Source organism: Podarcis erhardii (genome assembly GCF_964252035.2).
Source record: "Podarcis erhardii genome assembly, chromosome: 2".
NCBI classification, from domain to species: Eukaryota; Metazoa; Chordata; class Lepidosauria; order Squamata; family Lacertidae; genus Podarcis; species Podarcis erhardii.
The window spans coordinates 15,130,196-15,416,723 of record NC_138498.1 but is presented as its reverse complement, the minus strand read 5'-3'; the positions used below and the strand labels follow the sequence as shown (position 1 = coordinate 15,416,723).

The following is a 286,528-nucleotide window of genomic DNA, read 5'->3' as shown; positions in this document are numbered from 1 at the left end:
CAAGGAAGAAGAGAAGAAGAAGTCTGCATTGATTTTTTTTCCTAACAGCTGTGAGGTGGGGCTTTCTCAGAGCATTTTTTTTTCTTATAAAACAACAAAAAATATTCAAACACTTTTGCATATTTGTCCTTTAAAAAATCTTTTAAATGACCAAAGAAAATAGAACAAAACAAATTCAAAGGAGCAAAAAAATTCCTCCCAGAGTTGGAGAGCCATCTTTCCAAAAAAGAGAGCGAGGAAAAAAAATAAACAATAACAATTGTTCTTCTCTGGGGAATTTTGTGGCATCCAAAGCGTTTGACTTTGCTGTTAACAAGAAAATTAACGCGCAAACACACGCACACGCACACACAAAAATGTTTTCCTTGTATTAAAATAGTCCTTAGTCCATCTGTACATCTAAGGGTCGGGGGGCCATAGCCTTTCTAACCCCCACGCTAACCTCCTTTGGTTCCTCGGTGTCAAAAGTCTATTGCGGTTATTTCCTTTTTTAAAAAAAACAACAAAAACAAAAACAACCTTTTTTCTTTGCAGAAAAAAAAATGGTTCCATCTTCTAAACGCAGCACAAATTAAACAAAAATAAAAGTTGTCTCCCTCGAAGTGATTGCTCAGAGCTGAGCTGCTCGATGGTGCTAGAAGGATGGAAAGTGGAGGTAATTACGAGGGCGGGTGCTATCCCGAGTTGGCCCCTGCTGCGCTTGTGGCCCCGGGGTCAAGTTGAAGTGGTCCAGCCTCTGGCACCATCCCCAGCCCTCCTGGAACTGGCTGATAACCAAGCCTTAGGCGGATGTTGCTCTTGCCCTCTGGGAGAGATGGAGCTGTCCTTCCATGCCCCACACAATGCCTCCCCACTTCCACCTCACCTGTTGTTACTTGTTGTACTGGTACGAGTAGGCAGCATGATCCGATGGGGACTCCACTGTCACATGGCTCTGCTGGCCACTGTTCTCCTGTGACAAAACACAGCATCTTAGCATCTTAAAAAGTAGAGACATCACCTTGACAACAAAAGTTCGATAGTAAAAGCTATGGTTTTCCCAGTAGTGATGTATGGAAGTGAGAGCTGGACCATAAAGAAGGCTGATCGCCGAAGAATTGATGCTTTTGAATTCTAGTGCTGGAGGAGACTCTTGAGAGTCCCATGGACTGCAAGAAGATCAAACTGATCCATTCTGAAGGAAATCAGCCCTGAGTGCTCACTGGAAGGACAGATTGTGAAGGTGAGGCTCCAATACTTTGGCCACCTCATGAGAAGAGAAGACTCCCTGGAAAAGACCCTGATGTTGGGAAAGATGGAGGGCACAAGGAGAAGGGGACGACAGAGGATGAGATGATTGGGTAGTGTTCTCGAAGCTACCAGCATGAGTTTGACCAAACCGCGGGAGGCAGTGGAAGACAGAAGTGCCTGGCGTGCTCTGGTCCAAGGGGTCACGAAGAGTCGGACACGACTAAATGACTAAACAACAACAACACGTTTCCTCCGGAACCTATCAGGTCCACCAAGTTAAGCAAGGCTGACTTGGATCTGCACAGTTGTGTCAGGCCTAATGTGCACAGCGACTCATCTCTGGTAGGTCTTGTCCTCATGAAGAAGTTGGGGAGACTGAAGGTCCCCACCTCCCCCCAGGTGCCTAAGACCCCTCCTCTCCAGAGTTTCCCCCAAGCAATCTGAGACTGTGCCTGCACGAAGTGAACTTCGCCTCTGCCCTTTTCGTGCCTCTCCTGGTTCTGGGAGACCAGCAGGGAGAGGAGCTCATCTTTGCAGCAAAAGCTGGAGACCCCAGGACTCTTCACTAGCCTGTCTCATCTTTGCCTCTTGGCTCCCCTCCTGCTTCAGCTTCTGCCTGATTCTGCACTTCTCTTGGCCACAGACTCTCCCTGCTCATTGAGCCCTGTTACCTCTTCAGTTGCCAACACCTCCTTCTCCCAGTCTTGTCCTTCTGACAACTCATTGTTGTCCCACCACCAGTCCCCGGACTCTGAGCCTTCTTCCCTTGGGGGTTCCCCAGCTGGTGCCTCTCACCATTGTGTCCAAACAGCTTGGGACAATCTCCTAGTGTACCCTTGCTCTCCACCCCATCCCCTCACTTCCCTTATTGTGTTTTTCGGCGGCTCTCTCTAATTTTCCTCCTCGTGGCACACACACACAGGAGTTTGCTGCTAAGGCCTGTAAGCAGAGAAATGTTGACATTGCCTCTGTTGCTTGGCAAGAGAGGGTTAAAGGGCTCTTTGGCCAGGCCTCCACTCGCATGGCAATGAGTCAGCGGGCCAGGGGATCTTGCTGCCCCCTCTACAAAGATGATCCTTGTTAAACATTAGTTGGAAACCAAAATCCTACCCCAACTTAAAATGGTTCAGTAGAACAATACAGTCTTACCGCGGGATAAATATGCTTCAGGATAAGTATTTTCGGGTTGCACTCCACGGCGACCCGGAAGTAACGGAGCACGTTACTTCTGGGTTTGGCCGCTCGCGCATGCGCAGACGCTCAAAATGACGTCATGCGCAGATGTGTCTTACGTTCTGTTCAGGATGCGAACGGGGCTCTGGAACAGATCCCGTTCGCATCCCGAGGTACCACTGTACTTTATATCTCCTAAAGCCAGAGGGCAGTAGTGGGGAGGAAAATGGTTTCACAAAGGTCCAAACAGGCCAGACCATTTTGGCAGTGGGGTCAGGAACTAGATTTATTTCTCATGTGTGCAAGAATTGCCTTCGAACACGGTGGTTGGTGTCTAGGCTTGGGCTGTATACACACTATAATTTAAAGTGTGTTAAACACACACAAACACACACAGAGTCCTGGGAACTGCAGTTTGTTAAGGGTGCTGAAATGGTAGCTTTGTGCAGATCCCAAGATTGTTTCAGAAGGGGGTGCTTAAATGTGCCTTAAACTTATGGTGTATATAGTGTTATTTTTCTAGAAAAGGGGTACCGAAGTTTGCAGTGAACTTCTCCCTTGTTCTCTTAGAATGGCAATGGCATCCACCTGACAGGGGCTGGAACTGAGTTCCTGCAAGTTCTGGCTAGGGGGAAAAAGCCCTGGGTGTGTATACACACTGGATTCCTCCCTCCCTCCCACCCACCCACTTGCCTGTTTTAAACACAAACAGGTGCCTCATCCCTACAGCTGTTCTTAGGCCAAGATAGCCTGGCCACTATCATCCACTCTCTGATAATCTCAGGATTGGATTACTGCACTGTGTTCTAAGCAACGCAGGAGCAGAAACTAGTGTCGAATGCTGCAGCTCGGTTACTTTACATCAGGGGCGGGGAATCCTATTTTGGTTGGTGGGCTGGATGCAACTGTGGTCTACCCTTCATGAATCACATTTGACGGCAGGGCTGCCAATCACATGACCTCACACAACACCTGGTGGGCCCAACCCCTTGTCAAAGAAGCACGTATTGTATTTGGTGCTAATAATAATAATAATAATAATAATAATAATAATAATTTATACCCTGCCCATCTAGCTGGGTTTCCCCAGCCACTCTGGGTGGCTTCCAATAGAATATTAAAATACAATAACCTATGAAACACCAAAAGCTTCCCTAAAGAGGGCTGCCTTCAGATGTCTTCTAAAAGTCTGGTAGTTGTTGTTCTCTTTGACATCTGGTGGGAGGGCGTTCCTTAGGGCGGGTGCCACTACCAAGAAGGCTCTCTGCCTGGTTCCCTGTAACTTGGCTTCTTGCAGTGAGGGAGCCGCCAGAAGGCCCTCGACGCTGGACCTCAGTGTCCGGGCAGAACGATGGGGGTGGAGACGCTCCTTCAGGTATACTGGACAGAGGCCATTCAGGGCTAAATGCAAGCAGCACTGGTAAAGGGGCAACCAGGAGCCTGCGCTCCCAACTGTTCCTTTGCGAGCATATCTTGCGCTTAAAGGTAAAGGTAAAGGTACCCCTGCCCGTACGGGCCAGTCTTGACAGACTCTGGGGTTGGTGCGCCCATCTCACTCAAGAGGCCGGGGGCCAGCGCTGTCCGGAGACACTTCCAGGTCACGTGGCCAGCGTGACAAGCTGCATCTGGCGAGCCAGCGCAGCACACGGAAACACTGTTTACCTTCCCGCCAGTAAGCGGTCCCTATTTATCTACTTGCACCCGGGGGTGCTTTCGAACTGCTAGGTTGGCAGGCGCTGGGACCGAGCAGCGGGAGCGCACCCCGCCGCGGGGATTCGAACCGCCCACCATTCGATCGGCAAGCCCTAGGCGCTGAGGCTTTTACCCACAGCGCCACCCGCGTCCCTATCTTGCGCTTAGCAGCCTTTAAATTTGGCAATGAATGCTAGTGGGTTCCTGCGTTGGTCCAACCCCAGGAGCAAAGCTTGCCCCACGTATAATGGTGGCTTATGCCAGCCACCCTTGTGAAGGCAGAATCAGGAACACACTCTAAGGCTCTCAATTGTTCCTTTGCAACTTCAGTTTCATCTGATTTCAGGTGAGTGACAGGTGTGTGCCTGGATGGGGGGGGGGGTAGTAACTTTGTGGGGCAAATTAAGAGTCCTGGCAGGGCCAAAGGTTTGCCAAGCCTGCTGTATGACGTCCCAAAGTGGAATCTTTCAGGAGTGGCCCTGGTTCCTGGGACTGATTTAAAGTTTTGACTTTAGTTGTCTCTAAAGATGCAAACGGCCTAGGACCCAAATAGAGTGGTACCTCTGGTTGCGAACAGGATCCGTTCCAGAGCCCCGTTCCCAACCTGAGCAGAACACAACCCGCGTCTGCGTGTGCGCGGGTCGCAATTCGCCACTTCTGCGCATGACGTCATTTTGAGCATCTGCACATGCGCGAGCGGCAAAACCTGGAACTAACCCGTTCCATTACTTCTGGGTCGCTGCGAGACGCAACCTGAAAAGATTTAACCCGAAGCGTCTTTAACCCGAGGTATGACTGTACATGGCAGACAGCCTCTCCCAGTACATCCGACCTGGGCTTTAAAATGAGTGGGGAGGCCCTGCTGGCCATGTCTGTTATAGGCACCCAGAACAAAGCCATCACAGCAATTACAGAACTCCTTCCCATTAGAGAGATGACTGGCCAGTATTGCCTTTAGTCATCTTTTGAAAGCACTTTTTTCTCCCCCATCCTGGTTTCTGGAAGAAAGTGACCTAGTGCGCCGCATTCAGCTTTTTCCAAAATATTCAGAATTGGCTGTGATGGTGCCTGCTGTGGAATACTTTGTACAGCCGTACCTTGGAAGTCGAATGGAATCAGTTCCAGAAGTTCGTTAGACTTCCAAAACGTTCAGAAACCAAAGCGCGGCTTCTGATTGGCTGCAGGAAGCTCCTACAGCCAATTGGAAGCCATGGAAGCCCCGTCAGACGTTCGGGTTCCAAAGAACGTTCACAAACTGGAACAATCACTTCCAGGTTTTGATAATTCGGGAGCCAATTTTGTTCGGGAGCCAAGGCGTTCAAGATCCAAGGTGCGACTGTACTATGTATTTTGCAGTATACCATATTTTTTGCCCTATAAGACTCACTTTTTCCCTCCTAAAAAGTAAGGGGAAATGTGTGTGCGTCTTATGGAGCGAATGCAGGCTGCGCAGCTATCCCAGAAGCCAGAACAGCAAGAGGAATCGCTGCTTTCACTGCGCAGCGATCCCTCTTGCTGTTCTGGCTTCTGAGATTCAGAATATTTGTTTCTTGTTTTCCTCCTCCAAAAACTAGGTGCGTCTTGTGGTCTGGTGCGTCTTATAGAGCGAAAAATACAGTAGTATTTGGTGTAGGATTCTGCCCTGCGATTGTCAGATGAAGAACGGTCTAGAAATAACGTTTATAATAATGATCAGTAATAATAAAACAGCCCCCAGCTGTGATGTGTGTGTGTGTTTGTGTGTGTGATATATTGGTGCCTGGCATGCACCCCCAACTTAGGCAGAAATAACAAAAGGGCCTCTTACCTCAACTGCGACACTAGAGGAAGGCACAGGTGTGTACTGGGGGATGTAGGCTCCTTGCATAGCTGCTGCTGCTGCTGGCATGTACTAGTGGGACGGAGGGAGAGGAGGCGTCAAAAAGGCGCAGGAGATGAGGGCAAAAGCCCCTCCGAGAAGGGGGAAGAGGAAGAAGACACTTACTGTGCCAGCACTGCTGAGGGACAGGTGGCCCAGCTGCTGAGTTAGGGGCCCCATCATGGAAGTGGGCTGGATGGAAATCGCATGGTCCATGGTGGGTGTCAGCACTGTGCCCTGCTTAGCAACAACAAAAGAGAGAGAGAGAGAGAGAGAGAGAGAGAGAGAGAGAGAGAGAGGTTAAAGAAAAAAATTGTGGGAATAAGGTAATGGAGAGAGGGAAGTGTCCATAAGGGGCCTGGAATAACTCATGGCAAAGGAGACACTGGCAGCAGTGAAAGATGGGGCTACCTTTGAAGGTGGCCCGGAAACTACAATTAACCCAGAATGCGGCAGCTAGACTGGTGAATGGGAGCGGCTGCTGAGACCACATAACACCGGTCTTGAATGACCTACATTGACTCCCAGTACATTTCCGAGAACAATTCAAAGTGTTGGTGCTGACCTTTAAAGCCCTAAACGGCCTTGGCCCAGTATACCTGAAGGAGCAACTCCACCCCCATCATTCAGCCTGGACACTGAGGTCCAGCGCCAAGGGCCTTCTGGCAGTTCCCTCACTGCGAGAAGTGAGGTTACAGGGAACCAGGCAGAGGGCCTTCTCAGTAGTGGCGTCCGCCCTGTGGAACGCCCTCCCATCAGATGTCAAGGAAATAAACAATTGTCTGACTTTTAAAAGACTTCTGAAGGCAGCTCTGTTTAGGGAAGTTTTGAATGTTTGATGTTTTATCATGTTTTTAATATTCTGTTGGGAGCTGCCCAGAGTGGCTGGGGAAACTCCCAGCTAGATGGGCGAGGTATAAATTACTATTATTATTATTATTATTATTATTATTATTATTATTAAAGTGAAGTCAGAAGAAAGAAGCCTCTGTGATTTAAAATAATTAGGTGGCATATGCTGGCTGCAAGCCAGGGGTGAAGTTTTCTCTACATTCATCATGGTCCCCTCAGCTTTCTGTGTGCAGAGGATATCTAGCCAGCCTTGGGGAAAGAAGGTGTCGTCTGATATCCTGGACCAGAACTGGACATGGGCCTCAGGCTTTAGGTTGCTCTCTCATGTGATGCTTAGATGACTTTTTGCATCTCCTGCATTTGCAAAATACAAACTTCACGAACGTTTGCTTTTAAACTGGCTCTTCTGCTCTGCATTCTGCATCCAAGTAAGTTTATGTTCCAAACAGAAAGGGTGTTACTGAGGAGATTTCACCCCTCCCATACCCAAGAATCTCCTGATGATCTCCTGAGGTCTCTGCTGACTCTACAGAGAGGAGGAGCAATGTACTGCTCTCTACTTAATTAGTCAAGTGAGTGAGTCAGTCTCTGTGTGTGTGAGTGAGAGAGTCAGTCAGTGTGTCGGGGAGAGAGTGCAAGAGATCGTGTTTATAGATAAGATTGCTGCTAAGAGCAGCTGCAGGCACTCAGAGTATAGCGTTGATTTATGCTCAGAATATTTAGCTCTGTATATAGTTTTGTATTATAGCTGTAGTTATAGAATAAAGGAGGATATTTTACAGAGCTGCTCTCCGAGTGGTTTATACTCTGCAAGACTCTGCAAAACGCTGCTGCGCAACGACTGTATAATTGAGACAGTGAATCCGGTGCTCTCAGCTCCAAGCTGTGAGTCCACAGCACTGTGACCTGTTCCTGTGGGAAAGGAGGTCTCTGGCAGTGCTACCCAGCTCGCCTAGCCCAGTCGGGGCTGTAGTGCATGAGTCCAGTTGGTACACTGGCTCAAGGGCGATGCTGACAGTTACTTGCAAATAAAATGCCCTTAGACAAGAACTCTAGGTGGATATTATGGGAGGAAGGGGTCTCACCGTGGGCGGCATGAGGTATGACTGATGGTGCATCCATGACGGGCTGTGAACCTACAGGGAGTAATAGAAGTAGATAGTTATCAGTAACACATTTCACTTAGTAATTCTTGAAAAAGCTCTTGATAGTCGGCCAGTCTTATTATCCCCATATCACTGATAGGGAAAGGGCTGTGAGATAAGTGGCTGAGGTGAGATTTGAAGCAAAGGCTTCCAGATTTGCAGCTCACACTCGTAGGCCCAAAACAGATCTATGACAGTAGATGTTTAAATCAAGGACTGTGCGGATTACATACAAAGCTGGGGGCAAGAGTAAGAGAGAAGTAAGTACCTGGTAGGAAGAAACAGGTGACGGGAGATAAGGAGAGAGCGCAGTCTGGGCAATCATCCTGTTGGGGGCCAGGCTGTAGGGTGTTGTGTAAAACCTGCAGAGGGCATGGGGAGAAATCGTTGAATTGCTTCATATACAGTGGTGCCCCGCAAGACGAACGCCTCGCAAGACAGAAAACCTGCTAGACGAAAGGGTTTTCCGTTTTGGAGGCGCTTCGCAAAACGAATTTCCCTATGGGCTTGCTTTGCAAGACGAAAATGTCTTGCGAGTTCCTGAGGGGTTTTCCCCCCCTTTTTCTAAGCCGCTAAGCCGCTTATCAGCTGATCCGATAAGCCGCTAAGCTGCTAAAAGCCGCTAAAAGCCGCTAAGCCGCTAATAGCGCTAATCCGCTAAGCCGTCAATGGGCTTGCTTCGCAAGACGAAAAAACCGCTAGACGAAGAGACTCACGGAACGGATTAATTTCGTCTTGCGAGGCACCACTGTAGCTTCAGAGGAGGCTGAATGTACAGCCCTTCCCATAAGCTCACACATATCTTATTCTGCCAGGTCTCCTTGAAGGCTATGGCCCGATCGCCTACCAAACTATTTCTTGGTTACAACGTGAAGAAACAGGGAAAAGCAGAAGACATACCCATTTTGTAGCGCCGTTGTGGGGTCATAGGTCAAGGTCATCCCACCCTGCATGGAAATAGTAGACAGTTCATACGTGGCTCCTCCCATTCTCCTGACCCACCAAGATCCCAGCTCAACCAATCAGCAACTGTTTCTGTGCCTTCCTAGGGGCAGGTTTCAAGCCTCGCCCTGCTTAGTGGAACCCCTGATGATGCCACCTCAAGTAGCCTCCTGCAGCCAGCCAGGACCCTAAAAGCAGGGGCAGGAAAACTTTTCTGTCCAGTGCGCCAAATCCTAATCTCCCCAACCCATGGCAGGCCAAATTGGGCAGGTGGGTGTCCCCCTGCCAATTACCTGGCATCATAGTAATGTTCACCAATCCTGCACTTTGAAGCCCCAATTGTCGGGACTTCAAAGCACAGCACAGGGCTGTTTGAAAGCCCTTTGAAAGCCAATGTAGTGATACTCCTTAAAACTCCAAAAATTGAAGGCTTAAAGAGCTCACGCAGGGCTTTCATACAGCCCAGCACTGCCTGTTTGGTTTCTGGACATTCAAAGAGCAGTACTGGGAAGGAGGAGCAGTTAACACTGAATGGAAACAGGTTTACCTTCCTTGATCAAAGCACACTCTCATCATTGACAGATGGAGGTGGGAGCGCAAAGGAACAAAATGAGCTCACTTTAAGCTCAATTGAAGTTCCACTCTTACCTGCCCCACAGCTAATGTCGTGTATTATCTCAGGTGTAGGGCAGGTGGGCGTGGCTTCCAAAATATGGGAAGCGCTGGCAGGCTTTGTTCGGCCTGTGGACTGGAGGTCCCTCACCCCTGTCCTAAAGAGAATGTCTAATCCCCAAGTCTGCAAAACCTATGGCCAGCCCACTAAACCAAAGGCCGTCCACCAGCCACATGAAATAGCCAGCCAGGATTGTGACATTCACTCTGTTTTTGCGGTTTCACACATGCAGCAAAATGTTCATACGAGATGGTTGTTGAGCTCTGGGCTGACTGCCGCATGTGGCTAACGGACTGGTCTCCGACTGTTGAAGCCTCCCCCCATTCCCTGCTGCCCCCTCCCTTACCGTGTCATTCTCCCGTGGCCAGGCTCGCCCGTTCTGCACGTATTTGCCCTGATTCTGGCGCTTCTTCTGGCCGCCATCAGCAAATTTGCAAAGCAACGGATCTGGAGGTGCTGCAAAGGGAAAGGAGCATTTTGTGAGGGGGAAATCACGACATGCAGTTTCCCAACTGCACTGCAATACTGGTCTCTTGAAAGACCTGCTTTGGCTCCCAGTACGTTTCCGAGCACAATTCAAAGTGTTGGTGCTGACCTTTAAAGCCCTAAACTGCCTCAGCCCAGTATACCTGAAGGAGCGTCTCCACCCCCATCGTTCTGCCCAGACACTGAGGTCCAGCGCCAAGGGCCTTCTGCCGGTTCCCTCACTGAAAGTTACACGGAACCAGGCAGAGGGCCTTCGTAGTAGTGGCGCCCGTCCTGTGGAACGCCCTCCCACCAGATGTCAAAGAGAAGAACAACTACCAGACTTTTAGAAGACATCTAAAGGCAGCCCTCTTTAGGGAAGCTTTTAATGTTTAACAGACCACTGTATTTTAATACTCTGTTGGAAGCTGCCCAGAGTTGCTGGGGAAACCTAGCCAGATGGGCGGGGTATAAATAATAAATGCTATGCTATGCTATGCTATGCTATGCTATGCTATGCTATGCTATGCTATGCTATGCTATTGGGACGCGGGTGGCGCTGTGGGTTAAACCACAGAGCCTAGGATTTGCCGATCAGAAGGTTGCCGGTTCGAATCCCCGTAACGGGGTGAGCTCCCGTTGCTCAGTCCCTGCTCCTGCCACCTAGCAGTTCGAAAGCACGTCAAAGTGCAAGTAGATAAATAGGTACCACTCTGGCGGGAAGGTAAACGGCGTTTCCATGTGCTGCTCTGGTTCACCAGAAGTGGCTTAGTCATGCTGGCCACATGACCCGGAAGCTGTACGCCGGCTCCCTCGGCCTATAGAGCGAGATGAGCGCGCAACCCCAGAGTCGGTCACGACTGGACCTAATGGTCAGGGGTCCCTTTACCTTTACCTTTATGCTATGCTATGCTATTCAAAACAATACAGCATTGGAAAAGCTTTATCGCTTGACTCCGCGGCATGCAGAAAATGGCTCAGAGTTCTCCCTTGCTGTTCCTCGCAAGAGCAGTCCACACATCCTCCTGAGACAGTCTTAGCTGCCAGGCTCCCAACCACCACTCAACCCTCACAGCCAATTGTGCTTCTCACCTGGGACCCCTGGAGGCGTTTTGATATATTTGCCATTGAAGTGCGTGATGATAGCTTCACACTTTTCTGTAGACTCCATCCTGGGGGAAGAAGCGAAAAGAAACCATTGGTGACGCTGGGCTGGGGAGGGTGTCAACGTAAGTGGAGGAGCCACACTTATTGCAAAGTTATAGCCCGCCCGCTCCTGGTCACGCTGAGATTCCTACAGATGTGAAGCAACAATGGCATAAAAAGCGGGGGGGGGGGAGGGAGAGCTAATGCTGTTCTAGGTTGCATCAACAGAAGTCTAGTGTCCAGATCTAGAGAAATAATGTTGTTGTTGTTTAGTCGTTTAGTCGTGTCCGACTCTTCGTGACCCCCTGGAGCAGACCACGCCAGGCACTCCTGTCTTCCACTGCCTCCCGCAGTTTGGTCAAACTCATGCTGGTAGCTTCGAGAACACTGTCCAACCATCTTGTCCTCTGTCGTCCCCTTCTCCTTGTGCCCTCCATCTTTCCCAACATCAGGGTCTTTTCCAGGGAGTCTTCTCTTCTCATGAGGTGGCCAAAGTATTGGAGCCTCAGCTTCAGGATCTGTCCTTCCAGTGAGCACTCAGGGCTGATTTCCTTCAGAATGGATCAGTTTGATCTTGCAGTCCATTGGATTCTCAAAAGTCTCCTCCAGCACCGTAATTCAAAAGCATCAATTCTTCAGCGATCAGCCTTCTTTAGCTCTATTCTGCCTTGGTCAGAATACTGTGTCCTGGAATACTGTGTCCAGTGTCACAAATTAAGAAGGATATTGAGAAGGCTGGAACGTTTGCAAAGCAGGGTGGCCAGGATGATCAAGGGTCTGGAGGAATAGTTGATGGACTTGGGTATGTTAAGCCTGTTTAAAGAGGAGACTGAGAGGAGATATGATAGTCATTTTTAAATATCTCAAGGGCTGTTTCATGGAAGATGGAGCAAGCTTGTTTTCTTCTCCTGTTCCAGTGGGTAAGACTGGAACCAATGGCTTCAGGTTACTAGAAAAGAGATTCCGACTAAACTTCAGAAAGAACATTCCGATGTGAAGAGCTGTCACCTACCTTCTCCCATTAGGGCTTCTGTGGTTGTGTGTGAGAGAGAGGAATTCAACAGTAATGCTTTCCCCCAAGAGAGATGTGTAGAGATGGAAAATCTCTAGTTGCTGGATTTCTGCTCGTCAGGAAAACTGCCCGGGGTGAGCTAGCAATCCTAAGTAGAACACTTCTATCTTATAACCAGTTTCTAACTCCTGTTAAAAGTGATTCAGTGAGCACATATGTAAATAAAAGTTAAGACAGCAATCAGCTTTCTATGTGACTTTACCAGAATCTAACCCACAGACAGGATTCTTAAGGACCCTGCTTGCAGATTCCACTTGGGAAAGTTGTTTAGGTGGTACATTCCCAATGAACATTTCTTTAAAACTGAATCTAAGAGCTCAATACTTAAGATTGAAACAGGCCTAGAAAGCCCAAATTACTGCGATTCATTCCATTTTGTTGACTGAGCACCTGTCTAGAATCGCTTTCACCTCCGGGCAATCAGATGCATCAAATCCAGGGCTGCAAGGAGCTGCTGCAAAGTTGGCGCGTGTCTATACACTGCTATGCTAAAACAACTGCACACATTATTATTCCCTTCTAGCTTTTAAGAGCTACTGGACTTGCAGTTCCTCATTCCCTGCCACAAGGGGGCGCAGGAGAATATTTGGCTAGGACAAACTGGAGGATGCCAACTTGGAATTAGGTGTAAAACTATCCAAATTTCTCTCCTATCCCATCAGGAACAATGACGTCTGGTGCCACCAGCCGGCTAGAAAATAAAGTAGCCATTGTTAAGGTACAATTCCCAATTCTAATTTAGGGAATGGTGCAATCCAAAGTGGCCCCCTTGGGTATGTTGATGGTGAGAGAAAGCTGCAAGGTGGTCTGGTTGGAGGAGGAGGATCCAGGCCCCATCTGGTGTAAAATGGAAACCTGGCAGCAGGGGGCATTGTAGGACAGAACAGGAGAAGTGGTCCCAGCTGGTAGAGGAAGCAGGGAATGTGGGAACTGAGATGGCTGTGTCCACCCAGATGTGTCTGAGCAGATGAAGACCACCAGGGTTTGTCTGCCTAAAAGTACTTCTACAGCCTGGCAAATACCTTGCAGTGAGTTTGGCATTTGCAGAAAGGGGATTGATTGAAAAACTCAATACAGTGGTACCTTGGTTTACGTTCTGGAAGTCCGTTCTTAAACCGAAACCATTCTTAAACTGAGGCGTGCTTTCCCTAATGAGCCCTCCCGCCAACGGTGCCCTTCCACCGTTTGGATTCCGTTCTTAGACCGAGGTAAAGTTCGCAAACTGGGACACTACTTCAGGTTTTGCGGAGTTCGTAAACTGAATACAATGGTACCTCGGGTTAAGTACTTAATTCGTTCCGGAGGTCCATTCTTAACCTGAAACTGTTCTTAACCTGAAGCACCACTTTAGCTAATGGGACCTCCTGCTGCTGCCATGCCGCTGGAGCACGATTTCTGTTCTCATCCTGAAGCAAAGTTCTTAACCTGAAGCACTATTTCTGGGTTAGCGGAGTCTGTAACCTGAAGCGCCTGTAACCTGAACGGTCTGTAACCTGCAGCGTATGTAACCTGAGGTACCACTGTAGTTCGTAAACAGGGCAGTTCAGAAACCGAGGTACCACTGTATTGTGAGTCACACAGCGTGTTGCAATAAACCAGGGATGGGGCCTGTTGCCCCTTAGATGTTGCTAGGCCCCAACTCCCATCAACCTCAGCCAGCATGCCCAATGGTTGGAGAGATAATTGAAGTTGGAATCCAGCAACCTCTAGTTTTCCTACTCCTGCACTAAACAATATGGCCACTGCATGTATGTGGGAAACAGACACAGGGATGTGGATCCCCTTGTTGAACATAATGCCTAGATCAGCTGAGAAGGAAAACTGCAGCCTTGGACAACCTTGTGGTCCAAGTGAGCAAGAAACAGACAAACCTATGTAACCTCAAGGTTAGATTACTGCAGTGTGTTACACAGGGCTGTCTCTGAAACTCCAGCTAGTGCAGAATTCAGCAGCCAGCCAGGGCAAGACAGTTTGAGCATATTACACCGATCCTGGTCCGACTGCACTGGCTACCAATTAGTTTCTGAGCCCAATTCAAAGTGCTGGTTTTGACCTATACACCCTTAAAGGGCTCAGGACTGCAATACCTCAAGGACCACCACTTTCCATATGAACCTACCCAGACCCTGAGATCATCTTCTGAGGCCCTTCTTCGTGTGCCTCCTCCTCGAGACGTCCAAAGGGTGGCAACACGAGAACAGGGCCTTCTCTGCAGTGGCTCCCTGTCTGTGGAATGCTCTCCCCAGGGAGGTTCTGCTGGCACCTTCATTATACACCTTTAGGTGCGAGGCAAAAATGTTTCCCTTTAACCAGTCGGCCTTTGGCTGATTAACATCAGGTGCCCTTTTAAAATGTGTTGGGGAGCGGGGCGTTATTAGGTTGTTCTTTTCATTTGTATTATGTACAGTGGTGCCTCGCAAGACAAAATTAATCCGTTCCGTGAGGCTCTTCGTATAGCGGTTTCTTCGTCTTGCGAAGCAAGCCCATTGACAGCTTAGCGGATTAGCGCTATTAGCGGTTTAGCGGCTTTTAGCGGATCTGCTGATAAGCGGCTTATCAGCGGATCAGCTGATAAGCGGCTTAGCGGCTTAGGAAAAGGGGGAGGGGAAAGGGGGAAAAACCCGCAGGAACTCGCAAGACATTTCGTCTTGCGAAGCAAGCCCATAGGCAAATTCGTTTTGCGAAGCGCCTCCAAAACGGAAAACCCTTTCGTCTAGTGGGTTTTCTGTCTTGCGAGGCGTTCGTCTTGCGGGGCACCACTGTATTTTGTTTTTTATATTGTGTCTTCATGTTGTGAACTGCCCTGAGACCTGTGGGTACAGGACGGTAAACTAATTTAATTTAATAATAATAATAACCATCCACACTAGGCCCTAGGAATAGGGCATCCATCGTATAAGTGGAAATGCAAACATTCCCCCAGGTGAGGGAGCGCGTGTTTGTTCAGCATATCTGCAAACCTTGCATACATAAGGGAGGGTTTGTCCTAGCAAGTCCCTGGACAAAAGCCCTTGTGGAAACAAACGCTTGGACAAAGGCGTCTAGGTCAAGACTCGGCCAGGTGTGGGCTTGCTAGCCTCTGTGTGGCCAGTGATTTCTGGGTCTCCGTGAAAGCAGAGCGGAGCAGCGATAGAGACAAGTGAGCACATGTCTGCATGGGGAGGTGCACAGACACGCCTGCCTCAGGGAGCATACCGGCACAAGCTGCCACCATTGTGTGAGGCGAGATCACAGGAGTTAAGAAGCCAGACCCCAGCAAGGGCTGGAGCACAAGGGAGTCTGCCTGCAGACAGAGAAAGCCCGCCCTCCTGACCTGGCAAAGCCGACCCCCCGGCTGGTACCGCTGGCGTCGCGAAGGATGCGCGTGGAGATGACTTGTCCAAAGGGCTTCAGCATCGACTCCAATTCCGCCTCGTCCATGCCCAGAGGCAGGTTTGACAGGTAGAGGTTGGTGGGATCCTGCTCCTGTTGCTATGGAAACAAGAAAGTCAGGCTGTTGCCTAGCAATCGTCCATCCCGTCCCTAGGGACTCGTTCCTTTCAGGCCGCCCCTTCCCTACCCAAATTCACAGCCTGCCTCAGCTCACGAGACTGGCCATTTCCCAACCTCCGTCATATCACAAAGACTCTCAACGCCTAAGAAGGAGGCAAGGCACAGAATTTGGTCCGTGATCACAGTCTGCACCCTGGAATGCCCTGGAGAGAAACACACTACAGTGATACCTCTGGTTACGAACTTAATTCATTCCGAAGGTCCGTTCTTAACCTGAAACTATTCTTAACCAGAGACACCACTTTAGCTAATGGGGCCTCCCACTGCTGCCACGCCGCCGCCGCACAATTTCTGTTCTCATCCTGAAGCAAAGTTCTTAACCCAAGGTACTACTTCTGGGTTAGCGGAGTTTGTAACCTGAAGCATTTGTAACCCAAGGAACCACTGTATTAGGATATTACAGAGCAGCTTAAGGCTTAGGATTTATGCATATCAGAGAGGACCCATGATTTCATACAGAGAGTTAGCGCTCGTCCGAAGCTCTGTTCGGCCTGCTACTTTCTCTGGGAAAACCCACTCTTTACCGCTATAAACGGCAATCAGGTTGCTATTTCATAGAATCATAGAATTGTAGAGTTGGAAGGTAACCCAAAGGCCATCTAGTCCAACCCCTGCAATGCAGGAATAATGCAGGTTTGTTCTGATTCAGCTGCAAAGAGCATGTTTTCCAAGGGAAAGTTTCAAAACAGCCTGGACCTGTGCCTAGAAAATGTGGGACAAGTGGAAAACCAGACAAGCAGAAGTATGGCTGAGCCCTCAGGCAGCAGACAAGACAGCTATGTCTGTTGCATGCATGCATGCAAGTATTACACAGTGTGGACGATTCATTTGAAAACCCCATATATATATGCAAGCTGGGAAGCCAGCCCCAATCACAGTTCCCAAACACATGTACACATATGTTTAAAAAGACATGCTTGTTTTGTGCATGTTTGCTGCATTATGTAGGGAGCTGGCCTGGGATTTGAACTGTAGCCCAGAAGCTGCCCTCCTGTCTTCCCTCCTGGAGAAGGAATGATTGGCACCTTCCCCCATAAGTGCTGGGGCACAAGTCTTACCTTGGCCATCTGGGCCTGAACCCCACTGGCTTTGAGTGCAGTCACTGCCTTCTGGGCCGCTGTGGGGCTGTCAAAATCCACAAAGCCATAGCCTGCAGAAATCAAGGAGATGGAAATAAGAGGGCAGGCCTTGCGTACCTTGTTCTGAAGGTGGAGAAACAGCCTGTGCAGAGAACCACTCAGCTTTCTACTAGTTAGCATGGTCATAGGCACTCCCCCCCCCAATGTCTATGGCGTGGTAGACCCCTTTCCCTGACCTTCCCCCCACCATGCGCAAATGCGCGCACTTTTGGCGTGGTATACCCCTTTCCCTGACCTTCCCCCCCACCATGCGCAAATGCGCGCACTTTTGGCGTGGTAGACCCCTTTCCCTGACCTTCCCCCCACCATGCACACATGCGCACACTTTTCATTACCTTGCAGTGCCACACCCTCCAGCATGCCACAGATGAATTCTGAGCGGGCAATGCTGAGCTTGTGTTACCTGGCTAGTTAGCAAACATTGGCAGGGAAGCAAGGGAGGGAGAGCCCGCCTCTCACTGTCAGAAGAGCGATTCCCCTTCCCCTCTCCAAGCCTCTGTTCTGAGTGGATGCTGCTCCCTTCCTCCCTCCCCCCCCCATCCCATCCCATCCCATCCCTCAGCAATGTCTGGCATGTCAGGAATTCCACTCCCCACCCCCCCACCCCCACTGGCACCTCCCTCTCACACAGATAACCCAGCCCCACCTCCCAGACAGAACCAATCTTCCCCCAGAAACTTGGCTCCAGAATCGAATTCTCATCCTTTCCTCGCCCTTGCCCCTCTTTCCTTTCCAGAGTTGTGAGCCCCCTCCCTGCCAAACCCGCACCCCTTGAGATTGAGTGAACTTGTGCAGGGAAAGGTATCTTCTTGGGGAGAAGGCTCGGTCCCAAAACCGCTCAATGCAATCGGGTAAAGGATGCAGTGAAGCACTCCGGCCTCTTAGCTCTCCCTCTCTGAACCCACAAGCAAAACCCCATCTGCCCCGAGCTGCGATTCCAGCCCCATACGCCCTTTCCTTCTCAACGCTGCAGCACTGTGCCCCCCTCACCCAGTTGGCAGCACACACACACACACACACACACCCAATCTGCACTTGCCTTTGCATTTGTTGGTCGTTTTGTCCAGGATGGCCTTGGTGGAGACAATTTTGCCATATCTGTGGGGCACAAAGGAACATGGTGGAATTAATGCCGTTGCTGTTAATAACCAACATCCAAAAATATGCCACATCCTTCCTTCCTTCCTTCCCTGCTGAGCAGCCCAATAAGCTCCAAGAGTCTAGTGGTTTGTGCAGGCCTGATCGATCCCCTGGGGAGAAATCTGAGATAGTGCTACATTTCTGAACAGGCCTCAAAAGCCGGCCTAGAAATCATGTCTCTACCGGGTAAGGCCTTGCCCTCTTCTAGAAATCCAAAGAACATTAATGCATTCTGTAGGACATGCTTTCCCCCAACACTTGAATTCCTATTGTGCAACTGCTGAAGGTGCGGTTTAGGGGAGGAAAAGTGGCAGGCAAGTAACAGCTTCTGGACAGAGGCCTGACTATGGGCCAAATGTCACTTTACATGGCAGGCAGGTTTGCTGCTGGCTAGCGGGGCTGGGCGATGTTGGGTTTTCAACATTGCAGTGTATCACCAGCCAAACACGATATACCCCAATGTTGAAAAAAGCTGCATTAGCTCCAGCCGGCGAGATACCGGGTGAAACTGCCGCAGCTCTCATTGTGGGAGCTGAAGCGCTTTCACCCCAGCGCCTTGTGGGCTGTGGCCAATACAGCTGGCCCCAGCCTGCTGCTCAGCTGGGGGGCGGAAGGCTCCTGCCCCCAGCTGAGTGAGCCCTGAGGCCCCTGCTGCTCATGCTGGAGCAGCAAGGACCTTGGGGCTCCTCGGCCAAGATCCCTCTGCCTTTGCTGGCATGGAGGGGGGGGGCGAGCTACCTTGCCCACTTGCTCCCCACACCCCAAAGATGGACCAAGTGGCAGTAGCCAAGCATACGGAACCTGTCAGGCTCCATGCATTTGACTGCCTTCGCCCGTGAGGGTGCACTGTCTCTTTCCTCCGGTGGGGTGGGTGTGTGTCGTTCATCCCAGGAGGAATGACACAGCCCACCCTCCCGGGCGAAGTCCACAAGGTACAAAGCCACCCTATCCACACCTTGCGGAGAAGGGCTGCTGGAGGCTGCTGGCGAGCGCTGGGCCCGCCAGCAGCCTGCCAGCAGCACCGAAGAGCCCCTACACCGCTGCCATCCACCGGGAGGGTGGGCTACATCTTTCTGGGAGGAAAGGCGCAACACACCTCCTGGAGAAGGCAGCCAGGTGGGGTCAAACTGCTCTCAGCTGGGAAGGGCGGGCTTCGCACTTCCCAGCCCCAAACCCCCTCCTACTGGCATGCAAGCAGTCCCTCTGTCTCCAGCAGCCAGCTAGTTTGTCTCTCCCTCAGCTCGCTGGGTGCTGGAGGCAGAGGGACTCAAGAGTGGAGATGGTTTCGCCAGCAATATACCGCTGAGTGAAGCTGTCATCGCGGCCTGCCCCCACATACCGGTCCTGGGCGATATAGTGATATATCACCCAGGCCTACTGGCTGGTCATATGTCTCCTGGTGAAGACTCCCAAAGTCTGAAGTCTGTAAACGTGTAATGGGTATGTGCCAGGGAGTTCCCCTTAAAATGTTACAGGTGCTGATTAGGAAAGATATGTCGCTGTCAGGTGGTGGACTCCACACAAAGGGAGTAGGGCTAAGCCAGGGTGAGCCCTAAAGGTGGTGATGGATAACTTTGAGGCAGGTTACCAGTGACAACACAGCGCAAGTCGTGCCCAGCAAATAGGTGGCAACAGGGAGAAGGAGACTTCTAGACCAGGAAATGCCAAATTAAAGCGTCTTAATTATGATTACCTTGCATAATATATTCTGCTTTTCTGCCTGCTATGAGGGAGGAACAAGGAGTGATGTGGAACACCTAAGAGAGTTGCCAGCCAAAGCAGAATAAATTATGCGAAGCAATCAATGTATGCAAATTAACAAAACTCAAGGTTTTAAAATTGGACTTTCCCTGGTGTAGAAGTATGGGGGTGCTGCTGTTGCTTTTAAAAACCCCTCACCAGATATTAAAAACCCACTGTGACATGATATGATCACAGACATTTAGAACACACAGAGTTCAGATTGTAGCTCTTATGTATATCCAGTGCAAACATGCAAATTGCCTTTATAGCGATCTGCTTTAAAATAATCAGAACATTAAAAGTGCCTTAAATGGGCTGCTCATCCTCCCAGGATGCCTCAAGGCAAGAATAAGAAAGCCCCGGAGCTATTGAAAATTGTCTTTAACAATGCTGGGGTTGACTCCTCTCTGGCCAGCAAAGTTTTGTACCTCTTGAACCCCTCCTCTGAAAGAGAAGCATTTCTTCCAACTACTGTTATATGAAGTGAGGGTGCCGTCCAGTCTCAGGCATGGTTATTGAGAAGTAATTCCCACTGACTTCAGCAGGAGATTCTCCCTGGGTCGCTGCCTTACAGACACAAAGCGCTTATTTAGAAAGTGCTACTCCCAGCTTAATGTATACAGGATTGCAGCGCTTAAACATCTCCAACCTATTGCAAAAACCCGGTGTGAACGCAACCACCAATAACCGGTCAGCCTTTCTCAAAGCAGGCGACTGAGTCCGATACTCCTTCCCCTCCCCCCAACAATGAACCCTTCAGAGTCCATCCCAGCTGCCCCCTCCAACCCCAAACCACCCCCCCCACCAATGCTTCCTGCTCACCCTGAGCAGGATTTCCTGCCCAGGAAAGGACAAGCCCAGGAAATCCGACCGGCGCCAAGAACAGCCAAGTTCTGGCGCCTCCCAGCCAGCACACAGGGGAATCCAGCTGCAGGGTTTCAAGAGCAGGATGAATGCTGTGGTTGCAGCGATGAGATCTCAGGCTTGGGGAGGGCGGTGGTGGCGGAGGCTGCTGCTCTGCAGATGTGGGAACCGAGAGGCGGCAGGGGCACTGCACGCAATGATGCAAGGCAGTGGCAAAACCAGGAATGCAACCCACAATCCTCAGCTCCAAGCCACTACCAGCATTCGACTTCTAGGCCCCATTCCCTTCCCCATCTCCTCCCCGCCCCCTGCTCACAAGCAGCTTGCAGATATCCCTTCCCTCACACTCAGCCCGGGCAGATTCCTGGATTTGAAGGAGGCGTGTTTGTCAAGTGTGGCTTTGGGGCCAGATCCAGCATTCCAGGCTGGGGTGAGCTGAGGTAAGAGAGGAACAGCCCCCTGCCCGCCCCTCCTAGCCACTTAGCTTTAAGCACTCTAGCCTATTTCAGTCTTCTCCAGGCAAGGAGAAGTGGGATCGGGCAAGCTATGGCAGAGAACATAAATACACAGGCGTCTCTATGTCAATACATAACTGCAGTACTCTCTCTGTGAATGCGCACACTAGTAGGCCCCCTAATTGCCACCACCTCCCAAAATCCCTTGCAATAATCTTTACTTGGGGTACAGCTATCTTCACATGGCCACTCATGAGATCAGGGGTAAGCCAAAGAAATGACGTTTTCTTGCCATTCAGAGTTAGGGTATTAGACACCTACTGCTGAGCCCCCAAAACAGGACGGCAAAGCTGGAACAACTGGAACTGCTCTAGCTGTTATTGGGCTTATTTATGAAAGTGAGGAGGAATTAAAGAACCTTTTAATGAGGGTGAAAGAGGAGAGCGCAAAATATGGTCTGAAGCTCCAAGTCAAAAAAACAAAGATCATGGCCACTGGTCCCATCACCTCCTGGCAAATAGAAGGGGAAGAAATGGAGGCAGTGAGAGATTTTACTTTCTTGGGCTCCATGATCACTGCAGATGGTGACAGCAGCCACGAAATTAAAAGACGCCTGCTTCTTGGGAGAAAAGCAATAACAAACCTAGACAGCATCTTAAAAAGCAGAGACATCACCTTGCCAACAAAGGTCCGTACAGTATAGTTAAAGCTATGGTTTTCCCAGTAGTGATGTATGGAAGTGAGAGCTGGACCATAAAGAAGGCTGATCGCCGAAGAATTGATCCTTTTGAATGCTGGAGGAGACTCTTGAGAGTGGAGGATGCTGGAGGAGACAACTTTTGAGTGCTGGAGGAGAATGCTGGAGGAGACAACTTTTGAGTGCTGGAGGAGACTCTTGAGAGTCCCATGGACTGCAAGAAGATTAAACCTATCCATTCTGAAGGAAATCAGCCCTGAGTGCTCACTGGAAGGACAGATTGTGAAGGTGAGGCTCCAATACTTTGGCCACCTCATGAGAAGAGAAGACTCCCTGGAAAAGACCCTGATGTTGGGAAAGATGGAGGGCACAAGGAGAAGGGGATGACAGAGGACGAGATGGTTGGGCAGTGTTCTCGAAGCTACCAGCATGAGTTTGACCGAACTGCAGGAGGCAGTGGAAGACAGGAGTGCCTGGCGTGCTCTGGTCCAGGGGGTCACGAAGAGTCGGACCAAACAACAACATGTCCTTGGAGCATTGGTGATGGGTAACAAGATTGCCCGAAGGTCACCACTGGCAGGCAGGCGTCCCATCTGGCAGGGCCCCAAAAAAGATTTCAAGGAAGGGGCCGGCCCCCCTCAAAATTCCCTGGCAGCCATGTGTGCACTCCAAGAGGTGTGCTTGTGTCACACCGCAAACCACAGGGCATGTGCACAACACATCAGCGGGGTGTGCTGACGTCTTGAGTGCAACCCCCTCCCCGCAGCGTCTGCATGCAGCCTGCTGACATCGCACAGCCCCGGCTCCCTCAATCGCGGGGGCAAGGAGGTGCGCTCACCAGGAGGCATGTTATGCCACAAGGGTTGCAGGGTCTCCAATATGGGTTGCTTCCAGACAACCTGCTTATGGAGCATTCATCCTGATTTGCTTGCATAGAGTTTGCTGGGAGGCTATGTGACACTGCATCAAGTAATTGCTATAGTGCACTTTCCAGTGGGTTATCCTGGCATATTCCTTTCCGCAGTAAATCTGATTTTGGGGTGGCGGGGGCAAGGGAGTGGCTTTGTTATAAAGGTAAAGGGACACCTGACCGTTAGGCCCAGTCACGGACGACTCTGGGGTTGCGGCGCTCATCTCACTCTGTAGGCCGAGGAAGCCGGCATTTGTCCACAGACAGCTTCCAGGTCATGTGGCCAGCATGACTAAGCTGCTTCTGGCGAACCAGAGCAGCGCACGGAAACGCCGTTTACCTTCCCACAGGAGCGGTACCTATTTATCTACTTGTACTTGATGTGCTTCTGAACTGCTAGGTGGGCAGGAGCTGGAACCAAACAATGGGAGCTCACCCAGCTGCGGGGATTCGAACCACCAAACTTCTGATCGGTCAGCCCTAGGCCCTGTGGTTTAGACCACAGCACCACCCGCGTCCTAAATAAATATATAATCATAGTTAAAACAGCTTGTTGTGCATGGAGGTGCTCCCCTTGACGATGGGTTGGTGGGGACTGTAAAACCTGGACTGGAGGTCAGGATACATCCTCACATTTAAGGACTGGGCCTTATTGGAAAGGTGCAAACGGCACGGCCGAAAGCAGTTTGTGCTTCTTCTAGCCCCATGACTTCTCCACATGGAGCACCTTCAATGGGCCAGGAGGCAAAGTGCCAGCCAACCTATCCACTGATGACTTGGCTCCAGTTTAGTTGAAGGGAGGAGCAAGGCAAAGGTGTAGAGAGTCAAGAGGGAAAATAAACCAGAAGAGAACACACACACAAAAAAAAGGCAACGGGAGATCTGTAGGCAGCAGCAGAATTGCTCTAATTCTCTGTTTGCTCTAATAAGCAAGCATGACCTGGATCTGCCCTGCCCTGACCTACTGTAACTAAGGCTTCCTTACTGATTTAGCGGATTTCCCTATGGCAACCTCCTTTGGCCACAACCAACTCCCAACCCCTAAGTCTCGATCCTTTCTCCTCCTAATCCACACAGAATCATAGAATTGAAGAACTGGAAGGGACCCTGAGGATGATCTAGTCCGATCCCCTGTAATGCAGGAAGATGCAGCTGTCCCATACGGGGACTGAACCTGCAATCTTGGTGTTATCAGCACCACGCTCTAACCAGCTGAGCTATCCAGCATGCTGTCAGTTGCAGTGATATTACTGGATCTCTTGTCGTTGTTGCTTCCCCTAAAATCCCTCCTGTTGGCCCAGGAGGTCCCACTAGATCTAACTTAGTAGCCCCCACCCCTTTTAAGCATAGGAGGAATCTCTGAGAGCCGTTTACTGCCGATGTCTGTCTTGCAGGGAATACGTTTTGGACGGCTTAAATGCTAATGCCTCCATTTGAGAACCCTGACCTTAGAGGGGCTGATGAAAGCATCTTCTCTAAGACTGGGGTTTTCACTCGGGTTGGGGAGAGGTTGCCATGGAGACGGTTGGGAGGGCAATGAATTATTGACCCGGTTCTTTTCAGCTTCCGTTTACAGCATGACACCGCCCTCCCGTGTCTCTTCGTCCCAGTAACTTACGGTTGGCACAGCTTGACAAGGTCCTGGTCTGTGGTACCCGGGTGCAGGCCCCGGATGTAGAGATTTGTTTTGCTCAGCTGGTCCCCTCCGCCGCCTCCGCCGCCTGGCCCGCTGCTGCTGCTGTTGTTGTTGCTGCTGCCACTGGGACTTGGGGGTGCCATCTGCTGGGCCACTGAGACATAAGGCTGCAGGGCAAAGGAAGAGAACAAAATGAGGGTCTGGGACTGCAGGAAGGTGCAGACGAATTACAGGGAAAGGTCAAAAAGATTTAGGGCAGCATATAGGAAACTTGCTAATAGGACTAGACTTCCAAGGGCATGGAAGGAGCAACGTGGAACCCAAATCGCCCCCACTCAGCTCTTTCTTTCACTTCCTCCTAAACTTTCTAGGGTATATTAAAAAAAGTGAGCTGCAACTGTGAGATCCATGTGCAGAATGCCTTGCAGAGAGAGGGAGTTGGTAGAAGACAGAAGACTCAATTGTCTCCTTTTTGCATAAGCTCTCTGAGGTGCAGCCAGTCTTGGACAGCATCAGATAAAGAGGCTTTTGGGACAAAGATGACAGGGCTAACCAGCATTTCCTCTCTTCTTCCACCCCTATTTTAAAATCAACCAACCGACATGCATTTGTGAGACCAGGGCGGCCTATGCCAAGTTTGCTTCAGGGAGCTTTGAATCCTTCTCCCTCATACCACCCTTCCTGGCCAAAAGAGGTCCCTGATCAATTGCCTTCAGTCCCCTGATGGGGAGAAGTAAGGAGGTTTCCTCATCCAGGATTATCAGAAGTTCCACCCTCCCAATGGATCTTAACCCCTGAATGCAACAAAAGCCCCCCAACACTGCCACCATCAGAGAAGAGAGCACAAAAAGGAAGGGGAAGCTGCCTCTCTACCATTGGCCAAGCCACCTTTGATGTCATAATCACGCCAGTCAACAAGCAAATTTAGTTGGAACATTCTCATCTCGGCGGGTTTGTAGACAATCCTTTTCTTTAACTAACAAAAGACTTTCTCAGTACCCTGAACAATTTATTTTTATTACTATTGTTGCAAAAATCTAATAAGTTAGCACGTCCATTCTTATTGGTGATTGCATTGGTACAGCATTATTGGTACAGCTTATTGGTACAGCATTATTCCCTGATACCAAAGGTGCTTCCAGATGGGTTTTTATTGTGAGATGGGTACTCCTCAGGCAAGCAAATTTTTCACAGCATCCACACATCATTGACATCAAAATGCCAGCCTGTATTTCCCCAATTTAATCCAGATTTACCCCTTTGAGGAAAACACTGATAAAGTTTATTTTTTAAATTGCTTACAGTATCTGAATGTCCCATTTACAAAATTCAGCATAAGCCACACATCCCCTCCTGCCCATACCATTTTGATCTTTTCTTTTTTTTTAAAAAAAAAAGCTCTTCTGCTACACTGTTCCAGCCCCTTTGAATGTGTTATGATGCTTTTGGCAGTAAACTGGGGTTCATACAAGTGAATTCAACACTCATTTCCTCTTGCCAGTCAATCCTAGGAATTGTACTTCTATGAAATAGGGTTACGGACAACAGTATTCTCAGAACACCACCAAACAACAATTTCCAGGATCCTTCAGGGAAAGCTAAGATAAAGTTAAAGTTGCATGGAAACCGAGGTATGTTTGGAATGAAGATATGCCCTTATGCCTTTTGAATAAAATCTTTTTAAAAAATAATTTGGAAAGTCCCTTGAAGACTAAAGTTGCCAAATGGCCAGGGGGAAAAAACTGGCTTGGCCTGTTCCCTGCACCTTTAGCAGAAGCTTGTTCTGCAGAAATAAGCAGCTGCTTCTTTTTACAGGACGGTGATAAACATTCTAACCTGCCAATGTCTGCAGATCAAGCTGCTGTTAATGACACAAAAGCAGAGTCTGGTATAAATACCTTGGCAACCTTATCCATACCCTTCCATATTTCATTTCCTTTTTCCACGCGTGAGGAGCAACTAAGTATTATTTCTTCTATCTTTCCGAGCTTGCTTCCTAGAGCAAGCTACAGCAGCTCTTCTCAGAGATCCTTGTGGCGTCTCCGAATATTACTTGTTCCTCAGGCCGCTGTCAAGGTCTTGTGACTGCAGGAGGAGGGGAAGGAGTCTAAAATACTGGGTTGTTGAGCATTCAAAGTCATTTCTCTGCTCCAGGGCATGTGTGGGGCTAGACAAGATGCACATGTGTTTGGCCGCGCATGGAGACGCTCCATTCCCATCATTCATTTGCTAAGTGCTGCTGAAGTCACCGAGTCTGCCCTGCCCACTGGGACAATTCTGGGTGGGGTATTCATATTGCAAAACTGCTATGCTATCCAGCAGGCCTGCTGAATGCTCGAGAGAGGCCTAAGCTGGGATCAGAAAGGAACAGACAGAGGAGCATCAGCAAAGTCAGAGCGGAGGGAAAACCCACATGCAAGGACAGCAGGGGCAATGCAAAAGAACGTTGTAGGCTCTTTTTAATTCACTGCTACACCCTGATTACATTGAATTCACTAGCAAGGACCAGAACCAACCCCCACTGTTTGTTAACCATCCACTAAAAGGATAGAAAAATGTACTTTTATCACTTTTAAACACCCTTATTATTGAGGTGTGTTTGCAACTAACTTTTCAAGCAATAGTCTTCAAGAAATAAGTCCCACCATATCAGCGCAGGGTGGATGAGTTAAATAAATGTGATTTTGATCCATGCTACAATTACCAATAAAAATGTATCAATTTGAACAACTGATTTAAAACGATTTTTTTTGCTATTGTGCAAGTTATACTACCTGAACAAGGCTATGTATATTACCATAATAATTACTATACGACTACCATGATAATTAAAATGAATTGGTTTAACACAGAATAAAACCTTTATACAATCTAGGCGCATAAACAAACACCTTTGGACATATTTATTTATTTCTTGCTTAGAGACAATATGAGCAATGGTGAAAATGAATGGATTTCTGTTTACCTGTCTCTAGGGTGGCCAGATCCAAAAGCTGATAGGATTCCTTCACCTTTAATAGCTGTCATGTATGTTACAATTGCTGAAGCTCTCCTCTTCTGAACAATGCATCTGGCCATCATACACATGGGTTTGGTTTTTAAAGGCAGACTTTCGGTGCAATTCTAGCACGCATGTATGCACGCCCTCCATGTTGATGTGGCTGGGGCTGGACGGCGCATAGTTGTCTCACCGCTGACCTCCCCTGTGGTGGTGATGTCAGCACCACCCAGATGGATGGAAAGCAGTAGCCAGCAGAAGGCCCCAATGTGCCTTTCAGGGTGGGGATCCATGGAATCTAAAGCCATGGGAATCCCGAGGGGCCTGATCTTCAGGACTGCTACCACCAGCCTGGAGCTGGCATAGACTGTCCTGACCAGCACAAGCCAGTAGGGCAGCAGACAGTGGATTCACTGTTCCGCTCTAGCCCATCCCTCTGTTCTCTGCCCCAGTACGGTTTGCTCTGCTTAACACGCTGGTTTATGTTAAAGTCAGATTTCATTTTAAATGAGGTCGTTATCGCAAAGAGATTTTCAGCCTGCAATCCTATGGCCACCGACCTGGGAGAAAGCCCAGCTCAATTCAGTGGTACATATGTCTGAGCAGACATAAATAGCAACAAACAAACAAACAACAACAACAAAATTATTTATACCCCGCCCATCTGGCTGGGTTTCCCCAGCCACACTGGGCAGCTCCCAACAGAATATTAAAAACATGATAAAGCATCAAACATTCAAAACATCCCTAAACAGGGCTGCCTTCAGATGTCTTCGAAAAGTCAGATAGTTGTTTATTTCCTTGACATCTGCTGGGAGGGCATTCCACAGGGTGGGCGCCACTACTCAGAAGGCCCTCTGCCTGGTTCCCTGTAACCTCACTTCTCGCAGTGAGGGAACTGCCAGAAGGCCCTCAGAGCTGGACCTCAGTGTCCAGGCTGAATGATGGGGTGGAGACGCTCCCTCAGATATACTGGATCGAGGCCGTTTAGGGCTTTAAAGGTCAGCACCAACATTTTGAATTGTGCTTGGAAACGTACTGGGAGCCAGTGTAGGTTTTTCAAGACCAGTGTTATATAGTCCCGGCGGCTGCTCCCAGTCACCAGTCTAGCTGCCGCATTTTGGATTTGTTGTAGTTTCCGGGTCACCTTCAAAGGTAGCCCAACATAGAGCACATTGCAGTAGTCCAAGCGAGAGATAACCAGAGCATGTATCACTCTGGCGAGACAGTCCGCGGGCAGGTAGGGTCTCAGCCTGCGTACCAGATTATTAAATTAGTTTACCGTCCTGTATTGCCGGTGTTATATGGTATCGGCGGCCTCTCCCAGTGCAATGAATATGATTGCACTGTTAACACAACTGAGTGAAATGCCAACTTTAAACTGGGGTGGGGTGGGGTTTAAACCTCTCAGGTTTAGTTTTTAAAAATCTGATCACTGTAATTTTTAACAGATTTTTATCCACCCTGTTTCACTGAGGAACACATTATTGTTCTTTCTCCCTGTTTTGATCCCAGGCATGATCTTCCATTGCCCGACAGCAGGGATTGCATGACAGCAGGGAATCGCACAGCTATTTCTTCCCAGCAGAACAGGAGTTATATACTACTCCTGAACTATTCAAGCAGTCCAAGGAAAACAGCATGCAACTGCTGCTGGGTCATGCATCCATTGTACACCAAACTACCACTGGCCAAGCAAAAGCCTTAGAGCAGCAGGACTGCACAGCAGTTCCAGCAGCAATCTGTTATTGTGAATACATCCATAGATATGGGAGTTAAGGAGCACACCAAGTTAAGTAACTAACGTCATCAAAAGCAAGAGAAGATTGGGTCCTTGTGCCTTTAATGGCTGAGCAGAAGAGAGAATTTCAGCCGGTACAGCTTTTCTTGCCCCAGAAGCACTCTGAATTGGCAAGCAAAACTTCCTGAAACTCCCTCTTCTGCAGTGAAGGTTTGATGCAATGTTCAGGTTCAGCGAGAGCTTGTTCCGAATACCTGTTATCATGTAGACTGGCAAGCAAGAGTGCTGGCAGTAACTTCATGTTGTATTTGCGGGCTTCCTGGAAGCACCTGTGATAGACATGTAAGTTTTAGCTATTCTCTATTGCACTACCCTAGGTAGTTGCAGGGGGCAATTCAACTGATCTGGCTGCAGGGCCAGTCTTGCGTCAAGGTTTGCGGGCTGCTTAGCCAAAAACAAAAGCAGAGGGCAAGGTCATTTTTTCCTGGCCCCGCCAACTTGCTTGCTTACTTATTTATAGCTTTGCGAATTAGGTGAACAGTTTGCTTTGCTGCTGGGCTTCCCCTCCCCCTCCCCAGCCAAAAATGGCCAAGTTGGCTTCGCTTTCTGGTTCCTTCACAGGATCTGATTGGTGCTGTGCTCGCTGTCCCAGAAGGCTGTGCTTAGCTCACAGAGATGTGAAAACAGAAGAGGGATGCATGCCTCGAATTTCTTGTTTGCAATACAACTGGTTTTTTTTTTTTTAAAAAAAAAACACCCTCACCAATGTGGAATTGAGAGCTGCCCAGAGAAAACAATTGAGGAAGTCAACATTTTAGTGTGCCTGCATATAGACAATGGGTACCCTCCCCAAAAAAGAACAGGTAGCAGCAAAAATGGGAGTCACTACTCTTTCATACTGGGATCTTAGTTTGTGTGGAGGAAAGGGGTTTTGTTTTGAATATTTAGAAGTGTAATCAGGGGTCCCTTTACCTTTAAAGGTAAAGGTAAAGGGACCCCTGACCATTAGGTCCAGTCGTGGCCGACTCTGGGGTTGCGGAGCTCATCTCGCTTTATTGGCCGAGGGAGCCGGCGTACAGCTTCCGGGTCATGTGGCCAGCATGACTAAGCCGCTTCTGGCGAACCAGAGCAGCGCACGGAAACGCCGTTTACCTTCCCGCCGGAGTGGTACCTATTTATCTACTTGCACTTTGACATGGTTTCGAAGTGCTAGGTTGGCAGGAGCAGGGACTGAGCAACAGGAGCTCACCCTGTCGCAGGGATTCAAACCACCGACCTTCTGATCGGCAAGTCCTAGGCTCTGTGGTTTAACCCATAGCGCCACCTGCATCCCTACCTTTACCTTTACCTTTATCCTGTCTGCAAGCAGGTCAACTGAGCACAGTGCTCCTGCATGAAACTGAGGGCTTCACCACACCTCCAACTGCCTTGCCACTTTCCTCAGGAAAACCTGAAGTTTACTGCTGAATCAGACCAAATGGCAACTGAATTTTCCTTGAATTGCCATTTGTTCTGATTCAGTGGTAAAGCGTGTGTTTTCCAGGGGAAAGCTGTGGGGCAAATGCAAAACTGCTCAGATCCAGGCCGAGAAAGCATGGGGCAAGCAGAAAACCTCCAGGACTCCTGCTTTCTTGGCATGGAACAAGCAGAAGTGTGAACGAGCCCTTAGACTAGGAAGGAAAACTGAGGGGACAATTTAACCAGATTGCTGCAAACTACAGGACATTTTAAACATGATGAATATTCAGTAGAATATAAATATCAAATATAGATAAATATGGAGGATGTTTGACTTAAGAATCAAAACTAGCCTCAGTTTCAGCTCTCACCTGTAACATTAACTGTGGACTACACTGCAGAGCTGTTATAAACTACAGTGGTACCTCGGGTTAAGTGCTTAATTCATTCTGGAGGTCTGTACTTAACCTGAAACTGTTCTTAACCTGAAGCACCACTTTAGCTAATGGGGCCTCCTGCTGCTGCCGCGCCGCCGAAGCACGATTTCTGTTCTCATCCTGAAGCAAATTTCTTAACCTGAAGAACTATTTCTGGGTTAGCGGAGTCTGTAACCTGAAGTATATGTAACCCGAGGTACCACTGTAATGTCTCTCAGCACAGCCCCACAACCAGCAATAGTGTAATAATAATAGTGGGCTACACTGCAAGGTTGTTGGCAAGCTGTTCTCTGAGCCCCTCAGCCCAACCCTCAAACTGCTACCGAGGTATAATAATAATTGTAGGTTTGTTGTAAGCCATTCTCTCCCCCTTAGGCTAATCCACACAGCCCTTTTGCCCCAACCTGCAATCTTCAATGGACTACACTGCAGAGCTGTCACAAATCGCTCTCCTTGCCACAGTTGCAAATGTGAAATATAGGGAATTTGGCAGGGCTGTTATTGAAATGCTTTGTTTAGTTTTTCAGTATTTAATCCCCCCCCCCCAAATGAAATAATACCTGGCTTCGAAAGAGAAATGCCCTATGCAATCACGGAGATAGTTCTGGGGCCTACAATTTTGTAAATTCAAAAACGGGCACTCTAGATACTTATTGCCCCTGCTTTGTCGGCAACCCCCATTTCACCTTCTGGCCTTCCAACCAGACCCTCCATTTCTACTTCTGCTGCTACAACATAGCAGGCAACTTCAGTTTAGTTATGTACTCTTCTCCTAGGCCTAGGAAAATAATCTAAATAGGTCTGGGAGGCAGCAATAAAGAAATCTGACACAGTTGCTGGCTCCCACAGGGTCTGTGCTATTGGGCAATACCCTTCTGCAAATCAAAACGCCGTCTTACATCCCCACTTCCTCTAGTTTTATTGATAGAGAATATGTTGGTTCCTGTCAACCAGCAACTGTTCCAGCACAAGGCCCTTTCCCATATCCAACTGATTTCAGCAACCATTGAGCAAATGCAACATAAAGACGTCACTTCGTCGTGGTGGGTGGATATGCGCTTGCTCTAGTAAGTCCCAAACTGAGTGCCAGGCATGTAAGTGTGCCACAAAAAAATAAACAGAAATAAAATACTTAAAAAGACTCCTGTGAGCGCCCACCCACAGAGGAGGGCTGCCTGCTGCAATCGTGCATGGTTTATTTCTCTGCCATCAACTCCTTCCAATCAGTCTCTGTTGCAATGGGTAATTGTGCCCTAGCAGGTGTGATAGGAGCGTTCACCAACTCCCCATACAGAGACTCAGAATTAGCCCTCTATAGAAAGAGCTGCCTGTTGCTTCCTTGCGCAAATTAATGCTACAGGCTTGCTTGCCTCCTTTCAATAAGAAAGCATGCCCAGAAGAGTCACAGAGCACAGCGCAGCGCATAGGGCTGCTCTGAGCAGAGGGGAGGATAACTCCCACCTTTTCACATTTTCACAGCAATTTGCAAACCACTCCCGAGAAGCAGTGGGCTGACATTTCATTTTTATTTTTCCAGGTAGGTTAGTGAATTAAAATGGAATGATATTCTTCTGTGGATAGCCCTGCAGGCTTGCTGGTATGAGGCTGATTTGGCTGAGACCTAACAATTGTCAAGTGCAACACAACCGAAAGTTTCCTGTGTCTTCACTTGCTTTTTTATTTTGACATGGTCACACTCACTCCAGTTCCCATTTTCACTTCGTGCACAAGGAACATCTGAGAATACAACTTGCTCGTTGTATTTTTAACACTTCTATAGTTTATTGTGGAGTGATAATGTGTGATTCATATGGGAGGGCAGAGTATTACTTTTCTGTTTTCTTTTGTATATCTGTCATTTGTGGAATATGTCAAGAATGATTGTTTGCTGTATTTATATTGCGGTGGTGGATGGCTTTAAACAATAACGTTTCATTCATTCAGCTGTGAAGATATGTTGATACAGATCAACATCCAAAACGGTTCTAAGAAACACCAGGCCCACAGAGCTCATTCTTCAGCCGCAGGCCTCTAAACCAAGGCCCAGGGCCAGATTGAGACATACCGAGACCTCATAGCATTACCAAAAAATTATTCTAACATCAAGGACAACAATGGAAATGTAAAATAAACTTTTCCTTCTGCAAATATACTGGTACAAAAAACCAACTAAAAGCAAACCATCTAAATAAAGCATATATTTTGCAACAAGCCTGTTTGCAGACGAAATATTGTCTCAGAACAACAATGTCTGTTTTAGAGTCTGTTTACTTTTTTTTAAAGCAGTTGTGTCGAATTTGAAATTTAGTAGTTTTTTAGTATGCACCGAGACTTGAGGCCCCCATATATGGAGGCCATAAACTATAGTTTACTGCAGACCCTCCTAGTGTCCCTGTTTTCCAGGGGCAGATTAACAGAAGCTGTCCCGGTTTCTGATTTGATCCCAGAATGTCCCACTTTTCTTTAGGACGTCCCTATTTTCTTCAGAGAAATTTTGGAGGGTATGGAATTATGCGACTCCCGAGCTAAGGAGATAAATGACTATACCACCTTTAGAAGACATCTGAAGTCAGCCCTGTATAGGGAAAGATTTAATTTTTTAAAATGTTTTTTATACTGTATGCTGGAAGCCACCTAGAGTTGCTGGGGCAATCCAGTAAGATGGATGGGGTATAAATAATATTTTGATTATAATAACTATTATTACGGAATAGGACATCCCTATTGTCATCAGAGAAATGTTGGAGGGTATGGCATATATTTTGCAACAAGCCTGTTTCCATAAGAAATGTTGTATCAGAACAATCCGAACTGTTTTAGAGTCTGCTTTCTTTTATTTTTTAAGCAGTTATGTCGAAATTGAAACTTGGTAGTTTTTTTAATACATGTCGAGACTCAAGGTCCCTCAGAAGTGGAAGCTATAAACTGTAGTTCACTGCGGTTGTTTGTAAAGCCAGCCCAGGCCCCTGACCTGCAGTTGGTCCAGGGGTCAGCAAACTTTTTCAGCAGGGGGCCGGTCCACTGTCCCTCAGACCTTGTGGGGGGCCAGACTATATTTCGGGAAAAGAAAAGAAAAAAAAAAGAACGAATTCCTATGCCCCACAAATAACCCACTTTAAATAAAAGCACACATTCTACTCATGTAAAAACACGCTGATTCCTGGACCATCCATGGGCCAGATTTAGAAGGCGATTGGGCCGGATCTGACCCCCGGGCCTTAGTTTGCCTACCCATGAGTTAGTCCAACTGGAGGGCCGCTCTGAGGCATGAAGGCCGTGCCCACACTTCCAAAGGGGTTGTTGACAAGGCCCATGGGCACAGCTCTGCTCCCCATCCACACGCAAACCCATCTCACCTCTGGGTTGGAAATTTGGGATGCGGACAGGACTCCTCAGGTGGGCAGCTGTGGTACAGGACGCCTCCACGTCTAAAATCTCTGCCCTAAGCCATCTGTCATATGCACATCAATGTCTTGCTCCCAGAGGGAACAGGAGAGCCGGCTTGGGCAACAGCCCGACAGAGCCCGGGCAAACTCACCACCATGCTACCTCTTCAGCCTCCTAGGCTGAGCCAGTCGGCCATTTTCCAAGGCAGGAAAAAATGTGTGGAGGAGTGGAGATGTAAGTTGCTGGACTACGCGGAGCTGGATAAATTAACAGGAAAAGTAAGATATTTGAGAGACCAAGTGTTCATCAAGGATTGGGGAAAGTATGTAGATTATCTGGAATGTATTAGCGAAGGACAAACAACGCTAAAGGGATTCAGAGACGCACTGTAAAAGAATATGAGTTATTGCTCAAAGCAAATAGAAGACGGGAGTAGACACAATGACAATACAAGTAAAGAAACGTGTAATCTTATTTATTGTTTCGAATGATTTACGGACAAGTTGAAGGAAGTCCTGATAGGGATAGCTAGGTGAAATGACGGAGGGGAAAACAAAACTTAGTGTATTCTTTTTTCTTTTTTTTTCGGTCGAAGTGTATTTCTTTCTTTCTTTATTGTGTATTGTCTTTTTATATGTGTCTGTTAATTTAATCTTTTTTGTATATATATATGGAAATGATCAATAAAAAGTATTTCGGGGGAAAAAAAAATGTGTGGTTGCTAGAAGACGCCATTGTATGCTTCTAACCAGACAGACCCACTGGGAGGGCAAACGTGAGAAGGGCAGGAGGCCGCGGACCTGGACCCCTATTTTTACGCCAGGGGTTTACGGCCTTTGGGGGGGCCTGCGGGCACATTTGCAAACTGGAGAAATGGTCACAGGCACCCCATAACTACTGGCTACAACGCTTTTTTCAAGCTTCGTTTCAACCCAGGGGGGCACCAGGGTAGGCCTCTCTGGGCACGTTTTAGGGTACCCACAATTCTAGGGCAGCTCCTAGTCATGCTTATTTTAGATATTTATTTAGACCTATGGCCTGTCCTATATCCAGGCTCCAGGGTGACTTGGAACAAACAATTGACAATCAAGGAACGTTTCTGCACCTAAAGGACTTGGAATCTAAACATAGGCAGTCAAAAGACTTGAAGGGCAACCAAGGAATTCTATATGTGACAGCAATATATATATATTCTTTCCTATTATATATATTTTCTCCTATTATTTAAATTAATTATTTAACACTTGAGTTTTGTTTTTGCAATTTTACAAAAAAACCCCACCAATAATACACACCCACCCACCGTATTTTCCCATGTATAAGACTAGGGTTTTCCCCCTGAAAAACAATGTCAAAAATTAGGGGGCATCTTATACACGGATATATCTCCCCCCCCCATTTTCTTAAATCTGAGTCCCCCAAAATAGGGGGCGTCTTATACATGGGGGCATCTTATAGACGGAAAAATATGGGGTGGGTGGGTGGGTGTATGAGAAGAGAAGGCCCCCTGGAAAAGACCCTGATGCTGGGAAAGATGGAGGGCACTAGAAGAAGGGGACGACAGAGGACGAGATGGTTGGACAGTGTTCTCGAAGCTACCAGCATGAGTTTGACCAAACTGCGGGAGGCAGTGGAAGACAGGAGTGCCTGGCATGCTCTGGTCCATGGGGTCACGAAGAGATGGACATGACTAAATGACTAAACAACAACAACAACAACAACAAATATATATATATATATATATATATATATATATATATATATATATATAAAAACCTATTGTGATACTGGGAAAATTGTGCTGACTGAACAAGTGAAGGCCCAGGCTAAATGTGAGGGAATCTGAAGAAAGGAAGTTCCATAGTGAACCTGCTCTGTTTGCTCAGGTATACAAATGAAGCCCTACTCAACTTCCACTGCCACCTGACATCAAAATGAGGGTGAGAAGCTGCAGGGTTTTCTCAGTGATGTGCCCTGCTCCCCACAATGGAATTCTCTTCCCCCGTGGAAGCCTGCGAAGCCAGCTCTATTTTAGAGTCAAGACAGACCTACAAAAACTCCCAACAGTTTCCTTCCAGCTTCGCGACGGAACTGACAAACAGGTGGACACCTCTGAGTTGCGACATCTTGGGGCTCTCCAGACATCCTTTTTATTGTGCATTTGTTATTATTTGTGTTCATAACGGTATTGGGATAGTATTGCTTTCAATACTGTTTGTGTCTGCCAAAGTTTTGGGGCGGTCACACTGCTTCATTTCAAATCAGTGCATACCCCACGTACCTTCTTCCGCTGAAATCCCCTAATTTTTCATACCACAAATGGTCTGGGGTTTTTGTGTGTGTCATGCTAGCATCAGGGATCAGGATAACTCCACCGCTAACGCGCTATTATTGTGTGAAGAACATGTTGCAGAAGAAACCGGCAATAAAACACACCAATCTGGAGAAGCCCAAAGTGTGGCTATTAAAAGCTTCTGTGCAACACAGCACAAGAATATATTCAACTTATTAGCAGCATTATAAATAATCAGGAAAAATATACAAGAGAAGCACTGCAAGAGAGGACCTGCAAGGTCAAGCAAGGTCAGGCAAAAACTCTTTGCATGACTCCTGCAAAGTTAAATAAAGTTTTGCAAGAGGTTGGCTCCAGTTAGATTAGTACTAACAAACAGAATAGAACACCAGGAAGAATCTCTCTTATCCAATTTACCGGTAATTAAAACATTGGCAAAGTTTTTTGCTTTTAAGGCACATTTAGGAATGTGATTTGAATGAACGCATGAAATACTTGACATACATTTACAGGCTACACTATGAGGGATGAGCATTATGGGGAGGGATCTTTTAGGTGACAGGAGAAGCCTTAACCTACCTACCTGTGATTGGGAAAAGCTGGCACTTTTATATCACAGTTTTATCCTGTTGATTACCAGCATGTTTGAGGAGCATAATGTTCCTATGCTGAGGCCGTTTGTGGAGCTCCCCAAGGGCCAAGGCTCCTGAAAACAGCTGATTCCAAGTTCAACCCTTTCACAATTCTGCACTGGTGGAGTATAATGAACTGCTGAAATGAATTCTGCATAAGGTAAGGGAGCCAACAGGGGACGTGGATGGCGCTGTGGATTAAACCACAGAGCCTAGGACTTGCCGATCAGAAGGTCAGCAGTTCGAATCCCCGCGACGGGGTGAGCTCCCGTTGCTCAGTCCCAGCTCCTGCCAACCTAGCAGTTCGAAAGCACGTCAAAGTGCAAGTAGATAAATAGGTACCACTCCAGCGGGAAGGTAAATGGCATTTCTGTGCGCTGCTCTGGTTCGCCAGAAGCAGCTTAGTCATGCTGGCCACATGAACCACAAGCTGTACGCCAGCTCCCTCGGCCAATAAAGCGAGATGAGCGCCGCAACCCCAGAGTCGGTCACGACTGGACCTAATGGTCAGGGGTCCCTTTACCTTTACCTTTAAGGGAGCCAACAGGCCCAAGGACAGGCTACAGCTGCCATGATTCTCACTAGTCTGTTGGCTTTGTGACATGATTACCAGCCTTTTTCTATAACGCTCCCTGCCTTGTCCTCCAGTTCTGTTTGCCTATTTGGGCCAGAGGCCTGTCTAGAAAGCCTACGAAATGTGCAGGATTGCAGCCACTATGCTTTCCAAACAGTGAGCTCACGTGTTTTCAAAGCTAAGGGTGAAAACTGAGCTGTTCCCAGTGGATTGAGCCAACAGTGAGGAAAGTAGTTTAACATGATAGATGGGTGCAGGGGTGTCTGGAGAATGCAGAGTGGGATTGACTTACTAATGAAATTTGGAGTTGGGCCATTCCCAAAAGTGATGCTAAAAGCATCTTCGGGCCTCTCTTGAAATACTGTTCTGCATGTGTGAATGGCTTTAATGTGGCTTTAAACACATTAGGGTTTTTAAAAAAAACTGGTTGAAGCTGGATTTCCAAATGCATAACAGACCAGGCAAGCATCTCTGCATCTCTGTGAAAAGTGGAGCTCTTAGTGAATTGCCTTAATGATCTTGACCACAAGGCATCATGAGCTCAAGCAAGGATGCCTCCTCTCCTGGGTAAGCTGTGGAGTGGGAGATTGCAGGGCAAAAATTTGGAACCAGCATATAAAACCAATTCTGGCACGACTGCATTGGCTATCAATTAATTTCCAGGTTCAATCCAAAGTGCTGGTTTTGACCTACAAAGTCTTATGTAGCTCAGGATTCCAGAACCACATGGAATAAGGGAGGTGCAAAGAGTGGCAACACAAGAACAGGCCTTTTCAGTGGTGGCTCCTTGTTTGTGGAACACTCTCCCCAGGGACTCATGGCCAACACTGGCTGCTTTTAAGCACCAGGCAAAAATATTTATTTTCTGCCAGGTTTTTGGCCTTTAACTTGGAGAATTTTAGATACTGTGTCCTCCTTTAGTGGGTGGCATGTGTTAGACAGATTTTTATGTATATGTTTTTCTTTTCTTTTCATTTTATATTTGTTTTAATTTTTCTATTATACTGTAGATTGCTTGGAGTTCACTTTCCATTACAAAAACAACCAATAATTACAATAATAAATAAATTTATATGAAAAAGACATACTGGTGCATTAATGCATAATTTTTCCATCATTTGGGCAAACATATATGCCCTATATATGGTGACAGCAGTCACGAAATTAAAAGACACCTGCTCCTTGGGAGAAAGGCAATGACAAACCTAGACAGCATCTTAAAAAGCAGAGACATCACCTTGCCAACAAAAGTCCGTATAGTCAAAGCCATGGTTTTCCCAGTAGTGATGTATGGAAGTGAGAGCTGGACCATAAAGAAGGCTGATCGCCGAATAATTGATGCTTTTGAATTATGGTGCTGGAGGAGACTCTTGAGAGTCCCATGGACTGCAAGAAGATCAAACCTCTCCATTCTGAAGGAAATCAGCCCTGAGTGCTCACTGGAAGGACAGATCGTGAAGTTGAGGCTCCAATACTTTGGCCAACTCATGAGAAGAGAAGACCCCCTGGAAAAGACCCTGATGTTGGGAAAGATGGAGGGCACAAGGAGAAGGGGATGACAGAGGATGAGACGGTTGGACAGTGTTCTCGAAGCTACAAACATGAGCCTGACCAAACTGCGGGAGGCAGTGGAAGACAGGAGTGCCCGGCGTGCTCTGGTCCAGGGGGTCACGAAGAGTCAGACACAACTAAACGACTAAACAACAACAATATGCCCTATGGGGTTGCATTGTGGTATTCTGCAGAATGTGCTCTTATTTCAACGCAGAAGGGAAGTGAACAAAGGAAGTGTTTTATTTGAAGTGCTTTGTTTAATGTTTATGCCTATGTTTATACGTAAATCTTTTCATGTCGTAAGCTGCCTTTGATCACGGCTTTATCTATGGAAAGTCAGCATACAAATATGACGATGATGAAGAAAATGCAAGACAAGATAAGGACAGAAAAGGGCTTTTGGCTGGCCAAAAGCAGGAAAGATAGCCTTGGTGGAGTTTCTAACTCTGAATGGCTACATGAGCCCTCCCACACTTAAAACTTACTACATTTTTTAAAACTGCAAAATGTCCTGTGTAGCCGGGGAGAGAGGTAGGGAGAAACATGTGATTCATCAGCAGTGATGTTATGGGAACTGTCCAATAGGGTGCTCTCAGCATTCACTCATTAGTGTAGTCAGAGAGGAGTTACTAGGACTGGAGCTTGTCTGGAATTAAGGACTCATCCATTTCAAAGAAGACAGCTCCTTCCTACTTCAGGATGACAAGTTTGCTTGAAGGGATGTAGTTGCTTTTCCAGTTGCAGCAGCAAAGTGCAAAAAGCAACGCTGTGCACTGTGTGCTGGCAATGCATTTGTTATTATCGAAAGTTTTATTGCTTTGCATTGTTATACCAAATTGGGACGCGGGTGGCGCTGCGGGTATAACCTCAGTGCCTAGGACTTGCTGATCGTAAGGTCGGCGGTTTGAATCTCCGCAGCGGGGTGAGCTCCCGTCGTTCGGTCCCAGCTCCTGCCAACCTAGCAGTTCGAAAGCACCCCTAAGTGCAAGTAGATAAATAGGGACCGCTTTATAGCGGGAAGGTAAACGGCGTTTCTGTGTGCGGCGCTGGTGCTGGCTCGCCAGATGCAGCTTTGTCACGCTGGCCACGTGACCCGGAAGTGTCTTCGGACAGTGCTGGCTCCTGGCCTCTTGAGTGAGATGAGCGCGCAACCCCAGAGTCGGTCACGACTGGCCCGTACAGGCAGGGGTACCTTTACCTTTACCTTTTTATTGTTATACCAAAAGGCTGAAACAATAAAATGCTTACTTAGGAGGAGTACGGTGGAAGTGTGTTGGGGGTGGGGAGTCCCTATTACCAAACGGCCTCGGTCCAGTATATCTGAAGGAGCGTCTCTACCCCCATCGTTCTGCCCAGACACTGAGGTCCAGCGCCGAGGGCCTTCTGGCGGTTCCCTCCCTGCGAGAAGCCAAGTTATAGGGAACCAGGCAGAGGGCCTTCTCGGTAGTGGCGCCCACCCTGTGGAACGCCCTCCCACCAGATGTCAAAGAGAACAACAACTACCAGACTTTTAGAAGACATCTGAAGGCAGCCCTGTTTAGGGAAGCTTTTAATGTTTGATGTATTATAGTATTTTAGTATTTTTTTGGAAGCCGCCCAGAGTGGCTGGGGAAGCCCAGCCAGATGGGCAGGGTATAAATAATAAATTATTATTATTATTATTATTATTATTATTATTATGATGATGATGATGATGATGCTTGGGTGCAGTGGGGAGGCATTAATATTCTTACAATTAAGATTCAGTAATTGTACATTGATGATTGAAAAGAAAAGAAAAGCCCCAAGAAGCATATAACTATTTGATCAACAGCTAGCATGTTTTTCGTTGCTGAGGTTTCATTATACAGTATAGTGGAATTGGGGATGGGGGATTGGCAGGGCTAAACAGTGAAGGTAGATGGGTGTCTTGAGGAAGCATGGGGCAGGGAGGGGGCCTTTAAGAGGCGCAGGAGGCAAAAAGAGGGCAGGGGGTGTTGGCTATAGAAGGAGGAAGTGATTCACAAGCTGCTGCTTTCAGCTCAGACTTTGCCACAAAGACTGCCTGAGCCTCGAGTTGGAGGCATCCTCCAGGTCCTAACGCCTGCCTCGTTTACCCCCCCCCCCCCCCCGCACCAGCTGGTAGCAGCTGTTGGCTTCTGATGCACATAATGTTCAGCGGCCACGGGCGCCTTCTGCCAAAATGGCAAGATTCTGCAAACCAGCAAGATTCCAAGACATTTTCTGTGACTATAAAAATCTGCAAAATGCTGAGACGAGAATGAATGGGTTGGGAGCTCGCCCCTTTGGGAGAGAGCGTTTTAGCCAAGAGGAGGTTTAGTGGAATGTAAGGGAAAGTTAGAACGAGATGCCTTGCCTTATGTTACTGACTCAAACCAACACTTGAGGGTTTCCGCACTTAAGGCTTTTCCAGGCTCTGTGTTCTTTAGTATACACTGTTCCAACATGGCAAGGAAGGTCACAACCCAGAACCAATATCAGCCTTGAGCTGCAAAGAAATGTTACTTATTTGTGGGATACATTACTGCACAATGAACATCTTTTTGCAGTTAGGAGGCAAACAGCATGGACCTGGAAGATTTGCACTGATATCTTCAACTGAATATAGTAAGGATCAGCGCTTAAACTGTGAACTCTCTTTAAACTGATCCGTGTCCCTAGCGTGACACCAGAATCGGACGTTTTATGCAGCCACTACATAAATATAACAATGTCTACAGAATGTAAGTCTCTTGCAGCAAAAACAGTAGAGTCCTGTGGCTCCTTAAAGAAGTGTTAGAAACTCAGATATATAAGCTAATCACCAAATGGCACCTTAAACCTAGGTTACAGTCAGAACGGAATGTCTAGACACCTTTTTTGCTATGGGATTTATTATTATTATTATTATTAAGAGTAAAAATAATAAGAAGAATTTCACTTCTACAGTATACCGCTTTATATTTTACAGAAAAAAATCTCAACACATTATAAAAACACATTATAACATCAAATAAAACAATCCAGAATAAAACAAATTCAAGCTTCAAGGAAAACATTTCAGATCCTTCTATAAGTGACATTTTGCTTTCCCCATATTTATTTACCTACTTCATCTATAAAGCTGCCCCATAGCAGAAATACAGTCATACCTCATATAATGTTTGCTTCATGTTATGTTTTTTCAGGTTACATCCCGCGGCATTCCGGAAGTACCGGAAAGGGTTGCTTCCGGGTTTCGCCACTCGCGCATGCGCGGAAGCGTAAAATGACATCATGTGCATGCGCAGAAGCGGCACTGCGGGTTGAGCTCTTTTCATGTTGCAAACGGGCCTCCGAAATGGATCCCGTTTGCAACCAGAGGTACCACTGTACTCTAGAAAGCCAATGTGGTATACTGGTTAGAGCGTCGGACTAGGACCTGGGAGATCAGGGTTCAAATTTCCACTCAGTCGAGAAGCTCACTGGGTGATCTTGGGCCAGTCACAGCATCTTAACCTACTTTACAGGATCATTGTAGGGATTCACTGAGTTGGGAGGTGAACCATGTATTCCTTGGGGAAAAAGCTGGGATATAAATGCATTAAGTAAGTTCTTCTGAAGCCTACCTGCTTAAGAAAGCTGGAGGGGCCAGCCAGACAGAGATATCAGTTGTCAATCTGGCATCCAGAGCTCTCTACGTGGTTGCAGTTGGACCCGTGTCAGTAGCAAAAAACTCCTGGTGCCTGGCTAATTTCGAACACTGCCTTAAAGACTAACAAATACGCTTTGTTGTTCATATGTATGTATGTAACTCAGAAGCTTAAATGCCCTTTAACACCATAGCTGCTAAGCAGTGTACAGTGGTACCTTGGGTTACATACGCTTCAGGTTACACACTCCGCTAACTCAGAAATAGTGCTTCAGGTCAAGAACTTTGCTTCAGGATAAGAACAGAATTCAGGTTCCAGCGGCGCTGCGGCAGCGGGAAGCCCCATTAGCTAAAGTGGTGCTTCAGGTTAAGAACAGTTTCAGGTTAAGAATGGACCTCCGGAACGAATTAAGAACTTAATCCGAGGTACTACTGTACAATGTGGTTGCAAACACAGGGAACAGGTGATTTAGCAAAAGGACAGCAGCATGGAAAAGCAACAGCCGCCACCTCTTTCACATCATTTTCCAGGTATGCATGTTTGGAGGTTGCAATCTGATGTCTGCCAATGGTACTACTAGCCGCAATGGCTATGTTCTACCCCCACTGTTGATATAACTCTGAATACCAGCTGCCAGAAATCATAAGAGGAGAGAGTGCTTGTAGGATTTCCATAGGATGTTCTCCTGGGCCATTGGCCTGTTCCAGAAGTTTCTGATGTCTTCCTCTCTCTGTACACTGCCTATTGGGAGCTAGCTGTTCACCCCTCTCTTGAGAAGTTTTAGGTTTAACCATGGTCGGATCCAAAGCATGTTCCCTTGCCAGCGGGGAGGGGGAAATGGCAAAAAAAGCTCCCCTGTGCATGTCAGCACGTTGCAAAAATGTTGGAAATGAGCTGAAGCTGCCCCATACTGTGTCGGATCATGACCCAGAATCACCGTATATTTTGCTCTATAAGACTCACTTTTTCCCTCCTAAAAAGTAAGGGGAAATGTGTGTGCGTCTTATGGAGTGAATGCAGGCTGCGCAGCTATCACAGAAGCCAGAACAGCAAGAGGGATTGCTGCTTTCACTGCGCAGCGATCCCTCTTGCTGTTCTGGCTTCTGAGATTCAGATTTTTTTTTTCTTGTTTTCCTTCTCCAAAAACTAGGTGCGTCTTGTGGTCTAGTGCGTCTTATAGAGTGAAAAATACGGTATCTTTTCTATCCAGCAGCATCTCTCCAAGGTCTCAGGTAGAGGTCTTTCCCGAAAAGGACTTTCTGACCTAGTAGGGCTATTTTTACTTTCACGTGGGGAATATAATGCCAGACTGCATTAGACAAATCGTCCGATCCCATTCTCAGTGCCCGGGACCGGATGCTTCCAAAGAAAGGAAGAAAAGTGGAAACCTCAGGTCAATTTTAGCAAAACCTTTTTTCGTTGCCGTCATTCACTCATCTTCGTGCTGTCAAAAATTGGAGACAACCTGAACACGAGGTTTAAGTCACCTCAAGGTATCTGGTTAAGGGGAGTGTCCCATGGACTGCAAGAAGATCAAACCGATTCATTCTGAAGGAAATCAGCCCTAAGTGCTCACTGGAAGGACAGATCCTGAAGCTGAGGCTCCAATACTTTGGCCACCTCATGAGAAGAGAGGACTCCCTGGAAAAGACCCTGATGTTGGGAAAGATTGAGGGCACAAGGAGAAGGGGACGACAGAGGACAAGATGGTTGGACAGTGTTCTCGAAGCTACCAGCATGAGTTTGACCAAACTGCGGGAGGCAGTGGAAGACAGGAGTGCCTGGCGTGCTCTGGTCCAGGGGGTCACGAAGAGTCGGACACGACTAAACTGTTAAGTTTTGGGCGAACGAACAATCGTAACTGTTGCAACTTTCTAAAACTATCCAATCACTGAACGTCACTTTCGATCCTTCATTTGCATAACTATCTACAGTACCCCCCTGCTGGCCCAGGGTGAGAACTTCAGTACATAACATAAACAACTAAACAACAACAACAATCCTTTTTTCCTTTATAAAGTGAGGAACAATTTCACACGTGCCACTGTTAAGGGCTTCCTCGCTATTGCCCTGCATGTGCAAAAGACAGAAATGTGGTTTTTAAGTGGCCTTGTGCACCAGTTTTCTTAACTGACCAACAGCCATGCAAGAAGGTGGATCTGCAAGCACAGTTCAACCTCCTTGCAGTTTTTATGCGGCCTGTGAACAGAAGTGATCTCTCAGAACTGCATTTCTAGATCTTTGCCCACTTTCTTCCTACGGGGTTGTACGCCTTTGGGAATCCTTTCTTTTAAAACCAAAACAATCAAACAGACAACCCCTCTCCTCTCTATATGGAAGGATCTCTTTGGTCGCTATTAACAGATACCATCATCTGCAAGTCACAGATAGTTATTTCCTTAGCAATGGATTCCAGTACAACAGTTCTGTTTTGCAGAACTCTTACAGGAGAGAAAAGGGAAATTAAAAGAGAAAGAAGTTCAGCAAAATATGCCACCAGCAGCAGATGCCATGCTCTTGTTGGGGGATTTGTTTTTCCACATACATATTTATACATATCTACATACAGTAGTACCTCGGGTTAAGTAATAATAATTTAATAATAATAATAATTTATTATTTATAACCCGCCCATCTGGCTGGGCTTCTCCAGCCACCCCCCAACCACGTACTTAATTCGTTCCAGAGGTCCGTTCTTAACCTGAAACTGTTCTTAACCTGAAGCACCACTTTAGTTAATGGGGCCTCCCACTGCTGCCGCACGATTTCTGTTCTCATCCTGAAGCAAAGTTCTTAACCCGAGGTACTATTTCTGGGTTAGCGGAGTCTGTAACCTGAAGCGTATGTAACCTGAAGCATATGTAACCTGAAGCGTATGTAACCTGAGGTACCACTGTACTATATAGATACATACAGATATACATATCCTTATTTACCGACCTGTCTTTCTATACACATAATTAACCACAATCTTAAAATCTATTTCTCTATACTTCCAAGGGTTGAGGGGTAGATAATATGGAAAGATTGGGTTGCACGTCACATTACAGAATTTCACCTGAGGCTATCTGCAGGTGACTATGAGCAACTGGGAGGTTTTTCTCTACAGGAGTGACACTGAAACCAGGAAAAGCATCAGATGTAAATGGTGGCAACTGAAGCAGCGGAAGACTCACAGACCCTCTGAAATGCATGTGTGTGTGTGTGTGTTTGTGTGTGTGTATATATATATATATATATATTTTACCCAGCCCATCTGGGTAACATTAAATGATGTGTTAAGTGTACACTGCTTTCATCTATTTTACAATGTGGTGGCATAAAAGTGTTTTTTTAAAAAATAAAGAAATAGAATATTAAAGACAAAAATGTTCTGTTTAGAAAGTACAAAATACAGTGGCACCTCGGTTTAAGAACAGTCCTGTTTTTGAACGATTTGGTTTACGAACTCTGCAAAACCGGAAATAGTGTCCAGGTTTGCAAACTTTACCTCGGTCTAAGAATGGAATCCGAATGGTGGAAGTGCACTGGCAGCAGGAGGCCTCATAAGGGAAAGCACGCCTCAGTTTAAGAATGGTTTTGGTTTAAGAACGGACTTCCAGAACGGATTAAGTTTGTAAACCAAAGTACCACTGTAGATCAAATTGCGCGTATCTGCTGTGAACATTTGTTGGAGAACTATGCTGCTCACACTGCAGGAATGAGGAAGCTGCAGCCCTTCACAGTTCCAATTGGCTGAAGTCAGCATGGCCAATGGCTAAGGATGATGGGAGTTGTAGTCCAACAATGTCTGGAAAGCCATCCCTCACGCACTGCAAAATGACAGCAACTTTATTTACGGGTGGCAAAACATTTCTCTGGCTCCTAGGCCATGATTAGAAAATAAAGGAGCTCATGAGAATAGAGAAGACGATCAGAAGCATTTTTACTGGGCATTGTAGGAGATGATATGAACAGAATGGATTGTAAGCTGTTTTTATATGCAATGACGGCAGGAAGAATATTATTGGCACAAAAATGGAAACAAGAAGAATTACCGACGAAAGAAGATTGGAGGAATGAAATTGATGGACTATGCTGAATTAGACAAGCTAACAGGAAGAATTTGAAACCGGCGGGACCAGAGATTCACAGAAGATTGGTGTAAATTTACGGACTATTTGAAAAGTAATTGTGACGACCAGATTACATTTGTAGGTTTGCAAGAAGTTTTGTGAGGTGAATAATTTGAATTATTGCATAACTGGATAAAAAGGGTGACATTAGTTAAGATAATTAAAGGCAATATGAATTTAAGAAATGCAGAAGAAATGATAAAAATGGGGGATCATCAGAGGTGTTGATGGAAGTCCAAAAAGAGTGTATAAGATGTGAAATTTTGTGGTATGTATGATAATTAATATGTTTAAAAATGAATAAAAAAATATTTTTTAAAACAAAGAGAATAGAGATGACGGCCCTCCCCGAACTATTTAGCTATCATGCATACATTCCAAATTTCCTTCAAGAAGCTTAAGGACATTTACCTGATTCTCCCGACCATCGCCACCAGTTTATCCTTGCCACAACCCTGGAAAGTAGGTTGACCTGAGAGAGAGTGACTAGTCGAAGGTCATCCACTGAACTCCATGGCTGAATGGGGATTTCTGAGCATGACACTCTAACCACCACCCTGCTCTATGATCTCCATGGTCCTGTCTGACTTTAAGAATCTAGCAGCCAAACTTTTGGTTATGCAAGCTTACGCCAACTTGGGGGGGAAAGAAAAGGAAAAGGAAACATGAATCACAGCTCCCACGCCGCTGGGATGAAAGTTGCTCTGCTAAATCACTCCCTGTAATGACACTCTGATGAGTCACACCCAGACGGACAGCGACCTACAATCTCACACAACAGCCTCTGACTGTTTCAGAGAGAGAGAGACAGAGGAAAGACTGGAGCAGGCTGTCTTCTTTAGCGTTTTTGGCCCGCAGCGGAAACGGCAAATGACATCATAGGCTCTCACAAGATGCCTCAGCGGTGACGCCATGAGGGTGCGGTGTGGTTGATACCATGACATTCCTGGGTTCTGGCGTCTCATTTCAGCCCTACTGAGGTCTGGAGAAAACAGCTCTCATTCAAAGCCAAGCCCGAAGGCTGCAAATGGAGCAGTAAGTCAGGCAACTGAGTACAGTGTAAATTGTGAGGATGTTCATTCATCGAACCAAGATGGGTATGAAGAGTCCCCAAATTAAGAGATCGATTTGAAGCATTCAGCTCTGCCCCTCTCAAAAGCTTCCTGCAAACCGTGTGCATTTGTACCTGGCTTTCTGAACAGCAATCTTGTCCGAGGACAAAGACCCTGAACTAGGTGCCTCTGAGTTAGAGGGCTTCAGAATTTTCTGCAGTGGACTACGACGGCGACCCTGCGATAGCATCTTGATCTAACAAATACTGCTGTCCTTGTTCACCCAAGCCACCTCTGAATACCTGGTCAACTAATCTACACTTCAGTCAGTCCACATTCCAGGCTGAAATATACTCGGAGTCGAGAGTGGATTTCATGCTCTTTATTCAGCTCATAGTGGTGAGGAGGAATGGATGTCCCCTCAAAGTATCTGCTTTATATACATTATTTACACAATGGGCTGCATGTGATTGGCTAATTCTGGAATTCTCCTGTAGGCCAATCAGGTTGTGGATTCACTTCCATCTGGAGCTGGATTGGGTGGCTCCTGCAGACCAATCATACTGCTGCATTGTTCTAGGACCAATCAGACTGCTGCATTCTGAATCCTATTGTTCTAGGACCAATCAGACTGCTGCAATTTGGATCCTATTGTTCTAGGACCAATCAGACTGCTGCATTTTGGATCCTATTCACTCAGTACATAACACAGGCCATGCACTCCAGACAACAAACCTTCCTCTACCAACATGATGTGAACTGACACCCTTACTTTGTCCACGAAGTTCAGCAACATTTCCAACAGCGGCCAGCCAACCAGATGTTTCCAAGTGCTCACACACAGGTCGTGACAAGAGACAGCCTACTCATTTGCCCCCGACATCCGGCAGTCAAAGGTATACTGCCATTGTACATGGGGGTTCCATTCTTAGCTATGGTGTCTTAGCTATGTGAATTAATCAGTCTCGTCTCACTTTGCCGCAACCTGCACAAATCATAGAATTGTAGCGTTGAAAGAGACGACAAGGGCCATCTGGTCCAACCCCCTGCAATACAGTGGTACCTCGGGTTACAGACACTTCAGGTTACAGACGCTTCAGGTTACAGACTCCGCTAACCCAGAACTAGTACCTCGGGTTAAGAACTTTGCTTCAGGATGAGAACAGAAATTGTGCAGCGGCAGTGGGAGGCCCCATTAGCTAAAGTGGTGCTTCAGGTTAAGAACAGTTTCAGGTTAAGAACGGACCTCCAGAACGAATTAAGTTCTTAACCAGAGGCACCGCTGTACAGGAATCTTGTTGTCCAACATGGGGCTCAAACCCACAACCCTGAGATAAAGAGACCCGTGCTCTACCAACAGAGGTATCATCTCTCATGGGAATAAATTCCATTATGTGGAGAAGCACTTCTCTTTGTCCTGAACTGTCAGCCAATCAATTTCTCTCCGTGACATAATTTGGTAAGCCTCTCTCTTTCCCCTTGGTACTCATACACACACACAAACACACTCGCTATAATTTGACTGCTTTCCCTCCAGCGTCAGATCTTGGCATGCCTTAAGACCCAGAGCCCTGTCCAAACCTCCTGATGAGCACAAGTCATACGCCAAGTTCCCTGGCTTTGACCTTTGACCTGTCCACACCACGCCTTGACTACGAGGCTCAACTCATTCCTTGACATATATCCTCCCAGGGCTCGGCTTCTGACGCCAAGCGAAACCTTCAGCCACCACGCTGTGTCCCTTGAACTTGTGCACACATTGGGGCAGGGCTTTCCAACGCAGTTGCTAGGCGCTCGAAGCAGATTTTGAGCTGCGGCACCTCTGGGACTCCCGAGCAAGCTCTGCATAGTTCAAACAGTTTATATCCTAACTCGGCAAATAACCAGGAAGGACATGAGGGCATAATTGGACTGTAGAGCAATTCAAGCAACCAGTTGCTTGACATCACACGCCTTGCCGCAGGAGGGTGTTTTGCAACAAAAGCCCTGCAAAAGAGGGGCTACCTTGGGCTCCTTCTATAGCATATGTGAACAATCAGTGGGTGGACTGGAATTGCAAAAATCCATGCATATATATTGTAAGACAGGAGGGTTGGCTGACTCATTCTTACGTGGCCTACTTTTTTGTTTTTGTTTTAATGGGAAGTCCTATAAGATGATATGATTCACAAAGCAAACATCCATACTTGGGGCCCCTTAACAGTTTGCATCTTAACTCATCTGTGTTAAGTGATCCTGAGTGTGTCTTCTTGTTCACCTTGTCCAACATTCTGTGCAAGAATTCCAGCAACCAGCTGGCCCTACATCAGGAATGGGGAATCTTAAGTTTTTTTGGGGGGGCTCTCACCTGGCCCTTGGGAATCTCCCCAGACCACACATCATCCCCAGCCACCCCCCTCGTCAGCCCTGTCTTGCACCCACCTTGAGTGCACCCACCTGAAAGCTCTGATAATATTGCTTGCTTGCCTGGCTGGAGATATATTAGCAAGGTGAAATGGCTCCTTAAACCAAGGTTGAGGTCGCCGAAATGGAATGCCTAGTTGCCACTTTTGAGGCAAGTCTTTTTCAAATGATGGACTGACTGTGATTCTCCGTTAAGCCTCAGGCTAGTCCAGATGACAACCTTGAGCTACCGTATTTTTTGCTCTATAAGACTCACTTTTTCCCTCCTAAAAAGTAAGGGGAAATGTGTGTGCGTCTTATGGAGCGAATGCAGGCTGCGCAGCTATCCCAGAAGCCAGAACAGCAAGAGGGATTGCTGCTTTCACTGCGCAGCGATCCCTCTTGCTGTTCTGGCTTCTGAGAGAATATTTTTTTTCTTGTTTTCCTCCTCCCAAATCTAGGTGCGTCTTGTGGTCTGGTGCGTCTTATAGAGAGAAAAATACGGAAGTTAAGAATGTGAAGAACTTAAAGAAGAAAAGTTGCTTGATCCAGGGACAGTCCACATACATATTGGCCTATTCCGACCTCTTTTCCTTAAGCGTGGCTGCTCCTGCTCAGGTTACACAGAAAAATCATTTTGGTTCCAGAAATTCATTCTGATTGTGCAGATAAAATATAACTGACAGAATTCTACAGAATGGGGTACAGTGGTATCTTGGTTCTCAAACTTAATCCGTTCTGGAAGTCCGTTCCAAAACCAAGGCACGGTTTCTAAAAGATAGCAATGCAAAATGGATTAATCTGTTCCAGACTTTTAAAAACAACCCCTAAAACAGTAATTTAACATGAATTTTCCTAACGAACGAGACCACTGATCCATAAAATGAAAGCAATAAACAATGTACTGCAGTCACACAATCAATCAATCCGTAGCTAAACTGGGTTCCACACAGTCACAAAAACAAACAAACAAAGCCACAAAAACACAAAATAAATAGCAAAAAGTGACAGACCTCAGCATAACACTCTAACGGAAGCGTGGCACGCTAAACGGAGTGTGCCATTCAAATCAGAAACGTAACACTCAAAACAGAGCATGTCGGGCAAAAAGTTCGCAAACCGAAACACTTCCAGGTTTGCAGTGTTTGGGTTCCAAGTTGTTTGAATACCAAGGCGTTTGAAAACTAGGGTACCACTGTATTAGTGTCTGAAAACAGTCCAGATCTAATGATCCCCAGGCAGATGGTGGAGATATCAGGCTCTATCCTGGCGCCCAGACATCTTCACTTGGTCACAAGTGGTTGATAGCTAGGAGGATAATGCACCTGGTGCCTAGCTAATTTCAAGCACCGAGTGTATGTAAAAACTAAGCTACTGCATAAAGCTAACAATCACATTTACTGCTCAGGCTGCTTTCACCGGGGGGCCTGCTTGCCACTGGAACATGGCCCCCCAGAAAATTGCTTGGGAAGAAATGTGGCCCTTGGTTTGAAAAAAGGTCCCTCACACCTTCTCTAAGTGACAGGCCCTGGCCTACATTCTGCTCATCTGTTGTGAAAGAGTAAAAGGAAATGAGAAAAGTTCGGGGAAATCCATAGCCGCAGCAGAATGAAGGCTGTGAAATGCACTCCTCCTGCAGTTCGTCCTTCTTCCTCAGTACTGGCCTTCTGGAGGGGTGGTGCACATCTGCATAAAAACGTCACTTCCCTTTGGCCTTTTGCTCAGCTGGCTGGCTTTGTTTGTCTTGACCGGTGCCCTTTCTCTGCTTTTGTTGGCTGATGAGCTTATATCTCACTGCACGCCACACTGAGTGCAGGAACGGCAGCTCATACACGGTTTGGATAAATAATAATTCCACCAGTTAATTACCATATTTTTTCCTCTATAAGACTCACTTTTTCCCTCCTAAAAAGGTAAGGGGAAATGTGTGTGCGTCTTATGGAGCGAATGCAGGCTGCGCAGCTATCCCAGAAGCCAGAACAGCAAGAGGGATTGCTGCTTTCACTGCACAGCGATCCCTCTTGCTGTTCTGGCTTCTGAGATTCAGAATATTTGTTTTCTTATTTTCCTCCTCCAAAAACTAGGTGTGTCTTGTGGTCTGGTGCGTCTTATAGAGCGAAAAATATGGTAACTATTTGCAGGGGTGGGAAAAGAAATATGGCTGAAGGGGTTCCCCATCAATAGTTAAAGATCTTCCAAGTGTCCCTATTTTCCAAGGACAGTCCTGGATTTACTGAAGGCATCCAAGTTTCTGCTTTGATCCTGGAATGTCCCAGCTTTTCCAAAGGACACTCCTATTTTCATCGTAGAAACGTTGGGAGGGGATGGAGTTATGCAACCTCTGAGCCAAGGAGATAAGTAACTATGAAACCAAGACATCTGAAGGCAGTCCTGCATAGGGAAGTTTTTCCATGTTTAATGTTTTATTACGTTTTCATATATGTTGGAACCTGCCAAGAGTTGCTGGGGCAACCAATCAGATGGGTGGGTTATAACAACAATAACAACAACAACAACAGAATAAAGGTAAAGGGACCCCTGACCATTAGGTCCAGTCAAGGCCGACTCTGGGGTTGTGGCGCTCATCTCGCTTTATTGGCCGAGGGAGCCGGCGTACAGCTCATGTGGCCAGCAGGACTAAGCTGCTTCTGGCGAACCAGAGCAGCGCATGGAAATGCCGTTTACCTTCCCGCTGGAGTAGTACCTATTTATCTACTTGCACTTTGACGTGCTTTTGAACTGCTAGGTTGGCAGGAGCAGGGACCGAGCAACGGGAGCTCATCCCGTCGCGGGGATTCGAACTGCCGACCTTCTGATCAGCAAGCCCCAGGCTCTGTGGTTTAACCCACATAGGTCAACCCTATTTTCATCAGAGAAATGTTAGAGGGTATGTAGCTATGCAAGGGCTACTGGGGAACTCTAATGGCCCTGAAAGCCAGCTGCAGTTGCCAGGCCACAACCTTGGTGCAGCAGGAGAGCCTTTTAAATCCCCCGATGTAACAGGAGAAAAAGAGGCAGCCACAGCTTCTCCCCATCAATTCTTCCTCCAAACCTGCCTGCCTGCCCACCTTGCCTGGCCCACATACTGTAACAAGCAGGGTCTCAGGTAGGCTGCAGAGGTGGAGCTGGTAGAGAAGGTGGTAGGTTGAGGGGAGAAACAGACAAAGAGGCCACAGTTTCCTCTTCTCCCACTGAACCAGGGAATGTAAAACTGCATGCATGGCCTCTGGAGAAAGGTCCATAGCTTAGTGGGGAAGCACATGTTCAGTACACTGAAGGTCACAGGTTCAATTCTGTTATGTACTGAGCGGAATAGGATCCAAAATGCAGCAGTATGATTGGTCCTAGAACAATAGGATTCAGAATGCTGCAGTCTGATTGGTCCTAGAACAACAGGATTCAGAATGCTGCAGTCTGATTGGTCCTAGAACAATAGGGTCCAGAATGCAGCAGTCTGATTGGTCCTAGAACAACAGGATTCAGAATGCTGCAGTCTGATTGGTCCACAGGAGCCACCCAATCCAGCTCCAGGTGGAAGTGAATCCGCAACCTGATTGGCCTACAGGAGAATCCCGGAATTAGCCAATCACGTGGGGCCCATTGTGTAAATAATGTATATAAAGCAGACATTCTGGGCGAACTGCCATTCCTCCTCACCACTATGAGCTGAATAAGGAGCATGAAATCCACTCTCAACTCCGAGTATATTTCAAATTCCAGCTTCATTCCTGGGCCTGATGGGAGTTGGAGTCCAGCAGCATCCAGAGAGCCACACAGGTTCTGCATCCCTGGGATTGAAGACATGGAGCTGGATCAATCCCGGGTCTGACTGGGTATATAAGGCAGCTTCCTGTGTAGCTACGTGATCAAATACAGTGGTGCCCTGCAAGACGAAAGCCTCGCAAGACGAAAAACCCGCTAGACGAAAGGGTTTTCCGTTTTTCGAGGCGCTTCGCAAGACGAATTTCCCTATGGGCTTGCTTCGCTTTTTTCTCCCTTTTTCTAAGCCGCTAAGCCGCTAATAGCCCTTAGCCGCTTAGCCGCTAAACCGCTAATAGCGCTAATCCGCTAATAGGGTTGCTTTGCAAGACGAAAAAACCGCAAGACGAAGAGACTTGCGGAACGGATTCTTTTCGTCTTGCGAGGCACCACTGTATCCCCCCAAAGCTAGCAAAAAGCTGCCTTGGGGTTCTGATTGAAGCTGAAGGAACTGACAGCAGAGGTTTTCTTGCGAAGTGGGGAAGAACCCACAATCTCTTTCCCAGCCACAACAGTGAGCTTCTGCTGCAGCCGAGAAAATTCACCCGGGTCACCCTGAGGTTGCAGGAACAGGGTGTTAAGAACATGGGCAGAGCCTCACTCAAGAGGGTTTTCCCAGGGTGGAGAGAACAGAATAGGAAGTAAGAGGTGCTGCCCTCCCTTCCATTCCCACAACTTCCTCATTAGGGTTTCTTTCTACACAGGCAGCAGTGCCAAGCTTTTGCTGGGGGTTCAGAGGGATAGGAAAGGCTTAGGGCTGTGTGCTTTATTGTGTTTTTAATATTTTGTTGGGAGCCGCCCAGAGTGGCTGGGACAACCCGGTCAGATGGACAGCATATAAATAATAACATTATCATTTCATCATCATCTGTGTATGCATACAAGTGTATGAATAAAAGAACAATTTTATATGACACTGTTGTAAATGCTTTGGCTAAGTTTTTCATCTTGGCCTTAAGAATGCGAAAAAAGTACTGTATTTTCTTTTGTTCATCCCAAATCTTCCAACTTGTACCCCACAAACGTTGCTATTCTGTGCCCTTCTCAGTATTTACGTATATTTCGAATTCCACTGCAGCAGAAACAACAGGAGAGACTTGTGCCACCTTAAAGATTTGCACATTTATTACAGCACAAGCTTTTGCGAACTATGGTCCATTTCACCAGACGCAACAGGAACTGCATCTCAAAGAATCTGAGCAGGAAAATATTTTCTGCAGTTCTCTTAATAAGAAACAACCATGATATGTAAAAGGATGGCTTCCAAGGGCAGGTTAGAGGAAAGATCTCACTTGTCAAGACCTCTCCAATCTGGCTGTCTCTGTACATGGTTTATTATACTGCTTGCCTAGTATTACTGTCTAGATTTTATAACCCTCTCTGTTTTAGACACGTCTGTTTTACGGACAAAATGCATATCATACCTGCCAATAATGGAGGTTCCAAACAAGGGAAGATACAAAGCACAGTCTCCTTGTCGAAGCTCTGCAACTCTGCTGTACATTTGCACATACATTCATCTCACAGGGACCTTCATAGGAGGCCTTCTCAGCAACTTGTGCACTGTGTTAGTATTCTAGTACAGTGGTACCTTGGTTCTCAAACTTAATCCATTCTGGAAGTCTGTTCCAAAACCAAAGCGTTCCAAAACCAAGGCACGCTTTCCCATAGAAAGTAATGCAAAATGGATTAATCCGTTCCAGAATTTTAAAAACAACCCCTAAAACAGCAATTTAGCATGAATTTTACCATCTAATGAGACCACTGATCCATAAAATGAAAGCAATAAACAATGTACCGCAGTCACAGAATCAATCAGTCAGTAGCTGATCTGGGATTCACGCAGTCACAAGAACAAAACAAAAAAAGACCCACAAAAACAAAAACGAAAAATAAATAGCAACAACAGACAGAGCTCAGCTTAACACTCAAAACGGAAGCGTGGCACTCAAATCAGAAGTGTAACACTCAAAACAGAGCACGTTCGGCTTCTAAAAATATTTCACAAACCGGAACACTTACTTCTGGGTTTGGAGTGTTTGTGTTCCAAGTTGTTTGAGTACCAAGGCGTTTGAGAACCAAGGTACCACTGTATTTGGAATCAAAAAGGTACTTCATCACGTCATTCTCAAAGGGCTCATCCACACGTCTGCTTGTCCTGTGCTTAGAAAGCACGGATCCAATAGGTTTTCCGCTTTCCCCATGCTTTTTAGGCATGGCTCTGAGTTGCTTTTGGTTTGTCTTGCTTTTCCCCCCAGGAAAACCCTCTTTTTACCACTGAAATGAAGCAAACGTCAATCCACAGAAAGCCCAACTGACATTTGCTTGGATTCAGCGGTAAACAGTGGGCTTTCCCTAGAGGAAAGCAGTAGGAAAAGTAAGCAGCATAGCAGCAGTTGTTGGTGTCTAGGGCGGGTGCACATGCCCTGGGCACGGGGCACCAGCCCAGCCCTCGCCACCGGAGCGACCCCACGCCCACTGGAGCAAAGCGGGGCCACACTGAGCTGCCTGCCCATCCAAGCAGGGAGGAGCCCAGCCACCGACACGGCCCTTGGCGGGCGGAGACGGACACCTGGAGTTACCTGCCTGGGAGCACCTGCTTCACATCCCCACAAAAATTGTACGCCCAGGGCCACAGCACCCCTGGTACCCCCCCCCCCATGCTACGCCCCTGAGACAAGCAGAAGTGTGCACAAGTCCTGAGATGAGGGGCAACCAATGTTGAATTGTTTGGGCCAGCCATGATCCGGAGGGACGCAATACACACACACACATTTCACAGATTGTCCATTCCAGGAGCTGTGTTTTCAGAACCCCAAATCTGCTCTTCAAATCCCCCCACTTTAAACAGAAGCCAGAGAGTTTGAAAGGAAACCCCCATGGGCACACGCACAGTGTCAGTTTCCTGGTTTTCCTTTATTCTCAGGATCCCCAATCTGCTTTTGGAAATCAGAAATGCGGAAATTGCGGCCTGGGAGTTGTGTGGGAGCAGCTAGCCTTAACGCACTGGATGAAATCAAGGTCCATCTGCTCCAGCATTTGGTTGTCTACATGGACTGCTTGGGTGCTTGTGGGGAAGATTATAAATACTGCGGGCTATCACCAGCACCTAGAGCAGCTGGAGACCCAAGTTTGGGAGACCCAAACCTTCAAAGTTTGGGTTTCCCAAACTTGGATCTCCCACTGTTTTTGGACTACAAATCCTATCATCCCTGACCACTGGTCCATCTAGCTAGGGATGATGGGAGTTGTGGTCCAACAACAGATGGAGACCCAAGTTTGGGAAACCCTGATCTAGAGGTATGCTTCCTCTCAACCTGGATATTCTATTGAGCCGCCTCCTTCCCTCTACAATTCCTCCTCCTTTTGAGTCATTTCTATTAGATTGCAAGCCTTTCTTGCATAGACATGTCTGTTATCTGTAGCTAAATAGTCATAATCATGGTTAATGGCTGTCTATCCTCGAAAACGAAGCTCTGCCAAAATAGAGAGAGAGAAGGAAATTACACAGCCAACGTTTAACCCAGGGTTTCCCCAACTTGGGTGTCCAACTGTTTTTGGACTGCAACTCCCATCACCCCTAGCTAGCAGGACCAGTGGTCAGGGATGGTGGGAACTGTAGTCCAAAAATAGCTAGACACCCAAGTTGCGGAAACCCTGAACAGCAACTTGAGTTGTCTGTTTTGCTCCAATATGACTTGGCCATCCTCCTTGAGTCATCAGGAGCTATTGCTTTGTATTCTTTGGGTACCTCTTGCGCAAGGCACCTGCTCCCTGCTTGCGGGAAACTTCGGCCATAACTGCACAAGGGGAGCAGGGCGGCTAGATCAAGGGAAAGGAGATCAAGCAAAGAAGTCAGTTAAGAGTCTTTTTGGTCCCTGTCTAGCCTTTGGATTTTATGAAAGTCACGCACAACTCTGCTCCACCGGGTGCACTGCATTAAATATGTCCCTAATGCAAAGAATCTGCCGTCTGGTTTTAAGAGCAGCTTTAGTTATAGCCTTATCTTCAAGAAGAAGAAGAAAAATGTGGCATTAGAAATGGCTACATAGAAAGATGTTGATTGTATTTCCAGACGCAACTACATCATTGCTCTTAAGTCCGTCTCTTGCATAAGAAGATGGCTTTGGCTCTGGTTTATCCTACAATCTGATGGTCAAAGTAACTTCACATGGATCTATGATCAAATGTGGCACCAGAGCAGTGCTGGGGTTAAATATGGATCTTTCCCAAATTGTATACAATACATACACACCTTGGACAAGTGCGCAGATAGGAATTTGAGAAAATGCACATCTAAGTATGCACTTGGAGGCTAATTATTTTCAAAGCACAGAGTCATGCAGAAATGGAACAGAATTCTGAGTAAAAAATGCACAAATGTGACCAGAAACAGTAAAGATCTGTCCAATTCTAGCAAAGGTTGGGGATTTAGCTGGTTTGGTAACTTCTGTGTCTTGTCTGAAGGAGCGTCTCCACCCCCATCGTTCTACCCGGACACTGAGGTCCAGCGCCGAGGGGCTTCTGGCGGTTCCCTCACTGCGAGAAGCCAAGTTATAGGGAACCAGGCAGAAGGCCTTCTCGGTAGTGGCGCCCGCCCTGTGGAACGCCCTCCCACCAGATGTCAAAGAGAACAACAACTACCAAGCTTTTAGAAGACATCTGAAGGCAGCCCTGTTTAGAGAAGCTTTTAATGTTCGATGTATTACTGTATTTTAATATTTGGTTGGAAGCCGCCCAGAGTGGCTGGGGAAGCCCAGCCAGATGGACAGGGTATAAATAATAAATTGTTGTTGTTGTTGTTGTCACTGGCCCACCAAAAAGGTAAAGGTAAAGGTACCCCTGCCCGTATGGGCCAGTCTTGACAGACTCTGGGGTTGGTGTGCCCATCTCACTCAAGAGGCCGGGGGCCAGCGCTGTCTGGAGACACTTCCGGGTCACGTGGCCAGCGTGACAAAGCTGCATCTGGCGAGCCAGCACAGCACACGGAAACGCCGTTTACCTTCCCGCCAGTAAGCGGTCCCTATTTATCTACTTGCACCCGGGGGTGCTTTCGAACTGCTAGGTTGGCAGGAGCTGGGACCGAGCAGCGGGAGCGCACCCCGCCGCGGGGATTCGAACCGCCGACCTTTCGATCGGCAAGCCCTAGGCGCTGAGGCTTTTACCCACAGCGCCACCCGCGTCCCTTGGCCCACCAAAAGGGGATTTCAATTTCAACTGGTACTATTAGAATTGGAAACATTAGCAGTCGTTGGAGACTATAAAGTGGGCTGAATTGTACAAGCAGATTTCTACACACCAAGGTTAGAAGGTATGCTTGCTTGAGATCTGTTAGCCTTCTAGTTGGTTACTGATTCTGCCTGAAGGGCACTTTTAATGAGGGCGTGGAGAGTCAGAGGCCAAGACCCCTTGACCCCCCAAATGGCTTCCCCCACCCCCACAAGCCCAATTGCCACAGGTGCACCTGATCCACCCCCCATCTTTCGCCTCTGGGGTTAGCAATTAGAGGACCAGATGGCACCAACTTCAGAAACCAAATCCACAGCATCATTAGAGGGCGGCAAATTATCAGATGCTTATTCTGCGAATTTCTTTCCTGCCATATCCCACAATGAAAGCCATACCCCAAAACCCTACAGATATATAAATATGGCAATACTGTATTTCGAAGCTTTCAGGCTTTGAGCCTGCAAAAGCACCAAAAAACCCCAAAGGTCACCAGACAGAAAACCCCAAAGGTGACTCAATACTCATCAAACCCATCTACTGTTCTTATTGTGGCCGATTTGAATATTTAGATTTTCTACCCTAGACGTTAAAATGCCCTAGGTCGTGCCTAGTTACTATGTGGACAAGTTTAACCTACACCCTTGTGTTGTTGTGAAAACCCAACAAGATAACACAATCTACCTGAGCCCTTTGAGGAAAGCAGCAGAATACATATGAATGAAACTGATGGTCACCTTTGTAGGAGACATGGGCATAACCATCAACATTGATGGGAAAATGGAGATGACATTGCCAAAGTTTTCTCGACACGCCTGTAGGCTGGGGGCTTTCCTTTTTGCATTTAATGAAAGCTGCCCTTTAGAGGGAGAGCAGAGTGGCTTGTGAAACTCACTCGATGGCCTCAGTCAAGACACAAGTCTCTCAGCTTAATCCCACTCTTGGGAACCAGAATGTTTCTGAATACCAGTTGCTGAGAAGCACTATTTTCCAGGCACAGATTTACAGAAGCCGTCCCAGTTTCTGATTTGATCCCAGAAGGTCCTGCTTTTCCTTAGGATGTCCCTATTTTCATCAGAGAAATTTTGGAGGGTATGGAGTTATGTGACTCCCAAGCCAAGGACATAAGTAACTATACAACCCGTAGCAGACATCTAAAGACAGCCCTGTATAGGGAAGTTGTTGTTTTAATGTTTAATGTTTTATTCTGGGTTTTCTTCCATGTTAGAAGCTGCCCAGTGTGGCTGGGCCAACCCAGTCAAATGGGTGGGGTATAAATAGTAAAATTATTGTTGTTGTTGTTGTTGTTGTTACTGAACAGGACGTCCCTATTTTCATCGGAGAAACGTTGGAGGGTGTGGCACAAGTGGGATGGATCCTGTTGCACTCATGATCTGCTTGCAAGCTTCCCAGAGGTATCTGGTTGGTCACTGTGAGAACAGGACTAGATGGGCCACTGGCATGATCCAGCAGGACTCTGCATATGCTGTTGTAATGATAAGGCTAACCCCACATTTCCCACCCCTGAGCTTGTAGGAGGAAGCATTCGGCCTGGCATTTAAGCATGTGCCTGGTAACCATAGGGACACGGGTGGCGCTGTGGGTTAAACCACAGAACCTAGGACTTACTTGCTGATAAGAAGGTCGGCGGTTCGAATCTCCGTGACGGGGTGAGCTCCTGTTGCTCGGTCCCTGCTCCTGCCAACCTAGCAGTTCGAAAGCACGTCAAAGTGCAAGTAGATAAATAGGTGCCGCTCCTGCGGGAAGGTAAACAGCGTTTCCGTGCGCTGCTCTGGTTCGCCAGAAGCGGCTTAGTCATGCTGGCCATATGACCCGGAAGCTGCACGCCGGCTCCCTCGGCCAATAAAGCGAGATGAGCGCCGCAACCCCAGAGTCGGTCACGACTGGACCTAATGGTCAGGGGTCCCTTTACCTTTACCTTTACTGGTAACCATAAGCGACAAGCAATTGCATGCAGCTGAATGAGTGGGCTGGCAGGGGAGGGGCAGATCACAGAATCATAGAGTTGGAAGGGACGCCAAGGATCCTCTAGTCCAACCCTCTGCAGTGCAGCAATCTCAGCTAAAGCATCCATGACAGATGACCATCCAACCTAGAAGGCTCCTACCAAAAGAGGGAAGTCGCCTCCGGCATGGAATGCATAGGCTGCCACAGGAGCTTTCTGTCTATCAGCCTCCAGCGACCTAATTTATTTTTATTTTTTATTTTTTTATCTTTATTGCAGGCTAGTACAGTAGTTTTTATGGGTTTATTTACATGGCTGGAAGAACAGGATACAAATGTGAAACAATCACGATATGCCAAATATTCCAAGCTCTATTACTGGAGCTGTAAGAGTCGCCATATGCTATATCATAGAATCATAGAATCATAGAGTTGGAAGAGACCACAAGGGCCATCGAGTCCAACCCCCTGCCAAGCAGGAAACACCATCAGAGCACTCCTGACATATGGTTGTCAAGCCTCTGCTTAAAGACCTCCAAAGAAGGAGACTCCACCACACTCCTTGGCAGCAAATTCCACTGTCAAACAGCTCTTACTGTCAGGAAGTTCTTCCTAATGTTTAGGTGGAATCTTCTTTCTTGTAGTTTGGAACCATTGCTCCGTGTCTGCTTCTCTGGAGCAGCAGAAAACAACCTTTCTCCCTCCTCTATGTGACATCCTTTTATATATTTGAACATGGCTATCGTATCACCCCTTAACCTTCTCTTCTCCAGGCTAAACATGCCCAGCTCCCTTAGCCGTTCCTCATAAGGCATCGTTTCCAGGCCTTTCACCATTTTGGTTGCCCTCCTCTGGACATGTTCCAGTTTGTCAGTGTCCTTCTTGAACTGTGATGCCCAGAACTGGACACAGTACTCCAGGTGAGGTCTGACCAGAGCAGAATACAGTGGCACTATTACTTCCCTTGATCTAGATGCTATACTCCTATTGATGCAGCCCAGAATTGCATTGGCTTTTTTAGCTGCCGCATCACACTGTTGGCTCATGTCAAGTTTGTGGTCAACCAAGACTCCTAGATCCTTTTCACATGTACTGCTCTCAAGCCAGGTGTCACCCATCTTGTATTTGTGCCTCTCATTTTTTTTGCCCAAGTGCAATACTTTACATTTCTCCCTGTTAAAATTCATCTTGTTTCTTTTGGCCCAGTTCTCTAATCTGTCAAGGTCGTTTTGAAGTCTGATCCTGTCCTCTGGGGTGTTAGCCACCCCTCCCAGTTTGGTGTCATCTGCAAATTTGATCAGGATGCCCTTGAGTCCATCATCCAGGTCGTTGATAAAGATGTTGAATAAGACCGGGCCCAAGACAGAACCCTGTGGCACCCCACTATTCACTCTTCTCCAGGATGAAGAGGAACCATTGATGAGCACCCTTTGGGTTCGGTCAGTCAGCCAGTTACAAATCCACTGAGTGGTAGGATAGTCAAGTCCGCATTTTACCAGCTTCTTTACAAGAATATCATGGGGTGCCTTGTCAAATGCCTTGTTGAAGTCAAGGTAGGCTACATCCACTGCGTTCCCTTCATCTACCATCTATATCCTCATCATCCCTGAACAGAGACATCATCAAGAATAGCCACTTGCAAAAGTATGAGCAAATAAAGTGGGAGGCAGTCTAACATTTATGAGACTGGTCTGAGAAAGGCATCAGTTCCCAGGATGTGCACGACAGCTATCTATCTACACACACACACACACACACACACACACACACACAAACACACGCCCATTTTGCTTCACCGCCGCCTATGGGAGTGTTACCTTCGACAGGTGATAGAAGGCATTAACTGTTTGGAAGCATAATCAAAAGAAAGAGAAAGGGACATAGTGATATTGTTTTACGTGCCTCCTCTGGCAGCAGCCTCAAACACCTTTTAGAAACAAAACCTTCCTAAATGTTATCCACCCAAGATGAAAGTGTTGTGTCTGTACACACGAGCAACAATCCCTCTTTCACGCTGCCTTCAACTCTCAATGGTCATCCCCAGCCTAACTTCAAATCCGAAATCTGGCTGCTAGCCTGCCTGATTGTATTTGGACTCCAGTGACCGTGTTAACACTTCCTCTGAAACACATCCTTCAGAGGGTAACCCGCTACTTAATAATAATAATAATAATAATAATAATAATTTTTATTTATACCCCACCCTCCCCAGCCAAGGCGGGCTCAGGGCGGCTAAAAAGCAATAATAAAAACAAACTGAATGAATACAACTTAAAAAACAGTCTTAAAATACAACATTTAAATATTGAAACATTAAAATAGTAAAATGCAGGCTCATCACAAGAAGAGAAGGAAAAAGGAGGAGGGAATCAAATTGGCTCCAAGCCAAAGGCCAGGCGGAACAACTCTGTCTTACAGGCCCTGCGGAAAGAAATCAGATCCCGCAGGGCCCTGGTCTCATGAGGCAGAGCGTTCCACCAGGCCGGAGCCAGTGCTGAAAAGGCCCTGGCTCTGGTTGAAGCTAATCTAACTTCTTTAGGGCCCAAGACCACTAGGGTGTTGCTATTTATGGACCTTAAGGTCCTCCGTGGGGCATACCGGGAGAGGCAGTCCCGTAGGTACGAGGGTCCTAGGCCATGGACCATGCAGGAGGATTTATAAACACTGAAAAGTCTGCAGATCACTATGGTTTATATCAGCGAACTTTATTTTCCAGCCTTCTTCTGAATCCAAAATAGTAAGTTGTCTCAGAATACAGGGGCACAGCGATATAACAGCTATCACTTTTGCAAAGCTAAGCAGGGTCTGGTATGATTTCAAATTGGATGGGGGACCGCATGTTGAGATTCCTACATTGCAGGACTTCGGGTCCCTTCCAACTACCATTATTTGATTCTAAAATGAAGAGTTCCACAAAAGATGGGCAAAAGAGAAGTACAAAGAAAACGGGGCTCCTCCAGGCAACCCATCTTATTGAGCATCCATCTCAATCTGCTTATACAAAGCTTACATGGAAGTTAGGCTATGTCCACACTTTACTGAACATTTGTTCTGATTTGTTTGCAGGGGGGTTATACAACAATGAACATTCATTCCAATTTGCTGACAGCAGTATGGTTATACATCTACCAGTTAGTAATTCATTCAACCCGTGCTTTTCAGTGCATCTCCCCATCACTTTCTTAACTGCAAAAAGCATGTTTTGTTTTAAAGTGGATTTGTTGCCCTAGGACAACAAAGCACTTTAACCCGTTTTTAATGGCACAAACCTTGATTTCCAGACTGAATCCCTCCTGTAAAACACTGACAGTCTGGAGGCAACCAATAATACGTTTGGAGTGCTGCCTCTTGAATTCTGAAATCACTTCTGTCTTGCACATAAAATTCAGCCATGGTTTGTTCGGCTGAACAGCAGCTTGCACATCCAAACTCGCTGCAGCCAACAAACTAAAATATGAACAACAAGCCAGGATATGGAACAATGGGTTTGATATCAGCTTCCCATGGTTTCTTGTTACATCTGAAACCCACCATCCTGGCTTAATTCTGGTTTATTTCAGTGCAAGGCAATAGTAGATGCAAAACGAAACAAATTAGCAGGCAAAACAGCTGTGCTTGTTATGTGAGACTGAGACTGGTTTGTTCAACAAACCATGGCTAAAACAAACCATGGGTTAGCCTTATGTGGAAACGTGGCCACTGACTGCTTATTTTCAAACTTTGTCGAGGTTTGAAATTTGCTTTACAAAGGAAGAAAAAGAGAGAGAGAGAGGAGAGAATCTCAGTAACACACGTGCCAGATTCTACATATGGAGAATCAATGAACAGCACTACCCCCCACCGATTTGAAGATGCTTTCTGAGCTGAAGAACAGACCGCGAGGTGTCTGAACGCTACTCCTGCTAACACGGAGGGTGAAAAGTAGACATAACATTGCAAGTGCGGCAGGTGGTCTGCAAACACCTTTGCCGCCCTGAAGACACAAAGGCATTCTTCTGTCCTGGACTTAGATAAGAAGATAACAAAAATAGTTCTGCTGCCTCCCAGCACCGTCATTTTTTATTTTATTAACAGTATTTATACACCTTCCAATAACCACGTTGTCTGGGTGGCACCAAGAGGAGTGGGAGAGAGAGAGATAAAGGTAGGAATTTATGTCTGAATGGTACAGGGAGGCTTGGAGACATGGGGGGGGGGCAGAGAGAGGCACCATCAGAGCACCAGGCAGCAAACTGGACCCCTGGACATTTGCTGAGTGGGGGATAGAGCAGTCCCACCCATCCCAAATGCCAAATCCTTTGACAGGAGGAAGAAGAAGCCCCAACTTGTTCCTCAGTCAGTAGAGAATGAGACTCTTAGAATCATAGAATCATAGAGTTGGAAGAGACCACAAGGGCCATTGAGTCCAACCCCCTGCCAAGCAGGGTTGTGAGTTTGAGCTCCACGTTGGGCAAAAGGATTCCTGGATTGCAGGGAGTTAGACCCCCTCATGGCCCCTGCCAGTTTTATGATTATAGAGTCCAAGTTGCGCTTCATAGGCTGCATGGGTCCAATTCTGCTTTACAAATACAGTCATATCTTGGGATAAATTTGCTTCGAGTGAAGTATTTTCGGGTTGTGCTCCGCGGCGACCCGGAAGTAACGGAGCGCGTTACTTCTGGGTTTCACCGCGTGCGCATGTGCAGACGGTCAAAATACCGTCACGCGCATGCACGGAAGAGTCAAAACGCGACCCGCAGATGTGCGGACGCGGGTTGCATTTGCTTCAGGATGCGAACGGGGCTCCGGAACAGATCCCGTTCGCATCCCGAGGTTACCACTGTGTGTACAGTGGTACCTCGGGTTAAGTACTTAATTCGTTCCGGGGGTCCGTTCTTAACCTGAAACTGTTCTTAACCTGAAGCACCACTTTGGTTAATGGGGCCTCCCACTGCAGCCACACCACCGGAGCACAATTTCTGTTCTCATCCTGAAGCAAAGTTCTTAACCTGAAGCACTATTTCTGGGTTAGTGGAGTCTGTAACCTGAAGATGTGCCCATAAACTGGTGTTTCCCACCTCGTGGGATTGAGGGGAGTGGGGTGGGGACTTTTGACCTCTGAAATAAACTAGGTACACACACACACACACAAAGAGGTTATAATTTTAGAGTGTGCAAGAATAAGAACTAACCACCCTCTGAGGAGTCCACGCCGGATGAGTCACCATTTGGAGCCTGCCTCCTCCTCCTCCTCCAATTAATTCAGCTGATTCTTGCTTTTGGGAGTGACTGAATGAAGTCCCTGGTTCCAAACTTCCTTCTGCCATGAACTTACTCCACGCTCATAGGCAAACTTCTGTTCCCTCTGGCTTAGCTTCCCCCGGCTGCCCCTTGCTCGCCTCTGCCTTATGAGAAGAACAGCAGCGGGATTGCTGCCCGATTCAAGAGATCTTCTGCTGCTATCCACTAGATCCACTGACCTGGGAGTGAGGGCTCGCCCACACTTCCTCTTGGTCCCGTGGGTCTGAGCGGTTTGCTGCTTGCCCCGTGCTTTCTAGCCACAGATCTGAGCAGCTTTGCCTTTCCTCCACTGCTTTCCCCTGGAAAACCAGCTCTTTAGCGCTAAATCAGGGATAAAACCCCAACAAAAACACTTTTTCCTGGGAGAAAACAGCAGGAAAAATAAAGTGTGGATGACCACTAAGCCCCGCTGGATTCAAAGGGGCTGGCTTCCACATAGACATCATCTCTTTTTGACAATGTCACTTCACTACACTTCATATCCTGCCCTTCTTCCAAGGAGCATAAGGCACAATATGTGGTGTGTGCCCCCCGCCCTTCCAATTTATCTTCACAACAACCCTGTGAGGCAGGTGAGACTAAGAGAGAGAGAGAATCTGGTCCAAGGTCACCCAGTGGCCTTTGTGGCTGAGTAAGGACTTGGACCCAGATCTTCCTGGCCCGAGCCCAGCACTCTAACCCAGGGGTAGTCAGCGTAGCACCACCCGAAACATTGTTGGACTCCAACTCCCAACAGCCCCAAGCAGCATGGACAAAGGCAAGGGATGATGGGAGTTGTAGTGCAGCGGCATCTGGAGGGCGCTTCAAACAGGCTGTCCCTGACTGGACGACTGCATTGCGCTAGCTCCCTGATATGTATAACAGTCCAGTTGCAATCGCAGCAGTTTGGGGTCAAGTAAATCTGCGTGTATGGGGGGGGCGGAAATAGTTATAAAGGGGGGAAAACATTCTTCGTTCTTAGATTATGATGAATGCATGTATCACACTGCATGATTCATCCCAGAAGAGGTATCACTGCCCCTTTTCTCTCACACACAGAAAGGTAAAGGTAAAGGGACCCCTGACCATTAGGTCCAGTCGTGGCCGACTCTGAGGTTGCGGCGCTCATCTCGCTTTATTGGCTGAGGGAGCCGGCGTACAAAGTGCAAGTAGATAAATAGGTACCGCTCCAGCGGGAAGGTTAATGGCTGGGTCATGTGGCCAGCATGACTAAGCCGCTTCTGGCGAACCAGAGCAGCGCACGGAAACGCCGTTTACCTTCCTGCCAGAGCAGTACCTATTTATCTACTTGCACTTTGACATGCTTTTGAACTGCTAGGTTGGCAGGAGCTGGGACCAAGCAACGGGAGCTCACCCTGTCGAGGGGATTCGAACCGCCGACCTTCTGATCGGCAAGTCCTAGGCTCTGTGGTTTAACCCACAGCGTCACCTGCGTCCCTCACAGAAAGGTAGGCCTCCTCTAATAAAGTGCTTGCCCATCTCCAGTGCTCACGAGGGTTTGAATTATAAATATATTTTTTTTAAAAAAATCTCTGACCGATTAATCAATGACAGCATTTCAGATCAAGTGATTTATCTGATTAACCAAGTGCTGCTGCCCTAGATAACAGGCTTGTAAACAGCCACTTGCCTCCTAACAGTGGTCTCCAGGTGTTTTTTAGAGAGGGGATCAGAATGAAACTGTACACCGCAAATTACTTAGGCCTATACAGTGGGACCTCGGGTTAAGTATTTAATTCATTCCGGAGGTCCGTTCTTAACCTGAAACTGTTCTTTACCTGAAGCACCACTTTAGCTAATGGGGCCTCCTGCTGCTCCCGCGCCGCCAGAGCACAATTTCTGTTCTCATCCTGAAGTAAAGTTCTTAACCTGAGGTACTATTTCTGAGTTAGCGGAGTCTGTAACCTGAAGCGTCTGTAACATGAAGCGTATGTAACCCGAGGTACCACTGTATAGATAAGTAGAGAAGACTACAGGCTGGCCAGCAGGTAGATTTTTCGGCTAGGAACTTCTGTGAACTTACCTGCAAGGCTGATTATATCACTGGCCTACCTTATAAGCTGTCAGGATTGCTAAAATAATGTATGTGGAGCATTTTGAACAACCGAAAGCAGAGTTGGGGAAACCTGTAGCCCTCCAGATATTACTGGACTACAGATCCCATCAACCCGGACCGCTGGTCATGCTGGCAGAGGCTAATAACAGTCGAAGTCACTATATAAATGTTGTTGTACACAGTGCCACCCACCAACAGCTGATTCCTCAATGAGAGCCAGCATGATGTAGCATTTAGAGTACTGGACTAAGACTGGGGAGAACTGAGTTTTAATTCCCACTCAGAGATGAAGCTCAGTTAAATCAGCTGCTACCTCGCAGGGTAGAATAAAAGAAATAGTGCATTGACTGCTAGGAGCCAACATGGTGTATGAAGAATAACTTTTGCCAGATCAAGCATCCACTTTTGATGGAGCTACTAGACCTGTAGATCATAGGAACACCATAGACATAATACATCTTGATTTCAGCAAAGCATCTGATAAGGTGTCCCATAATATCCTTGCTGACAAAATGGTAAAATGTGGGCTGGATAATACAGTTGTTAGTTGATGTTAGGTAGCTGAGTGAGCTACCATATTCAACAAGTGCTTATTAATGTCTCTGTATCAACCTGGAGAGAGGCCTTAAGTAGAGAGCCACGTGGCTTTGATCTAGGCCCTGTGCTGTTGAATATTTTTATAAATGAATTTATTAGCTGGGAGGGGCAGCTAAACACCACAGAAGAGATCCTTTCAATTGAGTGTTCATCATGATTTAGATGCATGATGCTACTGGAGCTGTCCTGCTTTCAATATGATTTGCACCTGTAAAAGATTCGGGTTATACTGCTTCAGCTGCAAACAGCATTTCCTGCTAAAATCTTGTAACGTTTTATTCTACATATGTCTTGGCTCTTTCTTCCTTTTACTCCCACCTTTAATGTGCCCAAGTGCAAAGGCACTGAAATGAAGCCACTTCTTTGTGATTTGGCCACTCACATGCTTCCTGTTGTTGCTGGATACTATCATTCAGGTGGTGGAGGCTAAGGCTGGCCAATATCTGCTTTCCAACATCGTAAGACACCGCCAGCTAAGCTTTGCAATATGGCGGCATATTACAATGTCAGAAAGGAGGTGGGGAGGAAGAAGGCAGTTGCTGGCCACCCAGACGATTAGCGTCACCATGCACAGCTTCTGCCTCTTCTTGCTGAAGCCGGGTGGGTACTGCTGTTCCAGGAGGAGCGTATCAGCCGGGGAACCACATGGAATGGCACCACAGAGCTGCTGGCTTCTCTGGAACCACCAATCGCAGCTCGCAAAGATCTCCCGCTGTGCAAGCAGCAGCGACCAGGAGCCCCCGTTCCACCTGGAGATTCCTTAGGTAAAGGTAAAGGGACCCCTGACCATTAGGTCCGGTCGTGGCCGACTCTGGGGTTGCAGCGCTCATCTCGCTTTACTGGCCGAGGGAGCTGGCGTACAGCTTCCAGGTCACGTGGCCAGCATGACTAAGCCGCTTCTGGTGAACCAGAGCAGCACACAGAAACGCAGTTTACCTTCCCGCCGGAGCGGTACCTATTTGTCTACTTGCACTTTGACGTGCTTTTGAACTGCTAGGTTGGCAGGAGCAGGGACCAAGCAACGGGAGATCACCCCATCGTGGGGATTCGAACCGCCGACCTTCTGATCAGCAAGCCCAAGGCTCTGTGGTTTAACCCACAGCGCCACCCGCACCCCTTGGAGATTCCTTGGACCAGTGCTATTTGTATTTTTCCCTGGCAAGTAAATGGAAACTCGGCTCTCACACCTAACCCACTCTGCTCACCTGAACTTTCAGGCTTGGGAGGTGGAAGCTGCCTTTGCAGGCTGCCAGGCGGGCATTGTGGCGCACCAGGGATTCTCGTAACATTTCCTGATTGGGAATTCTAAAATCGCTCTCACGATTTTAAATTCAAACCGGTTTCAATTTTAAATTCAAACCGGTATCAAAACGTCACCCAGGCTGACTAGGGGATGGAAAGAAATGATGGTTTATCACAGCCTGAACGTAAGAACCTGGCAGTATGGCGTCATAGCGCAACTAACTTACACTTGAAAAAAGGCGACAGGCGAGAGAAGCTTAAGCTGTTCCTACATACTTCCTGTTGATGTCATCCGCTGGCATTCCTGTTTGTTTGTTTGTTTGCTTGCTTGCTTGCTTGCTTGCTTTTTCCTGCAAGCGAGCATGGTTGGCACAGCAATTGCAGCCAAAAAATAAAAATTTGGAAATATGGTGGCATGGTTTCATTAACTTGTGTCCAAGGGGGAAAGGAGTGGATTGGGAATGGCAGGAACACAGACAGAGCAAAAGTGTGGATGCATTAAGGCAGGATCATTAAGGAAGCACAGCAACTTATAAACTGGGGAGATGTGTGGACAGTCCAGTTTAAATCCACTTCAAATGTGCTATTAATGAATCATACATATGTTGCTTTATACATCCACAACAAAACAGAAGTCTGGATGGGCCCAGAATCAATATTCAAAATCATCTTGAGAGGCTGGAACACTGGACAAAACCCAAAAGATAAATGTTTCACCAGAGATAAATGTAAAAGAGATTGAAGTATAGGACAGGAATAAGGTGTCTTAGTGGATCACAAGCAGGACATGAGCAGGCACTGTGATGCGGCTACTCAAAAGTTAATCAATCTCAGGCTGTATTTACAGGAGCCCCACGTCCAGATCACTGGACTAACAGTTCCAATCTATTCTGCATAATGGCTTTTTCCACCTGCCTTGCCCCACCTTGCAGCCCTAGGAGCCTTTCCCAGACCATGACTTTAGGAACCGCAGAAGCAGCTGGGAAGAGAGGAGTATAAAAATAATTTTATAAGTTGTGTGTCTTTGTTTCTCCATTTGTATTATTTTAGACATTGTGACTTGCTGTTATTTTTATTGATTATAGTTTAGAAATTATTGTACCTGTTAAGAGTGAATTTCTGTTTAATTATTATTTGCTGATATTTAATTTTATCGTGTTCTGTTATATTATAATGGATTAGTGAATATTACATTATTTGAAATAAGCTGTTTAAAGTTTTTATTTTGACATTTTGGTATTGGATCAGATTGCTATAAGGTGTGCGCGGTCTTTGTTGCTTCTTCGGCTTGTAAACCGCCCTGCGTATAGTAATATAGAAAGGCGATATGAAAATTAAAAGTGAAATGAAAAAATGAAATGAAATGCACTGGCTGGACCACTTCAGAACTACTCTGCCCAATTCTTTATTAAGCAGAATGTTCACCAAGAGGAGGGAGGTCAGGATGGTGAACAGTTTTGGAAAACGAGTCCTGGGAGAAACAACGGAAAGAGCTGGGTGCGCTCAGCCTGGGGAACAGAAGACTGACATGATACTGTAGTCGTCTTCAAGTATCTGAAAAGATGCTACCCAGAAAATTGAGCAGACCTGTTTGCCATTTCAGCAGACGGCAGGACCAGAACCAGCGGATGGTCGTTGCAAGGGAACAGATTGTGGGGTAAACGTTAGGAGCTCTTCCTAAGAGAGCTGTTTGGATAGTTCGCTTTGGAAGGAGATGGGCTCTCCTTAAAGGTAAAGGTAAAGGAGACCCCTGACCATTAGGTCCAGTAGGTCCAGTCGTGACCGACTCTGGGGTTGCGGCGCTCATCTCGCTTTATTGGCCAAGGGAGCCGGCGTACAAAGTGCAAGTAGATAAATAGGTACCGCTCCAGCGGGAAGGTTAATGGCCGGGTCATGTGGCCAGCATGACTATGCCGCTTCTGGCGAACCAAAGCAGCGCACGGGAACGCCGTTTACCTTGCTGCGGGAGCGGTACCTATTTATCTACTTGCACTTTGACGTGCTTTTGAACTGCTAGGTTGGCAGGAGCAGGGACCGAGCAACGGGAGCTCACCCCGTTGTGGGGATTCGAACCGCCGACCTTCTGATCGGCAAGTCCTAGGCTCCGTGGTTTAACCCACAGTGCCACCCGCGTCCCTTTTGGGCTCTCCTTAGGTAGAGATAAATTTAAGAAGAGCCTGGATGGCCTCTTGGTAGAGATACTCAGTTGCGTCTCCTGCAAATTCGGAGGTTTGGCTTGGATGTCCTTCCGTGCCCCTTACAACTCTACAATCCTACGGTTGTTGTGAGGCTGCTATAAGGCTGAAATGTGAGAGAGGAAGACCCATACATGCCTCCTTAAGCTCCTTGCAGGAAAGGCAAGCTACAAATTTAAGAAATAAATAAATAGTGGCAGATGCAACAGGGAAGAAAAAACCTACACACTCCTTGGAGAGAGGACAGGGGAAAATTCAGATAATATTTTTTTTAAAAGGCTCGTTTGGATCCAATTAAGATCTCCCAATTTTATTTCGTTTTTAAAACTTCAACCATGACCCCATAACTTAATATAGTTTTAAAAAGTCTTTTTAAAGCCCAAAGTGACCAAGAATTGCAAGGAGGTATAAATAGCTACGTTTCCAACTGAGAGTATTTCCACTTATTAGCAAAAAAACAAAAACGGAAAACTGCAGAGTATCAGCAAATTGTAATGCACAGAATTCTCTTTACTTCCAGAAGACAGTCTTCCCTTGCCTATCCAATCCATTTCAGTAAGATATTAATTTTATACAGTCTTAAGAGAACACAGGTCAATGCTGGGATCAGCAAAACAGTCCATACAGAGTTAGAAGTTGGGAAATGCAACTTCCACAACCAGAGACACATGCCTGTGTGTCAAAAGACCCAGGAAATATGTTTATAATGTGCACATTTATCCCATCCCACAAACAGACACTCCTTCACACATGCAGGCATAATTCTGGTTAGCTGCATTCCGATGAGCAATGCAACAGCTTTTACCAGCTTTGTCTGATCCACCAGCTACAGCCATGTCTGGATCTGGATAACTTAGCCACTGTAGTCCCTGCATGGGTAACAGCAAAACTAGATTACCGCAATACATTCTATTGTGGGACTGGTCTGGAAACCATAGCTAGTACAGGACCAGAGTTGAAATTCGCCAGGTGCACTTTGCACCTGGCTATCGGCCACTTGCAAACAAGTTAAGATGCCCGGGCGCAAGGATGGCGCCTGGCGTCTCTACCATCTGGAGGTGCATGCCTGGGGACCCTTGGATCCTGATTGTTTTCACACACTAGCAACGCATCCTGTAGAATCCTACCTGTTATATTTTATCTGCGCAATCAGAATGAATTTCAGGAACCAAAAAGTCGTATTGAAAAATACGACGTTTGAGTCGTCTGGCCCCCAAAGGGCAACTAGGCATTTCGTTTCGAGACTGTAACCCTGGTTTAAGGAGCCATTCGGCACCTAGCTTATATATCCGAGTTTCTAACGCTGTACAGAACGCAGCGGCTAGATTGCTGATGGGGGAAGATGGCCGACAGCATGTGACAACCAGTTGGTTAGAGCAGTGTTTCCCAACCTTGGGCCTCCAGCTGTTTTTGGACTACAACTCCCATCAACCTTAGCTAGCAAGACCAGTGGCCAGGGATGATGGGAATTGTAGTCCAAAAACAGCTGGAGGCCCAAGGTTGGGAAACACTGGTGCTGATAACACCTCGAGGTTGCAGGTTTGATCCTCGAATGGGACAGCTGCATATTCTTGCCTTGCAGAGGGTTGGACTAGATCATGGGTAGGCAAACTATGGACCGGGGGCCGGATCCAGCCCAACTGTCTTCTAAATCCGGCCCACGGACGGTCCAGGAATCAGCGTATTTTTACATGAGTAGAATGTGTCCTTTTATTTAAAATGCACCTCTGGGTTATTTGTGGGGCCTGCCTGGTGTTTTTACATGAGTAGAATGTGTCCTTTTATTTAAAATGCACCTCTGGGTTATTTGTGGGGCCTGCCTGGTGTTTTTACATGAGTAGAATGTGTCCTTTTATTTAAACTGGGTTATTTGTGGGGCATAGGAATTTGTTCTTTTTTTTTCTCTTCAAAATATAGTCTGGCCCCCCACAAGGTCTGAGGGGCAGTGGACCGGCCCCCTGCTGAAAAAGTTTGCTGACCCCTGGAGTAGATGATCCTCAGGGTCCCTTCCAACTCTACAATTATTTGATCCCTCTGCTCAAACATCTACACTGGCTTCCCCTACGTTACTGGCCCAGGTTCAAGGCTCATGTGCTGATATACAAATCCCTGAACAACTTGCGTCCAGGAGTGCTTAAGGACTGCCTGAGCCCTTGTATCCTTGTCACTGAAATCACCCCAAGCAGCACTGTTAGTTGTTTTCTGTGTTACAGAGGCCCAACTCACCTTAACCAGAAGTCGACCATTTAGTGTCACCAGTCTCATACCATGAAATGCTCTTGCAGCAGAGATTCAGCAGGCACTCTCGCTTTTGACTCTTGCGAGACGTTTTTACACCAACAGGTCTATGCAATTGTTTAACATTTTTTGGAGCAGCCAGTCATTTCAATGATGGTTCCGTACTGCTTTTAATGGCTTTTTAACAGTTTTATAACGCTGTGCACTGCCACAATATTTGGTGAGAGAGGATGGTATAGAAATACTTCTATAAATAAAGAAATAAACATGTGGACCAGTAGCTTAAGTGCCTTCTCGTTGTTGTTGTTGTTATTGTTATTGTCTCGTTATTTTGATCATGGTATTGCCCCAGTCACTCTGGGCAGCTTCCAACCAATTAAAACACAGTAAGACATCAAACATTCAAAAACTTCCCTAAACAGGGCTGCCTTCAGATGTCTTCTAAAAGTCAGAGAGTTGTTTATTTCCCTGACATCTGACGGGAGGGCGTTCCATAGGGTGGGCACGACTATCGAGAAGGCCCTCTGCCTGGTTCCCTGTAGCCTCACTTCTTGCAATGGGGGAACCACCAGAAGGCCCTCGGAGCTGGACCTCAGTGTCTGGGCTGAACGATGGGGGTGGAGACGCTCCTTCAGATATACTGGGCTGAAGCCATTAGGGCTTTAAAGGTCAGTACCTACAACCACCAGCTGACACCCCACTCTTAAACACAGTGCCTGGAATTAAGATTCATTAAAATCAATGGGTTTCATTTCCATTTCCTGCATTTAGGTCAAGGGTGCTGCTAGCTGAAGCCGAGGATGAAGTATTCCAACTCAGGTGATCTGCATGTATTGTAGTCCTACATACACACATAGTTTTGAGATCACTGATCATCTGTCGAACTTAGAAAAGTCTCACTCTCACACATGGCTATGCAAATGCTACACACCGCAAACGACCTGACCCCCAATCACGATTATCCAAATTCAGCCTTAAGCACCCATGTTAGCTGTCAACCAAATCAAGGATGAGACTGTATACACGCGGCCACAGTTGCACCTGCTCATCTATGCACGCACAGAAATAAATGTGCACACAGACACGAGGGCAAGTTCCTGAGCACTGGAGTGGCACCAGCAGCACCAAATCCATGAAACAACATGCTAGCCCCCGGGAAAGTCACTTGAAAGTACTCCAAGACGCACTCATAACAAGAACATTTTGAAACACGCACAGATAGCCCACCCATACAATGCACTGTAATAAAGCAGTATATAAAGTGTCAAAAGAAATAAAACACACATATGTCAAGTTATGCATACGGAGGCATAGGTGGAATATGTGCACATGAGTGTGTGTGTGCGCACACGACTGGTGATATGGTTTCAGTCTTACCTTGAATCACCAATGATAATGACCGTGCCAGCGCTGTTGGCTATTTGTCTTTGTTGTTGTCGTTTTAACAGGACAAGCCACTAATATGTGTCCACAGCTCACCCATCACAAAATGCTGCCCTGCTCCTTATTGGCACAGACAGCCCCTCCATCAATGCAGAGGTCTTTCCGCCCCATATCTGCCTATTTCGACAAATTCCACATCAGTCAATGGTCAGAACAGGAAAATGTCACCCAGTTTCAAAAAGAGGTTGGCAGGGAGGCGCAACGAGATGGCTAAGACAGCCACAGTTCCTTTGAGTCCTTTGAGTGCCATACTCATCCCTAATATGGATAAACACTATTAATGCCCCAAATTGGGCTTTCCCTCTACCCCAGGTTTCTGTCCAAACGCATTACTATAGTGCCTGCAGTTTGCACATTTGCTGTAGATCTTCCACAGTCCCGGGGACAGACAGAGAGGAAACTGAGGCACAGAACAGGTAACAAGCTTATTCTCCCCTGCCACCACCACCCCTTTCACCCAACACCATATGTATACAAGGTCACACAGTGAATCAACAATAGAGATAAGGTGGATATTTAAAATGCCAGAAGTCTGGGCTCCTATTTCCAACTTCCCGGGGGTCTCCCCCTTCTATCCTTCTTCCCTGCCCTGGCTAGAAATATAACTTGGGGTTCCCTGAAACCCTAGAGTACTGCTAGACCACATTTCTTGGCAGAGGGGGAAATAATCCACACGTTCAAATAAATACCCAGGCTAGTCAAGATGCATTTTCCAAACCTGACAAGGCTATTCAGGTTCCAAATGACAGTCCTGACGAGGAGGGGGTGGTGCTGGGTTCAAGCCCCCATTTCTTACAGCTCCCTCGCATCCTCCTGCAAGCTACATGTCCCATCTTCCCTGGCATGCAGAGTATTCTCGCCTCACCCCAGATGTGGGGAGCAGAAAGGGCGGTGGAAGAGGAAGGGGGGGGGAAGCCTCCTTTATGGCACACTCTTCCTCAGAACACGTGGATGCCATAGAAACCACATCCTGGAACCCCACCCTCGAGAATACCCCGCTGGGGGTGGCTTCAGAAGTCTCCATCCCCCTGGAAAAAGCCAGGAGAGGGTTAAAAAACAAGGCCTCAGTCTGATCCTGGTGTGAACACCCCATGCCTAGAATTTGAACTGCCTGCTTCCAGTACCCAGCCCCTCCTGGATGCAGGTCCTCCGTTCCCGTAGCCAAAAAAAAAAAAAACCCAGACGAGAAACCAAACACCCCATAATCAGGGGTGCAGGGAGGAACCCACAGAATATTAATGTCCCAGGGAGATTCACAAAGTGCTGTGATTTCGCTGCCTGTTGTTCTGGTCTACCCAGCTTATTATTTTTTTATTCTATTTTTTCGTCCCCATCGCTCCGGACTCAAAGTCGCCCTTGGGAAGACTCCGGCCTTGGCAAGCGGGGTCTGGTGGTGCGAGGGGCGGATGGGGGTCACCCCGGAACAGAGGCCAAGATCAGCCAACCCAGGAGGTGGGCTTCCCTGTTGGGAAGCCAACCTCCTAGCTGCCTAACCTCCCCAAATAATTGGCAAGATCTGTCTCCCCTTCAGACACCAACACCACCACAGCTGGGTGGTGGGGAAAGCGACCCTGGTTTTCCTCAAACCCCCTCCCTTTTTTTTAACTTCTCCTCCCTTCTCTATGCCAAGGACGTTTCCAAGATCTTGGAAATAGGAAGCAGAAAGGGGAGGTGAGGTGGTGGGGAGCCAGGACTGGCTTCTTCCTTACCTTCTTGTTGCTCTTGCTGTAGCCAAAAGTGGCGATCCCTGCACGAGGAGGCACAGAAAGGAGCATTTTCGCTTTAATGTTAGAGAGCTTGGGAAGGGAGGGGGAAGAGGGGGAAGAGAGAGAGAGAGAGAGAGGCACACACACACTCACACACACACTCACACACAGAAAAGAGAGAGAGAGAGAGAGAGAGACAGGGCTTCTGGCTTACGTCACCAAGGCAAGCCAGCTTGGAATCCAGGGCCAGAGTGTCTGCTTTCCGCAAGGTCCTAACGCCTGCCGCTGGAGAAAATGGGCAAGGCTCCCTTCCCCATGCTGCTGGAAAACAAAATAAAGAAATGGCAGAAATCAAAGCAGGCTATAAAACCAGTGGCGTAGCGTGGGGGGTGCAGGGGGGGCCGGCCACACCGGGCGCAACATCTGGGGGTTAGGGTTAGGGGGCACAAATCCACGGGTTAGGGGGCGCAAATCCATGGGTTAGGGGGCGCAAATTACTTGCCTTGCCCCGGGTGCTGACAACCCACGCTACGCCACTGTATAAAGCCACACGACCGACAACACACAAATCTCCGCCCTCGAGAGAAGAACACTCAGGAGGGACTGAGCCGCATAGCTGTCAACTTTTCCATTTTTTCAAGGGAAATTCCCTTATTCCGAATAGGATTCCTTGCAAGAAAATGGAGAAGTTGACAGCTATGCTGAGCCGTGAAGTTCACAGGCCATCCAGCGGCCCTGGCGTGGCATCATCTCCTTTTCATGTGGGCAGTTTTGCTACACATGATGCAAAAAACCCCACCATGAGAACTGCCTGCGATACACTGCAGGGTTGGCGTGCATGCCCAAAAAACCCCAACACCACGTTCTTCTGACGCCTGAAGGGAGGGTCTGTTGTGATTCCAAACCACCCAGGGCAGTCAGTGTTAAAATGTCAGGAGGCATTTTCTGTCCTTTTTTCTTTCTTTCTTTTTTTGCAAAACTGAATGCCTGGGCAGTTAGCTGAGAGCCCCCTTGTGGTTTGGTGTTTCCCTGGATACAAACTGATTCCTGCACATTTTTATAGCAGAGAACAAATAGAATCTCACAGTTGTTTAATCGCTAAGTCCTCATCTGGTTTTTAGATTCTCTGGAGCACTTGGCTTGCTAGCATCCGCAAGCAGAAGCAAGCTTTCCTTTTTTCCTGACTTAAAACTAGAGGTACCCTTTTTATATCGCACAAGGTCTAGGGTTACCTAGTCACAGAGGAGCCTATTCCGTGCGATTCTGCCTGGGTCACTGATCTGGGCACAACTCCTGTTTCGAAGGCAAACCAAGAGCAGTCAATCATGCAGAGAAGCAATGAAAAGACTCCTCTGAGGGCAGGTAATTCTGCTGCCTCTGCATAGGGAATGATTAATTGCTTCAACTTCACCAGATGCAGAGAGAACGGAGAAGGAGCCACCCTTGCTCACAAGGCAGACTGGAAGGAGCCAAAGCCCAGAGCAGGAAATCATGCAGAGACACAGCAGGCAGCCTCCTCCAGGCTCACAGGAATCTTTAAGTATTTGATCTACTTCTCATGATGCTCTAGTGTGTCCCAGCACAAAGGACGCTTCCAGACAGTCTCTTTATTGAGCATTCATCCTGATTTGTTTGTTGGGAAGTTAGACAACACTGTGTTATCTCACACTTCCCAGACCCTTTTGCTATTGGTTCACATCTGACAAAAAGTCAGATGTAAAGAAGTAGAAGGTTCGTTTTACCACATGTGGTGGACGTGCAAAGTAGCTGAGGACTTTGGGGAGATGATTTATAATGAGTTGAAAAATGTATTTAATGTAACTTTCCCCAAAAGACGGGAAGCTTTTTTTTACTAGAGACAACTGGAGCAGATACCCCCCAAAAACAGATAAATCTATTTTTTTACGCAACTATGACAGCACGAATATTATATGCACAAAAATGGCGTGATGAGGTGGTACCTACCAAAGAAAAATGGCAGCTGAAATTAATAAAATATGTAGAATTGGCAAGTTTGGCGTGTAAAATTAGAGATCAGAAACAGACTGATTTTAAAGAAGATTGGGAAATGTTTGCAGAATACTTTAAAACTCAAGTGTAAAAATGTTAGAAAGCAAATAGGATTTGAGGAAGAACAGCAGTGGGGGTGAACCTTTTGTTTTTATTGTAAGATAAGGCGAAGGCATAGAATAACTATAATATACAGCATAAACTGAAATTTTGAGGGAACCATAGAGGGAGGGAGGGAGGAAGAGAGGGAAAGTCATAGATGAAATGTTGTTGAATTGTTTATCTGTTGAAAAATTATAAATAAAATTATAGAGAGAGAGAGAGAGAGTGTGTCAGATCTCCTGAGGAAACGGGTTCGTTGTAACTGCACAACCTGAAAACAGTGACAGTCTGATAGCATCCATGGTTAAATCCCAATCCCACTATAACGCAAATATCCTATGGCCAAAATATTTATTTTCAGTATTTCAAGTATTTTTTGAACTTAGAAAGTGAGTTTTCTTTCCGCAGAGTTTGTCTCCTTATCGGTCCAGCACATAAGGAGTTCCCACTGCCGTACCTTACAGACACAAACATCAGCATCCTCTTCCCACCTATGAAGAGCATCCGTATACAATCAGGAGTCCTGAAACATGCAGTCTAGGACATGCTAATGGGATTATATATAGAAACCTTATCCATCCATTCATTCACACCTCTTTTCCTTATGGCATACGCTGTCCCCAAGTCCCACTGCCTTTAGCCAGGTGACCCATCTTCAAAGCTCTTGCAATCGTGTGGAGGAGTCCACCAACTCACCATTCAGGTAGAACTGTGTGAAAAGTAGGGCAACAGAAGGATCATCTTTCATTCGCTTCATTCCTCCACCTTCCCCTCGTTTTCTTGACAAATTGAGATGAGTGGGCCCTTGCCATCTTTGAATTCCTTGTTATGCATGTGGCAAAAGCAGGAATCCATTGCTGGATCCAGACCTTGAACCTTCAACTGTAACAAAAAGGTGCTTTGATTAAGTTATTATTATTATTATTATTATTATCGATATATAAGCCGCCTTTCGGTACAGAGTAAACCACAAGGTAGTTTCCAGTAGAATATTTAAATATACAATACAAATAAAATCAAACCACAAAATGCTAATAAACTAAAATTCAATATAAAAATAATTACTAGCAGTATATCAGACAAACAAAGGCACCAGGCACCAGTTAAACCATAAATCTCTCCAAAGGCTTGAGAGAACAGGTATGTTTTAAGACAAAAATTTTAATAACTTGGTAGACATCCAAGGGCAGAGACTTCCTCAGCTGGGGTGCTACTACAAAGAAGGCCTTGTCCTGTGATCTTTGCATAGTGTGATCTAGCGGCAGCATTCTGCACTAGCTGCAGTTTCTGGACCATCCAAAAAAAAACCCATATAGAGCATATTACCAGTAATCAAGATGTGAGGATTCTATACCTGAAGGAGTGTCTCCATCCACATTGATCTGCCTGGACACTGAGGTCCAGCTCTGAGGGTCTTCTGGCGGTTCCCTCACTGCGAGAAGCAAAGTTACAGGAAACCAGGTAGAGGGCCTTCTCGGCTGTGGTGCCCACCCTGTGGGACATCCTCCCATCAGATGTCAAGGAAATAAACAACTATCTGACCTTTAGAAGATACAGTGGTGCCCCGCAAGACGAACGCCTCGCAAGACGGAAAACCCGCTAGACGAAAGGGTTTTCCGTTTTGTGGAAATGTAAGGAAACCGAAGGAACATTCTTTCACCTCTGGTGGACTTGCCCTAGGGTTAAGGCTTTCTAGGAAATGATATATAATGAGCTGAAAAAGGTATTTAAGTATACCTTTCCTAAGAAACCAGAGGCCTTCCTTTTGGGCATTGTTGGCCAGAGGGTGTTAAAGAAGGACAGAACTTTTTTCATGTATGCTACAACAGCAGCAAGGATACTTGTCGCCAAATATTGGAAAACTCAAGATTTGCCCACGCTGGAAGAATGGCAGATGCAACTGATGGACTATATGGAACTAGCAGAAATGACCGGCAGATTCCGAGACCTGGGAGAGGAAGCAGTGGAAGAGGATTGGAATAAATTTAAGGACTATCTACAAAAACATTGTAAATTATATGAGTGCTAAGAAGGATGCGAGATTGAAAATAACACGGCTCCATTAAGCTAGTAATAACACGGCTCCATTAAGAATATGAGAATAAGTGAATTTAAGAGAAAAATAAACTTTGAATAACTATCATGTTTAAATTGGGTATTCAAGATTTAGATAAAAGTATTCAAAGTTAGGGACATAATATTGGCAATCTATAGAATAAGAATGGAAACAAGGTGATAATTTGCTGGTTAAAATTGTATAATTTTGGAACGCAGGAGCGAGAGATATGAGGAAGCCCAAAAAGCGAAGAAAATATGGTTATTATAAGATGTTAACTGTATTTCTGTTTTTTTTCTTTTTGTTTTGTTTTCTGTTTATTCTGGTTTTTATTTTATTGTATTAAGAAAATCTTCAATAATTTTTTTTTTTAAAAAAAGAAAGAAAGGGTTTTCCGTTTTGGAGGCGCTTCGCAAAACGAATTTCCCTATGGGCTTGCTTCACAAGACGAAAATGTCTTGTGAGTTCCTGCGGGGTTTTTTCCCTTCTCCCCCCTTTTCCTAAGCCCTAAGCCGCTTATCAGCTGATCCGCTGATAAGCCGCTTATCAGCTGATCCACTAAAAGCCGCTAAACCGCTAATAGCGCTAATCCGCTAAGCTGTCAATGGGCTTGCTTCGCAAGACAAAAAAAACGCTATACGAAGAGCCTCACGGAACGGATTAATTTCGTCTTGCGAGGCACCACTGTATTTGAAGGCAGCCCTATTTAGGGAAGTTTTTAATGACTGGTGTTTTAATGTATTTTTAATGTCTTGCTGGAAGCTGCCCAGAGTGACTGGGGAAACCCAGCCAGATGGGTGGGGTATAATTGATAAATATATTATTATTATTATTATTATTCAGTACTGCAGTGTCATGGGCTGGTTGGACGCAGAGGAATGGCAGGAGGAACCAACTGGAGAACAACCACTGGAAGAAGGCTCAAAGCCCAGGAAGTGGTGGTGGGACAATTATGAGTGGTCAAAGGGAGAAGACCAGGAAGAGGAGGTGTTGGAAGCTGAAGAGATAACAGGGCTTAGGGAGCGGGGAGAGTCTGTGGAAGAGAGAAGTCCAGAATCAAAGGTAGAAGCTGAAGCAGGAAAGAAGGGAGGCCAAGAGGCAGAGATGAGTCAAGCTGCTGAAGAGTCACAATTATCTCCCCACCCCTCACTGCGACAAGCTCCCCTGCACCGCTTGTCTCTCAGAACCAGAAGAGATGTTAAAAGGGCGGAGCAGAGGTTGGCTGCATGCAGGCGCAGTCTCAGATTGCTTGGGGAAAACGCTGGAAAAAAGAGGGAACGTAGATGGCTGTGAGGAGATGGGGACTCTCCATCTCTGCAATGAATTTTCAAGGAGTGAGACCACCGGGAATGAGCTGCTGTGCTCCTTAGGCCTGACACTCAGCCAGCTCTCTGCAGATCGTGTTTTTGCTAATAAAGAGTTAACTCAAACTTTGAACTGTGTGATTGCTGACTGGCATGCTCCTGCAGCCAGGCTTTGAGGAAGGGCCATAGCTCAGTGCTAGAGCACCTGGCTTAGATGCAGAAGGTCCTAGGTTCATTCCTCAGCATCTCCAGGTAAGGTTTGGCATGTCCCTAGTCTGAAACCCTAGCAAGCTACTGCTAATCAGTATAGATGATACTGTGGTGGATGGACTAATGGTCTGAATAGCATATGGCCTCTTCCTAGGTTTCTGTCCCGATGCAGAAACAGTCATAGTTGGAGAATCAGAAACAGTTGTCAAAAGGCAAAGTGATGGATCTAGGAGCTGTTAAGTTGTGGGTGAATATATCAGATGACACAACGCTTCTTCAAACAGCTCTTGTTTATTCACAGGCCAGAACAGAACTGAACTGAAGGGTTCAGCCAGCCTGCTTATATAGAGCTCCACTACAATGCAACAGTAACCACTTTCTGTAACTATCCAATCACAGAACGTCACTTTCAATCCCTTATTTGCATATTTAGACCTGAGTGAAAACTATCTACAATACCCCCCTGCTGGCCAAGGGTGAGAACTTCAGTACATAACAGGAGCATCTCAGTAATAGATAGATAGATAGATAGATAGATTCTTTATTGTCATTACACAAGTGCAACATTGCACAGTGCAACGAAATTGGATGCCATCCCTTAAAAAAACAACAAAAGCAAAACAGCAACAACAACCAAACAAACCACATTCCAGCCACACCCACACCCACACCCATCAAACTTCCAGGTCACACTATCGAGTTACAGCATTCAAAAAGGCCACAGCTCTTGGATAGAAACTATTTTTCAGTCTATTTGTCCTTGACTTGATGTTTCTATATCTCCTGCCAGAAGGCAGTAGTGCAAACAGACTGTATCCCGGGTGAGATGAATCCTGCATGATGTTGTTTGCTTTCCTAAGACAACGGGAACCGTACAGTTCTTCCAAAGATGGGAGAGGATGACCAATAATCTTTTGGGCTGTGGTTATGACCTTCTGGAGCACCTTCTTCTCCCTAGCTGTACAACTGGAGAACCAAGCACAAATACAGTATGTGAGAATGCTCTCTATGGAGCCTCGGTAGAAGGACACCAGCAGTTTCTCACTCAGATTGTTCTTCTTTAAAAGTCTGAGGAAATAAATTCTCTGCTGAGCCTTCTTCACCAGAGCAGTGGTATTTGCGCTCCAAGTCATGCCCTGATCAATAGTCACTCCCAAAAACCTGAATTCCGCCACCCTCTCCACCCGTTCCCCGTTGATATACAAGGGCTGAATGACCGCCTTTTTTGTCCTGTAATCCACCACCAATTCCTTGGTCTTAGCTGTATTAAGAGCCAGATTGTTCTCTCCACACCAAACACAGAGCCGCTCCACCTCGTCCCGATAGGCGGACTCATCCCCTCCTGAAATGAGCCCCACCACCGTAGTGTCATCAGCAAACTTGATGATTTTGTTGCTGGAATAGATGGCTGTACAGTCATACGTGTAGAGAGTAAAGAGCAGGGGACTCAACACACAACCCTGTGGTGAGCCGGTGTTAAGGCTAAGGGCTTTGGACATATGTGACCCTACTCTAACCCTCTGAGAACGTTCTGACAAAAAATCCAAAACCCAGAGACAGGTGGAGTTGGAGAGTCCAATCGCCTCTAGCTTGGACACCAGTCTATGGGGGAGGATAGTGTTAAAAGCAGAGCTAAAATCCACAAACAGCAGCCTCACATAACTCCCCGGCTGCTCCAGATGGGACAGAGCAGCATGGAGAGTGGTGGTGATAGCGTCTTCTGTGGATCTATTTGCCCTGTATGCAAACTGGTAGTTGTCAAAAATTGGTGGAAGACAGGAAATAATGTGACGGCGCACCAGTTTCTCAAAACACTTCATGATGATTGGAGTCAGTGCAACTGGTCTGTAGTCATTCAAACTACTGATAGTGGGTTTTTTAGGCAGAGGAACAATAGTTGACGACTTCAGGCAGGGTGGGACAATAGACTGGTGTAAGGACTTGTTGAAGATCTTAGTAAAGACCCTCGCCAGCTGGGTCTTTCAATACATAGAATGTCATGTAATGATGCCAATAGGACAGGCAATTCCATACCCTCCAACATTCCTCTGATGAAAATAGGGACGTCCGATTGAATTATTATTTTTATTCTTTAATTTTTTTACTTTACTTTATTATTTTTTATACCCCACCCATCTGACTGGGTTGCCCCAGCCGCTCTGAGCAGCTTCCAGCATATACAAAAACACAATAAAACATTAAAAATTAAAAACTTCCCTATACAGAGCTGCCTTCAGATGTCGTCTAAAGGTTGTATAGTTGCTTATCTCCTTGGCTCAGGAGTCACATAACTCCATACCCTCCAGCATTTCTCTTATGAAAATAGGGACATCCTAAGGAAAAGTGGGGGATGTGGGTGGCTCTGTGGGTTAAACCACAGAGCCTAGGACTTGCCGATCAGAAGGTCGGTGGTTCAAATCCCCGCAACAGGGTGAGCTCCCGTTGCTCGGTCCCTGCTCCTGCCAACCTAGCAGTTTGAAGCACGTCAAAGTGCAAGTAGATAAATAGGTACCGCTCCAGCGGGAAGGTAAACGGTGTTTCCGTGCGCTTCTCTGGTTTGCCAGAAGTGGCTTAGTCATGCTGGCCACATGACCCAGAAGCTGTACACCGGCTCCCTCGGCCAATAAAGCGAGATGAGCGCGCAACCCCAGAGTCGGTCACAACTGGACCTAATGGTCAGGGGTCCCTTTACCTTTACCTAAGGAAAAGTGGAACATTCTGGGATCAAATCAGAAACCAAGACGGCTTCTGTAAATCCAGGACTATCCCTGGAAAATAGGGACACTTGAAGGCTCTGCAGTTCAGGATACAAAACTGCAGGGAGTGGTGGTGCTGGTAGTGGGAATCTCAATGAAAGAATAAGCAGGGTGAAGCTCCCTTCTCTCCAAAGGGCCTTAATGTTTCTAACTTCTGAAGAAAGTAGGAGCTGCCTGGCTGGTTCAAACCAAAAGTCCATCTACTCCCGCATTCTGCTTCTCATAATGGCCAATCAGTTGCCTCTGGAAAGCCCATATAAGCTGGGCAGGAAGGTAATATAATATCAATGAGAACCACTGCTATCTACAAAGCAACAACAGAGCATTCCTCAGCTTAGCACCACCCTAAAGGAGAGATGGTGTGGGCCACGTGGAAAATGCGTTCCCCATTCTTCATGGGGAAAGCGATGAGAAAAAGCAGAGAGGGGGTAGAATATCGCCCCATAACTTATCCCCTGCAGCACAACTCTCCTTTGTGTCATGCTGTATTACTGGAGACAGCTGGCATCACGTGCTTCTCACGGAGCTGCACAGAAGAGGGGATTTCTAGTTTTGGTACCATCCTGATGGAGAGGCGCATATCAACAGAAGTGTGGCCTGGTGGAATCTGGAACCGGAAGAGCTCTGCCTCGGTATCCCATCTGCGAAATAGAAATGACAATGGCCTACTCCTTAGGCTTCACTATCCAAATCTTGGGACTGTGTGTTCCTTTCCAGACCAGGCCCTAACCAGCCCTGGCTATCAGCACCTTCCTTCAGTGTCTTAACTTGGCTGGTACAGTGGTACCTCAGGTTACATACGCTTCAGGTTACATACGCTTCAGGTTACACACTCCGCTAACCCAGGAATAGTACCTTGGGTTAAGAACTTTGCTTCAGGATGAGAACAGAAATCGTGCTCCGGCGGCGCAGCGGCAGCAGGAGGCCCCATTAGCTAAAGTGGTGCTTCAGGTTAAGAACAGTTGCAGGTTAAGAACGGACCTCTGGAACGAATTAAGTACTTAACCCGAGGTACCACTGTAATGCCTTTTGATTGGCTCGATGGAGAGGCATGGGGAGTGTGCATTCGTAACTCTCTGATGTTTGTACGGCTGGAATGCAGGCAAAAGGTTTGGTTAAGAAGGAGGTCAGCTCAATCTACTCCCATTTCCATTACGTGAGCAGGACACTCTAAAAAAGATTTATCCTTATTTCATTATGTCGCAAAGTCCATGCACCCTTGCTTGTGCGTGACTCTGAGCGACCCCTTGAAAGCTTTCCTTGGTTTTTATGAGCACAACTTATTCTAAAGGAATTCTGAGTTTGTTTATTTACTAGGGTATTTCCAGATGGGGGCTTCCTATCACAAACAGGTTGTTCAGATATTACAAGCAGGACGTTAGAAACTTAACTTAAAAAAAAAAAAATTATCAGATTTTCCACAGAAATAGGTGAATCTGGATTAAATGGGAGGATGTAACAGGATTAAATTTGGATGCCGACGGCATTGCGTGGCTGTTGTGAAAAACTTTTATGCACACAGAGCGCCAGTTCCATATTAAGCACCCAATTTGAAGCACATCCAGCACTTCCTTTGGAGCAGTGATTCCCAAACTTGGGTCTCCGGCTGCTTTTGGACTACAATTCCCATCATCCTTGACCACTGGTCTTGCTAGCTAGGGATGATGGGTGTTGTAGTCCAACAACAGCTGGAGACCCAAGTTTGGGAAACACTGCTTTTAGAGATTAGGCTGCATGAGCAGAAAGGATATAAAGGATTAAGTAAAAATGAATTGGTGAAAGAGAGAAGGTAAAATTATAATATGTTAAGATAAATTATTAGGATAAAAACAAAGTTGGAAGGATTTGCTGGAATATTTAATTGAATTAGAATACAAAAATGGGAGGCGTGAGGAAGTCAAGGAAATAAGTGAATGTAAATAAGTGAGTTAAAGGTTTGACTTGTTTTTTTTATTTCTTTTTTCTTTTTTCTGTTTTTTGAGGATATGTATTGTTTTTTCTCTTTCGTCTTTGATTGTCCTCTTTTCTTTTTCTTTTTGTAACCTTTAAAATCTTAATAAAAAATTATTTATTTTTTTAAAAAAGAGATTAGTCTGCATGGGGCTCCCAATGGCCGTCCACCCATGCCCCGCTTAGCTTTACAGAGCTAAGCAAGGGGAGTAAGAATTAACTATCTCATATTAGACTGTCATCTGATCAAGATCTGGGACAGTGTTTTACACTGTTCGTACAAGTGAAAGGTGAGAGGGACACAACCAAAGCTCCCCTAAAATAACGCACAGGCATACACACCCACAACATCATTGCCAGCATCAGAAACAGGGTTGCCAACTTTGGAACCAGCCCCGTTTTTTTCAGAGCAGCTTGACAGTACACACATTCGCAGGTGATAATGTTAGTAAAAAGCTTCATCTACTGATTTGTGATCTTTTAAAACACAGGAGCAGGCCAGGCTATTTTTCTTCTGCTTCTCAACAGTCAACAACACTAGCTCCCTCACTAAAATTATATCCTAAAAGCATAGGGGAAAGACACCCTTCCATCATTATTTAATTGCTAGAATTGCAAGTACAGTGGTACCTCGGGTTACATACACTTCAGGTTAAGGACTCCGCTAACCCAGAAATAGTACCTTGGGTTAAGAACTTTGCTTCAGGATGAGAACAGAAATCGTGCTCCGGCGGCGTGGCAGCAGCAGGAGGACCCATTAGCAAAAGTGGTGCTTCAGGTTAAGAACAGTTTCAGGTTAAGGACGGACCTCCGGAATGAATTAAGTACAGTGGTACCTCGGGTTACATATGCTTCAGGTTACATACGCTTCAGGTTACAGACTCCACTAACCCAGAAATAGTACCTTGGGTTAAGAACTTTGCTTCAGGATGAGAACAGAAATCGGGCTCTGGTTGGGCATAACATTATGTTTGAGGACTGGGAAAGGTTGTGGACCACTGGGCTGAACTTCACCGCATGTAATGCTCTGAAGGAAAATGTAATGAAAATGATATATAGATGGTACATGACCCCAGTTAAACTTGCCAAAATATACCATTCGTCTGATAATAAATGTTGGAAATGTAAAGAAAACGAAGGAACATTCTTTCACCTCTGGTGGACATGCCCTAAGGTGAAGGTCTTCTGGGAAATGATATATAATGAGCTGAAAAAGGTATTTAAGTATACCTTTACTAAGAAACCAGAGGCCTTCCTTCTGGGTATTGTCGGCCAGAAGGTGTTAAAGAAGGACCGAACATTCTTCATGTATGCAACAACGGCAGCAAGGATACTCATCGCAAAAAACTGGAAAACTCAAGATCTACCCACACTGGAAGAGTGGCAGATGCAACTGATGGACTATATGCAACTGGCCGAGATGACTGGCAGAATCCGTGACCTGGGAGAAGAGAAGATGGAGGAAGACTGGGAGAAATTCAAGAAGTATCTACAAAAACATTGTAATTTGGTTGAATGCTAAGAAGGATGCTAGATTATAAAAAACTGGCCACCACTAAATTAGATTTGAAATTTGATGATAAGTGAGACTAAAGAAAATATAAAATTTTTTGGAAGAAGTGCTAGATTATATTTGAATGAGTGGACATGAGATTGTAAATAAGTTGATAATTTGTTTGGAAAAAACTTTTAACGATGTAAATGGGAGCGGGAGACGTGAGGGAGCCCAAAGAAGTGATGAAATTATGTCTGTGATAGAAGTAAGACTGTTTATTATTTGTGCATTTATATTTAAAAACTTTAATAAATATTTATAAAAAAAAAAAAAGAAATCGGGCTCTGGCGGCGGGGCAGCAGCAGGAGGCCCCATTAGCCAAAGCGGTGCTTCAGGTTAAGAACAGTTTCAGGTTAAGAACGGAGCTCCGGAACAAATTAAGTACTTAACCCGAGGTACCACTGTATATCCTAAAAGTATAGGGGAAAGACACCCTTCCATCATTATTTAATTGCTCTAATTGCAAGTAATTGGCAATTAGTCTGCATTGAAAGAATATGAGGATCCTTACCCACTTCAGGCCCACTGGACTCCTCACCTACCTGCATGAAGGTTTTGATCATTCCCCTTTAACAGAAGCCAGATGCCAGGCAGAAATTCAACAGATGCAGTTTTTCCTACCGTGAAGTCACATAGGGAAAATCTTAAGCCTCCTCCACCAAGCATCCCGCCAGAAGGATCCCCTGCTGGTTGCCTTGCCCTGCCTTGCCTTCCTACAATATCACACCCTCTACACTTTCTTTGCCCTTTGCTGGTCCCAAGCAGCATAGAAGCACTCCCATCTATTGCTGCAGCAGCAAAATGCTCCCCTTACAGCTGTCAGGCCCAGACCTTGAAAAGGCTCCAGTCGTTTTTTAAAGAGCTGCACACAAATGGGAAATTTTCAGCATACACTGCTTTTCCCATTCACATGCAGCAGTAGCGGGAGAATTTCCAGAGGCAGAGAAGTCACAAGAGGCAAGGCACTGCCTTCTGCGCAACTCTTACAGATACCGGATCCCTCAGGAGTTTGACAATGCAACCTAGTCATTGCCCTAGGTTAGCCTCCCCACAATCTGCAGGTGTTTTGGACTACAAATCCCATCATCCCTAACCACTGGTCTTGCTAGCTAGGGATGATGGGAGTTGTAGTCCAAAAACAGCTGGAGGCCCAAGGTTGGGAAACACTGCCCTAAATGACCTTGGGCCAGTATACCTGAAGGAGCATCTCCACCCCCATCGTTCAGCCCAGACACTGAGATCCAGCTCCGAGGGTCTTCTGGCGGTTCCCTCCCTGCGAGAAGTGAGGTTACAGGGAACCAGGCAGAGGGCCTTCTCAGTAGTGGCACCTGTCCTGTGGAACGCCCTCCCATCAGATGTCAAGGAAATAAACAACTGTCTGATTTTTAGAAGACATCTGAAGGCAGCCCTGTTTAGGGATGTTTTGAATGTTTGATGCTTTGTCTTCTGTTGGGAGCTGCCCCGAGTGGCTGGGGAAACCCAGCCAGATGGGCGGGGTATAGATGATACTATTATTATTATTATTATTATTATTATTATTATTATTATTATTATTAAGTTTGCTCCAGGTAGCTCCCTCTGGTTGCCTAGCGGGCCTGAATGATGTAGTCTGCGGGGAGGGAATTTAACAAAAAAGTAAAATTGACATTAGTTGCTCTATCTGGTTTCCCCTGGCCCTGCCCAGTATTGACACTAGACCTCAGGCCAGAAATGGTTCCTCGCCTCATCCACCCTTACGAGAGAGCTCGTCTTTTCACCTCTCTTTGTGATGGTAGCATTGTCAAGTAAAAAAATAATTTTAAAAACAACAGCAGCCTGCTGTTTTGGGCTTAGTTCAAAGTTGGGGAACCTGTGGCTCTGCATCTGCCATCATCGCTGCCCACTGGCCATGCCGGCTGAAACCGACGGAGGCTGGGAACCCAATAACATCCAGAGGACCACATGTTCTCTGGTTTGGGTCCCTGGCTGGTTAGAGGGAATGGCTTAAAAAAACACATCTTTCTTTGAGGGCCAGTTGCCATGGAAGCACGAGGAACACCTGTCCTCTCACAAACAGCCTCTTTTATTTCTGCCCCCCCCCCCAAGTGTTGCACCTTGATAAATAGATTGCAATGGCTCTGGGTCTCTTCAGATATGCTATTTTTTAATTTCAAGCCAGGTAAATCTTAAATGGGGCATTATTGGGGTGTTTTGGTTTTTATTTTGTATGCTGTGTTTTTATATTGTGATTTTATGTTGTGGGTAAAGGGCAGTATACTACTACTACTACTACTACTAATAATAATAATAATGGTGATAATGATAATAATAATAATAATAGTAATAATAATAATAATAGTAGTAGTAATGGTGGCAGCGGCCCGGTTTTTATGGGGTAAGTGAAAACAGAGATATCCTAAGCCAGAAAGAGAGACACAAGCCACAATGCAGAGAATTCGTGAGCAGAGAACATAAATCATAGGGTTGCAGAAGAAACTATTATAGGATACTCACCTATCAACTCACCAGTAGGGCAGATAAAGGTGCTTTGCTGTGCATGAAGTTATATCCTCAAATCTCATCCCAAAGCCCATACATTTACAGCAAACAGAACCTGTGACAATATTTTGTGGGAGCCCTGCAGGAAGGTGCAGATGCACATTCTGTGATTGCTGAGTAACAATTTGCTCCATTTAGTACACCTTATATAACTCTATTTTCACTAGCACCTACTAGTGACTGTAACTGCTCTTAACTTTACAACTACCAGATCCCAGAAATTGCAGGAAGGCCTAGTTCCTTCCACAAGAGGATCCCCCTTCTGGGTGAGATGGAAAACCTGGCTTGAATTTGGAAAGGCAGCCATCTTAGTGAATTCAGTAGAAGCTCAAACGATATTTCTTTCAACGTACATAGTAATTCCAAAAATTTATGTACCACCTTTCCATACCCTCCAACATTTCGCTGATGAAAATACAGATGTCCCATTCCATAATGATAATTTTACTATTTATACCCCACACATCTTATCTGGTTGCCCCAGCCACTCTGGGCAGCTTCCAATATACGGTATATAAAAACATAACAAAACATTAAACTTCCCTATACAGGATTGCCTTCAAACGGCTCGGGGGTTGGATAACTCCATAACCTCCAACATTTCTCCAATGAAAATAGGGACATCCGAAGGAAAAGCAGGACTTGCCAGGATCAAATCAGAAACCAGGACGGCTTCTCTAAATCAGGGACGTCCCTGGAAAATAGGGACACTTGGAGGGTCTGCCTTTCTGCAGAGCTTTACAAAAATACAAGATAAAATACTGCACAAAATTAGAAACGAGCATGTTAAAAGGTAAAAATATATTTGAAAGCCCGGGAGAATATTTTGAACAGACTATTTGCCTAGCACACAAAAAATTACAATGTTGGCGCCAGGCAGGCCTCCCTTGGGAGGTCAATCCATAAACAGGGTGCCACAAATACAGCATCGTGAGTAAAAATGGTTGGATCCTTCCCATTTCTTATCCAGCCCATTTCTTTGATCAGCTTTCGGTTAGACACGACAAAAAAAAATGTGCCTAATAGCTCTCTACCCCTCTCAAAGAGGGACAGGCTTAACTCAACGCAGCCTTGTACTGTATAGGGTACTTTTTAAATGTTTAATGTTTTATTATGTTTTTATAGATTTTGGAAGCTGCCCAGAGTGGCTGGGACAACCCAGTCAGATGGGCAGAGTATAAATACAGTGGTACCTTGCGTTACATATGCTTCAGGTTACATACACTTCAGGTTACAGACTCTGCTAACCCAGAAATATTACCTCGGGTTAAGAACTTTGCTTCAGGATGAGAACAGAAATCGTGCTCTGGCAGCGCAGCAGCAGCAGGAGGCCCCATTAGCTAAAGTGTTGCTTCAGGTTAAGAACAGTTTCAGGTTAAGTACGGACCTCCGGATCGAATTAAGTACTTAACCTGAGGTACCACCGTAGTTAAATTAAATTAAATTATTATTATTATTATTATTAGTGCTTTTTTCTGGGGGTACGCATAACCCTAAACATTTTTTTAAGAAAAGAAAGCCCTGATTATTTTTATTGATGATGTCTCTACTTTCATCAGAGAAATGTTGGAGGGTATGGATGCTCGATCACTGAGCTTTTGCTCTTTCCTTTCAGAAAAGTCAAACAGAGCGAAGGAAGGAATCTTATTATTTTTAAAGAGAATGTTAGGGTGGAAGCCTAAATAGAGCCATGCGCTACATCCTGAGGAGTCTGTGCTCTCTCACCCCTGTTTTGTAAGGTCTGCTTGCAACTGCTGGGCGTTGATGGAAGTGCTCTCTGGGCAGGCTGATATAGTTTCTTTTCTCTAGTGTTAACTGATTATTTCACATGACCCAGAGCTGAGCTCCGGCACAGACAACAAAGTCCCAGGGTTGACTGCAACCCTGGCAAGCCCTTGCTTTGAGGCAGTGTCGTTTTTGCTAACCGGAGGAGGTCAGAAGGAGCCCCCCTCCCTTCTCCATGGAAGTAAAAAAACTGCCTCATCCAAGTGGAAAAGGGTGGGATCCAGCACTGGGGAAACAGCCAGGCTGGAGAGGCCTTTGCTGGCGTCACAGCCTCTGGGTTTTCCAGCTGGCAAGACCCGACCGTAACTGCAGATGTGCTGGATGCCAGCCCAACTATCCGCGAGGGAGGGGGCAAAATGGTTGGGAAATATGTGGCCAGCTTGTTTTGGCTGAATGACAGTTTCTGTCCCAGGCTGGGGGAAGGGTATGAGAGGGCCTTGCTTTGCAGCGACCCCAAATGGCTAATTTCAGGGATTGTAGTCTTTGGGGCATTTGAGAAGCAGAGCCTGCCTTCTAGTGCATGTTTAAAGGAAGCGTGCAAAACAACACCATCACTATATGGTGTTCTTTAATCATTCTGCACAGCTCCAAACCTGAGTTTACTCTGGTTATAGAATCCAGTCCAGGAGTTACCTGTTGCTTTCTTAAAGTGTGCCATTGCTTGTCTAAATGTACTTACACTTAGAGCCAGACAGGAAAGACTGATGTGATGCAAACTGTCTCAAACAGTCCCTATTTTCCAGGGACAGTCCTGGATTTACAGAAGCCGCCCTGGTTTCTGATTTGATTAAAGATACCAAATTACAGAAAGTGAACTTTTTTTGCACAGAAATCGCCAAAATCGCCACTTCCGATATGGTTGCCATACGCCCAGATTTTCCTGGGCCTTAAAGGGATTCCTGCCCGGACACAGTTCCCAACGGCCGAATCCTGGGGAAATCCGGACGTATGGCAACCCTAGATTTGAGCCGAATGTTCCGCTTTTTCTTAGCACGTCCCTATTTTCTTCGGAGAAATGTTAGAGGGTATGGAGTTATACGACCTCCAAGCCCAATTAAAAAAACTTTTAAAATTAAAAATAGCACAGAATCAGCAAGCCTCGTCTTTGAATAGGGGGGTGGGCATCTGATGCAGGGGGTTAAAAGCAGCAGTTCTTACGAGAGCGTGCAGGTTTATATGGGAGAAGGTGCTTTCCTACCCCCACCCCAAATACCTTGATCCCAAACCATTTCGGTCAAAAACAGCACTTTGAACTGTGCCCAGAAACAAAGAAGACGATTGTTAGGGCCCCCCTCCAGATGTCCTTTTTATTGTGCATTCATTATGATTTGTGTTCATGACGATATCAGCACAGTTTTACGTGATCCTGCTTCCAATCCTCATTGCACCTGCAGAATTTTTTGGGCAGACACATAGCTGAGTTTCAAATCAGTGCGTGCCCTGTAAGTCCCTACTTTTTATACCACAAGTGATTCTGTTTATCCCCCGCCCCCCGCTTTTGTTGCACTAAAATGCAAGAGTGGCCCCTGCCCTAGATGCCAACTATGCAGTAACACTAGGGAAGCATCACAGAACAACGAAAAGCAGAATGGTGTGTGGACAATCCAGTATAAATCCACCAATATGATTGACGTGTTGCAGAATACATCTTCTGAAACAAAAAAAAATATGGAAGTACCAATTATCTTTTGTCATGTCCTAGCCTGACCCGTAACTCTTACTATAAAACTAGGTGGCTTAAAATAAATAAAATATAACACAAGGTGGGTTAAAAAGCTATGGTAAAAGTGACATGGTAAAGGTAAAGGTAAAGGGACCCCTGACCGTTAGGTCCACTCACGAATGACTCTGGGGTTGCAGCGCTCATCTCGTTTTATTGGCCGAGGGAGCCGGCGTACAGCTTCCGGGTCATGTGGCCAGCATGACTAAGCTGCTTCTGGCGAACCAGAGCAGCACACCAAAACACCGTTTACCTTCCCGCAGGAGCGGTACCTATTTATCTACTTGCACTTTGACGTGCTTTTGAACTGCTAGGTTGGCAGGAGCAGGGACCGAGCAACGTGAGCTCACCCCGTCGCGGGGATTCGAACCGCCGACCTTCTGATCGGCAAGCCCTAGGCTCAGTGGTTTAACCCACAGTGCCACCCGTGTCCCTAAAAGTGACATGACAATGGTATAAATAGGTTTTTAAAAAAGGTAAAAGGTATAAATAATATGGAGTTAAAACAAAACAACTCATGCCAGATAAAATTACATGCAAGGGGGCCAAGACACAGATCCTAAAATGGGACTTGACAGCTAGAGAGCTGTTTCCTAGTTCTGCTGGATCTCTCAGCGGCGTTTGATACCATCGACCATGACATCCTTCTGGACCGTCTTGAGGGGCTGGGAGCTGGGGGCACTGTCATACAGTGGTTCCGCTCCTTCCTCCTGGGCCGTGTTCAGAAAGTGGTGGGGGGGGATGAGTGTTCAGACCCCTGGGCTCTCACTTGTGGGGTGCCCCAGGGTTCTGTCCTCTCCCCCATGCTTTTCAACATTTACATGCAGCCACTGGGAGAGATCATCAGGAGGTTTGGGCTGGGTGTTCATCAGTATGCAGATGATACCCAGCTCTACCTCTCTTTTAAATCAGAACCAGTGAAGGCGGTGAAGGTCCTGTGTGAGTGTCTGGAAGCGGTTGGAGGATGGATGGCGGCTAACAGATTGAGGTTGAATCCTGACAAGACAGAAGTACTGTTTTTGGGGGACAGGAGGCAGGCAGGTGTGGAGGATTCCCTGGTCCTGAATGGGGTAACTGTGCCCCTGAAGGACCAGGTGCGCAGCCTGGGAGTCATTTTGGACTCACAGCTGTCCATGGAGGCACAGGTCAAATCTGTATCCAGGGCAGCTGTTTACCAGCTCCATCTGGTACGTAGGCTGAGACCCTATCTGCCTGCACACTGTCTCGCCAGAGTGGTACATGCTCTGGTTATCTCCCGCTTGGACTACTGCAATGCGCTCTACGTGGGGCTACCTTTGAAGGTGACCCGGAAACTACAACTCATCCAGAATGCGGCAGCTAGACTGGTGACTGGGAGCGGCCGCCGAGACCATATAACACCGGTCTTGAAAGACCTACATTGGCTCCCAGTACGTTTCCGAGCACAATTCAAAGTGTTGGTGCTGACCTTTAAAGCCCTAAATGGCCTCGGTCCAGTATATCTGAAGGAGCGTCTCCTCCCCCATCGTTCTGCCCGGACACTGAGGTCCAGCTCCGAGGGCCTTCTGGCGGTTCCCTCACTGCAAGAGGCCAAGTTACAGGGAACCAGGCAGAGGGCCTTCTCGGTAGTGGCACCCGTCCTGTGGAATGCCCTCCCATCAGATGTCAAAGCGATAAGACATCTGAAGGCAGCCCTGTTCAGGGAAGTTTTTAATATGTGACATTTTAGTGTATTTTTCATCTCTGTTGGAAGCCGCCCAGAGTGGCTGGGGAAACCCAGCCAGATGGGCGGGGTACAAATAATAAATTATTATTATTATTATTATTATTATTATTATTATTATATAGAAGCAAGCTTGATGTTGGTGGAGCATGGGACTCCGAATCTCAGGGTTGTGGATTCAAATTCCACATTGGACAAAGGATTCCTGGATTGAAGGGGATTGGACTATAGGTCCCTTAGGGTCCCTTCCAACTCTACAATTCTATGGTTCTATGATTGCCAGCAGCTGGGGTCACAGGAAGAAGGGAGCAAGTTTAGCCCCCACCTCCGTGGTATTCCTGAGTGCATCTCTGTACGTATTTCTCATATAAATCACTGGCTGTCATTCACCGATTAGTATGAAAGGATAGGGATGCACTTTACACATCCATTCTATGACAGGCATAGGCAAACTTGGCCCTCCAGATGTTTTGGGACTACAACTCCCATCATCCCTAGCTAAACAGGACCAGTGGACAGGGATGATGGGAGTTGTAGTCCCAAAACATTTGGAGGGCCGAGTTTGCCTATGCCTGTTCTATGACAACACAGCACTAGGAGATAGCATTGCAGTGGAGCAAAAACTGCTTGACTATCCATCCTCCACAAACAAGAGACACCATGGAGGGGGGGGAGTAGGTCCAGCCCTACCTTGAGGCAGAGAGAGGGAGCCACCTCAGGTAGCAGATGCTTGAACAGCAAGGTGCTAGAGGATAGAGTTGCACAGCATCCTCTTAACTAGTCTGCTGCCTTCAGGCCTCGGAGAAGAGCCTATTCCATCACCAGTGTTGAAGTAAACGCCTGCTGCTAGTTTGGTTGTCTTCTGCACACAGAATGAGGTTTTTGGGGGTGGACACAGTGCTGGTGCCAGGCTATTTTGCATCCTTGGCAAGGCTAACTACTTGCACCCCCCCCCCCTCAAATGCTAACTTCAATCTTCAAAAACGGGTATCTTGCAGAAAAAAAATGAAATGCACAAAACTCTAAACTTCTAGAGTTATTTTAAACTGCAAGGATAAGTAATGTAACCATCTTGGATTATCTTTCTCTAATGCAAAAGGAAATGTTTTAGCACACGAGTCAAACTGTGGTGCTAAAATTTAAGTTTCTTAAAAGTTTCAGTTTCAGGGACATAAAGATCTCAATTTGCTTGCCTTTTCCTTTGCAAATTTTGCCACCCATTCCTTCAGCTCAGATGGCGACGCTTCGGCAGATTCAACTGATATAGTTGGCAAGCCAGCTAGTCTCTTTTGCGCTATTGTTGAGCATATTTAAATCTGAGCTTTCACCACTTGTCGCTGACACTGGAAGTGTGAGAAGGATCCTTAGAGCAGCAGAAACATTAGGCACATTATCCAGAAATTTTTGTGGTAGTATGAAGAGTTGTACTCCTTACAGCAGCATAAACTTTGGAAGTCTTGGAGTTACTGCTATAAGTTCACAGCCCAGATGTTCAGCATCAGTACAGTATCTTTGTTTCCATTGTGCATCCATGATTTTTCCAAATTCTTGCAGACCTTAAGGACATCTTCAGTAGCTTTTTTTATTGATATATATCATACAGAAAGCCAAATAGGGAATTATATTATTGTAGCTGTTGGAATCTCTCTTCAACAGATTATATGGCCATGTCTAAACAGCAGAGTAGAAACCTACCGGTACTTTGGACATGCATTGCCTTTTATTGGGCCTCAAACTGCCATTACTTTATCTTTTTTTCTAACTTGTTCCGTCTCAAAGTTTGGTAGTATTTCTAACTCCTTTGCCATCTCAGTAGCATCTATCAAAACTTGTCTATCTGTTTCATATATTCATTTTTTAAAAAACCATTTATAATATATTAATTTCTTCAAAAATAATACAATTCTTCAAAATATAAAAGTAAAATATTATCAGAAATTTATAAGGTATAACAAAAAACTAATCTTTACAAAACTGTACATTTAAAGCACATTGTTTACCCAAAGAATCCTGGGAGCTGTAGGTTGTAGAGCTATAATTCTCAGAAATATGTTGAATGCGTATGTCTAGAGACAACGGATAAAACAAATGCCATTTGTGTTTAATGGTTATCTCATTTGTATTTGCTTAAAAATCAATAAAATGTGTTTTAAAATAATAATTCTCAGAAATACAACCCCCTCATAGAACTACAGTTCCCAAGATTATGGGGGAGGGGGAACCGGTGTGCTTTAAATATATGAGTCTTTTCAATGCACATAATTGGGCCTGGAGAGGGCTGACCGATATCTGGTTTTCAACATGGTGATATATCACCAGCTAAATACTGCAATATACTGATATATTATAATGTATGAAATGTGGATGGAGCTATGCAGAGGCACTAGCCGTCTTCACGGTTTTCCCCACATTGTGATTTTTGCATAACACACACACAAACACACACATCAGGGTTTGCAATATATTGCCAGAGAGGGATTCCTCCCTTGTTTTCCTCCGGGCCTGGAGGCCATGTTTGGTTTAGGGAGAGGGACAAATTTCAATAAACAGCACCTGGCCATTGCTCCAGTCTTTGGCAATGGTCTTTCCACCCATCCCACCCTCTGCCCCCCCCCAACAACCACTAGTGCTTAAACAATTAATAATAATACCGTAATAATAAAATCCTTTCAGGACCATTCTTTCCCACATATGCAAACCTTCCCAAGTCTCCCTATTCTCCAGGGACAGTCCCAGATTTAAAGAAGCCATCCCGGTTCCTGATCTGATCCCAGAATGTCCCGCTTTTCCTTAGAACATCCCTATTTCCCTCGGAGAAATGTTGGAGGGTGTGGCAGGATGCCCCTATTTCCCTCGGAGAAATGTTGGAGGGTGTGGCAGGATGCCCCTATTTCCCTCGGAGAAATGTTGGAGGGTATGGAAGGGTGCCCCTATTTCCCTCAGAAAAATGTTGAAGCGTATGGCAGGATGCCCCTATTTTCATCGGAGAAATGTTGGAGGGTATGGCAGGATGCCCCTATTTTCATCGGAGAAATGTTGGAGGGTATGAAGGGTGCTCCTATTTTCATCTGAGAAATGTTGGAGGGTATGGAATAAGACATTCCCCAGGGCTTTTTTCAGCCGGAACTCTCCGGAACTCTCCGGTGGGCGCCATTGCCATTCTAAGAGAACGAGGGAGGTGTTCCTGGTGATCTCCGGCACCTCTTTTTCTAGAAAAATAGCACTTGGACGTCCCTATTTTCATCGGAGAAATATTGAAGAGGGTGTTATAGGGTGTCCCTATTTGCACCGGAGAAATGTTGAAGGTTGCGCACAACGTGCCTCCCACATGCACCATGTCAGGCAAAGGAACCACTAGGGTGTGCGCCGGCGAAACTGACTTGCTGAGGTTAGGAAACACGTTGTGCTGAGTATTCACATTAAAGCGCCTGGGGGAGTGCCTTGGCCTCTCCCTTCTGTAGCTCTGCAAATGGGAGAGGCAGTCAAGCCAGATGGAAGAGGAGCAGTCTCTCATTTCCTCGAGGGACGGGAGCCTGGCTTAGAGCGAACACAACAGGACCCTGGGCAAGGATGCTTCCATTGTGAGAGGCTCTGAGAAAATTCCTTGTGCGCTCTCTCTCTCTCTATATATATATAACACAAAGACCCTTGGTGGCCTGCGATCTGGAGAGGGAACTTTTCTCAGGGCCTCAAGGATAGAGGCCTTTTAGCTAGGTTATTTCCTGGTGCTGGGATTTAAGGACACATGGCGTCATAACTCACAGGATGCCAAGTCTAAAAGTCCTTCCATCCAGCCCAATAGTGCATGCTCGGACTGGCAGAAACTCTTCAGCGAGTCAGGCACAGGTGTCTCACATCATGTCTTACCTGATCACCTTTTTAACAGGAGGTTCAGGAGACCACTGGTCCCATCACCTCCTGGCAAATAGAAGGGGAAGAATGGAGGCAGTGAGAGATTTTACTTTCTTGGGCTCCAAGATCACTGCAGATGGTGACAGCAGTCACGAAATTAAAAGACGCCTGCTTCTTGGGAGAAAAGCAATGACAAACCTAGACAGCATCTTAAAAAGCAGAGACATCACCTTGCCAACAAAGGTCCGTATAGTTAAAGCTATGGTTTTCCCAGTAGTGATGTATGGAAGTGAGAGCTGGACCATAAAGAAGGCTGATCGCCGAACAATTGATGCTTTTGAATTATGGAGCTGGAGGAGACTCTTGAGAGTCCCATGGACTGCAAGAAGAACAAACCTATTCACTCTTAAGGAAATCAGCCCTGAGTGCTCACTGTAAGGACAGATCCTGAAGCTGAGACTCCAATACTTTGGCCACCTCATGAGAAGAGAAGACTCCCTGGAAAAGACCCTGATGTTGGGAAAGATGGAGGGCACAAGGAGAAGGGGACGACAGAGGACGAGATGGTTGGACAGTGTTCTCGAAGCTACAAACATGAGTCTGACCAAACTGCGGGAGGCAGTGGAAGACAGGAGTGCCTGGCGTGCTCTGGTCCATGGGGTCACGAAGAGTCGGACACGACTAAATGACTAAACAACAACAACAGGAGACTAAGCATGGGACTTTCTGCGTGCAATGGCCTCAGATGTTCTGGTAGCCTAATGCGTTTAAACATTTAAATTATTTTTAAAATTAAATGTAATACGTGTTCAAAATTTTTTAATTAATGCCAGCCCAAATGCTTGAGTGCCTTTGCATGACTTAGATCCTAGAAGCAGAATTTCCAACTCTTAAAAAATTTTAAAGCACCTATCTGGGAGGGATCCATGGGCAGAGGTCAGGTAACTGATCCCAGAGTGGCTCTGAAACATAGCCAGGCCTGATCCTGAGTACCACTGTATTCAATAGGTCTTCCTTAGGGGTAACCATGCACAGAACTGTCACCACAGATCCAGTATTTTGGAAGCACATTATTTCAGAGTTTGAATGAAGCTCACTGGGAGACCTTGGGACAATCACTGTCTCTTGGCCTAACTTACCTCACAGGGTTGTTGTGAGGATTAAATGAGGAGTGGGGACAGCTATGAGATCCTCTGAGGAAAAGGTGAGATATAAATACAACAATCAAATCAAGTTCAAAATTTATTGAAACCAAGGACCATTGATTGATTCAGTTTCTAGTTCTCATGAGACTCTTAGACATAAGGGAATGTCTGCAAAATATTGCAAGTGTCTACAAAACATTATTAAATTCCATTCTGTCTTTAGAATTATGAACTCCTGCGTGAACTATTGTCCAAAATGATTATTCACCAGAGAATTCTCTTTATCAAAGGCCTGCAAAAATGTTGACACTATCGGTAAGCAGGAAAACTACTGCCACCTAGAGGGTTGTCTAAGCATAGCTCCAGGACCAAATTACCTGTACTTTTGTGCTGCGCAAAATATATATAATACAACAGCTTTGAACTAGTCAAGAAGAAGGGATGAAAGAGGTGTTTCTAGCACCTAGATCAGATCTCTCTCTTGCAGCCTATGGATGTTTATTCAGAAGCAACCCCTAATAAGCTAAACAGGGCTGAATTTGAATGAACAGCCCAATCCTATGCAAAGTTAGCTGCTCCTAAACCCATTGATTTAAATGGCATTAAACCCTGCACAGGACTGGGCTGTGTGTGTAGATAGAACTGCAGTCTTTGTGGGATGGAAGGAAGTTAAGAAAAGTTAGGATAAAGCCAGTCTTCGAGAAATCTCCCATTTGAGTAGATAAGCATAAGCTTGGAGACTGGACTCCAGTTCCAGCACATATAAACCCCTGCATAATAACACCAATTGCAATGACAATAAGTAAATATTCTGTCCCTGCTGCCCCCCACTTCCTAATCTGTAAAGTGGGAACAGCATTCAGGATGGTGTTTTTGATTTTTTCTTTTCTTTGCTGTGTGCTAAGGGCGTTTGGTCCTAGATGCCTCATCTCTTGCATGTCAACTAAATTGCACAACACTGAGTTGAAAACTGTTACCCAAATTAGGGGTGGCAAATCTATGTGGGTAATCCTCTCATATATTGTGCTTGTTAGCAACTTTATTTATATATATAGGCCTGTCTTCAACCTTTAGGAGCATATCTGTATATACTGAAAGATTACTACTATTGAAATATAGGGACATGGGTGGCACTGTGGTCTAAGCCACCAAGCCTCTTGGGCTTGCCGATCGGAAGGTTGGTGGTTCGAATCTCCGTGACGGGGTGAGCTCCCGTTGCTCTGTCCCAGCTCCTACCAACCTAGCAGTTTGAAAGCACACCAGTGCAAGTAGATCAATAGGTACTGCTGTGGCGGGAAAGTAAATGGTGTTTCAGTGCATTCTGGTTTCCATCACAGTATTCCGTTGCGCCAGAAGTGGTTTAGTCCTGCTGGCCACGTGACCCAGAAAGCTGCCTCCCTCAGCCTGAAAGCAAGATGAATGCCGCAACCCCATAGTCGCCTTTGACTGGACTTAACCGTCCAGGGGTCCTTTTTACCGTACCTTTTTACTATTGAAATGCATTGGTTCCTTCTGAATGCCAACAGGAACATGGTGACAGGGCTAACCTAAAACAAGCCCCATTGAGTTCAGCAGGGATAACACTCAGGTAAGTAGCCTGAATTTCTGAATGGCAGTTACAAAGCGTGATTGTTTCCTTACACAGTAGTCTTTAGAGAGCCTCCCCAAACAACAATTCTCTTTGGGCTTCATTGTCGGCCAGGTAAATCAACTGAAGCACGTTCTCTAAACAGGCCCTCTAAACCAATTTAAGTTGGGATCCACAATCTTAAATCCACAAATCCTTTTCAGTTCAAGCACAGTAAAGAGATTTCCACTAGAACCAACAGTCATGTGCTTTTTTAAAAGATGTGTTTTTAAAGGAGGAACTGCACCCCAATGTCTCTTGCCTGCACACAAACACATACTTGTGGATATACATGACTTTTCTACCCATATATGCATTTTTCAAAAATGCAGGTTTGTCTTGCTTGCAGACCATGGTTTTCGAGTGTACGTGCTAAAAATCCAGTGTGCTTATAACACAGACCTAAGAAAGCAAGCCAGCCACGGTGCAATCCCAGTCTGGCTCCTCTGCTAAATGATAGGAAATTGGAAACAATTATTTCCTTCCCCTTTGTGCTGGCCTCCTTTCTCTTCCAAAATAAAGAGAGAAATGGTTTTAGTTTCTAGGAAATCGTTAACACATACTTTGCTGGAAGGTGGGGGCCTTAGCCCAGTACAACAACTGAGAGCGCATGCTTCTCCAACGTTCCCTAAACCGGAGAACCTAAACTCCATACCTGGACAAAATTAACCCTCTCCTTAGAAGAATTTAGCACATGCTAAATTGTGACTGTGGAAGCCAGAAATCCCACAAAGAAAGTTGTTCTATATTATATTATATAGGATATATTATATTTATGATACATATCAGGCATGTCCAACAGGTTGATCACGATCAACTGGTCGATCCTGGATGTGTCCCAGGTCGATCGGGATCGCCTTAGTGTTCCTTTTGCCAACCCTCCCCCCCCAAAAAAAAAAAACTTGACAGATTTTGCCAACCCTCCTCTAAAAAAAGCTCAGCAACTCCTGACAATGACAATGGGTAGACCAGTATTATTATTTTTCACAATAATATTTATTATTTTCCATACATAGACATAACAAAAGAAAAAGTTGCCAATAATAAAGGAGAAAGAATGAAACCGAAAAAAAGAAAAAGGAAAAAGAATGTAAAACATAAAATACAACAAATCATCACTACACTAACACCTAATTAATTAAGATCCATTTTCGTAGACATATTATTTGACTTCCTCAAATCTCTTTCATCTGAATTTCTTAGTAATTATATATTAGCAGTTTCCAATATCATTATTTCATAAAACCATATCACAGTCATAATCATATTTCCTAACTTTTCTTATCGTACATTTTCTTATTTATATGTTTAATCCCAATGTAATCCTAGGCCTAATTAATTCTTCCAAGTGATTACATATCTTTAATATTACAGTATTTATTCAGATAGTCTTTAAATTTCTTCCACACAGCCAGTATTTTTACACTGCAGGTAGATCGCAGTCTCTTGGGAGATGGACGTGCCTGATATGGTACATGATATTATGATCATATGCGCCTTGCACACACAAGCGGCGTGAGCAAACCGTGATCCAAGCCTCGATTATTAAACGAAAACGAAAACCCATGATGCTTCTGAAAAAGAGTTGGGGACGATGCCAGCCGATGCCAGTCACTTTCACAGTCCAGGCTCGGCGGTGCTGCTTGCTTCCTATTCACTCAGTGGCTAAAGGCTGCGGGGTGGGAGCGCTGCATCTCTAACAACCTGTGAGCATCGCGCTATGACTCACCTGGAGTCTGGGAAAGCGCACGGAGATCTTCCCTCCCTCATTGGCGCGTTGCGTTTATTTATTTGTCGCTGATAGGCTGGAGCCGCTGCCCATCCCTCTCCCTCCCCCGCCCCCTGCTTGATGCTTTCCCTTTTAAAGGGCCAGAAGGCGAGCTCCTTGTCACTCCCCCTTGTCCCCGCCCCCAGCACCACTCCTGGATCCTCTTGCTACCGCTTCCTCGTAGCTTCAGACGCTCTCAAGCCCCTGCGACTTCTTGCTGCCGCCATGCGCTCCATCAGGGTCTTTCCAGCAGTGCTTCAGCCCCCTGTGATCCGATGGAAAAGAGGGACGGGACGCTGCCCTCCCTTGGGCATTGGCAGAGCCGGCTCCTCGGCCTCGGCTCAAGACAGAGAGGCAGCGATGGTGAACGGGCGTCACCAGCAACACCAGCAGCTGACGGACCAGTAAGGGATGCATGGGCTGTGTGTCGTATCACTGTGGTGGAGGGGTGTGTGCATAGGTGATGTCAAAGTGTGTGTGTGGGGGGGTATTTTGTTTTGCCCACCCAGGAACTGTGTAGATTTTGTTAAGCAGGAACTGGGTCAGGATTGAATTAGGGGACTCTGGTGTCCTCCAGATGTTGATGGACTGGGCATGGAGAGTCGTGGTGCAGCAATAAAACAGCTAGCATATTTGCAAAGCTAAGAAGGGTCTGGTATGGTTCCAAATTGGATGGGGAAACCATGTGTTGAGATTCCTGCATTGTAGCGGGTTGGACTAGATGACCGTCAGGGTCCCTTCCAATTCTTCAGTTCTATGATTCTATGACTTCCACGTCTCATCAGCCCCAACCGGCATGGCCAGTGGCTAGAGATGTTGGGAGTTGTAGTTCATCAACATCTGGAGGTAGTGCAGGTTCAAACCCCCCCCCCCCCGCATTAATGAATTGACTCCTCTACAATGCAACCTTTTGTTTGGCGCTAGCGAACTTTCCGCACTTAGATACCCAGCCCAGCTGATATCCTGGCAGAAATTATCCAGCCCCACTTTGCTTGTATGTTTCTTTGCAGAATGACCAGCTGACAAATGCTGCCATTCTTAGGAGAGCTGTTAAACTTAAGGTGCTGTGGGGAAAATAGAAAACCTGGGGTGTCATGATCGATGCGATTCTGGAATTGTGACGCACTTAGGGCTTCATGCGCTGCCAAGCCTTGCACACTGAAGGGACACGTCTCCCCGTCCAGAGGCAGAGAAAAGAAGCCAGGTTGTCAGACTTCCAGACATACGGATTTTGTCATTTCCGTTCTCTCTTATTTTTGATGCCAATTATTTCCGCCCAGCATGAAACACCTAAAGTGCTAAAAGTATTTGCTCCCTGCAGAAATGCTGGCTGCTGTTTGAAGCATACTCATAAAAGAGTAGAACTGCATTCAACATGGAAGAAAACACAGGAAATAGGAGGCAGGGGGATTGTGGTAGTGGCATAGCCCCCACTGCCAGTGTCTATGTGATTATGAAAACCTCTACAAGTGATTTGTTTTGGGGGGTTTAAATTATTTGTCCAGAATCTGAGCACTTTTCCCTGTATCACTCTAGTGGAGGAACTCCTACAGTCTTTTAAAGGAGCCCACTAGGGCTAAGATGGGATTGTAGTTCAAAATATCTGGAGAGCACCAGAAGAGCAAAAACTGGGTTAACCTGTCCCCAGCCACATTTTTAGTTCAGGTGGAGGAAATGTGCAGCTTCCAACAAAACGTAACATTGAAATTTTTCCAATACTGGGCTGCCTTCAGATGTTTTCAGAAAGTCGTATAGTTGTTTATTTCTTTGACATCTGCTGGGAGGGCATTCCACAGGGTGGGTACAACTATCAAGAAGGCCTTCTGTCTGGTTCCCTATAATTTCACTCCTCAACGGAGAGGGAACCGCCAGAAGGCCCTTGGAACTGGACCTCGAAGTCAGGGCTGGACAATGGGGGTGGAGAATCTCCTTCAGGTATACAGGGTCAAGACCATTTAGGGCTTTAAAGGTCAGCACCAGCACTTTGAATTGTGCTTGGAAAAGTACTGAGAGCTGATGTAGATCTTTTAGGACCGCTGTTATATGGTCCCGGCGGCTGCTCCCAGTCACCCTTCTAGCTTCATTCTGGATTGTCAGTGTGGGTGATGAGATTTAGAGTTCAGTGACAACTGGAGGTTCCTTACCACTGCTTTAAAAAATCTTGCTCTCAAATCACCAGTATTTATTTTTAGAAATCTATAACCAACTCTTGCCAGGAGGGATATGTTCCTTTGCTCTATTCCTTTGCCTCTCTGTGACTTCCATTCTCAGGCTGCTGCTACCACTGCTTGTTTTTTAACTGTACACTTACCTGAGAGGTTGCCCATACCTGAAATGTGCAACATGAATGCTTTACATCAGTGTTTCCCAAACTTGGGTCTCCAGCTGTTTGTGGACTACAATTCCCACCATCCCTGACCAGTGGTCCTGCTAGCTAGGGATGATGGGAGTTGCAGTCCCAAAACAGCTGGAGACCCAAGTTTAGGAAACACTGCTTTAAATAAATGAATGAATGTTATGTAGGGGTGAAACACGACCTGTTCTCTGTTGTGGCCTCTTGTCTCTCCGCAGGGATGTGTCACAAAATGGGATGCTGCCTCGCCTTAGTGACCTCCTTTTCTACACAGTAGCTGAAGGCCAGGAATGTATCTCCGTTCATAAATTCACCAGTGTAAGATGCTTCCAGCTGTCCTAAAGGGTGGGTGGGAAAGGTGGGACTTTGGGGGGGGGGGCATATTCCCAGGCCTGCCTGGAGATGCTGAGAGTGAATCTGGGACCTTGTGCACTGCAAGCAGATTCTCTACCACTTCCTACAACCACATGAGAATTCGGGCATCTAGAACCTCTGTCGAAATAGTGAGCAGAGCTTTACACATCTGCACCCATTAAAAAATCCATAGAAGCATGAGGCTGGTCTCATTTTCTTTACTGCAAGAGCAGATACCTCCCCCACCCCCACCCCTTTAATTTTCACCGGATTTTTATTAGTTTTCTGTAACAAAGTTTTAAAACATTTTGTCATTTTTATACCTAAACCAAACTTAATGAAGGAAGACTGGATCGCAGGTGGATATAATACAAAGCACATGATTTTAAAAGGCTAGTTACGGTGGACCAGGTCAATGGTTTCTTTGTACATTTTTCCAATAGCTCAACTGAGAAAATAAAATAAATGGGAATGGATAAGAAGAGGGGTTTTATCCCTCTGCAAGAGCAGATATTATAGATATTGGTGGTATGCACAGCAGGAGATGTGAGATGTTTATTCCGGTCCATATTGCATTTGAAATTTTGTTTGCGCATGAAATGGTTTTTAATTGTTTGTATATATACTGTTGTTTTTATATATGGTATTGTTTTCCATTGTTTCCATTGCTGAATTATTATTATTATTTTACTGTGCAATCACTTCAGGATACTTTATAGGAAGCAATTCGAAAATGGAATCAAATAAACAAATAAATAAAAATACTCTATCCCGTTCTCATCCCCTCTTCTTGCTATGTGTTCATCTGTGTTGTTGGCAGAGGGCGCCTTCATTTAAAAAAACAACAACTCTATTGCAGAACAATTTATTTATAACAACACAGACAAAGACAATACCTCAGTGACAACTAAACATCAACTAACAACACATCATCTAACATCACACACACTTTTAACTTCCGATTCACCTCATTGTGCTTTCTATGTATTTTTAACCTTTACGCATTTCCTGTTATATCTTTTACATATCCAGAAAATTTTCTACATTTATAGTTTCCCTTAATATTCAAGATTCAATCTAGACCTGTCAGGAGATTTTCATTTTCACAATATTATTTTAGATATTCTTTACATGTTATCTATTCCTTACACACTTTCTGGTTTGAGTTTCCTCTTATTCTCCCACTCGTTTTCTCAAGTTCCAAGTATTCTGTCATCTTCACCTGCCAGTCAAGAGGGCGCCTTCATGTGCTCTTCTCAATTCAGGCCTTGCAAGGCACTGGCCTTTGGACCTCGGATCCACGCCTTCGAGACTGCATGAATCGTCTGCAAAAGGCAGCGCAGGAACCCAGCGCTGGCGGGTTGCTGAACCGGGAACTTTTCCGAAGGTAGGACATCCTTAGGTGCAGACAGGGAAGCTAGGAATACCTTTGCTAGGCTGACCTAGTTAGTTCCGCTGCCATCCAGGCAAGAATACAGTTAAGGTGGGCAGTGTTGATTCAATTACAAGCAAACATCCCAATTCCCTAGTCCTCTAATGTCTTATGGCACATTACTCAGCCGCTCCCAATTCAACTCCCCACCTGTCTTTTCTGTCCTCAGGTGTGTGAGCAGCAACATTGTACTGCTGACCCAGGCCTTCCGGAAGAAGTTTGTCATCCCCGACTTCCAGGAGTTCACGTCTCATGTGGAGCAAATTTTTGAAAGCGCCAAAGGACTCCAGGAGGGCAAGGTAGAAAAATCAAGTAGTGCATGAGGACAGAGGCTAAATACAAGCAAATCACAGTGCAAACCTATATATACAGTGGACGCTCGGGTTTGCAAACGTGATCCGTGTGGGATGCACGTCCACAACCCGCAGTGTTCGCAACCCGCAGCGGCACGTCTGTGCACGTGCGGGTTGCGATTTGTTGCTTCTGCGCATGCGCAAAGCGTGATTTAGAGCTTCTGTGCATGCGTGTCCGCCGAAACCTGGAAGTAACCCGTTCCGGTGGTGTAGTGGTTAAGAGCAGTGGACTCGTAATCTGGTGAACCAGGTTCACTTCCCCGCTCCTCCACATGCAGCTGCTGGGTGACCTTGGGCTAGTCACACTTCTCTGAAGTCTCTCAGCCCCACTCACCTCACAGAGTGTTTGTTGTGGGGGAGGAAGGGAAAGGAGAATGTTAGCCGCTTTGAGACGCCTTGGGGGAGTGATAAAGTGGGATATAAAATCCAAACTCTTCTTCTTCTGGGTTTCGGCTGATCCATAACCCCCCAAAAAATGCAACCTGAAGTGTCTGAAACCCGAGGTATGACTGTACCACCTTAGAAGTGAGTCACTTTGAGTTCCCTGGTAAGCATACATAGCCTGCATGGGGAGCCACTGTCCCCAATTGTTGGCTATTCTGTCTGGGGCTGAAGGGATCCGCAGTCCGACAATATCTGGAGTGCCACAGATTCCCCCTCTCTGGAATATAAGATTGCAACCTCAATTTCTCTATCATCTTCCACCTGTCGTTCTGTTGGGCGTCAATCAGGGCTGACTTTTGAGGTCCCTTCGAACTCTGGAATGCTAGGATGCAATAAATTATCTATGCTGAACAGGGAGAGTTTACCCCTCCCCAACAATAATCACCTCCCTGAAGTTTATATTGACATCCATCAGAAAGCATCCCTTTCCACCAATAGATAGTTCGGGTTCTGAAGATAATGGGTTTTGCTGATTGGTAAGTTAATAGCTGGACGCAGGTGGCGCTGTGGGTTAAACCACAGAGCCTAGGACTTGCCGATCAGAAGGTCGGCGGGATGAGCTCCCGTTGCTCGGTCCCAGCTCCTGCCAACCTAGCAGTTCAAAAGCACATCAAAGTGCAAGTAGATAAATAGATACCGCTCTGGCGGGAAGGTAAACGGCATTTCTGTGCGCTGCTCTGGTTCGCCAGAAGTGGCTTAGTCATGCTGGCCACATGACCCGGAAGCTGTACGCCGGCTCCCTTGGCCAATAAAGCAAGATGAGCGCTGCAACCCCAGAGTCGGTCATAACTGGACCTAATGGTCAGAGGTCCCTTTACCTTTACCTAGCCTTCCTCTTCAGTCTACTGAATTCCATCAGTGGAGTGACAGCACTGGAAGCTGCCTGTGCTGTCCTCCATTAGGTGGGCAGATAGCTGAGATGAGGATAACTATCCTTCACACACACACCCATCCCCATTGCTTAATTTGGGGCTGTTTTCTCATTCCCTTTTCTAGGTGGCCAACTACATCCCACAGCTAGCAAAGTGCAATCCAGAGCTCTGGGGCGTGTCTCTTTGCACCGTGGATGGTCAACGGTGAGTGAAAGGGACCTGAACCTTAAATATGGGATTGAACACAAAGAGATAGAGAACAGCTCTCCTGCTGAACATTGCTGGGTGCTGTCAGGTTTCAGGGACTTGTCTTCTCTCTCCCCCCCCCTTTTGACAGTAGATAAGCAGAACAAAGAGAAAGGAGTCTCTTACCAGTTAGAGATTTTAGTGATCACATTGAGAGAACAAATAATCCATTTCTAGGAATGGTGCTCCCAATTAAGGTTTCTACCCACTTCCCCCCTAGTCACCCACTTCACTACCGGCATTTCTGCATCTTGCAATCTGATCTCGTAACCATTGTACTTTCTGAGCAGCCACCTTATCTGCTCTCTTTGGCATTGGGCTGAGCGGATGGGTGCTTTCCAGCAAAAGCAAGTCTGTTAACTCTCTCTCTCTCTCCACCCCCCCCCCCCGGTTCTTCTTCTCCTAGCTGTTCACCACCCAGTTCTTCCCAACTTTGGTCTCCTGAACTATGTCTCTCTGCAAACCACTGTTCCAAATCTACTGTCCCACTGTTCCTGGGAAGATTCAAGATCCTGAGCAGGGGGTGGGGGAGGCTCCCACCATTCCTCATCAGCAGAGGTGCATACAGTGGTACCTCGGGTTAAGTACTTAATTTGTTCCGGAGGTCCGTTCTTAACCTGAAACTGTTCTTAACCTGAAGCACCACTTTAGCTAATGAGGCCTCCTGCTGCTGCTGCGCCGCCGGAGCATGATTTCTGTTCTCATCCTGAAGCAAAGTTCTTAACCCGAGGTACTATTTCTGGGTTAGAGGAGTCTGTAACCTGAAGCATCTGTAACCCGAGGTACCACTGTATTAAGGAGGCAGAGAAAGATGGTGTCTTCTGTCGCCAGATGTGCCTGTGGACCCCCGTAGGGTAAGGCAGGGATGGGGAACCTTGGGATCTGGCACCATTTGTGGCCCTTCAGTTTTCTGCGTCTGGTCCTCACTGTAATTCCCATGGGAGATCTATTTCTGGATGCAGACTAGGATGCTGGAATGTTCTGGGCTAAGCATAGACTCGTCTGCCCCAGGACTGGCAGGGAATTCTGGAAGGAAGAGCTACCAGTCTGTATGTAACTGTGAGCAAACAAAATGCTCTAAAATAAATCTCTTCACCTAACATAGTTGAAGATCGTGTTCTGGTTTTTAAGAGCCCTAGCCTCTGAACTCGGCACCTGAACCCCTCCCAAAATCACATTTCTACCAACCCTGCTCCGCACCCTCCTTAAGTGTTTTTGCTTGGCTAAAATTTGTCCTTGAACTCTGATAACAAGTCCTGCTTACCTGGATAGAGAACAGGGTAGAAGTTGGCCTACTGCACAAAGGTAACATTTGCATTCATTACTCCTCCAACTTTTTCCTCTGGCCCCATACATCACTGGTGTGCAGGCCCCAGAGGTTTGCTGAGAAGGGAATGTGGCCCTTGGTTTGAGAAAGGACCCCCACCGCTGGAGTAAGGGGTTACAGTAATCCCATCCGGATCCCTGGAAAGCCACTTCTGGTCAGTACAGATAACGCTGAACTTGTTGTTGTTTAGTTGTTTAGTCGTGTCCGACTCTTCGTGACCCCATGGACCAGAGCCCGCCAGACACTCCTGTCTTCCACTGCCTCCTGCAGTTTCGTCAGACTCATGTTTGTAGCTTTGAGAACACTGTCCAACCATCCCATCCTCTGTCGTCCCCTTCTCCTTGTGCCCTCCATCTTTTCCAACATCAGGGTCTTTTCCAGGGAGTCTTCTCTTCTCATGAGGTGGCCAAAGCATTGGAGCCTCAGCTTCACGATCTGTCCTTCCAGTGAGCACTCAGGGCTGATTTCCTTAAGAATGGATGTGTTTGATCTTCTTGCAGTCCATGGGACTCTCAAGAGTCTCCTCCAGCACCAGAATTCAAAAGCATCAATTCTTTGATCAATTCTTCTAGAAAGCTGAACTAGGTGAACCCAATAGTTGGTAGAAGGAAGATTCCTATGTAACTCTGGCTTCTAGCACCCTTAATTATTAAAAATAATAATTTGGTCCCCTTGCCATTTTATCATTGGCTAGCTGAAGGTGGCAGGGGTAAGGTGGCATCTTCTGTCCTCAGTCGCCCTCTCTGTCCCTCCCAGGTATTCCATGGGCCACACCAAGACCCAATTCTGCCTGCAATCATGTGTCAAGCCCCTTAAATACGCCGTCGCCGTCAGTGAACTGGGCACTGACCGAGTGCACCAATATGTCGGTAAAGAGCCCAGCGGGCTGCGTTACGACAAGCTTTCTCTCAACGAGGAAGGTAAGGTGGGCAGAATTCCAAATGACGAAGAATGGAGGAGTGATGGAGAGCAGCCAGTGTGTCTCTGTGTGAAATACCAAGGTTTGGATCCTCACTGATGCAGCCACAAAGCTTACAAAGTCCTCTTGGGCAAGTCACTAGCCATGCTCACGCGTAACACTAAACCATGGTTTGGCTATATACAAATGAGCTGAAGTGAACCCAAGCAAAGCTTTGGAGTTGCGTGTTTTCTTCCCTCTTCCCATATTCTTCAACATTTCTCTGATGAAAACAGGGACTGTTTTCCCTGCGGAGACTTTGAGTCTCTGCAATGGGTTTTCATGGAGCGAGACCACCAGGAATGAGACAGGTCTGTGCAGATTTTGTTTTTGCTGATAAAGAGTTAACTGTTGTTGTTGTTTTCTAATAAAGAGTTAACACCACTTGCTTCCTGTGATCTGCTGCTAGCTCGCTCCCAGCACTATAGCATGGGAACATGAACATGCAAGATTGTTACCATCAGTCATTCCAGAACACTCTGTGTGTGTGTGTCCCTGTGTCAGACAAACCCCCCATAATTTGGGGACAAGCTGAGGCATAATAAGGGGCAATGTTCCATGGTCATGTTCTACCATGATCATTGATGCCGGCTGTATATATTTATATACAGTCAAACCTTGGTTTCCAAATGCCTCCATTTTGGAACATTTCGGCTCCCGAACATCGAAAACCCAGAAGTACAGTGGTGCCTCGCAAGACGAAATTAATTCGTTCCGCGAGTTTTTTCGTCTTGCGATTTTTTCATCTTGCGAAGCATGGACTTTGGAAAAGCTTCAAAAATCACCAAAGTCTTCAAAAACCTCAAAAAGGGCTACCACACCGCGTGCTATGAGTTGCTCCTCGAAGTGAATGCACGGTTTTAAGAAAAAGGAAACAAACTTGCAAGAAAAAGGAAACAAACTTGCAAGACATTTTCGTCTTGTGAAGGAAGCCCATAGGGAAATCCGTCTTGCAAAGCAACTTAAAAAACGAAAAACTCTTTCGTTTTGCGAGTTTTTCGTCTTACGAGGCATTCGTCTTGCGAGGTACCACTGTAAGTGTTCCAGTTTTCGAATGTTTTCCGGAAGCTGAACATCTGACACAGCTTCTGCTTGAGTGCAGGAAGCTCCTGCAGGCAATCAGAAGCTGCAGCTCAGTTGTCGAATATTTTGGAAGCCGAACAGGCTTTCGGAGTGGATTATATTTGACAACTGTGGTTTGATTGTATTTAATTTTCTTGCACTGACATCCAGCCTGTACATGTAACTCCCTGGTGGTTCCCCATGCAGGCACTGACCAGTCTCAGATCTACTGAATAATAATAATAAATTATTATTTATACCCCGCCCAGCTGGCTGGGTTTCCCCAGCTACTCTGTGTAGTGATCAGATGGGAATACCATGAGACCATCTGATCACTACACTCTGGGTGGCTTAGCTTCAGTAAGATGTTGTACCATCTTCATGCTACACCCTTGGTACATAACTGGATAGGCAAACAATATTATGTTCTTGGGCCGGCTGTAGGTTTTGTCTTGATAGACTTAAGCAAGGTGAAGTTTGAATAACCCTGCATTTTTCTTTTTGCGTCCAGGCATCCCCCACAACCCTATGGTGAATGCAGGGGCCATTGTCATCAGCTCTCTCATCAGGGTAAGGCATCTGCAGCCACAGTTCCAGAGGTGGCCTTGGGTTGCCCTGCACTCGATAGTACAAAAAGAAGAGGGCACATCACATTAAGGGGGTAGAGTGAGCACACCTGTGGAACAACCAAACCCTGTCCTGAAGTATACGAACTGGAAAGGAAAGTGGTCCATGCCTTGAGAACCACTTTTGTCCTTGGAAGTTCTCAAGTCATGGACAAAACTTAACAGGAATAACTGCATGAGGATCGCCTTTGTTGCCACCCAACAGCAAGCAGAAACACAGAACCATAGAATAATGAAGTTCACAGCTCAGGATTCTAGTGAACTAGCAGCTTTGTGCCTGGTGTCGCTTGGATCTTCTAAGAAGCCAAAAATTCGGTGCAGTTTTGAAATCGGTGGTTTAAATCAGTGCAGTTATTGAAAGGTTCAGTCGGACATCTTGTTTCAAAATGGCACCCATAAGACCAAAACCTGCTGCTTGGTCTCAGGAACGATTGTGCAAAATTACAATATTTTAAGAGGTGTTCAAATGCAGAGTGAACTGACAAGCATTTTTTCAAACTATAGATTATGCTGGTGTACCTCAGTCAAATTAGCGGTTGTTGTTAACAATGCGCTGTAACTTAGAATGGCGCTGAGAACCAAGTGTGGCCTTTCTTCCTCAGTAAAGTAAAGTGTCAACCTCACCTGGGGTCTGGACTACAGCAGTTGTGGAAGGACTCCCAGGTTAGGTGACTGACCCATGGCATCAAGATCTGAATCCAGATTATTGCCCCTAATTTGAACACATGATCTGGGGTCTCTGTGGTTGACCTGTATCTCTAAGATACACAAAATCATAGCCAATGTTAGCAGAGGCATAGCGTGAGGGGTGCTGTGTTAGTCCTACTCAGAATCGATCCTTTGAAATTAATGGACATGACTAACTTAGGTCTATTAATTTCACTGAGTCTACTCTGAGCAGGACTTCGCTGGATGCAACTCAAACGTTTTTCATAACTCAACTGACTCCTTTTCTTGTTTTCTTTTAGATGGGCTGTAAGAAAGCTGAGAAGTTTGACTACGTGAGTGTGGCCTTTGCCGCATATTTCAAATCTCCATTTTACAGTTTCTCAAGGCCCAGGTTTCTCAGGATGGCAGAAACCTATTCACTGAACAGTCAAAGTCATTTCTTTTGCAAAACAATCCTGAGTTCTGATTTGGTCTGGGATTCCAGAATCCCTTGGAAGCTAGTGCTGGAGTGGGAAGCTAGTGCTGGAGTGGGCCCACAGAGATGTACTTTCAAATGTTGTTTGTCCTCAGCTAAATTGCAGAACGACAGCAATATTTCTGAAAGGTCCAGTTGGAGGTCGTTTCTAAACAATCTCAGCCCAGTATACCTGGAGGAGCGTCTCCACCCCCATCAGTCCAGCTCTGAGGGCCTTCTGCCGGTTCCCTCACTGCGAGAAGTGAGGTTACAGGAAACCAGCCAGAGGGCCTTCTCGGTAGTGGCACCCACCCTGTGGAACGCCCTCCCATCAGATGTCAAGGAAATAAACAACTATCTGACTTTTAGAAGACATCTGAAGGCAACCCTGTTTAGGGACGTTTTTAATTTTTGATGTATTTATTGTGTTTTTTATACAGTGGTACCTCTGGATTCGAACAGGATCCATTCTGGAGCCCCGTTCGCATCCTGAAGCGAATATAACACCCGACTGCGTGGGTTGCATTTTGCCGTTTCTGTGCATGCGCATGACATCGTTTTGAGTGTCTGTGCATGCGCGAGCGGCGAAACCCAGAAGTAACACGTCCTGTTACTTCTGGATAGCCGCAGAGCGCAACCCAAAAATGCTTAACCTGAAGCGTATTCATCACGATGTATGACTGTATTCTATTGGGAGCTGCCCATAGTGGCTAGGGAAACCCAGCCGGATGGGCGGGGTATACATAATTTATTATTATTATTATTATTATCAATGGCAACCCTCCGTCCATCTTTTGCCATAGGAAAGTTCCCTATCTACAAGCTAATACATGTAGACTATCATCACCGTCGCCTCTTATTACTGCTGCTGCTACTCAATTAATTGAATACTTCTATTCAATTAATAAATAAATTGAATAAATAATACTACTACTAATGGGTGCCTATTAGTATATTATGTAATACAGTGGTACCTCAAGTTAAGTACTTAATTCATTCCGGAGGTCCATACTTAACCTGAAACTGTTCTTAACCTGAAGCACCACTTTAGCTAATGGAGCCTCCTGCTGCTGCCGTGCCGCCAGAGCACGATTTCTGTTCTCATCCTGAAGCAAAGCTCTTAACCTGAAGCACTATTTCTGGGTTAACAGAGTCTGTAACCTGAAGCGTATGTAACCTGAAGCGTATGTAACCCGAGGTACCACTGTACTTGTATATTGTGTAACATAAAATGCACACTGAAGGAAAAGAACTGTTCACTGACTGACAATTTCAATAAGCAGGAAAAGGAAAGGAAGCTAAAGAGAGATGGGGGCGGTGGTCTGGATCACAAACATATCTGAAAGACCTTCTTGCTTTGATTGTAGGTGTTGGATTATTTGAAGAAGATGGCCGGGAACGAGTATGTGGGATTCAGCAATACCACGTAAGGCCAGCAGGAGGGGCAACGGCATCCTGCTTTGCTTTTGGAAGAGATGCTAATAACGCTTATTTTGCTAGTAGCGAGTTTGTTTTTAATTTAGAAAGTGTGGATGCGATTAAAATCGGTACGTAGGGCAGGGAACTCTCATTTTTAATGTAAGTGATAATTCCTGAAGGGTGGGCAACCCAGAATCTGGAGAGAGAAATCAAGGAGTGTGTCTGTGTGTCTTAATAGGTTTCAGTCAGAGAAAGAAACGGGAGACCGGAACTATGCCATTGGGTATTATCTTAAAGACAAAAAGGTAAGAAGGAGAGGAAGAGGAGGAGGGAGTTCTGTTTATTTTTTGATTGGTTGCTTGTATTTCGTTAAAATTCCATACAAGACTTAGAACCAGAAAACGGGGTAAAAGGTAAAGGGTCCCCTGACTATTAGGTCCAGTTGTGGCCGACTCTGGGGTTGCGGCGCTCATCTCGCTTTACTGGCCGAGGGAGCCGGCGTACAGCTTCCGGGTCATGTGGCCAGCATGACTAAGCCGCTTCTGGCGAACCAGAGCAGTGCATGGAAATGCCGTTTACCTTCCCGCCGGAGCGGTACCTATTTATCTACTTGCACTTTGACTTGATTTCGAACTGCTAGGTTGGCAGGAGCAGGGACTGAGCAACAAGCAACGGGAGCTTACCCCGTCACGGGGATTCAAACCGCCAACCTTCTGATCGGCAAGTCCTAGGCTCTGTGGTTTAACCCACAGCGCCACCCGTGTCCCCTAGAAAATGGGGTAAAGGCAGGGAAACATTGTTCCAGCAGATGAGGGCCCCATCCCATCTTGGGTTGCTGGATGATGTTGAGAGAGGGTGCCTTGGTCCATCTTTGCCAGTGTCTGATGTTGTCGTATTCATTTTCTTCCCTGTGCCACAGTGCTTTCCACAGGGAGCGGACATGACGGCAGCTCTCGACTTATACTTCCAGGTGAGTTGGCTTTCTGGACCCCCTCCTCAGCTGGGAATTTGGGTTCCTCCTGAGTTATTTTCCAAATTCAGAGGATCGAGGCTGAAAGTGTAATCCGTGAGAGGGATGAGTAAGCAAGATCTTTCCGCTGGGTGTGGCAGTACTGCAGCTGAACCCAGAACTGCAGTTTTTTTGTGGATGCCTGGATTTATCAAATACACTATGTAACCTGCATCTCAATGGAAAATAACCATCTGTTTAAAAACATACTAAGAATAGATTATTTAGCAATTCTTAATAGCTAACAGAGATAGCAGGGTCACCGTTTTGAGAGGGCGGGGGCTGTTCCCAATGCAGTGCTTTATAACACAGGTTAAAATGCACAGCTTTTTGCCACTTAATCTTGAATATATCCAGGATTAAGCCTTCACTAGAGTGGAAATAGTGAGACACTTGAAGACTTCCACAGGTTCTACAGGCCAAAGTTCTTTCCAGTATATCTGGCACATAGCTTTGGCAGAGAAACTGATCTAACAAAGAAAGATTTATTCATTGTAGCACAGTATCCATTTATTGCACACATTAATAAGTCCACATCTGGGTTATACATGCTCATTCTTTCTGGAACAAAACTCTTACCACTGACAGTCACAATCTGCTATTCATTTATCTCATAGTCTGCTCATTTTCTTATGTGCGAAATTATCTTGTATTCCTGTACTGTATCTAGTAACCCCTGGCCTATGTTAGTTGTTATTGGCTTGTTATAACTAACCATTGCCTAGTGCATTTTAATGAAAGTTCAAGAAACACACACACACACACACACACACACACACACACAGTGGTACCTCAGGTTATATATGCTTTAGGTTACGTACACTTCAGGTTACAGACTCTGCTAACCCAGAAATAGTGCTTCAGGTTAAGAACTTTGCTTCAGGATGAGAACAGAAATCGTGCTCCGGCAACGCGGTGGCAGCAGGAGGCCCCACTAGCTAAAGTGGTGCTTCAGGTTAAGAACAGTTTCAGGTTAAGTACGGACCTCCGGAATGAATTAAGTACTTAACCTGAGGTACCACTGTGTATATGTGTGTGTGTGTGTGTGTGTGTGTGTGTGTGTGTGTATATATATATATATATATGCAGGTTTTGGTGTCCTCGGGTGTCTCAAACGTCGCCTAGACACCCCAACTTTTACACGGGAAGACACCCGAGGACACCAAAACCTGCATTCCTGTACCCGTGAAAATCTACGAAAGCATATATATATATATATATATATATATATATATATATATATATATATATTTTCCAGGAGTAGGCCTTGAACCTCAATGTGAATTTTGCCTCTCCAGCTGAAATCTGAAATGGCACTCCAGTCTTTACAGATAAAACATGTTTTTCAAAAATCACAATAACCTGCCTGCCCCCCAATAACTTCAGTTATGAAAAGCCAACAAGACAGATTTTCACAAACACCTGAACAACTGGTTCTAGAAAAGCACTGACAAATTCAGGTGCAGATTCTGCAAAACACACACACACAGATTTCTGTACCACGGTCAGTCTGCTCCTCAAACGGGTTGAGGAACCTGGTTTGAAATTTCCATAGAATTATATTGATTTGAATCCTTAGTGTCCAACTCTGTTCCAAAGAGGGCATTCTTAGAAATTCAATTCTAGGTTTTCTTCTAGGCTGGTGATTCATGACGGAACCAAAAGTTCAGTCCAGTTTTGCTTCTTTTCCTAGAAGCAATCTGTACACTGCTCAAAATCAGGCAGATTCTAGTTGATTTGGGGATCAGTGCTAAGGTTATTTTAGAACTTATGCAAACATAAGGGTGGGGTGAGGGAATAGATAGTAAATTCCATATTGGACTAGACTGCTTCAAAGTGCAGCTGAGGAGAGAGACTTTCCATGTTTGAATTGCAATCCATGTAAAAAACCTGTTGTACCTAGAATGTCAGTGAAAAGGGATTTCTCCCACATATGCTATTTTCCCACATGAAGGGAGATTTTGACATGGGGAGTATTCAAATGCATAATCTCCCACCTGTAGTCTTTTAACTGGAAAGACGGCATATTTTTCTCTGTGTGTTAAACAGAGAGTTGTGCCCTTCAATCTCATGTCTCAGCAGAGTCCAGGGTCCATTTCTGGGACTTATTTATAGCTGCAGACCAGTGGTGTCAAAACTTTTTTCAAAGAGGGCCAGATTTGATGAAGTGAAGGGCCGTAAGGGCCAACCAAATGGCTGGCCAGAGTTGTTAACCCTTTTTTTTAGGATTTTACCCCAGGAAATAAACTGCCACAGGGGCTGGATTAAACCAACCAACGGGCCGGATTAGGCCCCCGAAACGGACTTTGCCTGCTCTAAACCATGGGTAGGCAAACTAAGGCCCGGGGAGTGGATCTGGCCCAGTCGCCTTCTAAATCCGGCCTGCAGATGGTCCAGGAATCAGCGTGTTTTTACATGAGTAGAATGTGTCCTTTTTTTTAAAATGCATCTCTGGGTTATTTGTGGGGCATAGGAATTACAGTGGTACCTCTGGATATGAACGGGATCCGTTCCAGAGTCCTGTTCGCATCCAGAAGCAAACGCAACCTGCATCAGCGGGTCACGATTTGCCGCTTCCGCACATGCATGTGACGTCATTTTGATTGTCTGCGCATGTGCAAGCCGCAAAACCCGGAGTTAACGCGTTCCGTTACTTCCGGGTCCCCGCAGAGCGCAACCCGAAAGCGCTCAACCTGAAACACATTTAACCCGAGGTATGACTGTAGTTCTTTTTTGCTTTTTCTTTCAAAATATAGTCCAGCCCCCCACAAGGTCTGAGGGACAGTGGACCGGCCCCCTGCTGAAAAAGTTTGCTGACCCCTGCTGTAGACACTGGAACCTATTATGATCCTCATACCTTTGAATATTGCTTCTTTGTTAATTATACAATAATGACTTTTCCTCCCGTCCCCCCCCAAACCCTTTCCCTCCACCCTGCAAAGCTGTGCTCTGTGGAAGTAACTTGCGAGTCCGGCAGTGTCATGGCGGCCACATTGGCCAATGGTGGCATCTGCCCCATCACAGGCGAGTGTGTGTTGAGCGATGAAGCTGTCCGCAACACCCTCAGCCTCATGCACTCGTGTGGCATGTATGACTTCTCTGGGGAGTTCGCCTTCCATGTAAGTGTCCGCAGTATCTTTTGGTGGGCTGCAAATGGGAGACAACTATGTGTGCTTCAGTAGTTAGTGTGTGTGTGTGTGTGTGTGTGTGATGGTGATAATGATGATTTATTGAATTTATATACCACTCAATACCCGGGGGTCTCAGGTAGGGGCGTATGAAGGGGGGGGCAGAGGGGGCAGGATTCTGAATTCCAGTTGCTGGAAACTGCAAGAGGGTTGTGTTCAGGTCTTCCTTGTGTGCACTTCTAATAGGCATCTGATTGGCCACTGTGGGAAAAGGATCATAGCTGTCAACTGTCCCTTATTTGGCGGGAAAGTCCCTTATCCCAGCACCGTGTCTCGCTGCTGTCCCTTATTGATGATGTCCCTTAAATTTCCCGGGTTTCAAAAGAAGCAGCTCCTCTCCCTCCCTCCCTCCCTCCCTGCTGGCCGGGGAGGAGGGAGGCTCCAACTGTGCGTTGCTCACCCAATAAGGAGTCTAAGAACGACTGGGGGGGTGGAGCTTGCATGCCTTGTGCCGATCAAATTGGCCGCGTTGCCTGGGGACTCGCCTTTGCTCAGCGCTTCCCAGCGGAGAGGTGACAGTGGTTTCCCTTGCTGCATCCCCTTTGCCGGGTTGCTGCGCTGTGGGAACCACTGCTTGAGGCTTTGTTTGGCTGCTGGCTGGGCTTTCTGCCTTTGGCTCAGAGGGGCTCAGAAGTTGAACATACCTGTGTTCGGAAAATCCCTTATTTTGGCTGCCGATCCCTTATTTCGAGGCTGCTGGTCCCTTATTTTCAAATCCGTAAGTTGACAGCTATGAAAACGATGTTGGCCTAGAAGGCCCACTGGCCTGATCCATAAGAATATGCTCTTACAAAACATGAGGAAGAATTCTGTGCCACTCAAAAGGAAGCTCGTTCCTCGCCCTTCATCTAATTTCCCTCCCGCTTTTGCTTCCTCATTTTCAGGTTGGTCTACCTGCCAAATCTGCCGTCTCTGGCGCCATCTTGCTGGTGGTGCCCAACGTCATGGGTGTGATGTGTCTGTCGCCCCCTCTGGATAAAGTTGGCAACAGCACGAGGGGGATTGGGTTTTGCCAGGTGAGTTGCCCCACATACATAACCGGTAGAATGAGCTCTGATAAAGCAGTCAGTGAGAACCACCTGGTTGAATTGGGAGGGATGGCTCCGTGCAAGTCCCTCTTCCAACTTCCATTCCAGTGGTGTGTGATGAATTTTTTTGCAGGGGAACAGTTAGAGCCAGAGGCACCAGCTTGCAAGGGTGATTGGGGCAGGGATGTTGTGTGTGAAAACCGCACCTCCCTCCCTAAGCCAGGCAGAAGCTTCCCAGACTTTGGGAAGGAGGCGCCAGGTTAACATTTAGGGGACTAGCCTAGGCAAACTAAGGCCCAGGGGCTGGATCCGGTCCAATCGCCTTCTAAATCTGGCCCGCAGATGGTCCAGGAATCAACGTGTTTCTACATGAGTAGAATGTGTGCTTTTATTTAAAATGCACCTCAGGGTTATTTGTGGGGCATAGTAATTCGTTCATTATTTTTTTCCAAAATATAGTCTGCCCCCCCCCCCAAGGTCTGAAGGACAGTCGACCGGCCCCCTGGACCAGCCCCCTGCTGAAAAAAATTTGCTGACCCCTGCCTAGTCCAATGACCACATGCCACTTCTCCATTCTGAAGGACAGCATTTGCTGACTTGGTGCCTTCCAGATGTTTTGGGCTACGATTCCCTTCAACCTAAGCTGGCTTGGGCTGATGGGAGTTGCAGTTACATGTCAGGGCACCAGATGGATGAAAAGCTGTTTTAGGAGTAAAATGAAGGAAGGAGGGAGAAAGGTTGTTTTCTGCTGCTCCAGAGAAGCAGACACGGAGCAATGGTTCCAAACTACAAGAAAGAAGATTCCACCTAAACATTAGGATAACTTCCTGACAGTAAGAGCTGTTCGACAGTGGAATTTGCTGCCAAGGAGTGTGGTGGAGTCTCCTTCTTTGGAGGTCTTTAAGCAGAGGCTTGACAACCATATGTCAGGAGTGCTCTGATGGTGTTTCCTGCTTGGCAGGGGGTTGGACTCGATGGCCCTTGTGGTCTCTTCCAACTCTATGATTCTATGAAAATAACAGCAAAACTCCATCCGCACTGAATGAAGTCAGTATGCTTCTGAATATCGTTTGAAGGGCGTTGCTGGAGGGGAGAGGGCCGTTGAGCTTTGGTCCTGGTTGCATGCTTCCCGTAGTAATCTTGCTGGCTACTGTGAGAGCAGGAGTAGATGACCCATTGACCGGATCCAGCATCACTCTTCTTCTGTTCTTAAAGGAAGCAAATGGAGGTACAGGTTACAGCAACAGCCAAAGCGATATTTTTCCATCTTCGCCGTATCAAGCAGTTGGTCCCTTACCTTTCCCGCCCCGACCTGGCCACAGTTATCCATGCGACGGGCACCTCCAGGCTTGACTACTGTAACTCCCTCTAAGCGGGGCTGCCCTTGAAGCTGTCCCAGAAAATCCAGCAGGTGCAGAATGCTGCAGCGAGGCTCCTCACGGGGTCCCTGCCATGGAAACATATTCACCCAGTGCTTTTCCAGCTGCACTGGCTCCCGGTGGAGTACAGGGTCAGATTTAAGGTGCTGCTTTTGACCTTTAAAGCCCTTCACGGCCTAGGACCCTCGTACTTACGGGACCACCTCTCCCAGTACGCCCCAATGAGGACCTTAAGGTCCATAAATAACAACACCCTAGAGGTCCCGGGCCCTAAAGAAGTCAGATTAGCTTCAACCAGAACACTCTGTCTCATGGGACCAGGGCCCTGCAGGATCTGATTGCTTTCTGCAGGGCCTGTAAGACAGAGTTGTTCTGCCTGGCCTTTGGTTTGGAATCAACTTGATCCCCTTCCCCTCTTTCCTTTTTCTTTTCTCTCTTCTGTGATGGAACTCTTATTTGGGGACTTCCCTGGCTTTTTTCTGGCCCACGTAGGACCAGTCTGGATAGTTGGTCTTGGTGAAGATTTGACGTTTTCATCCCCAAAAAGTTTTTGATTTGAGTTTCTACTGAAATGAGGCTGCATTTTAATGCTGTGCTTAATCTTGTTTTTAAGTTGTATTTTAATCAATTGTTTTTACCTGGTGTTAGCTGCCCTGAGCCCAGTCTTGGCTGGGGAGGGTGGGGTATAAATAAAATTATTATTATTATTATTATTATTATTATTATTATTATTATTATTATTGTTATTATTATTATTAATGCATTTGTATAATCTATAAAGATCTAGAAGTTGCCTGATTTTTTTTCTGGTGCAGACTTTGGATTTTATTTCAAACCTTCCAAGTTTGGGTTTCCCAAACTTGGATCTCCTACTGTTTTTGGACTACAGTTCCCACTATCCATGACCACTGGTCCTGCTAGCTAGGGATGATGGGAATTGTAGTCCAAAAACAGCGGGAGACCCAAGTTTGGTAAACACTGGTTTAACCCTTTGAAGGTTTCGTGGTGAAATATTCTGCTTGTGACTTCACACTTCGGTTCCCACTTCTGACCACTTTCCCTTGTGCTTTGCATGCTCCCTGCTCCCTTTTGTCTCTTCTTTCTGCAGGAACTGGTCTCGCTCTTCAACTTCCACAACTACGACAACTTGCTGCACTGCACCCGCAAGATGGACCCACGCCGTGAAGGAATCGAAGTTAGAGTAATGATGGAAACGGTTGTCTGAAAGATAATGACAGATTTTAGTGGAAGAGGGCAGAAGTGAAGTTTGGGATGGGATGATTAAAATATATATATATATAAATTGCACCAATCACCTGTCAGCATATTATGATAAAAAACTCTGGATTCTGCACTGTTGGGTGCTTTGACGATAAAAACTTTTTACTTGTCAGGCTGGCAACGACCGGACAAGTATTATTTACAAACTCCTCCAGATAGCTTCTGTGATAAGTCTCCACACCTCTCACCTTCTCAGTCAAGAAATAACTCACAGAAATATCCAAGCAGCTCCCAACCGCCACCTCCTCTCCCCAATACCATCAATTATTTGAAATATATTCCCAATTATTTGAAATATATTCCCAATTAAATTACATTACAAATACTAATATTTTTTTTGCTTTAGTTACAGATAGGTAGCCGTGTTGGTCTGCCGTAGTCGAAACAAAATAAAAAAATTTCTTCTAGTAGCACCTTAGAGACCAACTAAGTTTGTTATTGGTATGAGCATGCACACAAAAGCTCATACCAATAACAAACTTAGTTGGTCTCTAAGATGCTACAGGAAGGAATTTTTTTATTTTTTGCTTTAATCAACATGCATACGTTGGGAGTGTTGAACACCTCCAAAATGAGGAGGACTAGAAATAACATGTTGAGTACAGTGGTACCTCAGGTTACATACGCTTCAGGTTACAGACTTCTGCTAACCCAGAAATAGTGTTTCAGGTTAAGAACTTTGCTTCAGGATGAGAACAGAAATTGTGCTCTGGTGGCGCGGCGGCAGCAGGAGGCCCCATTAGCTAAAGTGGTGCTTCAGGTTAAGAACAGTTTCAGGTTAAGAACGGACCTCCGGAACGAATTAAGTACTTAACCCGAGGCACCACTGTACTGTGTGGGTGAAGTCAGAGAATACAAATAGTCCCAGCTGTAGCACATTCCGTAACGTTCAGAACACTTTAAAATAGGATTAGGCAAATTCATGGAGAATAAGTCTATTGGTGGCTGCTAGCCACATGGGCTATGCATCGCCTTCAGTTACTGGGAATCACAGTTAGGGAGAGTGCTGTTGTTCCTTGGTTGCAGGCTTCACATGGGGATCTCATTGACCATAGTGAGAACGAGCCTTTGGCTTGATCCAGTAAGACTTTTCTTACATTCTTAACACCTCGCTCCATCTCTTTTAGAACAAGACAGTGGTGAACCTGCTGTTTGCTGCCTACAGTGGCGATGTCTCTGCTCTTCGGAGGTATGGGCCAGCCAGACTAGGGGAAAGACAGTGCTGGGGAGAGATTTCTTGAACTGCCTTTCGATATACGATACAATATCTTTATTGTCATTGTCCCATACAGAACAATGAAATTGAGAAATCTAGATTAGACATTCAAAAACCCCTAAAAACTCTGAAACCCAATTTAAAAATACAGTATACTCCTATAGAGGGACGCGGGTGGCGCTGTGGGTTAAACCACAGAGCCTAGGACTTGCCGATCAGAAGGTTGGCGGTTCGAATCCCCGCGACAGGGTGAGCTCCCGTTGCTTGGTCCCTGCTCCTGCCAACCTAGCAGTTCAAAAACACGTCAAGTGCAAGGAGATAAATAGGTACCGCTCCAGCGGGAAGGTAAACGGCGTTTCCGTGCACTGCTCTGGTTCGCCAGAAGCGGCTTAGTCCTGCTGGCCACATGACACAGAAGCTGTACACCGGCTCCCTCGGCCAATAAAGCGAGATGAGCGCCGCAACCCCAGAGTCATCCGCGACTGGACCTAATGGTCAGGGGTCCCTTTACCTTTACCTTTACCATTATACTCCTATAGAGACTCCTTATACCGTGTTTAAAGCCAGAATTGCTTTTGGGTAGAAACTGTTTCTCAGGTGGCTAGTCCTAGTCTTTATGACCCTGTACCTTCTTCCAGAAGGCAGACGCTGAAAGAGATCATTTCCCAGGGTGTCACTATCCTGCACTATCTCTGCAGCTTTCTTTTGGCACTTGGCAGCATAGATTTGATCAAAGGTGTGAAGAGTGCACCCAATTATTCTCTCTACAGTCTTTACAACCCTGGAACTCTGGGATGGGGAACTTGTAGCCCTCCAGATGTAGCTGGACTACAATACCCATCAGCTCCAGCCAGAATGGCCAGTGGCCTCGAGGATGATGGGAATTGTAGTCCAACAACATGTGGAGGGCCATAGGTGCCCCATCCTTGATCAAGTTCAGGGTTTCCCAAACTTGGGTCTCCAGCTATTTTTGGACTACAATTCCCATCATCCCTGACCACTGGTCTTGATGGCTAGGGATGATGGGAATTGTAGTCCAAAAACAGCTGGTGACTCAAGTTTGGGAAACATGGATCTTGTTTATCTGACTATAGTTTAAATTGCTCTGCATGGTAGTCCTCCTCAGAGTAGGCCCATTGAAATTAAGATACATGACTAACAGCCTGTTAATTTCAATGGGTCTGTGAGCAGAACTAGCATTGGAAATAACACTGACTCCCTTCTTGGCTTCCCTCTAGATTTGCCCTGTCAGCCATGGACATGGAACAGAAAGACTACGATTCCCGCACAGCTCTTCACGTAGCTGCAGCTGAAGGTAGCATGCTGGGGCCACAATTGTTTCATGAGTCTAGGGCCATGTTTGCACCTTGCAGGCTTGCACAGCCCCAATGCACCTCCGGGGATTCGGTCATGCACTTCTCTGGTTTCCTTGTGCCCAGTGTTTTTGCACCTGGCTATGGACCACTTAGGGACACGGGTGGCGCTGTGGGTTAAACCACAGAGCCTAGGACTTGCCGATCAGAAGGTCGGCGGTTCGAATCCCCGCAACAGGGTGAGCTCCCGTTGCTCGGTCCCTGCTCCTGTCAACCTAGCAGTTCTAAAGCACGTCAAAGTGCAAGTAGATAAATAGGTACTGCTCTAGCGGGAAGGTAAACGGTGTTTCCGTGCACTGCTCTGGTTCGCCAGAAGCGGCTTAGTCATGCTGGCCACATGACCCAGAAGCTGTACGCCAGCTCCCTCGGCCGATAAACCGAGATGAGCGCCGCAACCCCAGAGTCGGTCACGACTGGACCTAATGGTCAGGGGTCCCTTTACCTTTTATGGACCACTTAATGACCAAGTGAAGATGCCTGGGTGCCAGGATTGTACCTGACCACCATCTGAGGATCATTGGATATGGACTGTTCCCATACACCAGACATGGCCAAACTTGGCCCTCCAGATGTTTTGGGACTACAATTCCCATCATCCCTAGCTAACAGGACCAGTGGTCAGGGATGATGGGAATTGTAGTCCCAAAACATCTGGAGGGCCAAGTTTGGCCATACCTGCCATACATCAATACCCAACCCTGTCGAATTCTATCAGTTATATTTTATCTGCACAAGCAGAATAAATTTCTGGAACCAAAATGCTTTTTTTGGGGCAGCCTGAGCAGGAGCAGTCACAATTAAGAAAAAGAGGTTGGAATAGGCCAATATATATCCCTGGATCAAGTGACTCTTCTTCTTTTAAGTTCTCAAAGCTCTTAACCTAGCTCAAGGTTGTCATCTGAACTAGCCAGATGTTTAACTGGTAATCACAGTCAGTCCATCATTTGAAAAACAAGACTTTAGAGCTATATTATGCAAAAATAGCAACTAATCATTCCATTTTGGCGACTGCAACCTTGGTTTAAGGAGCCATTTTGCACCCAGCTTATATATCTGAGTTTCTAACGCTGCTTCTGCCCTAAAAGTGGAGCCTAATGTGGTGGTAGCGCTATGGAGTCAACGGTGCATTGCTTCAATACAATGCGACACACCATTTCTGTTAAGTGCACTCACCATGTTCTTTGAGATTTGTTGTTGTTTAGTCATTTAGTCGTGTCCGACTCTTCGTGACCCCATGGACCAGAGCATGCCAGGCACTCCTGTCTTCCACTGCCTCCCGCAGTTTGGTCAGACTCATGTTTGTAGCTTCGAGAACACTGTCCAACCATCTCGTCCTCTGTCGTCCCCTTCTCCTTGTGCCCTCCATCTTTCCCAACATCAGGGTCTTTTCCAGGGAGTCTTCTCTTCTCATGAGGTGGCCAAAGTATTGGAGTCTCAGCTTCAGGATCTGTCCTTACAGTGAGCACTCAGGGCTGATTTCCTTAAGAATGAATAGGTTTGTTCTTCTTGCAGTCCATGGGACTCTCAAGAGTCTCCTCCAGCTCCATAATTCAAAAGCATCAATTCTTCGGCGATCAGCCTTCTGTATGGTCCAGCTCTCACTTCCATACATCACTACTGGGAAAACCGTAGCTTTAACTATACGGACCTTTGTTGGCAAGGTGATGTCTCTGCTTCTTAAGATGTTGTCTAGGTTTGTCATTGCTTTTCTCCCAAGAAGCAGGCGTCTTTTAATTTCGTGGCTGCTGTCACCATCTGCAGTGATCTTGGAGCCCAAGAAAGTAAAATCTCTCACTGCCTCCATTTCTTCCCCTTCTATTTGCCAGGAGGTGATGGGACCAGTGGTCTCCTGAACCTCCTGTTAAAAAGGTGATCAGGTAAGACATGATGTGAGACACCTGTGCCTGACTCGCTGAAGAGTTTCTGCCAGTCCGAGCATGCATTATTGGGCTGGATGGAAGGACTTTTAGACTTGGCATCCTGTGAGTTATGACGCCATGTGTCCTTAAATCCCAGCACCAGGAAATAACCTAGCTAAAAGGCCTCTATCCTTGAGGCCCTGAGAAAAGTTCCCTCTCCAGATCGCAGGCCACCAAGGGTCTTTGTGTTATATAGAGAGAGAGAGAGAGAGAGAGCGCACAAGGAATTTTCTCAGTGCCTCTCACAATGGAAGCATCCTTGCCCAGGGTCCTGTGGTGTTCGCTCTAAGCCAGGCTCCCATCCCTTGAGGAAATGAGAGACTGCTCCTCTTCCATCTGGCTTGACTGCCTCTCCCATTTGCAGAGCTACAGAAGGGAGAGGCCAAGGCTCTCCCCGAGGCGCTTTAATGTGAATACTCAGCACAGCGTGTTTCCTAACCTCAGCAAGTCAGTTTCGCCGGCGCACACCCTAGTGGTTCCTTTGCCTGACATGGTGCATGTGGGAGGCACATTGTGCACAACCTTCAACATTTCTCCGGTGCAAATAGGGACACCCTATAACACCCAGCATCAGGGTATTTTCCAGGGAGTCTTCCCTTCTCATGAGGTGGCCAAAGTCCTGGAGCCTCAGTTTCAGGATCTGTCCTTCCAGTGAGCACTCAGGGCTGATTTCCTTCAGAATGGATATGTTTGTTCTTGTAGTCCATGGGACTCTCAAGAGTCTCCTTCAGCACCAGAATTCAAAAGCCTCAATTCTTCGGCGATCAGCCTTCTTTATGGTCCCGCTCTCACTTCCATACATCACTACTGGGAAAACCATAGAGGAACATAATAAGAATCAAAGGCTATCAAAGATACTGAACCAGGGACATAACTGGGGAAGAGGATTTAGGTGCAAGGATAGCGAAAATGGCAGGCGAAAGATAGAAGGCATCGGCTGGGAACTGGAGGTACCTGACGAGAACAAAATAAAGCTATGTATTGATGCTGAAGAGGTTTCCATTAGAGATGGAAGTGTAAGGTCCCAAACCACAGGTGGATAACCTGTACCCACCATTCCAAGATCTTGTTGGACTCCAACTCCCATCAGCCCCAGGATGGTGGGAGTTGGAGTCCAGCAGCATATATAGGTTTCTCTCCCCTGCTCTAAACTTTTACATGTCTCCACAAACTCTATGCAACCTTAGGGATAAAAGATGCAGGAATCTCTGTCTCTCCCCCCCCCCCTTACATTCCCAGCTAATCAATTTTCTGTGTTTTAAGACAAAAGTTAATTTCAAGTATTTTGACTAAGCAGGACTGTACAAAGTAATGCTTGTTTTACATTGGGACTGTAAAAAGCCCCAGGCTTTAATGTAGATTAACGGGTATTTTTAAGGCTCTGTCTTAATGAGAGGTTAGCAGACTGTCACAGCTCATACACAAGAAACTCTGGTTTTGTAGCAAGAAAGGGACCTCCGATTAAACTATCACTGTGCTCTGTGCAAGCTATAGGGGTTTGGGGGCAGACCAGGGGGCATTTAGGAAGAAATAAACCTCTTTCAAGGCAGCTTAGGTTTACAGTTTCGCTGTGTCCATCTATTGCTATGAGTAAGCTACTTGCTCTGTAATAACCTTCCTGCAATCTACCAACTCTCTGCTTAAATAACTTTGTGACTTGTTGGGGGTGGGCCAAGAGGTTGAAACTTAAAATTCTGTGATTCCTCCCCCCTGCCCAGGTCACCTGGAGGTTGTGAAGTTTCTGGTGGAAGCCTGCAGAGTAAATCCTTTTGTCAAAGACAGGTGAGGAATGGTAGGCTTATGAAAGACTGGGGAGAGGGGAGGGTCCATTCTTAGCTGGGACATCAGGGATTGCCACAGCCAAAGACAAGATGTCAGAGAGCCTGTTGGGCCTTCCCATTTGGCCCACTGGGGTATTTTGGCCCAAACCACCCCTGCCTATCAATTTATCCATCACCTGATGACATACAAAATCGGGTGCATGACAAGTAAACACATGGTGCCAAATTGAACAGGATTAATTGGGCACAAACTTTAACCTTGCTTCAGGTAGGTAGCCGTGTTGGTCTGCAGTAGTCAAGTCAAGTCAAGTCAAAACAAAACAAAACAAAACAAAACAAAATTAAAAATTCCTTCCAGTAGCACCTTAGAGACCAACTAAGTTAGTTATTGGTATGAGCTAACCCTAACCCTAACCTCCATAACGAATTTAGTTCTTAACCTGAGGTACCACTGTAACTAACTTAGTTGGTCTCTAAGGTGCTACTGGAAGAAATTATTATTATTATTATTAATTTTGTTTTGTTTTAACCTTGCTTCTTCCTTTCCAGTAACATAAGGCACTTTTTGAATGAGGTACCCATCTATGGTCACCAAGAAAGGCACCCATTTTTATTTTTTTAAGCACCAAATTCTAACTTGATATGAAGAATCAACAACATACTTAAGGGTATGCTCCCAATTCATGCTTTCCAGTTGCAACCATGGCTTGAATTCAAACTGCACCAACAAAGATGCACTCCTCCTTCTTCCTTTGAATCACCTAGCACCATACCTCTTCTGGTGACTGACAGACAGGCAGTCCTAGCCACCCATCAAAGTGGTCTGTGTTGAGTTCTAGATCTGGCCTACTGATTGGATCCAGTTTCTAAATAGATAGTAGCTGCACATGCCTTCATCTCTTTCCTTCTCTGCAGGTGGGGGAACATTGCCTTGGACGATGCTACGCAGTTTAATCACTTGGAAGTGGTGAAGCTACTCAAAGATTACCAGGACACCTACGTATTGGGAGCCAGCCAGGCTCGGGAAGCAGCTGAGGACCTTTCCAAGGAGAACTTAGAAAGCATGGTGTGAAAATTGTGAACTATTCTGTTAGCTGCATTTCAACACCAATTTAACTAGGTCACTTGCTCTCATTTCTGAAAGGAGGCAGACACACCAGCGGACGTACTTCTGCTTAGGATTTGAGCTGAGATGTGGTTGGGTGGGTCCATCCTAATGGCTCTTCCTGAAGTTTCATGCGGCCAGTCTCCCAATTCTTGGGTTATAGGAAACACCTACACCAGTTAGTTCCATGCACAAGCTCGATACTTGGTGACACAGCAGTAAACTTGATAAGAGTCCACAGAAACTGAGCTAGCAGCTATTGGCGAGAGAGACCAAAGTGGGACCTTGTCTCTTAAACGCTAACACTTCACACTGCCTGTAGATCAAAGCAGACACTCCTTACAGAGGCAAAAGGCATTAAAGGCCCAAAGTAGCCCTGCCCCTTTGCCCTACACTGTTATCCCACTAAGTACTTTGACTTTCTGTTGCTCCCTTCTTTCAAGTAATTGTGAACCTCAGCATGCAGTCCTAGTATTTGTGTAACTGGGATGGAGGAAGCTTTCAGGCTGTGACTGCAGAGTTTTATCTTTTTTAACATTGCCATTTGATATACAATTTGTTAGGGTGGTTTGCAAAAAAAAATACTTTAAAACACCAGCTTTGAAGACCAGAAAGGGCAAAGTGCACACCCACCTCAAGCAGTGCCTGCAATGCTGGAGATAAGACAATCTCTCTGGGCCTTAAGTTTCCTAGACAAACTAAACATTGCCCTAACTTTCTAGACAAGTCCCAGGATAAAAGTGGTAAGATCAAGAGGTGTGGAGTGATGTGGTAATACGGGTAGACAGAGTTACAACCCTAAGCATATTTGTTCAATATTTAAGTGTTAAGTCCCAACTGAATTTGCATGAGTCGAACAAGTGCATTCAGAATTGGACTCTGGAATAGAGAAGTTCAGAGCAAATGGTAGTGTTTTCTTCACAGAGCCTATCTGCTTTCAGCAGCAATTCTAGAATGAAGGGTGTTTGTTTGTTTTAAAGCTTTTCTTAAACCATGGGATATTTTCAGGTAAAAGCACTGGTCAGCCCAAAGGAGCTTAAGAAAGCACCAACAGAAAATACAATGTTTCAGATAAATTTATTTTTATTGATTGTTATAACTACACAACTGCCAACACACATACAGTTAACAGAATGCTGCTGCTCTTCCTTGATTCAAAAAAATAGCTCCTTGTTGTCTTCAAGTTGTGTTCCATAAAATAAAGCACACCTCTGGAGAATGTGTCAGTGTGCTAGATCTGAGAGTACTGTGAAATGAGTGACCACAGATAGCTGTTATCAGAACATTTCTGGCTTGATTTGGCACCCATATATTGCTGCTCCATTAAACATAGACAAAACCCTGTACAGGGAAACCCCTGCTAAGCCAGGGTCTAATGGAATGAGGTGGGATTATTGGGCTGTGTATTAAAAGAAAGTCATTCCTATATATCTGATTATGTGCAACAAAGTTTATCAGTACAGGAGGATTAGAGCTCCAATGGGTATGTCAGCATCTTAGATGCAGGCTTACTTTGTCCTCCCACTGGCCCAGCAGAGGGCAATGGTGGCTATGCGTTGTACACAAGTTTCTCTGCCTCCAGACATCTGAAAGCCTAGGCAGATACTTAGGCTGAGCAAGGGGACTCTATACATTATTAAGGACATGGGATAAGAGCACCAAAAGGTGTGGCTGATCACACACAACAGCTGCAAAGAAACAAATTTGACCGTGGAGCAACCACATACATTTTCCATATGGACAAACCCTAATTTAAGCCAAGTGCATCCCGTGTTTGTAGACAGCCAAACAACCTCCTTTTACGAGAATAATGGAGCAGAGACAGAAAATCAGAACATGTGGTCTTCAGTGCTCTGAATAATATCTTACTACATTCCAAATGAGACATGTTTCAACCCAGAATCCAAAGACGTCATCTTTTCCTAAGAGAAAACAGTCAACGGGCTGAATGGTATATATATATAGATATGAAACTTTGGCTCCTATGACAAGGGTATTGCAGGAGAGGGATTCATTTTATGTACCACTCTGAAGCCTCATATTCCAAGCAGATTGTTCGTCTCTCCAAACATCACTAAGCTTGAGAGGTTTTCAGTTCCTGTCGAGAATTTCAGGTACATCGAGGCCTGAATGCGTGATCAGTTCACCATCCCAGAGGGCAAAGGCGGGCACTACGGGGCCTTGGAACTCAGCAAAGATGCTGTGGACGGACACATGTTTGCTTACATCCACCAGGCTGAGTTTCTTGCTGTCGTAGTCCAAGAACAGACCCACTCTCTCTGGGTGGCCGATGTTCTTGATTGGAGTGGTCTCATTAGCGAACATGGCATTCCAGCACCGGTTCGCATAGGAAAAGACCCAGGAGCGGTCATCTACTCCAACGCAACCGTCCCGGGAGATGTCCACGTCTGCTACCCCTATGCGGAATTGCTGCGATTCTTTGACAGTCACTTCCCAGTAGTGACGCCCACTGGAGACAGCCGTGTCACCCAGTACCACAGCCCAGTCTCTGAAGCGTTCAGGATTCCGGGGAACGCTGGTGGGGTCAATCCCCACCATACGGTAAATGACACCAGTGTTCTTTTTGAACAGATCCAAGCTGCTGTGGGCCGTTCTCTCATCCAGCTTGAAATTGATCTCTGCAGTAAGAAAGAAAATTGCATGAGAGTCCTACGTTTTGCTGCTTCTCTCAGAAAGGAAGCAAGGTTAGCAAAACCATTTTACTCTGTGATCGCCAAGGTTTTCCACCTTACAAGAGGTGAAGAGATGTTGCTGGACTGCAACTCACACCATCCTCAGCCAGAGTTGTAATCCAGAAACATCTGGAGGACCACAAATTCCCATCCCTGACCCTGCTTTACAGTTACAGTGGTGCCTCGCAAGACAAAAAGAATCCGTTCCGCGAGTCTCTTCTTCTTGCGGGTTTTTCGTCTTGCGAAGCAAGCCCATTGACGGCTTAGTGGCTTATCGGATAAGCGGCTTAGAAAAAGGGGGGGAAAGGAAAAAAAACCCCGCAGGAACTCGCAAGACATTTTCGTCTTGCGAAGCAAGCCCATAGGAAATTCGTTTTGCGAAGCACCTCCAAAACGGAAAACTCTTTCGTCTTGCGAGTTTTCCGTCTTGCGAGGCATTTGTCTTGCGGGGCACCACTGTACATTTGTTGAACTAAGGGAGCTATTATGTTTCCTTTTGCACAGATAGATGTTAATAGAAATAACAACACACATTTACTATAGGGGAAATGGGTGTACTTGCTAAATAATAAGACAAAGCATAAGACATCAACTTGGAGAAAAGGGTTAAGGGAATAGGGCTATCATTCAATTGGACATTTTAGTTGTCCCAGTCAAAAGCTACATCAGTTTCTGTAAGAATAAAAAAAATGTTCTAAAAACAAAGTATGGTTTTTCTTCAGATTCATGTATTTTCCTGAGATTAGAATGAGAAAGGCGCCTCTTTATATTTTTTATATTTTATCAAAGCATAGACAACAGAAATTAGGCTATCCCTGTCCAGTTAAGGGCATAACTGGGCCACCAGCCATAAATATGGAGGGGAGCGTGGATTATGAACAAGGTCACTCAAATGACAACACTCTCCCCCCTGCAAAATGCAATTGCCACAAATGCTATGGTTAACAACACAATCATTCAGAAGGAGGCTGGGTAGTACCCAACTGTGCCATCTGGTAACTTCTTCTTCATCATCATCATCATCATTTCAGCTGGCACCTTCATTATATACTTTTAGGCTCCTGGAACAAACGTTCCTCTTCAACCAGGCCTCTGGCTGATAAACATCCAATACCTTTTTAAATGTGTTGTGGCACAGGATGGGAGGTTACGGGGTTTTTTCTATTATGTCTTTTGTGTTTTTTATTTTCTATTTTAATGTTGTGAACCACACTGAGATCTATGGAGGAAGGGTGGCAAACTGATTTAATAAACCACAACAGCAACTGAAATAATAGTATTTTACTGGATGAACACTCCACCACTTTATAACCAAGAGTCAGCATTCAGCAGTCATCTATGTAGCATTTTGAATCAAAAGGCAATCTTACCCCAGAAGCTACACAGCTACACACTCTCTTCCTCTGTAAGGGTTTTCATAGCAGCATAACTGTGCCTCTGTGGTAATGTATAGGCTACAGTTGATCAGATAGATAGATAGATAGATAGATCGATATAGATACACACACGGACACAAACACTTACTGACTTACATTAGGGATATCTGGAATCGAATAAGGAATCTCCTGCCTGCAAAGCCTGTGTTTTAATACTGAGCTACAGAAGCTCTCATTAAATCATACTATGAAGAACTGCAAAACTACAGTGGTACCTCAGGTTACATACGCTTCAGGTTACATACGCTTCAGGTTACAGACTCCGCTAACCCAGAAATAGTACCTCAGATTAAGAACTTTGCTTCAGGATGTGAACAGAAATCATGCTCTGGCGGCGCGGCGGCAGCGGGAGGCCCCATTAGCTAAAGCGGTGCTTCAGGTTAAGAACAGTTTCAGGTTAAGAACGGACCTCCGGAACGAATGAAGTACGTAACCAGAGGTATCACTGTATTGGCAAACAGTCTTGCAGGAGAACCACTAAGCATTATAAATGGCAGCCATGGGCTTAGCCAGGATTTATGAGGATGGGGGCAGAACCAACCTATCTGTGATGCGATGGGTCAGTTAGTTAAGTATTTTAAGTATTTCCTTCTGGGAGTTATAGGGGTAGAAGTACCTAAACAGTATAGAAATTTATTCATGTATGCAACTACAGCAGCAAGAATGTAATTTGCCCAAAAATGGAAAGAAGACAATCTGACGAAAGAAGAATGGACACAAAAACTTACGGACTATACAGAAATGGCAAAATGTACCGGGGGGTGGGGGTGGGGAATAAGAAATCAAGATAACTAACTTTTTACAAAAGAATGGAAATGGTTTATTGAATATTTGCAAATAACTACCAGACTTTTAGAAGACATCTGAAGGCAGCCCTCTTTAGGGAAGCTTTTAATGTTTAACAGACTACTGTATTTTAATACTTTGTTGGAAGCCACCCAGAGTGGCTGGGGAAACCCAGCCAGATGGGCGGGGTGTAAATAATAAATTATTATATTATTATTATAAATTGTAAATAGATAAGGACATTGGCAGGATTATTGTAATAACTGTCAGTTTTGTAAGAGTATATAATTAAAGTAGATGAATAAAAGAATAAGTTAATTTAGAATATGAAGGAAAATATAAAAAAAAAATTAAGGAACCGCAGAAAGAGGAGAAATTGAGTCTTGAAATGTTTAAATGACTGTAGAACTACTGAAATGTATATAACTGAAAATTACAAAGTATTTTTATTTATTTACTTGATTTAGGGGGACAGCTACCCCCTGCACCTCCATGACTGCTATAGTACATAGTATATTCAGCTTCGTGACTAAGCTAAGCTGATTTATTTATAGCACTTATACACCACATAATAATAATAAAATAATAATAATAATAATAATAATAATAATAATAAAATAATTCTAAGCAGGTTACATGCAATATTCTATAAAAGTCGCAACAACACACATACGCCATGTTAAACTCATTTTGCTGGCCAAAAACCAGATGCTCTGAGGCCCTCGAAGTATCCCGCCTCTTTATGAAGGGCTCATTAGCAAATAATGGTACTGCTATATATTATTATTATTATTATTATTATTATTATTATTATTATTATTATTGTTATTATTATTATTATTGTTATTATTATCAGCTACTTAAAGCGAGCGACTCAAGGACCCTTAATTGGAAAAAGTGCAAAAGAGTCGACTCGGCAGAGGTCCTGCGCGTTTAAGAGCGTCGTATCAGGCAGAAGTTCAACAGGTGCAGGTTTGCTCGATGTGACGGTGCGGAGCCTTCTGCCTGCTGAATTTCTACCTCAGCTATCATAGCCCAACGAAAGGATGACGAGCAACCCTAAACACAGTGTCCTCGTGCCCGAGGAAAGAAACATTCGTAAGCAGCGCAGAGCCGCCACTGGGTATAACTGCAAGTACCTCTCCGGGGCGCTTCTCCCCCTAAACGGCGCCCCGCGACACACAGGCTCCAGCCTCGCTGCTTCACACCCCTCAGCATGGGCGCCGCCATTTTGGAAAGGGCACTGCTCAACCACGCGTGGACGGCGCCTGCGCGATTGCTCCTTAAGGCGGCTGCGGCCGCCATCTTGGAGGAGGGCAACAGCCGCCCCCGCCGGCGGATCTCTCCCGCCATCTTAAAGCCAGGCTGTCGCTATTGGTCCGGGAGAGCCGAGCTTCAGGGTCGCCATCTTCTCATAGGGCGCGGCGCTTTCTGACGCCACCGGCGCCATCTTGAAGCGGAGGGAAGGCCGGCGAGGCCGTCATTTTGTTCCTGTTAGAGGGGTAGTGCGTGGCTGTGGGCTAGAGAAAATAAATTGCTGAGATTCTTTTGGGAACGAACCCAAATTGTTGGGGTTTTTTTTTGGGGGGGGGGGAGAAATCTCCTCCCGCCCCAGAAAATAGTGGTTTTAAGCTTTTGTTTATATATATATATATATATACACACACAATTTTTATTAATTTTTCTGTTTCACAATCTAGAATACTCATTTTAAACGTCCTTAAAATATCCATGACTGCCCTTCTTCTCTTTCCATGGTTCATTTTACATATCATAAATTCCTGCATATTTTACATAAACTAAAGCATTCCGTATTCCATCAAAACTGATTTACACTTGAATTTATCTTAATGCTGCCAACGTTTTCAAGCGTACACAATTTCCCCTCATATGTTTGATAAACATTTTCCAATCTTCTCTCAACGTACGTTCTAGTTCTCTTTTATTCTATATGTTAAGTCCGCAAGCTGCACATAATCAGATTTTAAGCTTTTGAAGCTGTTAACGCTGCCACACATCTGGGTTTTCCCTGACATTTTGATGGTTTGGCAAAATTTCCCCTGACGCCATTTTTACACCCAAAACTCAGGACATGTCAGGATTTTTCTTGACGTTTGGGAAGCCTAGTTAACCTTTGCTAACAAGTGCATCTGGGAAGAAACTTTACGTATTGTGATTTCTATCTGCTCTTAAACTTTGCTATAGGAGTACGGTTGCAGCCTTTGTTCTGGCAAAATACGATTCCCATCCTCTCTGGTGCTGAAGTGACTCCAAAGCAATCCATTAAAATCTATTGCAGCCTAACAGGGTGGCCCCTCTGAAATTATTTGTAAATCTGGGCAGAGAACTCTGCATGACTATTTCAGGCCTGTGGCAACACATCTAAAAAGGAATATGAACCGATTAAAACTACTTGTGGTTGTGTAAACAGGCCTTGTTTGTTTTATGTTTAATGTTTTGAGCCAGAGCTTTAGCATGACTAAACCGCTTCTGGAGCAACGAAACACCGTAATGGAAGCCAGAACGCAAGGAAACACGGTTTACCTTCCCACCGCAGCAGTACCTATTTATCTACTTGCACTGGTGTGCTTTCGAACTGCTAGGTTGGCAGAAGCTGGGAAAGAGCAATGGGAGCTCACCCCATCATGGGGATTCAAACCACCGACCTCCTGATTGGCAAGCCCAAGAGGCTCAGTGGTTTAGACCACAGCGCCACCCGCATCCCTTTTATAAACTTAATAGTGTGTGTGTGTGTGTGTGTGTGTGTAGGTTGGCACAGTTAACTGCAAAAGTTTAAAAAGGTTTGAAAAAACACTCCAAATTCCATGTCACTTTTGCAAACTGCTTATGTTTAACCTGACAGAATCACTATGTTTGCAGGTGAATTAAGACAGTCGTTGTTTGGCCCCAGAGGAAATTCAGCCATATAGGACATAATAAAATGATACAATAAAAAAAAACCCACAAACAGGTTTTTTTCTTCATCCTTGTATTTCAGTGACAAATGTACAATAGCACTGAGAGTTTTTGATGGGCTTATGGTGGTTGTTCTAGCAGTGAGTAGTTCACCATTGGTATTAAGTTACCGTACTGCAAAAAGATTCAGCAGTTTATTGCTGTTTCCCTGGGTTCTATGGAGAAATGAAGGAATAGAGCAGGAATGGAGAACAATTTAGTCCTGCTATCATGGGCAGAAATAGCTTGGGTTGAAAATCCTTTACATTAGCAGTGTTGTCCATACATCATTATTCCGGGCAGGGGGATATGGAATTGCACATAGTTTTCTGTTGCATCAACTTCCATTAAAATTGTGCATCTAAATTAAAATTTGTTGAGTTTGGGCACATGTCAGCTCCCTGAGCTAGTTTAACATCAAATCATTTATTGCATGTTTAAGAACAATTAAGCCCAAGTCAGCGGATTCTGATTGCAAATCCCTTCTATAGCCTTTCCAGTCTCAATTTGCCTAGTGTATTTCTTATCCCCAAGGCAAGGATGGCTCAAGGGCTGGTGTTTTGTTGTTGTTGCCACCTAGAATCCTCTGTGTCATTGCAAAGGATTGTGGGATGCATTGCACTAAAGTAATTATAATTTGTCCAGAAAGTCTGTCATGCTGGACATCAGATTTGCAAGTTGCTTTATATATAGTGGTTGTCTCAGTGGTCATTTACAGATGTGTCTCCTTCGCTGTACAACCTGAGGCCTTTTTGAAAACATAAGCATCACTACCTTGAAAAACAGGTATGTGAGATATGGATGATGGTGATGCCACTGCTACAAGAACCTCTTGGTATTTATATACCGCTTAATGTCAAAATAGGCTTCTAAGCAGTTTACAAAATATAAAAACCAGTCAACAAAAATTTTAAAATATAAACTATAATTAAAATATACAATAAAACCACCCCATTAACAAAAAAGAGATTAAAGCAGGAGACTTGGGTCAAGAGATCAGAGGGAACTAAGATTTGAGAAACTCTTAGGGTTTGAATATTTGTACACCAATTATCAGAAACATTTTGCACACCATACACCCCCATTGGTGTTCAGTGCCCTAGTTTGAAAAGATTCCCCTGTGGATTTCAAGTTGAAGCGGATTATTCAAGCCTTCCAGTTCTGGGCAGAGGACAGGGATCTGTTCCTGCGTTCCATTGCCTGCTTTGAAATGCCATATTGTTATGTTTCCAATCTTTCGACCCCAAAGACTCTGCTGGATGCTAATTAAATGTGACAGGGACATACGAACACTGCAGGCTGTAGGGAGGTGGCCTTTGTTCCCACCTTTTCATTGACAGGATTGTTCTGGCTCTTTGCAGCAAGTCAGCAAGCGGTGGCCAAAGAAAAGAGAGATGAATAGAGAGAGAGAGAGAAAGCATATGCCAGCGAGAGGTCAACAGAAGGCCTTGCTTTTGCTGAGCCAGGTGCTGACTTTACAGAAACCAGGAGAGGGACTCTACTGAGTTGTAAACACATGGCACACAGTAGATTTGAAGTAACCACCCAGACCACTTCCTAAACCCTGCTATGGTCTCCCTTTAGTACTAAAGCACACATTCTGGTGTTAGGATCAGAGGAAGCCGAGTAGGGACTTCTGAAAGCTGAGGTGTGTTTTCTGCTAAATTAAAATTGGAGGTGCGCTTCACTTTTTACATCTGAAAAGGTTGGGTTTTAGAGCATGTTAAGAGTTAGCGTTTATCCACCCTCAAAGCAGCTGATCCCCTCGTGTTGCATGTCATTGGACCAAGGCTTATCCAGAGCAGTGACTCCTGCAGAGACACAACAGGCAAGTCTCCAGTGAGCGAAGGTGTTTCTGGTCTTTATCAGGAGTGGGGGGAAAATGTTCCAGTCACTTTCTTTGGGACTTTATGAAGTTTAAATGTCCTTGCTACATGTGTTAAGCATCACATCTGAACATTTAAAGCACCTTTGCACCACTTTAACAGCCATGGCTCCCCAAGGAATCTTGGGAAGTGCAATTGAGTTTAATGTCCCAACACCCTTACCAACATCACCTTACCAACAAAGGTCCGTATAGTTAAAGCCATGGTTTTCCCAGTAGTGATGTATGGAAGTGAGAGCTGGAACATAAATAAGGCTGATCGCCGAAGAACTGATGCTTTTGAATTATGGTGCTGGAGGAGACTCTTGAGAGTCCCATGGACTGCAAGAAGATCAAACCTCTCCATTCTGAAGGAAATCAGCCCTGAGTGCTCACTGGAAGGACAGATCGTGAAGCTGAGGCTCCAATACTTTGGCCACCTCATGAGAAGAGAAGACTCCCTGGAAAAGACCCTGATGTTGGGAAAGATGGAGGGCACAAGGAGAAGGGGACGACAGAGGACGAGATGGTTGGACAGTGTTCTCGAAGCTACAAACATGAGTCTGACCAAATTGCGGGAGGCAGTGGAAGACAGGAGTGCCTGGTGTGCTCTAGTCCATGGGGTCACAAAGAGTCGGTCACGACTAAACGACTAAACAACAACAACAAGTCCCAACACCCTTAACACAGTTCCCAAGAGTGCTTTCAATGTAAGGCATGGATTTGTGTACAGTACTGTGAGCATGCCAGCAGCCCATTCACTAGGGCCATCGATTGCTTGGTGTGACATTAATGGGCTGGCATCCATGATCCTGAATGCGGTAACTGCCCCTGAAGGACCAGGTGCACAGCCTGGGAGTCATTTTGGACTCACAGCTGTCCATTGGAGGCACAGGTCAATTCTGTGTCCAGGGCAGCTGTCTACCAGCTCCATCTGGTATGCAGGCTAAGAGCCTACCTGCCCACACACTGTCTCACCAGAGTGGTGCATGCTCTGGTTATCTCCTGCTCAGACTACTGCAGTGCGCTCTATTTGGGGCTACCTTTGAAGGTGACCCGGAAACTAAAACTAATCCAGAATGCAGCAGCTAGACTGGTGACTCGGAATGGCCGCCAAGACTATATAACACCAGTCCTGAAAGACCTACCGGTACAATGGCTCCCAGTACGTTTCCGAGCAAAATTCAAAGTGTTGGTACTGACCTTTAAATCCCTAAATGGCCTGGGCCCAGTATACCTAAAGGAGCATCTCCACCCCCATCGTTTTGCTCGGACACTGAGGTCCAGCGCCGAAGGCCTTGTGGCAGTTCCCTCACTGCGAGAAGTGAAGCTACAGAGAACCAGGCAGAGGGCCTTCTCAGAAGTGGCGCCCGCCCTGTGGAACACCCTCCCAGCAGATGTCAAGGAAATAAACAACTATCTGACTTTTAGAAGACATCTGAAGGCAGCCCTGTTTAAGGAAGTTTTTAACGTTTGATGTTTTATCACTTTATTATTTTTATTATTATTATTATTATTATTATTCTGCTGGGAGCCGCCCAGAGTGGCTGGAGAAACCAAGCCAGATGGGCGGGGTATTTATGTATGTATGTATATACATACATAAATCATTTAAATGTGACCAGGCACACATGGAAAGCTTACAAGAATATTACATTATCCTGTAGCCCTCAAGCAATATAAAAGCAAAGACAGAGAAACCTCGAAAGAACTCTTGAGAAGGACTTCCGGGTTAGCGCCTCCGGTAATGGCGGAATTCCTCTGATCGGGAGGAATTTGCTTCGTGGGAATCCGGGTCTGGCCGCCACAGCGAAGGCGGAGACCCAAAAGAAATCACAGGCAGGTGAAGCCTGTGAACGTGGGATTCGGCTGGCACCTTTTGCACCTCCCCTACTCGCAGGGAGACCCGGTTTCGGCGATCCGGAGCGACGTGGGGTGAGCGGCGCGGTGCTTCGAATTGACTGCTTCTTCCACGGAACGAAGCCGCATAGCTGTTGCCAGAGAGCGCTGACTTTTTCCTGTGGACAATTTGATCTTAAAGCAACTACCCGTGAGTAGAGCGGAGAATCGGGTTTTTAAACGTCTTAATTTGGTGCCGAAACGGGGAGGTCTAAAACAGGAAGTCCACCTTCCCCTTTTGTAAATAGATTGAAGCAACGAGGATGCAAGCTGAAGTCTCGGAAAGCCTATAGTAAAGGACTAAATTTCCATCAGTAAAAAATACTAAACCCCCCTTGGTGGCAGGAGAAGAGGGGGGAAAGTTTTGGACTGAGTATACCTGCAGGAGAGAGCGAACAGAATTAATATACCACCACTCCGATCCTGGAAACGGGCTGCCAACAGGACTGACGTGTTCTGGAAGGCTCACTGACCGTGATTAGAACGTTCACTGACAGTTAGTTAAATAAGAGGAATACATTACTTCCACTGTCTCCGTCTGCGTTTAAAAAGGAGTAAAAGTAACAGAAAATTGAAACTAACTTTATTGTTTGAATTGAGTTTAAAAGGACTAATACAAACTTAATACGTGGAAGGGATTCAGGTCGGAGCGAAACAATACAAACTTAAAGCTTTTGCAGATGACCTAGTTTTGACCCTGCAGGAGCCAGAATCTAGTACGAAAAGAGTATTACAATTGATTCAGGATTTTGGTCGGGTGGCGGGATTTAAATTAAACAAACAGAAAACCAAGGTGCTGGGAAAAAATTTGACAGATACAGAGTCAGAACGGTTTCAGAGAGAAACAGAACTAACTATGGTTAAGAAGGTAAAGTACCTAGGGGTAAACATAACAGCAAAAAATCTGAGTCTATTCAAGGATAACTATGAAAAATGTTGGTCTGAAATTAAGAGAGACTTGGATAGCTGGACAAAATTGAAGCTTTCTTTGTTAGGCCGAATTGCTGCTATTAAGATGAATGTATTGCCAAAAATGTTATTTTTGTTTCAAACACTACAGATTGTGGACAAAACGGAGTGCTTCCGGAAGTGGCAGAAAGATATATCTAAATTTGTCTGGCAGGGCAAAAAGCCCAGAATTAAGTTTAAGATATTAACAGACGCGAAAGAAAGAGGGGGCTTTGCCCTGCCAGACTTAAAGTTGTACTATGAAGCCGCAGCTTTCTGCTGGCTAAAAGACTGGCTACTTCTCGAAGACACTGACGTACTGGACCTGGAAGGTTTTAACAATGCTTTTGGTTGGCATGCATACTTATGGTATGACAAAGTTAAGATCAATAAGGCCTTTAAGAACCATATTGTCAGGAAAGCAGTGTTTAACGTCTGGACAAAATATAAAGACTTACTGGAAAATAAAACTCCAAGGTGGCTTTCACCTCTGGAAGCTAAGGCCCGAAAAAGACCCAATATGGAGGCCAAATGGCCAAAATATTGGGAAATATTAGAAAAAGATGGAGACAATTGGAAATTGCAGAGTTTGGAGAAAATGAAGGATAAGGTGCGAGACTGGTTACATTATGCTCAGATTAAAGAAGTTTTTAAAAATGACAAAAAGTTAGGGTTCCAGGTGGAGAAATCGAAGTTAGAAACAGAATTGTTAGAACCAAAGACTAAGGTACTATCTAGAATGTATAACTTGCTGTTAGAATGGAATACACAAGACGAAATGGTTAAATCAGCTATGATAAAGTGGGCACAGGACATTGGGCATAACATTATGTTTGAGGACTGGGAAAGGTTGTGGACCACTGGGCTGAACTTCACCGCATGTAATGCTCTGAAGGAAAATGTAATGAAAATGATATATAGATGGTACATGACCCCAGTTAAACTTGCCAAAATATACCATTCGTCTGATAATAAATGTTGGAAATGTAAAGAAAATGAAGGAACATTCTTTCACCTCTGGTGGACATGCCCTAGGGTGAAGGTCTTCTGGGAAATGATATATAATGAGCTGAAAAAGGTATTTAAATATACCTTCACTAAGAAACCAGAGGCCTTCCTTCTGGGTATTGTCGGCCAGAAGGTGTTAAAGAAGGACCGAACATTCTTTATGTATGCAACAACGGCAGCAAGGATACTCATCGCAAAAAATTGGAAAACTCAAGATCTACCCACACTGGAAGAGTGGCAGATGCAGCTGATGGACTATATGCAACTGGCCGAGATGACTGGCAGAATCCGTGATCTGGGAGAAGAGAAGATGGAGGAAGACTGGAAGAAATTTAAGATGTATCTACAAAAATGGGAAATTTAAGATGTATCTATGATAAAATGGGCACAGGACATTGGGCATAACATTATGTTTGAGGACTGGGAAAGGTTGTGGACCACTGGGCTGAACTTCACCGCATGTAATGCTCTGAAGGAAAATGTAATGAAAATGATATATAGATGGTACATGACCCCAGTTAAACTTGCCAAAATATACCATTCGTCTGATAATAAATGTTGGAAATGTAAAGAAAATGAAGGAACATTCTTTCACCTCTGGTGGACATGCCCTAAGGTGAAGGTCTTCTGGGAAATGATATATAATGAGCTGAAAAAGGTATTTAAGTATACCTTCACTAAGAAACCAGAGGCCTTCCTTCTGGGTATTGTCGGCCAGAAGGTGTTAAAGAAGGACCGAACATTCTTTATGTATGCAACAACGGCAGCAAGGATACTCATCGCAAAAAACTGGAAAACTCAAGATCTACCCACACTGGAAGAGTGGCAGATGCAACTGATGGACTATATGCAACTGGCCGAGATGACTGGCAGAATCCGTGACCTGGGAGAAGAGAAGATGGAGGAAGACTGGGAGAAATTCAAGAAGTATCTACAAAAACATTGTAATTTGGTTGAATGTTAAGAAGGATGCTAGATTATAAAAAATTGGCCACCACTAAATTAGATTTGAAATTTGATGATAAGTGAGACTAAAGAAAATATAAAATTTTTTGGAAGAAGTGCTAGATCATATTTGAATGTGTGGACATGAGATTGTAAACAAGTTGATAATTTGTTTGGAAAAAACTTTTAACGATGTAAATGGGAGCGGGAGACGCGAGGGAGTCCAAAGAAGTGATGAAATTATGTCTGTGATAGAAGTAAGATTGTTTATTATTTGTGCATTTATATTTAAAAACTTTAATAAATATTTATAAAAAAAAAAAAAATAGAAACTGTTTCCCTCTAGAGGAAGCCTTTGAAACTGTCACAAGAGTTGAGCTGGGGGAATTTCCAGCTGCAAGATAAAAACCTGTGCGATTCTGGGGACCTTGAATCGGTTAAGAATGTTGACAGAAGAGGCCTTAGTGGATGTATTATGTAAGATAAGTGACTCATTGGAACAGCTTCACAAAAAAGTGGATGTGGTAATTACCAAAATCGATAATTTGGGACAAAAAGTGAACACCAATACAGAAACTATTCAGAAACTGACACAGGAATCTACTTTGACATGGCAAACTGCGGAGAAGGCTAGGGAGAAAGTTATTGCCGTTGAACCTAAAGTAACACAATTGGAGAGAGAGAGTCCCAGCCTTACAGATGCAATTTGATGACCATAAGTTGATGCCTGCTATGATTGAATTTAAAGAAAATCAGATTTCGAGGATCAGAGCCCTACCTGAACTGGAGAAGGAAAGTTTGATAGATTTCCTCACACAGGAGTTTGATGATTTTTGGGACCGGGACTTGGGTCAAGAAGAGATTAAAACTGTGAGGGCCTTCGGACTTGGAAACTATGGAGATTTGGTTGCCCTGTCGAGAAGGAATAAAATCATCTTTAGGTGGGAGTTTCCCCGAGATCTACTCTTTAGCCTCAAAGGAAGGAAAATGAAAATAAGATCAGTGGAAGATAAAGTAAAGCTCATGTATAAATATGAAGAAGACTCACAGAAGGGACTTGGAAAAGAGTTAAGAGCATTGGACAGAAGATCACCAGGTTGATGGACTATAGGGAATTGGCGGATATGACTGGCAGAATCCGGGATCAGGGAGAAGAGTCGGTGGAAGAAGATTGGAAAAAGTTTAAAGACTATTTATAAAAATATTGTAAAATTAATGAGTGTTAGAAAAATGTTGGAAAGGAGCTATATGGCTTTAGTAGAAATGTTACAAGGAATTAAGTACAAATAGATTATTAGAGTATTAAAGGGAAAATAAGGTTAAAATATGTTAAGACAATTATATATTAAAGGGAAAAATAAGGTTAGAATATGTTAAGATAAATTACAGGACAGAAAACAGAGGAAGATGGAAAGGAATTGCTGAAACAGTTAATTAAAGTGGAATACAAAAAGGGAGGTGTGAAACAGTTAATTAAAGTGGAATACAAAAAGTAAATGAAAGTTAAGATACTGAACTTATTAGATGTGTTTTAAATTGTGTTTGTTTGGTTTTGTTAATTTAATGTTTTGGGGTTGGTGTTGTGTGGTGTTTTTGTTTTTGTATTGTATTGTATTGTATTGTATTGTTTAATTCTTTTTCTTTCTTTTGTAGTCTTTAAAATGTTAATAAATATTATTATTTTTTTAAAAAAGAGACTGCTGGAAATAAGCAAGGAAAACCTACTGTTCGATGCCATATCTGTGCTGTGCTGGTCTTCTGTTTGCAATGCATGTGTTTCCACTAAAAAAATACTCACTCGGAAGTTCATTCTACCAATTCAGAATTCGTAACCAGGCTTTCCCCAAAAGTCTTTGCTTAGCTGGCTGTGTCATTGGCTTGGATTTTGCTGCTGGTTATTATGCCTTTTGCTCCTTGCTAAAAAGGTGGGTAGCTGTTTCCTTGGTGATGGTGTTACATGTTGTCCTTCGTGTTGCCTTTACTGTGCCTTGCTGTTTTTGTTTGTCACTTTGGGTTTGTCTTGAGTAAAATGAGGTATCAGCAACAACATTTGTAGGGCACACACTATTGCTGCAGTCTTGGAAGTATCTGCAAGAGGAACTGTCCCAGACAGAACAAGAACATTGTGATACAAGACGCTGCTGTTTCAGGCATGCAAACTTGAATTTGCTGCATTGGCTTCATAATCTCTTCCTTGCTCCTCTCTCACATTGCAAAGGAACTGGGGATCAATCCAGACTGGGCCCAAGCATGGCATGTGTCTGACCTGGTCCTGCAAAACATTACCTATAGATTCATGCCCACTAGGATGCAAATTTGAACTTATTTCTGTGCATATTCAGTTACCACTCTTGTGCTCACTCTCAGCAATGGAAAAGTCAGCAGCACATTTAACTGCACGATCTCTCTTTGGGGGAGGGGGGAAACACCTCTATTGCCTGTTTCATATTTAAATTCATTGAAATGTGTGCTATCCATCTTTGATCATACAGAAATGAGTTCCAGCCTGGGGCAATGGTAACTGTGACAACCCTCTTCAAATGAGCTTCAAAGGAACCTGTTGCCTTGACATCTTCAGTGTCAACCCAGAGATTCCCAACACACACACACACACACACACACACACACACACACACTAAAGCATTAAAAACAACAACATATTTTGTGTTTTCCCTCCCTAAAGATTTCCCCCTTCGCCCCTTGGACGGGGAAGGACAATGTTGATAGTAGGATGTTAGTTGACCAAACCCGGCAGGGCTTTGTCAAAGGCATTGTAAGAAACTGTGTTATGACAAAGTATCATGAGTTGAGGACACTTACTATGAATAATGGGCTTTAGAGACTTCTTGGAACATCTCATGAACTCCAGCACCAAATTCTACATCAGATCATTTGGCTGTTCCTTGATATCCTCCCTTCATCATCCTCTGGATTGTTCCTTGATATCCTCCCTTCACCCTTAATAGGATGCTAACAGGGGAGGGTGAAGGGAGGGAGGGAAGGAGGATGTGGGAGAAAGGTGGACCACTAGATGAAAACAACAAAGCACCTTCTCTCACTCCAATCAGAATTTGCAGCCAGACACCATGGGCATCAGGGAGGTAAGAACATCCTTCTGTGAATATAGGAGGCAGCCAAATTGGATGTATTTTGATAGTGTTCACCCACAACTCCCTTCCTATCGTGTAGTTGATGTCCACCTGTTTTCCCCTGTAACAATCCATCTATGTGTCCATCTATACACTTGATCAGTCATTTCTGTCAGTAGGTTCTGTCCTTTTCACCTTTTCTGATCCCTCAACACATTTTGCTTCGGTTCATCTGGCTACTTTGAAAACGTTCACCAAATCCAAAACGGAGACCGTCGCCGCTAACAAACAGTAGACTTAACAGTGCAGACAACATATTTTCCTCAGGGCCAGTATAAGTTCAGAATCGGAAAAGAAATGTTTTAAGTAGCTAGCAGATACTGTACCTGACAGAAGGTACAGAATCATTTTTGTCAAGGGATGTTTTTAAAAATCAGGTGCCCACACTGGTGTCCCTCTGGGTCCGGTAACCCTCCAGCCTCTCCTGAGCTGCAGAGGCTCAGGGCAGAGAGGTGGAGGGAACTAAGTTCCTGCAGGAGGAGTGCTCGCCTCCAGGCCAGGAGAGGCGAGTCACCTGTGGACTGGGGCCACCCTATGCCTCAGGGCAGATAAAAGTCAGCCAGCCCCAGTCCCAAGTTGCGGGAGCAACGTTGTTGGTAGCCAGTTCCTGCCTGAACCCTGTCCTGCCGGATTTTTTGACCTCGCCCGACTCCCTGCTTTGGACCCAGCTTCATCTTTGATGGACGACCTCAATACTGCACCCTCAACCTCGGACTGGACTCGGATCTTGCCTCACGGAAACCCACAGGACCAGCACAATTATGTTTTCCATTTTTAAGTTTGGAGTACAGTAGTTGCTTTGGAAGACGATAATCAGGCATTCGCAGAACAAACACCATGGTGTGCATAAGGGGTTGGAGGGGGAGATTCCTAATTCTGTTGGCCAATAGAGCACAGGTTGTGTTTTCAAAGTCAATATACCTTTGACTGCCAAATACTGGAGACAACTATGGGATGGCTATGCCACCAACAAGCGTTCTTTTGTGAACACTCTTTGGCATTGTTTGGCCACTGGTGGGACCCCTGAATGGTCCCTTGTTCTCACTAAGCCTTGATTCTTAGGTTATATTTGGACATACTATGTTTCCGCAGTGCATGAGATCAATGTATCCCTCACTGAGATGCCATTTCATTATATTTCTATGCTGCCAGCAACACAAGGAGCTCAAAGTGCCCCCTCCCTCTTGTACCATCAATTTCATCTTCACAGTAACCCTCGAGGTAGGTTAGTCAGGCTGAGAGAGAGAGTGTTACTGACCCAAGGATCACTCAGTGAACTTCATGGCCATGTGAGGAGTTAAACCCAAGGTTTCCCTGGTTCCATTTGACACTGACCACAACACCATGCTGGCCTCCATTATCTTAGTGCTTGATTTCTCTTACCATATTTATTCTGGTGGTTCAGTAGACATGGGGCTGTGCCTACATATTTACTCCCCAGGATCAATCCTCTGACAGTTGGGGGTTTTAGAGAAAAGTCCAGAAGGATGTTATGGTCGATGGTGTCAAAAGCCGCTGAGAGATCCAGCAGAACTAGGAAAGAAGCTCTCACCTTTGTCCCTGGCCCGCCGGAGATCATCAACCAGTGCAACCAAGGCAGTTTCAGTCCCATGATGAGGCCTGAATCCCGACTGGAAGGGATCCAAATGGTCCACTTATTCCAGATGTGCCTGGAGTTGTTCAGCAACCACTCGCTCAATCACCTTGCCCAAGAATGGAAGATTTGAGACTGGGCGATAGTTGGCCATATTGGCAGCATCTAAAGATGGTTTTTTAAGAAGCGGTTTGATAATCGCCTGGGTCTGGGAAGGCTCCCTCACAGAGAAAAGCATTCACCACCCCGCGAAGCCCATCACCCAGCCCTTCCCAGCTAGCTTTTATAAGCCAGGATGGGCAAGGATCAAGGAGACAGGTGGTTGGTTTCACTCGTCCAAGCAGCCTGTCCACATCCTCGGAGGTAACAGATTGGAATTGATCCCATGTAACAGGACTAGACAGAACTCTAGCACTCTCCCGCCCCGGCCCTGCTCCCACGGTGGAGAGCATGTAGAGAATGGCTTGCATTAGAAGTTCAGATGGTTGTAGTGGCCCATTCCTGGAACAAGCAGAGTCTTCTGTGTCCATCTGCAGGTGATAACGTCCCTTGACTCTTCCTTCTTCCCTCAACTCCAGGAACTGCAGAGCCGTCAGTTCTGGTGCCGCCTGCTGGCAGAGGCAGGAGGCACCCTGATCTTCGTTTGGGTGGTGCTGGGCGCCTCATCCCCTGTGAGCCCCAAAGAGGTGCTTCCTTCCCCACTTCAGCCAGCCCTTGCTGCAGGGCTGGTAGCTGTCAGCTTGGCTCACTGCTTTGGCGACATCAGCGGTGCCCAAGTCAACCCGGCGCTCACGGTGGCCTTCCTCTGCACCCGCAAACTGGACGCTCTGCACGCAGCAAGCTATATCCTGGCCCAGTGCTTGGGTGCCATCTTAGCTTCAGGTGTCTTCTACCTTGTGTTGCCCACCTCAGCTGTGGGGCAATTGGTCACCAAGGTGAGTAAGCTACACTCCTTTCTCCCTCCTTCTTTAGGACTCCCTCCCCATGAGGCATCCGCCTTTCAACTTTAACTCTGCCCACTTTAGCCAGGAATAGAAATAAAATAGAGTAGCCATATTTGGAAGAGCAAAAAATGAGGACGCAATGGATAAAGTACTTTGCAATTGTTATTTTTTGTGTGAAAAATCAATAAATAAGATTTACCCAAGGGGGGAAAAAGGAACATCCTAAGAAAAGCAGGACATTCCAGGATCAAATAAGAAACTGGGATGACTTCTGTAAATCTGGGACTGTCCTTAGGAAATAAGGACACTTGGAGGGTCTGTGTCAGGAATGAGCCAGCTCCAAGCGAAGGTTTGCAGCCAACTGCTGAAAGCAGCCAGGAGCAGAGAAGCTTAGATGTTAGGCAGAGGAGATCCGGCAGCTGCAGACTTCGGCTCTTCGTGACCTTGACGATCTGGTTGATAAGGCAGTAGCTGAGAGCAGGCTAGAACACAGCCAAAGCTCGCAGGAAGTACAAAAAGGCGCAAATAGAAACAGCCTCTCAAAAAAGGAAGAGGTTGGAGCTGATCCACTAAGTCCGAAGAGTCAGTGAATGGGAGGACTGCTAGACAGTAAGCAAAACAAGAGACGTAAGGGTCGTAAATTCAATATCTTCTGTCACCACCAGAAGTTTTCAGAAGGGTCACCAGAGGCTTTGTTAGAGTTGTCCGGAGCTATCTGTCTGTTTTTGCAAAAAATCCTTCGTTTTAATTACCTACGCTTACTGTGTTATCAAGCTGAGAACCTGGACTCTTGACAGTCTGGGCCTGTGGCGGGTCTTGAATTTAAATGGGTGACCTTAGAAATGTTACATAGGGAGTCCAGCTGAGTGCCTTCATCCCTCTCTGGGCAATGAAGGGAACTACAGCCAAGGAACTACCTGGTACCAACAAGTAGATGATTCTAGAAGAGCTTCCAAGGAAGCACTGATGGCTGTTCTGAGCAAATTGGAAGCCTTGCTGGCTGCATGGGACCATTGCTTTCCTCATGCTCCAACTTTGCCACTCCCTGCCTTTAGCTGTTGACTTGCTGACCACATGCCAGCAGCCCACTGCCCACTTAGGCTACAAGTGACCCCTTTTTCTGCCAACTGCCCAGTTCTTGTCTCAAACTATCTCTTGAAACAACAGGTCCTTTTGGATTTTCTTTCCCACCAACCAACGTCAAAAGCCACTTCGTTTCACACCATTACAGACATTAAATCCACATATATATATATATATTAAATGTATTTTCTCTTGTCTTTTAGCTATGCATGTGTATAGCTGCGAAGGAGACAATGCCCAAGTAAATAGTTACATGGTGATAAATTATTATTATTATTATTATTATTATTATTATTATTATCATTATTATTATTATTATTATTTATACCCCGCCCTCCCCAGCCAAGACCGGGCTCAGGGCGGCTAACAAGCAATAATAAAAACAAGTTGAATGAATACAACTTAAAAACAAGATTAAAATACAACCTTAAAACATTAAAATGCAGCCTCATCACAGGAGGGGAAAGGAAAAGAAAAAAGAAAGGGAGGGAGGGAGGGAATCAAATTGGCTCCAAGCAAAAGGCCAGGCGGAACAACTCTGTCTTACCGGTCCTGCGGAAAGAAATCAGATCCTGCAGGGCCCTGGTCTCATGAGACAGAACGTTCCACCAGGCCGGAGCCAGTGTTGAAAAGGCCCTGGCTCTGGTTGAAGCTAATCTGACTTCCTTAGGGCCCGGGACCTCAAGGGTGTTGCTATTTATGGACCTTGAGGCTCTCCGTGGGGCATACCGGGAAAGGCGGTCCCGTAGGTAAATAGTAGCCATCTCGAAGTTGTCTCAGATGCAGAACTAAGATAGCTGGTACCAAGATATTGGTAACGTGACTTATAATATTACCCTCCATTTGTGACAGTTTTAAAAGAAATGCACTCTGTTTGCTTTGTTGTTTTTTTTTATGTTGTTATTTGGACTCTGCATCATGAATGCAAAAAGTATTCTCCCCAATGAAGGGTTTTAAACACATGCAAAGATTACCCAGCTGCCATGAACATGCTGGGGCCGAACAGCGGCGCATATAGAATTGGTTTTAAATTGAGTCATAGAATTTGGAGGGAGGGGTTCCTCAGAGTCCTTTAAGTCCACTCGCATGCTGAGTGCAGCAGGAAGACCAGCTGGTTGAAGACATTATGCAGCATACTAACAATTTCAACATAAAAACAGTTCGAACTGCAATATTTCAGGTCAGCAGCGAAGGAAACGCTGGACAGGCCTTGGGAATGGAAGCTTTTTCCACTTTCCAGCTAGCTCTAACCATCTTTGCTGTAGAAGACCATCGGAGGCGTGAGTTGGGTGAGCCTGGAATCTTGGCCATTGGCTTCTCTGTAATTGCAGGAGCCCTAGCTGCGGTAAGAGCCTTTGCTTGTGGTTTATAAAGTCCAGATTGATTGAAGGTTTTGTTGCTAGAAGCCTGGGGCCAGCATCACAAGTTGCCCACGACTGAAGGCTGATTTTTAATGTCATTCCCCCACTTCCCCTGGTGTTTCAGATGATAGCATCCCTCCTACTGTTTCATAAGACGCATGGAATGTCAGGTTGAATTACAGTGGCACCTTGGTTGTCGGAACTTAATCCATTCCGGGAGTCTGTTCTTTGTATGGCTGGCTATACCCTTCCATGTCAGCCAAGTGATTGTAACTGAAAACTGGAGATTGAAGGAATCATGCAATCTTGGCTGGATAAAGAAAGAGTAAGCTCAGGCCTGAAGCAGGGAATTGATTTTAACAGCTGCACACACAGCACTGCGTTCAGTCCTGCTGCACAAAGGAGGGCTGACAAATCAGAAAGTATACTAAAACCAACACTGGCACACACAGAAAAAGTTCGTAAGGAAATATATGCATATTTGCACAATGGATTCAGAAAACAGAATGTGGGGGTTCTGGCTGAAGAATCGGGGTTTTTCTTTGTGTTTGTGGTTTGCAGAAACCTTTACTAGTACTTTACTAGTACTAGTACTGTAATTCGGGAGTGAAGCAAATTTAATACCAATGGTTGGGAACAGATTTTGCGACCCTATGGGCAGGGGGACTTACTTTTTGTATATCTATGTAGCACCTAGCACATATTAAGTCACTTATGAACAATAGATGATGTTCAGCAAGACACACTCTTAGTTGTTTTTGAGATAATGACAACAAACTAACGCACAGAACAATCAGCCCAAAGGAGGGAGATGGACCACCACTGACTATGCCATTGTGATATCTCTGCAGGGCACGTTCTCCGGAGGAAGTATGAACCCAGCTCGGTCCCTGGGACCAGCTGTCATGACAGGAATCTGGGAACATCACTGGGTAAGTGAATGGAGGAGACCCTTTTGAGAGACGAGTGGTTCTTTGTTCTCCCCCTTTTCTGACTTCATGTATTTCAGCTGGCCCTCAGTGCTCCAGTTTTTTTCCCTTCAAGCTTTTCTGGCTTAGTGTAATTATTTTTCATTTTTAAAATATTCTTTATTGAAAAATAAAAATATACAGAATTACAAGTGCGCCAAGTAAGATAAGACACACACACACACACACACACACAAACACACACAAAGAAGAAACAGGAAATACAGTGGTACCTCTGGTTACATACACTTCAGGTTACATACGCTTCAGGTTACAGACTCCGCTAACCCAGAAATAGTGTTTCAGGTTAAGAACTTTGCTTCAGGATGAGAACAGAAATCGTGCTCTGGCGGCACGGCAGCAGCAGGAGGCCCCATTAGCTAAAGTGGTGCTTCAGGTTAAGAACAGTTTCAGGTTAAGTACGGACCTCTGGAACGTATTAAGTACTTAACCTGAGGTATCACTGTAGTACCCATGTAGAAAACAAAACAGAAAAACAACAAAAAACACATTGGGTGCCTTACAAAAAAAAGGAAGAAATTGTTATTGTAGTTAACAATTGTAGCTAATGTATTTTAGTTGGCCCTCAGTGCTCCAGGTTGTTGTTGTTGTTGTTGTTGTTGTTAAAACTGCCTGGGGTGCCAACTTGAATAAAATATTGATGGGGGCAGGTAAGCCCTGACTCACATAATCGATCACATGATACGACGCACATACCCCATTTGAATGGCATTGCGCATCAACTGGGGGGGAGGCCCCCTCAAATATTTTATTGGAGGGGCTGAAAGTACCTCAAGCCCCTAGGAGTTGGCTCCTATGAAGGCTGCTTAGGAACCCTGAGTGTTGTGATTCCCTGCCTCTCTTGGGATCCCACCAAGTTGATTCAGTCACTTTAAAACTGCCTCCCTTAAGCCATCCTGGTTGATTTCGGGCCTACTTCTCTATCCTCAAGGATGAGACAGGTGCTTTAGGTTGCCTCTTTTGCTCTCTCTCTCTCCTCCCCTCCTTCCAGGTGTACTGGCTGGGCCCCATCCTTGGTGCAGTCCTTGCTGGTGTCTCCTACGAATTCTTCTTTGCCAACAATGCTTCGCGGGAGAAGCTGGTTGCCTGCTTGACCTGCCGCGACATAGAGATCGTGGAGGCGGCTAGCATGTCTCGTTCTTCTGTCTCCGCCGCTGCCAAGCCGCCTTGCAATGGGGAACACAGCACCGAATAGAAGGCAACACCTTTCCCTCTCCAGCTTCCTGCTGCTACCCCCACGCGACAAAACTCCCTCCTCTTAGCAAAGCTTCCTTTGCCACTTTTACCCAGCTGCTATCTTCCGTATAGGATCACCTGCGCTCTGGCACTAGGGTGGGACTGGAATCTGGACCCCTAAAGATGACACAGCCTGACATTGATGGCACAGAGCACGGCCACTGGTTCTGGCCCCAACTTAGAGAGTACAGTGGTACCTCGCAAGACGAATGCCTCGCAAGACGAAAAACGCGCAAGACGAAAGAGTTCTCCGTTTTTTGAATTGTTCCGCAAGACGAATTTCCCTATGGGCTTGCTTCGCAAGACGAAATGTCTTGCGAGTTCTTGCGAGTTTGTTTCCTTTTTCTTAAAGCCGCTAAGCCGTTAATAGCCGCTAAGCCGCTAAGCCGTTAATAGCCGCTAAGCCGCTAATAGCCGCTAAGCCGCTAATAGCTGTGCTTCGCAAGACGAAAAAACCGCAAGACGAAGAGACTCGCGGAACGGATTAATTTCGTCTTGCGAGGCACCACTGTATGGTGGTCTCATAGGCTAACACAAGCAAGATCTGGAAACCAGGATTCCTGGGTTCCCTTTGCGTAAGGTCCAGTGAGCTAGAACATGGTGTTCTGGTTTCTGTGCCCAGGATGACGGACATGACAGACAAGGAAAGGCCTGGAAACCAAGGCTACTAGGTTCCATTCTACACTCCGTTGGCAATTTCATCATGTAAAACCCTGGGCCAAGAAGTTGACAGAAGAAGACAGATCTGGGTTCACTGGTATATCGCCAGGTGATTCATAGGTAAATCAGCATGGAGCTTGGTGACTTCCAAATTGTGTCAACAACAGCAGCAACAAAATGACACCCCTCCCTCTCTCCTCAATTATACTACCAAAGAAAGCTTGGTGCAACTATGTGTGTATTTTTTGTGGTGGTGGTGGGGAGGCCTGTGATTTCTGGTTTTTCTGGTTCTTAAAAAAAAGAAAAACATTTCTGGGATCAGAAGTAAAGGTCTTTTGCTGCACCCTCTGCACACCCTCCAACATTCCTCCGATGAAAATAGGCTCGTACTATTCCATACCCTCTAACATTTCTCCAGTGAAAATACAGTCGTACCTTGGTTCTCGAACAGAATCCGTTCCGGAAGTCCGTTTGTCTTCCGAAAATGTTCGAAAATCAAGGCGTGGCTTCCAATTGGCTGCAGGAGCTTCCTGCACTCAATCACAAGCCACAGACGTTGTGTTGGACGTTCGGGTTCCAAAGAACATTCGCCAACCGGAACACTCGCTTCCTGGTTTGCGGCATTCAGAAGCCAAAACATTCGAGTCACAAGACATTCGAGAGCCAAGGTACAATACAACTCTAACCAACTGAGCCTGGATAGCTCAGTTGGTTAGACCATGGTGCTGATAACACCAAGGTTGCAGGTTCGATCCCTGTATGGACCAGCTGCATATTCCTGCATTGCAGGGGGTTGGACTAGATGATCCTCAGGGTCCCTTCCAACTCTACAGTTCTGTGATTCTGTAGGGACGTCCTACCAGGCCCTCCAGCATTTCTCTGATGAAGATAGGGATGTCCTAAGGAAAAGCGGGGATGCGGGTAGCACTGTGGGTTAAACCACAGAGCCTAGGACTTGCCGATCAGAAGGTCGGTGGTTCGAATCCCCGCAACGGGGTGAGCTCCCGTTGCTTGGTCCCTGCCCCTGCCAACCTAGCAGTTCGAAAGCACGTCAAAGTGCAAGTAGATAAATAGGTACCACTCCGGTGGGAAGGTAAACGGCGTTTCCGTGTGCTGCTCTGGTTCGCCAGATGACCTGGAAACTGTACGCCGGCTCCCTCAGCCAATAAAGCGAGATGAACGCCACAACCCCAGAGTCGGTCACGACTGGACCTAATGGTCAGGGGTCCCCCCTTTAAGGAAAAGCGGGACATGCTGGGATCAAATCAGAAACTGGGATGGCTTTTGTAAATCTGGGTCTGTCCCTGGAAAGTAAGGGCAATTGCTGGTGGGTTTGGGGATGCTAGTACAGTAGTACCTCAGGTTAAGTACTTAATTCGTTCCGGAGGTCCGTTCTTAACCTGAAACTGTTCTTAACCTGAAGCAACACTTTAGCTAATGGGGTCTCCTGCTGCTGCCTTGCCCCCGGAGCCCGATTTCTGTTCTTATGCTGAAGCAAAGTTCTTAACCCGAGGTACTATTTCTGGGTTAGCAGAGTGTGTAACCTGAAGCGTATGTAACCTGAAGCGTATGTAACCCGAGGTACCACTGTGGCAGCAACAACGAAACAGTAGACGCTGCAAGCTTCAAGGATGCCCATCTCTACCCCAGGCCTGTGTCTACCATTTGCCCCAATATTAGGTGCATCTCAGAAGGCCACCACTGTGATGCTCTGTTCTCTTTGCCACATGGGTGGAGTTCAACAACAGGTCTAAGCCAACGTCCCTCTCTAAACCCGATGCACACAATCGAGCACAGTGAGGAGTGCTATGGAGCGAGGGGGGTCGCATGCCGCCTCCCCTCCCCCTGTGCCTGGAACACGCTGGGCCAGGAAAAGTGCTGACCCAGCAATTCCCATTATCCTCGCCCCTTTCAGGCCCGATCATTTCCCTCCCTCCGGCCCAATCACAGAGCAAGCTGGCAAATCCCCTGGAGCCCAGAGAGAATTAGAGTCTCTTAAACAGATCTGACTACACCTCGCCTCCAAAATGCTGAGGTGACAAATATCCCAGAGAGGCCTCTTTCTAAGCACAGAGGGGGCCTGGTTTCATCCACATCCCCCCCTCTTTTTTTTTGTTTTGTTGAGTGGTTAACCCCTGAAACTCCAGCCACAGGAGTCCTGTCTCCAGCGTTATCTCCTCTGTACAGTTTTGTTTGGTTCCTTAGCATACCCTCCAACATTTCTCCGATGAAAATAGGGATGTCCTAAATAATAATAATAATAATAATAATAATAATAATAATAATGATGTTGTTGTTGTTGTTGTTGTTGCGGTTGTTATATTATTTATACTCACCCATCTGACTAGGTTGCCCCAGCCACAATGGGCGGCTTCTAACATGGAAAAAAACTCATAGTAAAACATTAAACTTTTTTTTTAAAAAAACAAAAAAACCTTCCCTATACATGACTGCCTTCGGATGTTTCTACGGGTTGTATAGTTACTTATCTCCTTGGCTCAGGAGTCACGTAATTCCATATCCTCCAAAATTTCTCCGATGAAAATAGGGCTTGCCAATCAGAAGGTCGGCGGTTCGAATCCCCGCGACGGGGTGAGCTCCCGTTGCTCGGTCCCTGCTCCTGCCAACCTAGCAGTTTGAAAGCATGTCAAAGTGCAAGTAGATAAATAGGTACCGCTCCAGCGGGAAGGTAAACGGTGTTTCCGTGCGCTGCTCTGGTTCGCCAGAAGCGGCTTAGTCATGCTGGCCACATGACCCGGAAGCTGCACGCCGGCTTCCTCGGCCAATAAAGCAAGATGAGAGCCGCAACCCCAGAGTCGGCCACGACTGGACCTAATGGTCAGGGGTCCCTTTACCTTTAAGGAAAAGTAGGACCTTCTGGGATCAAATCAGAAAGCGGGACGGCGTCTGTAAATCCGTCCCTGGAAAATAATGCTTCCCAGCAATTGGCATTCACTCTGGGCAGCTTCCAACACATATAAAAACATAATAAAATATTAAACATTAAAAAACGTCCCTATACAGGTCTGCCTTCAGACTTCTTCTAAAGGTTGTTCAGTGGAACCTCAGTTTTGGAACGTAATCTGTTCCGGAAGTCCATTTGACTTCCGAAACGTTCGAAAACCGAGGATCAAAGGGCTGTCAGCAAGTTCAGTGGGGAAAACTGAGAAACTCTCCTCAGAAGCCATTCGACTTCCGAGGCACATTCAAAAACGGAAGCATTCACTTCCGTGTTTTCGGTGTTCGGCTTCTGAAATGTTCCACCTATCTCCTTGGCTCGGGGGTTGCAAAATGCCCATCAACTTTGGGGGACCATGGCCCCCTCAATATTTTTTTGAAGGGACCTTAGCCCTTAGGAGTTGGCTCCTATGGTCCACAGCCACTATGCCATGCTGTACCTTGTAGCACAAGTAAACTTAAGAATCCCAGCGGTTTGGCTAGAATAGGAGGATCCCCAGGATAAGGTAAGGGGATGTGAATGTGTTTGCTGGGATTAAGGGCTACTCTAGAGCATGAGTAGGCAAACTAAGACCCGGGGGCCGAATCTGGCCCAATTGCCTTCTAAATCCGGCCCACAGACGGTCCGGGAATCAGCGTGTTTTTACTTGAGTAGAATGTGCCCTTTTATTTAAAATGCATCTCTGGGTTATTTGTGCGGCATAGGAATTTGTTCATTATTTTTCTTCAAAATATAGTTCAGCCCCACACAATGTCTGAGGGACAGTTGACCGGCCCCCTGCTGGAAAAGTTTGCAGACCCCTGCTCTAGAGTCTGGGAGTGATATGGCTTTGGTTTCAGATGAAGGAACTATTATGGGGACTGGAAGGAACAACCGTTCAGCTAAGATTAGGCTGTCATACACACGAGAGGTTTCTTGTTCCTCAGTCCAAAGCCCATGACATGAAAGTGATGGCAGGTTCTCCTGACTGAAGCCAATACAAGTACATTCCCCTCCACATGGATCGACACATCTCAAATCAACCTTGTGAATGGTCTTGATCTCAACATAGCATAACTTGCTGCAACCTACCTTTTGGAAGGATTTTCTCCTTGAGCAAACTAAAGTACATTTCAAGATGTGCAAATCCACTGGGAGGGAAATGCCCTACAACATCATCAGAAATTACCGCTCAGTAAATAGGTTTAGACTGGTGCAGAAAACTTTGTTTCCCCACTATTGCTTTTCCTTTCCTAGTTGTGTATTTACAGAGCAAGTTACACTGGAGTGGGGAAGAAGATGCCTCGCAGCTCTACTAGTGGAATGGCAGTGGTATCAAACACACATGCATGACTTGGGAAGGGAAAACATGTCACCAAGAAAGACACAAACAGTGTAAAAATGGAGTCCCTGGAAACAGGGAGCCCAGCATAAGAGGATAAGCCAAGGGCATGCCTGTCATTTGCCACATCTCAACGCACAAGAAACACAGGCAATAAGGCCAAGGGAACCCTGTGGCAAGGCCTAATAAAGCAAAGAAAAACACACAGGGAACATCACTAGTTCAAACGTAAGCAGACACTTTTAAAAAGACATAATTCCAGGCTGCAGCAATAAGCAAGCAAAGGAACCCAGTGGTTAATCTGCAAAGCATGAGCAAACATGCTCAGCACCAGGGATGGCTCAGTTGGTCTCAGGTTCGTGGGTTCAAGCCCTACACTGGGCAAAAGAGTCCTGCATTGCATGGGATTAGATGACCCTCGTGGTCCCTTCCAACTCTATGATTCTTTGAGGAAGCTGTTGGTTCAAATCCACACCTTGGCTTTCTATTTTTACACTTCCCCAGTTCCTATGGAACAGGAGATGATCAGAACGCTTGTGGAAACACATGAAGGTCCAGGACAACGGAGGGCAGAGAAGGGAGGGGGCAAGGAGTGATTGGCTCTCAAAAGTCAGAAATATCCCCACTCTGGCTATCACCCCTCTGGCTGGTGAGGAGTGATACATCACGTACTGACAGGAGGACACAGGGCCCATGTCACTGCAGAAACCACTACCACACAACACAGTCGGCTGGAGGGAACCCACACTTGTCAAAAGGGTCCCTGGCATTACAACCAGGGCCTCAGAATGGCATGCATGGCTGTGAAACATGCATTTGGAAGCTGAAGATGCATTGATGGCATCTTAACCACACAAGAAGATGGCAAGGTTGAGAAAATGTGCGTCGTGGTGTAGTGGTTAAGAGCGGTGGACTCGTAATCTGGTGAACCAGGTTCGCGTCCCCGCTCCTCCACATGCAGCTGCTGGGTGACCTTGGGCTAGTCACACTTCTCGGAAGTTTCTCAGCCTCACTCGCCTCACAGAGTGTTTGTTGTGGGGGAGGAAGGGAAAGGAAAATGTTAGCCACTTGGAGACTCCTTAAGGGGAGTGAAAGGCGGAATATCAAGTCCAAACTCTTCTTCTGTGGGGCTTGGATAGGATGCTCCTGAAAAGGAGTTCTCAGCAATGCATCAGATCCAGGATCTACATGTCATTGTGGTCCAGGGGTGTACCACTAGGAGTCCTTTAGGGACTATGGGGAAAATATGAAGCAGCCACAAGGGGAAGGATGCAGAGGCAGCAGCCACGGGCATCAGACTGCTGGATCGAGGTGAGCAAGCAGGTGGAGGAGCTGAAGAACAGGTGAGCATGGGCAGCAGGGCCCTGGGCATGCCAGAGCTGTTGGGGACAGGGGACACTGTGCCCAGGATTTGCTGGGCTGGTTTCAGTGAACACAGCTGCTCAGAGACATTTGCTGCTCAGTCACGCTGTCAGGAGCAAGCCAGCAATAAATCACACAGAGTAAGTGAAGTTAACTCTTTATTGGAAGAAACAGGAACTGCTCAGGAACTGCTAGGCCTAAACAGCACAGCAAGTCTTCTTCAGTAAGTCTTGTCCCTATGAAGCAGTTGTGGAAACTGAAGGTCTCCTCCTCTCCTGGTCTTTGCTTCTCCCACTTCATACTTCTCCTGGTCCTGTGCATAACTGTCAACTTACAGATTTGAAAATAAGAGACCAGCAGCCTCGAAAATAAGGGACCAGCAGCCAAAATAAGGGATTTTAGTCAACCAGTTAAAAGGGACCAGATAATTTGGGAGAGCAGCGCCGGTTTTTAGCTCTTCGTTTCCAGAGGTTGCTGCTCAAGACACCAGCCGATGAAACACTGCAATTAAATAACTACAAGCAACAACCACTTTTCACGCAAAACGAAGCCCAAGCTACGAAGATGCTGCTGCAGTTCTGTATCTTTTCTCTCATGCTCCATCTGCAGCTCTCAGTTCCATCAGGCAGGGTGGGAGGAAGGGGGGGGGGAATAGCACCTGAAGTAAACTCGCAAATCAGACTATCTATGCTAGTCTACCACTACACATCTATGGGAGAAGCGCTTGCGGTCCTTCCTCCCCTTTCCCCTTCTATGGTTAGCCCTTGGAACACCTGCCCGCGCCTCCGCCTCCGCCTCCTCTCTCTGAACTGCTTTCTCTAGGGTTGCCCTCGCTCTCCTCTCAAGGCTCCTCGGCAATTCATAGGCTGCGCCAGGCTGCCCATCTCATTCGGTTCCTTCAGCAGTGCAGCTGCAGTACGGCCTAGCGAGAGCGGCGGCAGTGGCAGTGGGCAGAGGAGAGGCCCCAGGCAGAGAAGCTCAGTTCGGCGGCCGTGAGGAGGATGGTGTCGGAAGGGCCTGAGGCTCCCAGCAGTCCAGGCGGGGAGGTGCTCCCAGGGGCCGAGGCTGGTGAGAGGAGACCGGAGGGGGGCGGGCCAGGCAGCCAAGCAACACAGTTGGAGCCTCCCTCCTCCCTGGCTGGCAAGGGGGGGGAGAGGAGCTGCTTCCTTTGAAACCTGGGAAATTTAAGGGACATCATCAATAAGGGACAGCAGTGGGACACGGCACTGGGATAAGGGAGTTTCCCGCCAAATAAGGGACACTTGACAGCTATGGTCCTGTGACACCACCAGGGAGAGGAGCTTGTTGCAGCAGGAGGGGGAGACACCCTGTCTTCTTTACCAGCCTGATTCATCTCTGCCTCTTGGCCGCTCTCCTCTCTTACTACTGATTCTGGAGTTCTCTCTGCCATGGACTCTCCCTTCTCACTAAACCCTGTTGCCTCTTCAACTTCCGACACCTCCTCCCAGTCTGCTCCATCTTCTCCCTCTGACCACTCACAGTTGTCCCACCACCGATCCCCAGGTTATGAGCCTTCTTCCCTTGGAGGTCCCCAGCTGGTCCCCTCCCCCATTCTTCTGTGTCCAACCAATCCATGACACACGTCCAAGACAACCGCCAGATGGAGGCAACCACCACATGTTCCCAGGGCAACTGTTGGACTTACAGGCACATCCTGATTACATCCTTGCCAAGGGCAGCATCAGTCGGTGCTGGACTGTCTGCCGCGTGCAAGGAGGCTGGCAGCTCTGTAGGCAACATCTGGCTGTGTGCTGGCCAGTGCTGGGGGAGACTGGGTGGGCCTCTCTCATGATCTGTGCTGCAGAAGGGAATATTCTTGGGGCGCCTTACAGTACATAGGTATGAAAGTGATTTAAATGCAAGTAAGACGCGGATGGCGCTGTAGGTTAAACCACAGCGCCTAGGACTTGCCGATCAGAAGGTCGGCGGTTCGAATCCCCGTGACGGGGTGAGCTCCCGTTGCTCGGTCCCTGCTCCTGCCAACCCAGCAGTTCAAAAGCACGGCAAAGTGCAAGTAGATCAATAGGTACCGCTCTGGTGGGAAGGTAAACGGCGTTTCCGTGTGCTGCTCTGGTTCGGCAGAAGCAGCTTAGTCAAGCTGGCCACATGCTGCTCAAGACACCAGCCGATGAAACACTGCAATTAAATAACTACAAACAATAACTAAAGCGAGATGAGCTCCACAACCCCAGAGTCGGTCACGGCTGGACCTAATGGTCAGGGGTCCCTTTACTTTATCTTTACCTTAAGACATTAAACCATAACCAAAGCAACAGAAGACGCAGAAACAAAGCTCACAGTACCCCTGGTCCAAAGTCAAAACAGATATTTAAAGAGACAACATTATTAATAGTATTAGTACAGTGGTACCTCAGGTTACAGACGCTACAGGTTACAGACTCCGCTAACCCAGAAATAGTACCTTGGGTTAAGAACTTTGCTTCAGGATGAGAACAGAAATTGTACGGCGGCGGCGCAGCAGCAGCAGGAGGCCCCATTAGCTAAAGTGGTACCTCAGGTTAAGAACAGTTTCAGCTTAAGAACTGACCTTGAGAACGAATTAAGTTCTTAATCCGAGGAACCACTGTATTAATATACTCCCTATACCCACAGGTCTCAGGTGGTTCACAGGATAAAATTGCAATATGAAAACACAAAATACATAATCAAAAGAAAAACAGAATCAACCACTCCCCAGGTCTTCTGGCAAAGACTCAGACTGTATAAGCTATTTAAGTTATGCTTGGTGCAGATTGCCTAGCCTTTTGTCAGGCGGCAGTGGATCCAACCGCCACGGCAGGTCACCAGGAACGGATAAGACAAGGAAAAGTTCTTACCAACTGCTTTTTATTCTATATTCACAGAGAGAGGCTTGGAAATGGAGCCTCTTAGAATAATGGCGTTGCCACGAGTGAGTCTCCACCCCCTCCCTCTCTCCATTCATGCACCATCACTTGCCCTCTGCCTCTGAGCTCTCTGCTCTCCTATTTTCAATGCTCTCCGGGTTCTGGGAGGGGGGGTCTGGAATGCTTTCTAAAGATACAGTGTCCGTCAGCTGTCTCCCCCTCTGGTGCTGCTTCCTCCTCCTCCTCTCCCATTATTTCCCCTCGTCTCCTCTGAGCTGATCTCCCTTAAACCCCTATTGTAATTCTGAACTGTCTTCTTCTTCTCTGGAAGCGTCAGGCTGTGGAGGTGGTCTCCAGCATTCCTCCTCTGCCCAGTCCCTGACACCTTTGCCAGCAGAGCTTAACTGCATACTGGATGCAGCACCTCCCTTGTGTGATCTGAAAGGCAAGAATCATAGAGTTGGAAGGGGCCCCAAGGGTCATCTAGTCCAACCTCTGGCAATGCAGGAAGAAGAGTGTTAGAGCAATACAATGGAAGAAGAAATAAACAAGTTTTCCACATTTGGTAAAGAAAGTGGTGCATGGATGAAGCATGGAATATGGCAATAGAGGTTATATGTTGCAGGAAGTGTCATGCCTCCCCTCTTTTCCACCTTTGTGAGATGCTCTGTTTGGTACCCCAGTTACTGGAAGTGGACTGGAGCTTACCAGCATGGGGGGGGGAGGATGGATGTCTCTCCTGTGTGGGAGGGATAGCACTCCTTTCCTGCTGCTGTGAGGGGAGTAATATGGGTCAGACATATGACATATGACAAAGTGTGGCAAGGGAGGCCCTCACAGCACAGGTGTACTTTATAGTGAGGCTGAGGCTTCCGGTTCCTCTCTGCCTTAATGGAGGCAGCCCCCATGGCAGCAGGAGATCATTGGCAAAGGAAGAACAAGGATGATTGAGGGTAATTATCCTTGCAAATTCCTCCCAGGGATGGGGAGGGGGAATGGACTTCACTCACAGTTCATCTCGGTACCTGGCTCTTGTTCCGGCATGGAATGTGGGGGGGGGGGCAGAGAGGCGCTGAGAGCAAATGCACATCACCTGTCAAAAACCCTCCAACGCTGCCATTAAGCAGCAGAGGTTCTCCTGTTAATTAGAGCTTAATTGGACTAAAGTACGGGCATGTGCTAGAAGAGGTGAGATCACAAACTGTCGAACAAACCAACTGCAAGAACTTGAGATATTTAATTCAGTGCAAAAGAAGGTGGGGGGGAGGGGAGCCTACAGTTTCTTTATCTAAAGTTTTCTTCTCTACATTCATGATTTGGCAATCCTCCTCTGAAGGTTAGTTCAAATTATATTTGTAAAGGTTCACAATAGAAACTTAGAGCTGACTCTTCCCCATCCTTTATTATTTACGAAGTGAACTGAATAACGCTAAGAGGACTTGGGATTTAATTTAATTGGAAGTATAATTGCTCATATATCTTCAGCTGGAAGGAAGGATGAAAGGCGTCTATGAAGTAGCAAGGAATTTATAGGGCACAGTGGCATATTGTGCGTTGCCAGTGCCCGAGGCCATGCAGAGGGGTGGTAGGGAGGGAAACAGATGGAGTACACATGTACATTCAAGCATCCGTGTCACCCAGGAGATCGCAGCCGCAGATGTAAGAATAGAAGGAGTCGTTCCATTGTCTGGAGAGGTCACTTCCTGGTTTGCATGGAGATAAAGAACAACACAACTTTTAGAAGGCATCTGAAGGCAGCCCTGTATTGGGAAGCTTTTTAAGTCTGACATTTTATTACCGTATTTTTTGCTCTATAAGACTCACATTTTCCCTCCTAAAAAGTAAGGGGAAATGTGTGTGCGTCTTATAATAATAATAATAATAATTTATTATTTGTACCCCGCCCATCTGGCTGGGTTTCCCCAGCCACTCTGGGCGGCTTCCATAGAAACCAAAAATACACTAAAATATCACAGATTAAAAACTTCCCTTAAGATGTCTTCTGAATGTCAGGTAGTTATTTATCGCTTTGACATCTGATGGGAGGGCGCTCCACAGGGCAGGTGCCACTACCGAGAAGGCCCTCTGCCTGGTACCCTGTAGCTTTGCTTCTCGCAATGAGGGAACCGCCAGAAGGCCCTCGGTGCTGGACCTCAGCATCTGGGCAGAACGATGGGGGTGGAGACGAATGCAGGCTGTGCAGCTATCCCAGAAGCCAGAACAGCAAGAGGGATTGCTGCTTTCACTGCGCAGCAATCCCTCTTGCTGTTCTGGCTTCTAAGATTCAGAATTTTTTTTTTCTTGTTTTCCTCCTCCAAAAACTAGGTGCGTCTTGTGGTCTGGTGCATCTTATAGAGCGAAAAATACGGTATGTTTTTATGTGTGCTGGAAGCCGCCAATAGTAGCTGGGGCAATACAGCCAAAGTCACCCCCAAGAGGAAATCTAGGTCTTGGGCTGGTGTCAAGCGCTCTCACTGCCGTGGCTCGAAGGGGTATAGGATAAAGCCAACCTGGTATTGTCCATATAGTTTTGGACTACAGCTCCACAGTCCATCTGGAGGGCACTAGGTTGCCTTGGACGCGGGTGGCGCTGTGGGTTAAACCACAGAGCCTAGGACTTGCTGATCAGAAGGTTGGCGGTTCGAATCCCCGCGACAGGGTGAGCTCCCGTTGCTCGGTCCCTGCTCCTGCCAACCTAGCAGTTCGAAAGCACGTCAAAGTGCAAGTAGATAAATAGGTACCACTCCGGTGGGAAGGTAAACGGTGTTTCCGTGCGCTGCTCTGGTTCGCCGGAAGCAGCTTTGTCATGCTAGCCACTTGACCCGGAAGCTGCGGACAAACACCGGCTCCCTCAGCCAATAAAGCGAGATGAGCGCCGCAACCCCAGAGTCGGTCACGACTGGACCTAATGGTCAGGGATCCCTTTACCTTTAGGTTGTCTTAGATCAGGGTTTCCCAGCTGATGTTAGACTACAACTCCCATCATCCCTAGCCAGCAGGACAAGTGGTTATGGATGATAGGAATTGTAGTCCAAAAACTGCTGGAGACCCAAGTTTGGGAAACCCTGGCTTAGATTCAGCAAAGTGCTCCTCCCCGTGCCACTCCTTTCCTGCTCATGACTCCACCCTGTCTTAGCTGTTCCACCAGTGAAAATTCACTGTTGTGTCTCGGGCATTCCTCTCATATATTTTGTGTGTGTGGTGGCGGGACCTTTTGCACTCTGCTGAGGCAGCAGGGCTTCTGCTGAATCCAGTAGCTCCTCTGTTGACGCATTTTCAGCATAGGATTGCTGCCTCAAATCAGTTAAAAATAGGTATATCACCATATGTTCTTCTTTAAAGCGGCAACAGTTTCCTGGTGCCTAAACAATGCATCCAGGTACAGCGGTACCTCGGGTTAAGAACTTAATTCGTTCCAGAGGTCCGTACTTAACCTGAAACTCTTCTTAACCTGAAGCACCACTTTAGCTAATGGGGCCTCTTGTAGCCGCCGCGCCGCCGGAGCCCGATTTCTGTTCTTATCCTGAAGCAAAGTTCTTAACCTGAAGCACTATTTCTGGGTTAGCAGAAGTCTGTAACCTGAAGCGTATGTAACCTGAAGCGTATGTAACCCGAGGTACCACTGTATATTGCGGCTTGGAGAAGAATCTCAAACACACGGCTTGGAGATGAACAAAATCGGAGGTGCATTTCGGACAAATTAAGCGTTGGTTATATCCATATTGACTCAAATGGGAGGGTTATGATTACCTCACCCACTGCAATCACTGGGATTTAAAAATGCTTAAATTTGATTGGATTACGCGGTGTAACAATGCCACTACGGAGGTAGGATCAGCTAAAAATCCAGTTTTAATATGGGATGAACAAATCACAGAATAAATATTTCAGCCCCAGCGTGGATACAGGTCATACCTACCTTCTGAGGGCTATCTCTTTCTGTTCTTCTTCTGTGACGGAAAGTTGCAGGATTCTTGTTGTGGCAAAAAAAGAACTCAGCCTGGGTGTGGGGATCTGAAGGCCAGGGTCTTCCTATGGGGAAATTTGACACCATCAGATCAGGAGCATGTATATCCATGATGTGCACAAAGAGATACAGATGTGATTTGACAGCAGTAGTTTCCGAAGGTACGCAGCAGAGATCTGGGGAAAAAATCCGTTAAAATTGCGATGCATTTAGGAAGAGGGTTAGGCTTTCTTGTACCAGTATAACACAAGCCTGTCTTTCAGTTGTTGAGTGGATGCTACACGGCCTCAAAATGACCTCACCCCGATGGCATACTCTTCAGGGATCGTGTTGCTTGGGCAACTTTAACCTACTTTGTCTCCTATGATAGCATTTGTGCAAAAAGATTGCCGTCCTTCCCTCTCTGCTCCCTCCTGCACAAAGCTTGTGGCAGCACTAAAGACATCACGTCTGCTCCATTCTTTTGCATAGGGAAGGGTTTTGGCCTTGCAAACAGAGGAGCTCCATTACGCCTGGGAAAACCTGCAACTTGAGGAAGCCCCTCCTTGAACGCCCCAGTTCAGAGAGGAGGACCAATGCTTTTTCTATACCAGGCTGCAACCAAAAATACACCCACAAATTGGCCCCTTGTGCTGCAGTAGCATCCTGGGGAGTTATGACCCGTCTACCCCCAGCCAGGAGTGTTTCCATGAAGCTCCTTAGCTGAAAGGTGGAAAGAGCAAAACGTAAATGCACAAAGGGGTTGATCTATGAGGAGGATCAAAGCCCTGAAAGCCGGAGCAGGATCTGGCTGTCTCCTTGTGTACTCCTGAGCCTTTTTTATAAGCACCACCGCAGCTTCCCAGGCCAGGCAGGGAAGAGTTAAGAGACCCCAATCAGTTGAACTCCGTTCCCACCTCCTGGGCTGGGCTAGGGAGCCTTATAAAGCTCACAGCCACAGTAGAAAGCAGTGGGCTTAGGTGGAGCTCAGCAGCAGCAGCAGAGAGTAGCTTGGAGATTGCCCTGCTGCCGCTGCGCACCGCACCTCCACCGCCGTCCTGCCTCACCATGTGGGAGGCGCGTTCCTCCTCCTTCTGGAGGGCTGTCTTTGCCGAGTTCTTCGGCACCATGTTCTATGTCTTTTTCGGCCTGGGGGCCTCGCTACGCTGGGTGGTCGGCCCCCTGAACGTTCTGCTGGTGGCCCTGGCTTTCGGCTTGGTGGCGGCCACCATGGTGCAGTCTCTAGGCCACGTGAGCGGAGCGCACATCAACCCAGCCGTCACCATGGCCTTCCTGCTGGGCTCACAGCTCTCCCTGTTCCGCGCCGTCTTCTACATGGTTGCCCAGCTGCTGGGAGGAGTGGCCGGCGCAGCCGTGCTTTACGGAGTCACGCCAGCAGCGTTGCGGGGTAACCTGGCACTCAACACGGTAACTGGATCGTGCAGAGGGTGTTTGAGGAGGGTGGCACCCCTATAATCTAAACATCCACAAGGTCGTATTGCTGCATGCGAGAGCTCCACTGATTGCATAGTGAGGGGTTTTTAATTCTGAGTTATTAGGGACAATCCCAAGGGTGCTAGAAGGAGGAGAGGGATTATTAACATCTCATAAGGAGTCTTGAGTCCCGAGATCTAGGAAGGAAACAACCCACTAGCATAAGGTCCTGGAGCCGGACTCTACATGCATTTGTGGGAGATGCGGGAAACATTTGTCTCAGCTACTATCTTTGATTGTCAACATGACTTTGGCTTCATAACTGGGTGGCACCTGATGGCAGAAGATGATCTGAATGCATAGCCGTGTGTGTGTGTGTGTACATGTGTGTGTACATGTGTGTGTACTGTGAGGGAAGTGAGGAGGATCACAAAGGAATGCGAGAGAGGAATATTTGAGGATGATTGTGTCATGAAGACAGCATAATGGGATTTATTAAGTGTCGGCTTGGGCTATACGTAGGTTTTCCACGCATCAAGCTAACAAACGCCTTTGTGGCTTCTGCCAGCTGGATGAGCGCCATGCATGTGAACGTTGTTAACTGCCAGACAGAATGCAGAAGAGGAATCTTGCAGCCAATAAAGGTTTTATGTTTGCGTTATATATTGATTTAAGAAAAAAGGCAACTTAACCCTTAGGCATGAAAAGGCCTGTCATCTGTTGAAGCCCACACCTAACTAATCTGCTGGTTTTATAATGATTCTATCTTTATTTCAAGATCAAGCATAACTTAGCTTCTTGGGAGGATGTTTTGTCGTTTGTAGTTCACAAAGAGCCCAATCCTAAATACGTTTACTTAGTCAGAAGTATGTCCCGCTGAGTTAAATGGGATTTGCACTGCGGCAGGTTTTCATAAAATTTAAGCCTGTGCCCGTAATGAACACCTCCCATTGTTTCATGGGCTGTGGGTTGTTCCTCTCAAAACTCCCTCAACCACATGTGATCTGATAGCTCAGTTCATTCTCCTAACAGAACGGTTTAAAGGAAACCCAGAATTACTAGTTGCTTTTTCGGCATCCGTCTGTCTCGGGAGCCAATGGAGGAATGTGGTATATTTTAGGTACCGTAATAACTGACTACGTGACTTTTCCTTTATGGAGTTGAGAGCAGAACTGCCAAAGAAGCTGGCAAATGACCATAGCTGAAATTTAAATTTCCCAAATCAATTTTGTATCAGGAGTCCTTCTCCTTATTTAAATTTAGATGCTTCCACCTCAGAGATGTTGGTTTGATGCCAGATGTTCAGATTTGTTGCTCTGCCTGTTGGTGTGATTTAGGCTTCCCTAGAAACATGTTTGGATTGTCAGAATTTACACTTCCTTCAGAAATTACGTGAATCTGTTCTAGGCCAGTCTAAAGGATTTTGGCTCTGTTTTTTGGTTTTGTTTTGTTTTGTTTTTAATGCAGTGCTGGGATGAAGTTTGGGATAACTCAGCCAAAGATGTCAAGACCTGGTACCTACGCTTAAAATAGGCTAGCTTAAATTTTTGTCCACTCAGTGATTAAGAAAGCGAAAGCATCTAGAGAAACAAAGATAAAGAGATGAGTCTAGGGATTTAAGATCTACACCCCCTCCCATTAAGTAAGAGTGTGTATACAAACAAAAAATTAACATTTGCAGAGCATTTTTTCTCCACTAGGTTGAACCTACCTTCCCCCAAGCTTTGTTGCATGAAGGTCAGACATAAATTCCTAATGGAGATGCAGTCATGATTTCAAATTCCCCTTTTCTCCAGGGAGGCTGCTGGTTGTTTAAAAGAAATAGAATGTTTATCCAAACACTTTTTGGGTGTATTGAAGGAGAAATAGCAGATTCAGCGCTAGCACCTAGAGCCTGGGTCAACTGCTAGGCAGGGATCACCACTAACAACCCCCCTCAGGGGACGATGGGTGGGGCAAAACACTTTATTTTTCATGGTCCTGTATGGTCAGTGGGACCAAGTGCCTAACTCTAGGTGCCATTTAAATTTCCCACAATGCCCCTGGTGGACATGATGGAAAAATAAAACCAAGGTCCAACCCAGGCTTGACAGATAATTCAAAGCAGTCCTAGCCTTCTTAGCTAGGGCAGGGGGGCAGGGAATTGGGCTTGTGGGTTTAATTAAGTGACCCCTTACCACCACCCCCTGCAAATAATTCAAGGATGGAGGATGATGAGAAAATTGAAGAGAGCTACTGTGGTACCTTGGGTTACAGATGCTTCAGGTTACAGATGCTTCAGGTTACAGACTCCACTAACCCAGAAATAGTACCTCGGGTTAAGAACTTTGCTTCAGGATGAGAACACAGTGCACAGTTGCAGCAGGAGGCCCCATTAGCTAAAGTGGTACCTCAGGTTAAGAACAGTTTCAGGTTAAGAACGGACCTCCGGAACAAATTAAGTACAGTGGTACGTCGGGTTACATACGCTTCAGGTTACAGACTCCACTAACCCAGAAATAGTACCTTGGGTTAAGAACTTTGCTTCAGGATGAGAACAGAAATTGCATGGCAGCAGCGGGAGGCCCCATTAGCTAAAGTGGTGCCTCAGGTTAAGAACAGTTTCAGGTTAAGAACGGACCTCCAGAACGAATTAAGTTCTTAACCTGAGGTACCACTGTATTTAGGATTATGTCGCCCTTAGCCTAATTCCAAGCAGGCAGCAAGGTGGGGTGGGGTGGTAAAAAGAGAAACAAAAATGGGGTGTGGGGTGTGTTTTCTCTCTTTTGGCTCTGCCACCTGCCACTTGTTTTGGGCTCTGGTTTCTACAGATGGCTTTGGTTTTCCCCAGACAGATCACAGGAAGAAAAATTCCCAATTCCTGCTGCAGCACATAGCTTGGCACACTTGCTAAATTAATTTCAAGGGAGGCAGTGTGGTGCAGTGGTTGGACCAGAACCTATTATCACTCGAGCCACAAAGCTCAGGAGATAACACTTGCTTGCAGCCCCCCTCTCTCCTCTTCTTTTTTCTTTCTTTGTTTTTATCTTTGTCTTTTTATTATTAGCAAAATCATACATACGTAACCGATAAACACATAAAAAGAAGAGAAGAAGAAAAAGAAGGGGGGAGAAAAAAGAAAAATTAAAAAGAAAATAAAGAAAAAAATAACTATATCAAAATGACACCTTAAACAATAAGAATACCTATCTACTGATAAGTACTGTTGAATATAATTCAAACCTATATTGATATTTATTGTATATTCTAACCTTCAGTTTGGATTGAATCCCTTTACCATTTATTATGTTATTGACTTCCTTCTGCCTCTTTACGGTTTTGGTTCAAGTTTTCCTGTTTTATACCCTGTGTTTAATTATTTATCCTCATCTTGGAATGAATAAAAGATATTTCCCTATTTGCAGAGTTATTCAAAGCACAGCCAAGTCTTAATATTGGAACCTTGTTTCATCAAATACTTGTTAAAATGTTCCCATTCTTTTTTAACTTTGTCTGTTGATTTATTTCTTATTGACTCTGTAATTTTCGCGAATTCCAAGTACTCGCATATTTTTAGCTGCCATTCCTCTCTTGATGAAATATCCACTCTCTCTCTTCTTAGTCTATCCCACAGGGTGGAGATTAGTCTGAACTTCTTGGAATAAGATGGAATATATACAGTGGTACCTCGGGTTAAGTACTTAATTCGTTCCGGAGGTCCGTTCTTAACCTGAAACTGTTCTTAACCTGAAGCATCACTTTAGCTAATGGGGCCTCCTGCTGCTGCTGCGCCGCCGGAGCACGATTTCTGTTCTCATCCTGAAGCAAAGTTCTTAACCTGAAGCACTATTTCTGGGTTAGCGGAGTCTGTAACCTGAAGCGTATGTAACCCGAGGCACCACTGTAATATAATATCACTCTTTGTCCAAGGGCATTCTTATCTGCTCTCTACTTTTTCCACATAGTGGTCTCAATTTGCATAGGCTGTTTTATAGTGGGGTGTCAGGGAACTGCCATCGGCTCAGAGGCGAGAGGTGAAAGGGCAGCTGGGTTACAGGGAGCCTCCAAAGATCGTGAGAAGCAGCACTTCCTCCGTGGAGGAGGGAAACGCCGCCTCTAGTGGGGAAGGGATGCAGGGCTCGGAGGATGCAAGAGAGAGCCAAGACACCGTGCATGAGCAAAGCGGGGGGGGGGGGAGGCAGGTCCCCCTTTAGCCACGCCCTCTCTGCGCAGTAGGTTTACGCACAGAGAGGGCGTGGCGTCGGCTGGGGGTCAAGACATTACTCTGCTGGGGAAAGTTCAAGGACCACCCACTCTCAGATTCTGCTAGTGACTGAGCAAGACATGGAATTGAGACGTTCTGCACTGTAAATGTTTTTGCAGCAATAATAAACCCTTTGAAAAGACCAGTGGGGGTCTTGCCTGTTCGCTCTCGAGCAACCACGCCAGTAGGCATAACATGGGGGGGGTGTTAGAAGTTTGTGGGTGCCAGACTCCCCTGTGGGTGCCAGACTCCCTGTGCTGTGAGTTTCAGGCTCCCTCATGTTATTAATTTCTGGGTGCCAGACACTGAACCTCTGGATTCAGCAATTGTTAAAATTGCTAGTTTCCCAATGAGGAATTGTTAAAATTGTTAAAATTGCTAGTTTCCCAATGAGGAAATTGCCTGTGGTGATGGGCCATTAGGAAAGCTCAGTGCCGGGTGGCAAATAGGAAGGGGCCCTTCCTCAACTCAGAGTTAGTTAGAAGACAAAAGCCAAAGTTTAGAGGCTTTAGAGTTGGCTGGGATGTGACCTGGAGGATAAAGGTTGCAGTCTGGTAAAGGCAGCAAGCTGGAAAGCTGTGGCTAATTTCTTTTTTTATATATATATAAATATTTATTAGAGTTTCCAAATTAATACAAAGAAGAAGAAAAACAAAAAAAGTAACAAAAAGTAACAAAAATACAAAGATACAAAATTAAAAAACAGTTAAAACAAATATAGTTTCCATTACTTATTTCCATTAACTTGTTTCCCAGACCTCCTCTCACCTCCCCCTTTTGTATTCCAGTTCAAATTCTTAACTCAGGAAATCCTTATTATAACTTATTATAACTTATTGCTCAACCTTTACATTACAGCTGGTAACCACTTAATTTCTGTCCAACATCCCTCTAATGTCCATTAATTTTGCAATGCCTCTGCAAATAGTCTTTAAATTTCTTCCAGTCTTCTTCCCCCGACTCTTTTCCCTGGTCTCGGATTCTGCTGGTCATTTCTGCTAGTCCCATGTAGTCTATCACCTTCATCTGCCATTCTTCCAGAGTGGGTAAATCTTGTGTCTTCCAATACTTCACGATGAGTATTCTTGCTGCTGTTGTTGCATACATAAAAAAAGTTCTATCTTTCTTTGACACCAATTGGCCGACCATGCCCAGAAGAAAGGCCTCTGGTTTCTTAAGGAAGGTATATTTAAATACCTTTTTCAGTTCATTATAAATCATTTCCCAGAAAGCCTTAAGCTGTGGCTAATTTCTGTCCTGAAGCCATGGCTGCAGCTATGGGAGAAGCAAGAGCCTCTTGGGGTGCCAATGCTATGAACCCCTCCATCATAGGCTCAGGTTGTATATATGTGTAAATAAACCATATATCATAAAGACACCACAGTCTCCTCTGTGCCTCATTTCCCAAAGGAAATACGAACCCTGGGTAAACATGCCTGGAACCCCTGGAATCTTGCATCGCTCAGCAATTGGGGTGGCATGCAACAATATTGTCCTACTTTTGTGAGGGTATGGAGGGCTGGTGGTCAAATTAGAAGGCTTTTTGGGGGGTACCCACCAGCTGAATTATTCTGTATTTGCCTAGGGTGTTAAAACTAACCTAGAATTATTCATATAGCCCTTGAAGAGTAAAAGCATATCATCATTAATGCATTTTAAGCGAGTGAAATAGTGTCTTAAACTATGTGGACTCTCACTCTCACACTAATTGGAGTCTGAAGCTGAGAGACAGTGTCATGACTTGCACCTTTGCTGGGCTTATGGTATATACCTGAGACTTGATGGGTAGGATTCTGTCACCACTCAGCTCTGGATGGAACTGGCAAGTAATAGTGCCACTGGGAAGTAGATCAAGGGAAGTAATAGTGCCACTGTATTCTGCTCTGGTCAGACCTCACTTGGAGTACTGTGTCCAGTTCTGGGCACCACAGTTCAAGAAGGACACTGACAAACTGGAACGTGTCCAGAGGAGGGCAACCAAAATGGTCAAAGGCCTGGAAAGGATGCCTTATGAGGAACGGCTGAGGGAGCTGGGCATGTTTAGCCTGGAGAAGAGGAGATTAAGGGGTGATATGATAGCCATGTTCAAATATATAAAAGGATGTCACATAGAGGAGAGAGAAAGGTTGTTTTCTGCTGCTCTGGAGAAGCGGACACGGAGCAATGGATCCAAACTACAAGAAAGAAGATTCCACCTATACATTAGGAAGAACTTCCTGACATTAAGAGCTGTTCGACAGTGGAATTTGCTGCCAAGGAGTGTGGTGGAGTCTCCTTCTTTGGAGGTCTTTAAGCAGAGGCTTGACAACCATATGCCAGGAGTGCTCTGATGGTGTTTCCTGCTTCGCAGGGGGTTGGACTCGATGGCCCTTGTGGTCTCTTCCAACTCTATGATTCTATGATTCTATGGCATGTCTTTACATCAGTTGACCAGATCAAGTCAGTAATATTCCCTAGTCCCTACAAAGGCTTCCTGGTGCTTTTTTTAACCTACCGGTACTTTTCTCCCTTGCCTCCCTTCACTGCTGTTGCCTCGGTCAACTCCTAACACCACTGGCACCAAGTCTGACAGACAGACCTCCACATTGCCACCTGGTAAATGCTTTGCCCAAATCTCTGCATCCAACTTTTGATTAGTAAAGGGACCCCTGACCATTAGGTCCAGTCTCGGACGACTCTAGGGTTGTGACGCTCATCTCGCTTTTTTGGCCGAGGGAGCCGGCGTACAGCTTCCGGGTCATGTGGCCAGCATGACTAAGCCATTTCTGGCGAATCAGAGCAGCGCACGGAAACACTGTTTACCTTCCCGCTGGAGCAGTATATATTTATCTATTTGCACTTTGATGTGCTTTCAAGCTGCTAGGTTGGCAGGAGCAGGGACCAAGCATTGGAAGCTAACCCCGTCGCGGGGATTTGAACTGCCGACCTTCCGATCGGCAAGCCCCAGGCTCTGTGGTATAACCCACATCGCCACCCGCGTCCCTTAACTTTTGATTAGCTCCATAAATATTTGCTAGGCATGGAAAAGATGCCGTGAGAGTTGCCTTCAGTATTGTAAATTGCAAAGTTCTGGACGCCTTGTCAATAATTATGCTATGAAGCTTATGGCATGATCAGAACAGTAGTAGGGGGAAGGAATGAGGTGTGGGCTTCTGTCGTTTCCTCACGGTTCTGCCCTCCTTTGTGTCTCCCTGATTTCAGATACACCCCAGTGTAAACGTAAGCCAAGCTACAGTCGTGGAGATCTTCCTGACCTTACAGTTCGTCCTCTGCATTTTCGCCACCTATGACGAGAGACGTAACGGGCGCATGGGATCTGTAGCATTGGCTGTGGGATTCTCCCTCACTCTTGGACACCTCTTTGGGGTAATGACTCTGTGCAAGATGCACAGGTGTGGTACCAGATGTAGCCTATTTGCTCAGCAAGATAGGGCCAGATTACCTTCATATTAGCCATGCGTACTTCTATCTTGGTTCTGTGAACAGCCCCACACACAGCGCTGTTCTGCCCTCCCCCATAGCTGTCAACTTACAGATTTGAAAATAAGGGACCAGCAGTCAAAATAAGGGATTTTGCTTAGCTTATGAGTTCCATTGGCCCCTCCCCACCCGAGAGGGAGGGAGAGAGACTCTCGCCCACACCGCCCGCAAGCCTGGCATGAGGTGGTTGCGGTGCCGCGGAGGCCACTGAAGCACTGCCCTTCTGTGTCCCTCCCCTTTCCCTCCTTTCCCTCCTCCCTCAGGCCGCCTCCGCCTCCGGCTTCCCCTGGCAGAGCAGCGGAAGCCTCGCAAGAGAGGGGCTGCCTGCCTGCCCGCCGCCACCCGTCTTTCACAATGCGCCCCTGAGGGGGAAAAGGGAGAGACGGAGACGCGGCAGCTCGTGTGCTCGCTCTCTCGAGGCGGAGGATCCCGAGCCGCTGCTTCCCTCCTGAGCCGGGCGAGCATGAAACCCGGGAAATTTAAGGGAAATCATCAATCCGGGAAACCAGCGGGACATGGCGCTGGGATAAGGAAGTTTCCCGCCAAATAAGGGACAGTTGACAGCTATGCCCTCCCCATGCTTTAGCACAAGCCTACTTTTCCATCAGTTTGCAATGCAACAGATCATGTTGGCTCCTTTGCTGTCGAGATTATGGGGGCCTTTTCGCATGTGATCAAAAGGATTTCCCAATATGGGAGTGGCCATATATGGGAGTACAAATAGAGCAATACTGTGACATTCAGAGTGAATCACAGCTGCTGGAAAAAGGGAAATATTATGGTGTTTGTCGACCGTCCATATCACTGCATCTTAGCAGAGGATGTGACAGAAAGCTACGGGATCATATATAAATCCCACCAAGCCTTTAGCTGGAATGGGGAATGAATTCAATTCGATTCACATTTAAAGGCAAACACACATAATTTGCACTTTCTAAAATAATACGCAAACTGAAATGTAGCCGTCCTTCAAAATGTGCAGTTCTCAGAATTTTGCAATGAAGTTCTCTGACCTAGTAAGGCATGCAAATATGTATATCCTAGGGTGAAGTTTGAATTGAAATGTACACACTAGTGGGGGGAAAACATACAAACATTATATTCATGAAACTTGCTTTGCAAAAATGTATGTGTTGGGCAAAATTTGCACTAAAATGTGGACAAAATTCATTGTGGACTCTAAAACCAACGAACCAACCAACCAGAACTGACTTAAAGACTAAGAAAACGAGACACTGAAATTGACAGCTTGGTGTGGTGTCAGCCTTTAGAAAAGAAATTGGACCTGCTTGGGGTCCAGGGACATGGGGGGAAACAGTTTCTCCATTCTAACCTTACTGTCTTGCAGATGTACTTCACAGGAGCTGGCATGAATCCTGCCCGATCCTTCGCCCCAGCTGTCATCACCCGCAATTTCACCAACCACTGGGTAAGGAGAGGGTTTGGGGGTAAGAAAGCAGACTTATTCATAATCAGGTGTGTAACAACATATCAAGCTAAGGGTTGTGGAGAAAGCTCTGAGCTGATCAGGCCAGATTCCTCCAAGGCTTTATTTCACATATTCTAGGGATGCCCCTCCTACCCAGCCAGATGGGTGGGGTATGAATAAATAAATAAAATTATTATTATTATTATTATTATTATTATTATTATTATTATTATTATTATACCTCTCCCTGAAAATCCATCCTTCACTAAAGCAGTGCTGAGCAGGACATCTAGTGGATCTCTGCAGATGCAAAGCTCAGATTGGAGACGGGTTCAATTAATGTGTCTGTTTCAACGGAGTATTTGGATCAATGGTGACGTGGAAGCACCCTAGAACTCTATGTCACCCCAGATAAAATGAAGATAACCCGAGCAGAAGATTCCCATGGCAATACCTTCAGGTCACCTCATATGGGAGCAGGTTATGGTGCCCCGTGAATAATTTTAAACACAGTTGCCAACACTTAAAAATAAAATAAAACAAAGCCCTGAAGTGTCTGCCCTTAGTCTGTGCCAACTTTGTACCAGCTATTTTTCCTGGTTATATGCACTATTTAGGACATCCTGGAACAGCTGGTGCAGCCCTAAACTAATATTGGGTGGTATCCATCATGTTTGTTCCTTCAAGGTTTCTAGAGAACTTGAAATAATTCTTTTACGTCTCTTTGCACATGTATACTATACCCAAGAGCAATAATCCCAGGACCAGGAGGTGCAAATAGAGGAGAAAGGAATTTGCCAACAGTATTGGTGCAGACACTCCCTTAGGACAAAGACAGGCAATAATTCTTAAGAGAGCTGACATGATATATACATTGTTATGAGGGGAAAAACCTGCTCCTTTTCCCTTATGGGGTACCCAAGAGGCCATATAGAGTCCTTTTGTAGGTTCTCTATCGGTAGGAGAAAATAACAGAGACCAACCAGAGAATATTGAGAAGCAAAGCAGCTAGTAAGCCTGATATTTAATTAAAGCTGTTGAAACAGGGTGCTCTCCCCCCACAGGAGGGACCCCGACCCATGCGTGCAAGCCCTTATATAGACATTTTAAATTGCCCGCCCTGGAGTCCAAGGCCACCCCCAGAAACATCATACATACATCACAGAAGGGGTGTGGCCCAAGACCACCCCCTTAATACATCAGAGAAGGGGCGGAAATCTGGGTGTGTTGTTTCTTCCTGTCTGCCAGGTTACCTGATTGCATTATCTGGGTTTTAGCCATTCTTTTGTTATGATAACTACTCAATTCCTGAACCCAGGTCACAGGTCACAGGTCACAGGCTCACACCCTATTCATATCTTGAATGTGCCCTTAAGACAGGATTTGTGAAAGAGATATTGGGGAGATTTCCCATTTCCTTCGACCTTGCAGAGAAATATTTGAGGTCATTTTGGGAGAGAGAAAATAGTTTCAGGACTTTTCTGTGGGCTTCAGACATGTGGTTTACACATTTCTATGGTGTTTGCTTGGTACATTTAGGAACATCTATGAAATAAACTCGGAGCCGAGAGTGGATTTCATGCTCTTTATTCAGCTCATAGTGGTGAGGAGGAATGGAAGTTCCCCCACAATATCTGCTTTATATACATTATTTACACAATGGGCCCCACATGATTGGCTAATTCCGGGATTCACCTGTAGGCCAATCAGGTTGCGGATTCACTTCCACCTGGAGCTGGATTTGGTGGCTCCTGTGGACCAATCAGACTGCTGCATTCTGAATCCTATTGTTCTAGGGCCAATCAGACTGCTCCATTTTGGATCCTATTCAACTCAGTACATACCAATCTATTTTATATATATAAGACCTTCAAATTCTTATAACAACATGCACCCTGTTCATTTGCCTCATGGTCACCTCTGCTGTGGAAATAATATGGGTTGCTAATATTCTCTACTTTAGAGACTGTGAGGTCATTCTTTTTGAATACATGCCAATGTAAAAGTTCCCTTTGTGTAATAAACTAGCACAGCAGGTGAAACTGTTTTGTTTTGTTCCCCCCACACAATCCTTCTGAAATTTGAAGTGGTGTTGCTTCCAAACTCCACCACCTTGCTCTGCCAGCTTCATAACTGTTATGTACTGAAGTTCTCACCCTGGGCCAGCAGGGGGATACTATAGATAGTTCAGCAGCTTCTGAGGCTACGGCCTCCTCAGTGGCTTTCTGCAGCATGAGGTCTGGCTTGGCGAGGAGACACCGTTGCAGACGGATTTCCCGGATCCCGCAGACAATTCGATCCATCAGGGCATCGTCTAAGTCTCAGAACTCGCTGTGCATTGCAGCCTGTCGGAGGGCGGCAGTGTAGTTGTTGATTGACTCCCCCTCTGCCTGGTTCTGATGGTAGAATGCATGGTGGGCAGCAATCTTGGACAGCTTTGGCGTGTAGTGGTTGCAGAGCTTCTCTTTAATCGTGTCCCACAGTGCTGCCTGGACTGCTACAGGTGCAACCAATGCTCGGGCCGTCTCAAACACCTCAGGCCCACAGAGGCTGAGGAATAGGCCCCGTTTCCGCTCCTGTGATACTTCCGTCAGCTCGTTGGCTTGGAGGTATCAGTCGAACTGAGCGAGGTAGGAGTCCCATGATTCAGAGGCTGGGGCAAACGGTGGTAGAGGCACGAGTGAAGCCATGGTTCCGATGCCAACATGGAGGCGATGGATGGAACACTGTGCTCTAGCCAGAACGGTCAGCTCTGAATTGGTTCTGCTCCGTGATTTCGCTCCGTGTTTCAGCTCCGTGATTCAGCTCAGCTCAGAGAGTGGCCGCATCTGGCTGTGCTCTGATGTCCATCGATCCCATCCTCGTCGCCAGTGTTAAGTTGTGGGTGAACATATCAGACGACACAGCGATTCTCCAAACAGCTCTTGTTTATTCACAGGTCAGAACAGAACTGAGCTGAAGGGTTCAGCCAGCCTGCTTATATAGAGCTCCAGTACAACGTAACTGTAACAACTTTCTGTAACTATCCAATCACTGAACGTCCATCTCAATCCCTTATTTGCATATGTGGACCTGAACTATCTACAGGAACCCCCTGCTGGCCCAGGGTGGGAACTTCAGTACATAATAGTAACTGAAGCTCAAGAAGAGTTATAAGCCTCTGCTGTGTCTCATTGCTCCTCCTTTCTCTGTGCTTCCTCCTCTACTTTCTAGGTGTATTGGGTTGGACCAATTGTTGGCGGTGTGATGGGCGGCTTCCTCTACGACTTCATCCTCTTCCCCCGGATGCGCGGGGTCAAAGAGCGTATGTCTGTCCTCAAAGGCGACCGGCCAGCTGAAACCAGCGCCCCGCCAGAGCCTCCTGGGGAACCTGTGGAGCTGAAGACGCAAGCGCTATAAGCAGTGACCTTAGGGTGACAAAACCACAGCACACACACACACCCCTCCTCTGGGGAGAGAGGGGGCAGGAACCACTGGCCCAGTATACAGACTGTTATTGCTCCTGGCCAGTAGGAAGCGGTGCCTTAGGAGACACAGATCCGAAGGGACAGTTTGTTATCCGGTCTCTCTCTCTTTCTCTCTCTTTTCAAACAAACAGGACGATGGAATGGGGAGAGCGGGGGGGGGGGGAGATGGTGTCATTGCCTGATTTTTAAACACTTTCTTTTGCGGTGAGAAATCTTGAAAAAACGGCTTTAGGGGGAAAGGTGTAGGAGAACAATTCCTCCTGATCTCCCTGTTTGAATTCCTGCAAAACTCCAGAGTTGCTTCTATGTGTGTGTGTGTGTAACTGGACGTGTGGAGTCCTTGCCACTTAGTGCTGGGTGTATGCATGAATGAGTGTGTGTGTGTGTACATATAAATATATATATACATATATATATATATATATATATGCAGGTTTTGGTGTCCTCGGGTGTCTTCCCGTGTAAAAGTTGGGGTGTCTAGGCGACGTTTCGACGAGGTCTCACTCGTCATCTTCAGTCGAGACCTCGTCGAAACGTCGCCTAGACACCCCAACTTTTACACGGGAAGACACCCGAGGACACCAAAACCTGCATTCCTGTACCCGTGAAAATCTACGAAAGCAAATATATATATATATATATATATATATATATATATATATAGGAAGGCATTGAACAACATCTATTCCCTTCACATCTCTCCATTTAAGGCCCCCACTGTGTTCCGCTGCTAACTTCCTTGGAGACAGTTCATCTAGCGTAGGATTGAGAGGCCAATTCAGGCTCCTTTGTGCTTTGTCACAGCCTTCTTTCACTTCCCTCCCTGCTCTGATCTGGTCCCTATCTCATCTCTGTGGGTTTATGCCAGCAAGGGATTAGGGAAGGGAAGTAGCAGGTGAAAGGGAGAGAACGGAGGCCAAGAAGCAATGTTTTGACCACCCTGTGGGATCATGGCTGAGATGACATTTGAACCAGAGATGTCCCAGTTCATACTCTCAGCTGTTGTACAGCTTCCCCTCTCTGACATCTCCCCCCATTGCTGCTTCCAGACATTTTGGGAGGAAGTGTGGACAAAAGGCATCCTGCAGGTTGTATGTTGCCTGCTTCCAGTTCTGGGTATTTTACACTGATCTTCCTGGCTTTGTTGATCTTCAAGCAACAGGAGAAGGAAGGTTCTCCACTGTGTATGCTTGGTTCTGTGTACTCTTTATCTATATAAGCCGTGCGCTATAAGCACTCAGGCATGTTCATCAAAGACGAAGGACATGGCTGGAATTGCAAGACCCTGCTTTGAAAGCAATTTTGAAAATCCTGCATTTTCTGTTCTCCATGCGCAGTCGCTTTTGACATCATTTCACGTCCCTTTCCTCATCTTCTTACAAGGAGACTGTATGCCATCTTACCTTGGTCATGGTATCCCCTGAGATTTCTGCTTAGAGAGTGAAAGCATTTACATTTATATAAAAGGCATGAAGGCTTCCTTTAATTTAAAAAATGAAAGCATTGCCCAAAATATGTAGCATATATTCTGATCAAAATAAAAATTAATACATAATAAGATGAGGGCAAATAACAAACTCAAAAGATACCAGTTTCAGACAGCTCACACCTGAGAATCCTCAAGTTGCAAATTCAGTTTATGCCTTGAGAATTAATTAAGTTTCTGCAAGTTGGGGGGGGGGACTCGTGGAATTATCTTTAGTGGTGCTATGCTTTGCGCAGGCAGAAGCGTCTACCTTCTCCATAGCTGAGCACAATGTGAGAGTTCCGCCAATCCTGTAGCAGAGGCACATGGCTTGGGAGGTGGATGGGTGGTCTCTTGATCTTAAACAACTTGGGTCTCAGATGAATTGGTTGAAAGCCTATATATATATATATATTGAAATACAGAGAAGAACAAGCCTCGCTGAAGGGAATCAGCATGGCTTTTAAAAAGGAAAGTCCTGTCTTGATAAGCTTTTCGGATACTTAAAAATATCAACAAATGTGTGGGTGGGGGCAATCTGATAGAGACTTTAGTGTTGCAAAAAACCTCCCCTCCATTTGCTGCAGGCCCTCACCAACTTCTCCTGAGAAAATTTAGCAGTCATGGTATAAGACTGCCTTTGTCAGCCTGGTACCCTCCAGATGTTAATATTATTTACTGAAGTTATATACCACCTTATACCAGAAGGTCTTAGGGCGGTTCACAGAACAAGATCAACATATAAAACCACAATATATATAATCAAAATAAAAAAACCCAATAACACCCCCTCAAAAAGAGCCACATTTTAAAAGGGCATAGGATGTTATTGGACTACAACTCCCATCAGCCTTAGCTAGCAGCATCTGGATGGCACCAGGTTGGTATAAGAGGACTAGAGGATTAGAAGGTAGGAATATATTGATTTCCCCCCACAATGGAGGGAGGTAACCCATAGAATCCCTCAAGGACCGGTGCTATAGAACAGAAACCATTCAGAGTCAGGATGAGCGATTTATAGACTGCATTAAATTACTAGTACAGTAGCAGTAATGATCCAGCACAATTTCTCCAAACTGGGTGAGTGGGCACCATAGTGCAAATGAGATTTATTTATTTTTTTAAATAATATTTATTACTTTTAAAGCTTACAAAAAAAGAAAAGAAAAGAAAAAAGACAGGAGAAAGAAAACAAAAAAGAGAAAAAACAATAAAGTACAATATATAAACAATACAAAACACAACCTCAACACATTAAACTAAACACAATAAACAAAACAAAACAAAACAAAAACAATTTAAAAACATACATCATACCTTTTCCATACTCTATCTTTCATTCCCTTGTTTCATCGACCTCCTCTCACCTCCCTTTTTGTATTCCACTTCTATTAATTGTTTCAGCAATTCCTTTCCATCTTTCTCTATTTTCTGTCATATAAATGTCTTAACATATTTTTAATCTTATTTCCATTAAAACTAATATACATATTTAAGCTTAACTCCTTATAACATTTCTACTAAGGCCATAAAATTTCATTCCAACATTTTTCTATCACTCATTAATTTTACAGTATTTCTATATACAGACTTTAAATTTTCCAATTCTCTTCCACCATCTCCTCTCCCCGGTCTTGGACTCTGCCAGTCACTTCTGTCAACTCCATACAGTCCAACAACCAGGAGATCTTATGTCCGAAGCTCTTAACTCTTTTCTAAGTCCCTTCTGCAGGTCTTCTTCATATTCTTTGATGCTATAGAGCAGATCTCGGGAAAACTCCGACCCAAAAATATTTTTATTCCTCCTCGACAAGTCAGCCAGATTTCCATAGTTAAAGCTAAGATCCATAAAGTATTTCAGGACATGTTTCAAGATTCCTCCAAATCCAAAGGCCCCCAGAACTCCAGTCTCCTCCTGACCCAAGTCCATGTCCCAAAATTCAGTTAATCCCTGCATGGAGGGATCTTTCCAGCTTTCCTTCTCCAGTCCAGGCCGGGTTCTGATCCTCAAAATCTGACTTTTTCTAGAATCAATCATAAAAGGCCTCAACTTATAGTCCTAAATTTGCCTCTGTAAGGCTGAGGCTCCCACTTGTATTACTTTAGGTTTGACAACAACAACTTTCTCCTTCTCCTTCTCCACAATTTGTTATACTGAAATAGATTCCTGTACTAAATCCTGAATAATTTCTGTATTGGTGCTCACTTTTTGTCCCAAATTAATCACTTTTTGTCCCAAGTTATCAATTTTAGTAGTCATAACATCGGTCTTCTTGTGAAGCTGTTCCAGCAAATAGCTTATCTTACATAATGCAGTCACTAAGGCTTCTCCTGTCGACATTCTTAAATGGTCCAAGGTCAATCCCTGATTCTCACAGTTCTTATCCTGCAGCTGGAGATTCCCCAGCTCCACTCTTGTAACACTCTTGGAAAACTATGCAAATGAGATTTAAGCAATGCACACTGGGACCAAAATATCCCAACTTGACATATACACTGATGGGATGTCTTTTACTTTACAAATAAAGACCTCGGGGTTGTGATGGACAGCTCAATTAAAGTTTCACTAATGGCTTATATACACTTTGCTTTCCTTCGCTCTTTCCACGTTTTAAAGCTCTGTGTCCATGTGACCTTTTGTTGTTGTTGTTCCAGAGCCTGTGAAAACCTGCTCTTTAAAGCTGAATTGATGTTTGCTCTGATTCAGGTTTAAAGAGCAGGTTTTCGTAGGGAAAGCTCAGGATGAAGAAGGAGGGGCATTTGGACACAAAGCTTTTAGGGAAGTGTGGATAAGCACTAAATGTGCAGCAATAGTTGGAGGAAAAACAAATCAGGACATAAATTTAAAATAAAACTGCTGGTCTCGGAATGCCATCATATAAAACCAATAGCGTAGTTGAAATATACTCAGAGTTGCAAAGTGATTTCATGCTCTTTATTCAGCTCATAGTGGTGAGGAGGAATGAATGAATGTCCACTCAAAGTATCTGCTTTATATACATTATTTACACAATGGGCTGCACATGATTGGCTAATTCCGGAATTCTACTGTAAGCCAATCAGGTTGTGGATTCGCTTCTATCTGGAGAATGATTGGGTGGTTCCTGCCAACCAATCATACTGCTGCATTGTTCTAGGACCAATCAGACCGCTGCATTCTGAATCCTATTGTTCTAGGACCAACCAGACTGCTGCAGTTTGGATCCTATTCAACTCAGTACATAACAGTAGTGCATTTAGAACGCTGTGTACAGTTTTGGCGTACCATCTCAAAAAGGAAAGAACAGAACAGGAAAAGGTAAAAAAAGGGGGGGGAGGGACAACAAAAATTGTCAAAAGTTGAAGCATCTTCCTTAATCATTTGTAGCTTTTTAGTTCAGCAAAAAAAGCCATGGGGATGGGGAAGACATGACGGAGGCTTATAAACTCACGAATTGTGCGAAGCAAGGGGACGAGGGGAAAAACATTCCTCCTAATAGTCTCTCAATTGATTGGGAGTAGATTCAGGGCGGACAAAATCAAGGAACTTATTCACACAATATGGTCAATTGTGGAATTGGATGGTCACTGGCTTGGTGGTTTTAGAAGAAATTGAGTCAACAGGCACAGAGAGTAGGTCTCTCAATGGGTATTAACTATTCTAATTAAATGGAACTTCCCTGCTCAGAGAGGTAGTTTATCTGAATGTCAGTTGTTGTTCTCTGGGTGTCTTTATTTATTTATTTTAAGGGAGGGGGTCATTGCTGCCTTCATTTCTAGCTTGTGGGCTTCTGAGACGCTTCTGACAAATGCATGTGAGGAAAAGGATGATAGACCAATTGGGCCCTTGGTCTGAAACAGCGTAAGTCATGTTCTTACGGAGCTAGATGAACCGTTTGTCTTACCCATCATAGCAATTCTTTTATGCTCTTTATTTACCACCAGGGAGTAGATTATTTTTCAAGTTCAGACTGACCTGTCTAGACTATTTCCAAAAGGAACTGTACTGTAAGAGTCCTGCGCAGAGATGGGAAAGAGCTGTTGGAGTGAGAGGGGGTGACTGATGGTTTCATAAGAGAGGAAACTCGGATGAAGTGAGATTGCAGATGTTTCCACCTGAAACAAATGCTTGTTTTCTGCAGTGTTGGCATGTCTTAGCAGTGGATCTTATTTTTCAGATATAGTGGTGTGAATTGATTTTTGGAGTCTCTCTGCTGCAACGTATATAGTAAAAACTGATGTGATTTCAAAGCCTCATCAATGGACTCAATCTGGAGCCACTACATTGAGGTCTGTGGGATTATATCCACCATCATATAAAGCAACATGAACAGGATGAAATCACATGACTCTAGAATCTCTCCTCTGCAATAGATTTCCTTCATTTGGGTCAACAAGTGGTTTGAATCTGGACTAACTTCACAGCAGCCAAAGGGGTTACGACTGGAGCCAATGGAACTGAAACTGATAGCACTGATATGATATAGATAGATAGATAGATAGATAGATAGATAGATAGATGATAGATAGATAGATAGATAGATAGATAGATAGATAGATAGATAGATAAATGATAGATAGATAGAGATAGAACAGGTGATATCAACGACCACTCCTCCGAAATCAGCAGACGAACAGTTGGTGTGAGTTCAGTCACTTCACTGAAGTCGATGGAATGACACTAAATCACCCCGTTAGCTGGGTTTATACTGAAATCAAAAACTGGCCCATCCAGAAGATTTGCTGTGTGTGAGACACCAATGATTTATTTGTTCTTCCTCGCTTTTTTTCCATGCTGGATGGTAGCATGTCGCCTTTTCCAGTGAACAGATTAACCTTCTCTTTCACAGGTATAAAGAACTCCTTTGGTTATTGTGTTGGAATTGTATTCTTTAATTAAACGCTGTAATTTATTTTTGGTAATAGCTCTACATCAGGGAAATCTGGCAGCTTGACGTAGTTAGAAGGACACTTTCCACGACAAGGATGGTATAGGCTCTGCGATACATGATATGTTGCAGAAAATGAACTCTGGGTCTTATATATTCAGGCCTTCAGCTGCTCCAGTTCTGATCTGCTCAAGAAATTAAATATCGCTGACCTATTAGACCTTAAGATACAGAGGTTCAGGCTGAAATTCTAAATACACATACTAGGGAGCAAGCCCCATTAAATCTTTTTTTTTCTTCATATAAATTTTTATTGGTTTTCCATTGATTATACATATATACAGTCTACATAAGTTGCTTATAACATAGCTGTTACAAGAATCATATATATAGTACACAGTTATTCTGGGCTCTGCCGAGCCTCGGACTTCCCTTCACTTCATTGGTAAGTATCAGATAATTTCTAAAGTTACGTGTTTTATCTCCTTACAAGCCCCATTAAATCTAAAGGAATTTACTTCCAAGTAAACATACATGCCAACCTACCAGTTCGAACTGCTAAATACACATTCTAAATTCTAAATACACATACTAGGGAATTCTAAATACACATACTAGGGAGCAAGCCCCATTAAATCTAAAGGAATTTACTTCCAAGTAAACATACATGCCAACCTAGCAGTTCGAAAGCACGTCAAAGTGCAAGTAGATAAATAGGTACCGCTCCGGCGGGAAGGTAAACGGCGTTTCCGTGCACTGCTCTGGTTCGCCAGAAGCAGCATTGGCATGCTGGCCACATGATCCGGAAGCTGTACGCCGGCTCCCTCAGCCAATAAAGCGAGATGAGCGCCACAACCCCAGAGTCGGTCACGACTGCACCTAATGGTCTGGGGTCCCTTTACCTTAAACATACATAGATTGCCTTCTAAGAGTTATACCAAGGCATTTTATCATAGGATAAGTTTATCGACGGCAACATTCTACAGATTTCAGTGAAAGAGTGTCTCCTTCATGTCCTGCTTCCCAGAGGAATCTAGTTGACCACTTCATACCAGATGGATCTTTGACGTGATCCAGCAGAGATCTTCATGATATCTGTCATTGGTATACAACAGTCAGGATTCTGGAAGTCTATTTCCAGCGTTAGAAGTCGAATCAATATTTTTAGCCAGAGGTGAAATTTAAATTCCAATCTGGATTGTGCAAACGTTGCCAATTACAGGAGGTGATTAGGAAGTTGGTTTAAATTTAAACATGCACGCAAGTCAATCTGCTTTACGCACCCAGGAAATTCTGGGAACTTTCTGTCAAACCCTGAGACCGAGCAACCAAACCTGGAAAATGTTTGTTGGCTAGAAACACCTCACAATTGCATAGCTGTGAACTTACAGATTTGAAAATAAGGGACCAGTAGCCTCAAAAATAAGGGATCAGCAGCCAAAATAAGGAATTTTAGTCAACCAGCAGCTAAACGAAACCTCAAGTGGTGGTTCCCACAGCGCAGCAACCCGGCAAAGGGGATGCAGCAAGGAAAACCACCGTCCTCTCCGCTGGGAAACGCTGAGCAAAGGCGAGTCCCCAGGCAATGCGGCCGATTTGATCAGCACAAGGCATGCAAGCTCCACCCCCCAGTCGTTCTTAGACTCCTTATTGGGTGAGCAACGCAGCCAAGCAACACAGTTGGAGCCTCCCTCCTGCCTGGCCGGCAGGGAAGGAGGGAGAGGAGCTGCTTCCTTTGAAACCCGGGAAATTTAAGGGACATCATCAATAAGGGACAGCAGTGGGACACGGCGCTGGGATAAGGGACTGTCCCGCCAAATAAGGGACGGTTGACAGCTATGCAATTGGTTAAGAAGCAGCTAACAAAATTTCAGGACTTCCATACTCCTGCATCCAAACAGAAATTATTCTTAGCGTTTCCAGTAGTCTCTATTGTAACTGGAGCTTTCCTGGGCTGCATTATTCCTAAACGAAGGAGGGGAAGGAAGCATAACTAAAGGAAATGGGAAAGGTGCTTCACATTTTTAACAGGACTTGCAATGTTACTAACCCAGATCTTTGCTTACTGGCATTGCAAAACCCCTTCTACACTACAGTACACATTTAATAAATCCAAATTCTCAACATCTGGAGAGCAGGCCTGCCATTTGCCAGACATAGGGTGTCCCTTAGAAGAGCTGCAAAATAGCTGAACATCCCATTTAACCAGTTACAGGTAGGTAGCCGTGTTGAATCACAAGACAGAGAAACCAGTAGGAGAACACTTCAATCTCCCAGGACATTCTATACAAGATCTCAAAGTAGCTGTTCTATTACAAAGGAATTTCAGAAATAGACTGGAAAGAGAAGCTGCTGAATTGCAACTTATTACCAAACTTAAAACCATGGAGAGACCTGGTCTTAACAAAGACATTGGATTCTTATCTCATTATACATGACAAAGCCATTTTTCACCTTCTCACCCCTTGCTTTTTCCTGTAAGACCTATTGCAGTCGTTAAGAGTCGTCAACAGGCTCATCACAGCTATCTGCCAATCACCCATTCCCACCACCCTTCTGAGTAATACCCCTCCCCACCTTCTCACTATATAGAAGGGTCTGGTGACTTCTGTTTCAGTGTATCTGAAGAAGTGTGCATGCACACGAAAGCTCATACCTAGAACTAACTTAGTTGGTCTTTAAGGTGCTACTGGAAGGAATTTTTTTTCTTTTATCCCATTTAAAACAGCCATACAACGCAGATGAGACTGGCAATAGCAACCTGCCATATGAGAGAAGAGGCAACAAAATCGGGGCAAAACACACACATGCTGTGCCCCATGGAGAATTCCCTCCACAGTCTTCCCACATAGACGCTACCGGTGAATTCACATAGGAAGCTGCCTTATAACAACTCAGACCTTTGGTCACCCAGGTCAGTATTGTCTACACTGACTGCAGCTCTGCAGGGTTTTGGGCAGGGATGCTGTGAATTGGACCTGGGATCTTCCGCTTGCAAGATGAGCTACAGCCCTTCACATTTTAGTCATGCGGCTGTGAGCACACGCCTTGCTTGATTTTATTTTTCTCTTTTTTTGTGCAACCCACATCGTTTCCCCAAAGCTTGACTTTCCCACCTGAAACATAAGATCTGAGAGAATTATAGCATGTATTTAACTCAAACCCGTTAAGCTATCCACACCCTCACACTTCCACAGTGGTTGTAGATCTATTATTATTATTATTATTATTATTATTATTGTTATTATTATTATTATTATTATTATTATTCCCCCTGAAAATTGTCCTCAAAATGGTTGCAGGCCTTTTAGGTGGTTTCTCAAGTCTTCAAATCAGAATTGTCTGTAGTCTCAAAATTTCATTTCCTAGGACCCCCTTGGAAAAAGCCAGTTTTCTCCTTGTGGTGTACGAATACACCCCAAGACAAGTTTGATCGAAACACAAGTACCCATTATGTCCATGTAGCAAATGTCTCCTACTTCCTGCAACTGTTTTCCTTTAGTTCCTTTCCCAGTTTTATCATGAAAATGTAATGAATAAAGGCTAGTATTCCCCATTTCTTACCTGCTTATTTGATTACAGGTTGACTAAGCTTTCAGCACTTGAGCACTGCCTCGGAAACAGCCACAACTAATTTTTTTTTTAAAATGCACATTTCGGCATCAGCGGCACGTTTGGAGAGAACGCTGTGATGTCAGCACATTCCAAGTACAGTGGTACCTCAGGTTAAGTACTTAATTCGTTCCAGAGGTCCGTTCTTAACCTGAAACTGTTCTTAACCTGAAGCACCACTTTAGCTAATGGGGCCTCCCGCTGCCACCGCACAATTTCTGTTCTCATCCTGAAGCAAAGTTCTTAACCCGAGGTAATGTTTCTGGGTCAGCGGAGTCTGTAACCTGAAGCGTATGTAACCTGAAGCGTATGTAACCCGAGGTACCACTGTATACACATTTATTTAAGAATTTCCACTGAGTTCAAATGGGCTTATTTCCAAATAGGAGTGCATAGGCTTGTGCTGCCCAGCTGGGCCTGGTGCCAGGCTCTTTTCTAGAGTCCCACATCTTTCTGACCCACATAGATGCCCACACAGGCAGCTTCCATCTTGCTAATCCCATTTCACATCCACCCCAGTATAGACAACTGAGAGCACTTCCAGACAGAAACTTATTGTGAAATTAGTGCTGCTCGTGTGTCAAAGTTTTCCCACCACCCACCCAACATTATCAGAAGAAAAATGCCAGCCTGTTCTTTTTCTGCATTTAATTCTGAATTTCCCATTCTGCAAGAAACTCACTTAAGTCAAAAAATAACCTGCTGTACATCCACATTTATTACAGGTGTGAAGGCTTTTTTGCACTTCTTTTCTGGAGGCCTGTTTCCCACAAGAATGGTGAGGTTTCAGTGGGTGGGCTTTTGTTGCCAGACCGCTAATTCTATTCATTCCTCACCTGAGCAAATCCTTGCCATTTTGTTTCTGGCAGCCCCAATGATACAAACATACCTATATTTCTAAGGGACTCGGGTGGTGCTGTGGTCTAAATCACAGAGCCTAGGGCTTGCCGATCAGAAGGTTGACAGTTCGAATCCCCACGACAGGGTTAGCTCCCGTTGCTCGGTCCCTGCTCCTGCCAACCTTGCAGTTTAAAAGCACGTCAAAGTGCAAGTAGATAAATAGGTACCGCTCCGGCGGGAAGGTAAACGGCGTTTCCATGCGCTGCTCTGGTTCGCCAGAAGTGGCTTAGTCATGCTGGCCACATGACCCATGTTCCCGCCGAAGTGGTACCTATTTATCTACTTGCATTTTTGGCGTGCTTTCGAACTGCTAGGTTGGCAGGAGCAGGGACCAAGCAACGGGAGCTCACCCCGTCGCGGGGATTCGAACCGCCGACCTTCTGATCGGCAAGTCCTGGGCTCTGTGGTTTAACCCACAGCACCAGCTAAATATCTGTCTTATGCAAGACCCCAGTATTATTTCCTTTGCCTTCCCCCCAAAGAGACACCAAACAGATATTGTACCATCAACATCAACACCACCTTGGGGGGCAGGGACAACATGACACCATTTTGTCTATTGTGAAACATGATAACTAAGGGCTGATAATATCTGTTTTGTGTACTACTGGTGCATATATATATATATAGGTGCACACAAAGAGGTACAGAAATATGGGTGCACATACCTGGAACAGGTGAGGGCAGTGGAGGGTGGGAAAAGAGGGAATGAGGGAAGGGAAGTAAAAATAGAGGACAGAAACAGTCTGTCAGGCTCTGCCCACTGATGTGTGGATGGCATAGGGCTGAATAGCAACAACTATCCAAACAGAATGTGGAAGCTAAAATGCCACAGAGAGAGAGAGAGAGAGAGAGAGAGAGAGACCAAGAGAGACCTGAACAACGCTTTTGTAAAATAAAGGCCCCCCATGTTATGGGCTATGAAGTTCACAGGGAGACAGAAACCTATTGTGAACCTCCCTGAGGACATCATATTGAGGCTTCAGAAACTTCTTGATTTTTCTCCTTCCAGCCAAATAGTTCTACCAAACCCAGAAGAATCTTGATTGCAACCCTGGACGGACTACCGTTATTCACTACTGTTGTTTTAAACTTTTAACCACACACCGAAATCTATTTTAAAAAGCAGGTTACACTTAAATCCGCCTCTTTCTTCAAGGAGTTCAGAGTGTTTTAAGATTGGCTGGTCGTTTATCCATCTCCAAAAAAGTGGAAATGCATCATTATAGGGTCATTGAGTCCAACCCCCTGCAATGCAGGACTCTCAGCTAAAGCATCCTTGATAGGTGGCCATCCAACCTCTGCTTAAACGCCTTCAAGGAGAGTCCACCGCCTTCCAGGTGTCCGGATACAGTGGAACCTCGGGTTGAGTACTTAATTTGTTCCGGAGGTCTGTTCTTAACCTGAAACTGTTCTTAACCTGAAGCACCACTTTAGCTAATGGGGCCTCCCGCTGCCACTGCGCCGCCGGAGCACGATTTCTGTTCTCATCCTGAAGCAAAGTTCTTAACCCAAGGTACTATTTCTGGGTTAGCGGAGTCTGTAACCTGAAGCGTATGTAACCCGAAGTACCACTGTATTGTTATCAAGGGACATCTGCCTTTGTGAATGGGCCTGAAAGCTTTCTACCAGGTTTTCCTGCTGCGATGGGTTAAGCCAGGATATAATTTTAGGGGGAGAGATTTTTTGATGGAAAAAGGCATGCTCTTTGCAAAATATACTTATTCACAGCATAAAAGGTATCTCTCTGATTTTATTTTTTTTTTAACTTCCTAGTTTTCAAATGACTTAAGATTTTGACAGATTTTTTCCTGAACGCCTGGGGTCAAAAGAAAGCAATTTAAAACCACTGTTGTTGAGACATTTCATTCCGAATCTGCTAGACAGAAGCCAGACACAGATTCTGCTGACAGGTGGGTGTCCTGCCCAGCCCCCAGCCCCCAAAATCCTGGCTACACCCAGGGCTGGATTTAGATTTGATGAGGCCCTAAGCTACTAAAGGCAATGGAGCCCTTTAAATGTCCAGCTGTCCTTTGTCAACAACAAATTGCCATTTGTTGTTGTTTTTTTGGTGTTGAATATATTGCATAGCTGTCAACCTCCCCTTTTCTTGCAAGGAATGCTATTTGGGATAAGGGAATTTCCCTTAAAAAAAGGGAAACGTTGACAGCTATGATATATGCTATAGGGTAATTTATGGACCTAATAGGTATATAAACCCATAACAAAATATGCATTTTATCAAAGTACATCCAGTGTTTTTTCCCTTTAATTTTTTTGGGTGGGGCCCCAAGAGAGTGGGGCCCTAAACTATTGCTTAAATCCGGCACTGGTTACGCCCATGGCTGCTCGCAATGCCTTCCTTTCTGCGCGCGCCTCCCCAACGGGCTGCAAAATTAACTTTTCGCTCCAACCATTCGAAAGCGAGAGCGAGACTGAGCGCTCGCTTAAAAGGGCAATGCTAGGCTCGCGCGGCCGAGTTGAACCGAATGGGCCTTCTGAGCCAAAGGCGGCAGAGCCCTGCGCCTCCTCTGGCTAAGCCGGGCCTGTCTCCGGTGGCCCTTTTAAAAGGAGCGAGAGCGCATTCGCGCGCCATTTGGAATCCGGGAGGGCGCGAGGAAGTCGGCGGCGCGGACCGGGAGGCGCTGCTGCTGCTGCTGCTGCTGCTGCTGCTTCTCCCGGTGCAAAGTTAGGGCGGGAAACGACGGCGGTGCGGATGGAGCGGCTCGCGCGGGGCGGGTAAATATGGCGGTTTGGGGAGGCCGCGCTTCAGGTTCGCAAGGCGCATTGCTTGGCAAATGCGCGCAGCCTGGCGCTACCCAGCTGCAGCCCGGTTGGCGTTTGCAAGGGAACAAGTACACTGGCACCTCGGGTTACAGACGCTTCAGGCTACACACGCTTCAGGTTACAGACTCCGCAAACCCAGAAATAGTACCTCGGGTTAAGAACTTTGCTTCAGGATGAGAACAGAAATCGCGCTCCGGCGGCGCGGCGGCAGCAGCTGCAGGAGGCCCCATTAGCTCAAGTGGTGCTTCAGGTTAAGAACAGTTTCAGGTTAAGAACGGAGCTCCGGGAACGAATTAAGTACTTAACCCGAGGTACCACTGTAATGGGATTGGCGGGGGGGGGGGGGAGGTGTTGGCAGGCAGTGTTACAATATGGCCTTCCCCTATCCAAGATGGAAGGGTAGCTCTGTCAGAACAAGTCACGACTTGTTTTGAAATGAATAATAAGAATAATAAATAATTTTATTTATATCCCGCCCTCCCCTGCCGAAGCCGGGCTCAGGGCAGCTAACAACTGGCTTGGGTAGAACTTAGTTCCCAACTGGGTTGTTGTGATATATTTGGTCATTCCCCCCCCCCCTCCCATTTTTCTGCACATTCATGTTTGCGTAAACATGCTTTAAATTTTAGTTAAAGGGGGAAGATAAACTAATCCCAAAGCATGTTTAAGCTTCTAAATACAGTGGTACCTTGGGTTACATACGCTTCAGGTTGCATACACTTCAGGTCACAGACTCCGCTAACCCAGAAATAGTACCTTGGGTTAAGAACTTTGCTTCAGGATGAGAACAGAAATCATGAAGGGGCGGCGCGGCAGCAGCAGGAGGCCCCATTAGCTAAAGTGGTGCTTTAGGTTAAGAACAGTGTCAGGTTAAGAACGGACCTCTGGAATGAATTAAGTACTTAAGCCGAGGTACCACTGTAGTATGGGATGGGGGGGGGGAGTGTGAGGTGTTTCTGCTGGCAACCTGGAGAAGGAGCTCAGGTTTGGGCAGATGGTCCGGACGGGGGCATTAAGAGCACTCGGATGCCGTTGATTCTCCGTAGTCATCCTTGTTGGCCTTGGTGGTGGTGAAGTTTTTTGGGGAGGTGGGGGGACCACGGTTTTAACAGCCCACTTTGTCACCTATTGTATTGGGGGCAAGAGCCCCTATTCCTGTTGTTGTTTAGTCCGTGGGCTGTCTCTCCAGAGTGGTGCATGCTCTGGTTATCTCTAGCTTGGACTACTGCAATGCGCTCTATGTGGGGCTACCTTTGAAGGTGACCCGGAAACTACAACTAATCCAGAATGTGGCAGCTAGACTGGACTGGGAGCGGCCGCTGAGACCACATAACACCGGTCTTGAAAGACCTACACTGGCTCCCAGTATGTTTCCGAGCACAATTCAAAGTGTTGGTGCTGACCTTCAAATCCCTAAATGGCCTCGGTCCAGTATACCTGAAGGAGTGTCTCCACCCCCATAAATTATTATTATTATTATTATTATTATTATTATTATTATTATTACTGTATTGGGGGCAAGAGCCCCTATTCCTGTTGTTGTCGTTCAGTCATGTCTGACTCTTCGTGGCCCCCTGGACCAGAGTACGCCAGGCACTCCTCTCTTCCACTGCCTCCCGCAGTTTGGTCAGGCTCATGTTTGTAGCTTCGAGAACACTGTCCAAGCATCTCATCCTCTGTCGTCCCCTTCTCCTTGTGCCCTCCATCTTTCCCAACATCAGGGTCTTTTCCAGGGAGTCTTCTCTTCTCATGAGGTGGCCAAAGCATTGGAGCCTCAGCTTCAGGATCTGTCCTTCCAGTGAGCACTCAGGGCTGATTTCCTTCAGAATGGAGAGGTTTGATCTTCTTGCAGTCCATGGGACTCTCAAGAGTCTCCTCCAGCACCATAACTCAAAAGCATCAATTCTTCGGCGATCAGCCTTCTTTATGGTCCAGCTCTCACTTCCATACATCACTACTGGGAAACCATAGTTTTAACTGGGCAACCTGAAAACCAATCAATCCCTGTCGGGGCAGAAAGTTTGTAAATAATGTATTTCCGGCTGCAGCAAGAAAGGGGCCCTGATGTGTTTCCACACCAAGTTCTGCGCGCCGTACAAAGGCTCATACTTCTATATTCTGTGTTTTTCCTTCCTCCCCTTTTATGATTTGATTGTCTAAATTTAGCAAATAAAGGCCGAATGTGTGTTCTTCTCCAAAGCTTTCACGCGAAAACAGCACGATGAGACAGCATTGGTTCTCCTTTGAGTGATGAGCTGTTTTATTAGTTGCAAAAGCACGCTGCAGCCGGAATTTTTTTTTTTTAACACCCTTTCCACCCCTGGCAGTGATTTGTTGGTTTTGGTCACCCAAAGAATGGGGGCGTTTATCTCCCCCCCCCCCCTACACAACATAAGCAAGCATTGCGCAGACCCGGAGACGTAACGGGAGGGTTGCTCTTGGAGATGTTATAATCTGAGGATGGAGATTTGTGAGAGAGGAGCATGCTTCTCGCCAGGCATTCGCGCTACCTGCCAATAACCTCTCGGCCGCTTAAAGCCCACCGATCCCCCCCCCCGCCCCCCGGTGGGATTTCAACAAGGCTAGCCGGGTGCCGCAGCTCCTGGGATTTGCAAAGCGAGGGCGCGGCGCGCGTTTTGCAAACCTTGCTTCCCTCTTGCAAGCCTTCCGCCAGGTGCTCCTGCCCTTTTCCCGCCTTCGCCCTTCCTATAGGTGCTCGGGAGGTTTTGCAATTCGCAGGAAGGCAGGACTCGCGCACGCGTCTCCCTGGCACGGCACCGAAGGCCTCTTCCCGCGTCGAGCAACTTCCGCTTGCGCGGAGGCTGTCATTGGCGGCTGCTCGGCTTTGCTACTTTGCGAGCATCTTGAAAACGCTGGAGACGCCGGATCTCTCTCTCCACACACCCTCCCCGCGCTCTGTTTTCGGTTTTTCTTGGAGATCGTAACAACACGGGGGAGACTCCTCTTTTTAAATAGCAGTAATAATAATAATAATTCAGGATCCCTCCCCCCCCCAGATCTTGCAAAGATTTCCCACATTCCATCTGCTCCAGATTAACGACCCTGGGTTAAATCCAGGTAAGGAAAGCACTTTTTCTGCCGCCCTTGCAAAACTTCTCGGCGTTGTTTTGTTTCGCCCCTGAGGTGGCTGCTTTTTGTGATTGCCGTGGCAAGGAATCTGATGGGAGATAAAGAGGACATTACTTGGTCACAACAACTAAAGCGGTTGCTAACCAGTTTAGTGTATCTCTGGGGTCGATCATTGGAAGTAATAAATGCAAAATAAATTGGAAGTAATAAACGTGTGTGTGTGTGTGCGTGCGTGCGTGCGTGTGTGTGTCCCACCCTCCATCATTATTTCAAACGTCTCCAACTGCTCATTTGTAATTTCTCTAGGTATTGCTTCTGCTGAAGGGAGACTGGTTTTTCCCAGCACTCAGAAGCAAAGTATTTGTATCTTTGGAGAAATGCAGCCTTCATTGCCCACAACACCTTTAGCATACTGTTGTTCACAGCACTCTGAGAGGATTGAAGGTGCAGGAGCAGTAGGAATGCCTACTAGTATAGATGAGCAGCACTACTTATAATTTTACATGTTTTGTTTTTTTTTTTTATACTACTGTGAGGACCTTGGAGTTAAAAAGTGTGTGTGTGGGGGATATAAACAAGTTTTGCCATCTCTTCTTGCCTGGGCAGAGTGTTAACTTTTCGTTTTTGCTCCTTTAAATTCTGAGAGTTCAGTACTTGCAAAATTGTGCAATATTTGATTGTTTTATTAAACTAAGAATAACTGTTCATCCTCACCTCTTTAGCCATATAAACCTGTTCTGCTTCCATTACATTGTAACCGGCTACAGCTGGGCTACTGATGCTGACCAACACTGACACAAGTATAGAGTTAAATTTACATTATTCTTCTCTTCCCTCCCCTCCCTCAGTTTTACATTGACATAAATCCTGTGAGGTAGGTTGCACTGCGAGACTATGACTGGCCCAAGGACAGCCCGGAAACTTCATTGAGGAGTCTGCAGTCCTAATCTCCCCTACTTGGTACTACTTTGTTGTTGTTGTTGTTGTTTAGTCGTTTAGTCGTGTCTGACTCTCCTTGTGCCCTCAGTCTTTCCCAACATCAGGGTCTTTTCCAAGGAGTCTTCTCTTCTCATGAGGTGGCCAAAGTATTGGAGCCTCAGCTTCAGGATCTGTCCTTCCAGTGAGCACTCAGGGCTGATTTCCTTCAGAATGGAGAGGTTTGATCTTCTTGCAGTCCATGGGACTCTCAAGAGTCTCCTCCAGCACCAGAATTCAAAAGCATCAATTCTTTGGCAATTAGCCTTCTTTATGGTCCAGCTCTCACTTCCCTTGGTACTACTAAGCCCTGCTGAAACCAATAGACTTGCTTCTGAATAGGCATGGCACAGATTGCTTTGGTGAGAGCAGACTTGAACATGGTCTTCCCAGTACTAATCTGACACTACCCAATGCAGCACACAGAATATTGCCATTTGCAAAGATTTAAGCTAGAAAGCCTCCGATCTTCCTTCCAGTGTTGTGGTGGTTTGTCTGGCAGGACCATATATCAATCGGAGTGGGTATGGCAAGAAAGCAGTCTTGAGTGGGGTGTGGGTGTTCATCTCCCGAACAGAAAGTGGGAGGGTACACACTGTATTTTAGGAATTCTGCTGTCTGTGAAATTTGTTGGCTTTAATACATAATAATAATAATAATAATAATAACAATGATAATAATAATAATGATAATTATTATTTATACCCCGCCCATCTGGCCCATCCCCATTGCCTTCATTTAATACAAAGACTTCATTTGCTGTGCAGAACGTTCTGTCTTGGTCTACAGATTTCTTTGCTATTCAGGCATATCCTTAACTTTATGAATGCAATGATTTACATATACGTGAAGTGCTTATTGTATCCTAAATAGCAGAATATTCTTGCAACCTTAAGATAGGTTACATCTTGTCTCATTCTCTGAGTATCTCTTTATCTCTGTTCCAACAAGGAGACATCACTCAGTGCTCTGTTTTAAATGTTCGTCCTGCCCTGGCCATTTCCCATATGTACCTGTCCTCTGAGCCCATCTGTAGACTAAACTCCAAAATTATTATTGTTGTTAAATTTATTATTATTATTAAGTTTGCAAACTGCCCTTGATCTGTAGATCTCAGGGCAGTTCACAGCATCAAACCACAAGATAAAAATACAAAATGCTTAATAAAAACAAGAACGAAACAATAACCACCCTCTTCCCCCCCCCCATGTACTGCAGCCATAACACCAAAATTCAGCAATCCCAATGAACTATAAAAACATTTGTGTAAATTCTGCACAGGTTATTGCTTCTATGGTGCAGGTTACTCTTGGCAAGGGAGAGTGCAAAGGAGAAGAACATATTTGTGGAATTTATCAAAGCAAAAAATGAATTGTTTAAATTGTGAAAAGAAAGCAGGAACGGGAGGTGATTTCATGTGTTCCTGTTAAAGTCCCAAATTGAATTCACAAACTTTTTTTAAAAAGTGTGTAGTATTTGATGCATGTACTAGAACAGGGGTCAGCAACCTTTTTCAGCCATGGGCCGGTCCACCACCCCTCAGACCATGTGGTGGGCCGGGCTATATTATGAAAAAAAATATGAACGAATTCCTATGCCCCACAAATAACCCCAAGATGCCTTTTAAATAAAAGCACACATTCTACTCATGTAAAAACACGCTGATTCCCGGACTGTCCGCAAGCCGGGTTGAGAAAGTGATTGGGCTCCGGCCCCCGGGCCTTAGGTTGCCTGCCCCTGCACTAGAACGACGAGAGAGAGAGAGAGAGAGAGAATGCCTCCACTGATTTATTTGGGAAGATTTAAAAGCTAATTCAAATAATTCTTTTAAGTAGTGTGCGTAAGGATAACCGACTTCAGGGGGCTTCCAAGTGTGTTTAAGGCTGCATTCCCATCCTGTGGACATTGAAGAAGTCTTACTTATGAGTAAAATTGCATAGGCTAGCATTGGAGAGTGGGGGAGGCATATACTAGAGTGTTTTTGTCCTCCCATTTTAAGTGATGCACTTGACTCAAGGCGCCATTGGTACTCTTCTGTGAGTGACAGTTTCCAGTATTCAACACCTCGAGAGGCTTTGCAATTAGCCCCACGTCCCCCCTTCCTTGCCCTTCTCCCTCCTGCAGCTTCACCCCACTGCTAGGTGTTCAAAAGGAATGCTAGCATTATTATCACATGCAAGTGCCCAGCGTTGCCTTCCACTCCTGTCATCTTGCTTTCCTATATTCCTTTCCCGGCTGCTTTGCCCTGCTCATGTGCAAATGCCGGCTGCTCCCACCCCACCCTGCTTGCAGAAACAGAGGTGTGACGATACAAGTAGGATTGGTTGATGGGTTTCCCCGGCAGCAAGCAATTTGTCTCTTCTTTGCTCCCTGCTTAATTTCACAAACTTGTAAATATATGTGGCTTGCTCTGTTGCTTGCAAATTTTATTCAAACCTGTCGCTGTTTCATTCCCTCTGGGGATCTGTATAATTTGCATAGAATATTAGGTGGCATTTGCTGTCTCTTCTCAGTTCACAGGTATGTGTGTGCAGACCTTGACTGGATATGGAAATCTGTCGCTTTCTAATTTTTGCTGCTCACTCAGCTGTGATGGAAGTACGCTATTTGCCTTTTCTAAAATTGGGCTCGTTTGGAGAAGGAACTTCCAAGTGAACTCTTGTGCCTTGCAAGCTGATGAATCTGCACTAGCCTTTAAAAATCCTGGAGAGATTGTGTTTTTTGGGAGTGGGGGGGGGGAGGTCTGTGCCACAACTGTACAATGCAGAGTTCTAAGACTGCAAAAACCACTGAGTGCAACAGGAAAAAAGTTTCTGTGTGCACCAGCCGCAGGGCTGGTTTTCAACAACACGATATATCACCAGCTAAATGTTGTGATAGGGCCACGGGTGGCATTGTGGGTTAAACCACAGAGCCTAGGACTTGCCGATCAGAAGGTTGGCGGTTCGAATCCCCGTGACGGGGTGAGCTTCCGTTGCTCGCTCCCTGCTCCTGCCAACCTAGTAGTCAAAGTGCAAGTAGATAAATAGGTACCGATCCAGCGGGAAGGTAAACGGCATTTCCGTGCGCTGCTCTGGTTCGCCAGAAGTGGCTTAGTCATGCTGGCCACATGACCCGGAAGCTGTACGCCGGCTCCCTTGGCCAATAAAGCGAGTTGAGCGCCGCAACCCCAGTGTCGGTCACTACTGGACCTAATGGTCAGGGGTCCCTTTACCTTTTTAAACGTTGTGATATATCAGTATATCACAATGTCTGAAATAAGGATGGAACTATGTAGCGGCGAAAAGTAGGGCTTGGGCGTTCAACATCGTGATATATCACTAGCTAAATAGCGCGATGTAGCATCGCAATTCGCGATACGTGACCAGATCAAAAGTTGTGAAACCGTTATTACGCTATGGACATCAAGCTGGTTTTGGACGATATATTGCCCAGCCCTAGTGTGTGAATTAAAAATAGCTGGGGGAGTCTGCAGTACCCCCTTCCCCCACACACATTGGGGGGACTAGTCCCCCTCCATCTAGATATCTGATCACCTTGTGAGTACTGATGGAATCAAGGTAGCTCATGGTTGTCTTGTTTTTTTTAATGTGAAACATGCAGGAATAGTTTGCAGAACAGTAATCTACCATAGGTTATTTGAGGAGGGCTTTAGTAGATGCTGGTGATGGTTGGAAATGGGGTAAACTGCATGAGTTGTGCAAAATGCTTGCAAATGGGAGAGATTCAAAGTGTCTTTGTTGGCCGGCCAGCCAGGCCCTGTAAGTTCTGCCATGCATGGGCAAAATTTGCTTTGGACACAAAAGGAGAACGTTTTTCTGGCCGTCTTAAAATGATGCCGTGTCTCTTCTGAAACACCTTTTGCTGATCCATCAATGTTGTGCTGGGGATGGGGCCGCTTTCTTGACCCACTTCACATTCACATTCACTGGCTTTTGTTAGCGCACAGCGGTGCGGAGAGCGGTTGAGAATGCGGCCTGTTATGCAACTCAGGTACACTTTCCCTGGTAGGCTATTGACTTTCTCATACTTCCCCAGGGGGCCAGTTTCCTTGGAAATTTGAATGAAACTAGGCCCCAGTCACCTGCGGGGAGGAGCAAGAAATCACATGTGAGCTATGGCTCTAAGGGGGGCCTGAATAAGCCATGGTGTGCAGGGTTGTTTTGGATCAATGTGGTTGCATTGTAAGAACTGAGGCCAGTGAGGGCTGAAAACAGTTTTCCTAGGGATTCTCATCATCTTCGTTTTACTCCAAATCTCAAGAAAAACCCAGGGCCCTGGTACCCCCCCAAAGACTTACCTGTGCACACAACAATTCTTTCTTTCCTTATCTTAGTTTTACTTCGTTTTAACTGCAAACTCAAAGAGATAGGAAAGTTACCAGTTGTGAGCGCCATCTTTTATATAGGGCTTTATAGTGTGTACAGCAGGCCTTTGCCCCCTGATGTTGTACTCCAGCTCCCATCATCATGGGCCGTTGGCTATGCTGGTTGGGACTGGTGGGGGTTGGGAGCCCAGTAACACCTCAAAGGTCACAAGTCCTCCCCATTCTGCTGGGTTTGCATTCTCCTGGTCCCCTGGTCCCAATCCCACGCTTTGCATATGATGTCCCAATCCTTAAAACAATCCCTGTATGGTAGGTTAGCGTTTTGTCCATACTGGAGATGGAGGTGAGTCACAGCTTGCCCAAATCACATAATTATAACTCAAGAATTATACAGTGGTACCTTGGGTTACAGACGCTTCAGGTTACATACGCTTCAGGTTACAGATTCCACTAACCCAGAAATAGTACCTCAGGTTAAGAACTTTGCTTCAGGATGAGAACAGAAATCGCATGGCGGGGGAGGACACCAAACTACAAAAAAGAAGATTCCACCTAAACATTAGGAAGAACTTCCTGACAGTAAGAGCTGTTTGACAGTGGAATTTGCTGCCAAGGAGTGTGGTGGAGTCTCCTTCTTTGGAGGTCTTTAAGCAGAGGCTTGACAACCATATGTCAGGAGTGCTCTGATGGTGTTTCCTGCTTGGCAGGGGGTTGGACTCGATGGCCCTTGTGGTCTCTTCCAACTCTATGATTCTATGAAATCTGTGTAACGTTTTGAATTGCTTTTATGGTATTTTTGGTTTTATGGTTCCTTTTGTTTTATACCTCCCTGATAGAGTGGTATCTCGGGTTACGTACGCTTCAGGTTACATACGCTTCAGGTTACAGACTCCGCTAATCCAGAAATAGTACCTTGGGTTAAGAACTTTTCTTCAGGATGAGAACAGAAATTGTGCTCTGGCGGCACGGCGGCAGTGGGAGGCCCCATTAGCTAAAGTGGTGCTTCAGGTTAAGAACAGTTTCAGGTTAAGAACAGACCTCTGGAACGAATTAAGTACTTAACCCGAGGTACCACTGTATTGATATCTCCTAGCTTATATGCTGTTCTAACAGCCGAGTGTCAGAATCTCCTTTGCCACGAGTGAATTAGGGCCAATGCCTACAAACAAATGCATGGAGGACATGCAATTGCTTGCTGCACCAGTGAGCTGTTGATAAATGGTGGCTCACCCAGTGTTAGATACTCAGATGTTTAATCTAGGTGCCAGATGACTCCTTAAACCGGTGGTTTTCAACCAGTGTGCCGTAGCACCCTGGGCTGCCTTGAATGATGGTCAGGGATGCCATAGGCAACACTGGCCTCTGTCCCTCCATCGTCTGATGCCCTCTCACATCTCTGCCTCCCAGAGGCTTGCACAGCTGTTTGTTGCAGCAGCCCTGGCTATAAGCTCCATCGGTGAATGGTGCCTCTGGGAGGGCACCTCTATTTGGGGCAGGGGCGGGCAGCTCAAAGACTGGGGCTACGGCTGCCCAGAGGACTCTGAAGGAGAGGGGAGAGGAGGCTGAGGGAACATTCCACAAGGAAGGGTGTTCAAAAAAAACGATGAGAGGTTGCCAGCTCTGCAGGCAAGGGGTGACACAACTGGGCTCCTGAGCCACACAAGGGTGCCTCAGAAAGAATATAGTTGGTTAAGGGAGCCATGAACTCAAAAAGGTTGAAAACCTCTGCCTTAACCAAGGTTGCAGTCACCAGAACGGAATGTCTATTTGCCATTTTGGGGCAAGACTGCTCTAAAGTCTTTATTTTTCAACTGATGGACGGACTGACTGACTGACTGATTCTCAGTTAAACATCTGGCTAGTTCAGATGACAACCTTGAAAGCTAGGTTAAGAACTTTGAGAACTTAAAAGAAGAAAAGTGACTTGATTCAAGGATATATATTGCCTTATTCCAAGCACATTTTTCTCAATGGTGACTACTCTTGCTCAGGCGGCACAGAAAAAGCAATTAGGTCCCAGAAATACTTTCCGATTGTGCAGAAAAAATATGAGTGATAGAATTCTATAGGATGGGGGTATTAGTGTGTGAAAAACGGTCCAGATCCAATGATCCCCAGGCATGCACCTCCAGATAGTGTTGTCAGGCACCATCCTGGTACCCAGGCATTTTCACTTGATCGCAAGTGGCTGAAATCCAGGTGCAAAATGCGCCTAGCATCTGGCTCATTTTGAACGTTGCACACCACGCTGATCTGGTTAACGCTGAATTTTGTAGTGGTTCAAAGAGATCGACCCGCTGCTGCTCATGTTCATGTTACCACACAGAGTAGCTGTGACCCCATGGACCAAAGCACACCAGGCACTCCTGTCTTCCACTGCCTCCCGCAGTTTGGTCAAACTCATTCGAGAACACGGTCCAACCATCTCATCCTCTGCCGTCCCCTTCTCCTTGTACCCTCCATCTTTCCCAACATCAGGGTCTTTTCCAGGGAGTCTTCTCTTCTCATGAGGTGGCCAAAGTATTGGAGCCTCAGCTTCAGGATCTGTCTTTTCAGTGAGCACTCAGGGCTGATTTCCTTAAGAATGGATCGGTTGGATCTTCTTGTAGTCCATGGGACTCTCAAGAGTCTCCTCCAGCACCATAATTCAAAAGCATTAATTCTTCAGCGATATAGATACAAGCTAGGCGCCAATTGTCTCCTTAAACCAGGGTTATAGTTGGCAAAACAGGCTGCCTAGTTGCATTTTTGGGGCCGGATGGTTCAAAAAGTTGTATTTTTCAATACGACTTTTAGGTTCCTGAAATTCATTCCGATGGTGCCGATAAAATATACCCGATAGAGTTCTACAGGATGTGGTTGCTAGTGTGTGAAAACAGTCAAGATTCAAGGACCCCTCAGGCTCGCACCTCGAGATGGTGGAGACCTCAGGTGCCATCTTGGCACCTGGGCATCTTCACCTGGTCGCAAGTGGCCAGTAGCCAGGTACAAAGTGTGCTTGGCGCCTGGGTAATTTCGAACAGTGGTCAGCCTGCCCCTACAGTGCTGGTCTTACTTGCCAATTCTCTATAACGAGATTTCAAGCTGCCGCTTGCCACAGGTTGTGCTAAGATGTCAAAATCCCAATCTTTCCCCACTGAATATTGCATCCACCTAGCCAAGATACCCCAGTGGTATTTGAGCATGAGTCTTAAGCTATGTGGTTGCAGAAGAGGTTTGGGAGCCAGTGTGGTGTAGTGGTTAAGAGCGGTAGTCTCCTAATCTGGGGAACCGGGTTCGCGTCTCTGCTCCTCCACATGCAGCTACTGGGTGACCTTGGGCTAGTCACATGTCTCTGAAGTCTCTCAGCCCCACTCACCTCACAGAGTGTTTGTTATGGGGGAGGAAGGGAAAGGAGAATGTTAGCCGCTTTGAGACTCCTGAAGGGGAGTGAAAGGCGGGATATCAAATCCAAACTCCTCTTCTTCTTCTTCTTCCCAAACATTTCTCCTCAACTTGCACACACACACACACACACATCCTCCCTGCTGCATAGTGACCTAGGTTATTGTGAGACTGGAAAGTAGGTTAGAATTCTGCAGCGCTTTGTGTAAGTGGGCCAGTTACACAAACCAGGTTACGTCCTGTCATTTCGAAATCAGTGTGAACTCCAATAGCGGTGGATTGGGGTGGGTGAAGAAGGGGTTGCCTTGTCGAGAAGTTTCTGGAGAAAATGCATCTCCTTTTCCTACTCCTCTTTAGCAGCCCAAAGTTTTGCCAGTTGTCTGCAGTCTTCTAGTTCCCAGCAGCTTCTCTCTTTCCCTCTCGTCTTAAAAGTTCCAGGAATTTTGGAAGCAGTCCAGCTGCATTCGTCTGAGGAGTTTGCGTGCATGAAGCCCCAGGAACTGGAAGGTTCTGCTGGTAAAATAAACTTACACAGGAGTAACGTGAGAAATCCCTTCTCTGCTTTCTGATCTGTAGGCCAGGAAAGGTGTTTTATCTGTCCTCCATCTCTTGATATTCTTCATGGTTCTTTAAGGCTGTGGCAGTTCTGTGATATCTCTGCTTCAATAGCCTTGGCTGTTGGAAAAACCGAGGTTCAGGGCATGGGTAGGCGATAGCAGAAGCTTTTCTGAAGATCTATAGTCAATTTGCATGGAAATCTTAGTTTGCTGTAGAGAAGACCTGTGCAACAGCTCTGCCTATTTTAGCATGCTTTAGCTTCTGAGCAAAGGGTCTATGGATTTTGGCTGAGATTAATAGCCAAGCATTGTTTCCGGCGAAGTTCCACTTTTTCACTTGTTGACCTGCAGAGACAAGGTAAGTCTTCTGCATCCCCTGGCAGGCGACAAGTAGCAGCTGTAGCGCGTTTGCTGCAACCTTTCTTGTCCATCCCATGACGCTGGTTGGTGCTGTGTCCCAGCAAACATGCAGCCTAACTTAAATGTCCGTTCACTTGCTGGTGGTAATATTTCAGGATCGCAGCTTCTGAAGTTTGCTAATTGCATGGGAGAGGGGGGCAGGGAGCTGCAATTAGCTAATTTGTGGGGTAATAAAGGGACGCAGGTGGCGCTGTGGGTTAAACCACAGAGCCTAGGGCTTGCCGATCAGAAGGTTGGCAGTTTGAATCCCCATGACGGCGTGAGCTCCCATTGCTCGGTCTCTGCTCTTGCCAACCTAGCAATTCTAAAGCACGTCAAAGTGCAAGTAGATAAATAGGTACCGCTCCGGCGGGAAGGTAAACGGCGTTTCCGTGCACTGCACTGGTTCGCCAGAAGCGGCTTAGTCATGCTGGCCACATGACCCGGAAGCTGTACGCCGGCTCCCTCGGCCAGTAAAGCGAGATGAGCGCCGCAACCCCAGAGTCAGCCACGACTGGACCTAATCAGGGGTCCCTTTACCAAAGGGGAGGAGAATTGCATAGCAATAGGAGAACATGGATTGTATGAACCTGATCTCCTAATATGGCCAAACAAGGGTGGTCTTGGTTGTGTCTGCCTGATAGCCAATTAGGAGGTTTGGCTTCTGTTGATTCTGCATTGTGAATTTTGGCTTGGTTGTATGACTACTGCAGTTGGGAGACTTGGGCTTTTGAGAGCATCCCTTTTAAAGAAAAAAAGCTGTGTGGATAAACATGAGTTCACACAGTCACTTAAGATCAGGCATAGGCAAACTCCTGCCCTCCAGATGTTTGGGACTACAATTCCCATCATCCCTGACCACTGGTCCTGTTAGCTAGGGATGATGGGAATTGTAGTCCCAAACATCTGGAGAGCCGGAGTTTGCCTATGCCTGCTTAAGATGGTTGTTCTGTGGATCCTAGGCAATGAATTTGTATCTCATTCGGGAGACAATAGAAGAGTGTTGTATTAATTTTTTGTAGCCAACGTGTATTTATATAGAGAATGACATGTTGCAGAATATGCCTGCGAAAAACCGTCAGGGCAGTCCCTCTGACTTTCAACACTGCCCTCAGTAATTACTTGGGCCACACAGAAAGTGGCATGTGCCGTAAAAGGTTTATCAACATCTGGGGGTGTGAGAGGGAGTATATGAGAACTATGTGGTATTTTATTTCCTTTCTCCAGATTTTGAGATAATGGCAAGAGTTGGTACCAGCTTTTCTTGTTTGCTGAAGCCAGACATACTGTACATTGTTTATTTTATTTTTTGCATTTGCATTCCTTGTTTCCCCCCCCTCAATGTGCCATATATGTTTTATCCCCACCCACAGTTAATTCCCATAACAACCGATGTAGATTAGGCTGAGAAGCAGCAACAGAGTGGGGATTTGAACCCTAGCCTCATAGCCCAGAGCACAACAATCAGCAGAAAAAGGAGGGGTCATCAAGGAGGACTGCGCTTCAAAATATTAAATTTGAGAACAATGTGGGAAAAGCCCCCTGTGTGATTATAGATATAAGTAATGGTCAAATAAAACAAGATAGTGAGTTATACCAGCGGCTGACTGATCGCGAGAGGAGATTGTTAATATCAGGATTGGAAAATTGTGAAGTAATAAAGAAGATAGCAGAAAGATAAAGGATGGGCATTTGGCTTTTGAAATCCAGAACACTGGAAGTCCCACTGAAATTAATTCAGATTATATAATTGGCTATTTACCGTATTTTTCGCTCTGTAAGACACACCAGACCATAAGAAGCACCTAGTTTTTGGAGGAGGAAAACAAGAAAAAAAAAATTCTGAATCTCAGAAGCCAGAACAGCAAGAGGGATCGCTGCGCAGCGAAAGCAGCGATCCCTCTTGCTGTTCTGGCTTCTGGGATAGCTGAGCAGCCTGCATTTGCTCCATAAGACGCACACACATTTCCCCTTACTTTTTAGGAGGGAAAAAGTGAGTCTTATAGAGCAAAAAATACGGTATTTATTTTTTGAATGTGGAAAGATTTGGTTTGAATTTGTTATTAATATGAATTTTTTTAATTTTATTTTTTTTATTAATTTTTTTTTATTAAAAGTTTTGTTAATACAGTAAAGAGAAAAAACGGAATAAACAGAAAAAAAACAGAAAAAAACAAACATAAAATTAAGCATCTTATAATAACCATCTTTTCTTCATTTTTGGACTTCCTCACATCTCTCGCTCCTACGTTCCAAATTTATAAAACTTTAGCCAGCAACTTATCACCTTATTTCCATTCTTATTGTGCACATTTCCAATATTTTGTCCCTAACTTTGGATATTTTTATCTAGGTCCTAAATACTTAATTTTGACATGATATTTATTCAAAATTTATTTTTCTCATAAAATTCACTCATTCTCATAATCTTTTCAACTAACTTTATGGTGCCCTGTTATTTTCAAATCTCTCATCCTTCTTAGCACTCATATAGTTTACAGTGTTTTTGTAGGTAGTCCTTAAATTTCTTCCAATCCTCTTCCACTGCTTCCTCTCCCAGGTCTCGGATTCTGCCAGTCATTTCTGCTAGCTCCATGTAGTCCATCAGTTGCATCTGCCATTCTTCCAGCGTGGGCAAATCTTGAGTTTTCCAAAATTTGGCGACAAGTATCCTTGCTGCTGTTGTTGCATACATAAATAATGTTCGGTCATTCTTAACACCCTCTGGCCAACAATGCCCAAAAGGAAGGCCTCTGGTTTCTTAGGGAAGGTATACTTAGATACCTTTTTCAGCTCATTATATATCATTTCCCAGAAGGCCTTGACCCTGGGGCAAGTCCACCAGAGGTGAAAGAACGTTCCTTCAGTTTCCTTACATTTCCAACACTTATTATCTGACAGGTGATATATTTTTGCTAGCTTGACTGGGGTCATGTACCACCTATATATCATTTTCATAATGTTTTCTTTCAAGGCATTACATGCCGTAAACTTCATACCGGTGGTCCATAACTTTTCCCAGTCAGCAAACATGATATTATACCCAATATCCTGTGCCCACTTTATCATAGCTGATTTAACCGTTTCATCCTGTGTATTCCACTTCAGCAGCAAGTTATACATTCTTGAAAGTACTTTAGTCTTAGGTTCTAACAGTTCTGTTTCCAATTTCGATTTTTCCACCTGGAATCCTAACTTTTTATCCAATTTAAAAGCCTCTTTAATCTGAGCGTAATGTAACTAATCTCGCACTTTATCTTTTAGTTTCTCCAAACTCTGCAATCTCCAATTGTTTCCATCTCTTTCTAATATTTCCCAATATTTCGGCCATTCGACCTCCATATTGGGTCTTTTCACAGCCTTAGCTTCCATAGGTGATAACCACCTTGGGGTCTTGTTTTCTAATAAGTCTTTATATTAATATGAATGTTTTTTTTTAATTGGAAAATGAATAAAAATTATTTACAAAAAAAAAGCCGTTTTGTTTTACTGAGCTGCTGCCCTTGTTTTGTGAATGACCATGCACCTCCATGGCTTAACATTGCTTCTGTTCTCCACAGGCTCCCTTCTTTCACTTAGGCTGAGATTTATGGACTTGTACATGATGAATTGTGAACTCTTGGCGACGTGCAGCGCCCTGGGCTTCTTGGAAGGGGACACCTACCACAAAGAGCCGGATTGCTTAGGTGAGAGACCCCAGGGGGTAGCAGGTGTATATTGGAGGTTTAAAGGGTGGTATGCCTGTCACAAAAAGACTCATTAATGGAACCAGTTGATATGGGGGTGTGGGTGGGCGATGCATTTTAGAGAAGCGTGTGGTTTTTATACACTTGGAAAAACTGATTTGTCATAAGAGCACAAGACTCTTAATCTCAAGGTTCTGGGTTCAAGCCAGCTTCGGCAAAAGATTCCTGCATTGCATAATAAATAATAATGTTGGAATTTGTATCCTGCCCATCTGGGTGGGTTTCCCCAGCCACTCTGCAGCTTGCAGCATACACAGGTGAAGCTTGGAAAATTAGAATATCATGGAAAAGTTCATTTATTTCAATAATTCAACTTAAAAGGTGAAATTGATATGTGAGATAGACTCATGACTCACAAAGTGAGATATGTCAAGCCTTTATTTGTTATAATTGTGATGTTATAATTGTGGCTATTAAACAATAAATAACAATGATGTGTGTGTGTGTGTGTGTGTGTGTGTGTGTGTGTGTGTGTGTGTTTTAGTACCTCATGTTACATACACTTCAGGTTACAGACTCCACTAACCCAGAAATATTACCTCGGGTTAAGAACTTTGCTTCAGGATGAGAACAGAAATCGTGCTCTGGCGGCGCGGCGGCAGCAGGAGGCCCCATTAGCTAAAGTGGTGCTTCAGGTTAAGAACATTTTCAGGTTAAGTACGAACCTCCGGAACGCATTAAGTACTTAACCTGAGGTACCACTGTATTGTCAAGATAATCAGGGGTTTCTGTTTTCTCCATTTTAAAAAAGGGCTTCTTCTTTTTGCAGCAATAATATAACTTCTTGTATAACCTTGCTTAATTTTTAAGTGGTGGGACAGGAATTCCATGTGCTTTTTTGTTTCACATCCTTTCCAATGTTGCTCCCACATAACCCTTCTCTCCCTGCCCATCTCTCTGTGTTCAGAGAGTGTGAAAGACTTGATCCGCTACCTGCGCCACGAAGATGAGACAAGGGATATTCGGCAACAGCTGGGGGCGGCGCAGATTCTACAGAATGACCTGATCCCTATCATCGTCCAATACCCTCAAGACAAACAGCTCTTTGATGCTGTTATCAGGTAACCCGCGTGGGTGAGGGATGACTTGCTTGGCTCCTGTAGGTTTATTAAAACCCATACATTAATATCATAATAATCAGGAGCTCACCAAGTTAGCGGCTAAATATCTTTAGCTGGTTTTTTTGTCGTCGAAACACATTGCAAACGTCTGATCTCCCTGGAGACCTAGAGATGTAATGTTAAACTGCTTTGCCTCTCATTTGACAAATGTTTTGTGTCCCTGGGAAGGCGGTAATTCTGTATTGATTTGCTATGGATGTTTGTATGCGATGCCAATAAAAGGTTTGATGAAGGAATTAATATTATTCATGTATGTACAATGTTCCCTGGCAGTGCTTTGATGAGAGACAGGACTAATAACTCATTTCAGTCCAAAGACTTGATTGTGAAGAAGTCGGAGGTCATGGTGTAATGGTATACAATGCATAAATGAAATTGGGATACAGTCATTAAAGTAGCTTCGGGATGAGTATTTTCGGGTTGCCCGCTGCGGTGACCCAGAAGTAATGGAGTGCGTTACGTCCGGGTTTTGCTGCTCGCGCATGCGCAGATGGTCAGAATGATGTCATGCACAGAAGCAGTGAATCGCAACCCACAGATGCGGGTTGTGTTCACTTCAGGATGCGAACAGGGCTCCGGAACGGATCCCATTCGCATCCAGAGGTACCACTGTACAGTGGTGCCTCGCAAGACGAAAAGAATCCGTTCCGTGATTCTCTTCGTCTAGCGGTTTTTGCGTCTTGCGAAGCAAGCCCATTGACGGCTTAGCGGATTAGCGCTTTTAGCGGCTTAGCGGCTTTTAGCGGCTTATCAGCTTAGCGGATAAGCAGATAAGCGGCTTAGAGGCTTAGAAAAAAGGGGGGGAGGAAAAAAAAGTCGGAAAAACTCGCAAGACATTTTGTCTTGCGAAGCAAGCCCATAGGGAAATTCGTTTTGCGAAGCACCTCCAAAACGTAAAACCCTTTCGTCTAGCGGGTTTTTCGTCTTGCAAGGCATTCGTCTTGCGGGGCACCACTGTATATCTAAGGCGTGACCCTTTATAAGGAGATACAAAAATACTCTGAAAAAAGGAAGGCCTGCAGAAATTGTGACAGGAACTTTGATAAAGTTCCCAGCTTTCTTTAATTTTGATCTGCTTCATCTGTCGTGGAGCTACGGCCCGATGGCAAACCACCACTCTCAGATCTGTATAATTTGTGGCCCGCAAAGCTGAATGCAGCCCCCTAGGGAAGAGTGGCATTCAAGCAAGTTTTATTCAGAATTAAAATGAACTTGGTCGTATTGATTCATTTCATTGGGTCTGCTCTGAGTAAGACTTGGTTGAATGCCACCTAGAGTTTCTTAAGATGAGTGTTCCTCCTGAGAGAGCCCTTCCCCTTGTGGCCATATACCTAGAATCATGGAATTGTAGAGTCTGAACCCAGTGGTCATCTAGTCCAACCCCCTGCGATGCAGGAATCTCACCTAGACCTTCCAACCTTAAAAACCTCCAAGGTGGAGAGTCCACCATCTCCCAAGGGAGTCCATTGCACTGTCAAACAGATCTTACCATCAGAAAGTTCTTCCTAGTGTTTATTCAGAATCCCCTTACTTGTAACGTGAATCCATTGGTTTTAGTCCTACCCTCCAGAGCAGGAGAAAACAAGCTTGCTCCATCTTTCATGTGACAGCCCTTTAGATATTTGAAGACGGCGATCATATTAGCTCTCTGTCACCTCTTCTCCAGACTAAAATACCCAGCTTCCTTAGCTGTTCCTCATAAGGCTTGGTTTCCAGGATCCTGAATGTGGCTTTGCTTAGTGGTCAGAAGAGATGGGCCTGTTTTTTTCCTACTGTGAGAAAAGGTGCTTCTTTGTAATGCACTCTATAGTTTTAAGACCTAAAATGAGTCCCAAAGACTGTATCATCTGCTGGTTTTAAACCTGGCTCCAGAAAGTCTCCGGTAAAATAAATTTCAGTTCTTCCTCCTTATTTCTCACATTCGCTCTCCTTGAACAGAGCAGGTCAGCTAGTGGAATCTCTAGTTTTATCACTGGCAGCCTTAAGCAGAGAACCGCTAGCCCCATCAAGGCTGTCGCTCGCTTAGGACTCCGTGGAGCTATTTCACAGTAATTGTTAGAGCCTCTTATTTTGTTTTCTTTTTCTCCTAGGTTAATGGTAAACCTAACCCAGCCAGCTGTCCTCTGCTTTGGCAAACTCCCCCAGGAAGCCAGCTTCCGACACCATTTCCTGCAAATCGTCTCTTATCTGCAGGCTTACAAAGAAGTGAGTGGTTCGTAGCAGGAGCTCGGCCTACACTCGAGTAGGACCCTGGTGGGGACACATGCCCAACTGGCATGTTCCCTCCCTCCTGGTCGATCGTTCGGGAGCTCCAAAAGCTTTCTTCACCCCGAACATCACAGCGACCGATGCCAACAGACATCGGCACACTTAGCGATCTGCAGAGTTTGCGCAACTTGCGTGACAGACCTCAGCAACTCAGCATTTTGGCTAATCTACTTTATTTACATATTTACACACGGAGCACTGCAACATGCCTCCCTCTCTCTAGCATCAGACAGCAAAGACAAAAAAGAACAAAGGACAATAGTCCCACTTCACGGAACACAGTAACACAAACATCTTGTCTCTGTCACTTCCCACTCTGTGGAGTCAAAACATATACCGTCACGTGAAAGACAAAAATCCCATGACTGCAATCATGGAGCAGGAATTCTAACAGTTCGTACTGGTGTCTCTCATCTTCCAATCCTTCCTGGGATCCATGTGTTTCTTGAGCAGCGGCGCTTCCTGTGGTCGTGCAGAATTCTGGCACACTCTCAGCTTTCTGGAAATAATGCTTTGCTGGATTCAGACTGGAGATGAGAGGGGAGGGGAGGAGCTGCAGCTTCTGGGATAGAGGGCACTGACTTGAGGGCCTTGGAGGCAGACTTGAGTTCAAGAAGGGATGGAGATCAACAGTGGGCAGGCTAGCGATGGGAAAAGCGAGGATCTGCTTTTCTGGGGTTTAGCTCCCTCTTCTGGGCCACGCTTTCAGAATAAAATTTGCTCTCACCGCACCCCATTTTTATTAATATTTTGGCCTTCGAGTAAGAGTCTGACCCAGCAGTCAGTCAGTCAGTTTTATTGTACATAGCCAGAGGCCGCCGCAGTGTACACAGAATCATTCAACAATTAAAAGAAAATACACTGGATTGATAGAAAAAAACTTAAAACATTTATATTATCAAGACATTACCTACTCTAAACAGAACTGTAAAAGTACCTTAATATACAGGTTAAGACATTAAACAATAAAAATTATAGGCTAAAATTATCACACGGCCACTAATCTATTAAAAAATATTGTTAATTAATACAATGCAATTATATTCGAAGTTTGGTGATAAAGATAGAATATAGTTTTATGTAGATAGGGTCAAATAAATTCATCTCCTTTACAGTTAGTGGCTACCTTGGCTATATAATTTGCTCTAATTTTCCTAGAGGCAGTTGCAAAGAGTGCTACACGCCAGGTCACATACTTATCTGTGTCTGCGAGGAGATATAAAATCATGTCAGAGGGGTTCTGGCCAGGGGAGCTTGTCATTATAGATGCTAAAAATCTTTTTCTTGCTTCGTTATATAAGGGGCAGCGCAAGATATAATGCATAAGGTCTTCTACTTCAGGACATCCCCTAATGCAAACACGTTTGTTTGTTGGTATGCCTCTGTGTCTCCCATCTCTATAAGCAGAGTTTATTGTATTTAATTGTAACTCTGTAAAAGCTTTCTGAAGTTGTACATTTTATTAATAAGAAATACAGTGGTGCCTCGCAAGACGAAATTAATCCGTTCCGTGAGTCTCTTCGTATAGCGGTTTTTTCGTCTTGCGAAGCAAGCCCATTGACAGTTTAGCAGATTAGCGCTATTAGCGGTTTAGCGGCTTTTAGTGGCTTTTAGCAGCTTATCAGCTTAGCGGATCAGCTGATAAGCGGCTTAGCTGCTTAGAAAAAGGGGGGAAAGGGGGGGGAAACCCGCAGGAACTCGCAAGACATTTTCGTCTTGCGAAGCAAGCCCATAGGGAAATTCGTTTTGCGAAGTGCCTCCAAAACGGAAAACCCTTTCGTCTAGCGGGTTTTCCGTCTTGCGAGGCGTTCGTCTTGCGGGGCACCACCAAAAAAATCACACACCCACTGTTGCGTGGGACTGCTGTGGCGCAAAAACGTGGTTACATAGCACGGATCCACATGGATCCTCAGGATTTTTACATTGGGTCACCCCTAATTCACCATCAGATCACATGTCTGTGGCCACAGCATGAACCCCCAAAATCATACATCCACTGTTTCGTTCAGAATATTTTTTTTCTTGTTTTCCTCCTCTAAAAACTAGGTGCGTCTTATGGGGCGAAAAATCTGCTGTGCTACACTATACTGCACCGAAACATTTAAATGTTTCTTTGATCGCCCTTGAACCTTCCTGCCACGCTTGTCATCCTCTCCTGCCACACCCTCTGACAACCACTGCTCTAGGGGTGTTGTAAACAAAAATTGCCCTTTTCCCTTATGGGGTATCCAAGAGCCCATATAGAGTCCTCACATAGGTTCCCTATTGGTAGGAGAGAATAACAGAGGCCAACCAGAGAATATTGAGAAGCAAAGCAGCTAGTAAGCTTGATCTTTATTGAACTGTTGCAACAGGGTGCTCCCCTCACCCGCAGGAAAGGAGGAGGAACCCAGAAAAATGGCATGCAAGGCCTTATAAAGACTTTTGAAATTCCCACCCTGTAGATCAGGACCACCCCCAGAAACATCATACATACATCACAGAAGGGGTGCAACCTAAGACCACCCCTCAGATACATCGCAACTACATCACAGAAAAGGCGGTCTAAAACAGAAATTTGAATCTTGTTTTTCTCTTGTTGTTTATCTCCTGTCTGGCAGGTTACTTGATTGGATTGCCTGGGGAGCCTGGCCAGTCTTTTGTAATGATAAATACTTAGTTCCTGGGCCAGGTCACAGGCTCACACCCTATTCAAACACAGACATACCCTTAAGACAGGATTTGTGAAGGAAAAGACAATGGGGAGGCTTTCCCACTTTGACATTGCAGAGAAAACATTTGTTCAGTTTGGGACAGTTTGGGAATCAAAATGGTTCCAAGTCAGTCTTCCTGTGCTGATGTGCTTGGTTGGTACGCGTATGAACATTACCATATATCTAAGGCCATAAAATTCCTATCACAGGGGAGACTAACACGCTTCCTTCCCCACCTTGTAGGCATTTGCCAATGAGAAGATCTTTGGGGTACTGAGTGAAAAGCTATATGACCTGCTGCAGCTGGTGAGTAGTACCGTTTTGGCCCCCAGTCCCAGAAGTGGCACTTTGTGGGGGACCCGATCCTCAAGTGCAAGGAGCCAGAAGTGGTTTAGGGAATGGATGTGGAAGGGGACCAAAAAAAGGGGGTGGGAGGGCAAGGTTGGGTTTTGGGCAGAGGCAAAAAAGCTCTGCCCCATGAACCCACTTGTGTTGTGGGGGGTTTATATATGATGACCTGCCCTTTCCTTCCTTCCTTCCTGCCCCCAGGACTGGGAACAGCGTCAGGAGGAGGATAACCTCTTAATTGAGCGGATTCTGCTGCTGGTGCGCAATGTGCTGCACGTCCCGGCCGATCCCGATGAGGAGAAGGTACTCACATGTCTGAAGGGGGGGCACCCAATTGTGGTCAGGCTGCTACTGGTCTAGGGCTTTGCCTGAAGGTGCGAAAGAAGCACCTGAGCTTTTGCAGAGGTTCACCTACCTGTATCTCTGCTTTCACAGCAGTCACTGCTTTGGTTTTTTTATACCCTGTTTTAGGGTGAATTACTGTACTTTTCCATGTACAAGACAGGGTTTTTATGTTTTAAAACCGTGTTTAAAAATTGGGGGGTTGTCTTATACAGTATGCAACCTCAGGTTACATATGCTTCAGGTTACATACGCTTCAGGTTACAGACTCCGCTGACCCAGAAACATTACCTCAGGTTAAGAACTTTGCTTCAGGATGAAAACAGAAATCGTGCAGCGGCAGCAGGAGGCCCCATTAGGTAAAGTGGTGCTTCAGGTTAAGAACAGTTTCAGGTTAAGAACGAACCTCCGGAACGAATTAAGTACTTAACCCGAGGTGCCACTGTACACAGATAGTACACATAGGTGGGACGTGGTTTTTGTTGCTGTGGTGAGCCGGAGATTGTCAGCGGCTATTGGGCGTGTTATTGGTGGCTTCGGCAAGGGCCCCCTGCCCCCAAAAGCTCAACAGCTCTGGGCAATCTGGGCAGTCCTTTCTGTCTTATACATGGGGGCGTGTTATACACGGAAAAATACTGTATATAATAATGGCTTGACTTAGGTTTGACTCGAAGCAGAGGCTTGCTGGTTTACACATTCACATTATACGCACATCACTACACATTCACCACGCTATCGTTAAATCTGCTGGATGGAGGGGTGGAGGGGAGCGGGAACAGTCATAGGTTTTGCTTGTCTCTGGTATATTGCAAGAGATTTGCTCGCTATGTCACGCTAGTACGTGAGGTGACATGATAGATTTCCACACACAACCTCTGCAGGAGTGAGGTGTGTCAGTAGTTCTGCTTAAAATGTGCATTGCACATTGTCTCCATTTAGATTATATAGGAGTAACCCTAGCAAAAATTATGAGGGATTTTGCTCCTGGTCTGACATTGCAGACTAGGTTAGCACTGCTCAGCTACGGTTTCGGTAGTCGATCGGACTCCTGGAACAGATTATGTTCGAGAACCACGACACCACTGTATATATATTTAACACAAACTTATTGTTCCTTGGAACGCAGTTTGAAAGCCAGCAACGGATAGTGTCCCTGTCCTCAACAACCACAGTGTCCTTCCTTCCTTCCTTCCTTCCTTCCTTCCTTCCTTCCTTCCTTCCTTCCCCTCACCCCTTGGTATCCCTACTCAGAAGAAGAAGCACCTTAGGTCATGAGGACCCCAGTGCCCTTGTACTCAGGCTCCTGTGGTCTTTCCCATAGAACATTGACGACGATGCCAACACTCAGGACCGGGTGCTATGGGCCATCCACATCAGTGGCATGGACGATCTGCTAAAATTCTTGGCCAGCTCCCAGAGCGAGCAGCAGTGGAGCCTACATGTGCTTGAGATCATCTCCCTTATGTTCCGTGACCAGGTAAGTAAGGGGAGGAGGAAGAGGGTTGGGCAAGGCGGCCGATAATCTTCAGGTGGCTGAACCCAGGCCTGTTGAATTGCTGGTTGGGCTGTCCATTGGATACAGTCTCTGTGTTAGAAGTTGGCAGTGCTATTTTTCTAGAAAAAGAGGTGCCAGAGCTCACCATGAACACCTCCCTTGTTCTCTTATACAGTCGTACCTTGGAAGTCAAACGGAATCCGTCCCAGAAGTCTGATTGGTCCTGCAGCCAGTCAGAAGCTCCGTCGGCCGTTCGGCTTCCAAAAGAATGTTTGAAAACCAGAACACTCACTTCCAGGTTTCGATCTTTCGGAAGCCGATTTGTTTGGGAGCCAAGGCATTCGAGATACACAGTACGACTGTAATGGCAATGGCGCCCGCCAGAGAGGTGCCGGAAATGAGTTTCCGGCTGAAGAAACGCTCTTGAAGTGGGAATGAAGCCCCAGGAATTTAGTTACAGATAGGTAGCCGTGTTGGTCTGCCATAGTCAAAACAAAAAATTCCTTCCAGTAGCACCTTAAAGACCAACTAAGTTAGTTCTAGGTATGAGCTTTTGTGTGCATGCACACTTGTATCTGAAGAAGTGTGCATGCACACGAAAGCTCATACCTAGAACTAACTTAGCTGGTCTTTAAGGTGCTACTGGCAGGAATTTAGTGGCATTCAAAACTTATATACTGTAGAAAGGGAAGAAGGAAAAGGGAGAGTTTGAATACAAGACGAAAGAGGAGATGGCAATAGTTTTCACCTGTACTTGTGAGAGACTTGTGGGGTGGGGTGTAATTGGGACAGTTTTTGGTGGGTTGGGAAACAGCGGTTGCTAACAAAACTAGTGAATAATAATTTTATTTATTTATTTATACCCCACCCATCTGGCTGGGCTTCCCCAGCCACTCTGGGCGGCTTCCAACAAAATATTAAAATACAGTAATGCATCAAACATTAAAACTTCCCTAACCAGGGCTGCCTTCAGATGTCTTCTAAAAGTTTGGTAGTTGTTGTTCTCTTTGACATCTGGTGGGAGGGCGTTCCACAGGGTGGGCACCACTACCGAGAAGGCCCTTTGCCTGGTTCCCTGTAACTTGGCTTCTTGCAGTGAGGGAACCGCCAGAAGGCCCTCGGCGCTAAACCTCAGTGTCCGGGTAGAATGATGGAGGTGGAGGCGCTCCTTCAGATATATTGGACCGAGTTTATCTGTGATACATAGGAACAGGACTTCCAGGTTTAGAGACAATGTGCCTTCAGATCACGCATGCGAAGGGCAAAAATGGACATGTCTTGAGCGTGGTCATTTTGTGAGTCTTTTCACTTGGTCACTGTTAGGTGAAGTGATGGGTGAGTTAGTTGACATTTAGATCTCGCTGTTCTCTAGCAGGCTGCCTTGCTGACCAAGCCAGCAGGGCCCAGTGGCCGGGCATGTTGGGTGTTTCAGTCCATCAACATCTAAATGGCCATAGGTTAACCTTCCCCGGTCAAACCTAACACGGTTGTCCATATGTTTAGCATTTTGTAAGCCTTCTCAAAGTTGGGAGGCACAGAAGACAGGCAGAAAGATTGCCTTGTCCTATAGGCTACCTGCAGTGACTACCCTCTGCCTGGGATGGGCTTGGTCTTGGGTGAGCCTAGCTTGGCTTGCAGGAAGTCACAGAAGTCCGTGTCCCCAACAGAACCCAGAGCAACTGGCAGCAACAGGGCAGGCCCGCTCAGCCAAGGAGCAGAGCGCAGACGCCGCTGAATTGGAGCACCTGAGGCAGAAGGAACTGGCTGAGAAGAAGAGCCGGGTTCTCCAGCGGAGCAGCAGGTGAAGCAGGGTGGATTCGATTTAAATCAAATCGATTTAAATCACTAGTCAGTAAGACCTGTGCTTCTAACACTTCTGATCCTTGATTCAAACTATGCTTGTTCCCCCGATATATGCATCTGCTTCTCCCTATCCCCGCAGGCACTCTCGTTTCGGTGGCTGCTACGTCATTCAGGGCCTGAAGTCTTTTGGAGACAGAGACGTTGTGATGCATAAGGGACTTCAGAATGTAAGTTGATGTGGGTGCAAGTGTGTGTGTATGTGTGTGTGTGGTGGGGAGAGTTGTTGCCTGGCAGTGCTCAAAGTTGAAGGCCTCCCTTTGCTACTTTGGGTTCTGTCAGGGAACTGCCATCGGAGCCAGAGGGAGAGAGAGGGCTCCAGAGGGATTCCGGGGAGCGTCCCGGGATGAGGAGAAGCAGCCCATCTTCTGGGGAAGGAAATCAGCATAGCACCAGTGGAGAAGGAGGGCAGATGGGGGAATCGTCGAGGCGGTCCCATGACTCCTCGCCGGGGACCAGCGGGGAGAGCACGGGTCCTCCACTGCCCACAGAAGGCTTCCGCACAGGGAGAGTAGGCGGAGACTAGGCGTCAAAGAGCTTCTTTGCTGGAAGAAGTTCAAGAAACGCCCACTGACGGATTCTGCCAGCGATTGAGACAGCCATGGGCGAGTGGCTGTTTGGACAGAAAAGGTTCACTCAGGCAACCCAGCCAGGTGTGGTGCCAGTTTACGCACGAGCAACCCCTAGAACCATCACAGGTTGTGAAGTGTGTTAAGTATAGTAATTTAATTCACAGACATTGTCAATGCTTGCATGCGTTAAAAGGTAAAGGTAAAGGGACCCCTGACCATTAGGTCCAGTCGTGGTAGACTCTGGGGTTGCGGCGCTCATCTCGCTTTATTGGCCGAGGGAGCCGGCGTTCAGCTTCCGGGTCATGTGGCCAGCATGAGTAAGCCGCTTCTGGTGAACCAGAGCAGCGCATGGAAATGCCGTTTACCTTCCCGCCAGAGCGGTACCTATTTATCTACTTGCACTTTGCCATGCTTTCGAACTGCTAGGTTGGCAGGAGCAGGGACCGAGCAACGGGAGCTTACTCCGTTGCGTGGATTCGAACTGCCAACTTTCTGATCGGCAAGGCCTAGGCTCTGTGGTTTAACCCACACCACCACCCGCGTCCCCCACTTGCATGCATTACTTTGTGTTTAAATTGGATTAGTTGGTAACCAAGTTCAGAGAGTTTTGTAGGGGTTCTCATGCGATTGGCTCTCATTGGTCACATTGGAGGCATACAGTGAAGGAGAGACTCTGTTTAATGTGAGGCAAGATGGCTGTGTTTTATAATCCACAGTGAACACCGCTAGGTTGAATTGAGTGTTGGAGTGCTTCTCCGCTTGGGAGAAAGAGAGCAAAGATGCAGGAGAAGGCAAAAGTGGGCAATCTGTCATAGGAACTGCAAGGCCTGGCCTAACTGAGATACAGAAGGCTGAGTGCAGAGCTCTGGAAAGAGGAAAATACAGTTGTTTGGAAGTTAGAAGAAGAGACCGTAAGCCCATGCTTGAACAAGCACGCGACTGTAAATATTATGTTTTAAATCACCTATAACTTGAGTTTCTGCAAGTAAAGCTTTTGAATGTTAAAGTCTGGGCATTGGTTTAATTTCCAAAGAAGGGTGTCAGTCATGGTTTGAGCTTCTTAGCTGCGTTTTCGCTACTCTTACTTCAACAACAAAGTGGTAGCCCAGAAAGCCCTCACCTGCCTACCCTTACAAGCCCCCTCAACTGCAGAGGAAGCTGCAGTTGTGGATTCTGTACCTATACTCCTCCTCTGGTGCTCCTCAGGTGTGGAGAACCTGTGGCCCTCCAGCCGTCACTGAACTATGCTTCCCCAGCAGCCCCAGAAAGTATGGCCAATGGCCAGTGATTATGGGAGTTGTAGTTCAACAATATACAGAAGGCCAGGGGTTCCCCACACATGGTGTGCACCTCCCTCTCATGCTTGATAGAGCAAGTAGGACTTACAGGCAGAGCGAGAGTAGGAGAAATAATAATAATAATTTATTATTTATACCCCGCCCATCTGGCTGGGTTCCCCCAGCCACTCTGGGCGGCTTCCAACAAAACACTAAAATACAATAACCTATTAGACTTTAAAAGCTTCCCTAAACAGGGCTGCCTTTAGATGTCTTCTAAAAGTTTGGTAGTTGTTTTTCTCTCTGACATCTGGTGGGAGGGCGTTCCACAGGGTGGGCACCACTACCGAGAAGGCCCTCTGCCTAGTTCCCTGTAGCTTTGCTTCTCGCAATGAGGGAACCACCAGAAGGCCCTCGGCGCTGGACCTTGGTGTCCAGGCAGAACGATGGTGGTGGAGATGCTCCTTCATGTATACTGGACCGAGGCTGTTTAGGGCTTTAAAGATCAGCACCAACACTTTGAATTGTGCTCGGAAACGTACTGGGAGCCAATGCAGCTCACTCAGGACCGGCGTTACGTGGTCCCAGCGGCCGCTCCCAGTCACCAGTCTAGCTGCCACATTCTGGCTTAATTGTAGTTTCCAGGTCACCGCTGCAGCCGCCATCCCCACCTTCTTATCTTCTCTGCTCTCTCCCGTTCCTGGGCAGGTGAAGAACTACAGCCACGATCTGGCCAAGGAGGTACGGCGGGTCCCAAAGAGGCGCCAGCTTGCCCGCGATGGCGAGGGCGTCTCTCGCCGCTCAGCCCTCAACGTGAGGCTTTTCCTCAAGGAGTTCTGCGTGGAGTTTTTGGAGAACTGCTACAATCGCCTGATGTGTCTGGTCAAGGTGAGAGTGGTGTCTGTATGCTGCCAAGCGAGTGTGGGGATGGCAAATGGAGCGTCCTGGAGGAGAGGGATGTTGGTGGTGTTGAGCAGAGCTGCAGCACTGCCTTCCCCGGGGATATCGGTTCCTTAACATAAAAGTGCCAACTCAGCCGGATCTGGCAAGACATCATCCTTTTTTTTTTAATAAGATATTTATTAAAGTTTAGTTCTTTTACTTATTTCAAAACCTTATTTTTCGTATCTCTTAAGCATTACATCTGGAAACCATTTAGTTTCTATCCAACATCATTCTAACATTCATTAATTTTACAATATTTCTGCAAATAGTCTTTAAACTTCTTCCAGTCTTCTTCTGCCAACTCTTTTCCCTGGTCACGGATTCTGCCGGTCATTTCTGCCAGACATCATCCTTATTTCTGTTCCAGATCAGAACTTTGTATTTTAAGGATTTAATTTTAACTTTTGTCATTGGGCAATAAGAGTTTAATCCAGTGACGTCGTTGCACAAACAGAACAGTTTCCACTTGTGCAACAGACCCTCCCCCACCACGAAAAATATCTGCATCGGAGAGCTGGAGGAACTCCCGGAATGGATTGCCGGTTAATGACTTTGCTGGATACAACCCAGTATAAATATTGTAAAGAAAAACCGGTGCTGGTTGGTGTGATGGGTGACAAATGTCCTGGAAGCACATGGAGATGAATAGGTCTCATAAAGACCTCCCTCCAGCCCTTTCTCATTGTGCAAAATAAGTAGAAAGGTGCAAATGTTCATATTTTACAGTGGTACCTCAGGTTAAGTACAGTGGTACCTCAGGTTACATACGCTTCAGGTTACATACGCTTCAGGTTACAGACTCCGCTAACCCAGAAATAGTGCTTTAGGTTAAGAACTTTGCTTCAGGATGAGAACAGAAATCGTGCGGCGGCAGCAGGAGGCCCCATTAGCTAAAGTGGTGCTTCAGGTTAAGAACAGTTTCAGGTTAAGTACAGACCTCCGGAAAGAATTAAGTACTTAACCTGAGGTACCACTGTACTTAATTCGTTCCGGAGGTCCATACTTAACCTGAAACTGTTCTTAACCTGAAGCACCGCTTTAGCTAATGGGGCCTTCTGCTGCTGTCGCACCGCCAGAGCCCGAGTTCTGTTCTCATCCTGAAGCAAAGTTCTTAACCTGAAGCACTATTTCTGGGTTAGTGGAGTCTGTAACCTGAAGTGTATGTAACCTGAAGCGTATGTAACCTGAGGTACCAGAGTATATAGAAGTTACCACCACTGTGCTCTGCATCTGAAATTTCTTGCAGTCCACTGTGCACATAATAGGAACCCAAACAAAAAGGAGCAGTAACAGGGATCGGCTGCTTCCTCTTGACGTTCCTCTTCTCTCTTCTCCCCCGTCCTGCAGGATCACCTGATCAGGGAGAAGGCCCAGCAGCACGATGAGACCTACTACTTATGGGCCATGGCTTTTTTCATGGCCTTCAACCGGGCTTCATCTTTCCAACCTCAGCTGGTTTCTGAAACGGTTAGCGTTCGGACTTTCTACTTCATTGAGCAGAGCCTGACCAAATACTACGAGATGTTACTTATGGATAAGAAGGAGGCTACTTCTTGGTCTAGAAGGTAAGGGGCGTTAGTCACCCTGTGGAAAGGCCTGCTGGGTTTCCCCCTCTTGTTTTGGCTGTGCGACTGAGTCCTTTTGTCACTTGTCTCTCCAGGATGCATCTGGCTCTCAAAGCCTACCAGGAACTGCTAACGACGGTCCACGAAATGGACCATTCTCAAGAAGAAGCCTTGCGCAACAGCAGTCACATCATAAAGAGTGAGGATTTTTAGTTGTAGAAAACACAACCTCTTCGGACAGAGGTTTTCAACCTTTTGGAGTCCACGGCTCCCTTGACCAACTACATTCTTTCTGCGGCACCCCTGTGGGGCTAAGGAGCCCAGTTGTGTCACCCCTTGCTTGCAGAGCCAGCAGCCCCTCACCCTTTTCGAAATACCTTCCCCTTGGGGAGTGCTCCCTTGGCCTCCTCTTCTCCCCTCTCCTTGGGAGTCCTCTGGGCTGCCGCCCCTGGTCTCTGAGCTGTCCTCCCTGCCCCCAAAAGAGGTGCCTCCTCACACTGTCTCACAGGGGCCTGGGAAGCACCCCCTGGCCAGCCCCAGAGGCACTATTCGCCTGCGGAACTTGAAGCCAGGGGTGTTGCAACAAACAGCTGTGCAAGCCTTTGGCAGGCAGAGATGCGAGAGGGCATTAGAGGAGGGAAGGAAGGGAAGAGGGATGGAGGCCAGTGTTGCCTGTGGCACCCATGTCCACCATTCAAGGCACCCCAGGATGCCACAGCACACTGGTTGAAAACCACTGTCTTAGAACAATGTCCTGTCTGTGCTTAAGACCCAGTTCAGATTGAGAGGCAATGACTTGAGAGCTTTATGTGTTGGGCGGATGTGCTGTCTTAGGTAGCCTCAGGAGCACATAGATGATAATGGAGAAGAAAGAAACGGTTGTCCGTTTGCTCTTGTTTTCAATTTATGAATTGCCATTTATACACGTCTTTTTAGAAATATTATCTCTAAGACAGTGTTTCCCAACCTTGTCTCTCCAGCTGTTTTTGAACTACAACTCCCATCATCCCTGACTAGCAAGACCAGTGGCAAGGGATGATGGGAATTGTAGTCCAAAAACAGCTGGAGGCACAAGGTTGGGAAACACTGCTCTAAGAAACAGCTAAGCCGCTGAAGATCTTGTTGGAAAGTCAACAGAAAACAAGCGCCTAAAACAGAGACTTTTCCATACAGCTGGAAAAGCTTGTCAAAACAAAAATGTCTTCTGTTTCACGGAAGTACTGATAGTAGGCACTGGTCAGGGATACTGTTCCACAGAACAGGGGCATCTGCTGTACTGTGGACAGGGCTTTTGATAATTTTTGGACTTGGAAGGGGAAACTCCTCCAGGACACAGTGACCCTACTGGGTCTATAAGGCAATCCCAAGAAACCTGGTCGTGAGCTGTACACAGGTTGCCTGGCCCCCAAGTGGATTTAGCATAAAGTGCTTAGGATCCTATTCCTTCCGCTATTTTTGAATTTCTTGTAGAGCAGGAAACGCTGGCTTGTGTGCACGGATAACACTAACAACATGACCACCTCTTTCTCCCAGACAACATTTTCTACTTGATGGAGTACCGCGAACTGTTCCTCACCCTCTTCCGTAAGTTTGATGCCACAAAGCAGCCGAGGTCATTCCTGAAAGATCTGGTGGAGACCACTCACCTTTTCGTGAAGATGCTGGAGAGATTTTGCAAAGGGAGGAGCAACCTAGTGGTCCAGGTATATTGGTGTATGGGGACAAAGTCCTTTCCATGCAGGGAAGCTGGCGGGTCCCAAGTAGGCCGCACTAGGCCTCTCCATTTCAGCCAAGCCACACAGACCCATAGCTGTCAACCGTCCCTTATTTGGCAGGAAAGTCCCTTATTCCAGCGCCGTGTCCCACTGCTGTCCCTTATTGATGTGGTCCCTTAAATTTCCCGGGCTTCAAAGGAAACAGCTCCTCTCCCTCCCTCCCTGCCGGCCAGGGAGGAGGGAGGCTCCAACTGTGTTGCTTGGCTGCGTTGCTCACCCAATAAGGAGTCTAAGAACGACTGCGGGGTGAGCTTGCATGCCTTGTGCTGATCAAATCGGCCGCATTGCCTGGGGACTCGCATTTGCTCAGCGCTTCCCAGCGGAGAGGTGACGGTGGTTTTCCTTGCTGCATCCCCTTTGCCGGGTTGCTGCGCTGTGGGAACCACCGCTTGAGGCTTCGTTTGGCTGCTGGCTGGGCTTTCTGCTTTTGGCTTGGAGGGGCTCAGAAGTTGAACATACTTGTGCTTGGAAAATCCCTTATTTTGGCTGCTGATCCCTTATTTTCGAGGCTGCTGCTCCCTTATTTTCAAATCTGTAAGTTGACAGCTATGCACAGACCTGCCCTTCCCTATACATAATATAGGGTGTCAGGTGTGGGGATAGGTAAGGGTGGGGCTTTGCAGACACCAACAAACAGCTGATTGCCAGTACCTGCGAAATCCCTTCCGCAGCGCTTCCCAAGCTGATCGTTGGCGTCTGTGAAGCGCTGCACATACTTTCTGGGCCTGAGAGGATGATTTTTTAAAAATGTATTACAGATTTTCTTGATTTATAAAGGTATGTTCAATGTCTCTCTTTCGTATTTTTTTTCCACGTAACACTTTTTTTGTGTGTTTTTTTACAAATCAATTTCATTTGTTGAGACATTAGGAAGAATAGGGGGAAAGATGAGTGGGGGTGGGGTGGGGTGGGGATGTTTCTATTTTACTTAATATATGTGGGGTTTTGTGTCAGCGTTGCCTGTGCAGGTTCTCTGCTGTTCACTTGTGTTCCTTTGGTGGTGAGAGAGGTTGGGGTTGGCCTAGGGTGTGGCTGTTCATTTGGGGTTGTCTTTGGTGGTCTTTGTTTTCATGTGTGAGTGGGGTGGGTGGGTGTTCTGGATCAGGTTAGCCATATTAATTTGTATGCTGTTGGTGGATTTTTGTCATTGTCTTGTTGGGCTGTGTATGTGATAAAGGGGAGCCATACCAGGGTGAAGGTGTCTTCTTCTATTTGTCCCCGTGTCAGTTTCAGTTTATTGGTTAATTTTTCTAGTAAGGCGAGAGGATTGATTTAATCACTTTCCCTGGGCCGTGCTTGTGGACTTCTGTCAGCAGCCCCTTTTCCTCAAAAGCTGGCTCAGAAACCAGGAAGCTGTTGGTTTGTTTGTTGCAGAGCAAGAAAATCAAGAGGAAGAAGAAGCCTGCTAGGTCGGCTGTGCAGCCCCGAGCACCTGAGGAGCTGGAGAAGATGTGGCCGAGGCTGGCTGAGCAAATTGATAAATGCATCAAGGTAGGATAATGGGAAATAACCAGTCTTGACACAGCAGCTTGGGGGCTCCTGTATTTTGTTTTCTAGCTGTCTGGAAACGGAGAGTGGCGCTTTTGCAGCTCTCTTGTTTGATCCAGTTCTAAAATGCACAAGGTTGGTTCTGAAGTCATAAAGGTAAAGGGACCCCTGACCATTAGGTCCAGTCGTAGCCGACTCTGGGGTTGCGGCACTCATCTCGCTTTATTGGCCAAGGGAGCTGGCGTACAGCTTCTGGGTCTTGTGGCTATCGTGACTAAGCCACTTCCGGCGAACCAGAGCAGCGCACGGAAACACCGTTTAACTTCCCGCCAGAACAGTACCTATTTATCTACTTGCACTTTGACATGCTTTTGAATTGCTAGGTTGGCAGGAGCAGGGACCGAGCAATGGGAGCTCACCCCGTTGCGGGGATTCGACCCGCCGACCTTCTGATCAGCAAGTCCTAGGCACTGTGGTTTAACCCACAGAGCCACCCGCGTCCCTAATATTTTGCAAAAGGAAGTAAATTGTCTGTGTTCCAGTTGGAAAATTCTATTTATTACATGTTACATTTGTATCCAGCTTTTACTGCAAGAAGCTCAAGGTGGCATGCATGGTCCCCTACCCTTTTCAGCCAGTGTGGTGTAGTGGTCAAGAGCGGTAATCTCATAATCTGGGGAACCGGGTTCGCGTATCCGCTCCTCCACATGCAACTGCTGGGTGACCTTGGGCCAGTCACACTTCTTTGAGGTCTCTCAACCCCACTCACTTCACAGAGTGTTTGTTGTGGGGGAGGAAGGGAGAGGAGAATGTTAGCCTCTTTGAGACTCCTTAAAGGGAGTGAAAGGCGGGATATCAAATCCAAACTCCTCCTCCTCTTCTTCTTCTTCTTCTTCTTCTTCTTCTTCTTCTTCTTCTTCTTACCAACAACCCTGTGAGGTAGGTTGGGGGGAGAGAGAGGGTGACTGGCCCACAGTTGCCTTACACCACTCTGGCTCTGATAGTACTGCCTAGTGTAGTCATCATATTTTCTAGTTGTGTGAAGTCTGGATATTGGTCTGTGAATGTTCAATTGCCAACAGAGGTTTGGTAACACTTGTTTTTCAGTTTTTCAGCTTTTGCATCTTGCTAAAATCTTCTCAAGAGAGGTGTGAAAACTGATGATTGTAGTGCAATAGTGCACTGAATTTTCTCAAAACAAAAAATTCCTTCCAGTAGCACCTTAAAGACCAACTAAGTTAGTTCTAGGTATGAGCTTTCGTGTGCATGCACACTTCTACAGATACCAAGAACTAACTTAGTTGGTCTTTAAGGTGCTACTGGAAGGAATTTTTTGTTTTGACTATGGCAGACCAACACGGCTACCTATCTGTAACTGAATTTTCTCAGCCATCATTCATGCAGTGCCTTCTGGAAGCCAGTAGGGGGTAGGGTTTCTAACTTTCCAAATGTTGAGCTGGTTTTGTAAGTCCTCTAGCCCTATTTTGAGCTGGCGCCACAGCCTCCTTTCAGAAGATATGATAAAAAGCATGCGTTTGGAAATGCAGGCAGGCTTGCAATCTGGAAACGCGTTAAAATTAAAAATGTTCCTATCATTTGACGGGCAAAAGAATTCCACCCTGGTCGAACAGAACTCTGCAGTGTGAGTGGCAGAAAAACCTTAGTGTGAATCTGCATTCAATCCTTCCTCTTTGAATCAATCCTTTCCCCTTGTTCGGAATACATCTGGCATCTTTCTTTCTTTTTCTTTTTTAAAAAAGTTTATTTATAAAGCTAAACTTTTCAGGTGTATACATTTCATTAATTTTACAATCATTTTAACATTTCAAAGCTTGACTTCCTTCCTCCTCTTTCTGCAGTTCCTTGAATTTATTCTTTAATATATTCTGCATATCCAAATTCATTTATTTTGCTCATTTAATTATCTACTTTAAATATATACTCTTACGAAAGTTATCTTGATTTCTTATCCTTCTGGTTAGTTTTGCCATTTCTACATATTCCATAAGTTTTTGTATCCATTCTTCTTATGTCAAGACTTCTTCTTTCCATTTTGGGGCAAATAACTTTCTTGCCGCTGTAGTTACGTACTGCAATGGGATAAGGGGTTGCTTGTGCGTAAGCGCCAAACCGCTCCAAGTTGAGTAGTTGGTTAAAACTCTCCCTAGCCGGACAGCCCTCACTTCGTGACTGTCTTAATCACTGGCAGAATCCGTCAGTGGACGTTTCTGGAACTTCTTCCAACATAAAAGTTCTTTGACAGAAAGTCTCCTCCTTGATTCCCTGCGCGACAGCTTTCTGCGCAGAGTGGGCGTTCCAAGGGGAGGTCCTGAGCTCTCACCGCTGGTCTCTCTTGTAGCGTCTCTGAGCCTTACCTCCGACGCTGTCTCCTCCTCCCCTCCTTCTTTCAGCGGAAGCCCTCCCTCTACCCCGGCTGGTTCCCTCCTCAGCATCCGAGAGCCTCTCCACCACCCTGAGCTCCGATGGCAGTTCCCTGGCACGTACATAAATAAATTTCTGTACAATTTATGTCGGGGTAGGCAAACTTAAGGCGACCCACTCACCTTCTCAATCCGGCCCGCAGACGGTCCAGGAATCAGCGTGTTTTTACATGAGTAGAAAGTGTCCTTTTATTTAAAATGCATCTCTGAGTTATTTGTGGAGCATAGGAATTCGTTCATTATTTTTCTTCAAAATATAGTCCGGCCCACCATGTGGTCTGAGGGACAGTGGACCGGCCCTCTGCTGAAAAAGTTTGCTGACCCCTGATTTAGGTAGTTCTGTCCCTATAATTCCCAAAAGAAAAGCTTCTGGTTTTTTTTTACAAAGGTTATTTTCCGGCATCTCTTTCTTGCCGTCAGGGTCCTGAGCCTCTCCCGGAGGACGTTGTCCCTTTCGATGCTGCATCGGAAATTCCACTGGAGGAGCAGCGAGCTGAGGCCATGGTACGGATCCAGGACAGTCTACTCGCTGGCCAGGCATCTGAAGCTCTGTCCCTCTTGCGATCAGCAAGGTAAGGATGTGGCTTCAAGGAATGTATCAGTGTCCATAATAGTCTGTGAAGAACTATTGGTGAATCAGAGGAGCTAGAATACAGGAATCTCAGCTAAAGCATCTGTGACAGATCCAACCATCTGCTTTAAGACCGTCAAGGAAGAAGATTCCACCACCTCTCGTGGAAGTCTGTTCCACTGCCGGACAGCTCTTACTGGAATAATTCAGAACGAACTAACTGAAGTCTCTGAAAGTCCTTAAATGAATCACGGTGCCAGACTTTACCTGGCAGAGAGCAAGCTGTGAAGCTTTGTATAATCAGCCAATTGGTTCAACAAAGATATAGATAGATATAATGAAAAATACTCTGGAACAGTGCATGCGATTATGTAGTGAACAGTGACTACATAATCGCATGAGCACTGTTCCAGAGTATTTTTCGTTATATCTATTCGGAAAAAAGATTGGTTAATGAAGAAATTATGTATCTTTCTACTTACAAGTGTTGAACTAATTGGCTGGTGAAGAATTCAACGAAACAGTAGTTGTTATCCGGAAACACTGTTCAGCAGACTTCAGAGTTGGACATCAGAATTGGACATTTGCTGATTATACAGTGGTGCCCCGCAAGACGAATGCCTCGCAAGACGGAAAACTCGCTGGATGAGAGAGTTTTCCGTTTTGGAGGTGCTTCGCAAAACGAATTTCCTATGGGCTTGCTTCGCAAGACGAAAAAACCGCTAGACGAAGAGAATTGCGGAACGGATTCTTTTTGTCTTGCGAGGCACCACTGTACAAAGCTTCACAGCTTGCTCTCCGCCGGGTAAAGTCTGGCACCGTGATTCATTTAAGGACTTTCAGAGTTTGTTAGTTTTGTTAGTTTTGAATTAGTTTGTTAGTTTTGAATTATTCCATAAAGTTTTTCACATTGTTATTGTTTCTGGCCGTTGTGTTGCTTTCGATATTGCTGACTCATATTTTGCAACACGAGTTTGTTTGTTTGTTTACGAACAGCTCTTATTGCTAGAAAGTTTTTCCCGTATGTTTAGTTCGGAATCTCCTGTCTTGTAACTTGAAGCCATTGCTTCAAGCCCTACCCTCCAGAGCAGGAGAATACAAGCTTGTTCCCTCTTTCACGTGCCAGTCTTAAGGTAGTTGAATATGGTTATCTTGACACACAGAGTTGACCATCTCTGTGTTGTAAGAAACCTGAAAAGTAAAGGAAGTGTCGGAAGCATCTAGGTTTCCAGCTTCATTATGTGGTCTTTTAGCAGCCCTGTTTAACAAATGAACATGTCCAGTAGAAGGGTCTTCCTCCAGAAATGCATGGCAAATGTAAACTTAGCAGTGTGTGTGGCCCTATACTGGAATACAGTGGTGCCTCGCAAGACGAAATTAATACGTTCCGTGAGGCTCTTCGTATAGCGGTTTTTTCGTCTTGCGAAGCAAGCCCATTGACAGCTTAGCGGATTAGCGCTATTAGCGGTTTAGCGGCTTTTAGCGGATCAGCTGATAAGCGGCTTAGCGGCTTAGGAAAAGGGGGGGAAAGGGGGAAAAACCCGCAGGAACTTGCAAGACATTTCGTCTTGCGAAGCAAGCCCATAGGGAAATTCGTTTTGCGAAGCGCCTCCAAAACGGAAAACCCTTTCGTCTAGCGGGTTTTCCGTCTTGCGAGGCGTTCGTCTTGCGGGGCACCACTGTAACAAGAAGGCAGGTCTCTGTCCCAAGCGGCTTTCAATCTAAACGTTGACACGAGGGACTAAGAGGAGGAAGAGATGATTATGGGTTGGTTGGGTGTGTGTGTGTGACATGGGCAATATGGGGGTTCCACACCCCCCCAAACTAAGAAAAGATTGCCAGCTTCACATAGGCCTGTTTTGTTCTTTAGACATTTATCTGAAATGTTACTTGGAAGGAAACATTTATGAACCTATTCATGAAGGCCAATTGGATGCATCTCTATGCACAGACATAGACGCAAGGCACACAAGTAGTGATGTTTGCCGGATTATCACCCTTGTTCACAATTCTGTAGTTGCTAAAGGGATGTGTGGGCGTGTGGACTTGGTTTTGACCCAGTTCTTGACGTTGGAGTGCAGGAAGTATCAACCCTACTGTATCCTAGCTGTTGCACACAGCTAATAACTCCCGCTTTCCTTCTCTTCTGTAAGGGAGGTGTGGCCAGAAGGAGATGTTTTTGGATCGTCCTCCCTTGGCCCAGATGAAGAGACAGAGCTGCTGAGACAAATCTTCTTCGCCAGCCTGCCTCGTGAGTGTCCCTTCTCCATGAGTCAAGTAGAAAGGAACAGCAAGAGGGCAGGAGGGAGGGCTGCTAATGATCTTCCCAAGGGAAGTCCCGCCTTCCCGTTACGGTGGATCCTCAAATGTCCTTACATTTGACACACCCCTTCAAATGCACGCAGGACAAACAGCACCCGAGACAGATGAACCTGAGGAGGCAGCTGAAGAAGAGGAAGTCGCTGAGGAAGAGTTGGCGTCTGTAAACGTGTCAGAAAAGGAATTCAATTTCCTGGATTACATGAAGCGGTAAACAGGGTGTTGTTGTATTTTGTAAGAGCTTCCCCCCCCCCATCCTTCTGTGTGCCCAGGGTGTTTCAAATGTCTTGAGCCTGTTTCCTCTGGCATTCTTGTCCATGTCATTTTTTAACACCCTTCCTCCGCCCCCAATCCATCATAAGGGCTAGAAACTTTACTTAACAAAAAGAGAGAGGGACTGAACTTTAGGAAGCCGAATCCTGTGCCCATTACCACGTTTTGCGCTTCTGTGGAGGTGCAGTATGCAAGCAGCCCTGACTATAAATATCTTGCCCTGGTCTTTACACTATGGTTACCAGATTTTTTTCAATGAATCTGGGGACCTTTTTTTTGTTTGTTTGTTTTGAAGCTGAGTAGCAACAGGGAGTCAGTAGTGGGGGGGTGGTGAGGCAAAAGACCCTGGGCCCTAAGCACACATGCATATTGTATAAAGGTGCAAAGCCCTTCTTTCACACCCAGTGAAACATAAATGCACAGAGTTTTTTTTAAAAAAACTGGGCAATGGCTGCCCGCTCGCGGCTCCTGAGCCTCCCCCAATCTGTCAAAACAAAGGGGGAAGGGGGCAGGAGATCTGTACTGCCGAACACCCCCAGTTTCCCTTTGGCAGCAGCAGTCAGCAGCCTGGAGTCAGCCAGAGCCAACTGCGCTACCAGGCTGGCTCCGGGCTGCTGAGGCTGCCGCTGCCATGTTTCCCGGGGACAGATTTGCAAATCTGATGACGTCTGGTAACCCTTCTTTACGCCGAACGTGTTTAATATCTACACCCTGGTGTGCAGGTTTGCCAATGCCAGTGTGGTCAAGGCCTATGTCCTGCTCTTCAAGAACTACCAGCAGAACAGTGCCCACACTAACCACTGTGTGGTGAAAATGTTGCACCGCATCGCCTGCGACCTCAAGATGGAGGCACTCCTCTTCCAGCTTTCTGTCTTCTGCCTCTTCAACCGGCTGCTCAGTGACCCTGCTGCTGCAGCTTACAAGGTGAGGTTCACGGTACAGTGGTGCCCCGCAAGACGAACGCCTCGCAAGACGGAAAACCCGCTAGACAAAAGGGTTTTCCGTTTTGGAGGCGCTTCGCAAAACGAATTTCCCTATGGGCTTGCTTCGCAAGACGAAAATGTATTGCGAGTTCCTGCAGGGTTTTTTCCCTCCCCCCCCTTTTCCTAAGCCCTAAGCTGCTTATCAGCTAATCCGCTGATAAGCCGCTTATCAGCTGATCCGCTAAAAGCCGCTAAACCGCTAATAGCGCTAATCCGCTAAGGTGTCAGTGGGCTTGCTTCGCAAGACGAAAAAACCGCTATATGAAGAGCCTCACGGAACGGATTAATTTTGTCTTGCGAGGCACCATTGTAGCTGGGTTGTCCTCTGCATCATCAGAAATGTGAATGCTACAATCCTAAATTCACCTGCTAAGGAGCAAGCCCCACTGAACACAGGGGGACTTTGTTCCCAGGTAAACGTGTGTGGATTGAGACTAGGGCCCTGCAGGACTTGACATCTTTCCACAGGGCCTGCAAGACAGAGCTGTTCCACCAGGCCTTTGGCCAAGGCACAGTCTGACCCCCTCCTTCTGTAATCCTCATAGAACTCTAGCCTAATGGTTGCCATTAAGCTGATTTGAACTGATTTTAGAATGAACTGATTTTAGACTGTTGTATCATTTTAATGTTGTTAGCCGCTCTGAGCCTGGCTTCGGCTGAGGAGGGCGGGATAGAAATAAAATTTTATTTATTATTATTATTATTTAATCATGAAATATTCCCATAGCGCTGAGCAGCAGTGACTGCTGAGCCCTGAGACTTAAAATAAATACTTCTCTCCAACCCTAGGAGCTGGTGACCTTTGCCAAATACATTGTGGGCAAGTTTTTTGCACTTGCAGCCAACAACAAGAAGGCCTACGTGGAGCTGTTGTTCTGGAAAAGCACGGCCGTGATTCGGGAGATGACTGAAGGCTATGCTTTGGCAGAGGAAGATGAAACGTGAGCTCCTGGAATATTTTTCCAGTAACTTTTAAGTTTCTGAAGGGGCATTTCCAGAAAGGAGTGGCCACTCTCTCAATATATTCCTTTTTTGTTTTGTGGGGATGGTGATTATTTAACAAATATCTATGTGTATAAAGCAGACAATGGAACAGGAAAAAAACCCTCATAGGTCAAAATTACAGTACGATGCAATCTAAAACTATAAAAACCCTTCCCAAAGCAGTGGCGGCAGCACATTTTGAAGACATACAGCAAGTGAGGGGCCTTTTTGCCTTTGAATTGAGGGGCAGAGGGAGGTAGCACAGTATTCAAGGACTTCCACGCAGGGTTGCCACATCATGGCAATGACAGGAGAGTTTCCGGAATCTTCTGCCCACTTTCCGTCACGTGCGTTTGGTGAGCAGACCTCCAGATGCGTGTGGGTATTCACATGTGAAACAATCCCAGGTTCACTTTTTAAATTATTCCACATCAAATACCACGTCAGAAGAATTAAAGTTAAATCTCTTTTTATTGGGGGGCGGGGAGCATAAAAGCACACGTCAACCTTCCCATCTAAGTATTTATTCTCTCTCCTTCTCCAAACAGCTCTAACTCCCTCAAGGCTGTTCAGTGGACTGAGGAAGACGAGGAAGAGCTGAGGGAACTTTTCTACAAGTACAAGGAAGTGGAAGGTACCAAATGACATGGATGTGGGGGAACAGCATTGCAGTCTAAATACAGTGGTACCTCTGGTTGCGAACGGGAACCTCGTTCGCAACCTGAAAGGAACGCAACCGCGTCTGCGCATGCGCGGGTCGCAATTGGCCGCCTCTGCGCATGCGCGTGATGTCATTTTTGTGCGTCTGTGTGAGCGGCGAAACGCGGAAGTAACCCTTTCCAGTACTTCCGGGTCGCCGCAGGACGCAACCTGAAAAGATGTAAACTGAACCGAATGTACCAAGAGGTATGACCGTAGAGCAAGATTGAGACTTTCAATATAGGATGCCTGTATTTTATCCACTTGGATAATAGTAATTGTTGGAATTCAGGCTCGGTCAGAGGGATGTGCCTATCTGCAGGCACCGGCTGAATTCCTTTGACCTCCCTCCGGCGAGGTCCGTTCCGGCGATTTTCCTCAGGCTGTGAGAAAAACACACCAACTGCTTCTCCTCCTTCTCCTCCTCCCTGCATAGTCCCCAGGGAGGGGAATGAGACTCAGACAGAAATGTAACTACATGCTTTATTTCTGTCTTTAGCAGTCATACAGTCAAGATGTCTACTCTCTTCAACAAAACAGAGAGAGAACTCCCAAACTCCACCTATGTACATCCTGTACAGGTCATATGACACACACTGAGCTCATATCCTGTGCTCAATAAGGATGGACTGCCCCTTTGTTTCCATGGCAGCAGTCACACACATCCTGTCTGGCTTTACAGCCACTAGCAGCTGTCTGAGCTGTTAGAGCCTTTGCTTGCTGCTGCATTGCTGCTTTAGAATAACATACTCCCCCTAAAGTATCAATGCGTGCTGCGAGCAAAGCGTCATCCAGAGAAGAAAACAAACAGTCGTTATACTTATAACACTCCCCTGTTGTTTCAGTTCCACCCTTGGAACTACCCGCCATTGGTTTTACCAATGTACCTCTCTGGTTATGTGACTTCCAAGGAATGAGTGCATCTGCATTACCTTGGTTAACAACTCCCTGTTGTGCCTTTGTCTCTGACTCAGACACAGCTTCAATTTGACCTTGGTCGTTTACAATAGCAACAGCTAGGTTAGCAAACTCCTTTGAATACCTCTTGGGTGGCACACCCTTCGTTGCTCTCTCAGACCTACGTAAGAAGTGCTGCTCTTTTTTTGCTTTCTGGTTCAGCCTTTGGACTCTTTGGAGAACCAGTACCAATTGTAAACAGTGGTTCGTCTTCCTCCTCTTCTGAGGGTCTAGTCATTACGTGAGATTTCCTCTCAATGACTGTGACAACTGAGCTGTCTGAGCTATCGCTGTCATCAGTACTACTGAACTCAATAAAATCAACATCATCATCATCTGTATGATCATTACCTGTGGGAAATGTGTGAACAATCACTCGCTCCTGTTCAGGAGCACTCTCTAGAAATTTTGTGAGAATCACCTTACCAGATTCAGACAAAATTACTCTGTAGAGACCCTTTTCATAACCCACAAAAATGCCTCTGGCATTCTTTACTCCACCCGGAGCTTCTGTCCTCACATGAGACCCAAAAACCTTGAAATGGGCAACAGAAGGTTTTCTGTGGAACAGTTTCTCAAAAGGAGAACTTCCCAACTCTTTTGAAAACTTTCTCAACCACGTATAACAATATGACGTTAGCGACTCAGCCCAGTACTCATGTGGCAGATGTGAACTAAGCAATTGCGCTTCCATTCCCTTTTGCAATTCTTTGTTCACCCTAACACAGATACATCTGTTCCAAGCTTCTTCTGAAGCTGCAATTTTGTGTCTTATCCCTTTCTTCTTCAGGAACCTCTGGAAATCCTGTAAAAGAAAAATTGGCTTCTCATCTGTGCAAAGACAATTTATGTCAGCATCATGCATATTTTTAACCTTGTCACAAAACTCCTTAAACCTTTCTAAGGCTTCTTTCGGTCTCTCCAAAAGATAAATCCAGACAAAACCTGTGAAAGAATCAACACATATTAGGTAATACTTTGCATTGCCTCTAGACGGTGCTAAAGGACCAATCACATCAGCATACACCCGCTGAAATGCCTTGTCGACCCTCGAGGTGACCTGGTTGGCGTTCTTCTTGGCTACACCTGCAAAAGAAATCATGTTAGATTCACAAGAATTACATTCCATGTAATCACTTTGATCAAAAGTCAACAAATATAGTCCATCTTTCTCTTCGGCAGAAAGATACAACTCTCCATCTTTGTAGATCTCGCAGTGTTGATCATCATAGGACAGTTTTAGTCCCTTCTTGGCAATCTGCGAAACGCTGAGCAGATTGTACTTTAACTCTGGAACCAAATAAACATTGTTTATAGTCAAGTTCTGACTTCTAAGATACACAGTCCCAATTCCGGTGGCTTCTAGCTCTTGACCGTTGGCTTGTTGTACTACGAAGCTTTGCTTCTTAAACGACGAAAACAAATCCCTACGATGGGTCATGTGAAATGTCGCTCCCGTGTCTATGATAAAAACATTCTCCACATCTGGCTTGGTTCCTTTCGACATCAAAGCCTTTGCAGGCTTCGTCTGTGACTTGGCATGACTTCTGCCTGACGCCTCAGACTTCGTGGAGCTTCCCTTGGCTCCCTTGTTCTGACGTGGCTTCCTGCAGTACCGCTGAAGATGCCCAGTCTGTCCACAATTGTAGCATTGGACAACGTTCAAAGCTACGGCATTTTCTCGAGTAGCTGTAGCAGTGGGGGTGTCAGAACTCCGTTCTTGTCTCCCCCTGTCCTTGACTTCCAGGGCGGCGAGTCTGTCATGTTCACAAAGAACCACGGCAAAGACCCTCTCTGACGTTAGATCAGCTGCTGGGAGGGACCCCAGCTGACTGGCAACTGTTTTGTAAGTCCGATTCAGGCTGTTGATGACCATGAAGCAAAACACTTCCTCCTGCAGACAGAAATTGCGTTCCACCATCTGTTGACGCAGAAATTTCATTTCCGTCAGGTGCGCTTGAACATCTCCATCAGGCGCAAGCCTCAGGTTGGTCAGCTTCTCAAAATACAGCAACGCTGATGTCACAGCCACCCAGGTGGGTCCCAGCTCACGAGAGACCTTACTCCGTTGTAGTTTACTTACAGGAAAAGTTTATTGAAGATAATTGCTTCTTTCACAGTTCAGCATTGTGGCTGTACGTCTGTCACGTTAGACCGCCGAAGTCCCCCTCTGACTCCTCCCCTCCTCCACACCAACTTAATAGCCTGGCTCTAGACCACCTCTTCCTCTCCTTTCTTTTCCGCAGGGTCTTTCTGCCCCCCTGGGTTCTCTCTTTCCGGGATTCGCCTGAGGCTGAATCCTCTGCCGCCTCCTGCCCCCTCCTTCTGGCTTTGGGGCCGGGCTCCTCCTCTGAGCTTTCCCCACTTCCGCGCGCCTCTATGTTTGAACTTGGCGCGCGTACGTTGCTTTTGACCTTTCCTTCGTCCTCTATACTGCCCCCTGTTCCACTCTCTACCCTTTCCGGCTGAACACCTTGCTCCAACCCCCTCTCTCTATTTTCTCCTGTTCCTCCTCCCTCCGAGAGGCTGACAACTCCACCCCCTTTACTCCGTTCCGGCTGAGACCCCTCTGACAGCGTCTGTGCTTCACTGGGCTTTCTCCCCTCCTTCCCTGACTTTTCACAGCTTCTCTCTTCTCCTGCTTTTCGCCTGATCATGCTAGCTCCCTTTTGGGAATCCTCTGACTCACTGCTTAGGCTCATAGATTCCCTTCGAATTCCGTCATCTTCTTCCTCGTCTCTCTCTCCCTCCTCCCACTCGCTTTCCGTCTCCTCTGCCATCTCCTCACTTCTCCCAGAAACCCTGACATCCATCCCCCCCTCGAAGCCCCCCCTTCCCCCCTCCCGGTCGCTGGGTGCAGGTTGAGGGAAATGTGGTTCTTCCTGGGTCGGTTCAGGATACCGGGTGTCCACGTCAATCTTCTCCTCTGGCAGCTCCGTATACGTGTGTTCGAACTCGGGTTCCCCCCCTGAAGGCATCACAGTCTCTTCCTCCCTCACTGCTTCTCCTGGCGCTGCCTGCCAAGGACCTATCATCCACCTCTGACTCCATACCTCCCTTGGCTGATCCACCCACCAATAAGGGTTTGTCTCTCCCCCCCCCAGGCGGGGAACCCTGGTCGGGCTTGTTTTGGGCGTAGAGCCCTCGGGCGAGGAGAAACCCCCGAACGTGCTGCCCGACAAAGTGGGCGTGAAAAGCCAATCATCAAAATACTCCTCGGGCATGGGTTTGTGCGGAAAAATTGCATGAAACTCCTCCTTCAACAGGGGTTCGTCCAAAGCGTAACCCGGCACCCAGCTATTTGCAGAGACTGGAGTGCCTTCCCTGGCGAGAAAATATTCAACTCCCTCCTCCCCCCATCGTGAATCCAGTATCTCTGTGACCTCATTAAGAGGTTCTGGTCTTGGCGACTCCCCTCTCTCAGGCGCCCTTCTACGTGGCTCTGGAGGTGCTCCTGACTCTTGAAACCTGTGTGGGGCTTTGTAGGGAGTGAGCACCGACCTATGAAAGACCGGGTGCACCCTGGAGCCCTCCGGAAGGGCTAGGCGAAAAGCCACCGGATTGATCTTAGCCTCAACTTGATATGGTCCTAGCTGCCTGTGTTCTAACTTCTTTTTGGCCAACGACCTGGCCGGCATCGCGTGGGCTGCTAACCATACCCAGTCCCCAACCTGAATGTCTTCCCCCGCCCTTCTGTGTTTGTCGGCTTGCACCTTATACGCCTGCTTTGCCAGCTCCAAATGTCTCCGCAGCTCCTCGTGCACCTCTTGCAACTCTGCTGCAAACTGGTCGGCATTTTGAGGTCCCCCCCCTTCAGGTGCTGTAAAGCTCGGGAAGGTTCTGGGATGACGTCCATAGTTCGCGAAGAAAGGCGTCACCCCGGTGGATGCGTGCTTCGTGTTGTTGTAGGCGAACTCAGCCATCGGCAGGTAGTCCACCCACGCCGCGGGTCGCTGGTTGGCGTAACACCGTAGGTACTGCTGCATGATCGCGTTGACCCTCTCCGCTTGACCGTTGGTCTGTGGATGCCTCGCCGACGTCAGGTTGATCTTGACGTGTAAGATACCCAGAAGCTTCCGCCAGAAAGTGGAAACAAATTGGCGCCCCCTGTCGGACAAGACGGACTGCGGTAGTCCATGCACTCTGAAGACGTGATCGATGAAGAGCTTTGCGGTCTGTTCTGCCGTCGCCACCTTGGCACAAGGAATGAAGTGCGCCATCTTGGTGAACAAGTCCACAACCACTAACACCGCCGTCTTACCTCTGGAGCTGGGCAGGTCTGTAACAAAGTCCAACGCTACCCTCTCCCACGGTTGCTGCGGTGTCTCCAGCGGTTCTAACAATCCCGCCTGCTTCTGATGCACTGGTTTGGACCTCTGGCAGATATCGCACCTGGCTACGTAGTCCGCCACCTCTCCTCTCATCTGGGGCCACCAAAAGTCCCTTGCCACCAACTCCATCGTCTTCTCTTTGCCGAAATGGCCCGCACTCGGGGCATCGTGCAATTGTTGCAAAACCGTGGCGCGAAGCTCGTCGGTGGGCACGTAAAGGGCGCCCTTGCGAGTCAAAAGTCCATCCTGCAACTGAAACTCATTGTTGTCAGGCGACCCTCTGCGGAGCTCCTCCATCTTGGATTGTGCAAACTGATCCTCTTGCAGCGCGCGTCGCACCGCGTCCAGGTCGACTGCGATGGTAGCGCACGTCCACGCCTGCGGTGCGAAAATGTACTTCGCCGCGATTGGAGCTACTTCCTCCAGGTATTGAGGCTTTCGGGACAGCGCGTCTGCTATAACATTGGAGTCTCCAGGGATGTATTCTATTTTGAAATCGAAATCCGCAAAGAATTCCGCCCAGCGCATGTGTCGTTGGGTTTGCAATTTAGCCGTCCGCCAATACTCCAAGTTCCTGTGATCCGTGCGGACCTGCACCGTGTGCTTGGCTCCTATCAAGAAGTGTCGCCACGCTTTGAAAGCTGCATGAATGGCCAACAACTCCCTGTCCCATATGGTGTAGTTGCGCTCCGTCTTGCTGAGCTTCCGGGAGTAGAATGCACCCGGTCTCCAGTTGCCTTGCGAATCCTCTTGCAAGAGGACGGCCCCAACTGCTCTGTCTGATGCATCTGTCTCTACCCGCATGGGCCTGCCAGGATTCACGTGCAGCAGCTGCTCCTCGGAGGCGAAAAGGCTTTTAAGCTTCCGAAAGGATCGCTCTGCTTGTTCGGTCCAGACGAACTTCTTCTTCTTGGAACTGAGGGTGTCAGTGATTGCCGCCGTCGCGTTTGCAAAACCTTTAATAAACTTGCGATAAAAATTGGCAAAACCGATGAACCTCTGGACCTCCTTCCGATTTCGAGGGCTTTTCCAGTCCAACAGCGCTTGGACTTTAGTCTTGTCCATGGCCAGTCCCTCGTCGGACAGCTTGTAGCCAAGGAAATCTACCTCTCTCACATCAAACTGGCACTTCTCCAACTTGGCGTACAGCCTGTGTTCCTTCAGCCTCTGCAGAACTTCCTTCACGTCCTTATCGTGATCCTCTGGCGATTCCGAGAAAATCAGGATATCGTCGAGAAAACAGACACACTTCTTGTAGAGGAGACCTGCCAGGACGTGATGCATGAATGCTTGGAAAACATGGCTGCCATTTTGTAGACCGAAGGGCATAACTCTGTATTCGTACGTGCCCAAAGGAGTGAACATGGCCGTCTTCCACTCGTCGCCCTTCCTGATGCGGATGAGGTTGTAAGCTCCACGTAAATCCAGCTTGGTAAAAATCTTCCCCCTCCTGACTGTAGCCAAAAGGTCGTCAATTTTGGGCATGGGGAAGGCCTTGGGCTTAGTTAGTCTGTTTATGAACCGGTAGTCCACAATGAGCCTCTTCTGGGGCGTGTCTTTCTTTTTCACAAAGAAAACAGGACTGCCTCCCGCTGCTTTAGATTCCTGGATGAATCCGCGCTTGAGGTTGTGTTCTATGAACTCCCGAAGCTCTTGCAGCTCATCTTCCGACATGGAGTACAGCTTGGCAGTTGGCAACTGCGCGCCTGGCACTAAGTCAATCGCGCAGTCGTAAGGTCTGTGAGGCGGCAATTTGTCAGCTTCCTTTTCGCAGAAAACCTCCAAGAACTCCGCGTACTTGTGAGGAACCGCTTGCACCATACTCAGATGCAGCTGCTGTTCGGCTTCTCCTCCTTGATCGGTTTGGATGCAATTCTGGGCGCAATACGATGAACAAAAGGTGATCTGCCTCTGGTACCAAGCAACCGCGGGACTGTGCCTGTCCAGCCAACTCATGCCCAACACGATGGGCGTGTCCGATAAGTGGGTGACATTGAAACTAATAAGCTCTCGATGGTCTCCAATTTGCATCATCATGGGAGGGGTTTGCTGCACCACTTGCCCCCCCAGCAACTTCCTGCCGTCTACCGTGACCACGTTCAGAGGCGTCGTTGCAGGCAGGAGCGCTATGTTATGCTGCTTGACGAACTGTAATCCCACGAAATCGGCGTTGCTTCCCGAATCGATGGTTGTTGGAACCTCGAGAAGTCGCCCATCAGGCAGCTGGAGTGTTGCTGTGAGTAAAACTGCTGGTTTGGGAGGTAAAGGGTCCATGCGGTGCAAGGATGCTGGGGACTTCTCTACAGATCCGCCTGGCTGAGCCCCAGTAGCTCTGCTTCCAGCCAGGCACTGCAGTTTCCCTGAAGCTGCTCCTCTGATTGCACCTCTGCTGTCACAGTTGCTAGTGCTGCAGTGTGCTTCTGGAGCCTCTGGGGGCACTCTTTCGCCATATGGTGTGCACTGTCGCAGATGTAACACTTCCTGGTCCCTCTAGGAGGCTTCGCTTTGGCTGCAGCAGGGACGGGGCTCTGGGATGGCTTTTGAGCCCTAGCACCACCAATCTCCATTGGCTCTTCGCCTTCCTTCCCCATTGGTGAGGGGTGCGCACGGCTGAAATCCCTGTGCACAAAAGGGAGAGCTTTTGCTTGCGCGCGCGCTTGGGGCCCCCCCTCCTCGTGCCACGGACGTCCCTCATGTCGAATTCCTATAGCCAAAGCCCGTTGCACCACGTCTTCCAGGGTCTGGGGTCTGTCTCCCCTTGCGATCTCATCCTTGACGGAGGGGCTCAATCCCTCCCAAAAAAGATCCCTGACCGGTAGACTGTCCTTCGGCCAATCTAAGGCGGTGAGCAATGCAAAAAATTTAGAATGATATTGGCGTACAGTGGCTCTCCCCTGCCTCAGCCCGTGCATCTGCCGGCGCGCAATGTCCTTATCCACAGAGGATTGAAAACAAGCATCCATTGCCGTGATAAACGCATCTGCATTGCGACGGGCTGGTCCATCTTCGCGCCACAGATTGCGTAGCCAAGCCCTGGCCTCCCCATGCAGGTGCGAAACAATAAATCCCACTCTCTCCTCCTCATCTCTAAAATCATGACGGAGTAAATGCAGTGCATACACGACATCTGCCCTGAAGTTGGGATAGTCTTGCAAGTTGCCATTAAAATGCGAAACTAGGGCACCCCCCCTCCTTCCAAGCGCAATGCCCTCCGCTCTGGAGCCCGGGGTCCCCGCCTTGTCCGCATTTTCCCACCTTGCTTGCAAATCCTGGCAGGCTTTCTCCAAGTCAGCATTCTTCTTCTGCGAAGCAATGACTGCCGTTGTGAGAGTGGTAATCTGATCCCGGAGTGCAGCCAGCTGTTCCTCAGCACTCATGGCTGCCCCGTTCGTGAGCTTCGCAAAAAAAAATTTTTGCTTTCAGAGGGAGGGGGACTTTCTGTCACAGCCACCCAGGTGGGTCCCAGCTCACGAGAGACCTTACTCCGTTGTAGTTTACTTACAGGAAAAGTTTATTGAAGATAATTGCTTCTTTCACAGTTCAGCATTGTGGCTGTACGTCTGTCACGTTAGACCGCCGAAGTCCCCCTCTGACTCCTCCCCTCCTCCACACCAACTTAATAGCCTGGCTCTAGACCACCTCTTCCTCTCCTTTCTTTTCCGCAGGGTCTTTCTGCCCCCCTGGGTTCTCTCTTTCCGGGATTCGCCTGAGGCTGAATCCTCTGCCGCCTCCTGCCCCCTCCTTCTGGCTTTGGGGCCGGGCTCCTCCTCTGAGCTTTCCCCACTTCCGCGCGCCTCTATGTTTGAACTTGGCGCGCGTACGTTGCTTTTGACCTTTCCTTCGTCCTCTATACTGCCCCCTGTTCCACTCTCTACCCTTTCCGGCTGAACACCTTGCTCCAACCCCCTCTCTCTATTTTCTCCTGTTCCTCCTCCCTCCGAGAGGCTGACAACTCCACCCCCTTTACTCCGTTCCGGCTGAGACCCCTCTGACAGCGTCTGTGCTTCACTGGGCTTTCTCCCCTCCTTCCCTGACTTTTCACAGCTTCTCTCTTCTCCTGCTTTTCGCCTGATCATGCTAGCTCCCTTTTGGGAATCCTCTGACTCACTGCTTAGGCTCATAGATTCCCTTCGAATTCCGTCATCTTCTTCCTCGTCTCTCTCTCCCTCCTCCCACTCGCTTTCCGTCTCCTCTGCCATCTCCTCACTTCTCCCAGAAACCCTGACAGCTGAAGAACCTGCATCTCTCAGATGTGTCCTTCTCAGCGTGTCCCAAACATCTTTCGCGTGCTGTAAATCCTGTATATGAATAAGCTCAGAGTCTGACACGCACAGGATTATAGCAGTTCTGGCCTTCACATCCTGTGACTCCCATGCACGTGTTGGTGCTGCTGGGATGGGGTTCTCAATCACCCCAAACAGTCTCTGATTCTGCAGCAGGGCCTTCATCTTAATAGACCAAGATGCGTAATTGTCACTGGTCAAAAGGGGCGGAGAAGGCAGGGCTCCCCCCTTCTTAGCATCCATTTTGAGTCCTTGCACTGACTCTCAAACACAAGCCTCTAAAATCCAATAGCTGGCTTGTTTACACTCTGTGCACCTGGCAGCTTTAACACTGGCCGCTTGCAATGTCGCTTTCAAGAGTTTTTTTTTCTAAGGGCCTAGTCAAAACTAACTTGTTTTCGCCTCTCCGAGGCATTGTGTGACTTACAGCCCTTATCTTGAAACTGGCCTGTGTTGCTAAGCAACTGCATTCCTTTTCCTTGGACAGGAAAACCACAGGAATGTTTGGAATGCAGAGTTCTCCTCTCTCGGAGCTGTTTTTCCCAAACGCGGCTCCCTCGAAGCAGAGAATGAATCAATCTGCATTCACACTTCTAAGCCCGAAAATCTCATACCTGGGCTCCGTAGCTTGGCTTTCAGCTTCTTCTGGTCAGCTCCTGGCTGCAGAGAAATAGCCTCTCACTTCAGGCTTCCATGGAGCAATGGAAACAGCAGCTCTGCCACTCCTTGATGCAGACTCCCATGGATCGAAGAAACCATCTGGCTCTTGCTACCACTGTTGAAATTCAGGCTCGGTCAGAGGGATGTGCCTATCTGCAGGCACCGGCTGAATTCCTTTGACCTCCCTCCGGCGAGGTCCGTTCCGGCGATTTTCCTCAGGCTGTGAGAAAAACACACCAACTGCTTCTCCTCCTTCTCCTCCTCCCTGCATAGTCCCCAGGGAGGGGAATGAGACTCAGACAGAAATGTAACTACATGCTTTATTTCTGTCTTTAGCAGTCATACAGTCAAGATGTCTACTCTCTTCAACAAAACAGAGAGAGAACTCCCAAACTCCACCTATGTACATCCTGTACAGGTCATATGACACACACTGAGCTCATATCCTGTGCTCAATAAGGATGGACTGCCCCTTTGTTTCCATGGCAGCAGTCACACACATCCTGTCTGGCTTTACAGCCACTAGCAGCTGTCTGAGCTGTTAGAGCCTTTGCTTGCTGCTGCATTGCTGCTTTAGAATAACAGTAATAATAATTTATTATTTATACCCCGCCCATCTGGCTGGGCTTTCCCAGCCACTCTGGGTGGCTTCCCAAAAATACTAAAATACTGTAATACATCAAACATTAAAAGCTTCCCTAAACAGGGCTGCCTTCAGATGTCTTCTAAAAGTCTGATGGTAGTTGTTCTCTTTGACATCTGGTGGGAGGGCGTTCCACAGGGAGGGCGCCACTACCGAGAAGGCCCTCTGCCTGGTTCTCTGTAACTTGGCTTCTCGCAGCAAGGGAACCGCCAGAAGGCCCTCAGAGCTGGACCTCAGCGTCCAGGCAGAACGATGGGGGTGGAGACGCTCCTTCAGGTATAATGGGCCGAGGCTGTTTAGGGCTTTAAAGGTCAGCACCAACACCTTGAATTGTGCTCGGAAACGTACTGGGAGCCAATGTAGGTCTTTCAAGACCGGTTTTATGTGGTCTCGGCGGCCGCCCCCAGTCACCAGTCTAGCTGTCGCGTTCTGGATTAGTTGTAGTTTCCGGGTCACCTTCAAAGGTAGCCCCACCTAGATAGGGTTAAATGCTAAATTCTACCACAAAAAGGACTTCTGGACCCAAATGTGGGGGTGGGGTGGGGAAGGCACTTTGAGCTGGCCCCATGTTGCAGTTTGGGATGAGTGGCAGGTCCTAAATCTGAAAAGGCTAATGAAGAATAGCAGCCCATGGCAAGTAAGAATTGCCCTCGAGCCAGACAGGCAGGGAAGCTTCTGCCAAAGCTACAGTGTGAGCAGGCAGGTGAGCAAAATATGTAGGCCGCTTCTTGATTAGGGAAAGCCTTTTGCTTCTTTATTTTTCCTGCATGAAGGTGGAGAGCCTGGTCTTCCTCCTCACCCAGCCACTAAGCCTCTCCCCTTTTCCCTTCTCCAACACCAGGTGAAGATATCCTTAACAACATCCTTGCACACCTGACCACTCGCAACTGGACGCGCAAGCAGGTGGCCAAGCGATTGGTGCACTTGGGGCTTGCAAAGAGCCTGCGGGATTTCCCTCGCGAGAGGTAGGTCTTTGTTCAGAGGGCTGCGACCTTCCTCTCTGATGGGCTGCCTCGGGGCTATGGCACTCGATAACAGTTGTAGGGAAAGAGTGTGGCTTGCCTCTTCAATAATAATAATAATAATAATAATAATAATAATAATAATAATAATAATTTTATTTATACCCCACCCTCCCCAGCTAGGGTGGCTAACACCAGTAAAATTACAGTAAAAACATAATTGGGGGGGACAATTTAAAATACAGGTTAAAATGCAATTCAAAATGCAGCCTCATTTTAAAAGTAGCCCTTAGATCAAAACCATAAGGGGAGGGAAACATAAGGGTCAGTCGGGGCCAGTACTGAAAAGTACCCACCTTGCGACCTCCAAAGTGTTGTCATTTATGGACCTTAAGGTCCTCCATGGGGCATACCAGGAGAGGTGGTCCTGTAGGTACGTGGGTCCTAGGCTACATAGGGCTTTAAAGGTCAAAACCAGCACCTTAAACCTGACACACTCACACTCTCTCTCTCTCTCTCTCTCTCTCTCTCTCTCTCACACACACACACACACACACACACTTCCCAGAATTCCTAATGGATTCTGGTTGTAGGTGCAGAATTTTAAGCCCTTGTACACAAAAACCGCATTTTTTTTTAAAAGAGCAAATATTGATTTTCCTTTGAGTTGTTAGGCGGCATGCAGAGGCTGCCTGTGGAAGCAGCTAGAAAAGCTGCTGCGCCCTTTTAAGTGCCAGGTTTTATTTTGCGAGATAATCATACGCTTGAACATTTAGATAATCTCTTTTAGGGCACGCAGTCTGAATGCCCTTCACTCACGTTTTAAGCGAAACAAATTGGGGGCATCCCATGGAGTTGTTCCCATCCTAAATATTTGTACCTGCATATCAGAATTGTCCTTCCCGATAATGCAAATGTTATGGTGAAAATGTACTGTATTTTGTGACGTGTGTAAACCATCAAAGAAACACATTTGCTTATGTGCTGAATAGTCTGTAACCTGAAGCATCTGTAACCCGAGGTGCCACTGTACCGTATTTTTCCGTCTATAAGACGCCCCCATGTATAAGATGCCCCCTATTTGGGGGGACTCAGATTTAAGAAAATCCATCCTCGGCGCTATCTGTGTATAAAACGCCCCCTAATTTTGGACATTATTTTTTTTGGGGGGGGAAACCTAGTCTTTATACACGGGAAAATACGGTATATAAATAAAATCTTGTGCAATGCAACTTTACAGAATTTGCACAGCCCTGCCCTTTTCCCTTGTGTAATTCAGTCCATGCAGGCTTCTTACTGGAGAACCTTGTCCTTTTTCTTTCTTATTCTCCTTGCTGCACCTTATAGTTTCACCCCCATTTCCTTGCTTGCTGGGAAATGTTGAGGCGTGGCAGGGAGCGCCATAGTTGCTATTGTACGCTTTCTTCGACAGGAAGGGGACACGCATTGCATTGTGGACGGAGGATCAGGAGCTGGAACTTCAACGCCTCTTTGAGGAGTTCCGGGACACAGATGGTGAGGGTCTGCGTTGTTTGCAACCACAAAAGGGATACCTGCTCTTGTAGAGGGGGCGGAGCTTAATACCTTCTAAGCCAGGGGTGGGGGACCCCATGGCCCTCCCATATTTTGTCGGTCTGCAACTCCTGTCAGCCCCAGCCAGCAAGGCCACTGATGATGGGAATTCCTGCCTCCTTAAAGCCACACTCACAGACTTTTTTGGTGCCAAGTTTGCTCCAGTGCCAGGGTTATTTTTCCAGCAAACCTCCAATAACCAGGGTTATTAACCCCCTTCACCCACTTCTGCTTTCCCCCCACCCCTCCCCAGCTCCAGGATAATATTATGTGCAACACTTAAACCAGAGCTTTCCAAACGGTGTGTCGTGACACATTAGTGTGTCCGCCTGCAGCGTGTCACATAATAGTGTCTGTTAGTTAGGGGTTAGTTTAACCTCTGGTTTGCTAGTAAAACGGAATTACGGTGTCGCGAAATGATGCACATGTAAAAAGTGTTTCATCAACGTGAAAAGTTTGGGAAGCTCTGACTTAAGCAGTAATATATGTATGTTTAAGGGACGTGGGTGGCGCTGTGGTCTAAACCACTGAGCTTCTTGGGTTTGCCAATCAGAAGGTTGGTGGTTCGAATCCCCGCAACAGAGTGAGCTCAGTCCCTGCTCCTGCCAACCTAGCGGTTCGAAAGCACACCAAAAAGTGCAAGTAGATAAATAGGTACCTCTCCGGCGGAAAGGTAAATGGCGTTTCCGTGCATTGCTCTGGTTTCTGTTGTGCCAGACGCAGCTTAGTCATGCTGGCCACATGACCCGGCAAAACTGTCTGCGGACAAACGCCAGCTCCCTCGGACTGTAAAGTGAGATGAGCGCCGTAACCCAGTCGTCTGCGACTGGACTTAACTGTCAGGGGTCTTTGTCCTTTACCTTTTTATATATACATTTGGCATTTCACGTATGGGGGTATTAACAGAGGTGACGCCAGAATGGTCTCTGAGAAGAATGATGCGCTTGGCATCCTAATAGCCGTGTTCCGTGGGAGCACACAGAAGTGAGGGAGAACCGTTTGGGTGAGTCCTTCCTCGGTTTCTCCCTCTGCAGATATCCTGGCCAATGTGATGAGGCATATCACCGCTAAGCGTTCCAAGGCCCGCGTTATCGAAAAGCTGCTCAGCATGGGGCTGGTGTCTGACCGAAAGGAGCTCTACAAGAAACGCAGGCGCAAGCAAGGCTCCCTTGCTGCGGTATGGCACCCACTTTCTGTTTTGTTCGTTCTTTTCTCCTGCATGCGGGCGAGTGATAAAATACTTGTGTGAATGTGCATGGTTACCTCGGCATCATTGGACAGGTCTTTTTTATTATTTTTATTATTATTACAGTGGTACCTCGGGTTAAGTACTTAATTCGTTCTGGAGGTCCATTCTTAACCTGAAACTGTTCTTAACCTGAAACTGTTCTTAACCTGAGGTACCACTTTAGTTAATGAGGCCTCCTGCTGCCGCCGTGCCGCCAGAGCACGATTTCTGTTCTCATCCTGAAGCAGAGTTCTTTGCCTGAAGCACTATTTCTGGGTTATTGGAGTCTGTAACCTGAAGCGTATGTAACACAAGGTACCACTGTATTATTATTATTTTATTGAATTTATTGAATTTAAAGCCCTAAACGGCCTCAGCCCAGTATACCTGAAGTATATAGTATACCAATATACCACCCCCATAATTCTGCCCAGACACTGAGGTCCAGCACCGAGGGCCTTCTGCCGGTTCTCTCATTACGAGAAGCGAAGCTACAGGGAACCAGGCAGAGGGCCTTCTCGGTAGTGGCGCCCGCCCTGTGGAATGTCCTCCCATCAGCTGTCAAAGAGAAAAACAACTACCTGACATTCAGAAGACATCTTAAGGCAGCCCTGTTCAGGGAAGTTTTTAATGTGTGACATCTTAGTGTCTTTTTGGTCTTTGTGGAAGCCCCCAGATGGGCAGAGTACAAATAATAAATTATTATTATTATTATTATTATTATTATTATTATTATTATTATATACTGCCCTATACAGTGGAACCTCTACTCACGTATGGAATCTGTTCTGGAGGTCCGTTCATGAGTCGATTGGGGTCTCTGGTAGAAGCGCCATTCTGTGCGTGCGCATTCGGCGGCGGTGCCATTCTGCACATGCGCAGACGGCAGAAGGCACTTCTGCGCGTGTGCGAATCGTGACAAACCCGGTATTTACTTCTGGGTTTGCCACGGTCGCGAATTTAATTGTCCGTGAGTAGGGGTGGTGGTAAGTTGAGGTGCTACTGTACCTGGGGGTCTCAGGGCTGTTCACAGAATAAAATCGAGATGTAAAACTGCAGAATACATAATAAAAATAAAAACAACAACCCAGTAGCTCCCCCCCCAAAAAAAATTCTAAAAGGGCATAGGATGTAAATCAACCAAAGGCCTGGTTAAAAAGGAACGTTTTTGCCCGGTGCCTAAAAGAGTATAATGAAGGCGCCAGGCAAACTTCCCTGGGGAGAGCATTCCACAGACGGGGAGCCACTGCAGAGAAGGCCCCGTTCTCGTGTTTCCACCCTCTGGACATCTCAAGGAGGAGGCACATGAAGAAGGGCCTTAGAAGTTGATCTCAGGGATGGGGTAGGTTCACATGGAAAGAGGCTGTCCTTGAGGTATTGCGGTCCTGAGCCATTTAACCAGCCGTATTGGGCTGGTTGGCTCCCTTTTCTCCTCCAGTGACTTCAAGACAGGCCTTGCTGGGATTGTTACCTTTGGGTTTACCTGTGGGTAATGGCTTGATTTTATTTCTACGTAGTGTTTGTGTTGGTTGTTGGAGGAGTAAGATGCCTCTTGTTAACTATGTCACCCTTAGCGAGCTCTCTTCTTTTCCCTTTCAGAACAAAGACATGTTCCCCAAGGATTTTGCAATACCTGACCTGGACGAGGCTGAGGAAGATGATGAAGAGGAGGAGGAGGAAGAAGAAGAGGATGACTTGGATAGCGAGGAAGAGGGGGAGTCAGCCTGGAAGGATGGTGGCCATGATGCGGGGAACAGGCCATTGGGTGGGCAGCCTAACAAGAAGGGTGGAGCTGCCTCAGCTAGAGACTGCCAGGAGCTTGTGCGATGCCTGAGGCAGGAAGGTGAGAGCCTGGTGGCGAGAGAAGGAATTGTGGCATGCTGCGGAGCAGCTCACGGCGGCATGGTGGTTTGGGGGGCAGGCAATTATTATTACTGTTGTTGTTGTTGTTGTTGTTGCGCATGGTGGTTTGGGGGGCAGGCAATTATTATTACTGTTGTTGTTGTTGTTGTTGTTGTTGTTATTTATTATACCTTCCCCATCTGGCTGGGTTTTCCCAGCCACTCTGAGCGGCTCCCAACAGAATATTAAAAACACGATAAAACTTCCTGATAAAGGGCTGCCTTCAGATGTCTACTGAAAGTCAGATAGTTGTTTATTTCCTTGACATCTGATGGGAGGGTGCTACCACCAAGAAGGCCCTCTGCCTGGTACCCTGTAACCTCACTTCTGGCAGTGAGGGAACCTCCAGAAGGCCCTTGGAGCTGGACCTCCGTGTCCGGCCTGAATAATGGGGGTGGAGACGCTCCTTCAGATATACTGGGCCGAGGCCATTTAGGGCTTTAAAGGTCAGCACCAACACTTTGAATTGTGTTCAGAAACATGCTCCTTCCTCCCTTGACAACTGGTCTGCTGGGAAACCTTCAAAATGCCTGCTGCAAAACCTCCGGGAGGTTCTTGGGAGCATGCACAGTTCAGGAAGTTCCTGGCCTGGCCTCTTAAGCATTTACCATCAAACTGCATGACTTTGCGTGAACCTTTGGTGATGCCCATTGCTCCCCTGTGGCCACATTGGAAAGCTGCAAGAGGCTTCCAGGGATTCTTAGGATTGCCCGGAAGACCTTTCTGAATGTTACCTAGATTTGGGGATCAGCTTTGGGGCAATCTTTGGATTGTGGAGAGAGCAAGAACGCTAATTTGGTGTAGTGGTTAAAAGTGTTTTGAAACCCCCATTTGGCCATAGCTCACTGCGTGGCCTTCGCCCAGACACTGCCTCTTAGCCTAAAACCTGCCTTGCGAGGTTGTTTTGGGGATTGAGTTGAGGAGGTGGAGAACCATGTATAACACCTTCTTGGAGAAAGAGGTCGAATATAAACACAAGGAGTAATGAAGTACAGTGGTACCTCGGGTTAAGTACTTAATTCGTTCTGGAGGTCTGTTCTTAACCTGAAACTGTTCTTAACCTGAAGCACCACTTTAGCTAATGGGGCCTCCCGCTGCCGCCGCACCACCGGAGCACGATTTCTGTTCTCATCCTGAAGCAAAGTTCTTAACCCGAGGTACTATTTCTGGGTTAGCAGAGTCTGTAACCTGAAGCGTATGTAACCTGAAGTGTATGTAACCCGAGGTACCACTGTAGTTTTTACGGTTATATCAAAAATTACTACGACTCCCATCATCCCTAGCTTAGCAGGACCAGTGGTCAGGGATGATGGGAACTGTAGTCCAAAAACAGCTGGAGGCGTAATATTTACAACCAGATGAAAGTTTCAGTTTTGGAGTAATAAATTTTCAGAGTAGAGTGGTACCTTGGGTTACGTACTCAATTCGTTTTGGAGGTCTATTCTTAGCCTGAAACTGTTCTTAACCTGAAGCACCACTTTAGCTAATGGAGGCCTCCTGCTGCCGCCGTGCCGCCACTGCACAGTTTCTGTTCTAATCCTGAAGCAAAGTTCTTAACCCGAGGTAATATTTCTGGGTTAGCGGAGTCTGTAACCTGAAGCGTATGTAACCTGAAGCGTATGTAACCCAAGGTACCACTGTACCTTCTCCCCACGCTTCTCTGTATTTGGGCCTAGGGTAGCAGAATGGACTTTGTGCCGCTTCAGGTGGGAAGTACAAATTTTGTTCAATTCGCCAGGACATCCCATGCAAATAACAGGAAGAATCTCCAGCCCAGCCTGCAGTGCTGATTTAAAAACAATAATACAGAGAGATTTGAGCATTGCAGGGGGCGGGGAGCATTTTAAAACATTGATTTCACTGACTTATCCAGTCTTTTACCACCTCGCCCTTTTCACACGTATCCAAGAAGGCCTGGTTTACCCAGTAACACCGGGCCTTTCTTAAAGTTATCGAGAGGAGGAGCCCCTTCATTTTCCACTCACATTTGTCTTTGTAGGTCTGTCCGGCCCTCTGCTATGGCTCCAGAACTGCCTGAACCGGACAGCTTGTGACCGAGAAGAGGATGGTAAATACAGGGAGAAAGTTGCAGATTCCTGTTTCTTGCGGGGGCAGGGGGAGGCTGAGGAAGAGATTTAATATTTCCCTTCTGCTGCTCTCAGCCTCCTCTGGAGGAACCATGTGTGGGCCAGCTAGCTATATGTCACCTTCCCTCTGAACTTTATTTAAGCCAGGGTCCTTGAGGTGCAGCAAGACCAGTACTATAAACTTTATAGTTGGTTAACTTTCATCTTACTTCGAATTTCTTATTTATTTTTTCGTAATACTGAATTTATTCTGCGTTTGTGAAGCTGTTGATTTGTCATTTTATTTTGCTAACGCGCCCTGTATTTTGCATATTATGTTTTCTCCTACGCTCTGTGTTTTACTGTTTCCGTAGAATTGGAAGGGGACCGCAAGGGTCATCTAGTCCAACCCCCTGCCATGCAGGAATCTTTTGCCCAATGTGGGGGTTTGAACCCATGATCCTGAAATTAACATTTATCTCGTGCCCTACTGAGCGAGCTCTCCCTTCACTTCAAGCTGCTTTGGGAACACTCATTGTGGGAAAGCAGCATATAAACTCGAATCAATCTGTGTTGTCTAATAAGGAAGACAAAGGCTAAAGAGCCAAATATCCACCAGGATGTTGTAGACAAGAATACTATACAGCTCTTTCCCATATGGTTCTAGAATTTAGCTTGATAGATTTCTGTTTTGCCAGGATGTGCCCAGCCAGTACCTTTGGTGCCACTGTCTGAAGAGAATGAGGATGCCATGGAACATAAGCGCTTCCAGAAGCTTCTGCGTAAATTAGGGATTCGAGCCCCAGCCAGTGAACAGGTAATTGTTTTGCTAGAGGATATAAAGGTAAAGGGGGATGCGGGTGGCGCTGTGGGTTAAACCACAGAGCCTAGGGCTTGCCGATGAGAAGGTCGGCAGTTCGAATCCCCGTGACAGGGTGAGCTCCCGTTGCTCGGTCCCTGCTCCTGCCAACCTAGCAATTCGAAAGCACGTCAAAGTGCAAGTAGATAAATAGGTACCACTGTGGCGGGAAGGTAAACGGCGTTTCCGTGCGCTGCTCTGGTTCACCAGAAGCAGCTTAGTCATGCTGGCCACATGACCCGGAAAGCTGTCTGTGAACAAATGCCGGTTCCCTTGGCCTGAAAGCGAGATGAAAGCGCCGCAACCCCAGAGTCAGTCATGACTGGACCTAATGGTCAGGGGTCCATTTACCTTTACCTTTATAAAGGTAAAGGACCCCGGACGGTTAAGTCTTGTCAGAGGCGACTCTGGGGTTGCGGCGCTCATCTCACTTTCCGGCCAAGGGAGCCAGCGTTTGTTCACAGACAGCTTTCCGGGTCATGTGGCCAGCATGACTAAACCGCTTCTGGCGCATTGGGACACAGTGATGGAAACCAGAGTGCACGGAAACGCTGTTTACCTTCCCGACGGAGTGGTAGCTATTTATGTACTTGCACTTTTTGGCGTTCTATTGAACTGCTAGGTTGGCAGGAGCTGGGACTGCGGGAGCTCACTCTCAGCGTAGGTATTCGAACCGATGACCTTCTGATCGGCAAGCCCAAGAGGCTCAGTGGTTTAGACCACAGTGCCATAGAGAATACGGAAGGAGAATGGGTTTGTGGGTGTAAAACATTTTTTAAGGAACAGGCCTTTTTTGTAATACAGTGGTACCTTGGTTTATGAACTTAATCCGTTCCGGAAGTTCGCTCTTAAACCAAAGCATTCTTAAACCAAGGTGTGCTTTCCCATAGCAGCGGGGGACTCAATTTACAAATGGAACACACTCAGCAGGAAATGAAACATGTTCTGCTTCCAAGGCAAAGTTCACAAACCAAAATACCTATTTCCGGGTTTGCAGCGTTCTTAATCCAAGTTGTTCATGAAGTAAGCTGTTCTTAAACCAAGGTATTTGTGTTTTGCTTTTTGGAAGGGCAACTTTAATAATTCATTGAGAAAGACTATTTCATCATCATCACCATCATAAATTTATTATTTATACTCCACCCATCTGGCTGGGTTTCCCCAGCTACACTGGGCGGCTTCCAACAAAAGATTAAAAATCCATTAAAACATCAGTCATTAAAAACTTCCCTAAAGAGGGCTGTCAGATATGTTCCTTCTTTCCCTGCTTTAACTTAAGCTGGGTTTCTGTGAGATTAGCTATTTCCTGCTTAGAATAAGACAGTCGAGTGTCGCTCCTAGGTTAAAGTGACCCAGAAGAACTTGAAATGCATCCAAGATCCTAAGTTAACACATGTTAAAAAGTATGAGCTCCAGGAATGTTTGGTACAGTCCCACACCAAAAAAAAAATATCTCTATTTAGCCCTAACAAAATAAAAAAATTCCTTCCAGTAGCACCTTAAAGACCAACTGAGTTAGTTCTAGGTATGAGCTTTCGTGTGCATGCACACTTCTTCAGATACACACGAAAGCTCATACCTAGAACTAACTCAGTTGGTCTTTAAGGTGCTACTGGAAGGAATTTTTTTATTTTGTTTTGACCATGGCAGACCAACACGGCTACCTATCTGTAACTGGATCTATTTAGCCCTGTTCATCATTTGTGGTTTTTCCTGCTTTGTATATACATTTTTGGAGATGACTGAGGAAAAAATGTTGAAAGAAGTGGGAGAAATATAAATATATATTCAGGAAAGATGAGCAAAAGCATTCCCAAATGCTCCTAAACAAAGACAGAAGTGCTTCAGTCTCATCAGCCACAGTTTTGTGTTAAGTTTGTGGCTTTGGTAGAACAGCAGCTTGTGTTCCTTTATTGGCTCTCGCTCTGTCTGCAGAAATATTCCAGCGTTTGTGCTCTGTTGCAACGTTAAACATTCAGTTGGCTCTTTGTAATCTTGCCTTTCATACAATCATAAAAGATAAGATAATTATTAATGTGGTCTCCCCCCCTGCATTTATTTCGTAAAGGTTTGCCTTTCTATCTTGGTATCTGTCCTTTCTCCTTTTTTGACTATGTCGAAGTGTTTTGTCCCAGTGATTTATGACCAGAGCAGGTTTGGATTATCTCCTCCTGTTTGCCCAAGGCCTTCTTGCGAAACAGAATTTTCCCTCCCTCTCTCCTCCCTGCATAGTGTCGCCTCCACACATTGCATCTGCTCTGGAGCCAGTGGATGAACCCCTAGAACAGATTTGGGGGGGTCACACATGAAGAGGATAAGTTCCATTGCACAAGTGGAACTCCTTGCACGGATGAAATGACTTCGTTGCATACAACCCTTTGGTTTAAAAACGGGCTGGCGCAGCCATCCTTGAGCTCTGCTGCTATTGCGACTAATTTGCGGGCAATCCCCTCCTTTAGCTCTGCTGGGGACAAGAAGCTTGCAAGAGGGAGCCAACAGCAGAAGCAAACAGGAGCTGTTGTTGTTGTTTAGTCGTTTAGTTGTGTCCGACTCTTCGTGACCCCCTGGACCAGAGCACGCCAGGCACTCCTGTCTTCCACTGCCTCCCGCAGTTTGGTCAAACTCATGCTGGTAGCTTCAAGAACACTGTCCAACCATCTCGTCCTCTGTCGTCCCCTTCTGCCCTCCATCTTTCCCAACATCAGGGTCTTTTCCAGGGAGTCTTCTCTTCTCATGAGGTGGGCAAAGTACTGGAGCCTCAGCTTCACAATCTGTCCTTCCAGTGAGCACTCAGGGCTGATTTCCTTAAGAATGGATGTGTTTGATCTTCTTGCAGTCCATGGGACTCTCAAGAGTCTCCTCCAGCACCATAATTCAAAAGCATCCATTCTTCGGCGATCAGCCTTCTTTATGGACCAGCTCTCACTTCCATACATCACTACTGGGAAAACCATAGCTTTTGCTATACGGACCTTTGTTGGCAAGGTGATGTCTCTGCTTTTCAAGGTGCTGTCTAGGTTTGTCATTGTTTTTCTCCCAAAAAGCAGGCGTCTTTTAATTTCGTGGCTGCTGTCACCAGGAGCTAGCAGCATGTATTTACCTTCTTTACTTCCTACAGGAATCTTTCTGGCGCATCCCAGCCAAACTCAGCCCAGAGCAACTACGACAAGCAGCTGCTTCCATTGCCTCAAAAGAAGTGGAGGTTGAAACCAAAAATCAAGTAGCCGGTAGGTGTATGGAAGGGGAAACACACTGAAACAACCCTCTGCCTGTTGAAAAGGCATGTCACTCCCTTGTTCCAGCAGCGCCACTGGCTACCAGTCTTTTCTGGGCACGCACAATTCAAAGTGCTGGGTACAACCTATGAAGACCCATATGGCTTAGTTACAGGTAGGTAGCCATGTTGGTTTGCCGTAGGCGCAACAAAATAAGATATAAATAAATAAAATAATTCCTTCCAGTAGCACCTTAGAGACCAATTAAGTTAGTTACAGTGGTACCTTGGGTTAAGAACTAAATTCGTTATGGAGGTCTGTTCTCAACCTGAAACTGTTCTTAACCTGAAGCACCACTTTAGCTAATGGGGCCTCCTGCTGCTGGTGCCGCACCGCTGCTGCGTGATTTCTGTTCTCATCCTGAAGCAAAGTTCTTAACCCGAGGTACTGTTTCTGGGTTAGCGGAGTCTGTAACCTGAAGCATCTGTAACCTGAGGTACCACTGTATTGGTATGAACACACAAAAGCTGGTCTCTAAGGTGCTACTGGAAGGAATTTATTATTATTATTACTACTACTACTACTATAACTATTTTGTTTTGTTTTGTTTCGACATATGGCTTAGGTCCAGGCTATTTGGGAAGCCATGTTCCCTCATACAAACCTACTTGGGTTTTGAGATCAGGAACTAAAAAATGCAGAATGAATTAATTAGAAGCTCAATTGCTCCTAGGCCCTCTGAAGGTCTCATTCCCCTTGCCAGATAGACCTTTCACTTCCTTCAACCTCCATTGTTTGTCATCTGTAGAGCTGAACCTGCTGCCTCAGAATTTCAGAATGTGTTAGTGAGCAGTACATGACATCACAGAAGCTCAGCCAATTCACACGCAGAGACAGAAAGCAGTTCTAGTGTGTGTGTGTGTGTGTGTGTATATATATATAAACAATCTATTGATTTAGAGTCTCTTATTGCTGTACATGCACACTCTGTGTGTTGTTGTAAAATGAGGGCGTATTTGTTTTCATCCTCCTCTTGGCAGTTGTCCATATAACATGGAAACGGTTTCACATGCTATTTTTCTGCGTTTAGGTGTCTTAAAAACACCCAAGTACAAATAAAGGACAGGCACTAAAAGCATCAGCACTAATGCCTAAGCTCAGCCCTCGCTGATTGCACAACTCGGTCTAGAATAACTTCCTCAAACTGGTGGTTAATCTGTAACCCATTTTAGCATCCTAGTTCATACTGACATTATTGAACCCAAAAGCGTTAATCTGGATGGGCATGCTTTCAAATGCTTACACAGGGTTCTCCCCCTCTTCAAGTTTAAGTTTCGTTTCTTAAAAAACATGTGAATTTGGGGAATTGGTTGCTGCCGTCTCGTATCGTTGCATTTATCTGGGTGGGGAAAGATTCTGGCAGTCCTGGCAGAATCAGGGAGACATGGGAGACAGCATCTGTAATCAGATCAATATGTTTTTCAGGCCTAACCAGCCTTTGACCCCTTGAGCAAGGCATAGCCCAACTAGCATAGTAACCTTACAGGGGCTTGATGAACCTCCTGCTTTTATACTCTCCTGGTATGCCCCACGGAGGAGCTTAAGGTCCATGAATAATCATAGTTTGGAGGTCCCGGGCCCTAAGGAAGTCAGATTATCCTCCACCAGGGCCAGGGCCTTCTCAGTGATGGCTCCGACCTGGTGGAATGCTCTGTCCCATGAGATCAGGGCCCTGCAGGATTTAACTTCCTTCTGCAGGGCCTGTAAGACAGAGCTATTCCACCTGGCTTTCAATTTGAACTTAGCCTGGTCTTTCATTCCCCTTCCTTCCCTCCCCTTTTTATGAAGATTACCCTCTCTGGGATCCCACAGCTAATTCTCTTGTGGTCTCCTCGCTGGCCCAAGTAGGACTAATTTAGCCAGCTAGCCCTGGTGATCATCTAATGTTTATTGGATGGATTTCCCCCCTAAATTGAATTATGAATTATGAATTTATTGTTATTTATGTTTTATACTATATGCTATTTTTTGTTGCATCAATTAAGTGTTTTAAATTTGTTGTTAGCCGCCCTGAACCCGGTTTTTCTGAACTAGGGAGGGCGGGATATAAATAAAAATTCATTCTTTATTATTATTATACCTGACTGGGACAAGGGAGCACCTGGCAAGCCATAAAGCAGGCATATCCAAAGTCTGTGTTGATTTAATCTGACCCCCGTGGCAGTATATAAAGGTAAAGGGACCCCTGACTATTACGTCCAGTTGTGACGGACTCTGGGGTTGCAGCGCTCATCTCACTTTACTGGCCAAGGGAGCCGGTGTACAGCTTCCGGGTCATGTGGCCAGCATGACTAAGCCGCTTCTGGCGAACCAGAGCAGCGCACAGAAACGCTGTGTACCTTCCCGCTGGAGCAGTACCTATTTATCTACTTGCACTTTGACGTGCTTTTGAACTGCTAGGTTGGCAGGAGCAGGGACTGAGCAATGGGAGCTCACCCCGTCGCGGGGATTTGAACCGCTGACCTTCTGATTGGCAAGTCCTAGGCTCTGTGGTTTAACCCACAGCGCCACCCGTGTCCCTCTCCAGGAGATGTACATAGTGTAATAAAAGCAGCAAAGATGATGATGATAATAATAATAATAATAACAACAACAACAACAACAACAACAACAACAACAACAACAACAATGCAAAGTTGACATCCATGGAAGAGACCTTACTCATTCAGTTGGGAAGACTTCTCAGAACAAAAATGTCTTCAACTGCTTCTGGAAAATCCAGGTAGTGAACACCTGTTGCATCTCCACAGGAATGCTGGTTGCAGTGAAAGCCCCACTCTGAGTTACTACGGAGAGGGCTTCTGAAATCCTTGGAACTTGCAGAAGAAATTCTTCCTTCAGGAGGCAGTGACCTACAGGGGTTACAAAAGGGACATATCCAGTAACCTGTCCCTGAGCTGTATTAGGTGAATACAGCCATGGGCACAAAATTCTATAGACGTTGCTATGCCTGAGATGTTCAGTAATTCATTATAATTATAATTACAATAGCCTGTGCTGCAGTTGGGTGTTTGGGAGACCAGCTGTTCTGGAAAGTTCTAGCACCTTCCTTAGAGATCTATTACTCAAATTAAGTTTGTCAGGAACTTGAACTGAATTAAGTGCAATTCAGTAACTAGTTTGCCTCGCCACCAGACTGCCACCTCCCTTTACAGAGCTCTCACACTTTCTTTCTTGTCGGTTTCAGCGGAGGAGCATCTCGAGACAGAGGAGCCAAGATGCCTGACTGCGGAAAAGTAAGGACTGGGGGGGCACCGGGGTGTGGGAACATCACAGCACCTCATACAAAGTGGGCAAGGTGAATTGTAATAGCTTAAAAGCATGGAGGAGACTAATAGCCAGAAACAAACTCAGGTGTAGCATGCAGAATACAGGAAGCTGCCTTTATTCAGAGTCAAGACCATTGATGCATCTAGCTCACTGTTGCCTACACGAACTGGCAGCAGTGGGGATTCAGGCAGGAGTTGTTTCCTAGCCCTATGCCAGTGGTTGCAGAACTGCTACGCCCCTTCCCCCTTCTATAATCATTCTAGTTCTTGGGTGGGGTTCATTTATGTGGATGGATTATATAATGGAATTGAGCAGCTCTGTGCTTCAAGCCCGGGTGTTTTTTTGTTTTTTTGTTTTTTTGCATATCTGATTCATAGAGGCAGAAAACAATGAGTCACACGCAGCCTTGCACTTCCAGCTGTCAGAGTGAAAGCTGTCATGTTCTGAGCAGGAGCACAACAAGGAGAGAAGTCAGTTGTTTCCTGCCCGCTCCCATTTGCTGTCTCTTTTTGTTTGATATTTTCTGAATTCAATCGATGACCAGCCATCAGCAACCGGAATCCTGCTACTCTGATTTTTCCTACTTGGTTTTCTTCCCCGTCCCCCATTCAGTCCACATCTCCCTGTTCTTTTCAGAAGCTTATAATTTGATACAAAAGCAAAAACCTGGCACACCATTATACAATGGTACCTCGGGATGCGAATGGGATCCGTTCCGGAGCCCTGTTTGCATCCTGAACAAAACGTAAGATGCAACTGCGCGTGCGCATGACATCATTTTGACCGTCTGCGCATGCGTGAGCCATGAAACCCAGAAGTAACGCGCTCCGTTACTTCCGGGTCGCCACAGAGCGCAACCCAAAAGCACTCAACCTGAAACGTATTTATCCTGAGGTATGACTGTGCAGTGGTACCTCGGGTTAAGTACTTAATTCATTACGGAGGTCTGTACTTAACCTAAAACTGTTCTTAACCTGAAGCACCACTTTAGCTAATGGGGCCTCCTGCTGCCGCCGCGCCACCAGAACACGATTTCTGTTCTCATCCTGAAGCAAAGTTCTTAACCTGAAGCACTATTTCTGGGTTAGCGGAGTCTAACCTGAAGCGTATGTAACCTGAAGTGTATGTAACCCGAGGTACCACTGTATAGGTTTGTGCCACCTGAGCTACAAGTTTTTTTGGTGGAAACCTGCCTAGAGCACTGGGTGTGGGAGCTGCAGCTTCTGATTCTGCATTCTTCTCTCCCTGAGTCTATGTCTGGCATTTGTATGTGGCAGGCACACACCAACACCCCTCTTTCTTGCCCTTGTTTCCAGGGAGGAGCCCATCCAGCCCCCTCTGGGACCCAAGCGAAGGCGCTTGGTCACTGACGGTGAGGAGCAGGAAGAAGGCAACAGCCAAGGTATGTCTCGTGGCAGCAGTGTAGTTAACTTCCATCAAACGCCTTTCCCCAACCGCCATATCATCTCTTTCCCAGCCCCTACAAATAATCCCTTTGATGCTTCTCCTGGGTGCAACTTGATCACAGATCATCTGTTAGGAGTGTTGCTGGTTGTCCCCAAGTTGGGGAGACTCATTTGGCATCCGTATGAAAACTTGAGCCTTCAGAGTTAACGACTCACTTCTGTGGAATGTTCTCCCAATAGGGCTCATCCACACTTACTGTATTTTTCGCTCTATAAGACGCACCAGACCATAAGTTTTTGGAGGAGGAAAACAAGGAAAAAAATATTCTGAATCTCAGAAGCCAGAACAACAAGACGGATTGCTGCGCAGCGAAAGCAGCGATCCCTCTTGCTGTTCTGGCTTCTGGGATAGCTGCCCAGCCTGCATTCACTCCATAAGACGCACACACATTTCCCTTTACTTTTTAGGAGGGAAAAAGTGAGTCTTATAGAGCAAAAAATACGGTACTCGCCACCACCACCACCCGCTCTTTCCAGGAACAGGTCCATGCTTAAAAGCTTTGTGTCTGAGCGGTTTTTCTCCCCGCAAAACCCACTCTTTAGCGCTCAGTTGCAGCATATGTCAATTCGTGTTTTCTGCAGAGTGCCATTTGCACCGATCGAGCTTTAAAGGGCGGGTTTTTCAGGGAAAACTCCCGGGCCAAAAAAACACAGACCAAAAAGTGCTCAGATGCGGAGCTTTCCAGGCACCATGACCTGTGCTTTTAAGAGCATGGAAGAAAAGCAATGTGGATACGACCTCAGCTGACACCTTCTATATTGACTTCCAAACATTTACTGAAGGCTTCTCTTTGCTTCCGGTCTTATGCAGACAATTAAGGAGGAGGGAAATCTGTAATAGTCAAACAGGTGGTCTGTGTTAATTTTTGTGGTGTTTCTATTTTAACTGTAACCCGCTTTGCTGTTGTTGTGTTTTTAATGAAATTGCAGTATACAAATATTTTAATAAATAAAACGAACAATATCCAAAAGGCTGTGGGTTCCCCATCCCTCATGCAAAGGCTTCTGTGAGCTCAAAGTATCTGCCCATGAAGGAAGCTGCCTACCTTGTCTGCATTCACCTGGTCAGCATTGAGGTGCAAGGGAATAGCAGGCCATTCTGCCCTATTTCTGCTGCAGATGTTGACTGTATTTCCTCCCCCCTTAGACTGTCATTGTTTTATGTTTCCACGAATTAAAATCAATTGAACAACAATAGAGTAGCAACCCCCCCTTCACCCAATTGAGAGAAATAGGGGAGTGGGGGGGTGGCAGAGGCGTCAGTAGGCTACTAGAACAACCAGCAAGATACGCTGAGAGATAAGAGAGACAAAGGGCTCTTGATAGAAGTTGGGGCAATGGTCTACAGAAGAAAGACAGTGCTGTGATTAGATCATTCCACCCTTCCTTCACAGTACAGAGAGGGCAGCAGAAATTACCTGCCACCCCCTGCCCAAAGAGGCTGCCCGCTGCCTTTATGCATGAGTCACTGCTTTGAGTCTCCTCCGAATCACAAGGCATGTCAATAATCCTCAGCTTATCAGAACTTCAGAAACCCTGCCAAGAATACATTACTGAGGTTCGATTGGGGGGGCAAGGGCAGCAGAAAGGATGTTAATTATTCGGTAATGGATAGCAGTGAGAGCAGCTTCTAATGCTCTCTCTGTGTGTTTATCCTTCAGCTTCTTTCCCAGAATGCTGAATAATTCCCACTTTGCTTCTGAAGCAACTTTCTGCAAAAATCCGATTAAGTCACAGCACGGCTTTTTTCCATCGCCACTTTATCCCTTGCGCTCTTAAGATCGCGCTGTATTTTATCTTTGGCACGGCAGGGTCCAGTGATGAGGACGAGCTGCAGCCTGCTGGCAAAAGGAAGTGCCGGCGAATTGAAGAGGAGGAAGAAGATTGAAGGAGTTGGCCCTCCCTGGCCCAGTTCAGACCAGTTACACCCACTGTCAGCCTCAAGAACCACCTCGGGCAGAGGGGTCCTCGATGGAGCAGCCTGGAAAGAATCTCTCTCTTTCTCTTCCCCGGCCCCGGTCTCCCAGTATTGGTGCACAACACTTCATAGCTTTTGGGAATGGGATGCAGGCAGACTGAACATGTGAATGAGGCCTGCTAGAGAACGAATGCAGGGAAAAGAAATGGGAGACCTGCCTGAGGAGGGAAGAGGAGAATGGGCTTTCTGCCCTGCTCTGTTACAGGATACAACAGACGTTGAAACTGGTACAGGAAGAAGCTTCACTTTAAACTGTTCTGTAACTGTTTGTAGCTTACGACACCTGTGACACGGGGCGTTTGTTCTGAATGATGTCTGCTGAGAGCCAGCAAAAGCCACCCTGACAAGACTGACCTGCCAGGCAGAAACGAGGCATGTTGGCTCTTCGACTCTTAAGGCTACTTGGCTTTTGGATTTGCCACCGCTCCCTTTCTGTGCCTGGCCAAAACACGACCTCATCCCTGTGCTCAAGTCTCACATTGCCTTATAATACATGCGCACGGTCTTCTGTCTCCATTGCGCCTTGGCACCGATATTCTTCAAAAATGCGTGCTTGTACTGGAATCACACAAGACTCGTTTGACCTTGGGTGTCAGGAGTTGAATTGTTTGGGGAGGGTGGGGTTCAAAAGCAAAGATGTGCTCCTGTGCTGAATTTTGCTCCCAGATTATTGTTCTCATCACCAGCTGCTTCAGTTTTCCTTACCGACAGCTATGGACTTTGTTGCTTGGGCTGTTCCAGGCAGAGGCAACGTCAGAGATGTATAAGGGTTGCCTCTCGTTCATGGTAGAAGGGCAGGAATGTTAGCACGTGACTTGTGTGCTTGTGTTGTGTTTTCATAATAAAAATCCCCCAAACAACCCTTGGCTGACTAGTTCTAAAGAAATCCAACGTTTTAAAGGTTCTGCTTTGTTTTACAAAGCTGCTGAAAAATGCAAGAGCTTCTTGGAGGGAAGGGGATGAGGGCTTTGCAATGGTTTCAGTGCGTTGACTTTCCTTAAAAAGGAGGAGGAAAGCAATCGTAATCCTGCTTTTAGCAATTTCAGGTTTTTCTGTAATTTGAGTATTCCCACATTTGCACATGGGCACTAGCTCCATATGTTTGCACCAAGCCTGATTTGTCCCCCAGGCCCTGGGATGCGGAACCTGGTGCACTCCAGATGTGGTTTGTCTCCAGCTGCCATCAACCCCACACAGGAATGGTAAAAGTAAAGGGACCCCTGACCATTAGGTCCAGTCGCAGAAGACTCTGTGGTTGCAGCGCTCATTTCTCTTTATTGGCTGAGGGAGCCGGCGTACAGCTTCTGGGTCATGTGGCCAGCATGACTAAGCCGCTTCTGGCAAACCAGAGCAGCGCACGGAAACGGCGTTTACCTTCCCACCGGAGCGGTACCTATTTATCTACTTGCACTTTGTGCTTTTGAACTGCTAGGTTGGCAGGAGCTGGGACCAAGCAACAGGAGCTCACCCCGTCACAGGGATTCGAACCGCCGACCTTCTAATCGGCAAGCCCTAGGCTCTGTGGTTTAACCCACAGCGCCACCTGCATCCCTACACAAGAATAGACTCCTCCACAATTCTGCTCGCCCCACAGCTTTCCCCCAAGAAATCTTGCTGAATCGGAGCAAAATATCAGCCGTTTTTTCTGCAAATTGAGGTTCACTCCGATTCAGCCTGGGTTTTCCGAGGGGAAAACACAGGACAAGTGGAAAACCTTTTGACCCTTTGCTTTCTAGGCATGGAACAAGTGTGGACAGGCCCTGTGACATTGTAGTCCAATATCTGGAGAAACACAGGGTTCCCAGCCTAAACTTTAGAGAGCAATTGCTGGGAATTGCAAGTGGGGAGACTGTTGTTGGCACTCATGACCTGTTTTGTGAGCTGCCTGGGGTTTTCTGGTTGGCCACTCCTGAGAACAAGGTGACAGACCAGATCGGTATTGGGTCTGATCCAGGACATAAGTGCAACAGGTATTCCCAGCAACTGATATTCAGGGACGGTCTGCTTCTCACACCCCGGAAAACACGGCCAGCAGCCAGCAATAGCCGTACTCTCCATAAATTTACCCTAATCCTCTGTTGGAACCAGTCTAGCTGGTGGCCATCACTGCATATTCTGGCAGGCAGTTCCATTGATTTAACTATGTGCAACGTAAAGAGTTGCTTTCCGCTCTGTGCCCTGAATTGGCATTCAGCTTCACACCATGCGCAACTTTATAGAACCCTTGTCATGTCTGCCCTCAGTCCTTTCCACACTCGAAATCCCCAGATGTAACCATTGCTCGTTAAGTGAATAGCTCCAGCCCCTTGATCATTTTGGTTGCAAAGGGCTTCTAGAGGAATTCCCGCTCAAAGTAGCTGCTGAATCAAAGCCAGAGAGTTGCAGCAGAAACCGAAATGAGTTGAGGATGAATACATCTGTGCCCCTTGCAAAGGGAGAGGGGAAGCTGATAATGAATTAACTTGATAATGAAGTAGAGTGTTGCAATGGGGTCTGCTGATAAGACCCCAGAATATAGATATATAAGCACTGGGGAAATGGCTCTGCATTCCCACCTTGGTAATTATACGCTTGTACCTCTTCTCCAAACAGGTAAGCTGCTCCATTCTGGTGGATGGGCAAGGGCCAGCATGCTATGGGGGAAATAGATTTTAGGAGACTTGTAGAGGAGCAGACTTAAGGGTTTCAGTTTGAAGATGAGGACCAGGATAGTATGTTAGGCTAGCAGGGAGGCCCCTTATGTTTCTAGAATGAGGATCAGCATCTGGAGAAAATAAAAATATTGGCATGTATAATGTGGCTGTTCACTAGAAGCAGCTCGGATGCTGTGACATTGACCAGATCTCTAGGAGTTCCTTATGGAAGCAAATGTGGCTGCTTGCAATTCATGGCTGACTCAGCTGCTTTATGAGATTGTGTTTCCTAAGTGCCGGCACCAAAGGGAAAAGACACTGCTTTGTCATAACATTTTCCCCCAGTGAAGAACCCTGATTGCTATTGTTTTAAGCAGCTTTGACAGCGCCATATGGAACTCTGACCTGTACAGGATGTAACCTTCAGAACATAATGGGGGTTTTTTTTGAACGCTCAGTTGTTCATTTTTCGTCTCCCACCATATCTTGACCTAGATCTTGAGGGTTTGAACAAGGAATGGGGAATCTTGAGAGTTAAACAACAACTAAGGTAAAGGGACCCTTGACCATTAGGTCCAGTCATGACCGACTCTGGGGTTGCAGCGCTCATCTCACTCTATAGGCCGAGGGAGCCGGCGTTTGTCCGCAGACAGCTTCTGGGTCATGTGGCCAGCATGACTAAGCTGCTTCTGGCAAACCAGAGCAGCACACGGAAACTCCGTTTACCTTCCCACCGGAGTGGTACCTATTTATCTACTTGCACTTTGACGTGCTTTCAAACGGCTAGGTTGGCAGGAGCAGGGACTGAGCAACGGGAGCTCACCCCGTCGCGGGGATTCGAACCGCCAACCTTCTGATTGGCAAGCCCTAGGCTCTGTGGTTTAACCCACAGCGCCACCCGCGTCCCTAAACAACAACTAGACAGCCACAAATTCCCTTGCCATGATTTCCCTCTGCTCTTGTTTTTTCAGGAGGCACATGACAGGCAAGCTGTTTTTTCTGCCTCCTCCCCTTCTGAAAACATTCTGCTGCTTTCACACTTGGAAATAGCAGCTACTGTAGAAAAGTAGGTGAGTGGGTGGGATGCCACTGGCAGACCCTCCAAGTGTCCCTATTCTCCAGGGACAGTCTCAGATTTACAGAAGCCATCCCGGTTTCTGATTTGATCTCGGAATGTGCTGCTATTCCTTAGGATCTCCCTATTTTCATGGGAGAAATGTTGGAGGGTATTGAGTTATGCAGCCCCCAAGCCAAGGCGATAACTTTAGAAAACATCTGGAGGCAGCCCTGTATAAGGAAGTTTCTTTTAACGTTTTACTGTGTTTTTATATGTGTTGGAAGTGCCCAGAGTGGTTGGGGCAACCCAGTCAGATGAACGAGGTATAAATCATAAACTTAGTACATAGGTAAAGGTAAAGGGACCCCTGACCATTAGGACCAGTCATGGCTGACTCTGGGGTTGCGGCGCTCATCTCGCTTTATTGGCCGAGGGAGCCGGTGTACAGCTTCCGGGTCATGTATCCAGCATGACTAAGCCGCTTCTGGCGAACCAGAGCAGCGCACGGAAACGCCGTTTACCTTCCCGCCAGAGCGGTACCTATTTATCTACTTGCACTTTGACGTGCTTTCGAACTGCTAGGTTGGCAGAAGCAGGGACTGAGCAACGGGAACTCACCCTGTCGTGGGGATTCGAACCGCTGACCTTCTGATTGGCAAGTCCTAGGCTCTGTGGTTTAACCCACAGCGCCACCCGTGTCCTGCAAAACCTATTACATAGGACATCCCTATTTTCATCAAAGAAATGTTGGAAGGGTATGAACTAGGAGAAATGGTTCCAGCCTCCTTTCTTAAAGCCATCGCCTTCCGGCCAAAATGTGCTCCTGATGAAGGGCTGAATGATACATTTAAAGCACATGACGTCCCCAGAGAATCCTGGGACCTAGTCTACTCAGTTGTGGCTCTAGCACCTTTAATAAACTACAGCTCCCAGAATTCTTTGGCAGAAGCCATGTGCTTTCAACGTATGGAGTGCATGTGACCCTTGTTTCAAGCAGGAGACTAAAGGCTTTCTATTGGCTGATAGAAAGGCCCTGTGTGGGATTACTCATCAGCAGAGTAGGTGTTCCCTCAAAATCTTTGTCTAGACCTGACAAAGAACTTGGGGTGAGATTAATTCCCTCTTAAGGGGAAGTCTGACTTTCACTTCAATCATCCAAAAAGAAGTGAAGCATTTTGGGGCACGGAGTCCAAACTAAATCAGCTTTTCCTAGGGCACATTCTTCAAAGGAAGCAGCTGCAAGCAGAGTTTTTTTAGGAAGCCACTCTCATTTGAGCAAACACAAACGCCTAACGCCCTCGCATGTAGACTTAACTCTGGCTGCTGCCACTGCTGTGAGGGCATAGGTCCCAGCATGATGGTAACTGCTTTAAACAGTGATGGCTTCCCCTGAAGAATCCTGGGAGATGTAGTTTGTTGAGGGTGCTGAGAATTGCTGGGAGACCGCTATTCCCCTTCTAGAGCTATACAGTGGTACCTCAGGTTACATATGCTTCAGGTTACCTACGCTTCAGGTTACAGACTCCGCTAACCCAGAAATATTACCTCACGTTAAGAACTTTGCTTCAGGATGAGAACAGAAATTGTGCTCCGGCGGCAGTGGGAGGCCCCATTAGCTAAAGTGGTGCTTCAGGTTAAGAACAGACCTCTGGAATGAGTTAAGTACGTAACCAGAGGTACCACTGTATGCAGAGTGGTTTAAGAGTCCGTTCCTCTTCCCAGAGTTACTCCGGTAACTCTGAGGAGAATAGGGGTCTGCTAACAACCCCAGTCCATGTACTTAAAAGTCTGCAGTCCCCAGTCAGTCTAAACCACTGAGCCTCTTGGGCTTGCCAATCAGAAGGTTGGCGGTTCAAATCCCCGTAACGGAGTGAACTCCTGTTGCTCTGTCCCACCTCCTGCCAACCTAGCAGTTCAAAAGCACACCAGTGCAAGTAGATAAATAGGTATCACTGTGGTGGGAAGGTAAATGGCATTTCCGTGTGCTCTGGTTTTTACCACGGTGTTCCGTTGCACCAGAAGCCGTTTAGTCCTGCTGGCCACATGACCCGGAAAACTGTCTGTGGACGAACGTCAGCTCCCTCAGCTTGAAAGTGAGATGACCCCATCCAGGGGTCGTTTACCTTTTTACCTATCCCAGTGCCACACTCCTCCATACAGATTCTCAAGTAAGAGCTATATATTCTTCTGTCTCCTTTCAACAGGACTTCCAATGAATCTATCCAACATGTACCTGCCCTCGCTGCCTCCCAAGGCCTTCTTGACTTTCTTTGGCTTCCTGCTCCTATGCCATGAATCAGAAGTGCACTTGCTGTCCATGGCGAATCCCAGGGAGAAGGCTGCTGAAGACCACCCACTGACCTCTGACTCCCCCTCTGTTCCTCTCCGCATCTTCCTGAGCTCCATTTCCCCCAAATCCCCTCAGTTGCCCCGAAAAGGGGTTTCCTGTGAAGACTTGATGCCTGAAGCCCTGGACGGTTTTGCTGATGTGCCTGAGCTCTCCCAGACCCTCATCCGAGCTGCATTAGTGCTGGCCCTGCAAAGGGCAGGCTGTAGCCGGCATGCGGAAACCCTCGTCTTGGACCTCTACGAGGAGCTAGGACAGGTAGATTCGGACGACCTCCTCTTTGTGATGGCCGGGTCTACGAACACCACTCATTCCCCCGGTCAGAGGAAGAGCAGCGCCGCCTTGCAATTCAACTTGGACCAGCTTGCACAAACGCCAGTCCATCACTGCCGAGGTCTGTTGCCGGTGAACGGATCCCTCCTGTACGGCAAGGCACACAAAGTCTACCGGGGTTTCCCGGCGGCTTCCAAAGCCTGCCACCGTCTAGGGGATTCCTGTGCCGGAGTGGCCTCCAATGACAGCAGCAGCTTCTACGTGGTGGAAAGAAAGGGCAGTTACTTCCTGCCCCGCCATGGCGCCACCTCCTGGCTCCACCAGTGCCGCAGGCTTGGAAGAGGCCGCCGTTCCACCGCGGAGGACTGCGACAATGAGACCGAGGAGAAAATCTACCTTATCCTGGACTGGATTCCTTGGGTCGGCGCCCTCTACAGCTTTGCCACCAGCGTGTACTTTGCAAAGCTGAACTGCATGGAACTGGCGCATCAGCGTGCTATGAGCTGCGCCATAGACATAGGCCACGATTTGCTGCTTTTTGCGACTGGCGGGGCCAGCGGCGTTCTTGGCATGGGGATTTATGCGGGGCTAAAGCCAGGCTTGAAGACGGCGGTGCGAGCCATGCTGAGGTATTTGAGAGAGGAGATGCACTCTTTTCCTGTCCCTTCCAACTACTCCGGTCCACTCACCACCTTCTAGCTGCTCCATAACTGTTCCTAGCCCAGATGAAGCGACTCTCGTGAACTCTCCATCGCCTAGAGAACACAGATGTTTTTTGGGGTGGCGAAAACAGAGGATCCTTATTTGCTTGCTTTTGTCTTCTAGAAGTGCTAGTTCAAAGTGCTGGTTTTGAAATTATGAGAAAGGCCTGGGATAAGACATATCTGAAAGCAATGTGGAAAATGATTGTTGTTTTTTTAAAAAAACCTGAAGTTATTATATTGAGTTGTACAGGAATTGTTGGACTTATTGAATAAAAGACTGTGTTCCTGTACGTGAGAGTGGATCCTAGGCCAAGACCAGCCATCCCTAGAGAAGGAAGAAACCTCCAGCAAAGAAGATGAAGAAGACTGGCAAACTAAGCTATTGAACTATTTAGGTTAATTTAGTCAATGTAGAATCCAAGATAGAAAGGGGACTTTGATTATTAAAAAAAAAAAAGATTTGATGCTCGTCTTTTAAGCTTTGTATATATACTTTTAAGTTAGTATAACTTTTGAAACTCACTTGTATTAAGATGAACAAGGTTTAAAAATTGGACTATTAAGATTAAAAGGTTTTAAGGATGTGCACGAACAAGTATTAAACAATGAAACCAAGAGGAGGAGGGGAGGGAAGACAAGCAAAAATACGGTGTTTTTTCATTATGGTGGTTTTTTTCTGTCCCTCCCCCCCCCCCTTTATATACTGTTGTTATTATGTTTACTTTTTGATGTTATCTTTTTGGAAAATCAATAAATTGTTAATTAAAAAAAACCATGAATGCTGGTTTTGACCTACAAAGCCTTAGATGGCTCAGGACTACAATACCTCAAAGGCTGCCCACCTAGACGCTGAGATCATCTTCTGAGACCCTCTTGTGCCTCCTCCTTGAGAGGTCTGGAGGACGAGAGCATGAGAACGGGCCTTCTCTGCAGTGGCTCCCCATCTGTAGAATGCTCTCCCCAGGAAAGTTCGCCTGGAGCCCTCCTTATATAACTTTAGGCGCCAGGCAAAAATGTTCTTTTAACCAGGCCTTTGGTTGATTGACATCCTATGCCCTTTTAAAATGTGGGGGGCATTATTGGGTTTTTTCATTTTTATTTTATGTATTTTGTGGTTTTATATTCTGCTTTTACCCTGTGAAGCACCCTGAGACCTGTGGGTATAGGGCAATATATGAATTTAATAAAGAATAATAGACAACACTTTTCTAAAAATCTGTGTTTCAAAAGTACTTTGGCTCTGGGGCCCCTCCAGGAGAGTGTCAGTGTAAGTGTTTTGAAACATGAGAGATCCAAAGGCTGGTAATATAAGAACGGGCCTTTTCTACAGTGGCTCCCCACTTGTGGAAAGCTTTCCCCAAAGAGGTTTGGCTGGCTCCTTCACTATACACTTTAGGTACCAGGCTAAAACGTTCCTCTTCAACCAGGCCTTGGGGTGATTGACATCCGATGCCTTTTTAAATGTGTTGGGGGTTGGGTTAGTGCTTTGCTATCGTTTTTATTTTTATTACGTATTTTGTTTTTTTTTTCCTATTTGTAATCGTACGTTGTGAACCGCCCTGAGATTTATAGATAAAGGGCAGTATAAAGGTAAAGGGACCCCTGACCATTAGGTCCAGTCGTGGCTGACTCTGGGGTTGCGGTGCTCATCTCGCTTTATTGGCCAAGGAAGCCGGTGTACAGCTTCCAGATCATGTGGCCAGCATGACTAAGCCGCTTCTGGCGAACCAGAGCAGCACACGGAAACGCTGTTTACCTTCCCACCGGAGTGGTACCTATTTATCTACTTGCACTTTGACGTGCTTTCGTACTGCTAGGCTGGCAGGAGCAGGGACTGGGCAACGGGAGCTCACCCCGTCGCGGGGATTTGAACCTCCAACCTTCTGATCGGCAAGTCCTAGGCTCTGTGGTTTAACCCACAGCGCCACCTGCGTCCCTAAAGGGCAGTATACAAATTTAATAAATTATTAACAAACATAATAATTCTCGAAAACATCTGAATCGAGTGATACTTGACTGTGAATGCTCTGGATCAGTGTCTGAATGCATTGGTTTTACCGGTTGAGGCTAATAAATTGTGTGCTTGAATTTTAGGAAGGCAAGATTTTATTTGGGTGGGTGGTCTGGGAAACAGTCAAGTTACCCGTTCTGGATGGGGTTGCACTTCTTCTGAAGGTGCTTCTTCTTCTTTGGCAATCCCTTGTTGCTGAGTAAGATTGTCTTCCATGAACACAGTTTCAAAAGTGAGTCCATAAGTGACTGTGGAGGCCAATTCTGAATCTACACGTCCTTCCACAGTGGCGACATAGGTTTCCAGGCAGGAGTTGATCATAGTGAGGGTTTGCCAAGCATGCCTTCCTCTTAGCACATTTCACCCTTGCGTCCTGAGTTTGAGCTTCAACGTCCAAAGTTCGTCTTCAAAGTCCATGACACCTTTGGAAATGGCTGTTCTCCAATTGGAGCACTCACAGGCCAGTGTTTCCCAGTTGTCAATGTTTATACTACATTTTTAAAGATTTGCCTTGTCTTTAAACCTCTTTTGTTGACCACCAGCATTACGCTTTCCATTTTTAAGTTCGAAACAGAGTAGTTGCTTTGGAAGACGATAATCAGGCAGCCACACAACATGACCAGTCCAACGAAGTTGATGTTGAAGAATCTTTGCTTCTTCCAGTACACTGGCCTGTCTGAAATGATGTGTAAAAAATTTCGGAGACACCATTGATGGAATCTTTTGAGGAGTTGGAGATGGTGTTTATAAGTGATTTATAGGTGGGCCACTTATAAACGCCATCTGAAGAAGCAGGTGCATAGCTTGAGGATACTCCTGGATCTATCTGTCATCCATAGTGCCCTTGATGGCAAGGAGTGGCTTACGCGGGTGGCGCTGTGGGTTAAACCACAGAGCCTAGGACTTGCCGATCAGAAGGTAGGTGGTTCGAATCCCCACGACGGGGTGAGCTCCCGTTGCTCGGTCCCTGCTCCTGCCAACCTAGCAGTTTGAAAGCACGTCAAAGTGCAAGTAGATAAATAGGTACTGCTCCGGCGGGAAGGTAAACGGCGTTTCCGTGCGGTGCTCTGGTTCGCCAGAAGCGGCTTAGTCATGCTGGCCACATGACCCGGAAGCTGTACACTGGGCTCCCACGCCAGATAAAGCGAAATGAGCGCCGCAACCCCAGAGTCGGTCACGACTGGACCTAATGGTCAGGGGTCCCTTTAAAAGGACATAGCTCCAGCTCTTTGATTGTGTCAGTTGCAAAGGACTTCCCCTGTGTTCTGTTCTCGGGTATCCCTACTAAAATAAGCTGTTGAATCAACGCAGGGAATGCTGAAAAAAAAAAAGTTGACAGTGGCCCTCACAAAGATGCCAGAACTTGATAGTGAAGCCATGTGTTGCAATGAAGTCTGCTGATAAGACTGACCAACCAGGGTAGAGATCTATAACACAGGGGCAAAAGGCTACAGATTCCCACCTAGATTCTCTGTATGCTTGTGCCTCCTCTGCAGAAAAGGTAAGCTGCTCCTTCCTGGTGGCAGGCGAGTGGGTGGGAAAAGGCTGGCGTGGGGGGAAAGGTTTTAAGGGACTTGCAGAGCAGCAAACCAGGGTTTCATTCTGGAGACAAGGTAGCAGGACAGAGTGCTAGGCTGATAGGATCAGCACCTGACATTGCATTGCATTCCTTTATTTCATTTCTGTTCCACCCTTTCTCCCAAAGGAGCCCAATATCAAACATGGTCTTGAAAGACCTACATTGGCTCCCTGTACATTTCTGAGCACAATTCAAAGTGTTGGTGCTGACCTTGAAAGCTCTAAACAGCCTCGGTCCAGTATACCTAAAGGAGTGTCTCCACCCCCATCGTTCTGCCCGGACACTGAGGTCCAGTGCCGAGGGCCTTCTGGCGGTTCCCTGCGAGAAGCCAAGTTACAGGGAACCAGGCAGAGGGCCTTCTCGGTAGTGGCACCCACCCTGTGGAACGCCCTCCCACCAAATGTCAAAGAGAAAAACAACTACCAGACTTTTAGAAGACACCTGAAGGCAGCCCTGGTTAGGGAAGCTTTTAATGTTTAATAGACTATTGTATTTTAATATTCTGTTGAAAGCCGTCCAGAGTGGCTGGGGAAACCCAGCCAGATGGGCAGGGTATAAATAAGTCATCATCATCAGCATCAGCATCAGCATCAGCATCAGCATCATCATATTGATCAGACCTGTGAGGGTTCCTGGTGCAAATGAACTTGGCAGTGTAGCAGAGAGTCGTGGCTTATGGAGACCTTGTCCACATTGGAGGAAAATGTGGATTTGAACCAGCCTGCCTCCCCATTAATGTGGGCAGGTCCGTATGACATCCCCCCCTTTGCCCCAGTGTTCTCCCGAACCTTTCCCTCTTTTAAATGTGAGGTTTTCCCATCCTTGGAAAGCTAAACGTGGAAGAACCCCCCACCTGAAGTGGGAAAGGTCTGGAACAACCCTGAGTTGGAATCCAATTTTATTATGACGCTGTCAAGCCTTGAGCTGTTTTAACTGACATTTGTAAGAGAGCCCTCCAGTGGTCTTGAAGTGTCTTGATTTGCTTCTTAAACACCACACACAGTGGAAAGTATCTTCTGTCCTTTGGCTTAGCGTTCTGTTTGGGATGGAGCTCCCTGTCTCACATTTGTTTGTTTTAAGCCAGCTCAGACAGCTCCATATGGGACTCTGACCTGTGGAGCATGTTCCCTTTAGATGTTAGGGCTCATCCACTTCCTCTTTCCCCCAGGAAAAAAAAAGGCTCTTTACCCCTTCATTCAGGCATAGGCAAACTCAGCCCTCCAGATGTTTTGGGACTACAACTCCCATCATCCCTAGCTAACAGGACCAGTGGTCAGGGATGGTGGGAGTTGTAGTCCCAAAACATCTGGAGGCCTGCCTTAATTGGATCAAATGACATTTCAGGTTTTCTCTGGATCGACATTTGCTCTGATTGAGAGGTAAAGAGCAGTCTTCCCTGTGGAAAGGAGCAGGGCAAGGAGAAATCTACTCGGACCTGTGCTTTCTAGGCATGAAACATGGATGAGCCCATAAAAGCATTCCCCCCCTAAATGCTCCTTTATTCATTCTCTCCCACCCCCACCGTTTCTAGTTCTGGATATTGAAGGTTTGCACCAAGGATGGAGCAACTGTTGGTGGACTGCAGTTCCACTGGCCACGGCAGCTGGGACTGATGGAAGTTGGGAGTTCAACAACATCCGGACAGCCACAAGCTCCCTTACCCTGATTTTCCTCTGCTCTGTTTTCCCAGGAGGCAGATGATAGGCAAGCTGTTTTTCCCTGCCTCCTCCCCTTCTGAAAACATTCTGCTGCTTTCAATCTTGGAAAGAGCAGGAAATGAAAAATGACAAGCAAGTGGGTGGGTGGGTGAGCTGCCACTGGGACAAAGGGTTCCAGCCTCCTGTTCTTAAAACCGCCTTCTTTCAGCCAAACAATGTGCTCCTGATGAAGGGAGGAAGCACTTCTGGTGCCCAGGGGCAGCTCTTGGTCCCATCCGTATCAGACTTTTAAAGCATGTGACTTTTCCCAAAGAATCCTGGGAACTGTAGTAGAGTAGAGTAGAGTAGAGTAGAGTAGAGTAGAGTAGAGTAGTTTGGATTTGATATCCCGCTTTATCACTACCCGAAGGAGTCTCAAAGTGGCTCACAATCTCCTTTCCCTTCCCCCCCACAACAACAAACACTCTGTGAGGTGAGTGGGACTGAGAGACTTCAAAGAAGTATGACTAGTGCAAGGTCACCCAGCAGCTGCATGTGGAGGATAGGGGAATCAAACCCGGTTCACCAGATTACGAGACTACTACTCCTAACCACTACACCACACTGGCTCCCTGTACTGTAGTGTACCTGCCACAGACCTGCAGCTCCCAGCAGCCTTAACAAGCCACAGCTAATGTGATTTAAAGCTATGTTAATTAAAGGTGTGGTATTCCTGTGCCCCTGGAACCTGATCCAAAGGACTTTGGAGCTGAGGGCCCTTAGACCCTCGCATAAAAATATGAGAGCCAGATGTTTCTCAATTTCCTCCTTTCAACAGGACTTCCAATGAATCTGTCCAACATGTATCGGCCCTCGCTACCTCCCAAGGCCTTCTTGACTTTCTTTGGCTTCCTGCTCCTATGTCATGGATCAGAAGGGCGCTTGCTGTCCATGGCGAATCCCAGGGAGAAGGCTGCTGAAGACCACCCACTGACCTCTGACTCCCCCTCTGTTCCTCTCCGCATCTTCCTGAGCTCCATCTCCCCCAAATCCCCCCATTTGCCCCGAAAAGGGGTTTCCTGCGAAGACTTGATGCCTGAAGCCCTGGACGGTTTTGCTGATGTGCCTGAGCTCTCCCAGACCCTCATCCGAGCTGCATTAGTGCTGGCCCTGCAAAGGGCAGGCTGTAGCCGGCACGCGGAAACCCTCATCCTGCGCCTCTACAAGGAGTTGGGACAGACAGATACAGATGACCTCCTGTTTGCAATGGCCGGGACTCTGAACACCACTCGGTCCCCTGTTCAGAGGAAAAGCAGCGCTGCCTTGAGATTCTTCTTGAACCTGCAGGTGCAAACACCGGTCCGGCACTGCCAGGATCTGGTGCCGCTGAACGGATCCTTCCTGCACGGCAAAGAATACAGAGTCTACCGGGGCTTCGGGATGGCTTCCAGAGCCTGTTACCGCCTACGGGATTCTTGTGCCGGAGTGTCCTCTAATGGCAGCAGTTGGTTCCATGTGGTGGCACGAGAGGGTAGCTATCTCTTGCCCCAGCGTGGTGCCTACACCTGGCTCCGTAAGTGCCACGGGCCTGCAAGAGGGCGACGTTCCACCCCGGACAACTGTACTAGTGAGACGGAGCAAAAAGTCCATGCAGTCGTGAACTGGATTCCTGGAGTCAGCACCGCCTACAACCTTGGAACCACCATTTACTTTGCGGCCAAGGACTGCAAGGAGCTGGCAGAGGAACGTGGTATAGATACCCTTGTAGATGTCGGCCAGGATACACTGCTCGCAGTGACAGGCGGGGCAGGCAGTGTTTGGGGGATGGGGATTTCTGCAGCTCTAAAGCCGGCGGTCCGAAGTGGTGTGCATTCTTTGATACGCTACTTCCGAGAGAAGGAAGAGCCTTATCCTGTCCCCTCCAATTTCTCAGGCCCCGCCATTGTCATCTAGTTGCAACAAAGCACCTTCTCTTCTCAATCAAGCGTTTCTTGCTATAAAATTGTATGATCAGTCTGTTATTTGTAGCATGCTTTTGCACACTATATATTGTAATAAACAAAATCTGCCCTTATTCCCTTATGGGGGACACAAGAGCCCTTATAGAGTCCTTTGTAGGTTCTCTATCGGTAGGAGAAAATAACAGAGGCCAACCAGAGAATATTGAGAAGCAAAGCAGCTCGTAAGCCTGATATTTATTGAACTGTTGCAACAGGGCGCTCCCCTCACACGAAGGAAAGGAGGAGGACCCAGAACCAAGGTGTGCCCATGTTTCTTCCACCCTCCAGCCGCCCAGCATTGCCTGCACTCAAAGCGTGTGGGAATTGCCATCAGAATGATGCGCAGCCACCTTAATTTCGATTGTGGTTTGGAGAAGGCCAATGTCATCGCGCCC

At 46.4% G+C, this 286,528-nt stretch overlaps 8 protein-coding genes across 19 annotated transcripts in view; 6 read left to right on the top strand and 2 right to left on the bottom strand.

The window, feature by feature from the left end:
- Positions 1-81,257, bottom strand: part of RBMS2 (RNA binding motif single stranded interacting protein 2) — an 87,418-nt gene extending 6,161 nt beyond the window's left edge. The window contains exons 1-15 of one of the 3 annotated variants that reach the window (XM_081849823.1): positions 81,134-81,257; positions 78,540-78,646; positions 24,367-24,551; positions 17,979-18,037; positions 16,859-16,950; positions 15,562-15,719; positions 11,123-11,202; positions 9,912-10,021; positions 8,851-8,897; positions 8,219-8,312; positions 7,891-7,941; positions 6,080-6,190; positions 5,903-5,986; positions 866-952; positions 1-634 (exon numbers count right to left, since the gene is read on the bottom strand). The exon at positions 1-634 is cut by the window's left edge and continues 6,161 nt beyond it. In XM_081849823.1, coding sequence (XP_081705949.1) covers positions 872-952; positions 5,903-5,986; positions 6,080-6,190; positions 7,891-7,941; positions 8,219-8,312; positions 8,851-8,897; positions 9,912-10,021; positions 11,123-11,202; positions 15,562-15,719; positions 16,859-16,950; positions 17,979-18,037; positions 24,367-24,551; positions 78,540-78,646; positions 81,134-81,194 — 1,320 coding nt within the window. In that variant the 5' untranslated portion in view covers positions 81,195-81,257 and the 3' untranslated portion in view covers positions 1-634; positions 866-871. The other 2 variants (XM_081849825.1, XM_081849824.1) reach the window with 2 other exon arrangements.
- A 19,388-nt stretch (positions 81,258-100,645) lies between these two features.
- GLS2 (glutaminase 2) lies at positions 100,646-135,157 on the top strand. Of its 8 annotated transcripts, none has more exons than XM_081849678.1 (18): positions 100,646-101,056; positions 108,977-109,076; positions 110,378-110,499; positions 110,714-110,843; positions 112,338-112,417; positions 114,543-114,706; positions 116,318-116,376; positions 117,401-117,433; positions 118,923-118,981; positions 119,213-119,279; positions 119,894-119,944; positions 122,926-123,102; positions 124,056-124,187; positions 126,687-126,794; positions 127,987-128,048; positions 129,314-129,390; positions 133,086-133,149; positions 134,064-135,157. In XM_081849678.1, exons 1-18 carry the CDS (start codon positions 101,004-101,006, stop codon positions 134,218-134,220), a joined length of 1,695 nt encoding a protein of 564 aa, XP_081705804.1. In that variant the 5' UTR covers positions 100,646-101,003; the 3' UTR covers positions 134,221-135,157. The 8 variants fall into 8 exon arrangements, with proteins under 8 accessions (XP_081705804.1, XP_081705806.1, XP_081705807.1 ...); XM_081849680.1 differs by lacking the exon at positions 100,646-101,056 and adding an exon at positions 102,407-103,069; XM_081849681.1 differs by lacking the exon at positions 100,646-101,056 and adding an exon at positions 103,307-103,325.
- Positions 135,158-135,318: 161 nt separating this feature from the next.
- SPRYD4 (SPRY domain containing 4) lies at positions 135,319-140,536 on the bottom strand. The gene is made up of 2 exons (XM_081849968.1): positions 140,308-140,536; positions 135,319-136,892 (listed from the first exon to the last, which is right to left on the bottom strand). The coding sequence occupies exons 1-2, from the start codon at positions 140,519-140,521 to the stop codon at positions 136,345-136,347; spliced, it is 762 nt and encodes a 253-aa protein (XP_081706094.1). The 5' UTR covers positions 140,522-140,536; the 3' UTR covers positions 135,319-136,344.
- Positions 140,537-151,873: 11,337 nt separating this feature from the next.
- LOC309336374 (aquaporin AQPAe.a-like) lies at positions 151,874-159,332 on the top strand (the record flags this gene model as incomplete). Its single annotated transcript, XM_081851992.1, has 6 exons — positions 151,874-151,888; positions 153,089-153,157; positions 154,022-154,465; positions 156,738-156,902; positions 157,770-157,850; positions 158,899-159,332. The coding sequence occupies 6 exons, from the start codon at positions 151,874-151,876 to the stop codon at positions 159,100-159,102; spliced, it is 978 nt and encodes a 325-aa protein (XP_081708118.1). The 3' UTR covers positions 159,103-159,332.
- Positions 159,333-173,255: 13,923 nt separating this feature from the next.
- MIP (major intrinsic protein of lens fiber) lies at positions 173,256-186,440 on the top strand. Its single transcript, XM_081849958.1, has 4 exons — positions 173,256-173,686; positions 181,137-181,301; positions 182,764-182,844; positions 186,058-186,440. The coding sequence occupies exons 1-4, from the start codon at positions 173,327-173,329 to the stop codon at positions 186,241-186,243; spliced, it is 792 nt and encodes a 263-aa protein (XP_081706084.1). The 5' UTR covers positions 173,256-173,326; the 3' UTR covers positions 186,244-186,440.
- Positions 186,441-199,754: 13,314 nt separating this feature from the next.
- TIMELESS (timeless circadian regulator) lies at positions 199,755-272,752 on the top strand. 3 transcript variants are annotated; one of them, XM_081849522.1, is made up of 30 exons: positions 199,755-199,895; positions 216,236-216,361; positions 217,329-217,482; positions 219,633-219,747; positions 222,747-222,809; positions 223,053-223,154; positions 224,515-224,670; positions 226,356-226,489; positions 226,631-226,718; positions 229,106-229,285; positions 230,690-230,907; positions 231,003-231,106; positions 232,441-232,610; positions 234,057-234,173; positions 237,032-237,183; positions 239,336-239,433; positions 239,588-239,711; positions 240,497-240,698; positions 241,547-241,698; positions 242,290-242,375; positions 254,156-254,279; positions 255,709-255,791; positions 256,883-257,025; positions 258,676-258,919; positions 260,978-261,046; positions 261,743-261,861; positions 265,022-265,130; positions 268,366-268,414; positions 269,765-269,850; positions 271,726-272,752. In XM_081849522.1, the coding sequence occupies exons 2-30, from the start codon at positions 216,265-216,267 to the stop codon at positions 271,800-271,802; spliced, it is 3,615 nt and encodes a 1,204-aa protein (XP_081705648.1). In that variant the 5' UTR covers positions 199,755-199,895; positions 216,236-216,264; the 3' UTR covers positions 271,803-272,752. The 3 variants fall into 3 exon arrangements, with proteins under 3 accessions (XP_081705648.1, XP_081705646.1, XP_081705647.1); XM_081849520.1 differs by having other exon boundaries at positions 268,336-268,414; XM_081849521.1 differs by lacking the exon at positions 199,755-199,895 and adding an exon at positions 202,705-203,021 and having other exon boundaries at positions 268,336-268,414.
- A 5,027-nt stretch (positions 272,753-277,779) lies between these two features.
- LOC309335426 (apolipoprotein F-like) lies at positions 277,780-279,442 on the top strand. Its single transcript, XM_081850456.1, has one exon. The coding sequence runs from the start codon at positions 277,795-277,797 to the stop codon at positions 278,899-278,901; it is 1,107 nt and encodes a 368-aa protein (XP_081706582.1). The 5' UTR covers positions 277,780-277,794; the 3' UTR covers positions 278,902-279,442.
- A 2,901-nt stretch (positions 279,443-282,343) lies between these two features.
- Positions 282,344-286,149, top strand: APOF (apolipoprotein F). Its single transcript, XM_081849872.1, has 2 exons — positions 282,344-282,418; positions 284,972-286,149. The coding sequence occupies exon 2, from the start codon at positions 284,980-284,982 to the stop codon at positions 286,084-286,086; it is 1,107 nt and encodes a 368-aa protein (XP_081705998.1). The 5' UTR covers positions 282,344-282,418; positions 284,972-284,979; the 3' UTR covers positions 286,087-286,149.
- The last annotated feature ends 379 nt before the right edge of the window (positions 286,150-286,528 follow it).

Excerpts from the sequence above, each read along its gene's own strand:
- GLS2 (XM_081849674.1), top strand. The coding sequence starts at position 106,631 with ATGCGCTCCATCAGGGTCTTTCCAGCAGTGCTTCAGCCCCCTGTGATC. Across the intron at positions 118,982-119,212 it reads GTGGGATTCAGCAATACCAC|GTTTCAGTCAGAGAAAGAAA; the intron begins GTAAGGCCAGCA and ends GTGTCTTAATAG. Across the intron at positions 133,150-134,063 it reads AATCCTTTTGTCAAAGACAG|GTGGGGGAACATTGCCTTGG; the intron begins GTGAGGAATGGT and ends CCTTCTCTGCAG.
- SPRYD4 (XM_081849968.1), bottom strand. The coding sequence starts at position 140,521 with ATGGCGGGAGAGATCCGCCGGCGGGGGCGGCTGTTGCCCTCCTCCAAG. Across the intron at positions 136,893-140,307 it reads GGGAGAAGCGCCCCGGAGAG|AGATCAATTTCAAGCTGGAT; the intron begins GTACTTGCAGTT and ends TTCTTACTGCAG.
- MIP (XM_081849958.1), top strand. The coding sequence starts at position 173,327 with ATGTGGGAGGCGCGTTCCTCCTCCTTCTGGAGGGCTGTCTTTGCCGAG. Across the intron at positions 181,302-182,763 it reads CTCTTGGACACCTCTTTGGG|ATGTACTTCACAGGAGCTGG; the intron begins GTAATGACTCTG and ends ACTGTCTTGCAG. Across the intron at positions 182,845-186,057 it reads GCAATTTCACCAACCACTGG|GTGTATTGGGTTGGACCAAT; the intron begins GTAAGGAGAGGG and ends TCTACTTTCTAG.
- TIMELESS (XM_081849520.1), top strand. The coding sequence starts at position 216,265 with ATGGACTTGTACATGATGAATTGTGAACTCTTGGCGACGTGCAGCGCC. Across the intron at positions 226,719-229,105 it reads TGCATAAGGGACTTCAGAAT|GTGAAGAACTACAGCCACGA; the intron begins GTAAGTTGATGT and ends GTTCCTGGGCAG. Across the intron at positions 268,415-269,764 it reads AGATGCCTGACTGCGGAAAA|GGAGGAGCCCATCCAGCCCC; the intron begins GTAAGGACTGGG and ends CCTTGTTTCCAG.
- LOC309335426 (XM_081850456.1), top strand. The coding sequence starts at position 277,795 with ATGAATCTATCCAACATGTACCTGCCCTCGCTGCCTCCCAAGGCCTTC.
- APOF (XM_081849872.1), top strand. The coding sequence starts at position 284,980 with ATGAATCTGTCCAACATGTATCGGCCCTCGCTACCTCCCAAGGCCTTC.